Consider the following 288358-nt stretch of genomic DNA (forward strand, 5'->3'; position numbering starts at 1 on the left):
ATTCTCTTCAATTTACAATCAACCATTGCCTGATGACGTGACAACCAGTCCATTCCCAAAATCACGTCAAACTCATGGAAAAGCAACTCAATCAGGTCTGCCAAGAATTCATACCCTTGAATCCTTAACCGGCAACCCTTATATACTTTGTTCACCACTACACTGTGGCCCAATGGATTAGTGACCAGAATGTCTTGGTCACTCTCCCTTACTAATATCCCCCTTTCTATAGGTAAGTTGATGCAAATGTATGAATGAGTGGATCCTGGATCCACCAATGTATGCACATATGTATTGTAGAGGGAGAACGTACCCCTGATGATGTCCGGGGCATCTTGCTCCTCTTGAGCTCTCATGGCACAGGCTCTGGCAGGTGGTCTGCCCTTAGGCCTCTCTGCTGGCTCAGATGCAGGCCTCTGTGATGGTCCCATGCCTCAGATTTGCCAGATTTCCTACCTCTTTGTGGTGCAAGAGCGTGTGCATGCGCTTGTGTTGGAGCAACAGTAGTAGTTCTGCGTGGGACAGTTCCTCAACCGATGCTCTGTTGACCCACACCTGCGAGCACCAGTCACTCTCCAACACTCCTTTATGCCACTTCAGCAATGTGGACATGCGTAAGATGCCGGGCTGGTCCTGAACCCCATCCTCGAGAGCGCCCACCGATGGTGTGGACCGACCTCTCCTAGGGGTAAATCGTGGCTGGGCCCCGAGACCCGACTCGACCTTGTGGTTGACCTGAACTCTGTGCAGGTGGACCCTTGAACTTTTTCCCAGATGCAGGAGATGAACTAGACTGACCTGGGCCCCTCTTCTGCTATCTCTCTCTTCTGGCCTGCTCACTTATTCTTACTTTTTCAACTTTTATTGCAGCTTCCACTAACTTGGTGAAGTCGGTGATTCCTAAGGCAGTAATCATGATCTTTATGTTGTCATTTAATCCCTCTTCAAATCTCTTACACCTTTCGGCCTCATTAGGGACTATCTCCCTTCCGTAGCGGCTCAATCTGACAAATTCCTTTTCATACTCGGCCACTGTCAACTGTCTCTGCCTCAGGTTAATGAATTCCCTTCTTCTCTCTTCTAGGTATACAGTACCCACATATTTCTTCTTGAATTCGGAGAGAAAGAAGTCCCAAGTTATTACTTCTGGCTGTACTTCACTTGACACCATATCCCACCATTCATATGCATCATCTTGCAACAGAGATACAGCAGCTTCTAGATTTTGTTCAGGAGTGCAGTGGAGTTGTTTTAAAACTCTGCCTATTCTGTTTAACCAATTTTCGGCTGCAACAGAATCATCTTCTCTCTTGCCAAAGAAGTCCACTGCTCCAAATTTTCTCAATCTTTCCAGGTGTGATTTCGGTTGTGGAGGTGGTGGTGGTGGTGGTGGTGGTGGTGGCATTACCCCAGCCATTTGTTTGAAGAATTCGGCCATTTGCTGGAACACGGCCTGTGGAGGTTGAGCAGGCTCTGATGGAGCTGGTGGAGCAGGTTCTCCCCTAGCCCCAGTCTCAACTACTGCAGGTGGAGCATGACTCTCCACTTCCTCCTCAACTGCCCTCTGAGATGTGGGGTCCATATCTTAATCAAAATAACAAGACAAACAGATCTGCATTAGTGTCACCTCGACTCTTACAAATGCAATGCATGGTATGGACTCAATCTAGGCCCAGAAACGCCTAAACCGTGCTCTGATACCACTAAATGTGATACCCCTTACCCGTCTACAGTGTAGCCGAGCAAGATATACCACACAGTGTACCGGAACACCCTATTTTAATTTAATCATTTTTATTCTTCCTAATTTATTTATTTCATTTTTTTTTTTGTTATGGAGTATAATTTGTGAAATATGATTCATTTCAGTCATTTATTGAAGTCATAAATTTATTTGAGGTTCCGCAAATTTTATAGAAAATCCGGCATAATACCGACTAAAAATGGAGAAAACAGTTCTTCGGAACTTGTTAAAAACACTTTCAATAATCATTTCCAATCATTCTCAAACTCCAATCATTATCAAAATCTCAATATTTTCCACAACATTTCCATTTCTCAATCATTCATTTCTCATGGTATTCATATATCAGTAATAAATAAATACTCAATTTTTCCATTCATAAACACAATTTTCACTATTTACATTAATACCAAAATACATTACATAAGTTTCAATTTCATATGAGAAAATAAAAGTTAATTACAAAATATCAAAATAAAACCTAGTGTCCTACCAATGCACTGACGTCGGTGAGGTGACACGGACACTATGCAGAGCTGCAGAAGGTCTCACCCGATGCATGGTCTCACGGGCTCTCGGTCGATCTCTCCAGAACCTACGCGTGGCAAAAGCAACGCGCTAAGCGATAATGATTAGTGGTGCCAATAATAAGATAAAAAGAAATAACATAAAATAAATATGCAGTGAATATATTGATTTCTTATTGCAAATAAATTTTCGATGACTATTTGTAGTCTTAATTATTTTGTACTTGTTATATTTATTATTTCATTAAATTTGTCCACTTTCATTTTTGGTTGCCCAAGTAACCTATAATGGACGACTGGACTGGATAAACGGGTAAACTGGCACTGGGTATCAAGTACCTCGGGCCGTCACACTATCGGTCACATATGTGTCTCCCGATGTGCAACAGAACAGCTAATAAGCTGTAATAACATTAGGCACAAGGCCAAGTATCAACATAATGTCAGAATGGCTAAAAGCCATGAAATCACAGAATGGCATAATGCCATGTGTAGTACTGCTAACTGAACCCTATTGGCATGCTAAGCTATCCAAACCAATCTTGTTAGGTATACTAGTGCATTTCACACTTTTAAGTTTCACAATTTTTGGAATTTAAGTTTTAGTGTTACTATTCCATTCATTGATCAACAAAAATGTTGACTTTTGCATAGGCAATAGGTACACTGGTTTTAATATCATCAACATACGACATTTTTCATTCAAAATTTGTTGGTATTAGTTGCCAATACCATTTCTAAGCTTAAAGTTAGTTGGGCAGAATTTTCAGTTTTTATACCTTATTTTTACTGTTCCATTGGTCAATTTTGCAGTGGGAATTTGGAAAAATGATCAACATGAAAGTTGTTTCTTATTTTTTCTAGTTGAATTTCTTTTTTTGAATCACTCCATTTGGAGTTTTGTAGCTCAAGTTATGGTCCAAAAACCACAACTGGCCGGATTGGAATTTTTCTGGACTGACCATATCTACAGTGCAAAGAACAGTGACTGCAACTCCCTTGTTGGATAGGTTCTGGTCATAATTTGGGGTAGGTTTCTTCATGAAAGTTGTTGGTCTATATCTTAGCTTGTTTCTGGTAAACTTTCAGGTCAATTGGACCATTCTACACTAAGTTATGGCCAAATGAACAATCACTGTTCATTTGGTCATTCTGCAAAAACAGATTGCAGGTCACCCGGATTGGGGCAAGCTTTTGGTCCACTTGGTTTGGTCTTATAGGCATGGTTTCTTCACCAAAGTTGTGCCATTATGTGTTTAGTTTCATGTCCAATTGGCCAAACACCGATTGAACCTCTACAATTCAAGTTATGGCTGCCCAAACCTGCTGGACTCATGTCCAATTCTGCAGGTCAGCCATAGGTAGCATACCATTTCAATTCCAATACCACAACAGTCTCCAATTTAAGGTCTAAATTCATCAAATGGTCACTTATTGACCATTAGAATTTAATTTAAACATCTAAGCATTAAATCCTCAATTAAATCTCAAAACCCTAACCCTAACAATCCATCACTTTATCTAACATACCCAAATCAACATCTAGCTCAAATATCCTTATCAACAACCATTTCTAAGCTATTTAGCTCAAACAAATCAATAATTTCCAAACTCCTCCTGTAACACCCTCCCGATAGCAACTCCGTACATTCTACTGTTTCGGTGACCGGTGTCAGTCCGGACAGCTAGAACGTTCGGAAAAATATTTAAACTTAAGTGAGGAACCATAATTAACTCAAATATTAATAAGAAAAATTTAGTAAAAAATTTTAGAAATAAAATACAACCAAGTTAAACGAGCCGGTGCCCAAGCGAAGGGTAACCAGAGGGAAGTTGCGGTTCTCGCAACGAGGAGCCCTAGACCTAGGGGAAAAATTATAAAATAATTTTTGGGACTCCAGAGAAGGGTCATTAAGGTTCCTATGGCATTAGAATGCCAAGAAAATATTTAGAAAAATTTTTCAATCGGTACAGACAATTTCGACCCGTTAAGCCAAACGGAGGGCATTTTGGTCATTTCGCCTTCAGAGGTGATTTTTGGCCGACTTGTCCAGTTGAGTAAATAATTAATATGAAATAAAATGTGAATAAATATTGTTGAAAATTGAATTGAAAATGATTAGAAAAGAAAAGGAAAGAAAAATCCATAAAAAGCAATTTATGATATCTTTATGATGTCACTTACAAGTCTCCACCAATTGCATTCAAATAAGCATTTTTAAAACACTTAAAAGAGTCAAAGAGGATCAAAAATTCTGGTCATCTTCTTCTTCTTCTTCCTCAAACGTGACCTCTTCCATAGCTAAGCATATTCAAGCTTTTCAAAGCTTGATTCACCCATTTCTACCCAACAAAATCATAACCTAGCTTCACAAAAAATTAACCTAGCAACTTGAGCAACCTCTAGGAAGCCAAAAGAGGAAGAAAGAAAGGAGTTTGGGTGGCTGGAAATTCTGCCCCATTCAAGGTTAGTGCACATATACACCTAAAGCTCTTTATTTCTATGTTAAAGACTTGAAATAAGTAAGGATTTGTAATTAAAATGAATAAAAATTATGTGTATGTATGCCATCAATTTCGGCTGCCCCTAAGTAAGGAACAAGATTGAGTGTTTTGATGGGCTTGGAGTGCACTAGGGATTATGTTTAAAGTAAGTAAATATGAGTATAATGGATTAGTTAGTTAATTAAAGCATGTTGTGAAAATTCATATGGGAATTAGGGTTTTGAGAAGTGAAAATTTGACTTGGCTTAGGAAATTGTTAGAGAACATTTTAATGATCAATTAGTGACCATTTTAGGTAAGTTGGCCATAAATTGGACTGAAATGTAGCATGGCAAAGTGAAGGAGCATGCTGCCTTGTGAGTGCAGCAGGGTGACTGAAATTTCAGTCCACTTGGACTGCCATAGCTTGCGCTGTGTTGGTCCAATTGGTGTTTGGCCAATTGGAAATGAAACTAGGCTTATAATGGCACATTTTTTCTGAAGAAACCATGCCCAAAAGACCAAAGCAAGAGGACCAAAAGTTGGCCCCAATCTGGATACCCTGCAAACAGCCCCTGCAGAATGACCAAATGAACAGTAACTGTTCATTTGGCCATAATTCACTGTATAAATGGTCAATTGATCTGAAATTTTTACAGAAACAACTTAAGACATAGACAAACAACTTTCATGAAGAAACCTACCCCAAATTATGACCAGAACCTAATCAAATCATTGAGCAAAGTGAAGTTTACTGTACTGAGATTTCCAGAATTTTCATTTGAGCAGTAATGTTTGGATGGCTATAACTCTCTCTAGAAAACTCGGATTTAGGCGATTCTTGAACCGATGGAAACCTAAGGCATGGTAGAACATTTCATATGAAGAAAGTTAGACCAAATTATGAACTTAACTTGGTCAAATTACTGACCAAAGTTGGACCAAAATCTGCCAAAACCCAAAATTTCAGCAGGAACAGTACACGTGAACAGTAAACTTATTTTGGCCATAACTTGAGCTACAAAACTCCAAATGGAGTGATTCAAAAAAAGAAATTCAACTAGACAAAATAAGGAACATTTTCTATGAAGGAAGTTTTGTCAAATTCCAACAGTAAATCGACCAATGAAACAGTGCAACTTCGGAGCACCAAAACCGAAAATTGGCAATTTTGCCAAAATGACCTAAGTTTTGAGAAAGTGACCAAAACCAACAAGTTTTAAATGAAGAATGTAGTATGTTTGAAGTGCCAAAGTCAATGTACATATTTTCTATGCAAAAGTCAACATTTTAGTTGACTAATGAAGTGAATAGTGACATGAAAACTTAAAATAAGCTTGGAAATGGATTTGGTAATTGATTCCAACAAGTTTTAAATGCAAAATGTGGTACATCGGGAGTGTTAAAACCAATGTACCTATTGTCTATGCAAAAGTCAACATTTTTGTTGACCAATGAGGTGAATAGTGACACCAAAACTTGAAATTCAAAATTTGAAATTAGAAATGCATCTAAGGGACTTTAAATTGCAATTGGCAATTAATACTAGCAAATGTAAAACTCAAAATGTGGGATCTTGGTGTAATTAGAATTAATATATCCATTAAGTATAAAAAGGTCAACATTTTGGTTGACTAGTATGGTGAATAGTAATCAAAATGATTAGTAAATTAAGATGAAGACCTAGAACCAATTCTAAGCTTAAATGCTTAGAATTGTATGACAAATATGGACTATGCATCCTAGTCAAAATTGTTAAAAAGAAATTTAGGCCATAAATTTGAAATCCATGAAATATTCATGGATTACTTGAAACATGAAAAATAAGTCACCTAATTGATGTGAATAGATAGTTAGGGCATATATGCCCATCACAAATGGAATTCATAAAATATTAGTAACTCAACTTGAAATATAAAATTTGTAATTACATAAGTAGATTCTTGAATGTATAAATGAGAAAGGAAAAATGTTTTGAATACAATGGTACATGTGAACCATTGTTTAGAATTGTGATCAATATGAATAACATAATGAATGGATAAATAAACCATATTAATGTATGAATGAGACATTAGTTCTCATTATTGTAAAGAGGAGAAGTATTTTGAGTACAATGGTATAAAAGAATAATTGATGTGAATTGTGATCATATAAATGATCAAATGAATGTATGAATTATGTTTGAAATTTACCATGAAATAATGAAGTCATAAAGCACAATATATTAACATTTTAAAGTATTAAATGCCCTAGTATTCCTAACAAGATTGGTTTGGATAGTTTGGCATGCCAATAGGGTATTGTTTTAGCAGTACTGCAAAAGGCTTTATGCCTATATTCATGGCTTTTATGCCCGTATTCATGGCTTTTATGCCCGTATGCATGGCTTTTATGCCCGATTATGTGATATCATGGCTTTTTAGCCATACTGACTGCATACATGGTTGACGTTCTGCGTCCCATAGTATGACGGCCCGAGGCACCGCGGTGTCGATTGCCAACGACGTTATCGATCCGATCGTCCAAAGATAGGTTACTTGGGCATGGAAAAGTATAACTGTGATTGAACTGATTATTAAAGAAAATACAAAAATTAAGTATCAGGAATGTTTACAAAAATACAAAGAAGCTCAAGATCATGAAGAAAATAATTAACGAAATGCATGAAGAAGTTAATATCATAAAACATGTTTAGCCCTCGACTAAACAATAAGTTAGTAATTACTCATTTCTTATGAACACAATAGCAAGGAAATTATTATTTTATTTGCATATTATATTTTCTTGTATTATTGGCACCACTAAGCTTTATGCTTAGCGCGTCGCTTTTGCAACGCGTGAGTGCGAAGATTTGGACAGAGGGCCCAGTAGACCCACAGATTCGGTAAGGCGGTTCACGATTACGCATAGTGTCCGTGTCACCTCACCATCCACAGTGCATTGGTAGGACACTAGGTCCCATTTTGTATTTTGAGGTTTTTGTAAATTTTGTAATTAAACTCTTATTTTATCATGTGTATTTGAAACAAATGTAATATAATTTTGTATTAATGTAAGTACTTGTAATTTGTGATTATAAATCACATGTGAGAATTTGTTTATGATTTGAGTCTAATGATGATGTGAAATGAATGAATGACAAATAGAGGAATTGTAAAGAAAATTGTGTTTGTGTAAGGAAAAGTGAATACATAACTGTGATTTGTACATGAATGATTGAGAAATGAATGGTGAAAAATGTTGAGATTTTGATATTGAAGTTTGAGAGTGATGAGATGATTGAATATGATCATAGGAAGTATTTTTCACAGGTTTCGAAGAACTGTTTTCTCCATTTCTAGCCGGTACTCCGCCGGATTTTCTATAAAATTTTCGGAACCTCAAATAAATTAAAATTTCAATAAATGAATTATATTTCACAAGTTATTTTCAAAACTATGATAAAAATGAATTAAGATAAAATAGAGTGCTCCGGCACACTGAGTGGCATAACTTGCTCGGCTACACTGTAGTCGGGTAAGGGGTTTCACACCTCCCATGGCTGCCAAATTTCTTGGTGTTCATACACATATATTTTATTTCAATTCCTTATAATTTCTTACTCAATTTAAGCCTCTAACATGGAATAAAGAGTGAGAGATATGAAAATATGCACTAACCTCTTGTAGCTTAAATCCAAGCTAACCAAGACTTCAATTTTTCTTTACTTTCTTACTCTTTCTTGGCTGCCAAACACTTCTCCTTGGTGTGGGTATAATTTTGAGTGAAGGAAGGATAAGGTTTTGAGGTGAGGAAGCTTAGGAAAATCAACCTTTAAAAGAAAAAAATGGAGAGAAAGCTTCTTGGCTATGGTGGGCGGGAAATGAGGAAGAAGAATTCAGTTTTTCATTTCAATTTTCTGCCCATTTGACTCATTTTAAGTGGTTTATGGACATGTATCACAATGTGATTGGGTGAGAGTGCTTAGTGACATAAGCATGAGATCAAAATTGTAATTTTAATTCATTTTTTTTTCTTTTCTTTGCTACTCATTTTTAATTCAATTTTTAGCAATATTTATTCACATTTTATGTCATAACAATTATTTACTTAACTGGAAAAGTCGGTCAAAAATCACCTCTAAAGGCAAAATGACCAAAATGCCCTCCGTTTGGCTTAACAGACTAAAATTGCATGTACCAATTGAAATATTTTTTCTAAGTATTTTCTTGGCATTCTTATGCCATAAGAACCTCAATGACCCTTCTCTGGAGTCCCAAAAATTATTTTATAATTTTTTCCCCGGGTCTAGGGCTCCTAACTGCGAGAACCGCAACTTCTCACTAGGTTACCCATCACTTGGGCACCGACTCATTTAACTTAGTTGTATTTTATTTCTAAAATTTTTTATAAATTTTTCTTATTAATATTTGAGTTAATTATGGTTCCTCACTTTAGTTTAAATATTTTTCCAGACGTTTTAGCTATCCGGACCGACACCAATCACCGGAACAGTAGAATGTACGGAATTGCTACAGGGAGGGTGTTACACAGTCGATTCCTTGCCTTTGGCGAAACCCTTTGGCTACTAGCCTTGCCTTATAGGTCTTTACCTTTCCATCAGAACCAATTTTCTTCTTGAAAACCCATTTGTTCCCTATAGATACAATACCTTCAGGTGGGTCAACAAGATCCTAAACTTGATTCTTATACATGGAATCAATTTCGGATTTCATAGCATCAATCCATTTTGAAGAGTCTATATCTGATATAGCTTCTTCATAGGTAAGTGGATCATCTCAATGATCTACTTCTTCATGAGTAGACAACTCTTGTTCTTCTTCATGAAGAAAACTATATCTCACTGGTGGATGAGATACCCTGGTTGTTCTACGAGAAACAGCTGTAGATGTTTCATCAACGGGTATAGGTTGACTAGATGGATCTATATCCATCTGATCTGTTGGTTCGTCAGAATTCTCCAATTCTAACTCTATTTGCCTTCCTTTGCCTCCTTCTTGAACAAACTGTTGTTCAAGAAATGTGGCATCTCTACTTATCACAACATTTTGTGAAGTAGGCAAATAAAAATAATATCCCAAACTATCTTTTGGATATACAACAAATCGACCTTTTTCTGATCTGGTCTCCAATTTATCAGTGTTCAGCTTTTTGATATAAGCTGGACAACCCCAAATCTTAACACGCTTAAGACTTGGTTTTCTTCCATGCCATATCTCATAAGGTGTGGAAGAAACCGATTTTGATGGAATCCTATTCAGAATATACAAAGCTGATTCTAATGCAAATCCCCAAAAGAAGATTGGCATATCAGTATAGCTCATTATACTACGTACCATATCCAATAGGGTACGATTTCTCCTTTCATATACACCATTCAGCTGTGGCGTTCCTGGAGGAGTCAGCTGAGAAACAATGCCATGCTCTCTCAAGTATTCATCAAATTCAGTACTCAAATATTCACCTCCACGATCTGATCGAAGAGCTTTAATACTCTTTCCTGTTTGATTTTCTACTTCAGATTTAAATTCTTTGAACTTTTCAAAGGATTCATGTTTGTATTTCATCAAATACAAATACCCAAATCTTGATTTATCATCAGTAAAGGTAATAAAATAATGAAAAACCCCTCTATCAATTTCTTTAAATGGACCACATACATCACTATGTATTATCTCCAAAATATTTTCAGCTCTTAGCCCTTGTCCAACAAAGGGTGATCTAGTCATTTTGCCCTGAAGGCAAGATTCACAAGTTGGAGTAGGCTCAGAGCCCAATGAGGATAGAATCCCCATTTTCTCCAGTTTTGCAATCCTATCTTCTGCAACATGACATAACCTTAAGTGCCAAATATATTTTGAACTTGAGCTGGTTTTCACCATGGCATTGCATTCTTTTAGATCACTTGCATTCAATTTGTGTTTGTCATTATTATCCAAATAATAAAGACCATCATTCATATAACCCGAACCAACATATTTATTTCCAAAATAAATATTGCAAACATCATCTGTGAACTGAAATTCATAGCCATTTCTAGTCAAACTAGATATAGAAATGATGTTCTTAAAAGCATCAGGTACATATAAAATATTATCCAAACACAAAACATGTCCAAACATGTAAAAAGATTTAGATCCTATGGCTAAAGCTTCAACAGTTGAACCATTGCCAATCCAGACTCTAATATCTTGAGAATGCAAGCTGCTACTGTTTGCTAGTTCCTGCATGTCATTAGAAATGTGAGAACTGGCACCAATATCTAAAACCCAAGCTGTAGATGAACTATGAGTATCATCAGAATCTAAATAAAAAGATATAGACATACCTTCCGAAGGTGTATCCTTCTTGTCCTTCAGAGAAGCAAGATACTCTGGGCAGTTCCTTTTCTAGTGCCCATCCTTTTGGTAGTGGAAACACTTTCCTTTGCCTCCATCAGCTTTAGTCTTCCTTTTCTGTTAAGCTATTTTCTTGGAAGGACCAGGAATCTGAGGTTTCTTTTTCTTATTGCCCTTCTTCTTGTTGGACTTTCCAGTGAAGAAGATGCAACCAAAGCTACCTCTTTTCCTTTATTGCCTGGCATATTCTTTTGGGCAATAACCAGCATGTTAAGTAAACCAGCTAAGGTGCATTCCTGTTTAGTCATATGGAAATTTGTCACAAAATTCCCAAAAGACTCAGGAAGGGACTGAAGGATCAAATCCGTCTGTAGTTGGAAATCCATATTGAAGTCAAGATGTTCCAACTGATCAATCAGCCGAATCATCTTGTGGACATGATCCCCAACATTCTGTCCCTCAGACATCCTTATACGGAATAGCTGTCTAGATATCTCATACCTAGCATTCTTGCTGTGCTCACCATACAACTCTTGTAGGTGAAGGAGGATCTCACTCGCACTCTGCATGTTCTCATGTTGCTTCTATAACTCATTACTCATGGAAGCAAGCATGTAACACTTAGCTCTCATATCATGCTCCTTCCACTTGTCCAAAGTTTCATGTTCCTTTTGTGTGGCCTCTAGAGGTAAGGGACCAGGAACATTTGAATCTAGAACATATCCTATATGTTCAAGGTTCAGGACAAGTTTCAAATTTCTTAGCCAATCAGACAGATTAGGTCCTGTCAACCTATTGTGATCAAGTATGTTTGCAAGGATATTGGATGGTGGTGGTTGTTTTGTGCTCATTTTTATCAGAAAATTAACTGCAGAAAATAACCAGATTAATTAGTAAATGTATCATGTAATTAACCAAAATTATTATGGTCTTTTAATCAAATTGGTCCTCCCACTAACTTAGCGAATCCTACACTTCCAAAGTAGAAAACGGAAATCCTAGTTGGATGGATTTCTAGTGGGTGATTGAATTCTTATAATTCTATTGATCATCCTCAGGTACATCCATTATTGGAATTACAATAAACTATAAGTGAGCAACTCCTTGCCCATCACATCTCATGTGAGGTTCAATCCTTTACCTAGCCCCTAATGCTCAAAATCTCAGGTACATCCATTATTGACTTATCTTGCATTAGTTAAGTTGATCCCATTGAGCCAGTAATTATGAAAATAATTTTAATGTCCTCAGGTACATCCAATATTGACCACTAAACCATTTACATATTTACAACATCTCATGCTTAATAATTATTCTTAAGAAAATCTCTTAAATTAATTGCATCTCATGTAACTATTTAAAATTTCTTAAAATAATTGCTCCAATGGAGGACCTATGTTATAATTACTTTAATTATAGCATTTCCAGCTTAATCATTTGTTTGGAAGATTTTATGGTCATTCTAATTACTGTTAAGGTCTCACTTTGTACATTATCCAATTAGCATGCATATATCATATAATAGCATACATTCCCATACATCTCATGCATTCATGGATAAGCAATAAATATGGTATGATCATGGACTTTCTAAGGGATTCAATTCTGAGCCACCAAGAATTGAATCACGGCATTCCTAGGTGCATTTCATTCATTCATTCATTCATTTTACAAGAGTTGCTGAAGGAGTACATAATCAAGACTTGATCTTGAATTCCTCCCACTGGTCCCACCAATGCTCTTGACCTCCTTGAACTTCTTGCAATCCAATATTACATAGTAATCCTTGGCATACCAAGGCGAATTTACAAGAACTTAAATAAATGAAATTACAACTCAAAAATTATTACAAACTTAATAATACATGCCCAAAATAAATTAAAATTAATTAATTAATTTACAAACCCAAAGAAACATAAAAGAAATAAATCCAACCACATTGGTCTTTTATAGTCTATGATCATCCATCATGCATATCACTATTTAACAATTAAATAAAACATACATACTTAAATTAAATTGAATATCTCATATTCAACTTAAAAATCCAGATTTGAATATGATTCAAATAAATTTAAAAATTCAGATTTGAATCTCATTCAAACAAATTTAAAAATTCATATTTGAATAACATTCAAACAACTTTAAAAATTCAGATTTGAATCATATTCAAACATTTTTTAAAAAATCAGATTTGAATCACATTCAAATATTTTTTAAAAAGTCAGATCTGAATTTTATTCAATCAATTTTAAAAAATCAGATTTAAATATGATTCAAACAACTTTAAAAATTCAGATTTGAATCACATTCAAACAACTTTTAAAATTCAGATTTGAATCATATTCAAATAATTTTTAAAATTCTGATTTGAATCATAATTTAATTGTGTGATTAAAAATCCTAATTGAACATTTTAATTAGTCATATAATGAACCTTTCATCATGCAACAATTGCAGAATTTAATAACAACCATGCGCACCATGATCTTCCCAAGCCATGCGCACCATGTTGGAGTTCATCAAGCATGCCTCCACACCTCTTGATCCAACCAGCAATGGATCAATCATCTCATGATCAAATCACACAATTAAATCATATAATCAATAATCTAAATGGCAAATATAGTGGCTCTGATAACAATTGAAGGAACAGAAGCGTGAAAAACACAAGTTTATGCCATTGAATTCAAAAACTTTTCATCTAGGGTTACATGCATCATGCAAGATTTATTTTTATCTATTTGATTTCAATGATAAACAACATATTAAAAATCTTTTAATATGTTTTTGGATCTGTATTTGCCATTTAAGAATTTAAAATTAATCAGATTAATTTTAGAACCCTATATTAAATCAAGAACAATTACACTAACCTCTTGATGCACTGCGGCGTGTCTGCGCCTTTGAGATTCGTCTTCAGGACACCAGATGTTGTCCCTCTAGCTTGTCCACACCAAGAACACCTATGGCAGCCCTTGAACAGCTTCTAAAACTTTTTCTATTAATTAGAAATTCAAGTTCTGCCTTTTAAGAGATTAGAGATGTAAACAGGACACTAGAAACAATTTCTAGTGTTCTTAATTCAAGAGATTGATGGCTAATCTCTTTGAATTGATGAGAGATGCAGAAGAATAGATGAAAAGCCTCAAAGTGGTGTGACAAAGGAGAGGAGTGGCTGCTGGTTGCTTTTCTTTTCATAACAACACTTAAATAGCTAGGTTAACACATTAAACCCTTGCCACATGTCACCCTTTGATTAGCTCTAGGTTTAAGTGACCCAATCACATTGTGCCAAGTGTCAAACCTATATTTAATCTTGATTTTAATCATCTTACATGATTAAAAAAATATTTGGCAAGCTTATGTGTAATCCCATGTTTCACCATCACATGGTGCCACGTGTCACACTATGAAATGACCAAAATGCCCCTGTGTCTTAATTTTGAGTTCTTAACCCAAAATAATTATTTTTCTTCTTCTAATCAATTTATATCAAATATAAATTAATTAATTAATCTCTATTAATTAATTTCTCATTAATTAAATTCATATTTAAACACTTTAAATATAAATTTAACTTATACTATACATCCAATAATCTAGATTTGGTTTCAAGTCATGCTAGGGACTTTGCAATTTAATTGCAAACCAAAACTATTTAATTAATCAATTAAACTCTTTAATTAATTAATTAAATCATATTTAAATAGGTGATAACTTGTGTATGTGTGTGACTTACTAGGCTTATCACTAATTGGCAATGAGACATAATATCAACTCTTAATATCATCAGAACTCTTTCTTACCATAAATGATTTCTCTAAATCATTTTATGAACCTCATAGACCATGGTTAACACCTAGCATAGCATGCCATGGCCACCCAATTAGTAATAAGGTTTACCTTAAATGAACCTATAATCATATGTTACCATGCACTAGAATCTCTCTGTTACAAAATCCCAAATCAAGCTGGAGTCATGGTTTATGTCAAACTCCATTTGCTATGAATATTATGTTCTCTTTTAATTCCAGTTCTTGATTAAAAAGATTTTCACATCAGAAACTCTTTTCTGAATAAATCTATCTGTCCTGGCCAGGAACTTGAAACATCAAGAACAATTAAATGAACATAGGATTTTATCTCTATTTACTTAGAGGAACAGATTCCATCTTGATCAACACCTACCTCCATATATAATTAGTAGAAGCCAACACATGCCCATATACCCATACATAGTACAAGTATGAAAGCAGTATCAAACTCAAACTACCTATATACAAGATAATTGTGCTATCTCAGGTCTAAAGATTATATGCACTGATATGATTTATGACAAAACATTGACAAGAGTAAACTCCATGTGCTTGTCATAAGTGTCACTGGTTCGGCCTACTTATCATTTATAAGTGCCTATCATGTTTGTTATATGGCATGAGACTCACCATTCCATCTTATTTATATCTCATATAAATAACTTGGGAACAAACATGAATACAATCTTTCTGGATAAGTCATGTCCTTATTATAAAGTATCCTCGATTGTGAACCTATTTATGATACTTTGTGCTAGAAATATTGTCACTCATATTCTTAACAACTTAAGAATAATATTTCTATCAAAATATCAATGGACCTTTTCTATTAAACATAAATATATTATGTAAACAGAAAAGTGGAAATGCCTTTTATTGATAAAAATATGTACAAGATACATACTAAATGATATGCTCTAGGGCATGATATGCTCTAAGGCATACTACTAACATTCACAATTCACAAAGTTCAATCCCAATAATATACACACATAAATACTTCTAATTATCACACAAACTTCCATCATCAAATTACATACCTATCATTACTATTCCATACACATATATGCCGCCATTTTTTTGTACAATATTTCAACAACCTTTCATGAATTTGAACCTTACCGATTTCCATTTTGAGGCTGCCCAAAAATTACACATACACATCAACTTCCATTTTCACTTTTCAAGCTTACAAATCAAACTTTATACATGAAAATCAACTCTAATACATTTAAACACTTAATTTAACATCTCAAACAACCATTTACATGCAAAGACAAGCTGTACATGATGAAGTTCCATGGCTACCGAAATGCTCCATCACCAACAATTCATCAAACCTCAAAAATTCTTCCATAATTCAACTACACACAACCTTATTTACACTTTTAATGAAACAAGAATTGAAAATAACCACTTACCTCTTTTGGAGTTCTTCAAAACTCCACCAAAACTTATCTTTCTTGCTCCCTTATTGCTGCCTAAGGTGTGTAGACAAGGTTTAGTAAAGGAACCTAGTGGAAAAGGTGACTTGATCAAGGTTGCATGGAGGTCCTTCCATGGCCGGCAATGGTGGTTTGGAAGGGATTTTGAATTCGGCAAGGTGAGGACTTGAGGAAGAAAGAGTGTTGCAGAATGTTAGTGGGACAAATTCTGGTTTTTTAATGCTTTAGATATTTCATAGTGGTCCACTAAGTGATTAAAGAATCTAAGTTAATGTTAAACTTCCATTTATTCCACATTATACCCATAATTTTTCTTATTTATAGAACACATAATATTTCATTTTTTCATGGCATTTTCAAACTTTATTACCATTTATTTTTAATGGAAATTTGGTTCAAAAGGCAACTTGGGGTGTCAATTGACCACAATGCCCCTATTCGGGTTGCATTTTTGATTTTTCGTTAACACCGAGTTTTGTCGTTTTCTCGATTTCTTAATTTTCTTTGTACTAATTAATTAAATTTTTATTTGATATTTATAATGACATTTATACTTTAATAAGTCTTTAATTATGTCTCGAAACTAAATTTCGAGGGTTCCCTGCAGTCCTGGGGTCGGCTATTGCCTGCGCCGTAACTTTCCCGTGCGGTCACCCATCGTTGCGGTGCTAGCTCGTTTAACTTAGTTTCATTTCATTGCTATTATTTTTTCTTTGTTTTTCTTGTATTTTCCTTTCTTGTATTTCATTATTTTATGTCTCCTCACTACTTTTAAAAGTTCTAGGCATCCTAGCTGTCCGGACAACACTGGTCACCGGAACAGTAGAACGCATTACGAACATAGGAGTGTTACAATTCTCCCCCCCTTAAAATAAATTTCATCTTGAATTTTTCCTTTGTTTTTCTTGTATTTTCCTTTCTTGTATTTCATTATTTTATGTCTCCTCACTACTTTTAAAAGTTCTAGGCATCCTAGCTGTCCGGACAACACTGGTCACCGGAACAGTAGAACGCATTACGAACATAGGGGTGTTACAATTCTCCCCCCCTTAAAATAAATTTCATCTTGAAATTTTATCTGGCATCAGTCTCTGAACAGCTGTGGGTGCTGTCTCCTCATGTCCTCTTCACGTTCCCAAGTAGCTTCCGGGCCTGCATGATGGTTCCACAGCACTTTAACCAAGTGTATCTGTTTATTCCTCAGGTGCTTCACCTCATATGCCAGAATCTCTATAGGTTCTTCCTCATATGAGAGGTCTGGATTTACCTCAATCTCTTCAACTGATAGAATATGAGATGGGTCAGATCTGTACCTCCTTAACATGGACACATGGAAGACACTGTGTATCCTTTCTATCTCTGGAGGTAAAGCTAACTGATATGCCAAAGGACCCACTTTTTCCAAAACCTCATATGGTCCGATGAAACGAGGACTCAGTTTCCCCTTTCTGCCAAATCTCATAATCCTCTTCCAAGAAGAAACTTTGAGGAATACCTTATCACCCACTGCATATTCAATATCTCTTCTCTTCAGATCAATATAGGACTTCTGACGGTCTGATGCAACCTTGAGTCGATCTCTGATCAATATGCTCTTTTCCTCTGTCTGCTGAACAATTTCTGGCCCAATCATCATTCTTTCACCTACTTCATCCAAACATAGGGGAGTTCTACACTTCCTGCCATACAAAGCTTCATATGGAGGCATCCTAATGCTTGATTGGTAGCTGTTGTTATAAGCAAACTCAATCAAAGGCAAGTGTGTATCCCAACTACCTTCAAATCACACAAGCCCGTAGCATATCCTCTAATATATGAATTGCCCTCTCAGACTAGCCATCTGTTTGTGGGTGGAATGTTGTGCTGAAGTTCAATCTAGTTCCTAGGGCTCTCTGAAGACTACCCCAGAATCTAGAAGTGAACCTAGGATCTCTATCAGATACAATCGATACTGGCACTCCATGCAATCTTACAATCTCATTTATGTACAACCTGGCCAATCTCTCCAAGATATAATCTATCCAGACTAGCAAAAAGTGAGTAGACTTGGTTAGTCTGTCAACTATAACCCATACTACATCATGACTATTCTATGTCCTCGGAAGTCCCATCACAAAATCCATAGTTATTCGTTCCCATTTCCACTCTAGTACTAGCAATGGACGTAACAAACCAGCTGGAACTAGATGTTCTGCCTTCACTTGCTGACAAGTTAGGCATTTGGAAACAAAATTAGCTACATCCCTCTTCATACCCATCCACCAGTAATGCTCTTTTAGTCCTTTGTACATTTTAGTTCCACCAGGATGCATAGCAAAAGGAGACTCATGTGCTTCCTTCATAATGATCAGTCTCAATTCCACATCATTAGGAATGCACATTCTGCCCTGATGTAGTAGTAAACCATCATCTCTCATAGAAAATTCAGGTTTCTTGCCCTGCCAGACTTATTTCAGTAGCTTCTGATATTTTTCATTATTTTGAGTAGCCATTCTGATCTGATCAATCAACACTGACTATACATGCCATGCAACTACTGTCTGTCCATCATCAATCTCCAAACTGGCATGCTGTGCTTTCAACTCATGTACCATGGACAAAGGAGAAACTCTGAGACTTGCCATAGTCTTGCGACTTAAGGAGTCAGCCACCACATTTGCTTTCCCTAGCTGATAGTCTATTAAGCAATCATAGTCTTTAATCAGTTCTAACCATCTCCTCTACCTCAAGTTAAATTTCTTCTGGGTGCCCAAGTACTTCAAGCTCTTGTGATCTGTGTAGATGTAGCATTTCTCCCCATACAAATAGTGTCTCCAGATCTTCAGAGCAAAAACAATAGCTGCAAGCTCTAAATCATGTGTTGGGTAGTTCCTCTCATGCAGTTTCAGCTAGCGTGATGCATAAGCAATGACATTCCAATCTTGCATCAGTACACAACCTAACCCATTGTGAGAAGCATCACTATAAACTGTGTATTCTTTACCCGATGTAGGTAAAGTAAGGACTGGAGCTTCAGTCAAACACCTCTTCAACTCATCAAAAATCTACTGGCATTTATCTGTATGGTGTTATGGAGATTGGATCCACACCAGGCATAACATTAATTTTAAACTGCACTTCTCTTTCCGGAGGTAATCTTTGCAATTCATCAAGAAACACATCTGAAAAGTCATATACTGTAAGGATGTCCCTCAATGCTGGACTCCCTACTTGGGTGTCTACAACATGTGCCAAGATGCTTCACACCCCTTTCTGATCATTTTTCTAGCTAGTGTAGCCGAAATGGAGTTTCATGGCAATAACTGCCTCTCCCCATGTATTACCACACCACTGTACTGAGGGAGACCAAAAGTGACTATCTTCAGTCTACAGTCAATTATGATGTGATGCCTGGCTAAACAATCCATGCCCAAGATGATCTCATAATCTCTTAAGGGCATTTTAATCAGATCAGACAGAAAAATATGTCCTTGGATCACCAAAGGACAATCTCTATACATTTTATTGACCCTGACCTCTTGTCCTAGAGGACTTGGATCACCAAATTGACGCCTAGTTTTCTTGAGGAAGGAAGCAGATGGCTTTTGTTCATTTTTACCTCCTTTTACCTCTTTTTATTTGTTTTAAGTGGGCTTGGTTAAATGTGATTGGTGGAAATGGTTTAATAACATCATGGTGATGTCATAATTGGCATTTTATTTTATTTTCTTTTCCTTTCTTCTCTACTCATTTTCAATTAAATTTTTAGCAATATTTATTCACATTTTATGTCATAATAATTATTTACTTAACTGGACAAGTAGGCCAAAAATCACTTCTGAAGGCGAAATGACCAAATTGCCCTCTGTTTGGCTTAACAAACTAAAATTGTCTGTACCGATTGAAAATTTTTTTTAAGTATTTTCTTGGCATTTTAATGCCATAGAAACCTCAATGACTCTTCCTTGGAGTCTCAAAAATTATTTTATGAATTTTCTCCAGGGTCTAGGGCTCCTAGTTGCAAGGACCGCAACTTCACACTGGGTTACCTATCACTAGGGCACCGGCTCATTTAACTTGGTTGTATTTTATTTCTAAAATTTTTCCTACATTTTTCTTATTAATTATGGTTCCTCACTTTAGTTTAAATATTTTTCTAAACGTTCTAACTGTCCGTACCAACATCGGTCATCGAAACATATAATGTACGAAATTGCTACAGTGGGGGTGTTACAACTCCTCCCCTCTAATTTAAATTTCGTCCTCGAAATTTACCTGACTTAAGTAATCGTGGAGTTGCTACCTCCTTGCTTCTTCACTTCCTTGTATAGCCTCATTAATGTCTGGGTTTGGCTCCTCTTGAGCTTCCATAGCATGTACTTGTGGTGCCACCCTGACTTCAGGCCTTTCAACTGTCTCAGAAATAATCTTCTGTGAGATGTCAGCCGTTTTTGCTCTACCCAATCTTTCACCCCTTTGAACTGTAGGGGCAGGTCTATCAACTTGTACTGGAGCTATTGAACCACTCCTCTTAGGGCAATCTCTTATGAAATGATCCATAGCCCCACACTTGAAACACTCTCCAGTTAACAGTCGACACTCCCCTCTGTGTCTCCTACCACAGTGCATACATTCAGGCACTAGGGCTGATCCCCTTGTTATTACGCCCGGGGAGCTAGCTATAGATATTCCAATCTGGCCTCTCTGGCCTTATTTCTGATCTTGTGAACTAGAACCCTTAAGCTTCTTACTATCAGTTGGTATACTTGACTACCCTAGTCCAAATTCCCTCTTATGCTGCTTATCATTCCTATTATGTTCACTTACTCTGACCCTTTCCACTTTCAGTGCGACTTCAACTAATTTCGTGAAGTTCATAATCCTCAAGGCAGTGATCATTATTTTAATGTTTTCATTTAGCTCCTCTTCAAACCTTCTGCACCTCTCTACTTCTGTGGGGACTATCTCTCTTCTGTAAAGGCTTAGTCTAACAAACTCCTTCTCATACTCTGCTATTGATAGCTGTCTCTGCCTCAGGTTAATGAATTCTCTCCTTCTATCTTTTAGGTACACACTTCCCACATAATTCTTCTTAAATTCAGCGAGGAAGAAATCCCAAGTTATCAACTCTGGCCGAACCTCACTAGATACGGTTTCCCACCACTGATAGGCATCATCTTGAAGTAGGGACACAGTACCCTCCAAGTTCTGCTCTGGGGTGCAATGCAGTTGCATCAATACCCTTATGCTACGATCTAGCCAATTCTCAGCCGCCACCGAGTCATATTCTTTCTTACCAATGAAGTCCACAGCCCCAAATTTTCTCAGTTTTTTCAGATGGGATTTTCTGCTGTGGAGGTGGTGGTGGTAGCATAACCCCAGCCATCTATCTGAAGAATTCAGCCATTTGCTAAAACATAGTCGACAGAGGCTGTGTAGGCACTGCTGATGCTGGTGGAGCAGGTTCTCCCTGGCCCCCAGTCTCAGCTGCAGGTGGAGCACGACTCTCCACTTCCTCATCTAGTGCTCTTTGTGATGTGGGGTCCATATTCTAATCAAAATAAGAAAGACAAACAGATCTGCATTAGTGTCACCTCGACTCTTACGAATGCAATGCATGGTATGGACTCTATCTAGACCCAGAAACGCCTAAACTGTGCTTTGATACCAATAAATGTGACACCCCTTACCCGTCTATAGTGTAGCCGAGCAAGATATGCCACACAGTGTGCCGAAGCACCCTACTCTTTCTTAATTTATTTATTTATTCATTTATTAGTCACTAAGTGAAATTTATGTCATTTAATTTATTTATTGAAATTATGAATTAATTTAAGGTTCTAAAAATTTTATAGAAAATTCGATAGAGTGCCGGCTAAAAATGGAGAAAACAGTTCTTTGAAACCTGTGAAAAAAACACTTCCAATATGTTTTCAATCATTCCCAAACTCCATTATATTAACAAAATCTCAATATTTCTCAACAATTCTTCTATTTCTCATTCATTCATTTCACATCATCATCATGCTCAAATCATAAATAAATTCTCATATGTTATTTATAAACACAAAGTTACAAATACTTACATTAGTACAAAATTATGTTACATTTGTTTTAAATATACATGATAAAATAAGAGTTTAATTACAAAACTTATAAAAATCAAAAAATACAAAATGGGACCTAGTGTCCTACCAATGCACTGTAGTCTGTGAGGTGACATGGATACTATGCAAAACTGTGAATGGGCTTACCCAGTCTGTGGTCTACTGGGCTCTCTGTCCAAATCTTCAGTACCTATGCATTGCAAAAGCGACACGCTAAGCATAAAGCTTAGTGATGCCAATAATACAAGAAAATATAATATGCAAATAAAAGTAAAAATTTTCAAGTTATTGTGTTCATAAAAAGAAGAATAATTACTAACTTATTGTTTAGTTGAGGGCTAATTACATTTTATGATATTAACTCCTTCTAACATTTTGTTAATCATTTTCTTGATGATTTTGAGCTTGTTTATTTTATTGTAATCATTCTTGATCTTTATCTTGATATTTAATTTCCATATTTTCTTTAATAATCAGTTCAATTACAATTATACTTTTCCATGCCCAAGTAACCTATACAAATTGACCGGACTGGATAAACGGGTAAACTAGCACTGGGTACTAGGTACCTCGGGCCGTCACACCATCGGTCACAATGTGTCTCCCAATGTGTAAACAGAATGGCTAATAAGCCATAAAAGCAATAAGGCATAAAGCCAAGTATAACATCATAATTAGTATAGCCATAGGCTATCATCACTGAATGGCATGGAGCCATACATCATATGCAGTACTGCTATCAGAACCCTATTGGCATGCCAACCTATCCAAACCAATCACATTAGGCCTGCTAGGGCATATTACAAAGTTATTTCTTGAATATTTATACTTTATATATAAGGTTACTATTCATTTCATTAGTTAACTAAAATGTTGACCTTTTTCATAGATAATAGGTATATTGGTTCAAATATCACCAAGATACCACATTTTTCATTCCAAAGTTGTTGGCATTGGTTGCCAATTCTATTTCAAAGCTTAGTGGTAGTTATTCACAATTTTAAGATTTCAAGCACTAAGTTTACTGTTCCATTAGTCATTTGTACAGTAGGAATTTGGCAAAATTGTCTTCATAAAAGTTGTTCCTTATTGTGTCTAGTTACATTTCTTTTTTTGAATCACTCCATTTGGAGTTTTTTAGCTCAAGTTATGGACTAAATACCATAACTGGCCGGATTGCAAATTTTCCAGATTTTCTGGACAGAACCAAATCTACGGTGTTTTGTACACTAATTGCAGGTCAGTTTTTGAACATGTTATGATAAAATTTTGGGTTTGGTTTCTTCATGAAAGTTGTAGGTCTATGTCTCAGCTATCTACTTGTAAACTTTTAGGTCAATTGGACCTTTTTTACACTGAGTTATGACCAAATGAATAAATATTATTCATTTGGTCATTTTGCCCAGGCAAAATGCAAGTCACCTAAATTAGGGCATTTTTTAGGTCAACTTGGTTTGGTTTTCTAGGTAGGGTTTCTTCACCAAAGTTATGCCATTATGTGTCTAGTTTTATGTCCAATTGGTCTTGCACCAATTAAACCTCTACAACTCTATTTATAGCTGCCTAAACATGCTAGACTCACACCCAGTCCGGCAGGTCACTAAGGGCAGCATGCCTAAGTTTCACTCCAACATTATTGCTCACTTCAATTCCTCCTCACACACATTCAAATGGTCACTAATTGACCATTACAAGGTTAACATATCATTACATGAGCAAACCCTAATGTTATTCAAATGTCCAAGTTCTCAAGTTCATTCATGCACTATACTTGCATTTCACTTACACAATCATGTTCAAGCACTCATCTCATGCTATGTGTAGCTCATAAAAACTTTAATTTAAGTAAATTCATCAAACCCTAACCACCCCTAGGCTGTTGAAATTTATAGGGATGGATACACATAATGTTTATTTTGTTTTTCTTACATTTTCTACTTATCTCACGGCATTAAGCATGAATCAAGTAAAAGTGCTAAGAGATTGGACACTAACCTCTTTTGCTTACTCTTCTAAGTCTCCAAAACTTCCTTCTTTCTTCTTCTTTTTGTTGGCTAGAGGTTGTTCAAGATGCAAGATCACTTTTTTGTGAAGCAAGGTAGTGGTTTCAAGGTGAATTGGTGGGTGATTTCAAGCTTACCTTAAGCTTTCATGGTGGTTGGGGCGGGAAGGGTGACGCCTGGTTTTTCTAGAGGAAGAAAGTAGATGGATTTTGTTTATTTTTACCTCTTTTTACCTCTTTTTATTTGTTTTAAGTGGGCTTGGTTAAATGTGATTGGTGGAAATGGTTTAATGACATCATGGTGATGTTATAATTGACATTTTCTTTCATTTTCTTTTCCTTTCTTCTCTACTCATTTTCAATTAAATTTTTAGCAATATTTATTCACATTATATGTGATAATAATTATTTACTTAACTGGACAAGTCGGCCAAAAATTACCTCTGAAGGCGAAATGACCAAAATGCCCTTCATTTGGCTTAACAGACTAAAATTGTCTGTACGATTGAAAAAAAAAATTTAAGCATTTTCTTGGCATTCTAATGCCATAAAAACCTCAATGACTCTTCCTTGGAGTCTCAAAAATTATTTTAAGAATTTTCTCTAGGGTCTAGGGCTCCTAGTTGCGAGGACCGCAACTTCCCACTAGGTTACACATCGCTAGGGCACCGACTCATTTAACTTGGTTGTATTTTATTTCTAAAATTTTTCCTAAATTTTTCTTATTAATATTTGAGTTAATTATGGTTCCTCACTTTAGTTTAAGTATTTTTCTAGACATTCTAACTGTCCGGACCGACACCGGTTACCGAAACATAGAATGTACGAAATTGCTATAGTAGGGGTGTTACACAGCGAGCCAACCAGAGCAGAGTGGTGCATCAGCCAGGGTGTACACCATGTGCCAGAGGGAGGAAGCTGAGACATCAGATGTTATGGCTAGTACTTTCTCCATCTTTGGTAGAGATGTATACGTGTTGCTTGACCCTAGTTCTACACATTCTTATGCTAGTGCCAGTATTGCATGTTTTGTTGCCATTCCTTGCTTGAAAGCGGATTATGATGTGCCAGTGACTAGTCCCTTAGGGCAAGAGGTTAGGGTGAACAAATTGTATAAGGATTGTCCTTTGGTGATCCAATGATATACATTCCTGTCAGACCTAATTGACATGCCCTTCCGAGATTATGATATCATTTTAGGCATAGATTGGTTAACCAGGCATCACGCCATGATCGATTGTAGACTGAAGACAATCACTTTTGGTCTTCTCGAGTATGCAGATGTAGTGAAACATGGGGAGAGGCAGTTATTGCCATCCAACATTATTTCAGCTGCACTTACTAGAAAGATGATTAGAGAGGGATGTGAAGCTTATCTAGCTCATGTGATAGACACCCAGGTGGGGAGTTCAGATCTTAAAGATATTCCTATGGTATGGGATTTTTCGGATGTCTTTCTAGAAGAATTTCCAGGATTGCCTTCGGAAAGAGAGATGTAGTTTGAAATTGAGACTATGCCTGGTGTGGAGCCAATCTCCACCACTCCTTATATGATGGCACCTGCTGAGTTGAAAGAGTTGAAGGTGCAATCGCAGGAATTGTTAGATAAGGGTTTCATCCACCCTAGCATGTCACCTTGGGGAGCACTAATATTATTTGTGAAGAAGAAGGATGGTACTCTCCGCCTATGCATAGACTACAGACAGTTGAATAAAGGTGACCATAAAGAATAGATATCCTCTGCCACGGATCGATGATTTGTTTTATCAGTTGAAGGATGCAACTGTATTCTCCAAAATTGACTTGAGATCGGGCTACTACCAGTTGAGGGTGTAGGAGCAAAGTATTCCTAAAACTGCCTTTAGGACTCGGTATGGCCACTATGAGTTCTTGGTAATGCCATTTGGGTTGACTAATGCTCCAGCTGCTTTTATGGGCCTAATGAACACTATCTTCAGGCCATATTTGGACCAGTTTATGTGTGGCGTTCATTGATGATATTTTGGTGTACTCAAAGAATGCAGAGGAACACGACAAGCACTTGAGGATAGTATTGCAGACTTTGAAGGAGAAGCAGTTGTATGCCAAACTATCGAAATGTGAGTTTTGGCTACAAAAGATTACATTTTTGGGGCATATTGTATCTGTAGAGGGTATCCAGGTGGACCATAGCAAAGTAGAAGCCATTCTTAATTGGAAGCCACCTAGAAATGTCATGGAAGTTTGGAGTTTCCTTGGTTTAGCTGGGTATTATCGAAGCTTTATGAAGGGATTCTCCATGCTAGCATCTCCATTGACTAAGCTACTTAGGAAGGATGTGAAATTTCAGTGGACCGATCGATGCCAAGAAAGTTTTAATGAGCTAAAGAGGCATTTAACTGAAGCTCTAGTCTTAACCTTACCCACTTTGGGTATAGAGTACACAATATACAGTGATCCTTCTCATAACGGATTAGGCTGTGTGTTGATGCAAGATAGAAACGTCATTGCCTATGCTTTACGCCAGCTTAAACCGCATGAGAGGAATTATCCTACACATGACTTAGAGCTAGCAGCTATTGTCTTCGCCTTGAAGATCTGGAGACATTACTTGTATGTGGAGAGATGTTATATTTACACAGATCATAAAAGTTTGAAGTACTTGGGCACACAAAAGGAGTTAAATTTGAGGCAGAGGAGATGGTTAGAGCTGATAAAAGATTATGATTGTTTGATAGACTATCAACGTGGAAAAGCTAATGTTGTAGCTGATGCTTTAAGTCGCAAGACTATGGTTAGTTTAAGGGTTTCTCCATTGTCCATGGTGCATGAGTTAAGGGCATTACATGCTAATTTGGAGATTAATGAAGATGGGCAGATGGTAGCTACTTGGCAAGTGAAGCCAATGCTGGCAAAACAAATTAAAGCAGTTGCACAGAAGGATGATAAGTATGTGAAGTTGATGGAAGAGGCTCGGGATGGCAAGAAACCAAAATTATCAGTAAATGATGAGGGCTTATTGTTATATAAGGGCAGAATGTGCATTCCTAAGAATGTTGAACTGAGGCAGACCAATTTAAAGGAAACACATGATTCACCTTTTGCAATGCACCCTAGTGGAACCAAAATGTACAGAAGTGTGAAAGAGCACTGTTGGTGGAGAGGAATAAAGAAAGACATTGCAAAATATGTTGCCAAATGCCTAACTTGTCAGCAAGTAAAGGCAGAACACCAAATGCCTGCAGGGTTGCTACAGCCATTGCCAATTCCCGAGTGAAAATGGGAAACAATCACTATGGATTTTGTGACAGGACTTCCATATACACAAAATAATCATGATGCAGTTTAGGTTATTATTGATAGATTGACAAAGTCTACGCACTTTTTGCCAGTGAGGATGGATTACAGCCAGTAAAGATTGGCCAAACTGTACATTGATGATGTGGTGAGGTTACATGGAGTGCCAGTGTCTATTGTGTCAGACAGAGACCCAAAGTTCACTTCTAGATTCTGGAGTAGTCTCCAAAAAGCCCTAGGAACTAGATTGAACTTCAGTACAGCATTCCATCCATAGACAGACGGCCAATCTGAAAGGATCATTCAGATTTTGGAGGATATGCTTCGAGCTTGAGTGATTGAGTTTGAAGGGAGTTGGGACACACACTTGCCTTTAATTGAATTTACTTATAACAACAATTATCAGTCAAGCATCGGGATGCCTCCATACCAAGCACTTTATGGAAGAAAGTGTAGAACTCCCTTGTGTTGGGATGAAGTGGGCGAGAGGAAGTTGATTGGCCCATAATTAGTGCAGCAAACGGAAGAAAAGGTTAAGCTCATTGGAGACATACTCCAAATTACAACGGATAGACAGAAGTCCTACGTTGACCTAAGGAGAAGAGATATTCGGTACAGTGTGGGTGACAAGGTGTTCCTGAAAGTTTCTCCATGGAAGATGATTATGAGGTTTGGTAGAAAGGGGAAACTAAGTCCTCGCTTCATAAGGCCATATGAGGTTCTAGAAAGAGTGGGTCCAATTGGTATATAGACTTGCATTGCCTCCGGAGTTGGAAAAGATTCACAATGTCTTCCATGTCTCCATGTTAAGGAGGTACAGATCAGACCCTTCTCACATTTTGCTAGTAAAGGAGATTAAGGTGAATCCAGACCTAACATATGACGAAGAGCCCATAAAGATCTTGGCATATGAGGTGAAGCAACTGAGGAACAAGCAAATACCTCTGGTGAAAGTGCTGTGGAACCATCATTTAGGCCAGGAGGCTACATGGGAGCGTGAGGAGGACATGAGAAGGCAGCACCCACAACTATTCAGACAATGAGACCAGGTAAATTTCGAGGATGAAATTTTATTGTTAAGGAGGGGAGAACACCCCGAACTTTCGAGTTATGAATAGTACCATTTTTGGTCCGTGACTAGTACTATTCAAAGACACCATGAGGATAAAAAATAAATGGAAAATTAATTGAAATAGACACAATAAAAATTCAAGTGAATAAAAAAATCTAAGGACTCATCAAGTTTTATAAAAAGAAGGATTATGACCCGATGAGGGGCATTTTGGTCAATTCACCTTAAGAGTTGACCTTTGACCAAAATGTCAATTAAATTAAATGAAATTAATGAATTGAATTATGAGGTAAAAATTAAAGAAAAATTCAAGTAAAAATATGGAAGGGAAAATTTAAGAAATGAAAACTTAAACTTTCATTTCCATTATGACAAAATTAAAATGAAGGACTTATGGGCTTTTGATAATTAAATTTAATTATTTAATTAAAAGGAAAAATTAAGTATAAATGTAAAAAAAAAGGGAATAAAAATTTAAGTTTAATTATCCTTATGACACAATTAAAATTTATAATTTTAATGAACTAATTTTGGAGATATATATATATATATATATATAAGAAGACAAATGTCTTCTTTATTTTTTTTCTCATAAGGTGCCACCACCCTCTCCTCTCTTTTGCTCTCACTCTCTTTTTCTCTTCTTCTTTCACTTCTTCCCCTCATTGATTTCCCCTCCCAAGTTTTAATTCCCTTCAATTCCCTTCATAAATTCCATAACCCACTAAAAGAAAACATCAAAGAGATCTTTGATTGAGAGATTGAAACAAGAAGAACAAGATTTGGAAGAGATTGAAAGTGGGAAAAATCATCAAGTGAGGTAAGCCCTCTATTTCATGCTTGATTAACCAAATATGCTTTGAATCAAGTTTGGGTGTGATGAATTTACATGAGAAGCATGAAATTTCATAAGAAAATGAAAAAAAAAAACATGTATGGAATCTAAACTAGGGTTTTGGCCAAATTAGAGAAAAGTTAGGGTTTGATTTCTTTGAATAAAATTGATGATGAGATTAAACTTAGTTTAAGCAATATAATGATTAGGGCAAAGAAATTGCATGAAATGTGTATAAATTTAATTATGGGAGATTAGGGGTCATGGGAAAATTAGAGCTTTGGTGTTTGAAAATTGTGGGGTTTGTGCTAGGAAGTGCCATTGATGTGTCAATGCTAAATTATAGTCATTTTGGGTGAATTAAATGTGAATTGAGGTTGGTTAATGGAAGTAATTGAATAAATGAAAATTTGAACTTAGGGCAGAATTTTGTACACTAAATTCAGTGTGTTTGGAAGCCCATAACTTAAGCTACATAACTCCAATTGGTGTGAAACCAATTGAAAATGAAACTTAAGACATAGGGCTAGAATTTTCGTGAAGATACCCTGCCCCAAAAATGACCTTAAGCTATTCAAAATGAGCCTTGAACTTAGAGACAAAATTCTGGAACATGCAGAATTTGACCATATAAATAGTAAAATTTGTATAGCCATAACTCTCTCTAGAAAACTCCGATTTAGGTGATTCTTAAACCGATAGAAACCTAAGACATAGTAGAACATTTCATGTGAAGAACTTGAGGCCAAATTATGGACTTAACCCAATAAAATTGATAAGCAAATTTAAATCACCGAATCTGTAGAAATCTGGAAATCTGCAGATTTATCATATAAATAGTAAACTTTGCATGGCCATACCTCTCTCTAGAAAACTCCGATTTAGGCGATTCTTGAACCGATGGAAATCTAAGACATTGTAGAACATTTCGTGTGAAGAACATTAGACCAAATTATAGACTTAACTAGATCAAATTGGTGAGCGAATTTGGATCAATAAATCTGCCAGAACTAAATCTGCAAGATGAATAGTGACATAAATAGTAACTGTGTTTTGGTCATAACATGAGCTACACAGCTCTGAATTAGGTGATTAAAAAAGGAAAATAAAGTTAAGACCTAGATAAACAATTTTCATGAAGAACACCTCTCCAAATTATGATCAAAACTAGGTAAAAATTGGGTTCCAAATTGGGGCACCAAGTTGTCCAAAACCAAAATTTTCTAAAATTTGCAAAGCTAACTTGGGATGCATTAGACATTCATATAATGAGTTATTAGTAGCAATTGAGATTAGTATTGAGGTATTCCATTTGTATATTTTTAGTAGAAAAAGAAGTTGGAACGGATAAGGAGAAGTAGGTAACAAGGAAGGAGAATTTTTGAAGGTTTGTGCACAACTAACCTTTTTCTTTGTTTTAACTTTGTAAATTTATTTGAATGAGTTTATTTGAATGAGTTTGATTTGAAATGAGTTTATTTTGAATGAGGTATGGTTTTTCTCTTGCATTTGAGAAATTTGTGTGTTGCCACCCCTTTTATGGGTTTTATGATGATTTGAATATGTTATTGTTTTGCAAACATGACTATTGATTTGGAAACTCTTGAAAGTTGTTTTGAAACCATAGTTAGCATGACAATCCCTTCGGAACTCCCCAGTAGTAATGGCTACTTGGGGTTTGATATTTGATATGATTATATCTCCCATTAATAACAGTTAATGGGGTAAGACTACATGAGTACTGATTAGCTAGCTAGCCCTTCCCTCATTAATAACGGTTAGTGAGGTTGAGATTGCTTTGTAGTGGTGTACAACACAGCATTGTTCATGAAATTTTGTGTCATGGCCTAAACTGTGTGTTGATGTTGGCAACACTAATGCTTTGTGAATTGTGATTTATGAAGTGTGATTTCTCATTTGAAATATTATTCCAATAAATGGCTCTTATAAACTTAGAACTATTATGATGCTTTCATGCTTAAGAAGGATGTGATTTATTATGCCTTGACAAGTTTTACTTTATTTTAAGTTTTAAAGTTATTAGTTGTGCACCACTGAGTGATATACTCAGTGATAGCTTCTTTATGCTGTCGCAGGTAAGGGAAAGGAGAAAGCTGCCGAGTGAAAGACTTAAAAGCAGCATTTTGGTATTGTTTGTGGGTATTTACGTTAGGTATACTCTTGTGATTCCTTTGGATGTATTTTGTACCTATATGTATGAATGTACGGACATTGAGTAGTTTGTATTTAAAAGCATTACATTGCTATCACATTTTGAGTTTGTAACTATTTTGTATTTTACTTTGAAACTTATGAAAATGTAACTTTTGCAATATTTAGTCTATCATTATTTCCAATTAATGTTTACATGAAATTTTAACTATTCTCATGCAGTTTTCCGCAAAAGAATTGATAAGAAAAAAAGCTATGGTTTTTTTTTTAAATCCTTTGCAGCATAACTAATGGGTTATCGGTAGGTGGAGTTCAGTAATTCATTAGGTATGCTACGGGAACATGTCATGCCTTACAGGGATAAGGTGTGACAAACATAGCTTCACCCTTCGACTAATGAAACAAATCATCTATGCGGGGCAATGGATATATGTTCTTTATTGTCACCTTATTCAACTATCTGTAGTCGATACACAGACGAAGAGTACCATCTTTCTTCTTAACAAACAACACTGGCACTCCCCAAGGTGACACACTATGGCAGATGAAGCCCTTATCAAGCAACTCTTGCAGCTTTACCTTCAACTACTTTAATTCAGCAGGTGCCATTCTGTATGGGGTAATAGAGATTGGGTCCACACCAGGCATAACCTCTATATTGAACTACACCTCTCTTTCCAGAGGTAATCCTAGCAACTCTTCAGGAAACACATTCGGAAAGTCACATACTGTGAGGATGTCCCTCAATGTTGGACTCCCAACTTGGGTGTCTATCACATGGGCCAAGTAAGCTTCACACCCTTTTGTGATCATTTTTCTGGCCAGTGCAGCAGAAATAAGGTTTGATGGCAGTAGCTGCCTCTCCCCATGTATTACAACATCACCATACTATGGGAGACCAAAAGTGATTGTCTTCAGTCTACAATCAATCATTGCATGATGCCTGGCTAACCAATCCATGCCCAAGATGATATCATAATCTCTGAAGGGCATTTCAATTAAGTCAGGAAGGTGTGTCCTTGGATCACCAAAGGACAATCCTCATACATTCTATTGACCCTGACCTCTTGTCCTAGCGGACTAGTTACTAGCACCTCAAAATCCATTTTTACACAAGGAACATCAATAAGGTAGGCAATTCTGACACTAACACAAGAGTGTGTAGACCTCGGGTCAAACAAAACATAAACATCCTGATTAAAGATTGAGAAAGTACCAGCCACAATATTTGATGTCTCTGCCTCTTCTCTCAGTCTCATAGTGTAGACTCTAGCTAGAGCACTAACCTACTCTGACTGATTAACTGTGCCCTGACTGCCTAAGGTATTGCCCCTACCTTTGCCTCTGCCTCTACTAGCTGGTTGTGAACCTCTGGTGGTAGAACTCTGAACAGATCCTTTTGCTGTGGTAGTGGGTGGCCCAGATCTACGGGGACTGGTACAATCCTTTGCAAAATGTCCCGTACCATAGCAGTTATAACAAGCACCGATAGCCTTGTAGCATACCCCACCATGGTTCCTTCCACAAGTCTCACAAGGACGGGGAAGAAAGGAACTTCTGGTCGTCTACTGACTAGTTCGAGGGGGTCTCTGTACCGAAAATCTCCCTCTACTAGACCTTTTACTACTTTGTCCCATGAAATTTTTCCTCTTTCTAGTATTGCCACTGGAACTCTAATGCACTGGCTTCCCACTCTTCTCCTTTTCTGTCTTTTCTTTCACGAGTGCCCCTTCTGATTCAATCCTCTCTAACTCCAATGCTTGTGATATGAGTTCAGAGCAGTTATTATGCCGAAATCCCACCACTTGCATTCTCAAACTGGGCTTCAAGCTGGCTTCAAACCTTTTGCATCTTTCTCTACTAGTAGCAAGTAGACTCCCGGCATAGTGGTTCAGGCAGAGAATTCCCTTTCATACTCTATCACTGTTTTGTTCCCCTGTTTCAAACTTAAAAATTCTTATAGCTTCATGTCCACATAAGTATCTAGAACGTGTTTCTATCTGAACTCTCCAAGGAAGTCATCCCATGTCAATACTGGGGGTTCCACCAGACTATGGGGGATGGTTTTCCACCAATCATATGCATCCCCCTGTAGAAGTGAAATTGAGTACTCAAATTTCAACTCGTCTGTGTAGTACAGCTTCTTAAAGACTCTTCACATTCTTTCTAACCACTGCTCTGCTTCTAATGGGTCCACTGTACCCTTAAATTTTGTAGCACTATACTTAACCAACTTGTCATACTGCCTGGTTAGAGGCTGTGGTTACACTGCTAGGGTTTTAATTGGGGCTTGGGTGGGTATACCTCCCGCTATTTGCTGAAACAGTGTAGCCATCTGCTGAGCGAACTAAGCAAGAAACTGAGGCATTTAAGGAGCTGGAGCGGCTGAACCAGTCACATTCTAGAGAGCTGGGGCTTCCCTTTTTGCCTCAGCTTCAATTGATTGCTCAACTGAGTGATCCCCTTCTTCCATAGTCAGTTAAAGGGTATTCTATCTCCTAAATAAATAACACAAGGAGATTTTCCTCTATCAGTCCATATTTACAATGTAATGCACCGTATGTATCAAACAATGACATTGAGCAGTTGTAATATCAAAGAAAAATATTAAAATTCACAGTTCAAAACATACTTAAAAACTTGCTCTAATACCACTAAAACATGTTACACATTACCCCTCTGTAAGGCATAACATGATCCCGTAGTATACCTAATGAATTACCGAACATTACCTATTGATAACCCATTAAATACACTACAAGAGATTTTAAACCAATTTTCATTTCTTTTTAAAGTGGTGGGCCATTTTTAACAAGTATTAAAAACCTTTAATTGAAGTTAAGTCATAATAAAATTTTTAATTAATTTAAAATCTCTGCAATTTTTACAAAAAAATCGACAGTGTGCTGTTTATAATTTTGGCAAACAGTTATTCAAAAACCTGTGAAAACACTCTCAATATATATATCTCAACCCCAAACTTCGATATTTTCAACTCAACTCAATTTAAACTACACAATCTCAGGCAATTCATTATAAAAAAAAAAAAAAATACTTTTCAAACATAAACTCAGGAATTTTCATAGCTGGGGAATAACAGTTTCATATTACAAGAATTTACATTGATCAATAATAAAATTTCAAAATTTTGTTTTACAACTGCTCATGTCTTATATACATACATACAGTTACATATACATTAAAATAACAATTTACAAGGGCATAATTTATATACCCGGTAGTAATACAAAAATTATGATCACTTCAATCCCAAGCAGCTTACTCTGTTGCTTTATCCGTCTCTTTACCTGCGACAGCAATAAAAAGCTATCGCTGAGCCATTGACTCAGTGGTGCACAACTTAAAGAAAAAAATAAATTAAACAGCAATTAAATCACAATTGTTCAAATTAAATCAATTGAGATGTTAGCACATATAAAATCATGCTTTATTTTTAAAGCTAGAAAATTTCTTAACATAAATCAAATCACAGAACAATTTCTTTTGAAATGTCACATAGCTTAATCATAACTCAATTATCCAATTCATCCCAGTAGCCAAAGGCTAATGAGAAATACCAAGGCTAGCTAGCACAAATATATGAGTACTCATTCAATTCATCCTTAACTGGCACACACCTCAGCACTTCAGCCAGAGAGGGAATTCAAGCCAATTCATGTAACACCCCTATGTTCGGTAGTGTGTTCTACTGTTCCAATGACCAGTGTTGTCCGGACAGCTAGAATGCCTAGAACTACACTTCGATATGAGTGAGGAGACATAAAATAATGAAATACAAGAAAATAAAATACAAGAAAAACAAAGGAAAAATAATAGCAAAGAAATGTAACCAAGTTAAGCGAGCCGAGAACCCTAGCGATGGGTGACCGCACCGGGAAGTCACGGCGTGGACCGTTGACTAGCCCTGGACTATGGGGAACCCTGAAAAATATTTTTAGGACTTAAAGAGACATCAATTGAAGTATAAATATCATTAGAAATATCAAAGAAATATTAATTAATTAGTACAGAGAAAAGTGAGAAATCGAAAAACGGATAAAACCCGGTGTTACCAAAAAATCGGGAATGTAACCGGAACAGGGGCATTGTGGTCATTTGACATCCCGAGTTGCCTTTTGACCTAAATGTCCATTAAAAATAAATAATATTACACTTGGAAAATATAATGTAAAATTAAATTAGGGGTACCTAATGTGAATAACAAAAATGGGATTCAAATTGAGTAATTAACACATTTAACTTATAATGTAATTAAATATTGGTGAGTGGAGCACTATGGGGTTAAAATAATCAATATGTGGGCAGGTGTAAACCCCACTAACACCTTCATCTTCTTCATTCACTCACTATTGCCGAAATGAAAAGCTTGAAAATCCTCCATGGCCGTTTTGCTTAAAGCTTCATAATCTCCATCATTTCCACCTCCAAACACCAAGGTTTCTTCACTAATTTTGATCCCCACCTCACAAGGAAGAAGTAGATACTAAATTCAAGGGAGTTTGGTGAAGATTTAACAAGCCCCAACAATAGGTAAGTGTTTAAATTGATTTATTTCTTAAGTAAAGTTTATGGGAATCTTGAGATGAACAAATTGATGAAGAAAATTTGAGGTTTTGGTGAGTTGTTATTATGCACTAGTTAGGCAGCCATGGTATTTGAATATTTTGAATTATTTTCACATGCAATTGATGGGTATTGATGTTGATAAAAGTGAATAAAAGTTTTAGTAGGTTAATTTCTGGTGTATGTTAAAGTTGAGCACTTGAGTTGGAAATTTTATTGAATTTAAAATTCTATGTGTGAGTGCCTAAATGGACAGCCATGAAATTGTACACTAAATGAAATATTATTAAATGTATTGTGAAGAATTAATATTGACTAATGTGATTTAAAGTGTTGGTAAGTTAACTTCATGCATATGTAATGGTGGACCAAGTGGAAATTGAGTTTGAAGGCAATTATAGAGGCTTGACAAATATGGCAGCTTGTTAACTCTTTAAAGGATGCTGGAATTCATGAAGTTGTTTAATGAATTGTGGTCCTAAAGTTTGCCAAATATGTATGTAAATTAGTAGTGAAGATATATGTTATGATAGTGGACATGTAAATGAGCATGATTAAGTGATTAAATTGTGGTAATTGAGTTTGACAAATTCTGCACTTTATGGTGTATGTTGAAAGTGATTGTAAGCTGCCAAAATGATCAATAATATGTTGAAATATGTTTAGGTTAGGGTACAAACCAGAATTGGCATGAAGGTGAAGTTTGGTAAGTGTTAAAGGTGATTTTTGATGAGTATAAACAAAATGCAATAGGGCAGTTTGTGTTTTGGGCTTAGAACCTTAAGTGTGTGGCTCCAATTGGTATGAAACCAATTGAAAGTGAAACTAGGCACAAAATGTGCCAACTTTCATGAAGGAAGCATGCCAAAATTCTGCTTGTAAAGTAACTTGAAAAATGACCAAATCCGGATTAGTGCAATTAAGGCCTGAAAATTTACCATTTGGGCAGCAGTTAGTATTTAGGCCATAACTCACTCAAAACAGGTCTAATTGACCTGAAATTTTGACCATGAATAGTTAAGACCCATATCTACAAGTCTTACGAAGACACCAAAACCCAGAAATGACCATAAGCAAGTCAAACAGCTTGCACAATTTCGGGTCCAAAAACTGGCCGAACCAAAATTGACCTAAAATGACCTAAAGTGACCAATTTTGATGCATTTTGACCAACAATAGTAAAATGACCATAACTTGGTCTACATAACTCAGAATGACCTGAAATTTTTCCCCGCGTGCAATAAGACATAGATCTACAAGTTTGTAGTTTTGACCGAAACCCGAAAATCGAGGGAACTAGGTTGTCCGGCTAGGTCAAACTAGTATCCCAGAATCCAGCAAATTGCAAGAAAATGCAATATACAAGGAAATGAATTTGGTAATATGTACCAAACCTAAAAGACTATTGAATGTGACAAATTAGTAACATTAAAACCTAATTTACCTAGAACGCATTGAGGGTCAACATATTAGGTTGACTAAGCAAATAATAGAATTCAGTGAATTAATTATCGAGCATTATCGTTAGAGACAGTTTAAATGAATACTGAAACACTTCAAATTGTGTTTCTCAGTTAGCAAAGACTCAGTGAAAGAGAAGGAAACACTGAGTCAAGGCTAGGAGACAGTTATTAGAGGTTTGTGCACAACAGCTAATTCTTTTCAACTTTTCAGTTGAAATGAATTATGACTATTTGTACATTATTGTTTTAAATTATAGAAATGTGTTTGAATGAATATTTATTGCTTGAAAAGCATTGTAAATGGTTTGAAACTGTGAAAAATTGTTTGAATGATATTGATGGATACTTATTGATTGAAAAGCATTGGAAATAATTTGAAACCACAGCTATCATGTATATTGATTGTATTCCTCGCTAGCTTGTCTAGTGGGATGAATTAAATTCCCTCTCTGGCTGAAGTGTTGAGGTCTGTGCCTGTTGAGGACGAATAGAATGAGTACTCATATTTTTGCTAGCTAGCTATGTTATTCCTCATTAGCCATCGGCTTCTGGGACGAATTGAATACCTCATTAGCCATCGGCTTTTGGGACGAATTGAACTTTGGAACATGATTAAGCTGTGTGTGATTTATTTATATGTATTGTAGGATTGTGAAATGGAGTTTAAATTCTTATTGACATTCACTGTCTTTTGAATTTAACTATGTTTTGATTTCTGAGATTTATTGTGATATTGTAAAATAGAGTTTAAATTCCTTATGTCATTTATTGTCTTGAATCTAATTATGGTTTTACGTATCCACTATTTATATGATTTATGAATTGTGATTTAAAGTTGTATTTGGTAAATGTTGTGCACTACTGAGACATTTTCTCAGCGATAGCTTTTCATTCTTTATCATGATGAAGACAGACGAGCGTGACTAGGTGCTAGAGCATTCAGCAAGAGAGCATCGGGTATATTGAGTATACTCCATTTTGCATTTTGTACTGTAATGTATATTCACTGTATGTATATTTTGTTCTTTGTTTGAGTAGTTGTAAGATAAAATTATACCTTGAAGTTGTAAAATAAATTATGAGTTATTTTGACTTTTAAAATTTGTACTGTATCTCTTTAATCTCAGTCTTTGAAAAATTATTGTGGAATTTAGTTGAGGAAAATATTGTGTTGTTTAATTGTTGGAGTTGAGATTGAGAAATATATTGAAGTGCTCTTTACAGGTTTCCTAAAGAACTATTTTATCCAAAATACAGATGGCACTCTGCCAAAATTTTTACAGAAATTCCTAATAATTCAAATGTGTTAGTTCTATCACGTCAGTTCAAAAAGTTTTTAACACCTGTAAATAGTGCTCACCACTGTAAAAAGAAGTAAGAAAAGTTTTAAAATCCCTTGTAGTGTATTTAATGGGTTATCAGTAGACAAAGTTGGTAATTCATTAGGTATACTACGGGATAATGTTATGCCTTATAGAGGGGTAGGGTGTGACAATTCATCCCACTAAGCAAGCTAGTGAGGAATTTAAACAAATAATCATGATTGCTATGGTTTCAAAACATTTTAACCAATTTTCAAACATCAAAATAGCTATTGATCCACATTCAAACTAATTTCCCAACATTTGGGCCAATAACACATAAATTGTATTATATCAAATATTCGATATAAATGAGGTCATAAATTAAATAATTTAGTTTCACAATTCATTCAAATCAAAATCCAAATTGAAATTTGAAAATGAACTAGTTGTCGTGCACAAACCTCAAATGAGTCACCTTTTGACCTTGACTTACTTTTTCTTGATCCTTCCCAGTGTCTCTTTCTAGTGAAACACAAAATTTAAAGTGTTTCAATACTCATTCAAATCACTTTTATTAAGTAATCTAACAATTAAATTTTTATAGACTTAATCTACTCAGTACGATTTATAAAATTTTGGTTCTTTACATTTTTAGTTATGGTAGTACTATTCATTTCACTATTCAAGTTAAAATGTTGACTTTTTTTTTTTTTTTTTTATCTTTAGTAGGTATGTTAATTCTAAATTCACCCACACACCATAATTTGAGTTATAATTATGTTGGCATTGATTGCCAATTGAAATTCCAAACTCCCTAAATAAAATTTCAAAATTTTAGCTTTTGTCTCTTGGGTTTATTGTTCCATTAGCATATGCTACAGTAGAAAGTTGGCCAACTTTCCTTCACCAAAGTTATTCCTTAATTGTTTAGTTTATTTCCCCTTTTGAATAACTGTATTTGGAGTTTTGCAGCTCAAGTTATGGCCATTTAGCCATAACTGGCTGGATTGACTAAAGTCCATATTTCTGGGTAAGTTTAGGGTTCTAGCAGTTTTAGTAAACCAAATTTGATTGGCGATTTGATTTAGTTTTGGTCAGAATTTTGGTTTGGTTTATTCATAAAAGTTGTTCTACTATGTCATAGCTTTCTAATGGTATAACAATCAGGTCATTTGGACCTTTCTACACCATGTTATGACCATTTGAACAAGTACTGTTATATGGTCAATTCTGTACAGTGGCAGGGTAACTAATCCAGATTTAACCTAATTTTTCACCAATTTGTGGTTGGTTTTAGGGAAGGGTTTCTACATAAAAATTGTACCATTATGACCCTATTTTCATCTCCAATTGGCTTCACACCAATTGGAGCAACATAATTTCAGTTCTAACCATTTAAAGGGACAAGGGTCTAGCTGTCTAGATTGGGACAGCATCACCTTCAATCCCACTTCAATTTCCATGCATTCAATTAACTCCCAAACATACCAATTGACCAATTTAAACATCAATTTGGTCAATTGGCATCAATTACTCAAATTCTCCAAATTTTCCCCAAATTTTCAAAGGCTAAAAACCCTAATCATGAAATTGATTAATTCATTCCCAATTCACTACACTAATCACATATTCAACCTTAATCAAGTTCAATTTCATGTTTAATTTAAATTGAACATATCAAAACTCCAAGGTACCATGGGTGGCTGAATTTTCCTCTCTTCCTAATCATGAAATTTTTCCAATTTCTTCATATAATTTCATCCATTTCTACCCTAAATCAATCATGTATACTAAAAAGAAAGATGGGATTAGCTTACCTTAAGTGAGTAGAATTTATATCTCTAATTCTTCAAACTTTGCTTGATTTATTTACCAATCTTCTTATCAAAGCTCAAACACAAGTTTTAGTTAAGGGATGTAAGGGTTTCATGGCAAAAATTAGAGTTTAGGAGAGCTTTAGGTGGGCTTCAATGGAGGTTTTATAAGAGAGATGAGAGAGATAAGAGAGAGGGTGGCCGGCTGGATTTTTTTAGGAAGATTAGTGCATTTTTTTCTTTCTTTTAAATTTTGTCTTATAATGTCAAAATTTATCCCAACATTTCAAAAATTAAAAATTAAATTTATTACATCATGCTTATGCAATGCATGATGTCATAATTCTTTTTACCTTTTGCATTTTCCATTTCATTTTCCTTTTCTTTTCTTCACCTCTTCAATTTGAATTTAGTTTTCAATATTTTAATTTTCTAGTTTTTAATGGACAATTAGCTCAAAAGTCAGCTCTAAGGGTGAATTGACCAAATTTCTTCTTACCGGTCTGATCCAGTTTTCCAATAACACTATATTGCTTCCTGAACCCTGATTCAAATATTTGACCTTGTTCTCAACTCTTTTCCATGGTTTTTACATTTCTCCTAGCTTCGCAATAATTCTTAGGCCTGGGGTGTCACAATGTCCCACTTGAAAATAGGGCAGCGACTGATCTCACAGTCACTTCTCGGTATGGTCACCCATTGCTGTGGCCTTGGCTCATTTAACCTTTTATGCTTTGTTTTTTATTTTCATTTTTTCTTCATATAATTTCTATTAATTTTTTTTTATGACTTTTCTAAGTAACATAATTATTGTTCTAATCCCCTTGACTGTCCAGACTGTCACACCCTACCCCTCTGTAAGGCATGACATGATCCCGTAGTATACCTAATGAATTATCAACTCCGTCTACTGATAACCCATTAAATACACTACAAGGGATTTTAAAAACTTTTCTTACTTCTTTCACAGTGGTGAGCACTATTTACAGGTATTAAAAACTTTTGTAAACTGAAGTGATAGAACTACCACATTTGACTTATTTGGAATTTCTGTAAAAATTTTGGCAGAGTGCCATCTGTATTTTGGATAAAACAGTTCTTCAGAAAACCTGTAAAAAGCACTTCAATATTTTTCCAAATCTCAACTCCAACAAAATTCAACACAATATTTTTCTCAACTCAATCCACAACAATTTTTCAGTATTTTCAAAGGATGAGATAAAAGAAATATAATACAAATTTTACAAGTCAAAATAACTCATAATTCACTTTACAACTTCAATGTACAATTTTAATTTACAACTGCTCAAATAATTTACATACATATTATTACATGCATACATCAGACCTATGTACATGGGTATACCTATAATATACCTGAGTCGGTCGAAAGTGTCTTCAAAGAAACTTACTCATCGCTCTATGCTCTTCTTACTCATGACGACATACAAAGCTATCGCTGAGTGGTGAACTCAGTGGTGCACAACTATAATTTAAAACATAGTACAATATACATTGACAAAATTTACAGTAAATAATTTGGAAATCTGAATACTCATCAAATTCCAAAACTCAAAATATTCATTGCCAATAATATAAATCATTTGTATAAATGACTTTGATCACAAAATTCAATTTATCAATTCATGACTAACCATTTAAGTAATTCCAACAAAATCAATTATACATAAACCATAATTGAAATCACAATTCTTTACCATTCAAAAGCCATTCTGTATCTCAAAAATCATTATGTATCTCAAAAATCAATCTTTATCTCAAAACCATGTTGTATCTCAAAAACCACGCTGTAGCTCAAAAACCATACTGTATCTCACAAATCATTCTTTATCTCACAAACTATGCAAGACTAATCCGAAAGGGCCATCTTCGATGTGATTCTAACTCTCTATGGTCGGGGAGGTCGAATCAGATTCTAACTCCCTATGGTCGGGGAGGTCGAATCATCGTGCACAGTACCATCACAATAATGAATCTTCCGCAAGGGCCATAACGATAATATAAACTTAGATCTAACCTCAAATCAGAGGAAAATCTAAGCCTGTGCACGTACCATGGTAATCAAAACACAACTAACTCCATTGTCTTCTCAACAAATGAGAGAGACGGGTAATAACCTAGTCAAGTATCTATAGTGAGATATAAAACAATATTACAATCCTTTTAGTGAGCATAAATCACAATACAATTCGATTCAAATTCAATTCCAGTATCCAATAATTTTTATGCTCATCACAATTCAAATCATAAATTTGCATTTTTCCATGAAAATTACCATCACAATTCAAAACATGTTCTATCACAATTTTCTAAAACATAATTTATTCAATCCATAACAATGCTTAATACTTGTGGTAATACCATTTCACAAAGCTAAATTCATACATACTATAACAATTTTCAATAATCATTGAATTAAATCCAATGCTTGTTAAACATAATACATAAGAAAAGTATGTCATTTAATCATATGAAATATTCAAATAAAATCAGTTAAAAACTAGTTGTGCACAAACCTCTGATAACTGTCTCTTGGTCTTGACTCAGTGTTTCTTTCCCTTTTTCCTGAGTCTTTGCTAACTGAGAAACACAATTTGAAGTGTTTCAGTACTAAATTAAACTGTCTCTAACGATTATGTTCATTAAGTAGTTCATTGAAATCTATTATTTGCTTAATCACCTAATATATCGACCCTCAATGTGTTCTAGGTAAATTAGGTTTTAGTGTCACTAATATGTCACATTCGATAGTGTTTTAGGGTTGGTACGTTTTACCAAACTCATTTCCTTGTTTAGTGCATTTTAATGCAACTTGCTGGATTCGGGGATACTAGTTTGACCTAGCCGGACGACCTAGTTCCCTTGGTTTCGGGTTTCGGTCAAAACTACAAACTTGTAGATCTATGTCTTATGGAACGCGGGGCAAAATTTTAGGTCATTCTGAGTTATGTAGACCAAGTTATGGTCATTTTACTATTGCTGGTCAAATGGCATCAAATTAGGTCATTTTAGGTCAATTTTGGTCAACTTTGGTTCGGCCAGTTTTTGGACCCGAACTTGTGCAAGCTGTTTGACTTGCTTATGGTCATTTCTGGGCTTTGGTGTCTTCATAAGACTTGTAGGTATGGATCTTAACTATTCATGATTAAAATTTCAGGTCAATTAGACCTGTTTTGAGTGAGTTATGGCCTAAACACTAACTGCTGCCCAATTGGTCAGTTTTCAGGTTTCACTTGCACTTAATCCGAATTGGTCATTTTTCATGTCACCTTGCAAGCAGAATTTTGGTATTCTTTCTTAATGAAAGTTGGCACATTTTGTGCCTAGTTTCACCTCCAATTGGTCTCATACCAATTGAAGTTACACATTTAAAGTTATAGGCTAAAATGCATATTGCCCTTAATTACCTTGCTTAAACATACATCAATGACACATTTACCTTACTATATGTCCACTTCCCTTACCAATTCTGTTTTGGTACATTACCAAAACCATATACCACCTTGCCTTAAATTCATTTTGGGCAGATTACAAACATCCTCAATACACCAAATAAAACTCCAATTCATAAAGTCCAAATACAATCACATATACACATAAACATTTCTAGTTTTTACATACACTTTACACAACTAATTCATATACATATCCATCAATCCTCAATGTCATAATTCTGCCAATATCTTCATGAACTCATACATTTATCAAAGAGTCCCAAGGCTGCCGAATTGTTCCACAATGCCAAAGTGTCCTACAATTCATCAATTTCCATTCCAAGTGCAGAATCACCATATACATGTGGAATAATATACTAGGACATTAAATCACCCTAATCAAATAATTTCTCATCAAATATATGTATGAATATTTCATTAAACATACAATTCCATGGCTGTCCAAAATTGATATATCAAGAACTCCTCAAACTTGAAAATTTTCTTCACAATTCAAACACCCATAACAAGTATACAAAGTTTAACAAAGCAATGTTCAAAAATACAAACTTACCTTTGGTTGGGACTTGTTAAACCTTCACTAAACTTCTTGATTTTGATATCAAGCTCTTCCTTGTGATGTGAGGACAATTTTTTGTTAAGCTACCTAGGTGATTGGAGGTAAATTGAAGGAGTGCATGAAGCTTAAAGAAAAATGGCCATGGAGGTTTTGGGAGCTTTTCATTTACAGCATGGATGATTCTCAAGCTTGAAGATGAAGTGTTTAGTGGAGAAATCTGCCCACTAACACATTTTATAATCCTTAGTTTATTCCTTAGTGGTCCACTCACTTTAGTTTAATCATTTTATATGTTAAATGTGTTATTTACACAATTTTCACTCCACTTTTGGCTATTTACATTAGGTACCACCAAATTAATTTTTCATTTTATTTTATAAGTGTAATATTACTTATTTTTAATGAAAATTTAGGTCAAAAGAAAATTCGGGATGTCAAATGACCACAATGCCCCTGTTCGGATTGCATTCCTGATTTGTCGGTAACACCGGGTTTTGTCCGTTTTTCGATTTCTCACTTTTCTTTGTACTAATTAATTAATTTTTCTTTGATATTTCTAATGATATTTCTACTTCAATTGATGTCTCTTTAAGTCCTAAAAATATTTTCCGTGGTTCCCCATTCGAGGCTAGTCAACGGTCCACGCCGTGACTTCCCGGTGCGGTCACCCATCGCTAGGGTTCTCGACTCGCTTAACTTGGTTACATTTCTTTGTTATTATTTTTCCTTTGTTTTTCTTGTATTTCATTATTTTATGTCTCTTCTCTCATAACGAAGTGTAGTTCTAGGCATCCTAGCTGTCCGGACAACACTGGTCACCGGAACAGTAGAACGCACTACTAAACTTAGGGGTGTTACAATTCTCCCCCCCTTAAATAAATTTCATCTCGAAATTTTACCTGGTATTAGTCTCTGAACAGCTGTGGTTGTTGTCTCCTCATATCCTCTTCACGTTCCCAAGTAGCTTCCTGGCCTGAATGATGGTTCCACAGCACTTTAACCAGGTATATCTGTTTGTTCCTCAGTTGTTTCACCTCATAAGCTAGAATTTTTACGGGTTCTTCCTCATATGAAAGGTCTGGATTTACTTCAATCTCTTCAACTGATAGTACATGAGATGGGTCTGATCTGTACCTCCTTAACATGGACACATGGAAGATATTGTGTATCCTTGCTAACTCTGGAGGTAATGCCAACCGATATGTCAAAAGACCCACTCTTTCCAGAACCTCATATGGTCCGATGAAACGAGGACTCAGTTTCCCCTTTCTGCCAAATCTCATAATCCTCTTCCAAGGAGAAACTTTGAGGAATACTTTATCACCCACTGCATTTTCAATATCTCTTCTTTTCAAATCAACATAGGACTTCTGACGGTCTGATGCAGCCTTGAGTCTATCTCTAATCAATCTGATCTTTTCCTCTGTCTGCTGAACAATTTCTGGCCCAATCATCTTCCTTTCACCTATTTCATCCCAACAAAAGGGAGTTCTGCACTTTCTGCCATACAAAGCTTCATATGGAGGCATCCCAATGCTTGATTGGTAGCTGTTGTTATAAGCAAACTCAATCAAAGGCAAGTGTGCATCCCAACTACCTTCAAATTCAATCACACAAGCTCGTAGCATATCCTCCAATGTCTGAATAACCCTTTCAGGTTGGCCATCTGTCTGTGGGTGGAATGCTGTGCTGAAGTTCAATCTAGTTCCTAGGGCTCTCTGAAGACTACCCTAGAATCTAGAAGTGAACCTAGGATCTCTGTCAGATACAATTGATACTGGCACTCCATGCAATTTTACAATCTCATATATGTACAATCTAGCCAATCTTTCCAGGCTATAGTCCATCCGAACTGGCAAAAAGTGAGCAGACTTGGTTAATCTGTCAATTATGACCTATACTACATCTTGACTATTCTGTGTCGTCGGAAGTTTCATCACAAAATCCATAGTTATTCGTTCCCTTACAATGTTTCATAGGGTGCCGTTTGTATGCTAGCATGACACATATTATTGTATACAAATTCTGTTAATGGGATGTATCTGTCTCATATCTCTCGGATTCAAGGACAGAAGTTCTCAGTATATTCTCGAGGGTTTATTCCATTTTACAGGTTATTATTATCATTTCATTTTATTATTTATAGAAACTCAACGAGTTTCAAAATTTACCTGAATCACTTGTTTTGACTGTCCATCCGTTTGAGGATGATAAGTCGTACTGATATCTTTAAGCTTATAGCAATTACTGTGGTACAGGTAATTCATATTAATATAACTGAGTCACTGACTCTAGCTACCTTACAAGTGTAGTCGTTTGATAGGCTAGTTCTGAAGTTTTACATTTCTGACTAAAATTTTCACATTTATTTCCAGTAATAGTACTCTATTCGGGTGCAACTGTATCAATTTATAGATTACTTACAAATATTCTTAATTTACTGTATCACGAGGAAGTACGTAGCTCTACACAATAATCCCGTGTCGGTACTGTAATCTGCAGCTTACAATACAAACATTGAGAACATTACATAGTCACTATGTTATAACCTCATGGACTAGGTTTTCTAACATCTTATCTTTCTCGAATCCACTAATATCCCAAACCGATTCTGATTACAATTTCCATTAATAATTACTAACAGTAACATCTTTGCCCTCATCTAGAGCAATTTTATTACTGTAACTTACTTTTAGGTCCTCTTGCCTTACATTAAGTAGGCTCATTAATTAGCTTTATAATTTACGGTATGTTAGAAAATACTTTTAGCTAACAATTCTTCCAAAATTAATGTCAACCATACTTGTTATTGTAGTTATTATCCTAAATGACTAGTCACTAATACATCAAAATTCATTTCCATGTAAAGGAATAACAACAGAACATATAGTTCTGACACTAATACACAACTAAGTAGTGCTGGGATCAAATAATAACTAATTGTTTCTTTCAAAAATTAAGAACTTACCAGCAGCTACATCTGAAGTTTCTGCTCTTTCTCCTTGGCGCATAGTGGACACTCCGACTGGTGCGCTACTATATTCGGGTTGATTCACTGTGTTATAGTGGTGAGGAGTACCAACTTTATTTCTATCTCGACTCTAACTGACGGTTTGTGAACTCCGGAGAGCAGATCGAGGTGGTTTAGTACAATCTTTAGCAAGGTGTCCAAGTTTTCCACAATTGTAGCAGGCTCCAGAGGCCTTACGACAAATACCTCCATGTAGCTTACCACAAACATGGCAAAAACAGGCAGAATAGGAACTTTTGGTTGTTCGACGACTAGATCTTAGTGGTCTCTGCCCTGATGATCCGCCTCTATCATATTTCTGAGCTCGGGGTTTCTCAAATTCTTTTCTCTTCCCCAAATTACTATTCGAACTCTGACCCATAGGTTTCTCCCTCTTTTCCATTTCACACTGCCCTTGTGGGGGTTGGGTCTGTACTTGGGCTTGGGCTGATAGATTATCAGCCAGTTGTTGAAAGAAAGTGGCCATTTGCTGGGCCATTTGTGCAGTAATTTGTACCGGTAAAACTGGTATAGTCAGGCCTTCGACATTTTGTGGAGCTGGGGCCTCAACTTGTTCTTCTGCCATCACAGACTGTTCTATTGTCTCATTCTTCTCTTCCATTTTTTTCACAGAATTTTCTATTCCTGTACAACTAACACAAGGAGATTCCTCTCCATTAGTTGACATTTATGATGTAAATGTACTATATGTATCAAACATTTGAGCAGTTGTAGTTACCGACAAAAAGATTTCAAATTCACAGTTCGAAATTCACTTTAAAACCATTGCTCTGATACCACTAAAACATGTCACACCCTACCCCTCTGTAAGGCATGACATGATCCCGCAGTATACCTAATGAATTATCAACTCCGTCTACTGATAACCCATTAAATATACTACAAGGGATTTTAAAAACATTTCTTACTTCTTTCACAGTGGTGAGCACTATTTACAGGTGTTAAAAACTTTTTGTGAACTGAAGTGATAGAACTAACACATTTGACTTATTTGGAATTTCTGTAAAAACTTTGGCAGAGTGCCATCTGTATTTTGGATAAAACAGTTCTTCAGAAAACCTGTAAAAAGCACTTCAATATTTTTCCAAATCTCAACTCCAACAAAATTCAACACAATATTTTTCTCAACTCAATCCATAACAATTTTTCAGTATTTTCAAAGGATGAGATAAAAGAAATATAATACAAATTTTACAAGTCAAAATAACTCATAATTATTTTACAACTTCAATGTATAATTTTAATTCACAATAATTTACATTTAATTACATACCAAAATATTTTACAAGAGTTTCTATACAACTGCTCAAATAATTTACATACATATTATTACATGCATACATCAAAACCTATGTACATGGGTATACCTATAATATGCCTGGAGCTGATCTGAATATGTCTTCAAAGAAACTTATTCACTGCTCTATGCTCTTCTTACCTGCGACAGCATACAAAGCTATTGCTGAGTGGTGAACTCAGTGGTGCACAACTATAATTTAAAACATAGTACAATATACATTGACAAAATTTACAGTAAATAATTTGGAAATCTGAATACTCATCAAATTCCAAAACTCAAAATATTCGTTGCCAATAATGTAAATCATTTGTATAAATGACTTTGATCACAAAATTCAATTTATCAAATCATGACTAACCATTTAAGTAATTCCAACAAAATCAATTATACATAAACCATAATTGAAATCACAGTTCTTTACCATTCAAAAGCCATTCTGTATCTCAAAAATCATTATGTATCTCAAAAATCAATCTTTATCTCAAAACCATGTTGTATCTCAAAAACCACGTTGTATCTCAAAAATCATGCTGTATCTCAAAAATCATGCTGTATCTCAAAATCAATCTTTATCTCACTAACAATGCAAGACTAATCCGAAAGGGCCATATTCGATGTGATTCTAACTCCCTATGGTCGGGGAGGTCGAATCATCGTGCACAGTACCATCACAATAATGAATCTTCCGCAAGGGCCATAACGATAATATAAACTTAGATCTAACCTCAAATCAGAGGAAAATCTAAGCCTGTGCACGTACCATGGTAATCAAAACACAACTAACTCCATTGTCTTCTCAACAAATGAGAGAGACGGGTAATAACCTAGTCAAGTATCTATAGTGAGATATAAAACAATATTACAATCCTTTTAGTGAGCATAAATCACAATACAATTCGATTCAAATTCAATTCCAGTATCCAATAATTTTTATGCTCATCACAATTCAAATCATAAATTTGCATTTTTCCATGAAAATTACCATCACAATTCAAAACATGTTCTATCACAATTTTCTAAAACATAATTTATTCAATCCATAACAATGCTTAATACTTGTGGAAATACCATTTCACAAAGCTAAATTCATACATACTATAACAATTTTCAATAATCATTGAATTAAATCCAATGCTTGTTAAACATAATACATAAGAAAAGTATGTCATTTAATCATATGAAATATTCAAATAAAATCAGTTAAAAACTAGTTGTGCACAAACCTCTGATAACTGTCTCTTGGTCTTGACTTAGTGTTTCCTTCCCTTTTTCCTGAGTCTTTGCTAACTGAGAAACACAATTTGAAGTGTTTCAATACTAAATTAAACTGTCTCTAACGATAATGTTCGATAAGTAGTTCACTGAAATCTATTATTTGCTTAATCACCTAATATATCGACCCTCGATGTGTTCTAGGTAAATTAGGTTTTAGTGTCACTAATATGTCACATTCAATAGTGTTTTAGGGTTGGCACGTTTTACCAAACTCATTTCCTTGTTTAGTGCATTTTAATGCAACTTGCTGGATTCTGGGATACTAGTTTGACCTAGCCAGACGACCTAGTTTCCTTGGTTTTCGGATTTTGGTCAAAACTACAAACTTGTAGATCTATGTCTTATGGATCGCAGGGCAAAATTTTAGGCCAATCCGAGTTATGTAGACCATGTTATGGTCATTTTACTATTGCTGGTCAAATGGCATCAAATTAGGTCATTTTAGGTCAATTTTGGTCAACTTTGGTTCGGCCAGTTTTTGGACCCGAACTTGTGCAAGCTGTTTGACTTGCTTATGGTCATTTCTGGGCTTTGGTGTCTTCATAAGACTTGTAGGTATGGATCTTAACTATTCATGATTAAAATTTCAGGTCAATTGGACCTGTTTTGAGTGTGTTATGGCCTAAACACTAACTGCTGCCCAATTGGTCAGTTTTCAGGTTTCACTTGCACTTAATCCGAATTGGTCATTTTTCATGTCACCTTGCAAGAAGAATTTTGGTATGCTTTCTTAACGAAAGTTGGCACATTTTGTGCCTAGTTTCACCTCCAATTGGTCTCATACCAATTGAAGTTACACATTTAAAGTTATAGGCTAAAATGCATACTGCCCTTAATTACCTTGCTTAAACATACATCAATGACACATTTACCTTACTATATGTCCACTTCCCTTACCAATTCTGTTTTGGTACATTACCAAAACCATATACCACCTTACCTTAAAGTTATTTTGGGTAGATTACAAACATCCTCAATACACCAAATAAAACTCCAATTCATAAAGTCTAAATACAATCACATATACACATAAACATTTCTAGTTTTTACATACACTTTACACAACTAATTCATATACATATCCATCAATCCTCAATGTCATAATTCTGCCAATATCTTCATGAACTCATACATTTATCAAAGAGTCCCAAGGCTGCCGAATTATTCCACAATGCCAAAGTGTCCTACAATTCATCAATTTCCATTCCAAGTGCAGAATCACCATATACATGTGGAATAATTTACTAGGACATTAAATCACCCTAATCAAATAATTTCTCATCAAATATATGTATGAATATTTCATTAAATATAAAATTCCATGGCTGTCCAAAATTGATATATCAAGAACTCCTCAAACTTGAAAATTTTCTTCACAATTCAAACACCCATAACAAGTATACAAAGTTTAACAAAGCAATGTTCAAAAATACAAACTTACCTTTGGTTGGGACTTGTTAAACCTTCACTAAACTTCTTGATTTTGGTATCAAGCTCTTCCTTGTGATGTGAGGACAATTTTTTGTGAAGCTACCTAGGTGATTGGAGGTAAATTGAAGGAGTGCATGAAGCTTAAAGAAAAATGGCCATGGATGTTTTGGGAGCTTTTCATTTACGGCATGGATGATTCTCAAGCTTGAAGATGAAGTGTTTAGTGGAGAAATCTGCCCACTAACACATTTTATAATCCTTAGTTTATTCCTTAGTGGTCCACTCAGTTTAGTTTAATCATTTTATATGTTAAATGTGTTATTTACACAATTTTCACTCCACTTTTGGCTATTTACATTAGGTACCACCAAATTAATTTTTGATTTTATTTTCTAAGTGTAATATTACTTATTTTTAATGGAAATTTAGGTCAAAAGACAATTTGGGATGTCAAATGACCACAATACCCCTGTTCGGGTTGCATTCCTGATTTTTCGGTAACACCGGGTTTTGTCCGTTTTTCGATTTCTCACTTTTCTTTGTACTAATTAATTAATTTTTCTTTGATATTTCTAATGATATTTCTACTTCAATTGATGTCTCTTTAAGTCCTAAAAATATTTTCCAGGGTTCCCCGCAGTCCAGGGCTAGTCAACGGTCCACGCCGTGACTTCCCGGTGCCGTCACCCATCGCTAGGGTTTTCGGCTCGTTTAACTTGGTTACATTTCTTTGTTATTATTTTTCCTTTGTTTTTCTTGTATTTTCTTTTCTTGTATTTCATTATTTTATGTCTCTTCTCTCATAACGAAGTGGAGTTCTAGGCATCCTAGCTGTCCGGACAACACTGGTCACCGGAATAGTAGAATGCACTACCGAACTTAGGGGTGTTACACAGACCTACACCGGTCACCGAAATAATTGAATGTATAAAACTAATGCATATAGGGGTGTTACATTTTAGTACTTTCTGGGTGTGTAGCATAAACATTGTGGTGTGCTTCTTTCAGAATGCTTGTCTTCAATTCTCCATCATCTGGTACACACATTCTTCCTTTATAGTACAAACACCCATATGCTTTCACCTCATATTCTGTCTCCTTCCCTTCTATGATTTTGCCCATAATAGTCATTAGCTTCTCATCTATCTTCAGCCCCTCCTGTATCTACTTGTAACACCCTAGGCAAATCCCACATCGGCAAAACACAAAAGAGATACTGGATTTAAAAGTTGGTGGTTCGTAACCCCTATTGACGCGTTTAAAAACCGTGAGGGCTTCAGTCTAGAGCGGACAATATCACTAGTGGGCTGGGCCATTACATTTGTGGTATCAGAGCCACTCCGTGTGCAACCTTGAGTGATGGTGGGGCAAACCTCAGTGAGGACGCTGAGTCTCATAAGGGGGGTGGATTGTAACACCCTAGGCAAATCCCACATCGGCAAAACACGGGAGAGATGCTGGATTTAAAAGTTGGCAGTTCGTAACCCCTATTTACGCATTTTAAAACCGTGAGGGCTTCGGTCCAGAGTGAACAATATCACTAGTGGGCCAGGCCATTACACTGTAGTAGTAGGTTTGGCTTTACTTGCGACTCAGCCAAAATAGCTCCATCATGAGCTAAGGACAAACAGGCATTTAAAGTTCTCAATGCTGCAATAGACTTTCTACTCAAGGCATCAACAACTGCATTTGCCTTCCTAGGATGGTAATCAATTACACAGTCATAGTCCTTCAGGAACTCAATCTATCACCTATGTCTAAGGTTGAGCTCCTTCTGGGTTGGTAAATATTTCTGACTTTTGTGGTTTGTATATATGTAGCACTTTTAACCATACAAGTAGTGCCTCCATATCTTCACTGCAAATATGATCGCTGCTGGTTTAAGATCATAAGTGGGGTAGTTTTTTTTTTTATGTGGCCTTAGCTATCTAGAAGCATAGGTGACCACTTTCCCCTCTTGCATCAGAACACACCCTAGCCCATTATAAGAAGCATCACTGTAGACCGCAAAGTCTTTTCTCGACACTGGCTGTGTTAACACTGCTGCCTTTGTTAACATAGCCTTTAACCTCTCAAAACTTGCTTGACACTTGTCATTCTAGTCAAATTTTACATTCTTATGCAGCAACTTGGTCAGTGGAGCAGCTATCAGAGAAAACCCCTTCACAAACCTTCTGTAATACCCAGCTAGCCCCAAGAAACTTTTGACTTCAACTGCATTTTTTAGAGGCTTCCACTCCATTACTGCTTCAATCTTCTTGGGATCCACTCTAATCCCATCAGCTGATACTATGTGTCCAAGAAAAGCAATTTCATTCAACCAAAAGTCACACTTGGATAGCTTAGCATGCAATTTCTTCTATCTCAATGTCTGCAGAACAATCCGCAAGTGCTCATCATGTTCTTCTCTGCTATTGGAATACACCAATATATCATCAATGAAGACCACTACAAACCGATCTAGGTATGGATGGAAGATACATTTCATAAGGTCCATGAAAGCTGCTAGTGCATTTGTTAATCCAAATGGCATCACCAAAAATTCATAGTGCCCTTACCGGGTCCTGAATGCAGTCTTAGGCACATCTGCATCCTTTACCCTTAGCTGATGATACCCTAATATGAGATCAATCTTGGAAAATATGCCTGCTCTCTTCAATTGATCAAACATATCATAAATTCCGAGTAATGGGTACTTGTTCTTCACAGTCACTTTATTTAGCTACTGGTAGTCAATGCATAACCTCAAAGTCCCTTCCTTCTTTTTCACAAATAGTACCGAAGCTCCCCATAGTGACACACTGGGGCATATAAACCCCTTATCCAGTAACTCCTGCAACTGGATTTTTAACTCCTTCAATTTAGTGGGTGCCATCCTATAAGGAGCAATTGAGATTGGTGTTATACCCGGCAGTACCCAATAGCAAATTCTACTTCCCTTTCTAGTGGAAACCAGGTAATTCTTTAGGGAACGCATCAGGGAAGTCACCTATAGTGGGTATGTCATGGAGACTAGATCCAGCCTTTCTGGTATCAATAACATGTGCTAGATAGGCTTCATAGCCTTTTCTCATCTATTTCCTTACAACAATGGCTGAAAAGACATTAGACAGAAAATCTGTCCTTTCCCCCACAACTGTTATTTCATCATTCTCATGAGTTTTCAGTGTAATCCTTTTTAATCTACAATCCACTATTGCCTGATGACGTGACAACCAGTCCATTCCCATGATCATGTCAAACTCGTGAAAGGGCAATTCAATTAGGTCTGCCAAGAACTCATACCCTTGAATCCTCAATGGGCAACCTTTGCACACTCTATTTACCACTACACTGTGGCCTAGTGGGTTAGTGACTAGAATATCTTAGTCACTTTCCTCTACTTGAATTCCCCTTTCCACGGGTAGCTTAATGCAAATATATGAGTGTGTTGATCCTGGATCTACTAATGCATGCACAGGTATATCATAGAGAGAGAACATACCCTTGATGACATCTCGAGCATCCTGCTCCTCTTAAGCCCTCATGGCATATGCCCTTGCTGATGCCCTTGCTGGTGCCCTTGCCTCTGGCCTCTCAACTAACTCTGATACCTGCCTCTGTGATGTACCAGCTGCCTCAGATTTACCCGGCTTTCTACCCCTTTGAGCTATAAGGGCAGGTCTGTCTGTTGGTGCTAGAGCAGCTATAATAGTTCTCTGTGGGTAGTCTCTTATTTGATGCTCAGTAGACCCACTCTGGAAGCATCCCCCAGTCACTCGCCAACACTCACCTTTGTGCCACTTATGACAGTGTCGACACGCTAAAAAAGGCTACTGGGGCTGGTCCCCTATACACCGTCCCTAGAGAGCTGCTCACTAATGGTATGGATTGGCCTCTCCTAGTTGTAAACTGAGATTTGGGCCTCTGTGACTGGCCTTGACCTTGTGTCTGATTAGAACCCTGAGCCAGGGAAACCTTGAATTTCTTACTGGGTGCAAAGGATGAACTGGTTTGACCCGGACCTCTCTTCTACTGTCTATTTCTTCTGCTCTGCTCACTTACTCTGACCCTTTCCACTTTCAGTGCAGCTTCAACTAACTGGGCACAATCTATTATCCTCAATGCAGTCATGAGTATCTTAATATTATCATTTAACCCTTCTTTAAATCTTCTGCACCTCTCAGCCTCTGTGGGTGCTATCTCCCTTCCATATTTGCTTAATCTGACAAACTCTCTCTCATACTCCACCACTGACAACTGCCTCTGCCTCAGACTGATGAATTCCCTTCTTCTCTCTTCCAGATACACATTATTAACACACTTCTTCCTAAACTCTGTGAGGAAAAATTCCGATGTTATCTGATCTGGTTGCACCCCTTACCCGTCTACAGTATAGCAGAGTAAAGCATGTCACACTCGGTGCTGGAGCGCCTTATCTTATTTATTTCTAATAATCATTTTTAATTCATTTAATTTAGGGTCAATTTATTAACTGGAGAAGCTGACAGAGTTTTCCATAAATTTATTAATATTTGACATTTTCCCACCTGTTAAAAATCTCAATAATATAATTACAATAATGTAAATTCTTCTTAACATTTAATTCCAGTACTTCATTTCAATGTTGCAAACTCAGAATTTTCATTCATACATAAATAAATAAACTAATATTCATTCATAAACAAAATACTCAATTTCAATTAATTTACATAATTTACAATAATTACATGGGTTTATGATTTACAATACAAAATGAATATTACAATACACAAAAAAAAATCTAACATCACCTAAGGAGCCCTACCAAAATACACTGCACGGAGGAGGTGACACAATCTGATACTGATGCAGATAAAAAATCTCTACTCCCAGCTTATGGTCTACTGGGTTCTCGCTCCTGGTCTCTAGTACCTACGCGTGGCAAAAAGCGACGAGCTAGGCATACAACTTAGTGGTGCCAATATAATATAAAAACAAACTAAATAATTAAATATGCACAAATTATGCTATTAATTAATGCAAACTGAAATTTTGATAATTATTTGTGATATCCTAAATTTTATGATTTTTATGTTCATTATTTAGTTCAAAATTTTTAAGACTTATTTTAGTTGCCCAAGTAATCTATACAAATTGACTGGGCTGGATAAACGGTTAAACTGGCACTGGGTATCAAGTTTCTCGGGACTTCACACTATTGGTCACATAGTGTCTACCAGGTATGCAACATAATAGCTAACAAGCCATAATAATCATTGGGCATAAAGCCAAGTATGTTAAGAATAGCAAAATGGCCATCGGCCATAATATTACAAAATGGCACTAAAGCCATGAATCATGAAATGGCATAAAGCCATAGGCAGTATTGCAATCAGAACCCTATTGGCATGCCAACCTATCCAAACCAACCATACTAGGCATACTATAACATATTAACAAAGTTAAGTTTGGTTCTTTGGATTTTATATTATATTGGTTACTATTTACATTACTATTCACGTAAAAATGTTAACTTTTTCATAATTAATAGGCATGCAAGTTCTAATTACACTATAATACCATATTTTAGATTTTACATTTGCTGGCATTGGTTACCAATTTCAATTCAAGGATCATTAGAAGTTATTTCAAATTTTCAGATTTCATTACTTATGTTTACTATTCCATTGGACCAATCTACAGTGGAAATTTGACTAACCTTTCTTCATCAAAGTTTTTCCTTAATGTGTCTACTTTAATTTTATTTTTGAATCACTCCATTTGGAGTTTTGTAGCTCAAGTTATGCCATTTTTACCATAACTGGCGCGATTGGTCCATTGCCAGATTTTCTGGGCAGATTTTGGTTTTGGCAGTTTTGGTGAGCTAATTTTCATTAGAAATTTGAATAAGTTATGGTTAAAATTTGGGTTTCTATCATTCATGAAAGTTGTTTTAAATTGTCTAAGCTTTCTATGGGTTCAAAAATCAGGTCATTTGGACCTCTCTACACAAAGTTATGGCCATTTGAACAAACACTATTCATTTGGTCATTTTTCCAGGACCAGATTTTGGTTACCCGGATTTATGTAATTTTTAGGTCACTTTATGTTGGTTTTCTGGGCAAGGTCTCTTCAACAAAAATGTGGAATTATGTCCCTAGTTTCACCTCCAATTGGCCTTACACCAATTGAAGCTATACATTTCAACTTTTGGCTACCCAAATCCACTAGACTCAAAGTTTAGAATTTCCAGCAAATGGGCAGCACCTCTAATTCCTAATTCAATGCCACAATCAACTTAATTTTATGGTCAAATCATACCAAATGATCACTAATTGACCATTAGAACATCAATTCATCAAAAAATTGGCAAAACCCTAATTTTGCCTCAAACCCTAATCCCTAAATCTCTAAGTTCATACCACACATGCAACTCAACATGTTTTTCATATTTATCATTTCATGAAGGCTAGAATTAATGAATTAGTTCCTCAAACACCTCAAACCCACACTTTAAGAAGGCTAGTCGAAACTCATGTTGAACCTTCCATACATATATTTCATCATTTTTTTTCAAATTTCTATACATCTTAACCAGAACTCAAGTAAGGTTTAAGAATTAAAAACAAATTTGCGCATACCTCTCTTATGTCAATTTTCATGCTTCCACAACTTCAATTTCTTGCCTTTCTTTTGCTTCTAATCTCTCTAGCTATGTTAAATAGCAAGTTTTAATGTAAGTAACTATGAGAAATATGGTCAAATTTTGAGGGAAATTAAGCTTAGATGAATTGGCAATGGTGGAGGGTTTAGAAGAGAGGAATTCGGCCAAGGCTTAAGGAAGAAGAAGACTTTTCTTCTTTCAATTAAATTTTATCTCTTCTTTTATCATTTTCTTCATTTAAATAAATTTTAATTTTTAATGATGTCATCATTAGTCATGTTTAGGTCATAAATGGGTTTTAAATTTTCATTTTGTTTTATTTTCTTGCTTCTCTCTTTTATTTATTTTTAATTAAGTTTTCATTAATATTTATTCATATTTGATGTCATATACCTTACTTACTTAAATGGATAAGTTGGTCGAAAATCATCTCTGAAGGTGAAATGAACAAAATGCCCCTCATTGTGCTTAATGAGCTAAAATTGTCTGTACCGATTTACAAAATTTTCTTGGCATTCTATTGTCATCTAAGCCTCAATAATTTTTTACTGGAGTCCCCAAAATTATTTCACATGATTTTCCCATGGGTCTAGAGTCAGCAACTGTCTTCACAGTCACTTCCTGTTAGGGTTACCCATTGCCGTAGCTTCGGCTCATTTAACCTTATTGCCTTTCATTTCTTAAATTTTTCTTTAATTTTTCTTATCTTTGTTTAGGTGATTTATGTCTCCTCACTCTAGTTTAAATATAGTTCCAGACATTCTAGCTATCCGAACAGATATTAGTCATCAGAATAGTAGAATGTATGGACTATCTAAAGTTAGGGTGTTAAATTCACATACCTAGTCTGCCTCATTCACTATGGGTTTTAAAGAAGGGCAGTTCTTACACTGTAAAGATGATGCAACCTTATCCTTATGCATAGATAAAACATTTTTAGAGGTAGAGGCTGATGATATCAGATTTTTGTATCCAATTAGCTCTACATCATTAACCAAGTCATTACCTAAAAAGTTTATAGTATTCTACTTAATGCAGTCGCTACCATGCTCCACATCATCATCATCACAATTTGCCACATCCATTCTTAGTGATGGTAGAGCTGTATGGTGTAACACCCCTACTTGTATAGCTTGGTATATTTCACTATTCTGGTGACCGGTGACGGTCCAGACAATTAAGGGGATTAGAACTACACTTAAGACAACTAGATAAGCCTTAAACCCAAATAATTAGTAATGTTCAATTAGTTAAGTATAAACAAGAAAAACTGAACATAAGAAGTTAAACGAGCCGAGAGTCACAGCGATGGGTGACCTTTTCGAAACATCACAAGTCGATTTAAACTCAAATTTCGAACCGTAAAATGTGACGCTGCTGTCCTTAGGACCCTTACGAACACAGTGTAAAAGAGAAAATCACGAAAAAGAACTGTTAAGCCAGTCAAATAATTAGGTCAGGGAGCCGGAAGAAATATTGAATTATTTGCAAATCGGGATGAACCAGCGAGGGGCAATTTGGTCAATTAACCCCGAGAGCTGACTCCTAACCTAACTGTTAAATAAAATCGGAGAAAAGAAAATTTCAGAATCAAGAATTGAATTAAAGAACTAATAGAAAAATAAGTAGAAAAAAGAAAAGAAAAAGAAAAGTCAAAAAGGTAATGACATCACATAGATGACATCATGCATACCTCATAAATATTTTCCTATTTAAGTTATTTTTTACTAAGTCAAAAAGAGAGAAATAAACATAAAATTAAAAAAAAAAAAAACAAAGTGGTCATCTTCTCCTTCCAAATTGTCGTTCACCTCTTCTCTCTCTCTCTCTCTTTTCACTCTAATTCCTCCATTTGAGCTCAAATTCAAGCTTTGGTAACTCTAAAATTTCCCCATAAATCATTTCTAAAATTTGTAGAAACCTTTAAATTGAACCTCAACAAGAAGTTGGGAGGAAGAAAATTGAAGAAAAGTGAAGAAAAATCAAGCTTGGCAATTCAAGAAAATTTGACAAGTGAGGTTAGTACTTGTTTCCCTTTCTTTTCTTCTTTAAGCTTTGAAATTAAGTTGAGATGAGTGTAAATTGCATGAAAAGTTAAAGAAAATGATAAGTTATGAAGGGACAAACAATTTGGCAGCCATGAGGGTTAGTGGAAAATGATATGTTTCACTTCAATAAATCATGCATGCAAGTCAATCTAAGTGGGTAGGTGTTAGTGCTACACTTTAAATTCATGAATGGAGCAAATATGTAAATTAGGTTTTTCGACATTAGGGTTTAAGACCAAAAATGTGAGAAACTTGTAAATGGTGTCTTTGACCTAATGTGAAGTGAGAAATGGTCATTTTTAACCTAATTCAGTGTGTTAGAAGTGTTTGAATTAAAGCCAAATTCGGAGGGAGTGTGGTCATGCTGCTGGCAGCATGACCAAGTCAACTTTGAGGGACCAAAAATGAAATTTTACAAGTCCAATTGGTATGGGACCAATTGGGAATGAAAATAGACACTAAATGACATAATTTTCATTCGGGAAGCATGCCCAAAAAGTGACCAAAACCTAGTGAACAAATTGACCAAAGTTGGAAAATTGCAGGCTGCCCTATACAAACTGACCAAATGAACAGTGTTTGTTCATTTGGTCATAACTCGAGCTAGGCAGGTCTAAATGACCTAAACTTTTACCAGTGGTTAGATGAGATATAGACCTAAAAATTTCATAAAGAACACAAACCCAAATTATGCCATTAACCAAGTCATTTGGCGACCCCAATTCGGTGACCCAAATATGCCAGGACCAAAAATTACCCAGAATTCTGGGTTATATCTAATCCGGCAGCTATGGTTCAAATGGCCATAACTTGAGCTAAAAAACTCTAATTGGGGTGATTCAAAAAGGAGAATAAACTTAAGACATTAGGGAACATTTTCTATGAAGGAAGTTTTGTCAAATTCCAACAGTAAAGTGACCAATGGAACAGTGCAACCTTAGACACCAAAACTGAAAATTTATCAAATTTGCCTAAAAGACTTAGAATTTGAATAAACAACCGAAACCAACAAATTTAGTGACCAAAATGTGGTATGTGGGTGAAGTTGGAATTCCCATACCTATTAAGCCTTAGAAAGTCAACAATTTGACTTGAATAGTGTAGTGAATAGTAACTCAAAACACAAAATTTCAAGAACGTCGAGTTTATCACGTTAGAGCTAGGTAAAAGTGAAGTTAAATTTATTTTTGGGTTTATGCTAAGTTATGGTATTGTAAAAGTGAAACACTGTAAAATTGTGCATTTCAATTGAAAAGAATACCGGGAAAGAACCCGAGGAACCGAGTCAAGGCCAAGAGGTGACTCGCTTGAGGTTTGTGCACAACATCACTACGCTTTAAAATTCATTAATAAAGTGAATGAAATATGCATTTTACTTTTGCTTTGAATTGTTGAAAGTTTATTGTGACCTTAGTTATGATGTTTTGATTTAAATTGTGAAAGTTATTGTGTATATTTGAAATGACAATGTTTAGCAAATTATTAAGATAAGTTTTGAAACCACAGTGTCATGACCATATATTTGAACACCTCACTAGCACGACTAGTGGGGGTAATTAGTTTCAAATTTTGATTCCTTCTCTGGAGAAGTTTTGAGGTGTGCCAGTAGAAGAGGATGTGAATGGATATCCATATATTTGAGCTAGCTAGACTTGTGATGTGATTTCTCTTTAGCCTCTGGCTATTGAGATTCTATTTGTTTTGAATGGTATGATCTAACTGTGGGTTTTATGAAATGTGATTTGATACTTCAAAATAAAATTGTTTGGGATTAAAATCTCATAATGCATGATTTATATTTAATTCTCATGTTCAGTCAAATTTTTGAATAAATGTGATTTAAGTTATGCATAAAGATTATTTTAGTATGTTGTGCACCACTGAGTCCTAGTACTCAGCGATGGCTTTTATTTCTGTCGCAGATATAGAGACTAGAGGAGTAGCAGACTGAGTTGCTGAGGATTGAGGATCTATCAGCTTGAAGTTATCGGGTATAATTTATACCTTGCCTGTAAATATTTATTTTGATGTATGTAATGCACAGAAATGTATGGACATGTGCAAATGGGTCTTGAGCAGCTTGTACAAAATCTATATAAAATTCGTAATAAATTTTAGTTTGGATTTTCTTAATGCAAATTTTTGTATGATGTATATATAAATTGTTTATCTTTAAAGAAATATGAATGTATGAAATTGATTGACAGTACCTTGAGGATTATTGAATTTTGAACTTGAGAAATTGATTGAAATGATTGTGGAGTTGTTGAAATTGATTGAGTTTGATTGTGAAATTGAAGTAGTGGTTGAGGAAATTTTTGGAAGTGCTTTTATTTCAGGTATTTGAACAGACGGAACTTTGTGAAAATTTTTATAAAATTTACGGAAAAATAAAATGGGCCAAAAGTTTTAACTAGTTTTTAATTTCAATTAAATGTTTTAATACCTATTATAAAATGCTCACCACTTAACAAAAATAAGAAAATTGTTTTAAAATCCCTTGTAAGGTACTTAATGAGTTATCGGTAGGTAAAGTTCGGTAGTTCATTAGGTATTCTACGGGATCATGTTATGCCTTACAGAGGGGTAAGGTGTGATATGTTTTAGTGGTATCAGAGAAAAATTTTTTATGTATGTTTTAACTTATCAATTTGTGTCTTTTCTTTGTTAAGTACAACTGCTCAATGTCCATATTTGTTACATACAGTGCATTACATCATGAATATGAACTAACGGAGGGAAATCTCCTTGTGTTACTTGTTCAGGAGGTACCCTAACTTCAGACTGAAATGGAAGAAGGGGATCGCTCAGTTGAGCAGTCTATTGAAGCTGAGGCGCAAGGGGAAGCCCCAGCTTTACAGAATGTTAGTGGATCTGTAGCACCAGCCCCACAATTGCCGCAATTTCTTGCACAGTTCACACAGCAGATAGAGGCAATGTTTCAACAAATGGCCAGGGGTATGCCTGTTCAAGCTCCACCCCAACCACCTGTGGCATAACCACTACCTCGAGCCAGACAGTATGACAAGTTATTGAAGTATGGGGCTGCAGAATTTAAGGGTACAGTGGACCCTTTAGAGGCAGAGCAATGGCTTGAAAGAATGGACAGAGTATTTAAGAAGCTGCACTGCCAAGATGAACTGAAGTTTGAATATTATGTGTCTCTATTACAAGGGGATGCATGTGATTGGTGGAAGACCATCCCCTACAGCTTGGCTGAACCTCCAGTGCTGACCTGGGATGACTTCATCTGAGAGTTCAGACAGAAATACATCCCAGATGCATATGTTGATCAGAAGTTACAAGATTTCTGGGTCTAAAACAAGGCAACAGAACAGTAGCAGAGTATGAGAGGGAGTTCTCCCGCTTAAGTCATTATGCTGGGAGTCTCCTTTCCACCAGCAAGGCAAGGTGCAAGAGATTTGAGACGAGTTTGAAGCCTAGCATAAGGATGCAAGTTGTGGGATTTTGACACAGCAACTTCTCAGAGCTCATGTCTCAAGCACTTGAGTTGGAAAGAATAGAATCAGAAGCAACCCCGGTAAAGGAAAAATTAGAGAAAGCTAAGAAATCAGGAAAAGATAAGGGGGAAAAGTCAGTAGAGCCGAGTTCTGGTGGTACCTCTGGAAAGAAAAAGAAGTTTATTGGACTCAGCAAGGGTCAAGGTGGAAGATTTGGTAGGGGCAGATTTTCCGGACAGAGACCCCCTAGGTGCAGTCGGCCGATCGGCGAGGGTTCACATTCACGCCCTGTGAGACTTGTGGCAAGATTCATGGGGGGGAATGTTATTGGGTCACTGGAGCCTGCTTTAACTATGGAGGCAAGGGCCATATAGCTAAAGACTGCATTAGTGCTCCGAGATATGGTCCAGCTCCTACTACTACCGAGGGATCTATTCAGAGTCTTGTTCCCAGAGGTTCACAGTCAGTTGGCAGGGGAAGAGGCAGAGGTAGAGGCACTGCTTTAGGCAGTCAGGGCACAACTGGTCAATCAGCACAAGGAAGTGCTTCAGCCAGAGTTTACACGATGAGACAGTGAGAAGAGGCTGAGACTTCCGATGTGGTAGCTGGTACATTCTCTATCTCTGATCAAGATGTATTTGTGCTGTTTGATCCGGGTTCAACCCATTCATATGTTAGTGCTAGCATAGTCAGTTCACTTGCTATTCCATTTGTGTAAATGGGTTTTGAAGTGCTAGTAATTAATCCGTTAGGACAACAAGTTCTGGTCAACAGAATTTATAGAGACTGTCCTTTGGTGATCCAAGGACATGTTTTCCTGTCAGACTTGATTGAAATGCCCTTTAGAGAGTATGATATCATCTTTGGCATGGATTTGTTAGCCAGGCATCAAGCCATGATTAACTGTAGAGTGAAGACAGTCACTTTTGGTCTCCCTTTGTACGGTGATGTGGTAATACATGGGGAGAGGCATTTACTGCCATCAAACATCATTTCGGCTGCACTAGCTAGAAGGATGATCAGAAAGGGGTGTGAACCATACTTGGCACATGTGATAAACACCCAAGTGGGGAGCCCAGCACTAAGGGACATCCCTACTGTATGTGACTTTCCGGATGTGTTTCCTGATGAATTGCCAGGATTACCTCCAGAAAGAGAGGTGCAGTTTGAGATTGATGTTATGCCTGGTGTGGACCCAATCTCCATAACGCCATATAGAATGGCACCTGCAGAATTGAAAGAGTTGAAAGTGCAGTTGCAAGAGCTGCTTGACAAGGGCTTTATCCGCCCTAGTGTGTCATCTTGGGGAGCGCTAGTGTTGTTGTAAAGAAGAAAGATGGCACTCTCCGGTTATGCATTGACTATCGACAGTTGAATAAGGTGACAATAAAGAATAGATATCCATTGCCCCGCATTGATGACTTGTTTGATCAGTTGAGGGGTGCAGCTGTGTTCTCCAAAATTGACCTGAGATCAGGTTATTATCAGTTGAAAGTACAAGAGTAGAGTATTGCTAAAACTGCCTTCAGAACCCGCTATGGCCATTATGAGTTCTTAGTCATGCCATTCGGGTTAACTAATGCTCCGGCTGCTTTCATGGATCTAATGAACACTATCTTCAGACCATACCTCGACCAGTTTGTTGTGGTATTCATAGATGATATATTGGTTTATTCGAGGAATGCAGAAGAGCATGATAGATATCTGCAGATTGTACTACAGACTCTAAAGGAGAAACAGCTATATGCCAAATTGTCGAAGTGTGAATTTTGGCTGAAGGAAATATCTTTCTTGGGGCATGTAGTATCAGAAGAGGGCATTAAAGTAGATCTAAGTAAGATTGAAGCTGTCCTTAATTGGAGGCCACCTAGAAATGTCACAGAGATTCATAGTTTTCTGGGTTTAGCTGGATACTACCGTAGATTTGTAAAGGGATTCTCCATGTTGGCATCTCTATTGACCAAGTTGCTTAGAAAAGATGTGAAATTTCAGTGGATGGATAAATGCCAACAGAGTTTTGATGAATTGAAGAAATGTTTGATTGAAGCTCCAGTCCTGACTTTACCTACACTGGGTAAAGAATACACCGTTTACAGTGATGCTTCTCACAATGGGTTAGGCTGTATATTGATGCAAGATCGAAATGTCATTGCCTATGCATCATGCCAGCTGAAACCGCATGGGAGGAATTATTCGACACATGATTTGGAGCTTGCAGCTATTGTGTTTGCTCTTAAGATCTGGAGACACTATTTGTATGGGGAAAAGTATTACATCTATACAGATCATAAGAGTTTGAAGTATTTGGGCACCCATAAGGAGCTGAATTTGAGACAGAGGAGATGGTTAGAGTTGATAAAAGACTATGATTATCTGATAGACTATCAGCCAGGGAAAGCCAATGTTGTGGCTGATGCCTTAAGTCGCAAGACTATGGCAAGTCTACGGGTTACTCCTTTGTCTTTGGCACATGAGTTAAGATTATTGCATGCCAGCTTAGAGATTAATGATGATGGGCAGACAGCAGTTGCATGGCATGTACAGCCAGTGTTGATTGATCAGATCAATATGGCTGCTTAGAATGATGAAAGATATCAGAAGTTGTTGGAAGAAGTCCGGCAGGGCAAGAAACCAGAATTCTCAATCAGAGATGATGGTTTACTGCTATACCAGGGCAGAATATGTGTTCCTAATGATGTTGATTTGAGGCAGATCATTTTGAAGGAAGCACATGAGTCTCCTTTTGCCATGCACCCTGGTGGCACAAAAATGTATAGAGGGCTAAAGGAGCATTACTGGTGGATGGGTATGAAAAGAGATGTGGCAGAGTTTGTTTCCAAACGCCTAACTTATCAGCAAGTAAAGGCAGAGCATCAAGTACCCGCTGGGTTGTTACATCCACAACCAGTACCGAAATGGAAATGGGAGAGAATTGTTAGTAGTATACCCTAGAGCATATCATTTAGTATGTATCTTGTACATAATTTTATTAATAAAAGGCATTTCCACTTTTCTGTTTACATAATATATTTATGTGTAATAGAAAAGGTCCATTGATATTTTGTTAGAAATATTATTCTTAAGTTGTTAAGAATATGAGTGATAATATTTCTAGCACGAAGTATCATAAATAGGTTCACAATCGAGGATACTTCATAATAAGGACATGACTTATCCAGAAAGATTGTATTCATGTTTGTTCCCAAGTTATTTATATGAGATATAAATAAGATGGAATGGTGAGTCTCATGCCATATAACAAACATGATAGGCACTTATAAATGATAAGTAGGCCGAACCAGTGACGCTTATGACAAGCACATGGAGTTTACTCTTGTCAATGTTTTGTCATAAATCATATCAGTGCATATAATCTTTAGACCTGAGATAGCACAGTTATCTTGTATATAGGTAGTTTGAGTTTGATACTGCTTTCATACTTGTACTGTGTATGGGTATATGGGCATGTGTTGGCTCCTACTAGTTATATATGGAGGTAGGTGTTGATCAAGATGGAATCTGTTCCTCTAAGTAAATAATATAAAATCCTATGTTCATTTAATTGTTCTTGATGTTTCAAGTTCCTTGCCAGGACAGATAGATTTATTCAGAAAAGAGTTTCTGATGAGAAAAATCTTTTTAATTAAGAACTGGAATTAAAAGAGAACATAATATTTATAGCAAATGGAGTTTGACATAAACCATGACTCCAGCTTGAGTTGGGATTTTGTAACAGAGAGATTCTAGTGCATGGTAACATATGATTATAGGTTCATTTAAGGTAAATCTTATTACTAATTGAGTGGCTATGGCATGCTATGCTAGGTGTTAACCATGGTCTATGAGGTTCATAAAATGATTTAGAGAAATCATTTATGGTAAGAAATGGTTCTGATGATATTAAGAGTTGATATCATGTCTCATTGCCAATTAGTGATGAGCCTAGTAAGTCACACACATACACAAGTTATCACCTATTTAAATATGATTTAATTAATTAATTAAAGTGTTTAATTGATTAATTAAATAGGTTTGGTTTGCAATTAAATTGCAAAGTCCCTAGCATGACTTGAAACCAAATCTAGATTATTGGATGTGTAGTATAAATTAAATTTATATTTAAAGTGTTTAAATATGAATTTAATTGATGAGAAATTAATTAATAGAGATTAATTAATTAATTTATATTTGATATAAATTAATTAGAAGAAGAAAATAATTATTTTGGGTTAAGAACTCAAAATTAAGACACAGGGGCATTTTGGTCATTTCACAGTGTGACACGTGGCACCATGAGATGGTGACACATGGGATTACACATAAGCTTGCCAAATGTTTTTTAATCATGTAAGATGATTAAAATCAAGATTAAATATAGGTTTGACACTTGGCACAATGTGATTGGGTCACTTAAACCTAGAGCTAATCAAAAGGTGACATGTGGCTAGGGTTTAATGTGTTAACCTAGCTATTTAAGTTTGGTTATGAAAAGAAAAAATAACCAGCAGCCTCTCCTCTCATTTGTCATGCCACTTTGAGCCTCTCCAGCTATTTCTCTTCATCTCTCATCAATTCAAAGAGATTAGCCATCAATCTCTTGAATTAAGAACACTAGAAATTGTTTCTAGTGTCCTGTTTACATCTCTAATCTCTTAAAAGGCAGAACTTGAATTTCTAATTAATAGAAAAAGCTTTAGAGGCTGTTCAAGGGCTGCCATAGGTGTTCTTGGTGTGGACAAGCTAGAGGGACAACATTTGGTGTCCTGAAGACGAATCTCAAAGGCGCAGACACGCTACAGTGCATCAAGAGGTTAGTGTAATTGTTCTTGTTTAATCTAGGGTTCTAAAATTAATCTGATTAATTTTAAAATCTTAAATGGCAAATACAGATCCAAAAACATATTAAAAGAGTTTTAATATGTTATTTATCATTGAAATCAAATAGATAAAAAATAAATCTTGCATGGTGCATGTGACCCTAGGCGAAATTTTTTTGAATTCAATGGTATAATCTTGTGTTTTTCACGCTTCCGTTCCTTCAATTGGTATCAGAGCCACTATATTTGCCATTTAGATTGTTGATTATATGATTTAATTGTGTGTTTTGATCATGAGATGATTGATTCATTGCTGGTTGGATTAAGAGGTGTGGCGGCACACATGGTGAAGCCACTATTGGTGGCGGCAACAATGGTTCCATGGGTGGTTCAAGGTTTGGCTTTTAATTATGCAATTGTTGTATGATCTAAGGCCTATTCTTTGACTAATTAAAGTGTTTAATTAGTTGTTTTAATCACACAATTAAATTATGATTCAAATCAGAATTTTAAAAAATAGTTTGAATGTGATTCAAATCTGAATTTTAAAAGTTGTTTGAATGTGATTCAAATCTGAATTTTTAAAGTTGTTTGAATCATATTTAAATCTGATTTTTTAAAATTGATTCAATAAAATTCAGATCTGATTTTTTAAAAAATATTTGAATGTGATTCAAATCTGATTTTTTAAAAAATGTTTGAATGTGATTCAAATCTGAATTTTTGAAATTGTTTGAATGTGATTCAAATCTGAATTTTTAAATTTGTTTGAATGAGATTCAAATTTGAATTTTTAAATTTATTTGAATCATATTCAAATCTGGATTTTAAGTTGAATATGAGATATTCAATTTAATATAAGTATGTATGTTTTATTTAATTGTTAAATAGTGATATGCATGATGGATGATCATGGACTATAAAAGACCAATGTGATTGGATTTATTTCTTTTATGTTTCTTTGGGATTGTAAATTAATTAATTTATTTTAATTTATTTTGGGCATGTATTATTAAGTTTGTAATATTTTTTGGGTTGTAATTTCATTTATTTAAGTTCTTGTAAATTCGCCTAGGTATGCCAAGGATTACTATGTAATATTGGATTGCAAGAAGTTCAAAGAGGTCAAGAGCATTGGTGGGACCAGTGGGAGGAATTCAATATCAAGTGTTGATTATGTACTCCTTCAGCAACTCTTGTAAAATGAATGAATGAAATGCACCTAGGAATGCCCTGATTCAATTCTTGGTGGCTCAGAATTGAATCCCTTAGAAAGTCCATGATCATACCATTTTTACTGCTTATCCATGAATGCATGAGATGTATGGGAATGTATGCAATTATATGATATATGCATGCTAAATGGATAATGTGCAAAGTGAGACCTTAATAGTAATTAGGATGGCTATAAAATCTTCCAAACAAATGATTAAGTTGGAAATGGTATAATTAAAGTAATTATAACATAAGCCCTCCATTGGGGAAATTATTTTAAGAAATTTTTAATAGTTGCATGAGATGCAATTAATTTAAGAGATTTTCTTAAGAATAATTGTTGAGCATGAGATGTTGTAAATATGTAAATGGTTTGGTTGCCAATATTGGATGTACCTGAGGACATTAAAATTATTTGCATAATTACTGGCTCAATGGGATCAACTTAACTAATGCAAGATAAGTCAATAATGGATGTACCTGAGATTTTGAGCATTAGGGGCTAGGTAAAGGATTGAACCTCACATGAGATGTGATGGGCAAGGAGTTGCTCACTTATAGTTTATTGTAATTCCAATAATGGATGTACCTGAGGATGATCAATAGAATTATAAGAATTCAATCACCCACTAGAAATCCATCCAACTAGGATTTCCGTTTTCTACTTTGGAAGTGTAGGATTCGCTAAGTTAGTGGGAGGACCAATTTGATTAAAAGACCATAATCATTTTGGTTAATTACATGATACATTTACTAATTAATCTGGTTATTTTCTGCAGTTAATTTTCTGATAAAAATGAGCATAAAACAACCACCACCATCCAATATCCTTGTAAGCATACTTGATCACAATAGGTTGACAGGACCAAATCTGTCTGATTGGCTAAGAAAATTGAAACTTGTCCTGAACCTTGAACATATAGGATATGTTCTAGATTCAAATGTTCCTGGTCCCTTACCTCCAGAGGCCACACAAGAGGAACATGAAACTTTGGACAAGTGGAAGGAGCATGATATGAGAGCTAAGTGTTACATGCTTGCTTCCATGAGTAATGAGTTACAAAAGCAACATGAGAACATGCAGAGTGCAAGTGAGATCCTCCTTCACCTACAAGAGTTGTATGGTGAGCATAGCAGGAATGCTAGGTATGAGATATCTAGACAGCTATTCCGTATGAGGATGTCTGAGGGACAGAATGTCGGGGATCATGTCCACAGGATGATTTGGCTGATTGAGCAGTTGGAACATCTTGACTTCAACATGGATTTCCAACTACAAACGGATTTGATCCTTCAGTCCCTTCCTGAGTCTTTTGGGAATTTTGTGACAAATTTCCATATGACTAAACAGGAATGCACCTTAGCTGAATTACTCAACATGCTGGTTATTGCCCAAAAGAATATGCCAGGCAATAAAGGAAAAGAGGTAGCTTTGGTTGCATCTTCTTCTGCTGGAAAGTCCAACAAGAAGAAGGGCAATAAGAAAAAGAAACCTCAGATTCCTGGTCCTTCCAAGAAAATAGCTAAACAGAAAAGGAAGACTAAAGCTGATGAAGGCAAAGGAAAGTGTTTCCACTGCCAAAAGGATGGGCACTGGAAAAGGAACTGCCCAGAGTATCTTGCTTCTCTGAAGGACAAGAAGGATACACCTTCGTGAAGGAACGGAAGCGTGAAAAAACACAAGATTATACCATTGAATTCAAAAAAATTTCGCCTAGGGTCACATGCACCATGCAAGATTTATTTTTATCTATTTGATTTCAATGATAAACAACATATTAAAACTCTTTTAATATGTTTTTGGATCTGTATTTGCCATTTAAGATTTTAAAATTAATCAGATTAATTTTAGAACCCTAGATTAAATCAAGAACGATTACACTAACCTCTTGATGCACTGCAGCATGTCTGCGCCTTTGAGATTTGTCTTCAGGACACCAAATGTTGTCCCTCTAGCTTGTCCACACCAAGAACACCTATGGCAGCCCTTGAACAGCCTCTAAAGCTTTTTCTATTAATTAGAAATTCAAGTTCTGCCTTTTAAGAGATTAGAGATGTAAACAGGACACTAGAAACAATTTCTAGTGTTCTTAATTTAAGAGATTGATGGCTAATCTCTTTGAATTGATGAGAGATGAAGAGCAATAGCTGGAGAGGCTCAAAGTGGCGTGACAAATGAGAGGAGAGGCTGCTGGTTATTTTTTCTTTTCATAACCACACTTAAATAGCTAGGTTAACACATTAAACCCTAGCCACATGTCACCTTTTGATTAGCTCTAGGTTTAAGTGACCCAATCACATTGTGCCAAGTGTCAAACCTATATTTAATCTTGATTTTAATCATCTTACATGATTAAAAAAAAACATTTGGCAAGCTTATGTAATCCCATGTGTCACCATCTCATGGTGCCACGTGTCAATCGTGAAATGACCAAAATGCCCTGTGTCTTAATTTTGAGTTCTTAACCCAAAATAATTATTTTCTTCTTCTAATTAATTTATATCAAATATAAATTAATTAATTAATCACTATTAATTAATTTCTCATCAATTAAATTCATATTTAAACACTTTAAATATAAATTTAATTTATACTACACATCCAATAATCTAGATTTGGTTTCAAGTCATGCTAGAGACTTTGCAATTTAATTGCAAACCAAACCTATTTAATTAATCAATTAAACTCTTTAATTAATTAATTAATTAAATCATATTTAAATAGGTGATAACTTGTGTATGTGTGTGACTTACTAGGCTCATCACTAATTGGCAATGAGACATGATATCAACTCTTAATATCATCAGAACCCTTTCTTACCATAAATGATTTCTCTAAATCATTTTATGAACCTCATAGACCATGGTTAACACCTAGCATAGCATGCCATAGCCACCCAATTAGTAATAAGATTTACCTTAAATGAACCTATAATCATATGTTACCATGCACTAGAATCTCTCTGTTATAAAATCCCAACTCAAGCTGGAGTAATGGTTTATGTCAAACTCCATTTGCTATGAATATTATGTTCTCTTTTAATTCCAGTTCTTGATTAAAAGGATTTTTCTCATCAGAAACTCTTTTCTGAATAAATCTATCTCGCTGGCAGAACTTGAAACATCAAGAACAATTAAATGAACATAGGATTTTATCTCTATTTACTTAGAGGAACAGATTCCATCTTGATCAACACCTACCTCCATATATAACTAGTAGGAGCCAACACATGCCCATATACCCATACATAGTACAAGTATGAAAGCAGTATCAAACTCAAACTACCTATATATAAGATAACTGTGCTATCTCAGGTCTAAAGATTATATGCACTGATATGATTTATGACAAAACATTGACAAGAGTAAACTCCATGTGCTTGTCATAATTGTCACTGGTTCGGCCTACTTATCATTTATAAGTGCCTATCATGTTTGTTATATGGCATGAGACTCACCATTCCATCTTATTTATATCTCATATAAATAACTTGGGAACAAACATGAATACAATCTTTCTGGATAAATCATGTCCTTATTATGAAGTATCCTCGATTGTGAACCTATTTATGATACTTTGTGCTAGAAATATTGTCACTCATATTCTTAACAACTTAAGAATAATATTTCTAACAAAATATCATTGGACCTTTTCTATTACACATAAATATATTATGTAAACGGAAAAGTGGAAATGCCTTTTATTAATAAAAATATGTACAAGATACATACTAAATGATATGCTCTAGGGCATACTACTAACAATCTCCCACTAGCACTTGAGCCATTCATTTCAATACCTTAGACCCATCTTCTCAAGATGTCGGTCTAACTGAACTTGTGACAAAAGCTTAGTGAATGGATCAGCTGGATTTTTCAGCTGATGTTATTTTTCTACATGGCTATATCGCCTTGCCCAACTATATCTCTGATAATGTGGTAGTGCCTTTCTATGTGTTTGGATTTTGGGTGAGACCTTAGTTCCTTAGCTCAGATGATCGCTCCATTATTGTCACGATGTAGTGGAACTGACTCAATGGAAGGAACTCTGTAAGTTACATCACGAACTTCTTTATCCAAACGACTTCTTTTGCGACATCGATGCGGAATATACTCGACCTCGATGAGTGGAATCTGCAATGCGTGCTCTGTTTGGAACTCTTCCAACTGACTGCACCTCCATTACAAATGAACACATATCCAGAGGTAGACTTTCTATCATCGATATCTGATTGGAAGTCAGAATCAGTATAACCATCTAATTGCAAGTCTCCACCTCCATAAATTAAGAATAAATCCTTAGTTCTTCTCAAGTACTTAAGGATATTCTTGACTGCTATCCAGTGTTCTAAACCTGGATTGATTTGATCCTGCTAGTCAAACTAACAGCATATGCGATATCTAGCCTAGTACACAACATTGCATACATTAAACTTCCAATAGCCGAAGCATATGGAATCCTGTCCATCTTATCTCTTTCTTCGGGTGTCTTTGGAGACATCTCTTTAGAAAGATGGATACCATGTCTCACTGGTAACAATCCTCTCTTGGAATCAAGCATGTTAAACCTCTTTAACACCTTTTCCAAGTATAGACTTTGGGATAAACCTATTATTCTTTTCGCTCTATCTCTATAGATGCGAATCCCAAGAATATAGGTTGCCTCCCCTAAGTCTTTCATGGAGAATGTATTTGACAACCATACCTTTATAGTTGTCAACATACCTGTGTCATTACCTATCAACAGTATGTCATCCACATATAAGACAAGGAAAGTGATAGCTCTGTCACTAACCTTCTTATATACACATGGCTCATCCTCATTTTTGATAAAACCAAAGGATTTAATGGCTTCATCAAAACGGATGTTCCAACTCCTCGAAGCTTGTTTCAACCCATAAATGGATCGCTTTAGCTTGCATACCTTGGAACCATCTTGGGATTCAAATCCCCTAGGTTGTTCCATGAAAATGTTTTCTTCAATGTATCCATTGAGAAAAGCTTTTTTGACATCCATCTGCCAAATCTCATAATCATAGTATGCAGCTATTGCTAATAAAATCCTAATTGATTTAAGCATGGCAACAGGCGAGAAAGTCTCCTCATAGTTTATTCCTTGCCTTTGGCGAAACCCTTTCGCTACTAGCCTTGCCTTATAGGTCTCTACCTTTCCATCAGAACCAATTTTCTTCTTGAAAACCCATTTGTTCCCTATAGGTACAATACCTTCAGGTGGGTCAACAAGATCCCAAACTTGATTCTTATACATGGAATCAATCTCGGATTTTATAGCATCAATCCATTTTGAAGAGTCTATATCTGATATAGCTTCTTCATAGGTAAGTGGATCATCTCCATGATCTGCTTCTTCATGAGTAGACAACTCTTGTTCTTCTTCATGAAGAAAACCATATCTCACTGGTGGTTGAGATACCCTGGTTGTTCTACGAGGAACAGCTGTAGATGTTTCATCAATGGGTATAGGTTGACTAGATGGATTTATATCCATCTGATCTGTTGGTTGGTCAGAATTCTCCAATTCTAACTCTATTTGCCTTCCTTTGCCTCCTCCTTAAACAAACTGTTGTTCAAGAAATGTGGCATCTCTACTTATCACAACCTTTTGTGAAGTAGGCAAATAAAAATAATATCCAAAACTATCTTTTGGATATCCAACAAATTGACCTTTTTCTGATCTGGTCTCCAATTTATCAGTGTCCAGCTTTTTGATATAGCTGGACAGCCCCAAATCTTAAAATGCTTTAGACTTGGTTTTCTTCCATGCCATATCTCATAAGGTGTGGAAGAAACTGATTTTGATGGAATCCTATTCAGAATATACAAAGCTGATTCTAATGCAAATCTCCAAAAGAAGATTGGCATATCAGTATAGCTCATCATACTACGTACCATATCCAATAGGGTACGATTTCTCCTTTCAGATACACCATTCAGTTGTGGCGTTCCTGGAGGAGTCAGCTGAGAAACAATGCCATGCTCTCTCAAGTATTCATCAAATTCAGTACTCAAATATTCACCTCCACGATCTGATCGAAGAGCTTTAATATTCTTTCTTGTTTGATTTTCTACTTCAGATTTAAATTCTTTGAACTTTTCAAAAGATTCATGTTTGTATTTCATCAAATACAAATACCCAAACCTTGATTTATCATCAAGAAAGGTAATAAAATAATGAAAACCCCTCTAGCCATTTCTTTAAATGGACCACATACATCACTATGTATTAGCTCCAAAATATTTTCAGCTCTTAGCCCTTGTCCAACAAAGGGTGATCTAGTCATTTTGCCTTGAAGGCAAGATTCACAAGTTGGAGTAGGCTCAGAGCCCAATGAGGATAGAATCCCCATTTTCTCCAATTTTGCAATCCTATCTTCTGCAACATGACATAACCTTAAGTGCCAAATATATTTTGAACTTGAGTTGGTTTTCACCATGGCATTGCATTTATTTAGATTGCTATACTCGCCGTTGGAAACACTTTCATCGCAATGGAAACACTTTCCTGTTGCCAATGGAAACACTTTCCTGTTGGCAGTGGAAACACTTTCCTGTTGGCAGTGGAAACACTTTCCTTTGCCTTTGTCAGCTTTGGTCTTCCCTTTCTGTTTAGCTATTTTCTTGGAAGGACCAGGAATCTGAGGTTTCTTTTTCTTATTGCCCTTCTTCTTGTTGGACTTTCTAGCAGAAGAAGATGCAACCAAAGCTATCTCTTTTCCTTTATTGCCTGGCATATTATTGTGGGCAATTACCAGAATATTGATTAACCCAGCTAAGGTGCTTTCGTTTTTAGTCATATGGAAATTTGTCACAAAATTCCCAAAAGACTCGTGAAGGGATCAAGGATCAAATCCGTTTGTAGTTGGAAATCCATGTTGAAGTCAAGATGTTCCAACTGCTCAATCAGCCGAATCATCTTGTGGACATGATCCCCAACATTCTGTCCCTCAGACATCCTCATACGGAATAGCTGTCTAGATATCTCATACTTAGCATTCCTGCTGTGCTCACCATACAACTCTTGTAGGTGAAGGAGAATCTCACTCGCACTTTGCATGTTCTCATGTTGCTTCTGTAAGTCATTACTCATGGAAGCAAGCATGTAACACTTAGCTCTCATATCATGCTCCTTCCACTTGTCCAAAGTTTCATGTTCCTCTTGTGTGGCCTCTGGAGGTAAGGGACCAGGAACATTTGAATCTAGAACATATCCTATATGTTCAAGGTTCAGGACAAGTTTCAAATTTCTTAGCCAATCAGACAGATTAGGTCCTGTCAACCTGTTGTGATCAAGTATGCTTGCAAGGATATTGGATGGTGGTGGTTGTTTTATGCTCATTTTTATCAGAAAATTAACTGCAGAAAATAACCAAATTAATTAGTAAATGTATCATGTAATTAACCAAAATGATTATGGTCTTTTAATCAAATTGGTCCTCCCACTAACTTAGCGAATCCTACACTTCCAGAGTAGAAAACGGAAATCCTAGTTGGATGGATTTCTAGTGGATGATTGAATTCTTATAATTCTATTGATCATCCTCAGGTACATCCATTATTGGAATTACAATAAACTATAAGTGAGCAACTCCTTGCCCATCACATCTCATGTGAGGTTCAATCCTTTACCTAACCCCTAATGCTCAAAATCTCAGGTACATCCATTTTTGACTTATCTTGCATTAGTTAAGTTGATCCCATTGAGTCAGTAATTATGCAAATAATTTTAATGTCCTCAGGTACATCCAATATTGGCCACCAAACCATTTACATATTTACAACATCTCATGCTTAACAATTATTCTTAAGAAAATCTCTTAAATTAATTGCATCTCATGCAACTATTTAAAATTTCTTAAAATAATTGCCCCAATGGAGGGCCTATGTTATAATTACTTTAATTATAGCATTTCCAACTTAATCATTTGTTTGGAAGATTTTATAGCCATCCTTATTAGTATTAAGGTCTCACTTTGCACATTATCCATTTAGCATGCATATATCATATAATTGCATACATTCCCATACATCTCATGCATTCATGGATAAGCAGTAAATATGGTATGATCATGGACTTTCTAAGGGATTCAATTCTGAGCCACCAAGAATTGAATCAGGGCATTCCTAGGTGCATTTCATTCATTCATTTTACAAGAGTTGCTGAAGGAGTACATAATCAACACTTGATATTGAATTCCTCCCACTGGTCCCACCAATGCTCTTGACCTCCTTGAACTTCTTGCAATCCAATATTACATAGTAATCCTTGGCATACCAAGGCGAATTTACAAGAACTTAAATAAATGAAATTACAACCCAAAAATATTACAAACTTAATAATACATGCCCAAAATAAATTAAAATAAATTAATTAATTTACAATCCCAAAGAAACATAAAAGAAATAAATCCAATCACATTGGTCTTTTATAGTCCATGATCATCCATCATGCATATCACTATTTAACAATTAAATAAAACATACATACTTAAATTAAATTGAATATCTCATATCCAACTTAAAAATCCAGATTTGAATATGATTCAAATAAATTTAAAAATTCAGATTTGAATCTCATTCAAACAAATTTAAAAATTCATATTTGAATCACATTCAAACAACTTCAAAAATTCATATTTGAATCACATTCAAACATTTTTTAAAAAATCAGATTTGAATCACATTCAAATATTTTTTAAAAAATCAGATTTAAATATTATTCAAACAACTTTAAAAATTCAGATTTGAATCACATTCAAACAACTTTTAAAATTCAGATTTGAATCACATTCAAACAATTTTTAAAATTCTGATTTGAATCATAATTTAATTGTGTGATTAAAACTACTAATTAAACACTTTAATTAGTCAAAGAATAGGCCTTAGATCATACAACAATTGCAGAATTAAAAGCCAAACCTTGAACCACCCATGGAACCATTGTTGCAGCCACCAATGGTGGCTTCACCATGTGTGCCGCCACACCTCTTGATCCAACCAGCAATGAATCAATCATCTCATGATCAAATCACACAATTAAATCATATAATCAACAATCTAAATGGCAAATATAGTGGCTCTGATACCAATTGAAGGAACGGAAGCGTGAAAAAACACAAGATTATACCATTGAATTCAAAAAAAATTCGCCTAGGGTCACATGCACCATGCAAGATTTATTTTTATCTATTTGATTTCAATGATAAACAACATATTAAAACTCTTTTAATATGTTTTTGGATCTGCATTTGCCATTTAAGATTTTAAAATTAATCAGATTAATTTTAGAACCCTAGATTAAATCAAGAACGATTACACTAACCTCTTGATGCACTGCAGCGTGTCTGCGCCTTTGAGATTCGTCTTCAGGACACCAAATGTTGTCCCTCTAGCTTGTCCACACCAAGAACACCTATGGCAGCCCTTGAACAGCCTCTAAAGCTTTTTCTATTAATTAGAAATTCAAGTTCTGCCTTTTAAGAGATTAGAGATGTAAACAGGACACTAGAAACAATTTCTAGTGTTCTTAATTTAAGAGATTGATGGCTAATCTCTTTGAATTGATGAGAGATGAAGAGAAATAGCTGGAGAGGCTCAAAGTGGTGTGACAAATGAGAGGAGAGGCTGCTGGTTATTTTTTCTTTTCATAACCACACTTAAATAGCTAGGTTAACACATTAAACCCTAGCCACATGTCACCTTTTGATTAGCTCTAGGTTTAAGTGACCCAATCACATTGTGCCAAGTGTCAAACCTATATTTAATCTTGATTTTAATCATCTTACATGATTAAAAAAAAAAAACATTTGGCAAGCTTATGTGTAATCCCATGTGTCACCATCTCATGGTGCCACGTGTCACACTGTGAAATGACCAAAATGCCCCTGTGTCTTAATTTTGAGTTCTTAACCCAAAATAATTATTTTCTTCTTCTAATTAATTTATATCAAATATAAATTAATTAATTAATCTCTATTAATTAATTTCTCATCAATTAAATTCATATTTAAACACTTTAAATATAAATTTAATTTATACTACACATCCAATAATCTAGATTTGGTTTCAAGTCATGCTAGGGACTTTGCAATTTAATTGCAAACCAAACCTATTTAATTAATCAATTAAACTCTTTAATTAATTAATTAAATCATATTTAAATAGGTGATAACTTGTGTATGTGTGTGACTTACTAGGCTCATCACTAATTGGCAATGAGACATGATATAAACTCTTAATATCATCAGAACCCTTTCTTACCATAAATGATTTCTCTAAATCATTTTATGAACCTCATAGACCATGGTTAACACCTAGCATAGCATGCCATGGCCACCCAATTAGTAATAAGATTTACCTTAAATGAACCTATAATCATATGTTACCATGCACTAGAATCTCTCTCATTACAAAATCCCAACTAAAGTCGAGTCATGGTTTATGTCAAACTCCATTTGCTATGAATATTATGTTCTCTTTTAATTCCAGTTCTTGATTAAAAGGATTTTCTCATCGAAACTCTTTTCTCAATAAATCTATCTGTCTGGCCAGAACTTGAAACATCAAGAACAATTAAATGAACATAGGATTTTATCTCTATTTACTTAGAGGAAGATTCCATCTTGATCAACACCTACCTCCATATATAACTAGCAGAGCCAACACATGCCCATATACCAATACTTAGTACAATTTTTAAAGCTGTATAAAACTCAAACTACCTATATATAAGATAAGTGTGCTTTCTCAGTCTAAAGATTATATGCACTGATATGATTTATGACAAAACATTGACAAGAGTAAACTCCATGTGCTTGTCATAAGTGTCACTGGTTCGGCCTACTTATCATTTATAAGTGCCTATCATGTTTGTTATATGGCATGAGACTCACCATTCCATCTTATTTATATCTCATATAAATAACTTGGGAAAAAACATGAATACAATCTTTCTGGATAAGTCATGTCCTTATTATGAAGTATCCTCGATTGTGAACCTATTTATGATACTTTGTGCTAGAAATATTGTCACTCATATTCTTAACAACTTAAGAATAATATTTCTAACAAAATATCAATGGACCTTTTCTATTACACATAAATATATTATGTAAACGGAAAAGTGGAAATGCCTTTTATTAATAAAAATATGTACAAGATACATACTAAATGATATGCTCTAGGGCATACTACTAACACTTCGGAAGGTATGTCCATATCTTGTTATTTAGATTCTGATGATACTTATAGTTCATCTACAGCTTGGGTTTTAGATACTGGTGCCAGTTCTCACATTTCTAATGATATGCAGGAACTAGCAAATAGTAGCAGCTTGCGTTCTCAAGATATTAGAGTCCGGATTGGCAATGGCTCAACTATTGAAGCTTTGGCCATAGGATCTAAATCTTTTTACATGTTTGGACATGTTTTGTGTTTGGATAATATTTTATATGTACCTAATGTTTTTAAGAACATCATTTCTATATCTAGTTTGACTAGAAATGGCTATGAATTTCAGTTCACAGATGATGTTTGCAATATTTATTTTGGAAATAAATATGTTGGTTCGGGTTATATGAATGATGATCTTTATTATTTGGTTAATAATGACAAACACAAATTGAATGCAAGTGATATAAAAGAATACAATGCCATGGTGAAAACCAACTCAAGTTCAAAATATATTTGGCACTTAAGGTTAGGTCATGTTGCAGAAGATAGGATTGCAAAATTGGAGAAAATGGGGATTCTATCCTCATTGGGCTCTGAGCCTACTCCAACTTGTGAATCTTGCCTTCAGGGCAAAATGACTAGATCACCCTTTGTTGGACAAGGGCTAAGAGCTGAAAATATTTTGGAACTAATACATAGTGATGTATGTGGTCCGTTTAAAGAAATGGCTAGAGGGGGTTTTCATTATTTTATTACCTTTACTGATGATAAATCAAGGTTTGGGTATTTGTATTTGATGAAATACAAACATGAATCTTTTGAAAAGTTCAAAGAATTTAAATCTGAAGTAGAAAATCAAACAGGAAAGAATATTAAAGTTCTTCGATCAGATCGTGGAGGTGAATATTTGAGTACTGAATTTGATTAATACTTAAGAGAGCATGGCATTGTTTCTCAGCTGACTCCTCCAGTAATGCCACAGCTGAATGGTGTATCTGAAAGGAGAAATCGTACCCTATTGGATATGGTACGTAGTATGATGAGCTATACTGATATGCCAATCTTCTTTTGGGGATTTGCATTAGAATCAGCTTTGTATATTCTGAATAGGATTCCATCAAAATCAGTTTCTTCCACACCTTATGAGATATGGCATGGAAGAAAACCAAGTCTTAAGCATGTTAAGATTTGGGGTGTCCGACTTATATCAAAAAGTGAACACTGATAAATTGGAGACCAGATCAGAAAAAGGTCGATTTGTTGGATATCCAAAAAATAGTTTTGGATATTATTTTTATTTGCCTACTTCACAAAAGGTTGTGATAAGTAGAGATGCCACATTTCTTGAACAACAGTTTGTTCAAGAAGGAGGCAAAGGAAGGCAAATAGAGTTAGAATTGGAGAATTCTGACCAACCAACAGATCAGATGGATATAGATCCATCTAGTCAACCAATACCCGTTGATGAAACATCTACAGCTGTTCCTCATAGAACAACCAGGGTATCTCACCCACCAGTGAGATATGGTTTTCTTCATGAAGAAGAACAAGATTTGTCTACTCATGAAGAAGTAGATCATGGAGATGATCCACTTACCTATGAAGAAGCTATATCAGATATAGACTCTTCAAAATGGATTGATGCTATGAAATCCGAGATTGATTCCATGTATAAGAATCAAGTTTGGGATCTTGTTGACCCACCTGAAGGTATTATACCTATAGGGAACAAATGGGTTTTCAAGAAGAAAATTGGTTCTGATGGAAAGGTAGAGACCTATAAGGCAAGGCTAATAGCGAAAGGGTTTCGCCAAAGGCAAGGAATCGACTATGAGGAGACTTTCTCGCCTGTTGCCATGCTTAAATCAATTAGGATTTTACTAGCAATAGCTGCATACTATGATTATGAGATTTGGCAGATGGATGTCAAAACAGCTTTTCTCAATGGATACATTGAAGAAAACATTTTCATGGAACAACCTAGGGGATTTGAATCCCAAGCTGGTTCCAAGGTATGCAAGCTAAAGCGATCCATTTATGGGTTGAAACAAGCTTCAAGGAGTTGGAACATCCATTTTGATGAAGCCATTAAATCCTTTGGTTTTATCAAAAATGAGGATGAGCCATGTGTATATAAGAAGGTTAGTGACAGTGCTATCACTTTCCTTGTCTTATATGTGGATGACATACTGTTGATAGGTAATGACACAGGTATGTTGACAACTATAAAGGTATGGTTGTCAAATACATTCTCCATGAAAGACTTAGGGGAGGCAACCTATATTCTTGGGATTCGCATCTATAGAGATAGAGTGAAAAGAATAATAGGTTTATCCCAAAGTCTATACTTGGAAAAGGTGTTAAAGAGGTTTAACATGCTTGATTCCAAGAGAGGATTGTTACCAGTGAGACATGGTATCCATCTTTCTAAAGAGATGTCTCCAAAGACACTCGAAGAAAGAGATAAGATGGCCAGGATTCCATATGCTTCGGCTATTGGAAGTTTAATGTATGCAATGTTGTGTACTAGGCCGGATATCGCATATGCTGTTAGTTTGACTAGCAGGTATCAATCCAATCGTGTTTGGAACATCGATAGTCACAAGAATATCCTTAAGTACTTGAGAAGAACTAAGGATTTATTCTTGATTTATGGAGGTGGAGACTTGCAATTGGATGGTTATACTGATTCTGATTTCCAATCAGATATCGATGATAGAAAGCCTACCTCTGGATATGTGTTCATTTGTAATGGAGGTGCAGTCAGTTGGAAGAGTTCCAAACAGAGCACGATTGCAGATTCCACTACGTAGGCCGAGTATATTGTTGCATCGATGTCAGAAAGGAAGTCGCTTGGATAAAGAAGTTCGTGATAGAACTTACAGAGTTCCTTCCATTGAGTCGCCAGTTCCACTACCGTGACAATAATGGAGCGATCATACTGAGCTAAGGAACCAAGGTCTCACCGTAAATCCAAACACATAGAAAGGCGCTACCGCATTATCGGAGAAATAGTTGGGCAAGGCGATGTAGCCATGCAGAAATAGCATCACCGAAAATCCGGTGATCCATTCACTAAGCCTATGTCACGTCTCGCTAGACCGACATCTTGAGAAGATAGGTCTAAGATATTGTAATGAATGGCTCTAGTGCTAGTGGGAGATTGTTAGTAGTATGCCCTAGAGCATATCATTTAGTATGTATCTTGTACATAATTTTATTAATAAAAGGCATTTCCACTTTTCCGTTTACATAATATATTTATGTGTAATAGAAAAGGTCCATTGATATTTTGTTAGAAATATTATTCTTAAGTTGTTAAGAATATGAGTGATAATATTTCTAGCACGAAGTATCATAAATAGGTTCACAATCGAAGATACTTCATAATAAAGACATGACTTATCCAGAAAGATTGTATTCACGTTTGTTCCCAAGTTATTTATATGAGATATAAATAAGATGGAATGGTGAGTCTCATGCCATATAACAAATATGATAGGCACTTATAAATGATAAGTAGGCCGAACCAGTGACGCTTATGACAAGCACATGGAGTTTACTCTTGTCAATGTTTTGTCATAAATCATATCAGTGCATATAATCTTTAGACCTGAGATAGCACAGTTATCTTGTATATAGGTAGTTTGAGTTTGATACTGCTTTCATACTTGTACTGTGTATGGGTATATGGGCATGTGTTGGCTCCTACTAGTTATATATGGAGGTAGGTGTTGATCAAGATGGAATCTGTTCCTCTAAGTAAATAGAGATAAAATCCTATATTCATTTAATTGTTCTTGATGTTTTAAGTTCCTAGCCAGGACAGATAGATTTATTCAGAAAAGAGTTTCTGATGAGAAAAATCTTTTTAATTAAGAACTGGAATTAAAAGAGAACATAATATTCATAGCAAATGGAGTTTGACATAAACCATGACTCCAGCTTGAGTTGGGATTTTGTAACAGAGAGATTCTAGTGCATGGTAACATATGATTATAGTTTCATTTAAGGTAAATCTTATTACTAATTGGGTGGCCATGGCATGCTGTGCTAGGTGTTAACCATGGTCTATGAGGTTCATAAAATGATTTAGAGAAATCATTTATGGTAAGAAAGAGTTCTGATGATATTAAGAGTTGATATCATGTCTCATTGCCAATTAGTGATGAGCCTAGTAAGTCACACACATACACAAGTTATCACCTATTTAAATATGATTTAATTAATTAATTAAAGAGTTTAATTGATTAATTAAATAGGTTTGGTTTGCAATTAAATTGCAAAGTCCCTAGCATGACTTGAAACCAAATCTAGATTATTGGATGTGTAGTATAAATTAAATTTATATTTAAAGTGTTTAAATATGAATTTAATTGATGAGAAATTAATTAATAGAGATTAATTAATTAATTTATATTTGATATAAATTAATTAGAAGAAGAAAATAATTATTTTGGGTTAAGAACTCAAAAATAAGACACGAGGGCATTTTGGTCATTTCACGTTAGTGACACGTGGCACCATGAGATGGTGACACATGGGATTACACATAAGCTTGCCAAATGTTTTTTAATCATGTAAGATGATTAAAATCAAGATTAAATATAGGTTTGACACTTGGCACAATGTGATTGGGTCACTTAAACCTAGAGCTAATCAAAAGGTGACATATGGCTAGGGTTTAATGTATTAACCTAGCTATTTAAGTGTTGTTATGAAAAGAAAAAATAACAAGTAGCCTCTCCTCTCATTTGTCACGCCACTTTGAGCCTCTCCAGCTATTTCTCTTCATCTCTCATCAATTCAAAGAGATTAGCCATCAATCTCTTGAATTAAGAACACTAGAAATTGTTTCTAGTGTCCTGTTTACATCTCTAATCTCTTAAAAGGCAGAACTTGAATTTCTAATTAATAGAAAAAGCTTTAGAGGCTGTTCAAGGGCTGCCATAGGTGTTCTTGGTGTGGACAAGCTAGAGGGACAACATTTGGTGTCCTGAAGACGAATCTCAAAGGCGCAGACACGCTGCAGTGCATCAAGAGGTTAGTGTAATTGTTCTTGATTTAATCTAGGGTTCTAAAATTAATCTGATTAATTTTAAAATCTTAAATGGCAAATACAGATCAAAAAACATATTAAAAGAGTTTTAATATGTTGTTTATCATTGAAATCAAATAGATAAAAAATAAATCTTGCATGGTGCATGTGACCCTAGGCGAAATTTTTTTGAATTCAATGGTATAATCTTGTGTTTTTCACGCTTCCGTTCCTTCAAGAATAACGATGGATTTTGTGATGGGACTTCCAAGGACACAGAAGAGTCATGATGCAGTATGGGTCATTGTTGACAGACTGACCAAGTCTGCTCATTTTCTGCCAGTTCAGATGGACTACAATTTAAAAAGATTGACCAAGTTGTACATTTATGAGATTGTGAGACTGCATGGAGTGCCAGTATCCATTGTATCAAACAGAGATCCTAGGTTCACTTCTAGATTCTAGGGTAGTCCTCAGAGAGCCCTAGGAACTAGATTGAACTTCAGTACTGCATTCCACCCACAGACAGATGGAAAATCTGAGAGGGTAATTCAGATCTTGGAGGACATGCTATGGGCTTGTATGATTGAATTTGAGGGCAGATGGGCCACACACTTGCCTTTGATTGAGTTTGCTTACAACAATAGCTACCAATCAAGCATTGGGATGCCTCCATATAAAGCTTTGTATGGCAGAAAATGTAGAACCCCATTGTGTTGGGATGACGTGGGTGGAAGAAAGATGATTGGACCCGAAATTGTTCAGCAAACTGAGGAGAAGATCAGGGTGATCAGAGATTGACTTAAGACTGCATCAGACCATCAGAAGTCCTACATTGATCTGAAGAGAAGGGATATTGAGTATGCAGTGGGTGAGAAAGTTTTCCTCAAGGTTTCTCCTTGGAAGAGAATTATGAGATTCGGCAGAAAGGGGAAATTGAGTCCTCACTTCATTGGGCCATATGAGGTTCTGGAAAGAGTGGGTCCTTTGGCATATTGTTTGGCACTACCTCCAGAGTTGGAGAAGATACATAATGTCTTCCATGTGTCTATGTTGAGGAGATATCGATCAGACCCATCTCATGTACTACCAGTAGAGGAAATTGAAGTAAATCTAGACCACACATATAAAGAAGAACCCATAGAGATTCTGGCCTATAAGGTAAAGCAGCTACGGAACAAGCAGATACTGTTGGTAAAAGTGTTGTGGAACTAACATTCGAGCCAGGAGGCTACTTGGGAACAAAAAGAGGACATGAGGAGACAACACCCACAGCTATTCAGAGATTGATACCAGGTAAAATTTCGAGACGAAATTTATTTTAAGGGGAGAAGAATTATAACACCCCTACTTGTATAGCCTGGTATATTTCACTGTTACGGTGACCGGTGTCAGTCCGGACAATTAAGGGGATTAGAACCACACTTAAGACAACTAGATAGGCCTTAAACCCAAATAATTAGTAATGTTCAATTAGTTAAGTATAAATAAGAAAAACAGAACATAAGAAGTTAAACGAGCCGAGAGTCACAGCGATGGGTGACCTTCTCAGGAACGACTGCGAAGTCTACTTAAACTCAAATTTCGAACCTTAAAATGTGACGCTGCGGTCCTTAGGACCCTTACGAACACAGTGGAAAAGAGAAAATCACGACAAAGAACTGTTAAGCCAGTCAAATAATTAGGTCAGGGAGCCAGAAGAAATATTAAATTATTTGCAAACCGGGATGAACCAGCGAGGGGCAATTTGGTCAATTAACACCGAGAGCTGACTCCTGACCTAACTGTTAAATAAAATCGGAGAAAAGAAAATTTCAGAATCGAGAATTAAATTAAAAAACTAATAGAAAAATAAATAGAAAAGAAAAAGAAAAAGAAAAGTAAAAAAGGTAATGACATCACATAGATGACATCATGCATACCTCATAAATATTTTCCTATTTAAGTTATTTTTTACTAAGTCAAAAAGGAGAGAAATAAACATACAATTAAAAAATGAAAAAACAAACTGGTCATCTTCTCCTTCTAAATTGCTGTTCACCTTTTTCCTCTCTCTTTTCACTCTAATTCCTCCATTTGAGCTCAAATTCAAGCTTTGGTAACTCTAAAATTTCCCCATAACTCATTTCTAAAATTTGTAGAAACTGTTAAATTGAACCTCAACAAGAAGTTGGGAGGAAGAAAATTGAAGAAAAGTGAAGAAAAATCAAGCTTGGCAATTCAAGAAAATTTGACAAGTGAGGTTAGTACTTGTTTCCCTTTCTTTTCTTCTTTAAGCTTTGAAATTAAGTTGAGATGAGTGTAAATTGTATGAAAAGTTAAAGAAAATGATAAGTTATGAAGGGACAAACAATTTGGCAGCCATGAGGGTTAGGGGAAAATGATATGTTTCACTTCAATAAATCATGCATGCAAGTCAATCTAAGTGGGTAGGTGTTAGTGCTACACTTTAAATTCATGAATGGAGCAAATATGTAAATTAGGGTTTTGGACATTAGGGTTTAGAGACCAAAAATGTGAGAAACTTGTAAATAGTGTCTTTGACCTAATGTGAAGTGAGAAATGGTCATTTTTGACCTAATTAAGTGTGTTAGAAGTGTTTGAATTAAAGCCAAATTCGGCCCAAAAAGTGACCAAAATCTAGTGAACAAATTGACCAAATTTGGAAAATTGCAGGCTGCCCTGTATAAACTGACCAAATGAACAGTGTTTGTTCATTTGGTCATAACTCGAGCTAGGCAGGTCTAAATGACTTGAAATTTTAAGAGTGGTTAGATGAGATATAGACCTAAAACTTTCATGAAGAACACAAACCCAAATTATGCCATTAACCAAGACATTTGGCCACCCCAATTTGGTGACCCAAATCTGCCAGCACCAAAAATTGCCTAGAATTTTGGGTTGTATCCAATCCGGCAGCCATGGTTCAAATGGCCATAACTTGAGCTAAAAAACTCCAATTGGGGTGATTCAAAAAGGAGAATAAACTTAAGACATTAGGGAACATTTTCTATGAAGGAAGTTTTGTCAAATTCCAACAGTAAAGTGACCAATAGAACAGTGCAACCTTAGATACCAAAACTGAAAATTTATCAAATTTGCCTAAAAGACTTTGAATTTGAATAAACAACCAAAACCAACAAATTTAGTGACCAAAATGTGGTATGTGGGTGAAGTTGGAATTTCCATACCTATTAAGCCTTAGAAAGTCAACAATTTAACTTGAATAGTGTAGTGAATAGTAACCCAAAACACAAAATTTCAAAAACATCAAGTTTAGCACATTAGAGCTAGGTAAAAGTGAAGTTAAATTTATTTTTGGATTTATGCTAAGTTATGGTACTAAAACACTGTAAAATTGTGCGTTTCAGTTGAAAAGAATACCGGGAAAGAACCTAAGGAACCGAGTCAAGGCCAAGAGGTGACTCGCTTGAGGTTTGTGCACAACATCACTACGCTTTAAAATTCATTGATAAAGTGAATGAAATATGCATTTTACTTTTGCTTTGAATTGTTGAAAGTTTATTGTGACCTTATTTATGATGTTTTGATTTAAATTGTGAAAGTTATTGTGTATATTTGAAATGACAATGTTTAGCAAATTGTTAAGATAAGTTTTGAAACCACAGTGTCATGACCATATATTTGAACACCTCACTAGCATGACTAGTGGGGGTAATTAGTTTCGAATTTTGATTCCTTCTCTGGAGAAGTGTTGAGGTGTGCCAGTAGAAGATGATGTGAATGGATATCCATATATTTGAGCTAGCTAGCCTTGTGATGTGATTTCTCTTTAGCCTCTGGCTATTGAGATTCTATTTGTTTCGAATGGCATGATCTAACTGTGGGTTTTATGAAATGTGATTTGATACTTCAAAATGAAATTGTTTGGGATTAAAATCTCATAATGCATGATTTGTATTTAATTCTCATGTTCAGTCAAATTTTTGAATAAATGTGATTTAAGTTCTGCATAAAGATTATTTTAGTATGTTGTGCACCACTGAGTCCTAGTACTCAGCGATGGCTTTTATTGCTGTCGCAGATATAGAGACTAGAGGAGCAGCAGACTGAGTTGCTGAGGATTGAGGATCGATCACCTTGAAGTTATCGGGTATAATTTATACCCTGCCTGTAAATATTTATTTTGATGTATGTAATGCACAGAAATGTATGGACATGTGCAAATGGGTCTTGAGCAGCTTGTACAAAATCTGTATAAAATTCATAATAATTTTAGTTTGGATTTTCTTAATGCAAATTTTTGTATGATGTATATATAAATTGTTTATCTTTAAAGAAATATGAATGTATGAAATTGATTGACAGTACCTTGAAGATTCTTGAATTTTAAACTTGAGAAATTGATTGAAATGATTGTGGAGTTGTTGAAATTGATTAAGTTTGATTGTGAAATTGAAGTAGTGGTTGAGGAAATTTTTGGAAGTGCTTTTATTTCAGGTATTTGAAGAACTATTTTCTCAAAATACAGACGGAACTCTGTCAAAATTTTTATAAAATTTACGAAAAAATAAAATGGGCCAAAAGTTTTAACTAGTTTTTAATTTCAATTAAATATTTTAATACCTATTCGAAAATGCTCACCACATAACAAAAATAAGAAAATTGTTTTAAAATCCCTTGTAGGATACTTAATGAGTTATCAGTAGGTGAAGTTCGATAGTTCATTAGGTATTTTACGGGATCATGTTATGCCTTACAGAGGGGTAAGGTGTGACATATGGTGTGCTTCTACAGTGTTTACAAGTTTACAACCCTGCAAGTGTACAGATCATTAATAAGTAACAAAGTAATGAGTAGAGCATTGTTCCAATGTGGACCATGTTGAGTACCAAATTTTAGTGATTTTAATTATCTAGACGATAAAATTGTATAGAAATAGTAATTAAATCTAAATTAAAAGAAATAAAATCTAAAACAATTAACTAAACTTGAATATTAATTAATAAAAATATTATAGAGCTAAGGGTTCACACTTCAATCAATTATAGAATCAATCTAATTCATTCAATAAATGAGAGATTATTATTTTAAAAGAAATTAATCCTAAGTTATCTTAGTTCTCTTTCAAGGCACTCAAGATGTATTTTAATTAACTTAAACTCTACTTTTGTAGCGATTAAATTAATTAAAACCCATTATGTTCTTTAATTTATGGTTAGATCCACATAAAATTCCAGCTTATCTCTTGATTAAGAATCCTAAGATCAAAATGTTGATTTTCTAATATTAATCTTCACCTTTTAGTCCTTTAATCAATATCTATAATTAATATTAAGTGGATACCAATACATAGCATACATTAAGAACATAAGAGATTGAATCAAAGAATAAAATACCCAGTATATTAAATAAAATTGAACCAAATCCATAATTAAATTAAGAGTGATATATCTTTAATCCTAAAACAAAGAAACTACTCACACATGGGGAGTTTTACAATCAAGTTTATAAAATAAAGAAAAGACATGAGAAGAAATAGAATGAAAGAATCTAGATGGAGAATTGTAGCCTTGGACTTTTGGAACTTGAACTGAATATCCCTTCCAGCAATCTTGCAGATCTTGTTTTTCCTTTACTTTTCTTGAAGTTAATGTGCACTCTTGAATATAAATTCGTTCTCTTGCTCAATTCTTGACTTATTATATTTATATCTGGTGTAAAAACTTTTGTTTTGTAGTTCTAAAAACTTTAGAAGTCCATTCGAATCGAGTTGGAAGAGAAAAGTTGGCTTAAAATTACTGTCTGGGGACAGTACACAGGCCGTGCAATGTTATATGGGGCAACCCCGTGCAATTTTTTTATAGCTTGAATTTTTCAGTTTTCTTTTGGCTAGAAGGCTACATGGGGTCCAAGAGGTTACACGGGGTAGGTCACCCAGTCTGTGTAAGTCTTCTGGCCTTCCATTCTTCACTTTTTGACCTTTAAATCTCTTCCAAACTTGTCCTTGGCTCAAGAACTGTACAAAAAACACCTAACAAAATATAAAAATCCAAGAATTGGGTTGGATTAACAACTTTTCTAAAATATTACTAAAAACACATAAAAACAAACATAAATGGAGACTAAATGCTAACAAAATGTAATGAGTATTAATCCTAAATGTCTATATAATTTAACTTTATCAAATGCCCCCAAATTCAAACCTTTGCTTGTCCTCAAGCAAAAAGAAACTTAAATGCATATGAGAGGTATTTTCTTTTTTAGTATAACAAGAATTGAAATTCTGGACTTTTAAAGATAATCTAAAAAAGATCAACATGTCAACAACTTATCAAAATGCTAAGAAGTCAAATATCCATTATATGTACCAATATCTAGCAAAGCGTAAATTAGCAATCCAAAACATATGTACACATACTAGATATAGGAAATTGCTTTACTTAAATAAGCACATGTATAATTAGCAATCTCTAATGCCTCAATATGAATGTATCCATAGGCAGATCTCCTAACTCTATCTTCACTAATGCAGTATACACTATCAAAAGATCAAAAGTTCTTTTTATAAGGTTGTAATGAGGTTAAAGGATAATGTGGCAATCAAAGAAAAAGGATATAAGTTAATCAAAGTATGAAAGTAATTAATCTATTAAAGATCCAAACACACTAGAATATATATATATATATATATATATATATATATATATATATATATATATATATATATATTTTATGGAAAGAAGAAATTTACAAATTGACTCTAGTACTAACATATTTCACGATACTTGAATAGGGACACTTGTCCCTCTTTGGTTTCTACCCCTAAACACTTGGTTGGATTAATTCTTTGTAATTTATTTTCATATACTAGCACTTCTATTTTATTTCTTTATCCATATTTTCTCTTCTCCTTTTTTTTTTTTTTATCTAGTGTACCTCTCACTTTAACAAACAACCTCTCTCATAAGGGTAAGTTAAGTGTTTAGGCTAAGAGCTAGGTAAATAATGGGGGTAAACAAACCAAATCATATAGGTAAAAATATAGGCTCAGGTTGGGTACAAAGGATATATTTTAACTAAGGGTGGCTGTGGCTCAATGAGGCTAAGTTCAAAGAATGCCTAAATCATCTCTTAATCAAGTGTAAGCTAGGATTTCGCCTTGATAAGTTTAAAAGACCTATTCTAGGATGGGTAAGACAATTAGAATTCACATCCATGCACATATATTTGCTCTAAGAACTTATAATTTCATTGCAATGGAATGATGTACACATGCCCAGGAAAAATAATCTATACAAAGCCAAATATGAATTCCATTACGAATATTCTTCCCCTTATACTTTTCTAAGCAATCAACATAGCAAACTTCTCAAAGTCACTTCAGTCATCCATTAAAACAGTTCTCATCATATCAAAAGAGTCAAAATATGCAAAATTTTTTATTAATTTTCTACCTAAAATGCAATGCAAAACTTAACATGCAAATCCTATTACAACCCCAAACTTAATTTTGACATTGTCCTCAATGTCATCAAAATAGCACAATTAGCTCAAGATTAATATCATAAATGTAATAACAAGGAAAAGGTAATAGATATAGAATACTCCCCTTTGAAGTGTGTCTTCCCTCAAAGATTCGTGAGCTTGATCTCCATTGTTCTTTTTAAGTGCTTTTAGAAACTACAAAGTGAATAAACATCAAAACAAGTTTGAAAGGGTGATATAAAACAAAAGAAACAGACAAAGTAAAGATTAAAATTTGCCTCCTAAGAAGTACTAATTTAAAGTCATTAGCTTGACCCTTTTTCAAAAGCGCTAGTCAAAAAGTGGCTTCCGCCCATAGTAGTTGTCATATAATACCACATATGGGTCTTAATTTATGAAACCTTCTAGATTGGCAAGATTTGGAATAAGTTTACATGTAGCATAGACAACACATGGCTTATAATAATTTGCTTGGAAAGAGGATAGCTTTAACTCATCGATGACATATGATGATGCAGGAGGTGTCCATGATAAAAAAGGGTCTTCTGGTGGTGTATGTGTAAGTACCATTAATGAATTCAAGTTGATAGTCTCATTTATTTTTTCCTCCACCTCCTTCATTCCTGATTTGTCTTCATGTAAGCACCCTTCCAATGACCCCCCAACTATAAAGGAGTTATTTCCTTTAGCTCTAGGTTCCACTTCTAGTTCATTCTTGTGGGAACTCTACTAGTATGTCAACTTCAAAGGAATTTTATTCTTAAAGTTCAACTTCTTCTATAGGTTCAAATTCCCATGAAGTTTCTTCATTCTCCCAACCTTGTTCGTTTAATTCCTCTTCATAAAGTGATAGCTCATTGTTCACCATTGGGTTGTCAAAATTTTCCAATGGAGCTACTGGCTCTTTAAGTCTCACTTTCTTCTCTAATTGCAGCTCGAATTGTTAGTGTGAAATGTTAAGTTGATAGATGTGTGGTGGATATTGGTGACTCCAAACCTACAGTGAAGGATCCTAATACTAATGGTAATCAAAATCTGCCATGTCATTTAATAAGTGAATCACATCCTCATGGTCTCTTTGAAGAACGTGATCACCAGTAGCCCAAGCTCCATAATCTACCCAATTTCTTATCGCTTCATCCAAACCATTGTAGAAATTGAGAGTGAGTTCATGATTTGAAAGAATATGATTAAGAAATTGCTCCACCAATTCACTAAATCTTCTCCAAGCATCATAAAAAGGCTCATTGTGTTGTTGAATAAAACTTGTGAAGACTTCCAGATGAAACATGTCAATGATTCTCACAAGAAAAACAAGTAAAAATAAAATTAGACATATAGAAAAATAAAAGCAAAAAATAAGCTATAAAAGAAATAAAAATGTCCAAATTAATCAAATCACTAATTATTTGATACCAAGCACTGATCCACCACAACAGTGCCAAAAACTTGTTTGCTAGTTTACAATCTCGCAAGTGCATAGATCGTTAACAAGTAATAAAGTAGTGAGCAGAGTATCGTCCCTAGGAGGACCGTGTTGAGTACTAAATTATAGTGATTTTAATTATCTAGACAATCGAATTGTATAGAAATAGTAATTAAATCTAAATTAAAAGAAATAAATCTGAAACAATTAAGTAAACTTGAATGTTGATTAATAAAAAAATTCTAGAGCTAAGGGTTCACAATTCAATCAATTATAGAATCAATCTAATTCATTCAATAAATGGGAGATTATTACTTTGAAGGAAATTAATAAGTTATCTTAAGTCCTCTCTTAAGGCGCTCAGGGTGTATTTTAATTAACCTAAACCCTACTTTTATGGCGATTAAATTAATTAAAACTCATTATATTCTTTGATTAATTGCTAGATTCACATAAAATTCCAGCGTACCTCTAGATCAAAAATCCTAAGCTCAAAATCTTGATTTTCTAATATTAAACTTCACCTTTTAGTCCTTTAAATAATATCTAGAATCAATACTAGGTGGGTAGCAACACATAGCATGCATTAATAACATAAGAGATTAAATCAAAGAGCAAAATATCCAATATATTAAGTAAAATCAAACCAGATCCATAATTAAATAGAGAGTGCTATATCCCTAACCTTAGAACCAAGAAACTACTCACGCATGATGAGTTTTACAATCTAGTTTATAAAATAAAAAAAAAAAAGACATGAGAAGAAATAGAATGACAGAACCCAAATTGAGAATTGGAGCCTTAGACTTTTGAAACTTCAGCTGAAAATCCCTTCTATTAATCCTCCAAATCTTGCTTCTCCTTTGCCTTTCTTGAAGTTAATGTGCACTCTTGATTGTAAATTGGTTTTCTTCCTTAATTCTTTGCTTATTATATTTATATCTGGTGTAATAACCCTTATTTTAGAGTCCTAAAAGCTTTAGAAATCCTTCTGGGTCGAGTCGGAATGAAGAAAAATGGGGTTAAAAATGTTGTTTGGGGATAGTACACAGGCCGTGTAACGTTACACGGGGTGATCCTGTGTAATTTTCTGTAGCTTGAATTTTTTAGTTTTCTTTCATCCAAAAGGTTGCACGGGGTCTAAGAGGTTGCACAAGGTTGGTTACATAGCCTATGTAATTCTTTCGGCCTTTTATTCTTCACTTTTTAACCTTCACATCTCTTACAAACTCGTCCTTAGCTCAAAAACCACATAAAACACCTAATAAAATATAAAAATTAAAGAATTGGGTTGGATTAACAAATTTTCTAAAATATTACCAAAAACACATGAAAATAAACATAAACGGAGACTAAATGCCAACAAAATGCAATGAATATTAACCCTAAATGTCAATATAATTTGACTTCATCATACATCTAGCTGAAAAAGCTCCATACAACTGGCTGAAAAAGCTCCATACAAGGTTCCTCAAAGGCTCGAATATGGTAGTACAAGCTTCCAATATCTGCTGTAATCATTTTGTATAAGTGATTTGGACAATCTATTAATAGTAAAATTCTAGCATGCAAATGAACTTTCCACACAAATTTCCTAACCAACAAAAAAAAAAATCTTTAGACCACGTGTGTAAGGTTATTCTCTACAACCTGAGTCAAACAAAGTGGCTTGACATTGTGAAGAAGCTCTGTTATGGCTGAATATCATAAAGCCATTATTATAACCAATCTAATGATTTAGACAGAAAACATTCCATAATTTGTTTGCTATCAAAAGTGAGAAGCACAAGAACATCCCCAAAAGGCTTAACGTCAATTGAGAGCACTCCTTCTGAAATAAATGTTGCTTAAAGATTATTAAGCGAATGGACATCTTTTAGTGAGGCTATTACAGAATGTGAAAGCCAGGTCGAGTTAGCTTCCTCAACTATATTTGAGATAGAGTAATGCCCACGTAATAAGAATTTTGAGGCCTTTATGTCCCTTGGCTTGCCTATACAAATATCTAATCCAATGCTATCAACCATGAAATTAGCCTTTTTTGTTTTACCTCTAGGTTTTGTTTATCATCATTCATATTTGAGTGAATAATCTATAGTATTTTGGTCTGAACACTACGATTCCGTTGGTTCCAATTTAGTTTGTTCCTCCATTTTAACGTTCCTTGATTGTCCTGCTGTTTGCATTTAGAGTGAATGACAAATTGTCTTTTCTTTTTTTTTTTTAAATTTGACAAATATGCCCAGAGTTTACATGACCCAATCCACAAAGAGTTGAGAATGTGGAGCCAATCTTGCACCACTGCCATTGAGAACAATCTTAGGAAGCCAAATCTACATCCCTTTCTACTAAGTTTGTTAAGGATGTAAATATCATGAATTGCATTAAACTTTGATAAAAACCTTCTATAGAGTTGGCGCATCCCAATTTGGTGGAAAGTTTTATAGATAAATTGATGGGACATTATAGTTCTATTTGGGGGGGTGGGGTTCGTTTGTTTTGGTTGTACAGAGAATTCCAACATATTTAGATTGTCAGTTTTCGATATGGAGGTTTTTCTTAGAAGGGAGGACTTTGGGAGGTCATGGCTTCTCTATTAATATTTTATTATTTTGAAAATGCTATTAAATTAAATTAATAATCTAATTAATTTATTAAAAGATCAAATTGTGATCCAAGAAAATGCAATCTTATTCATATATAGATGGGTTATAAGCCTCCAAACAAAGGTCTTTCTTTTTCTTTTTCTTTAACAATAAAGAATGTGAGGGTTCGAACTTCAGCTTAAAAGCTTTATTCAATTTGGAAGATATATTTATCACCATCTAAGTTTATGAGCGCATAATTTATTTAAATAAGTTTAAAAATAATAAATATAATTAAATAACTAATGAATTTTGAGTCAATATTATTAAATTGGAATTTAAAATTGTGAAGCCTCATATTAAACTCTCAATAAGCGCCATATCAATTAAAAATATAGTTGAATATATAAGCTAGGTTAATTAGACGAATGTGCTCCATAATTTGTGGTGTGTTATGACACTTGAATTTCATTAAATCGGATGAGAATAATTGAACAACAAAAGCATGCACGATGGTGATAAGGTGAGGCAAAAATCCTTATTATGTACGAAAGTTAATTTCTGTCGTTATTTGTATAGAGGAAATAACTGAATTCCAAACACTAGCTGAAAGGGGAAGGATTGCCGAGTCTTTATATTTAATACTTTTGCCTTATTTTCGGTTGATGTAGGACAACACACTATCTCACATCTCGGCATGAACATCTGGAGCATAAAGTTTGTAGGTCTTTATATTTAGTACTTTTGCCTTATATCCCATTGATGTAGGGCAACACACTATCTCACACCTTGGCATGAATATCTGGAGCATAAAGTTTGTAGGAATGAACATCTATAAGTGACCTAAATTGAGATAAGAGTTAGCTATGATACTATATAGAGAAAATATACTAGATTTAACTCAACTCCAAGACTAGTTAATAAAGAGAAAGTATCATCTATTATTTAATACTCTAACTTGCTTTATACCCGGTCTATATGGTACAAAAATTTATGCAATAAATGGACTATTTTAAAGAATTTCACTTTCACATATATATATGATTCATTTTCTTAGTTGGCGACTTTGTTTTTTTTTTTTTTTTGTTTTTATTACTTACAGTCGAGTTATTCTCAAATTAGTTTTTGTGCATTAAAACTAAATATCTTCTCTGAGAGATTTTAAAAGACCGCTCCCCCACATAATCCTAAAATAATCTTAAAGTACTCCCACCAAAATCGAATCCTTATTAACAAGGAGAAGGACTCTCGTTCTTATCAATTGCACAAACCCTGTTGGATTTCATGGGCGGTGATTTTCACCTTGATTTTCACCCGATGTGATTCACTTTCTGGATTGCAATGCGAGTGCTTATAGGCTTACAGTGGGTGTTGGTATCTGTCTATGTCTGCCAACTGTTAATGTATCAGTGGACCGCTACATGGTACTAGCTAGGCCTCTGTTAGCAAAGAAAGGCTTCGTGAATTGGTGTATTAGCCACTAAATTTAGTAATTAAATTGCTAGGCACTACTTGTACTTACAAGTTTATGAACAAGAAATGATTTATTTTGGATTTGGAATTAATCATGTAGGGTTAGGAATAAGTATCCATGAATTACCATGTTAGTAGTCTATCGTTGGCATATTGATTCACTGACATCTAATGAGCATGTTAAGGATGATTACAAAAATATATATTAGGCTCTACATCGATATCAAGGTGGAAAAATAAAGGCTCTTGGGTTAATAATATTTTATTCCTAATAGCTACTAAAATTAACAAAGCATAATCAATTAATTAATTAGTATTATATATAATACCAAAGATAAAGTGATTGTGATCCATATTTTCAGATTAGCAAATGCTAAATAATTTACAAATATGAAAAAAAAAAAATTTCTTCACGTGATGTCAGAATTAAGGATATTAACTTGAGGACATAAATTGACGGTTGCACACGAGGTATTTTTGTTGGTAAAGAGGCAAGTTGAAACGAATGACTTCTAGCTATGTAGTATTCTTTGTTTAATGCCCCTAAAAAAGTAAAAACTTCTGAATTACATAACACAATCATAGAAAAAGAAAAAAAAAATTAGAGAAGACAACCTAACCATTGATGGGATGAGTAGTTAAAAAAAAGTGTCACAAAATATAATAAAAAAATGTCAATTCAACCTACACACAAAGAGAGCATTGTTCGCCTCTTAAGCCAACTACCTATGTTAGCCACGGTTTAAGAAAAAGTCATTTTAATTGACGTTTTTTTTGTGCCAAAAAATTACTCCTCTGTTTCGGTATCAAAAAATGTGACTTTGAGTGATATTTTCTTATTCTAAAAAATGTTTACTTTTTTTCAAATCAATAAAACACTCTTTTGAGTGGTGTTTTCTTGATTTATTTTTTATTAGATTACACATCACACTATATTTATAAATTGTGTTGAATTTGTATTAGTTTGGTCAATTTCTTTTTGACATTATTTTAATAATTAACCCAACAATCCTGAAGTTAAAGCCTCATTTAGAAATTATAAAAAAAAAAAAATCACTTTATCTCTATAAAAGCTCTTACAAAAGGAATTCTCTGTGATTTAGCAATCGAAATGAAAGGTCGACGCCTAGGCATAATTCAGAGGGCCCTCGACCGCTTTCTTTGTCCTTTTACAATTCTTTTCTGCTATACTACCAAATTGTAAGACCCTTTTAATTGTGGAATTAGATTTTGGCTTCAATATTGATAATGATTTAGAAAGAGCAGAAATTTATGGCCAATGTGTTAAGTACCTTTCTTCCCATCATTTCGTGTAGCAACTATGGCTAACATTGGGGACCAAGGTAGCTACCTAACATTAGCTCCACACAACAAAGTACGCTCAAAACTATATGTCAATAATGCCTTTTAGAAGATCATTTACACAAAAATAGACGTGACATTCACTTTGAGCTTCAATAATTTGCTCGCTTGCTTGTTGTGAGGACTTTTGCGTTTACTTGACAAAGTTGATCGAAGAAGGAAGAAAGCATGAATGTGGCGCTTTCTATAGAGTCCATAGAAGGTGGGGAGCACATTATAGAGGAGTTGAGAAGTAAACATACCCAAATAAGTAACAAATAGTTGTGATAATTTTTATAAATCCTATCAATATTCATCCGAAATAAATCGAAACTTGAACAATTCATCAAAAATTAAAAAATAAAATTTATTTTTGAAAATTAATTTTTGACTTGAGAGAAACTGTAAATTAACTCGAATTTAATTTAAAATCAATTTTGTATAAAAACCTATCAATCTAAAATGAACCTATTCAAATCCCAGCAGACATCTAGTTAAAAAAAAAAATTGTCTTTTATGATAACGGAGGATTTTGGATGACCAAAGTTTCCAATACAAACAGTTAATGAGAGGGTATGATTATTCTACAACTGCTTAATTGCTTGTCTAGATAGTGCTAGGGAATGTGCATAGAAATATGAGCAAGAATTCCTACCACGTATACCTGAAGCATTTCTTGATTTAAAAAGATGTTGAGTTGAAAATTGAAGGCTAGGGATTTGGAGGAAAGATGGGTCATGTAGCCAATTGGCAAATGCGTCCAAAAAGAGAAATATCGATTACACTGAGAAATGCAAGGAGCTGAAGCCATGATTATGTTCTCTGTGTAGTCTACTTCTGTCTCCCTACTTTGGATCCTATGAACTGGACTCAATCTAGCTACTCAAGTATCACAAGTCAAATTCTTGTGTCTGCAATTATATCTTTGGAGGTTAAATTACTAAAGTACCTTTATTAAAGTTTGTATAAATATATATTTTCTTGTGTGACTTAACTCGAAATTTTATAATTCTAAAAATTACGTTAATATTAATGAACTAGAAATCATTGGTTGTGAAGTGTACAATTCAATACTTATTATTTCAATGTTATTTCAATGTTAAAAGTATTGATGATTAAGAAAAGCTAAACTTACATATGTATTTTTAATTTTAGCAAAAACTTCTTATTTTATCAAGTTTGATACTTAAATTTAACTATTTCAATTCTCGCAATCAGCTAATTATTTGAATATTTTATCTAATTAAAATTTTACGTTCTTATTACCATCTGTTAATGTTAGAGGCGTATGGTTCCAGTTCAGTTCGGAGTTTATCTTAAAATTGAAATCAAATCCAAATTTTGGTATGATTTTGATTCGATTCTTCACTATTTCAGTTTCGATTCAATACAATTATTGATTCTTCAGTTTTGATTCCGTTTGATATCATTTCGGTTTAATTCTTAGTTCTTAAAACAATTTTATGTAATTGTTTCAGTAAAAGTCATATTTAAATTAACATTTAAGTTTTGAATTGAGTTATTAATAAATAGTATATTATATAATATATCTTTTAGTTATTTATAAATTATATAATCTCTAACTATAAAGTGTATATATAATTTAGGATTAAATATATTATATAATAGAATAGTATATCATATAATATACATATTGACTATTTATTATGTAAAATTTAATTATAAGATGCAAATAGAGTTATGAATTAACACATATATAATATAATAGTATATTTATGATTAAAAATTATAAGGTAATTTAATATATTTATAACTAAAATTAGTAAAAAAAATAGATAAATAAAATATAATATTAGGTTCTATTTAGTTCATAATTACATATACATATATAAATATATATAATCATATTAAAAGTATATAAAGTTTGATTCTCTGTTCGGTTTCGGTATAATTTTAATTCGATTCTCAGTAAATAATCATAATCGAATCAAAGTATCAAATAAGTTCAGTTTAATATAGTTCCTGTCGGTTTTGTACGGTTCTTAGATTTGGCTCAGTTTGGGACCCCCGAGAACCATGTATAGCCCTAGTCAAAAGCATATAATTTTGAGAGACTAAGTTAAAATACGTCAAAATTTATGTTTAAATTAATTTTTAATATTCTCTAATAACATATTTAAAAAGATTTTTTTAATAGTGTTCCAACAACAATGTTAAATGCGATAATATTAAATTTTTTTTGTCAAATACACTTTAAAGCGATTTACGAATAATATTTAATTAAGTATTAATGTGGAAATTAATTTAAAATTTTTAAGAATGAAATTTTGCCAAATTTTACAATTTTAAACGCTAAATTAATTATAGTAAACAATTTATAATTTTACAATAAAAGAGACCAAAGGGCATAAATCACAATAAAATTATGCATTAATCTTTTCAAAGAAACCAAAATATATAGATGGCAACAAATTATAACCATATTGTGTTTTAGGGATTTACCCTACCTATTCTATGAATGTAGATAAATATATATATATATATATATATATATATATATATATATTCTCCACAACTTTATATTACATGACAAGGTAGAGGAAGGGTATATATATGTATATATATGTATATATGTATATATATATTCTCCACAACTTTATATTACATGACAAGGTAGAGGAAGGGAATGAAAATTATTTGCAAAACTACGGTAGATAAAAGTGGCAGGCAAAGCCAATCACAAAGGATATAGTATATATATGATGGCATAGTGTTTAAACATTTGTCTTCTAGATGAAGCTGTAGTTTGAAAGGACCAGACTTGAACATATCTTCTTCAGTTGGACTACTTGCATGAAACATAATGTACCAAGAAAATCAATCCACAATCCCTTTGGTGACCACATGCTCAGTAGACTACGACGTGGTCTGAAGTGTTTCAAGTTAAAATTATGACCAGGCCCAAATTGCGCTCTCCTATATCAGTTATGATTCCGCTTCCCTGTCTGAAACCAACGGCTCGGACTGAACAGGAAAATAAAAAAAACAATTAAAGAAAATGTATATATATATATATATATATATATATATATATATATATATATATATATATATATATATTCAAAGAGTTTTGTTATTAATTATAATTGCAATATGACAAAGGTAATTTAAGAAATTATTAACAAATTTTTTTTATTAACTACAATTATAATATAATTAAGGAAAAAGCTTACAAAACTAATTAAGGAAAAATATTTTGATTAGTTATAATTATAATATAACTAAGGAATTTTAACCAATAGTTAAGGAAACAGATTTTTTTGTTAAATATAGTTTTAACTTATTTAATGAAATATGATCAAATTATTTGAGAAAATAAGATTTCAATTAATTATTACTATTATTTAATTTAAAAATCTAATACAATTTGAGGAAATAAATTTTAAAATTAGCTATAATTTTACCATATATTTGTATTTCAAAAAAAATATTTTTGAGAAATTTTAATTTTTATACTCTAACCGAAATTGAAAAAAGACTAGTTTCGGTATTGAAAAAAGACTAGTTTCGGTATTGAAAAAAGACTAGTTTCGGTCCTGTTGCAATTCCCTCTCCTCCTCGAATTGAAATCGACGAATAATGAATAGAGGCCAAGTCTATTCCGAAGTTGAAACTAATTTTATTATTACATTTGGAAAAGGTTATTATTTATCCCTTCATTTATTTATTGATTTATTTATTTTCGTCAAGGCTTAATTGAGTTATGATATGTTTGAGTAAATTACTTATTTCTAGTTCATGTGTATTACTTTCTAATTCATGTGTTTTGACATGATTAATTATTTCACCTCTATATTTTGAATAATATAACAAAAAGTCATTTAGGTTTGCTTCTGCTAATACTTTCATCACTTTGTCCATTTAGCAGTTAAATATAATTGAAAAGATTGAAATAAGCTTTCATGCATGACCCGTAGTATACCTAACATGATCCCGTAGTATACCTAATGAATTATCAACTCCGTCTACTGATAACCCATTAAATACACTACAAGGGATTTTAAAAATTTTTCTTACTTCTTTTACAGTGGTGAGCACTATTTACAGGTGTTAAAAACTTTTGTGAACTGAAGTGAACCAGCTAACTCATTTGGAGTATTTGGAATTTCTGTAAAAATTTTGGCAGAGTGCCATTTGTAATTTGGATAAAACAGTTCTTCAAAAAATCTGTAAAAAGCACTTCAATATATTTTCCAAATCTCAAATCCAACATAGTTCTCAACACAATATTTTTCTCAACTCAAATCTGCAGTGATTTTTCAAAGGCTGAGATAAAAGAAATATAATACAATTTTTACAAGCCAAAATAACTCATAATTATTTACAACTTCAATGTACGATTTTTATTTACAACTGCTCAAAACCAACAACAATATGTACATACAGTGAACATACATTACATTACAAAACACAAAATATTGGTATACTCATTATACCCGGTAGTCTCTCGCTGGAGGTATTAGCAGCCTAATCTGCTGTCCTATCGGTCTGTCTTCCTGCGACAGCAATAAAAAGCTATCGCTGAGACAATGTCTCAGTGGTGCACAACATTAACCAAATACAATTTAAATCACAATTCATAATTCAAATAAATAGTGGATACTTAAAACCATAGTTAATTTCAAGATAATAATTGTCGACCAGAATTTAAACTCCATTTCTCAATATCACAATAAATTTCAGTAAGTCAGATCATGGTTGAATTCAAAAGACAGTATATGTCAATAAGAGTTTAAATTCATTTCACAATCTCACAATAAATCTCAATAATCAGAACACAGTTAAATTCGAAAGACAGTAAATGTCAATAAGAATTTAACTTCATTTCACAAATTATCAAATCGCATAACAACACAATTTAGTCAAATAAGTTAAGAATACAGTGTTGCCAATTCATTCACAACTTAAGCCATGACACATATTTCCGATCAATGCCGCGTTGTACACCACGACAAAGCAATCACAACCCCACTAATCGAAATCAATGAGGAAGGGAGCTAGCTATATAATGAGTACTCATCCGATCACCTCAACTGGTAAACCAGAGAGGGAGAAAAATAAACGATCACGACTCCATAAATGGAGAAGGAAAATAAACGATCACAACCCCACAAATAGAGAAGGAATGATACGATACTGTCATGCTAAGTGTGAACACAAAATCAATTCCAAACATTTTATTCAAATGATTCGTGAGAATCTAATAAATTTCCAAAGTTATAATTTCATTCACAAATTGCAACACAATTCATAATTATCTTTAATTTCCACAAAAACCATTTACAGTGCTTTTCAATCAATAGTATCCATCAAATCATTTACAATGCTTTTCAAGCAATAAATATCCATTCAAACATATTTCCACAATTTAAAACAATAATGTACAAATAGTCATAATTCATTTCAATTGAAAAATTCAAAAGAAATACTATTGTTCACAAACACAATTTAAATCAATAACATACAATTAATCATATGAAATATTATTCAGAGCAAAATCAGTTGAAAACTAGTTGTGCACAAACCTCTGATATTTGTCTCCTGGTCTTGACTCAGTATTTCTTCCCCTTTTGCTGAGTCCTTGTTAACTGAGAAACACAATTTGAAGTGTTTCAGTACTACATTAATTTGCCTCTAACGATAATGTTCGATAAGTAATTCACTGAACTCAATTATTCACTGAATACCTTTATTTGCTTAATCACCTAATATACCGACCCTCGATGCGTTTTAGGTAAATTAGGTTTTGGTGTCCTTAATATGTCACATTCGATAATGTTTTAGGATTGGTATGTGTTACCAAACTCAATTCTATGTATATTGCGTTTTCTTGCATTTCATTGCAAATTGCTGGATTTCGGGATACTAGTTTGACCTAACCGGACGACCTAGTTCCCTCGGTTTTCGGGTTTCGGTCAAAACTACAAACTTGTAGATCTATGTCTTGTTGCAGGCAGGGCAAAATTTCAGGTTAATCCAAGTTAAGTAGACCAAGTTATGGTCATTATACTATTGCTGGTCAAATGGCATCAAATTAGGTCAATTTTAGGTCAATTTGGTCAACTTTGGTTCGGCCAGTTTTTGGACCCGAACTTGTGCAAGCTTTTTGACTTGCTTCTGGTCATTTCTGGGCTTTGCTATCTTCATAAGACTTGTAGGTATGGGTCTTAGCTATTCATGGTTAAAATTTCAGGTCAATTGGACCTGTTTTGAGTGAGTTATGGCCTAAACACTAACTGCTGCCCAAATGGTCAGTTTTTAGGTCTCAATTGCACTTAATCCGAATTGGTCATTTTCTTATGTCACCTTGCAAGCAGAATTTTGGTATGCTTTCTCAATGAAAGTTGGCACATTTTGTGCCTAGTTCCACCTCCAATTGGTCTCATACCAATTGAGGTTACACATTTAAACTTATTGGCTAAAATGTACACTGCCCTTAGTTACCTTGCTTAAACACACATCAATCACACACTTACCTTGCAAATATGTTTACTTCCCTACCAAATCTGTTTTGGTACATTACCAAAACATATTCCACTTTACATTAACATCACTTTGGGCAGATTACAATTATCCTCAACACACCAAATATAATTCTAATTTCCAAAGTCCAAATACAATTACACATACACATAAACATTTCTAGTTTTTACATACACTTTACACAACAATTTCATATACATATCCATCTATCCTTAATGCCACAATTCTGCCCATATCTTCATGAACACATATACTTATCCAAGAGTTCCAAGGCTGCCGAAAATGTCCCTCAACACCAAAGTGTCCTACAATTCATCAATTTCCATTCTAAATGCAAAATCACCATATACATATGAAGTAATTCACTAAGTTATTAAATCACCATAACCAACATCATTTCCCATCAAATATATGAACAATTATCTCATCAAATACATGACTACATGGCTGCCCAAAAATGGATATCTCAATAACTCTTCAAACTTAAAAATTTCCTTCACAAAATCAACACCCATAACATGTACACAAAGTTTAACAAAGAAATCTTCAAAAATGTAAATTTACCTTATGGTTGGAACTTGCCAAACCTTGATTAAACTTCTTAAATTTGGTATCAAGCTCTTCCTTATGATGTGTAGACAATTTTTCATGAAGGAACCTAAGTGATTAGAAGTGAAATGAGTGGTTAGATGAGCTTGCATGAAAAACGGCCATGGTGGTTTTCATTTTCTTCAATTCGGCAATGTTGGGAGAACTTGGGGAAGATGAAGTTTCAGCTGGTTAGTGGACTTACACCTGCCCCAATATGTGTGTATTTTATTCCCTTAGTGGTCCACTTACTCACTTAATCATATAATATGTTAAACTTTCACTTAATCCCACATTAAACCCTTAATTCTCAGTATTTACTTTAGGTACCACCAAATTAATTTTTCATTTTATTTTCTAAGTGTAATACTATTTATTTTTAATGGACATTTAGGTCAAAAGACAATTCGGGGTGTCAAATGACCATAATGCCCCTGTTCGAGTTACATTCCCGATTTTTCGGTAACACCGGGTTTTGTCTGTTTTTTCGATTTCTCACTTTTCTTTGTACTAATTATTTAATTTTTCTTTGATCTTTCTAATGATATTTATTCTTCAATAAGGGTCTATTTAAGTCCTAAAAATGTTTTCCAGGGTTCCCATGATCCGAGGAGCTAGTCAACGGTCCACGCCGCGACTTCCCAGTGCGGTCACCCATCGTTAGGTTTCCCGGCTCGCTTAACTTGATCACATTTCTTTGCTATTATTTTTCCTTTGTTTTTCTTGTATTTTCTTTTCTTGTATTTCATTATTTTATGTCTCCTCACTCATATTGAAGTGTAGTTCTAGGCATCCTAGCTGTCCGGACAGCACTGGTCACTGGAACAGTAGAACGCACTATCGAACTTAGGGGTGTTACAATTCTCCCCCCTTAAAATAATTTCGTCCACGAAATTTTATCCAATAGCCATCTTACAATAGTCATACGTTTATTTTCTCCTTTCTATACGATCGTATAATCTTTTTTTTTTTTTTCAAATTTGTATAAGACTTTTAACAATCTAATACAATGTTTAATTTGTTTGGATAAGACCAATCTCCTCTTACTGTTATGCTGTCTAATATTTCGGTTCACGTTGCTTCTTGAATGACCCTTGAGGTCATGTTAGAATCATTCATAAGTCATGGGTCCTCTGACCATTCTGGTCCATAGTCTTCCTCACATTAGTAATATTTCTTTGTTATATATGAATCAACTGTTCAAATTTCTACTTCCATAACTCTTTTTATCTGTCAATATTTTATAACTTACTTTCTTTTGTATCGAACTATAACCTTTCGATATTCTAACTTTTGAGTTTTAGATCCCTAAGTAGGATTTTCAAACTTATTTCTAACAATTAAATTATGTCCTGGCATAACTATACAAAAACAGATGCCGTTGGCAACTATCCTCATCTAGGTGTACTATCAGATAGTATGTAGCTCTACACAATAATCTCAAGTTAGTACTGTAATTCACAGTTTACAGTATAAACAATCAAGAACATTGCATAGTTACTACAATACATCCCAATAGATCAAACTTTCCTATCCTTTGTCCTTTTTGAATTTACTGATATCCGAACTTATTCTGATTACAATATCCATTAACAATTACTAACAATAACATCTCTGCCTTCATCTAGAGCAATTCTATTACTGTAACTTACCTTTACGTCCTCTTGCTTTACATTAAATAGGCTTGCCAATTAGCTTTATAATTTATGGTGTGTCAGTAAATACTTTTCGCCGATAAACTCTTCCAAAACTAATTTCACTTATTATCACAATCCTTATCCTAAAGGACTAATCACTAATGTATCAAAATTTATTTCCCTGACCTCCTGTCCTAGCGGACTTGTTACTAGCACCTCAAAGTCCATTTTTATACATGAACAGCAATGCAATCAATGATGCTAGCACTCACATAAGAATGGGTAAAACCCGGATCAAATAACACAAACACATCTTGGTTAAAAGTTGAGAAGGTACCAGCCACAACGTCAGATGTCTCGGCCTCTTCCCTCTGTCTCATTGCATAGACTCTAACCGGATCATTGTCTTGCTCTGAATGTTTTACCGTGCCTTGGCTGTCTGCTGGGCTACTTCTACCCCTACCTCTACCTCTGCTGGGTGGTTGTGAGCTTCTAGTGACAGGGCTCTGAACTGACCCTTCTGCAGTAGTAGGAGGTGGTCCAACTCTGCGACTACTGGTGCAGTCCTTGGCAAAGTGTCCTGTGCCTCCACAGTTATAACAGGCTCCAATAGCCTTATAGCATATCCCACCATGATATCTTCCACAATTTTCACATTGGCGGGAATGGTAGGAACCTCCGGTACTCTGCTGACCAGATAGAGGAGGTTTCTGTCCTGAATGTCTTCCTCTACCAGACTTCTTGCCACCTCTGCTGTGTCCCTCATAATTCTTCCTCTTTCCAGTGGGACCACTGGGACTCTGTTCTACTGACTTTCCCTCTTTATCTGTCTTCTCTGATTTCTTTTTCTCAGGAGCAGTCTCAATCTCAATTCTTTCCAACTCTAGGGCTTGAGAAATAAGTTCAGAGAAGTTAGTGTGTTTGAAGCCGACTACTTGTACTCTGATACTGGGCTTCAAGCCAGTTTCAAACCTCTTGCATCTCTCCCTGCTGGTAGAGAGTAGACTCACTGCATAATGGCTAAGGCGGGAAAATTCCCTTTCATACTCAGCCACTGATCTGCCCCCCTGTTTCAGACTTAGGAACTCTTGCAGCTTCTGGTCTACATAAGCATCAGGGACATATTTCTGTCTGAATTCCCTGAGAAAGTCATTCCATGTTAATACTGCTGGTTCCACCAGACTGTGGGGAATGGTTTTCCACCAATCATAAGCATCCCCCTGTAGCAAAGATACAGAGTATTCGAATCTGAGCTCCTCCGTGCAATGCAATTTCTTGAATACCCTATCCATCCTCTCTAACCACTATTCAGCTTCTAGAGGATCTACTGTCCCTTTAAACTCTGTAGCCCCATACTTCATTAATTTATCATACTGCCTGGTAGGAGACTATGGTTGTACCACTGGTGTTTGTATTGGGACTTGAGTAGGTACATTACCAGCCATTTGTTGAAACATTGCAGCCATCTGTTTAATCGAGCAGAAATCATGCGATCAGAGGGGTGGTCTTTCTGAACCACTAACATTATGTAGGCCTGGGGCATCCCCTTGCACCTCAGCCTCAATATATTGATCGACTGAACGATCGCCCTCTTCCATAGTCAATGCGAGGAATTTAGATCTCCTGAACCAATAACACAAGGAGATTTCCTCCCGTTAGTGCATATTTATAATGTAATGTACTGTATGTATCAAACAATAATATTGAGCAGTTGTACTATGAAGAAAGAATATTCAAGTAACAGGTGAAAACAGAATTTAAGAACTTTGCTCTGATACCACTAAAACATGTCACACCCTACTCCAATGTAAGGCATAACATGATCCCGTAGTATACCTAATGAATTACCAACTCCGTCTACTAATAACCCATTAAATACACTACAAGGGATTTTAAAAACTTTTCTTACTTCTTTTACAGTGGTGAGCACTATTTACAGGTGTTAAAAACTTTTGTGAACTGAAGTGAACCAGCTAACTCATTTGGAGTATTTGGAATTTCTGTAAAAATTTTGGCAGAGTGCCATTTGTAATTTGGATAAAACAGTTCTTCAAAAAACCTGTAAAAAGCACTTCAATATATTTTCCAAATCTCAAATCCAACATAGTTCTCAACACAACATTTTTCTCAACTCAAATCTGCAGTGATTTTTCAAAGACTAAGATAAAAGAAATATAATACAATTTTTACAAGCCAAAATAACTCATAATTATTTTAAAACTTCAATGTACAATTTTTATTTACAACTGCTCAAAACCAACAACAATATGTACATACAGTGAACATACATTACATTACAAAACACAAAATATTGGTATACTCATTATACCCGGTAGTCTCTCGCTGGAGGTACTAGCAGCCTAATCTGCTGTCCTATCGGTCTGTCTTCCTGCGACAGCAATAAAAAGCTATCGCTGAGACAATGTCTCAGTGGTGCACAACATTAACCAAATACAATTTAAATCACAATTCATAATTCAAATAAATAGTGGATACTTAAAACCATAGTTAATTTCAAGACAATAATTGTCAACCAGAATTTAAACTCCATTTCTCAATATCACAATAAATTTGAGTAAGTCAGATCTTGGTTGAATTCAAAAGACAGTATATATCAATAAGAGTTTAAATTCATTTCACAATCTCACAATAAATCTCAATAATCAGAACACAGTTAAATTCGAAAGACAGTAAATGTCAATAAGAATTTAACTTCATTTCACAAATTATCAAATCGCATAACAACACAATTTAGTCAAATAAGTTAAGAATACAGTGTTGCCAATTCATTCACAACTTAAGCCATGACACATATTTCCGATCAATGCCGCGTTGTACACCACGACAAAGCAATCACAACCCCACTAATCGAAATTAATGAGGAAGGGAGCTAGCTATATAATGAGTACTCATCCGATCACCTCAACTGGTAAACCAGAGAGGGAGAAAAATAAATGATCACAACTCCATAAATGGAGAAGGAAAATAAACGATCACAACCCCATAAATGGAGAAGGAATGATACGATACTGTCATGCTAAGTGTGAACACAAAATCAATTCCAAACATTTTATTCAAATGATTCGTGAGAATCCAATAAATTTCCAAAGTTATAATTTCATTCACAAATGGCAACACAATTCATAATTATCTTTAATTTCCACAAAAACCATTTACAGTGCTTTTCAATCAATAGTATCCATCAAATCATTTACAATGCTTTTCAAGCAATAAATATCCATTCAAACACATTTCCACAATTTAAAATAATAATGTACAAATAGTCATAATTCATTTCAATTGAAAAATTCAAAAGAAATACTATTGTTCACAAACACAATTTAAATCAATAACATACAATTAATCATATGAAATATTATTCAGAGCAAAATCAGTTGAAAACTAGTTGTGCACAAACCTCTGATATTTGTCTCCTGGTCTTGACTCAGTATTTCTTTCCCTTTTGCTGAGTCCTTGTTAACTGAGAAACACAATTTGAAGTGTTTCAGTACTACATTAATTTGCCTCTAACGATAATGTTCGATAAGTAATTCACTGAACTCAATTATTCACTGAATACCTTTATTTGCTTAATCACCTAATATACCAACCCTCGATGCGTTTTAGGTAAATTAGGTTTTGGTTTCCTTAATATGTCACATTCGATAATGTTTTAGGATTGGTACGTGTTACCAAACTCAATTCTATGTATATTGCGTTTTCTTGCATTTCATTGCAAATTGCTGGATTTCGGGATACTAGTTTGACCTAACCGGACGACCTAGTTCCCTCGGTTTTCGGGTTTCAGTCAAAACTAAAAACTTGTAGATCTATGTCTTATTGCACGCGGGGCAAAATTTCAGGTCAATCCGAGTTAAGTAGACCAAGTTATGGTCATTATACTATTGCTGGTCAAATGGCATCAAATTAGGTCAATTTTAGGTCAATTTGGTCAACTTTGGTTCGGCCAGTTTTTGGACCCGAACTTGTGCAAGCTTTTTGACTTGCTTCTGGTCATTTCTGGGCTTTGGTGTCTTCATAAGACTTGTAGGTATGGGTCTTAACTATTCATGGTTAAAATTTCAGGTCAATTGGACCTGTTTTGAGTGAGTTATGGCCTAAACACTAACTGCTGCCCAAATGGTCAGTTTTTAGGTCTCAATTGCACTTAATCCGAATTGGTCATTTTCTTATGTCACCTTGCAAGCAGAATTTTGGTATGCTTTCTCAATGAAAGTTGGCACATTTTGTGCCTAGTTCCACCTCCAATTGGTCTCATACCAATTGAGGTTACACATTTAAACTTATTGGCTAAAATGTACACTGCCCTTAGTTACCTTGCTTAAACACACATCAATCACACATTTACCTTGCAAATATGTTTACTTCCCTACCAAATCTGTTTTGGTACATTACCAAAACATATTCCACTTTACATTAACATCACTTTGGGCAGATTACAATTATCCTCAACACACCAAATATAATTCTAATTTCCAAAGTCCAAATACAATTACACATACACATAAACATTACTAGTTTTTACATACACTTTACACAACAATTTCATATACATATCCATCTATCCTTAATGCCACAATTCTGCCCATATCTTCATGAACACATATACTTATCCAAGAGTTCCAAGGCTGCCGAAAATGTCCCTCAACACCAAAGTGTCCTACAATTCATCAATTTCCATTCTAAATGCAAAATCACCATATACATATGAAGTAATTCACTAAGTTATTAAATCACCATAACCAACATCATTTCCCATCAAATATATGCACAATTATCTCATCAAATACATGACTACATGGCTGCCCAAAAATGGATATCTCAATAACTCTTCAAACTTAAAAATTTCCTTCACAAAACCAACACCCATAACATGTACACAAAATTTAACAAAGAAATCTTCAAAAATGTAAACTTACCTTATGGTTGGAACTTGCCAAACCTTGATTAAACTTCTTAAATTTGGTATCAAGCTCTTCCTTATGATGTGTAGACAATTTTTCATGAAGGAACCTAAGTGATTAGAAGTGAAATGAGTGGTTAGATGAGCTTGCATGAAAAACGGCCATGGTGGTTTTCATTTTCTTCAATTCGGCAATATTGGGAGAACTTGGGGAAGATGAAGTTTCAGCTGGTTAGTGGACTTACACCTGCCCCAATATGTGTGTATTTTATTCTCTTAGTGGTCCACTTACTCACTTAATCATATAATATGTTAAACTTTCACTTAATCCCACATTAAACCCTTAATTCTCAGTATTTACTTTAGGTACCACCAAATTAATTTTTCATTTTATTTTCTAAGTGTAATACTATTTATTTTTAATGGACATTTAGGTCAAAAGACAATTCGGGATGTCAAATGACCATAATGCCCCTGTTCGGGTTGCATTCCCGATTTTTCGGTAACACCGGGTTTTGTCTGTTTTTCGATTTCTCACTTTTCTTTGTACTAATTATTTAATTTTTCTTTGATCTTTCTAATGATATTTATTCTTCAATAAGGGTCTATTTAAGTCCTAAAAATGTTTTCGTGGTTCCCCGATCCGAGGAGCTAGTCAACGGTCCATGCCGTGACTTCCCAGTGCGGTCACCCATCGTTAGGTTTCCCGGCTCGCTTAACTTGATCACATTTCTTTGCTATTATTTTTCCTTTGTTTTTCTCGTATTTTATTTAATTGTATTTCATTATTTTATGTCTCCTCACTCATATTGAAGTGTAGTTCTAGGCATCCTAGCTGTCCGGACAGATCTGGTCACCGGAACAGTAGAACGCATTACCGAACTTAGGGGTGTTACACTAGAGTCAACTCTTTTTGTCAATTTTAGAGCCATGAGACCTCTACACCACTAAAATGAAGCTCTCTATTTGCTTTAATTGAAAATTACCACCTATGGATTTTTCAAGCCATAAAATAAAGCTGCAAATTTTGTAGGAGAAGAATTAGGGCTCATGATTTCCACATTGCAAGACCAAGCCACCATAATTGCCTCTTTTAGTGGAGATATTACCTCTCTAGCTTTTAAGGATGAGTAAGGCCAAGTTCCTCCCAAATTGTTATTCTCAAAATAATTGATAATACCTCAATTACAATGATGATAGGGGATCCATTAGCGATGGGGAAGGGTAATAGGAAAGTGTGGGAAAAGCTAATGAATGCGATAATAGTGTATTTAAGTCACTAATACATAATGAATCTAAGGCAACAGTAAAAAATGGTTATCTTATATGCTTAAACCATACCCATAATGTAATGCCCCGAATTTACAGACGGTATTCAGTATATTTTAGTAAGAAATTCAAATATTGAATATGGTATGTAAATTATATTAAATGAGGGGTTAAATTAAAAGTTTATAAAAGACACCTATAGACTTTGTTGCAAAGTTAATGAAGTTTAAGGGAAAATTTGAAATTTTCCAACTTAGCATCTAATTGAGTTTAATTAAGGTCATTAAGTGTGATTAATTAAATTAATTAATCACCAATTAAATGAGTGGAAATGAGACAAATGGCAAAGTGACACATGGTAAGAGGGATAAATATCTTAGAGCACTTAAAAGTTGATAAAAATTTGTGTCTTCTTCTTCCTTCATCCAGTCAAACCTCTCCCTCACTTCTTTTCCATTTTCTCTCATCCAAGCTCATATACAAACCCTAATTCATGAATCTAAGATGATGTTGTGTGATAGAATTGAAGGAATTGATGATCAAAATATGAAATCAAAGTGAAAGAGAAAGAAGAATCAAGAATTAGTGAGCTAAATTCAAGTGGGCAAAATTATTGGTGTGGATAACCAAGAACATACATTGAATTGGCTTAGGATTTTTTATGAAAAGTTATTGAAATTGGGAGTAAATTGCTGGAACTAGGTTGAGGTAAGTGCTTGTCTAAGCTTGTTAGCAAAATTGTTACGTTATAAATCATTGAATGGTGACTGCCAGGATTAGTGAGTCCAGTGAGTAGTCTGTACTAAATTGTCTATAAGTTGAGTTATAGAGCTCCAATTGAGATGCAATTCAAGCCACAATTTTCCTAAGGCATAGACCTATAATTTTTATGTTTTGACCCAGACCTAATTTTTAGGGTAAAGTGGTTGAAATTTTAGAGCAAATTGGAATTGCAAAATTTGAATTTCAGGAATTCCAGCAATCCAGTCCTGTGACCTTTGTGTAGTAAATAGGGCATATCTTCCTCCGTACATCTCCAATTGAGGTGATACAAGATGCATTGAAAACTTAAGACATAGGCCTAAAATTTTGCTTCAAAGGACCTGTACAAATTCTGGGTGTAAAGTACTTGAATGTTGAGTGCAATCCTGAATTAGAAATTTAGAAATCTAGAATTTTTAGGACAATGTATCAATGAACTGTAGTTGGTAATTTAGCTATAACTCATAATATAGGTCTCCAAATTAGGTAATTCTTAAATTGTTGAAAACTTAAAATATGTGGGAAGATATCTTATGAAGACTACTTTGATTGAATCTATCTTTAAAATGGTCAAATTGGCGTACAAACAAGAACCATCAATCCTATCTGTAGCCAGAACTGGTCAGGTAAAAATTGGATAGTATATAAAAATTGGAGTATAACTTGAGATCTAGACATTGGAATGGAGTGATTCTTGATTTAAATGAAGACCATAGGAGCTAATTCTGCCTTTAGAGAACCTAAAGAATTAATAGAAAATAAGGTACCAAATAGGTGTTCCTCCTGAAAGGATAACTTGTCTTTTTGAATAATTGGTAAATGAAGGGTTATAAATGAACTACTACATGTCTAAATTGGATTAAACTAATTTCTAATGAAAGTTAAAACATAATTGACATGTTTTATGAAAGGAATTAGTCTTGAAAATGTTTTTCTCTAGGTCTAATTGTGTGACACCCCTTACCCGTCTACAGTGTAGTCGAGCATGTTATGCCACTCAGTGTGTCAGAACACCAATTCATGTTTCAATTTCAATTAATCCCTTTTTATTCATTTATTTATAATTTTTGATAAATCCAAATTTTTTCGCAAATTTTATAGAAAATTCGGCAGAGTGCCGGCTATAAATTGGAAAACAGTTCTTCTGAACCTGTTTAAAAACACTTACAATGTAATTATAATCTCAATCTCAGTCAACCACCAACATTTTTCAACAATTTCTCAAATCAATTCAGTATCTCAAAAATCACATTTATCTCATATCACACCCAATTCAATGAGAAATACTCATATTTATTTCTGAACATAGCTCATGGGTAATTACAGCAAAAATATGATTACATGAGTTTATAATATACATAACAAAAGTTTACAAATACAAAAGACTTAGGTAGCCCAATCTCCTACCAATGCACTGCAATTGTGAGGTGACTTTGAACTCTGAGTGCAGATCTGAAAATTCACCCTGTATGAGGTTTGCTGGACTCCCCAGCTATGTCTTCAGTACCTGCGCGTGGCAAAAGCGACGCGCTAAGCAATTATGCTTAGTGGTGACAATATAAAATAAAATAAAATAAAATAAAAAAATATATGCAGAATGTATATTTACATTTTTGGGTAGACTTAATTTCAAATATTTATTGCAATATTATTCGATTAAAGTTTGGTAAGATTTATTAACATTGTCCGAGTAACCTATACTAGTTGACTGGACTGGATAAACAGGTAAACTGGTACTGGGTACTAAGTACCTTGGACCATCATACCATCGGTCACATTGTGTCTCCCGGTTTGCAATGGAACAACTAATAAGTTGTAATAATTATCGGGGATTAAACCCGAGTATAACAACTCAATATCATAGCCAAAGGCTATTATGCCACAGAATGGCATGGAAAGCCATGAAATACAGAATGGCATGAAGCCATATGCAGTACTGCTAATAGGCTTACTAGGGCATTTAACAATTTTCATTTATGTAATTCTTTGAAATTGAATTTTTATGATTACTATTCATTTCATTAGTCTACCAAAAGGTTGACTTTTGCATTGGTAATAGGTAAATTAGTTTAAATATCATCAACATACCACATTTTGCACTTTAAACTTGTTGGTATTGGTTGCCAATACCATCTCTAAGCTTAATGTGAATTGGACAAAATTTTTAGTTTTCAAGCTTTGGGTTTACTGTTCCATTAGTCACTTTTGCAGTAGGAATTTGGAAAAATGATCAATATGAAAGTTGTTCCTTATTTTGTCTAGTTGAATTTCTTTTTTTGGAATCACTCCATTTAGAGTTTTGTAACTCAAGTTATGGCCTAAACACCATAACTGGCAGGATTGGACAGATTCCAAAATTCTGGGCAAAACTGGTTCTGCAATATTTGGTAACCTAAGTTTGGTTGGCAATTTGATTAGGTTATGGTCATAATTTGGGTCAGGTTTCTTCATGAAAGTTGTTGGTCTATATCTTAGCTTGTTGCTGGTAAAATTTCAGGTCAATTGGACCTTTCTACATTGAGTTATTGCCAAATGACCAAACACTGTTCATTTAGTCATTTTGCCTAGGCAGATTGCAGGTCACCCGGATTAGGGCAAACTTTTGGTAAACTTGGTTTGGTTTTCTGGGCATTGTTTCTTCACCAAAGTTGTGCCATTATATGTATAGTTTCATATCCAATTGGCCTTGCACCAATTGGACCTCTATAATTTAAGTTATGGCTGCCCAAACCTGCTGGACTCATGTCCAATTCTGCAGGTCACCTAGGGCAGCCAACCAAACCCAAATCCCATCACTCAACACACTTCATTTTTGGTTTAAACAGAACTAAATGGTCACTAATTGACCATTAATACCCATTTTCGTCATCACATGGTCAAAGTCCCATTTCTCCACCCCAAACCCTAACTCACACTTTACCATTCATGCATTTTCATTGCATTTCTTCAATCCACTTACAAAATGCACATTAAGGGCAGCCATAATAACCTTTTAACTTCATTAAAATCATCACAAACAAACCCTAACCATGGCTGCCAAAACTTTAGTGTTTACATACAATTGGTATTCAAAAATTTTTCTTTGTAATTTACACTCATTTATACTTACTTAACATAAATTTGAAAAGAAACATAAGTTTAAGTCACTAACCTCTTAGGGAGCTAATCCAAAGCTTGCAAAAACTCTTTCTTTTTAATTCTTTTTTCTCCCAAAAGCTTCACTAGGATGTAAGAACAAATTTTTATGTTGCTAGGTTAGGGTTTTATTGAGAAAAAGACTAAGGAATTCAAGCTTTGTAAGCATGAAAATGGAGGAGGGAAAGGAGGAGTATGGGGCGTCTCTTTTGGGAAGATGAGTAGCTGCAAAATTTTTTTCTAGAATTGTATTTTTTCTGCCCAATTTATGTATTATAAATGTCTTCCTTTAATTTGATTGGCCATCCCTTTTTAATTACCTCATGCTTACATAAGCATGAGGTAATAAATCTCATTTTCTTTCATTTTCTTTCCATTTCTTATCTAATTAATTTCAATTAAATTTTTAACAACATTTAGTCATATTTTATGTTATATAAATTATTTATTTAATTGGACAGGTTGGCCAAAAATTATCTCTAAAGACGAAATGACCAAAATGCCCTCTGTTTGGCTTAACGGGCCAAAATTGTCTGTACCAATTGAAAAATTTTTCTAAGTATTTTCTTAGCATTCTAATGCCATAAGAACCTCAATAACCCTTCTCTAGAGTCCCAGAAATTATTTTATAATTTTTCCCCCGGGTCTAGGGCTCCTAGTTGCGAGAACCGCAACTTTTCACTAGGTTACCCATCGCTAGGGCACCGGCTCATTTAACTTGGTTGTATTTTATTTCTAAAATTTTTGCTAAATTTTTCTTATTAATATTTGAGTAATTATGGTTCTTCACTTTAGTTTAAATATTTTTTCGGACGTTCTAGCTGTTTGGATCGACACTGGTCACTGGAACAGTAGACTGTACGGACTAGCTAAAGTGAGGATGTTACAAATTGTGGTTGCAATATGAGTTGGGAAATATGCCTTATTAGGAAGTGATTTGATTGATTCTAAATGCTATGTAATGGGGTGCTACTACTTTGCTAAGTGAAATAATAAGTTATATAATTATATTCATGTTTAGAATATGTAAATGATTATGTGATGATAAGAATTGATGTTACGATAATGAGTGTCAATTATTTTCTTGATATAAGAATGTTGTAAATATGCATGATCATGTCATGAGATTGTTAAGGCCCAAAATTTCATCTAGCTTGAAAATAGAACTGGATAGTTTGGCATGCCAAATAGGAAAGTAAGTTAGCGAATCTACAAAATGAATTGAACCTATATCTTTGATGTTTTAAAGACAACATTTGAAAGACGGTGTCACAATATACGTATTGATTCTAAAAAGGGCACGTAAAATGATACCTGAGAGAAGGTGTTACAGTGGTGAAAAGGACATGTAAGACAACATCCAAAAGAAGATGTTGCAGTAGTGAAGAGAAAATATAAGATAACATCTAAAAGAAGGTGTCGCATTAAAATCCCATTATTCTGTATAAGAAAAGTTATACTAGGAAGGAATTGGGCTATTAAATGGAAATAATAAAATAACCAATATTCATGTCAAATAAGTTGCTCATTTATTGTAAATTTGGATCTTATTTTAGTTAGCGGAAAACTTATTTCTATATGCATATTTCATGAGCAAGATTAGTTAATTTCAATTAAATAGTTACAGTGGAATGCTTTATACATTTTTGCAAAGTTGTTATGAATTATTACTTGCATGAAATTATTTGAATTAGTTGTTAAATGCCTACTACATGTATAGTTATAGACGACTATTAATTAGCCATCTTAAGCTAGACATGTACCACTAAGCTATATGCTTAGCATGATGGATTTTAACCTTGTACAGGTACTGAAGCCAAGGCTTCACTGAGAGTAGATCATTAAAGTTTGTATCAGAGGAGCAGTATTTTGTCAAGAGTTTAATTAGGGTTGGCTTTCTTTACTTGTAAATGATTTTTTTTTGTATAAGTTATATAAGTAATTAATGATGAAGATTTGTATCTAAGTGAATGACATGTGATGTAAAGTTTGTATTTTGCTTAAATAACATTTGGTACAATTTTTATGTGATATGTATAGAATATTCATATGAAAATAAGATATAGTTCTTATTACAAGTTGTGAAAATTATTGGTAATGCTCTCAGTTCAGCTGCTATGCTATCGGATCGGGGGTTTTTATAATTTTTGGTATCAGAGCCTAGGTTTAGGCGGTTCTGGAACTAGATAAAGAAAATGTTAATAAGTCATATAGGGTATAATAAATAGGATTTGTGCAACTCTGATGTAGATATACTCTTTTGTTTATTATAGGGATTAGGTATGGATCCTGCTTCGCAATGAGCCACAAATGAGGCTACAGAAAGTAACAACCCCACTAGTGTGGGCAACAGAAACCCAGAAAATGCTCCTCCACATGTAATGCCCTCACCGTAGGTAGTCTGTACATTCTACTGTTTCGACGACTAATTTATGTTTGGACAGTAAGAATGTTTAGAACTACACTTAAACTATAGTGAGGAGACATAAATTGATAGAATAAATGTTAAGAAAATATAGAAAAATAATTTTGGGACTTAATTAAAGGTTTATTTAGGTAAAAATGACATTAAAGATGTTAAATAAAATTTAAGAAAATTTATTAATCAGTATAGATAAAAATAACTCGATAAGCACAACAAAGGGCATTTTGGTCAGTTCACCCCCAGAGATGAATTTTGACCTAAATGTAAATTAAAAATGAAAGAAATTAAAATAATTAAAATAAATTAAAATTATAAATTTATTTGTGGAAAGGAGAAAAGAAAAGAAAGAAGAAAAGAAAAGAAATCAAAGAAAAAGAAAGTAAAATGAAATTGTGACATCATAAAAAATTAAGTACAATAATTATATATATATAGACATAAGAGACAAAACCCACCTATCCAAGCCATCTTCTTCTTCTCTCTCCTCCATGGCTGAAACTCTTAAGCTCTCTCTGTGACGCCCCTTACCTGTCTATTATATAGCCGAGCAAGAAATGCCACATTCGGTACTAGAGCACCCTATCTTGTCTTATCATGTCCATTGTAATTTTTTAATATCATTTAAAATAGGTAATCCATGTGTAGAAATTTTTTTTTTTGTACAACTTGTTTTTGTGGAGACTTGGACAGAGCCTCCTCTGTTTTGTTAGCATCTGGCGGGTTCCACTAATTACCTGTTCACATGTTCATATTCATTTCACAAATTTCCATATCATATTCTATTATATCATATCATTCACAATTATTTATGAGATCTCAAAAAGGTATCATTTATTGCATTCATATAGAAATTCATGGATAATAATTTACAAGTTTACTTACAATCTCAAAGTTTAATTACAATTCAAAATGAAATACATCATGTGTTTATGTACAATGAACGAAATTAAAAAATCTAGACATACATGGGTGAAGGAGCAGAAGCATGGTAATTGGTGCATTGGAGCATTGAATTTCAAAATTTTTCTTCTAGGGTTTCATGCGTCATGCCACATCTCTTATGTGCTTAATTAATTTCAATGCTCAATTACATATTAAAACACTTTTAATATGTATTAGGATCTTCATTTGCCATTCAAGATTGTCAATTAACAAATTAATTCAATTAAACCCTAATTGAAAGAGGAATTTAGGCACTAAATTCTTTGATACACTATGGATGCAATTGACAGCTTTAGGAAGCTCTTAGGACCCCAAGTGTTGTTCCTCTAGCTTGTCCACACCAAGACCACCAATGGGCAGCCCCCAATTTTACTTCTCAAGCCTTGCCAAGCAATTATAATTTGGGGTTTTGCTTTTAGAGAGTTTATATGTGTGTCTAGGACAATAGAAACAATTCCTAGCAATTTTAATTCAAAGGGAATGGATGATTTCTCTTTGAATCAAATGAAGAAAACAAGAAAAGGAGATGGGAGAGAGGTGCTGCTTATTAGTAGTATGCTCTAGAGCATATCATTTAGTATGTATCTTGTACATATTTTATTAATAAAAAGGCAACTACACTTTTTCGTTTACATAATGTATTTATGTGTAATAGAAAATGTCCATTGATATTTTGTTAGGAATTATATTCTTAAGTTGTTAAGAATATGAGCGACAATATTTCTAGCATAAAGTATTATAAATTGGTTCACAATCGAGGATACTTCATACTAAGGACATGACTTATCCATAAAGATTGTAATCATGTTTGTTCCCAAGTTATTTATATGGGATGTAAATAAGAAGGAATGGTGAGTCTCATGCCATATAACAAACATGATAGGCACTTATGCATGATAAGTAGGCCGAGCCAGTGACACTTATGACAAGCACGTGGAGTTTACTCTTGTCAATGCATTATCATAAATCATATCAGAGCATATAATCTTTAGACCTGAGATAACACAGTTATCTTGTATATAGGTGATTTGAGTTTGATACTGCTTTCATACCTACTAGTTATATATAGAGGTAGGTGTTGATCAAGATAGAATCTGCTACCCTAAGTAAATAGGGATAAAATCCTATGTTCATTTAATTGTTCTTGATGTTTCAAGTTCCTGACCAGGACAGAAAAATTTAATCAGAAAAGAGTTTCTGATGAGAAAATCTTTTTAATCAAGAACTGGAATTAAAAGAAAACATAATATTCATAGCAAATAGAGTTTGACATAAGCCATGACTCCAGCTCGAATTGGGATTTTGTAACAGACAGATTTTAGTGCATGGTAACATATGATTATAGGTTCATTTAAGGTATTCCTTATTACTGATTGGGTGGCCATGGCATGCTATGCTAGGTATTAACCATGGCTTATGAGGTGCCTAAAATGATTTAGAGAAATCATTTATGATAAGAAAAAGTTCTGATGATATTAAGAGTTGATATCATATCTCATAGCCAATTAGTGATGAGCCTAGTGAGTCACACACATACACAAGTAATCACCAAGTTAAATGTGATTTAATTAATTAGTTAAAAAGTTTAGTTGATTAATTAAATAGGTTTGGTTTTCAATTAGATTGCAAAGTCCCTAGCATGGCTTCAAACCAAATCTAGGTTATTGGATGTATAGTATAAGTTAAATTTATATTTAAAGTATTTAAATATGAATTTAATTATGAGAAATTAATAATAGAGATTAATTAATTAAATTATATTTGATATAAATTGATTAGAAGAGGAGAAATAATTATTTTGGGTTGAGAACTCAAAATTACAACAGAAGGATAACTTGGTTATTTCACAGGGTGACATATGGCACCATGAGATGGTGACACATGGCATCATGGTTTGTCATTTGTCTTCCTATCATGCATGATGATCAAAGTCAAGATTAAACCTAGCTTTGACACTTGGCTTAATGTGATTAGGTCAATTAAAATTAAGATACAATCAGAAGATGACATGTGGCAAGGGTTTTAAGTGATGACCTAATTATAAAAGGGAAAGAATGAAAGAATAAAAAAAAAAAATTCTGATTTTTCTAAAGAGGTGCCGCCACCCATGAAGCTATCCTCCTCTCTTCTTCTTCTTCTCTCATCAATTCAAAGAGAATTGCCCATATTCTCTTGAATTAAAATTGCTAGAAATTGTTTCTAGTGTTCTATATATATTTACAACCTCTCTAAAGGCAAATCTCTAATTTCTAATTAGTTGGCAAGGTTTGAGAAGCTGTTCAAGGGGCTGCCATTGGTGATCTTAGAGTGGACAAGCTAGAGGGATAACATTTGAGGTCCTAGGTGCTTCCCAAAGGTACCAATCGCATCTACAGTCCATCAAAAAGTTAGTGCATATACTCTTGTATTAATCTAGGTTTCTAATGAATTAATTTGTTCATTCAGAAATCTTAAATGGTAAATGTAGATCCTAATGCATATTAAAGCTCTTTTTAATATGCAATTGAACATTGAAATCAATTAGGTACAAGAAGATATGGCATGATACATGAAACCCTAGAAGAAAATTTTGAATTCAATGTTCTAATCTAACAATTTTCATGCTTCTGCTCCTTCAATTGGTATTAGAGCCACTATATTTGCCATTTAGATTGTTTAATATCTTATTTAATTGTGTGATTTGATAAAAAGTTGATTGATTCATTGCTGGTTGCAAAGAAGAGTGTGGCGGCATCATGTTTGTGCTCCATGGTGCGCATGGTTTTAGCACCACAATGGTGCGTAAGGTATATGGGCTTTGAATGTGCAATTGTTGTATGATCTAGGCCCCTCCCATGACTAATTAAAATGTTTAATTAGAAGTTTTAATCACACAATTAAATTTATTCAAATCTGAATTTTTAAATTTATTTGAATGAGATTCAAATATGAATTTTTAAATTTGTTTGAATGAGATTCAAATTTGAATTTTTAAATTTGGTTGAATGAGATTCAAATCTAAATTTTTAAATTTGTTTGAATAAAATTCAAATCTGAAATTTTAAATTTGGTTGAATGAGATTCAAATATGAATTTTTTAGTTGAATATGAGATATTCAATTTAATTTTAGTATGTATGTTTTATTTAATTATTAAATGGTAATATGCATGATGGATGATCATGGACAATAAATGACCAATGTGATTGGATTTATTTGTTGTATTTTTCTTTGGGTTGTAAATTAATTAATTTATTTTGGTGGCATGTATTATAAAGGCTGTAATATTTTTGGGTTGTAATTTCATTTATTTGAGGGCTTTAAAGTCCATGTTCTTGTAAATTCACCTTGGTATGCCAAGGATTACAATGTAATGGATTGCAGGAAGATCAAGGAGGTCAAGAGCATTGGTGGGACCAGTGGGAGGAATTCAAGATCAAGTGTTGATTATGTACTCCTTCAGCAACTCTTGAAATATGAATGAATGAAATGCACCTACGAATGCCCTGATTCAATTCTTGGTGGCTCAAAATTGAATCCCTTAGAAAGTCCATGATCATACCATATTTATTGTTTATCCATTTATGCATGAGATGTATGGGAATGTATGCAAGTATATGATATATGTATGTTAATTGGATAATGTGCAAAGTGAGACCATAATAGTAATTAAGCCGACCACTAAATCTTCCAAACAAATGATTAAGTTGGAAATTGTATAATTAATGTAATTATATCATGGGCCCTCCATTGAGGTAATTATTTTAAGAAATTTTAAATACTTACATATGATGCAATTAATTTAAGAGATTTTCTTAAGAATAATTGTGAAGCATGAGATATTGTAAATATGTAAATGGTTTGGTGGCCAATAATGGATGTGCTTGAGGACATTAAAATTATTTGCATGTTTACTGGCTCGATGGGATCAACTTAACTAATGCAAGATAAGTCAATAATGGATGTGCCTGAGATCTTGAGCATTAGGGGCTAGGTAAATGATTAAACCTCACATAAGATGTGATGAGCAAGGAGTTGCTCACTTACAGTTTATTGTAATTCCAATAATGGATGTGCTTGAGGATGATCAATAAAAATATAAGAATTCAATCACCCACTAGAAATCCATCCAATTAGGATTTCTGTTTCTTACTTTGGAAGTGTAGGATTCACTATGTTAGTGGAAGGACCAATTTGATTAAAACACCATAATCATTTTGGTTAAATACATGATACATTTATTAATTAATCTAGTTATTTTCTGCAGTTAATTTTCTGATAATAATGAGCACACAACAACTACCACCATCCAATATCCTTGCGAGCATACTTAATCACAATAGGTTGACAGGACCTAATCATTCAGATTGGTTAATAAATTTAAAACTTGTCCTAAACTTTAAACATATAGGATATGTTCTAGACTCAAAGGTTCCTAGTCCCTTACCTCCAGAGGCCACTCAAGAGGAGCATGAAACTTTGGACAAGTGGAAGGAGCAAGATATGAGAGCCAAGTGTTACATGCTTATTTCTATGAGTAATGAGTTACAGAGGCAACATGAAAATATGCAATATGCAAGTGAGATCCTCCTTCACCTGCAAGAGTTGTATGGTGAGCACAGCAGGAATGTTAGGTATGAGATATCTAGACAGTTATTCCGCATCAGGATGTCTGAGGGACAGAATGTTAGGGATCATGTCCACAAAATGATTCGGCTGATTGAGCAGCTGGAACATCTTGACTTTCACATGATTTTCCAACTACAGATGGATTTGATCCTTTAGTCCCTACCTGAGTCATTTGGGAACTTTGTGAAAAATTTCCATATGACTAAGCAGGAATACACCTTGGATAGTTTACTAAACATGCTTGTTATTGCCCAAAAGAATATGCCGGGCAATAAAGGAAAAGAGGTAGCTTTGATTGCATCTTCTTCTGCTGGAAAATCCAACAAGAAAAAGGGCAATAAGAAAAAAAAAACCTCAAATTCTTAGTCCTTCCAAGAAGATAGCCAAATAGAAAAGCAAGACCAAGGCTGATGGAGGCAAAGAAAAGTGTTTCCACTGCCAGAAGGATGGGCACTGGAATAGGAATTGCCCAGAGTATAGCAAGTAGTAGCAGCTTGCAGTAACGAGATATTAGACTCCGGGTTGGCAATGGCTCAACTGTTGAAACTTTAGCCGTAGGATCTAAATCTTTTTACATGTGTGGACATGTTTTGTGTTTGAATAATATTTTGTATGTGCCTGATGCTTTTAAGAACATCATTTCTATATCTAGTTTAACTAGAAATGGTTATGGATTTTAGTTCATAGATAATATTTGCAATATTTATTTTGGAAATAAATATGTTGGCTTGGGTTATATGCATGATGGTCTTTATTATTTGGATAATAATGATAAACACAAAATGAATGCAGAAGATAGGATGGCAAAACTAGAGAAAATGGGGATTTTATCCTCATTGGGTTCTGAGCCTACTCCAACTTGTGAATCCTGCCTTCAGGGCAAAATGACTAGATCACCCTTTATTGGACAAGGACTAAGAGCTGAAAATATTTTGGAGCTAATACATAGTGATTTATGCGGTCCATTTAAAGAAATGGCTAGAGGCAGTTTTCATTACTTTATTACCTTTACTGATGATAAATCAAGGTTTGGGTATTTGTATTTGATGAAATACAAACATAAATCTTTTGAAAAGTTCAAAGAATTTAAATCTGAAGTAGAAAATCAAACAGGAAAAAGTATTAAAGCTCTTCGATAAGATTGTGGAGGTGAATACTTGAGTACTGAATTTGATGAATACTTAAAAGAGCATGGTATTGTTGCCCAGCTGACTCCTCCAAGAACACCACAGCTAAATGGTGTATTTGAAAGGAGAAATTATACCATATTAGATATGGTACATAGTATGATGAGCTATACTGATATGCCAATTTTCTTTTGGGGATTTGCATTAGAATCAACTTTGCATATTCTAAATAGGATTCCATCAAAATCAGTATCTTCCACACCTTATGAGATATGGCATGGAAGAAAACCAAGTCTTAAGCATGTTAAGATTTGGGGTTATCCAGCTTATGTCAAAAGGCTGAACACTGATAAATTGGAAACCAGATCAGAAAAAGGTCGATTTGTTGGATATCCAAAAGAGAGTTTTGGATATTAGTTTTTGCCTACATCACAAAAGGTTGTGGTAAGTAGAGATGCCACATTTTTTGAACAACAGTTCGTTCAAGAAGGAGGCAAAGAAAGACAAATAGAGTTAGAATTGGAGAATTTTGATCAACTAACATATCAGATGGATATAGATCCATCTATTTAATCCACACCTATTAATGAAACATCTACAGCTATTCCTTGCAGATCAACCAGGATATCTCACCCACCAGTGAGATATGGTTTTCTTCATAAAGAAGAAAAAAAGTTGTGTACTCATGAATAAGTAGATCATGGAGATGATCCACTTACCTATGAAGAAGCTATATCAGATATAGACTCTTCAAAATGGATTAATGCTATGAAATCTGAAATTAATTCCATGTATAAGAATCAAGTTTGGGATCTTGTTAACCCACCTAAAGGTATTGTACCTATAGGGAATAAATGGGTTTACAAGAAGAAAATTGGTTCTGATGAAAAGGTGGAGACCTATAAAGTAAGGCTAGTAGTGAAAGGGTTTCGCCAAAGGCAAGGAATTGACTATGAAGAGACTTTCTCACCTGTTGCCATGCTTAAATCAATTAGGATTCTATTAGCAATAGTTGCATGCTATGATTATGAGATTTGGCAGATGGATGCCAAAATAGGTTTTCTCAATGGATATATTGAAGAAAAAATTTTTATGGAACAACCTAGGGATTTTGAATCCCAAGATGGTTCCAGAGTATGCAAGCTAAAGCGATCCATTTATGGGTTAAAAAAAGCTTCGAAGAGTTGGAACATCTGTTTTGATGAAGCCATTAAGTCATTTGGTTTTATAAAAAATGAGGATGAGCCATGTGTATATAAGAAGGTTTGTGATAGTGCTATCACCTTCCTTGTCTTATTTGTGAATGATATACTGTTGATGGGTAATGACACAGGTATGTTGACAACTGTAAAGGTATGGTTATCAAATACATTCTCCATGAAAGACTTAGGGGAGGCAATCTATATTCTTGGGATTCGCATCTATAGAGATAGAGCGAAAAGAATAATTGGTTTATCCCAAAGTCTACACTTGGAAAAGGTGTTAAAGAGGTTTAACATGCTTAATTCCAAGGGAGGATAAAGCACATCTGCAAAGCACGGAGATGGTCTTGGGCTCAAAAGTAATGATATATAAGATGGGGGAACTAATCACTAGAGGCGCCTTTTGGTGGAATGGCCTGGAGAGTTGGAAGAACTCCAGGGTTAAACGTGCTCGCTTGAGAGAAATCCTAGGATGGGTGACCTCCTGGGAAGTTCTCCATTCCACCTATGGGACAAAACCGTGAGGCTTATGGCCAAAGCAGACAATTCCTCTAGTGGTTGGTTCCCGATCGTTACAATTGATATCAGAGCCGCTCGCGTGTCCTCTTGGGCGATGGTGGGACAAACCTCAGCGAGGATGCTGAGTCTCGAAAGGGGGGGAGAAAGGTCCCTTAGGCAAATCCCACATCGGCAAAGCACGGAGATGGTCTTGGGCTCAAAAGTAATGATATATAAGATGGGGGAACTAATCACTAGAGGCGCCTTTTGGTGGAATGGCCTGGAGAGTTGGAAGAACTCTAGGGTTAAACGTGCTCGCTTGAGAGAAATCCTAGGATGGGTGACCTCCTGGGAAGTTCTCCATTCCACCTATGGGACAAAACCGTGAGGCTTATGGCCAAAGTGGACAATTCTTCTAGTGGTTGGTTCCCGATCGTTACAATTGGTATCAGAGCCGCTCGCGTGTCCTCTTGGGCGATGGTGGGGCAAACCTCAGCGAGGACGCTGAGTCCCGAAAGGGGGGGAGAAAGCTCCCTTAAGCAAATCCCACATCGGCAAAGCACGGAGATGGTCTTGGCCTCAAAAGTAATGATATATAAGATGGGGGAACTAATCACTAGAGGCGCCTTTTGGTGGAATGGCCTGGAGAGTTGGAAGAACTCTAGGGTTAAACGTGCTCGCTTGAGAGAAATCCTAGGATGGGTGACCTCCTGGGAAGTTCTCCATTCACCCTATGGGACAAAACCGTGAGGCTTATGGCCAAAGCGGACAATTCCTCTAGTGGTTGGTTCCCGATCGTTACAGTATAGCTGTCAAGAATATCCTTATGTACTTGAGAAGAACTAATGATTTATTCTTGATTTATGGAGGTGGTGACTTGCAATTGGATGGTTATACTGATTCTGATTTCCAATCAGATATTAATGATAGAAAGTCTACCTCTGGGTTTGTGTTCATTTGAAATGGAGGTGTAGTCAGTTGGAAGAGTTCCAAATAGAGTACGACTACAGATTCCACTATAGAGGCCTAGTATATTGCTGCATTAGATGCTGCAAAAGAGGTTGTTTGGATATAAGGAACCCTGGTCTCACCAGAAATCTAAACACATGGAAAGGCACTACCACATTATTAGAGAAATAGTTAGGCGAGGTGATGTAGCTATGCAGAAAATAGCATCAGCTGAAAATCTAGCTGATCCATTCACTAAGCCTATGTCACAAGTTCAGTTAGACAGACATCTTGAGAAGATGGGTCTAAGATAGTATAATGAATGGCTCTAGTGCAAGTGGGAGATTGTTAGTAGTATGTTCTAGAGCATATCATTTACTATATATCTTATACATATTTTATTAATAAAAAGGCAATTACACTTTTTTGTTTACATAATGTATTTATATGTAATAGAAAAGGTCCATTGATATTTTGTTAGAAATTCTATTCTTAAGTTGTTAAGAATATAAGTGACAGTATTTCTAGCACAAAGATCATCAATTGGTTCGCAATCGAGGATACTTCACAATAAGAACATGACTTATCCAGAAAGATTGTAATCATATTTGTTCCAAGTTATTTATATGAGATGTAAATAAGATGGAATGGTGAGTCTCATGCCATATAACAAACATGATAGGCACTTATGCATGATAAGTAGGCCGAACCAGTGACACTTATGACAAGCACGTGGAGTTTACTCTTGTCAATGCATTATCATAAATCATATAAGTGCAGATAATCTTTAGAGCTGAGATAACACAGTTAACTTGTATATAGGTGGTTTGAGTTTGATACTGCTTTCATACATGTACTGTGTATGGGTATATAGGCATGTGTTGACTCCTACTAGTTATATATGGAGGTAGGTGTTGATCAAGATGGAATCTGTTACCCTAAGTAAATAGGGATAAAATCCTATGTTTATTTAATTGTTCTTAATGTTTCAAGTTCCTGACCAGGACAACAAATTTAATCAGAAAAGAGTTTCTGATGAGAAAATCTTTTTAATCAAGAACTGGAATTAAAAGAAAACATAATATTCATAGTAAATAAAGTTTGACATAAACCATGACTCCAGCTCGAATTGGGATTTTGTAATAGAGAGATTCTAGTGCATGTTAGCATATGATTATAGGTTCATTTAAGGTATTCCTTATTACTGATTAGGTGGCCATGGCATGCTATGCTAGGTGTTAACCATGGCCTATGAGGTGCCTAAAATGATTTAGAGAAATCATTTATGATAAGAAAAAGTTCTGATGATATTAAGAGTTGATATCATATCTCATTGCCAATTAGTGATGAGCCTAGTGAGTCACACACATACACAAGTTATCACCAAGTTAAATGTGATTTAATTAATTAGTTAAAAAGTTTAGTTGATTAATTAAATAGGTTTGGTTTTCAATTAGATTGCAAAGTCCCTAGCATGGCTTGAAACCAAATCTAGGTTATTGGATATATAGTATAAGTTAAATTTATATTTAAAGTGTTTAAATATGAATTTAATTATGAGAAATTAATTAAATTATATTTGATATAAATTGATTAGAAGAGGAGAAATAATTATTTTGGGTTGAGAACTCAAAATTACAATACAAGGATTATTTGGTCATTTCACAGGGTGACTTGTGGCACTATGAGATGGTGACACATGGCATCATGGTTTGTCATTTGTCTTCCTATCATGCATGATGATCAAAGTCAAGATTAAACCTACCTTTGACACTTGGCTCAATGTGATTAGGTCAATTAAAATTAAGATGCAATCAGAAGATGACATGTGATAAGAGTTTTAAGTTATGACCTAATTATAAAAGGGAAAGAATGAAAGAATAAAAAAAAATTCTGATTTTTCTAAAGAGGTGCTGCCACCCATGAAGCTATCCTCCTCTCTTCTTCTTCTTCTCTCATCAATTCAAAGAGAATTGCCCTTATTCTCTTGAATTAAAATTGCTAGAAATTGTTTCTAGTGTCCTATATATATCTACAACCTCTTTGAAGGCAAATCTCTAATTTCTAATTAGTTGGCAAGGCTTGAGAAGTTGTTCAAGGGGCTACCATTAGTGATCTTACTGTGGACAAGCTAGAGAGATAACATTTGGCGTCCTAGGTGCTTCACAAAGGTACCAATCGTATCTACAGTCCATCAAAAGGTTAGTGCACATACTCCTATATTAATCTAGGGTTCTAATGAATTAATTTGTTCATTCAAAAATCTTAAATGGTAAATGTAGATCCTAATGCATATTAAAAGAGTTTTAATATGTAATTGAACATTGAAATCAATTAGGTACAAGTGCCTATCATGTTTGTTATATGACATGAGACTCACCATTCCATCTTATTTACATCTCATATAAATAACTTGGGAACAAACATGATTACAATTTTTCTAGATAAGTCATGTTCTTATTGTGAAGTATCCTCGATTGCGAACCAATTTATGATACTTTGTGTTAGAAATACTGTCACTCATATTCTTAACAACTTAAGAATAGAATTTCTAACAAAATATCAATGGACCTTTTCTATTACATATAAATACATTATGTAAATGGAAATGTGTAATTGCCTTTTTATTAATAAAATATGTATAAGATATATACTAAATGATATGCTTTAGAACAAACTACTAACAATCTTCCACTAGCACTAGAGCTATTCATTATAATATCTTAGACCCATCTTCTCAAGATGTTGGTCTAACTGAGCTTGTGACATAGGCTTCGTGAATGGATCAGCTAGATTTTTAGTTGATGCTATTTTCTGCATGGCTACATTGCCTCGCCCAACTATCTCTCTGATAATGTGATAGCGCCTTTTTATGTGTTTGGATTTCTGGTGAGACCAGGGTTCCTTAGCCTGTATGACCGCTTCATTGTTATCACAGTAGAGAGGAACTGTTGATTCAATGGAAGGAACTACTACAAGTTCTGACATGAACTTCTTTATCCAAATAGCCTCTTTTATAGCATCTGATGCAACAATGTACTCAGTCTCTGTAGTGGAATCAGCAATCGTACTCTGTTTGAAACTCTTCCAACTGACTGCACCTCCATTACAAATGAACACAAACCCAGAGGTAGACTTTTATCATCGATATCTGATTAAAAATCAGAATTAGTATAACCATCCAATTGTAAGTCACCACCTCCATAAATTAAGAATAAATCTTTAGTTCTTCTCAAGTACTTAAGGATATTCTTGACAGCTATCCAGTGTTCCAAACTTGGATTGGATTGAAACCTGCTAGTCAAACTAACAACATATGCGATATCCAGCCTAGTACACATCATTGCATACATCAAACATCCAATAACCGAAGCATATGGAACCTGGCCATTTTATCTCTTTCTTCTGGTGTCTTTGGAGACATCTCTTTAGAAAAGTGGATACTATGTTTCACTGGTAATAATCCTCTCTTGGAATCAAGCATGTTAAACCTCTTTAATACCTTTTCCAAGTATAAACTTTAAGATAAACTAATTATTCTTTTCACTCTATCTCTATAGATGCGAATTCCAAGAATATAGGTTGCCTCTTCTAAGTCTTTTATGGGGAATGTTTTTGACAACCATACCTTGATAGTTGTCAACATACCTATGCCATTACCTATCAATAGAATGTCATCCACATATAAGACAAGGAAAGTGACAGCACTATCACTAACCTTCTTATATACACATGGTTCATCCATATATTTTATAAAACCAAATGACTTAATGGCTTCATCAAAACGGATGTTCCAACTCCTCGAAGCTTGTTTTAACCCATAAATGGATCGCTTTAACTTGCACACCTTGGAACTATCTTGGGATTTAAAACCCCTAGGTTTTTCCATAAAAATGTTTTCATCAATGTATCCATTGAGAAAAGCTGTTTTGACATCCATCTGCCAAATCTCATAATCATAGTATACAGCTATTGCTAATAGAATCCTAATTAATTTAATCATGGCAACAGGCGAGAAAGTCTGCTCATAGTCGATTCCTTGCCTTTGGCAAAACCCTTTCGCTACTAGCCTTGCTTTATAAGACTCTACCTTTCCATGAGAACCAATTTTCTTCTTGAAAACTCATTTATTCCCTATAGGTACAATACCTTCAGGTGGGTCAATAAGGTCCCAAACTTGATTCTTATGCATGGAATCAGTTTTGGATTTCATAGCTTCAATCCATTTTGAAGAGTCTATATCAGATATAGCTTCTTCATAGGTAAGTGGATCATCTCCATGATTTATTTCTTCATGAGTAAACAACTTTTGTTCATCTTCATGAAGAAAACCATATCTCACTGGTGGGTGAGATATCCTAGTTGATCTGCGAGGAATGTGACACCCCTTACCCGTCTACAGTGTAGCCGAGCAAGATATGCCACACAGTGTACCGGAACACCATATTTTATCTCAATCATTTTTTCCTTCCTTAATTCATTTCTTCATGGTTATGAAGAGTAATTTATGAAATTTAACTTATTTAAGTCATTTATTGAAATTTTAAATTCATTTGAGGTTCTGAAAAATTTATAGAAAATCCTACAGAGTACCGATTAAATATGGATAAAATAGTTCTTCAGAACCTATGAAAAAAACACTTCCAATACGTTTTCAATTATTCCCAAACTCCATTATATCAATAAAATCTCAATATTTCTCAACAATTCTTCTATTTCTCATTCATTCATTTCACATCATCATCATGCTCAAATCATAAATAAATTCTCATATGTTATTTATAATCATAAGTTACAAATACTTACATTATTATAAAATTATATTACATTTGTTTCAAATATACATGATAAAATAAGAGTTTAATTACAAAACTTACAAAAATCACAAAATACAAAATGGGGCCTAGTGTCCTACCAATGCACTGTAGTCTGTGAGATGACACGGACATTATGCAGAACTATGAACTGCCTTACCCAGTGTGTGGTCTACTGGGCTCTCTGTCCAAATCTTCAGTACCTACGCATTGCAAAAGCGACGCACTAAGCATAAAGCTTAGTGGTACCAATAATACAAGAAAATATAATATGCAAATAAAAATAATGTTTTCCTAGTTATTATGTTCATAAAAAAAAATAATTACTAACTTATTGTTTAGTTGAGGGCTAATTACATGTTATGATATTAACTCCTTCTAGCATTTTGTTAATTGTTTTCTTAATGATTTTGAGCTTGTTTATTTTATTGTAATAATTCTTGATCTTTATTTTAATATTTAATTTCCATATTTTCTTTAATAATCAATTCAATTACAATTATACTTTTCCATGCCCAAGTAACCTATAGAAATTGACCGGACTGGATAAACCAGTAAACTAGCACTGGGTACCAGGTACCTCGGGCCGTCACACCATTGGTCACAATGTGTCTCCCGGTGTGCAAACAGAATGGCTAATAAGCCATAAATGTAACACCCCTATGTTCGGTAGTGCATTCTACTATTCCGGTGACCAGTGTCTGTCTGGACAGCTAGGATGCCCAGAACTACATTTAAATGTTAGTGAGAAGACATAAAATAATGAGATACAAGAAAGGAAAGTACAAGAAAAACAACGAAAAAATAATAGCAATGAAATGAAACCAAGTTAAACGAGCCGAAAACCATAGCGATGGGTGACCGCACCAGGAAGTTACGGCGTGGACCGTTCACTAGCCCTGGACTGTGGGGAACCCTAGAAAATATTTTGTAGACTTAAATAAACATCTATTGAAGTATAAATGTCATTAGAAATATCAAAGAAAAATTAATTAATTAATACAAAGAAAAACGAGAAATCGAGAAAATGACAAAACTCGGTATTACCGAAAAATCGGGAATGCAACCCGAATAGGGGCATTATGGTCATTTGACATCCCGAGTTGCCTTTTGACCTAAATGTTCATTAAAAATAAATGATATTACACTTGGAAAATGTCATGAAAAATTAAAAGGAGATACATTATGTAAATAGTGAAAGTGTGGTGGCCAAATTGCAAAAATTGGAAACTTGGAATAAATAACCATTATAATCTTCATTAGTGCTCCACTAGCTTGTGATAATTGACACCTATCCAAACTTTGGATAGCCATCTCCACAAAATAGCCTTCTTCCTCATTGCCGAATCCTTTCTCCCATGGAAATCTCCATGGCCGTCCACCATTAAGCTCAAGTTCACCATTGATTTAGCCATCCTTTACACTAGCTCCCTTCATTAAACTTGACCACCATACCTTGGGCAGCATACTAGGAGCAAGAAAGATAAATTTTGGTGGAGTTTTGAAGAAGTCCTAAAGAGGAAAGTGTGTATTTTTCAATCTTGCTTCATTAAACTTTGAGTGGATATTGTGGGTAGTTGATTTATGGAATGATTTTTGTTGTTGATGAATTATTGGAGTTGAGCCATTTAGGCAGCCATGAAACCTCACCATAAACAGCTTGTCCTTGCATGTAAATGTTTGTTTGGATGATGATTTAAATGTTTAATTGTATTGAAGTTGAATTCCATGTGTAAGGTTTGATTTGTAAGCATGAAAAGTGAAAATGGAAGTTGATGGGTATGTGTAAACTTGTGACAGCCTCATGAAGAAGATTGAAGTGTTTAAGTTCATGAAATATTGTTGAATTATGTTGCTTATGGTGGCAGCATGTGTATGTGAATAATTGTTTGGATTTGGACATGTGAATGAGGTATGTTCATGTGGTTAAATTATTATAATTGGACTTTGAAAATTATGAGTTATAACGTGTATGTTGAGAGTAGTTACAAGTTGCCCAAAATAACCAAAATGTGATGTAAAGTGTGTTAATGTTATGGTACCAAATCAGAATTGGCATGAAAGCTAAACTTGGTAAGTATTGAATTTGTAATTGGTAAGTATTGAATGTGTAATTGGTAAGTGTTGAAGAATGTGTAGCAGGGTAGTGTGTGTTTTAGCTTAGAACCTTAAGTGTGTAACTCCAATTGGTATGAGACCAATTGAAGGTGAAACTAGGCACAAAATGTGCCAAATTTCATGAAGGAAGCTTACGTAAATTCTGCCTAGAAGGTGACTTGAAAAATGACCAAATCCGGATTAGTGACTTAAAAGCCTGAAAATTGACTATTTGAGCAGCAGTTAGTGTTTTGGCCATAATAGTTAGTGTTTTGGCCATAACTCACTCAAAACAAGTCCAAATGACCTGAAATTTTTACCATGAATAATTTAGACATAGATCTACAATTCTTATGAAGACACCAAAGCCCAGAAATTGCCATAACCAAGCCAAATAGCTTGCACAAGTTTAGGTATCAAAACTGACCGAACCAAAAGTGACCTAAAAATGACCTAAGCCTACCATTTTGGTGTATTCTGTCCAGCATTGGTAAATTAACAATAACTTGGTCTACACAACTCAGAATGACCTGAAATTTTGCCCCACATGCAATAAGACATAGACCTACAAGTTTATAGTTTGGACCGGAACCCGAAAACCGAGGGAACTAGGTTGTCCGGCTAGGTCAAAATAGTACACAGAAATCCGGTAAATTGCAATAAAATGTAATACACCTGGAAATGAAATTGGTGACATATACCAATACTAAAGAGGCTATAAAATGTGACATATTGGTAACATTAGAATAACTCACTTAGAGTGCATCAAGGGTCAACATTATAGGTTGACTAATGAAATGAATTAAAGGGAATAGTACCAAGAAAATTTAAATATTGGATTTTATTATTAGAAACAAATTCATTGAGTACCGAAACACTTTAAATTGTGTGTTTCAATTGAAAAGGATATTGAGAAGCAATAAGGAACACTGAGTCAAGGCCAAGAGGCATTTATCAAAGGTTTGTGCACAATAATTTTGATTTCTCATTTTCTACTTAAAAATTTAATTAAACATTATAGTTTTAAATTGTGTCTGTGCACAATACTTTTTATATTAACTGCTTTTACTAGAAAATTTATTTGGAGAATTAAGTTATGAATAATTTTTTATTGTTTTGACTTGGGAATTTTATTTGAAAATTATTGTGTTGCCTACTTTGCAAATTGAAATTTTGAGATAAAATATGATTTGTGGTTTGTATGAAATATTTAAATATTTGTGATTTGGAATTGTTTTGATTCACACTTGGCATGACAATATTACTATGTTCCTCCTCCATTTATGAGGTGAGTGTGATTATATTCCTCCCTCTTTGACTTGCCAGTCTGAGGTGAGTGTGGATGAGTTCTCATTATCTAGCTAGCTTCCTCCCTCATTGATTTCGATTAGTGGGGTGAGTGTGCCTTGTCGTGATATACAAACGGCATGTTCGGAAAAAATTTGTGTCATGGCCTAAATTTTGTTATTGATTGGCAAAACTGTGTTATTAAGTTATTTGATCAAATTGTGTTATTGATTGGCAAAACTGTGTTATTCAGTTATTTGATCAAATTGTATTATTGATTGGCAACACTGTTATTCAGTTATTTGATCAAATTGTGTTATTCATTGGCAATACTGTGTTATTCAATTGTTTGATCAAAATTTTGTTATATGAGCTTTGAAAATCGTGACATGAAATTGTGAATTATTTGAATTGTAAATTGTCAATAAAAGTTTTATATACCGCATTTAAATTGTTATTGTGCACCACTGAGTAAATTTTACTTAGCGATAGCTTTTTCATTGCTGTCGCAGGTAGACAGACGGACAGAGCAGCAGAATAGGCTGCTTGTGCTACATTTTGAGATTTCACCGGGTATATTGAGTATACAATATTTTGTAGTTTTTGTTGTAATGTATTTGCATTGTATGTATATATTGTACTTGGTCTTGAGCAGTTGTAAACTAAAATTGTAAACTATTTGGTCTGTAAAAGTATTGTGATAAATTTATCTTATCTCAGTTTTTTTTTTTGGAAACACTGAAAAATTGATTGTTAAACTGAGTTGATAATGTTGAACAAATTATTGGAGTTTGGGATTGAGGAATTTTATATTTGAAGCGTTTTTTATAGGTTTTTGAAGAATTGTTTTATTCAAAATATAGATGGCACTCTGCCAAAATTTTTACAGAAATTGTTAATACTTCAAATGTGTTATTTGGTTTCATTTTAGTTAAAAATTTTTTTTTTAACACCTGTCAATAGTGCTCACCACTATAAAAAGAAGTAAGAAAAGTTTTAAAATCCCTTGTAGTGGACGAAGTTGGTAATTCATTAGGTATACTATGGGATCATGTTATGCCTTACGGAGGGGTAGGGTGTGACAATAAAAGCAACAAGACAAAAAGCCAAGTTAACATCATAATTAGTATAGCCATAGGCTATCACATCACAGAATGGCATGAAGCAATACATCATACATAGTACTGCTATCAGAACCCTATTGGCATGCCAACCTATCCAAACCAATCACATTAGGCCTACTAGGGCATATTACAAAGTCATTTCTTGAATAATTGTACTTTACATGTAGGGTTACTATTCATTTCATTAGTCAACTAAAATATTGACTTTTTCATAGATAATAGGTATATTAGTTCAAATATCACCAACATACCACATTTTGCATTCTAAAATTATTGGCATTGGTTGCCAATTTCATTTCAAAGCTTAGTGTTAGTTATTCACAATTTTCAGATTTCAAGCATTAAGTTTACTATTTCATTGGTCATTCGTATAGTAGGAATTTGGCAAAATTGTCCTCATAAAAGTTGTTACTTATTGTGTCTAGTTACATTTCATTTTTTGAATCACTCCATTTGGAGTCTTGTAGCTTAAGTTATGGCCTAAATACCATAACTGGCTGGATTGCAAATTTACTAGATTTTCTAGACTGACGAAATCTATAGTGTTTTGTACAGTGATTGCAGGTCACTTTTTGAACATGTTGTGATCAAAATTTGGGATAGGTTTCCTCATAAAAGTTGTAGGTCTATATCTCAGCTCTTCACTGGTAAAATTTTAGGTCAATTGGACCTTTCTACACTAAGTTATGACCAAATGAATAGACACTGTTCATTTGGTCATTTTTGCTTGGAATAATGCAAGTCACCCGGATTAGGGTAATTTTTAGGTCAACTTAGTTTGGTTTTTTGGCAGGGTTTCTTCACCAAAATTGTGCCATTATGTGTCTAGTTTCATGTCCAATTGGCCTTGCACCAATTGGACCTATACAACTCCATTTATGGCTACCCAAACCTACTAGACTCACAACCAATCCTGCAGGTCACCAAGGGCAGCATGCCTAAGTTCCACTCCAACATCATTACTCGCTTAAATTCTTCCTCACACACATTCAAATGGTCACTAATTGACCATTACAAGGTTAACATACCATTACATGAGCAAACCTTAATGTTATTCAAATGTCCAAGTTCTCAAGTTCATTCATGCACTATACTTGCATTTCACTTACACAATCATGTTTAAGCACTCATCTCATCCTATGGGCAGCTCATAAACACTTTACTTTAAGTAAATTCATCAAACCCTAACCACCCCTAAGTTGCCAAAATTATAGGGGTGAATATACATAAGTTTTATTTTGTTTTTCTTACAATTTCCATTTATCTCATGTTAATAAGCATGAATTAAACAAGAATGGAAGGAAATTGGTCACTATCCTTGTTGGAGCTACTCCCAAGCTTGCCAAAACCTTTCTTTTTTCCTCTTCAAATTGCTGTCCAAGGCTTGCTCTAGTGGTAAGGTAAATTTTTTGTGAAGATAGTGTGAGGTTTTATGGTGATTTTTTAAGAGAATTTCTAGTGAGAAGTTTGGAATAACAATGGTGAAAGGAGAGAAAAGGGGGAAACAGCTGAAGAAGAAGATGAATGGTAGAATTTGTTTTCATTTTTTTCCCATTTTATCTCTTTTTAATTGGCTTGTTGAGTTGTGATTGGTGGAGGCCTTCTTAATGACATCATGTGATGTCATATTTCCCATTTAATTTATTTTCTTTTTCTTTTCTTTTCTACTCATTTTCAATTTAATTTTTAGCAATATTTATTCACATTTTATGTTATAATAATTATTTGCTTAACTGGACAAGTCAGCCAAAAATCACCTCTAAAGGCGAAATGACCAAAATGCCCTCCGTTTGGCTTAACAGACTAAAATCGTCTGTATTGATTGAAAAATTTTTCTAAGCCTTTTCTTTGCATTCTAATGCCATAGAAACCTCAATGACTCTTCTCTAGAGTCTCAAAAATTATTTTATGAATTTTCCCCCTAGTCTAGGGCTCCTAGTTGCGAGAATCGCAACTTCCTACTGGGTTACCCATCGCTTGGGCACCTGCTCATTTAACTTGGTTGTATTTTATTTCTAAAATTTTTTCTAAATTTTTCTTATTAATATTTGAGTTAATTATGGTTCCTCAATTTATTTTAAATATTTTTTCGGATGTTCTAGCTGTTCGGACCGATACTGGCCATCGAAACAGGAGAATGTATGGAATTGCTACAGGGAGGGTGTTACAACTCTTCCCCTCTAATTTAATTTTGTCCTCAAAATTTACCTTACTTAAGTAATCGTGGAGTTGCTACCTCCTTACTTCTTCACTTCCTTGTATTGTCTCATCAATGTCTGGGTTTGGCTCCTCCTGAACTTCCATAGCATATACCTATGGTGCCACCCTGACTTCGGGCCTTTCAACTATCTCAGAAACAATTTTCTATGAAATGTCAGCCGTCTCTGCTCTACCCAATCTTTTAGCCCTTTGAACTATAGGGGCAGGTCTATCAACTAGTACTGGAGCTATTGAACCACTCTTCTGAGGGCAATCTCTTATGAAATGATCCGTAGCCCCACACTTGAAACACTCTCCAGTTAACAGTCGACACTCCCTGTCAAACCCTACCCCTCTGTAAGGCATAACATGATCCCGTAGTATACCTAATGAATTACCAACTCCGTCTACTGACAACCCATTAAATACACTACAAGGGATTTTAAAAAACTTTTCTTACTTCTTTTACAGTGGTGAGCACTATTTACAGGTGTTAAAAACCTTTTTGAACTGAAGCGATAAAACTAACACATTTGAATTATTTGGAATTTCTGTAAAAATTTTGGCAGAGTGCCATCTGTATTTTGGATAAAACAGTTCTTCAGAAAACCTGTAAAAAGCACTTCAATATATTTCCAAATCTCAACTCCAACATATTTCTCAACACAACATATTTCTCAACTCAAATCCACAGTGATTTTTCAAAGACTGAGATACAAGAAATATAATACAATTTTTACAAACCAAAATAAGTCATAATTATTTTACAACTTCAATGTATAATTTGAATTTACAACTGCTCAAAACCAAGAATAATATATACATACAGTGAACATATATTACAGTACAAAATGAAAAATGTGGTATACTCAATATACCCGATGATCTCTCGGTGAATGCACTATAGCCTAGTCTGCTGCCCTGTCCGTCTATCTACCTGCGACAGCAATGGAAAGCTATCGCTGAGACCATGTCTCAGTGGTGTACAACATTAACAAATACAACTTTAAATCAAATTTCATAAATCATATAAATGATGGATACATAAAACCATAGTTAAATTCAAGACAATGAACGTCATAAGGAATTTAACACAATATCACAATAAATCTCAGTAATCAAAACGTAGTTAAATTCAAAAGACAGTGAATGTCAATAAGAATTTAAACTCCATTTCACAAATTATCGAAACTCATAATAACACAATTTAGTCAAATAATTTACGAACACAGTGTTGCCAATTCATACACAACTTAAGCCATGACACAAAATTTTCGATCAATGCCGCATTGTACACCACGACAAAGCAATCACAACCCCACTAATCGAAATCAATGAGGAAGGGAGCTAGCTATATAATGAGTACTCATCCGATCACCTCAATTGGTAAACCAGAGAGGGAGAAAAATAAACGATCACGACTCCATAAATGGAGAAGGAAAATAAACGATCACAACCCAATAAATGGAGAAGGAATGATACGATACTGTCATGCTAAGTGTGAACACAAAATCAATTCCAAACATTTTATTCAAATGATTCGTGAGAATCCAATAAATTTCCAAAGTCATAATTTCATTCACAAAATGGCAACACAATTCATAAGTAACTTCAATTTTCACAAATCACACTAAATAATTTTTTCCACAGTTTCAACCCATTTACAATGCTTTTCAAGCAATAAGTATCCATTAATATCATTCAAACAATTTTTCACAATTTCAAACTATTTACAATGCTTTTCAAGAAATAAGTATCCATTCAAACACATTTCCATAATTGAAAACAATAATATTCAAATAGTCATAATTTATTTCAATTGAAAAATTCAAAAGAAATAACTGTTGTGCACAAACCTCTGATAACTGTCTCCTGGCCTTGATTCAGTGTTTCCTTCCCTTTCCCTGAGTCTTTGCTAACTGAGAAATACAATTTGAAGTGTTTCAGTACTTAATTAAACTGTCTCTAACGATAATGCTTGATAATTAATTTACTGAATTCTATTATTTGCTTAGTCAACCTAATATGTCGACCCTCGATGCATTCTAGGTGAACTAGGTTTTAAGGTTACCAAAATGTCACATTCGATAGTCTTTTAGGGTTGGTACATGTTACCAAATTCATTTCCATGTATCTTGCATTTTCTTGCAATTTGCTGGATTCCGGGATACTAGTTTGACCAAGCCGGACGACCTAGTTCCCTCGGTTTTCGGGTTTCGGTCAAAACTGCAAACTTGTAGATCTATGTCTTATGGAACGCGGGGCAAATTTCAGGTCATTATGAGTTATGTAGACCAAGTTATGGTCATTTTACTATTGCTGGTCAAAATGCATCAAAATTGATCACTTTAGGTCACTTTAGGTCACTTTAGGTTCGGCCAATTTTTGGACCCGAACTTGTGCAAGCTGTTTGACTTGCTTATGGTCATTTCTGGGCCTTGGTGTCTTCATAGGACTTGTAGATATGGGTCTTAACTATTCATAGTCTAAATTTAAGGTAAATTGGACCTGTTTTGAGTGAGTTATGGCCTAAACACTAACTGCTGCCCAAATGGTCAATTTTCAGGCCTTATTTGCACTTAATCCGGATTTGGTCATTTTTCAGGCTACCTTGCAAGCAGAATTTTGGCAAGATGTCTTCATGAAAGTTGGCACATTTTGTGCCTAATTTCACCTCCAATTGGTCTCATACCAATTGGAGCCACACACTTAAAGTTATAGGCCTAAAACATAACCTGCCTTATTGCATTTCTTTCATACACATCAAGGATCACTTTTAACACTCACCAAGCTCAACATTCAAGCCAATTCTGGTTGTACCATGACCTAAACATAATTCACAACACATTTTAGGTCATTTTGGCAGCTTACAATTACATTCAACATACACCATTTTGTACAGAATTTTCAAATCAAATTTACAATAATTTAATCACCTAACCATAACACTTTTTTCATATCCAACTTCACACCATCATATATACACTCAAACTGCCCTAACATCCAACACAATTCAACATTAACATACCATAATCCAAGCATGAATTCTAGCATTCTTCAAGAGTCAACAAGCTGCCACAATGGTACATTTATATTCCATCAATTTCCAAGCTTTAAATTTCAATACACATTTACATATACTAAGTATAATCACCCAAATGATTTCCTATACACATAAATATTTAATCAACCTTTTAATCCACCATTTAGAAGCAAGAATAAACTATCTTCAAGGTGTTTCCATGGTTGCCAAAAGTACACATCCCCCTTTAAACATCAAACCTCAAAAATCTCTCCATAATTTAAGTACCCATAACATTCTTACTAACTTTAATGAAGCACTAACCAAAAACATAAACTTACCACTTTGGAAACTCTTCAAAATCTCTCCAAAACTTGGTCTTCTTGCTGCCTATCTACTGCCCAAGTGGTGTAGAACAGTTTTTGTGAAGGAAGCTAGTGAAAAATGTGGCTAAATCATGGTTGCATGGCTTGGTTAAGCTTTGGCCATGGAGCATCTTCAATGGAGGTTCACGGCTGAAATTTTGAGAAGTGAGGAAGATGACAATCTACTGGTCCAAATTGATGAATAAGTGGTCCACTTTGGTGGGTGAGTGGAGCACTAAGAGCCTTTAATATTAGTTTATTCATAAATTTCATTTTCCCACATTTAACTCCCCATTTTTGCTATTTATATTAGGTACCACTAATTTAATTTTTCATTATATTTTCCAAGTGTAATATTATTTATTTTTAATGGACATTTAGGTCAAAAGACAACTCGGGGTGTCAAATGACCACAATGCCCCTGTTCGGGTTGAATTCCCCATTTTTCGGTAACACCGGGTTTTGTCCGTTTTTCGATTTCTCACTTTTCTTTGTACTAATTATTTAATTTTTCTTTGATATTTCTAATGATATTTATACTTCAATAAATATTTATTTGAGTCCTAAAATTATTTTCCAGGGTTCCCCGAGGTCCAAGGCTAGTCAACGGTCCACGCCGTGACTTCTCGGTGCGGTCACCCATCGCTAGGGTTCTCGGCTCGCTTAACTTGGTTACATTTTTTTGCTATTATTTTTCCTTTGTTTTTCTTGTATTTTCTTTTCTTGTATTTCATTATTTTATGTCTCCTCACCCATATCGATGTGTAGTTCTAGGCATCCTAGCTTTTCGGACAACACTGGTCACCGGAACAGTAGTACGCACTACCGAACATAGGGGTGTTACAATTCTCACCCCCTTAAATAAATTTTGTCTCCGAAATTTTACCCAATAGCCATCTTACAATCGTTATACATTTATTTTCTCCTTTCTATATGATCGTATAATCTTCTTTTCCTCAAATTTGTATAAGACTTTTAACAATCCAGTACAACATTTTTTTTTGTTTGTATAACACCAATCTTCTCTTACTATTGTGCTGCCTAATATTTCGATTCATGTTCCTTCTTGAATGACCCTTGAGGTCATGTTAGAATCATTTATCTAGTCATTGGTCCTCTGACCATTCTAGTCCATAGTCTTACTCACATTCGTAACATTTCTTTGTTTTATCTGAATCAACTGTTCAAATTTCTACTTCCACAACTCTTTTTATCTATTAATATTCTATAACTTACTTCCTTTTGTACTGAACTATAACCTTTCGATATTCTAACTTTTGAGTTTTAGATCCCTAAGTAGGATTTTCAAACTTATTTTTAGCAATTAAATTCTGTCCTGGCATAACTATATCAAAACAGATGCCGTTGGCAACTATTCTCATCTAGGTGTGCTATCGAGTAGTACGTAGCTTTACACAATAATCTCAAGTTAGTACTGTAATCTACAGCTTACAGTATAAACATCAAGAACATTGCATAGTTACTACGATACATTCCCATAGATCAAACTTTCCTATCTTTTATCTTTTCGAATTCACTGATATCCGAACTTATTCTGATTACAATATCCATTAGTAATTACTAACAGTAACATCCTTGCCCTCATCTAGGGCAATTCCATTACTACATCTTACTTTTACGTCTTCTTGCCTTACATTAAGTAGGCTCACCAATTAGCTTTATAATTTATGGTGTGTCAGAAAATACTTTTCGCCGATAAACTCTTCCAAAACTAATTTCACTTATTATCACAATCCTTATCCTAAAGGACTAATCACTTAATGCATCAAAATTTATTTCCCTGTAAAGGAATAACAACAGAACATATAATTCTAACACTAACATAAAAGCATTCAGACTCCAGGTCAAACAATACATAAACGAAGAGTGCCATCCTTCTTCTTAACAAACAATACTGGCGCTCCCGTGGTGACACACTAGGGCGGATGAAGCCTTTTCAAGTAGTTCTTGCAACTGTACCTTCAACTCCTTCAACTCTGCTGGTGCCATTCTATATGGTGTTATGGAGATTGGATCCACACCAGGCATAACATTAATTTCAAACTGCACCTCTCTTTCCGGAGGTAATCCTGGCAATTCATCAGGAAACACATCTGGAAAGTCATATACTGTAGGGATGTCCCTCAATGCTGGACTCCCCACTTGGGTGTCTACCACATGTGCCAAGTATGCTTCACACCCCTTTCTAATCATTTTTCTGGCTAGTGCAGCCGAAATGACGTTTGATGGCAATAACTGCCTCTCCCCATGTATTACCACATCACTGTACTGAGGGAGGCCAAAAGTGACTGTCTTCAGCCTACAGTCAATCATGGCATAATGCCTGGTTAACCAATCCATGCCCAATATGACATGATAATCTCTGAAGGGCATTTCAATGAAATCAGACAGAAAAGTGTGTCCTTGGATCACCAAAGGACAATCCCTATATATTTTATTAACCCTGACCTCCTGTCCTAACGGACTTATTACTAGCACGTCAAAGTCCATTTTTGTACATGGAACAGCAATGCAATCAATGATGCTAGCACTCACATAAGAATGGGTAAAACCCGGATCAAATAACACAAACACATCTTGATTAAAAGTTGAGAAGGTACCAGCCACAACATCAGATGTCTCGACCTCTTCTCTCAGTCTCATTACATAGATTTTGACTGGAGCACTATCTTTCTCTAAATGTTTCACTGTGCCTTGGCTGCCTACTGGGCTACCTCTACCCCTGCCTCGACCTCTGCTGGGTGGTTGTGAACTTCTGGTGACAGGGCTCTAAACTGACCCTTCTGTAGAAGTAGGAGGTGGTCCAACTCTGCGACTACTGGTGCAGTCCTTGGCAAAGTGTCCTGTGCCTCCACAGTTATAACAGGCTCCAATAGCCTTATAGCATATCCCACCATGATATCTTCCACAAGTTTCACATTGGCGGGAAGGGTAGGAACCTCTGGTACTCTACTGACCAGATAGAGGATGTTTCTGTCCTGAATGTCTTCCCCTATCAGACTTCTTGCCACCTCTGCTGTGTCCCCCATAGTTCTTCCTCTTTCCAGTAGGACCACTGGAACTCTGTTCTACTGAATTTTCCTCTTTCTCTGTCTTGTCTAATTTTTTTTCTTTCAGGAGCAGCTTCAGACTCAATTCTTTCCAACTATAGGGCTTGAGAAACAAGTTCAGAGAAGTTAGTGTGTTTGAATCCGACCACTTGTAATCTGATACTGAGCTTCAAGCCAGTTTCAAACCTCTTGCATCTCTCCCTGCTGGTAGCAAGTAAACTTACTTCATAATGGCTCAGGCGGGAAAATTCTCTTTCATACTCAGCCACTAATCTACTTCCCTGTTTCAGACTTAGGAACTCTTGTAGCTTTTGGTCTACATAAGCATCAGGGACATATTTTTGTCTGAATTCCCTGAGAAAGTCATTCCATTTTAGCACTGTAGGTTCTACCAGACTGTGGGGAATGGTTTTCCACTAGTCATAAGCATCCTCCTGTAGCAAAGATACTGAGTATTCAAATCTGAGCTCCTATGTGCAATGCAATTTCTTGAATACCCTATCCATCCTCTCTAACCACTATTCAGCCTCTAGAGGATCTACTGTCCCCTTGAACTTTGTAGCCCCATACTTCATCAATTTGTCATACTGCCTTGCAGAAGACTGTGGTCGTACCACTGGTGTCTGTATTGGGACTTGAGTAGGCACATTACCAGCCATTTGTTGGAACATTGCAGCCATCTGCTGAGCGAACTGAGCAGAAAACTGTGGTACTGCGGGGGCTGGTGCTGCTGAACCACAGACATTGTGTAGGGCTAAGGCATCCCCTTGCACCTCAGCCTCAATAGATTGATCGACTGAACGATCACCCTCTTCCATAGTCAATTCGAGGATCTTAGACCTCCTGAACAATTAACACAAGGAGATTTCCTCCCGTTAGTGCATATTTATAATGTAATGTACTGTATGTATCAAACAATGATATTGAGCAGTTGTACTATGAAGAAAGAATATTCAAATAACATGTGAAAACAGAATTGAAAAACTTTGCTCTGATACCACTAAAACATGTCACACCCTACCCCTCTGTAAGGCACAACATGATCCTATAGTATACCTAATGAATTACCAACTCCGTCTACTGATAACCCATTAAATACACTACAAGGGATTTTAAAAAACTTTTCTTACTTCTTTTACAGTGGTGAGCACTATTTACATGTGTTAAAAACCTTTTTGAACTGAAGTGATAAAACTAACACATTTGAATTATTTGGAATTTCTGTAAAAATTTTGGCAGAGTGCCATCTGTAATTTGGATAAAACAGTTCTTCAGAAAACCTGTAAAAAGCACTTCAATATATTTCCAAATCTCAACTCCAACATATTTCCCAACACAACATATTTCTCAACTCAAATCCACAGAGATTTTTCAAAGACTGAGATACAAGAAATATAATACAATTTTTACAAACCAAAATAACTCATAATTATTTTACAACTTCAATGTACAATTTGAATTTACAACTGCTCAAAACCAAGAACAATATATACATACAGTGAACATACATTACAGTACAAAATGCAAAATGTGGTATACTCAATATACTCGATGATCTCTCGCTGAATGCACTAGCAGCCTAGTCTGCTGCCCTGTCCGTCTGTCTACCTGCGACAGCAATGGAAAGCTATCGCTGAGACCATGTCTCTGTGGTACACAACATTAACAAATACAACTTTAAATCAAATTTCATAAATCACATAAATGATGGATACATGAAACCATAGTTAAATTCAAGACAATGAACGTCATAAGGAATTTAACACAATATCACAATAAATCTCAGTAATCAAAACGTAGTTAAATTCAAAAGACAGTGAATGTCAATAAGAATTTAAACTCCATTTCACAAATTATCGAAGCTCATAATAACACAATTTAGTCAAATAATTTACGAACACAGTGTTGCCAATTCATACACAACTTAAGCCATGACACAAAATTTCCGATCAATGCCGCGTTGTACACCATGACAAAGCAATCACAACCCCACTAATCGAAATCAATGAGGAAGGGAGCTAGCTATATAATGAGTACTCATCCGATCACCTCAATTGGTAAACCAGAGAGGGAGAAAAATAAACGATCACGACTCCATAAATGGAGAAGGAAAATAAACGATCACAACCCCATAAATGGAGAAGGAATGATACGATCTGTCATGCTAAGTGTGAACACAAATTCAATTCCAAACATTTTATTCAAATGATTCGTAAGAATCCAATAAATTTCCAAAGTCATAATTTCATTCACAAAATGGCAACACAATTCATAAGTAACTTCAATTTTCACAAATCACACTAAATAATTTTTTCCACAGCTTCAACCCATTTACAATGCTTTTCAAGCAATAAGTTTCTATCAATATCATTCAAACAATTTTTCACAATTTGAAACTATTTACAATGCTTTTCAAGAAATAAGTATCCATTCAAACACATTTCCATAATTGAAAACAATAATATTCAAATAGTCATAATTTATTTCAATTAAAAAATTCAAAAGAAATAACTGTTGTGCACAAACCTCTGATAACTGTCTCCTGGCCTTGACTCAGTGTTTCCTTCCCTTTCCCTGAGTCTTTGCTAACTGAGAAACACAATTTGAAGTGTTTCAGTACTTAATTAAACTGTCTCTAGTGATAATGCTTGGTAATTAATTTACTGAATTCTATTATTTGCTTAGTCAACCTAATATGTCAACCCTTGATGCATTCTGGGTGAATTAGGTTTTAAGGTTACCAATATGTCATATTTGATAGTCTTTTAGGGTTGGTACATGTTACCAAATTCATTTCCATGTATCTTGCATTTTCTTGCAATTTGCTGGATTCCGGGATACCAGTTTGACCTAGCCAAACGACCCAGTTCCCTCAGTTTTCGGGTTTTGGTCAAAACTACAAACTTGTAGATCTATGTCTTATGGAACGCGGGGCAAAATTTCAGGTCATTCTGAGTTATGTAGACCAAGTTATGGTCATTTTACTATTGCTGGTCAAAATGCATCAAAATTGATCACTTTAGGTCACTTTAGGTCATTTTAGGTTCGGCCAGTTTTTGGACCCGAACTTGTGCAAGCTGTTTGACTTGCTTATGGTCCTTTCTGACTTTGGTGTCTTCATAAGACTTGTAGATATGGGTCTTAACTATTCATGGCCAAAATTTCAGGTAAATTGGACCTGTTTTGAGTGAGTTATGGCCTAAACACTAACTGCTGCCCAAATGGTCAATTTTCAGGCCTTATTTGCACTTAATCCGGATTTGGTCATTTTTCAAGCTACCTTGCAAGCAGAATTTTGGCAAGCTTTCTTCATGAAAGTTGGCACATTTTGTACCTAGTTTCACCTCCAATTGGTCTCATACCAATTGGAGCCACACACTTAAAGTTATTGTTAGTAGTATGCCCTAGAGCATATCATTTAGTATGTATCTTGTATATATTTTTATTAATAAAAGGCATTTCCACTTTTCCGTTTACATAATATATTTATGTGTAATAGAAAAGGTCCATTGATATTTTGTTAGAAATATTATTCTTAAGTTGTTAAGAATATGAGTGACAATATTTCTAGCACAAAGTATCATAAATAGGTTCACAATCAAGGATACTTCATAATAAGGACATGACTTATCCAGAAAGATTGTATTCATGTTTGTTCCCAAGTTATTTATATGAGATATAAATAAGATGGAATGGTGAGTCTCATGCCATATAACAAACTTGATAGGCACTTATAAATGATAAGTAGGCCGAACCAGTGACACTTATGACAAGCACATGGAGTTTACTCTTGTCAATATTTTGTCATAAATCATATCAGTGCATATAATCTTTAGACCTGAGATAGCACAATTATCTTGTATATAGGTAGTTTGAGTTTGATACTGCTTTCATACTTGTACTATGTATGGGTATATGGGCATGTGTTGGCTCCTACTAGTTATATATGGAGGTAGGTGTTGATCAAGATGGAATCTGTTCCTCTAAGTAAATAGAGTTAAAATCCTATGTTCATTTAATTGTTCTTGATGTTTCAAGTTCCTGGCCAGGACAGATAGATTTATTCGTAAAAGAGTTTCGATGAGAAAATCTTTTAATCAAGAACTGGAATTAAAAGAGAACATAATATTCATAGCAAATGGAGTTTGACATAAACCATGACTCCAGCTTGAGTTGGGATTTTGTAACAGAGAGATTCTAGTGCATGGTAACATATGATTATAGGTTCATTTAAGGTAAATCTTATTACTAATTGGGTGGCCATGGCATGCTATGCTAGGTGTTAACCATGGTCTATGAGGTTCATAAAATGATTTAGAGAAATCATTTATGGTAAGAAAGAGTTCTGATGATATTAAGAGTTGATATCATGTCTCATTGCCAATTAGTGATGAGCCTAGTAAGTCACACACATACACAAGTTATCACCTATTTAAATATGATTTAATTAATTAATTAAAGAGTTTAATTGATTAATTAAATAGATTTGGTTTGCAATAAAATTGCAAAGTCCCTAGCATGACTTGAAACCAAATCTAGATTATTGGATGTATAGTATAAATTAAATTTGTATTTAAAGTGTTTAAATATGAATTTAATTGATGAGAAATTAATTAATAGAGATTAATTAATTAATTTATATTTGATATAAATTAATTAGAAGAAGAAAATAATTATTTTGGGTTAAGAACTCAAAATTAAGACACAGGGGCATTTTGGTCATTTTGCAGTGTGACACGTGGCACGATGAGATGGTGACACATGGCATAACACATAAGCTTGCCAAATATTTTTAATCATGTAAGATGATTAAAATCAAGATTAAATATAGGTTTGACACTTGGCACAATGTGATTGGGTCACTTAAACCTAGAGCTAATCAAAAGGTGACATGTGGCTAGGGTTTAATGTGTTAACCTAGCTATTTAAGTGGGGTTATGAAAAGAAAACACAACCAGCAGCCTCTCCTCTCATATGTCACGCCACTTTGAGCCTCTCCAGCTATTTCTCTTCATCTCTCATCAATTCAAAGAGATTAGCCATCAATCTCTTGAATTAAGAACACTAGAAATTGTTTCTAGTGTCCTGTTTACATCTCTAATCTCTTAAAAGGCAGAACTTCAATTTCTAATTAATAGAAAAGGCTTTAGAAGCTGTTCAAGGGCTGCCATAGGTGTTCTTGGTGTGGACAAGCTAGAGGGACAACATCTGGTGTCCTGAAGACGAATCTCAAAGGCGCAGACACGCTGTAGTGCATCAAGAGGTTAGTGTAATTGTTCTTGATTTAATCTAGGGTTCTAAAATTAATCTGATTAATTTTAAAATCTTAAATGGCAAATATAGATCCAAAAACATATTAAAAGAGTTTTAATATGTTGTTTATCATTGAAATCAAATAGATAAAAATAAATCTTGCATGGTGCATGTGACCCTAGGTGAAAATTTTTGAATTCAATGGTATAATCTTGTGTTTTTCACGCTTCCGCTCCTTCAATTGGTATCAGAGCCACTATATTTGCCATTTAGATTGTTGATTATATAATTTAATTGTGTGTTTGATCATGAGATCAAGAGATTCATTGCTGGTTGGATCATGAGGTGTGGCGGCACACATGGTGAAGCCACCATTGGTGGCGGCAACAATGGTTCCTTGGGTGGTTCAAGGTTTGGCTTTTAATTCTGCAATTGTTGTATGATCTAAGGCCTATTCTTTGACTAATTAAAGTGTTTAATTAGTTGTTTTAATCACACAATTAAATTATGATTCAAATCAGAATTTTAAAAATTGTTTGAATGTGATTCAAATCTGAATTTTAAAAGTTGTTTGAATGTGATTCAAATCTGAATTTTTAAAGTTGTTTGAATCATATTTAAATCTGATTTTTAAAATTGATTCAATAAAATTCAGATCTGATTTTTTAAAAATATTTGAATGTGATTCAAATCTGATTTTTAAAAATGTTTGAATGTGATTCAAATCTGAATTTTTGAAGTTGTTTGAATGTGATTCAAATCTGAATTTTTAAATTTGTTTGAATGAGATTCAAATCTGAATTTTTAAATTTATTTGAATCATATTCAAATCTGATTTTTAAGTTGAATATGAGATATTCAATTTAATTTAAGTATGTATGTTTTATTTAATTGTTAAATAGTGATATGCATGATGGATGATCATGGACTATAAAAGACCAATGTGATTGGATTTATTTCTTTTATGTTTCTTTGGGATTGTAAATTAATTAATTTATTTTAATTTATTTTGGGCATGTATTATTAAGTTTGTAATATTTTTGGGTTGTAATTTCATTTATTTAAGTTCTTGTAAATTCGCCTTGGTATGCCAAGGATTACTATGTAATATTGGATTGCAAGAAGTTCAAGGAGGTCAAGAGCATTGGTGGGACCAAAGGGGAGGAATTCAATATCAAGTGTTGATTATGTACTCCTTCAGCAACTCTTGTAAAATGAATGAATGAAATGCACCTAGGAATGCCCTGATTCAATTCTTGGTGGCTCAATTGAATCCCTTAGAAAGTCCATGATCATACCATATTTATCGCTTATCCATGAATGCATGAGATGTATGGGAATGTATGCAATTATATGATATATGCATGCTAAATGGATAATGTGCAAAGTGAGACCTTAATAGTAATTAGGATGGCTATAAAATCTTCCAAACAAATGATTAAGTTGGAAATGCTATAATTAAAGTAATTATAACATAAGCCCTCCATTGGGGCAATTATTTTAAGAAATTTTAAATAGTTGCATGAGATGCAATTAATTTAAGAGATTTTCTTAAGAATAATTGTTAAGCATGAGATGTTGTAAATATGTAAATGGTTTGGTGGCCAATATTGGATGTACCTGAGGACATTAAAATTATTTGCATAATTACTGGCTCAATGGGATCAACTTAACTAATGCAAGATAAGTCAATATTGGATGTACCTGAGATTTTGAGCATTAGGGGCTGGTAAAGGATTGAACCTCACATGAGATGTGATGGGCAAGGAGTTGCTCACTTATAGTTTATTGTAATTCCAATAACGGATGTACCTGAGGATGATCAATAGAATTATAAGAATTCAATCACTCACTAGAAATCCATCCAACTAGGATTTCCGTTTTCTACTTTGGAAGTGTAGGATTCGCTAAGTTAGTGGGAGGACCAATTTGATTAAAAGACCATAATCATTTTGGTTAATTACATGATACATTTACTAATTAATCTGGTTATTTTCTGTAGTTAGTTTTCTGATAAAAATGAGCACAAAACAACCACCACCATCCAATATCCTTGCAAGCATACTTGATCACAATAGGTTGACAGGACCTAACTTGTCTGATTGGCTAAGAAATTTGAAACTTGTCCTGAACCTTGAACATATAGGATATGTTCTAGATTCAAATGTTCCTGGTCCCTTACCTCCAGAGGCCACACAAGAGGAACATGAAACTTTGGACAAGTGGAAGGAGCATGATATGAGAGCTAAGTGTTACATGCTTGCTTCCATGAGTAATGAGTTACAGAAGCAACATGAGAACATGCAGAGTGCGAGTGAGATCCTCCTTCACCTACAAGAGTTGTATGGTGAGCATAGCAGGAATGCTAGGTATGAGATATCTAGACAGCTATTCCGTATGAGGATGTCTGAGGGACAGAATATTGGGGATCATGTCCACAAGATGATTCGGCTGATTGAGTAGTTGGAACATCTTGACTTCAACATGGATTTTCAACTACAAACGGATTTGATCCTTCAGTCCCTTCCTGAGTCTTTTGGGAATTTTGTGACAAATTTCCATATGACTAAACAGGAATGCACCTTAGCTGGTTTACTTAACATGCAGGTTATTGCCCAAAAGAATATGCCAGGTAATAAAGGAAAAGAGGTAGCTTTGGTTGCATCTTCTTCTGCTGGAAAGTCCAATAAGAAGAAGGGCAATAAGAAAAAGAAACCTCAGATTCCTGGTCCTTCCAAGAAAATAGCTAAACAGAAAAGGAAGACTAAAGCTGATGGAGGCAAAGGAAAGTGTTTCCATTGCTAACAGGAAAGTGTTTCCATTGCCAGTAAGAAAGTGTTTCCACTGGCCAGAGTATAGCAATCTAAATGAATACAATGCCATGGTGAAAACCAACTCAAGTTCAAAATATATTTGGCACTTAAGGTTATGTCATGTTGCAGAAGATAGGATTGCAAAATTGGAGAAAATGGGAATTCTATCCTCATTGGGCTCTGAGCCTACTCCAACTTGTGAATCTTGCCTTCTGGGCAAAATGACTAGATCACCCTTTGTTGGACAAGGGCTAAGAGCTGAAAATATTTTGGAGCTAATACATAGTGATGTATGTGGTCCATTTAAAGAAATGGCTAGAGGGGGTTTTCATTATTTTATTACCTTTACTGATAATAAATCAAGGTTTGGGTATTTGTATTTGATGAAATACAAACATGAATCTTTTGAAAAAGTTCAAAGAATTTAAATCTGAAGTAGAAAATCAAACAAGAAAGAATATTAAAGCTCTTCGATCAGATCGTGGAGGTGAATATTTGAGTACTGAATTTGATGAATACTTGAGAGAGCATGGCATTGTTTCTCAGCTGACTCCTCCAGGAACGCCACAGCTGAATGATGTATCTGAAAGGAGAAATCGTACTTATTGGATATGGTACGTAGTATGATGAGCTATACCGATATGCCAATCTTCTTTGGGGATTTGCATTAGAATCACTTTATATATTCGAATAGGATTCCATCAAAATCGCTTTCTTCCACACCTTATGAGATATGGCATGGAAGAGAACCAAGTCTTAAGCATGTTAAGATTTGGGGTCCCAAATTATATCAAAAAGTCAACACCGATAAATTGGAGACCGATCGTAAAAGGTCGATTTGTTGGATATCCAAAAGATAGTTTTGGATATTATTTTTATTTGCCTACTTCACAAAAGGTTGTGATAAGTAGAGATGCCACATTTTTGAACAAATGTTTGTTCAAGAAGGAGGCAAAGGAAGGCAAATAGAGTTAGAATTGGAGAATTCGACCAACCAATGCATCGATGGATATAGATCCATCTAGTCAACCTTTACCCATTGATGAAACATATACAGCTGTTCCTCGTAGAACAACCAGGGTATCTCACCCACCAGTAAGATATGGTTTTCTTCATGAAGAAGAACAAGAGTTGTCTATTCATGAAGAAGTAGATCATGGAGATGATCCACTTACCTATGAAGAAGCTATATCAGATATAGACTCTTCAAAATGGATTGATGCTATGAAATCCGAGATTGATTCCATGTATAAGAATCAAGTTTGGGATCTTGTTGACCCACCTGAAGGTATTGTACCTATAGGGAACAAATGGGTTTTCAAGAAGAAAATTGGTTCTGATGGAAAGGTAGAGACCTATAAGGCAAGGCTAGTAGCGAAAGGGTTTCGCCAAAGGCAAGGAATAGACTATGAGGAGACTTTCTCGCCTGTTGCCATGCTTAAATCAATTAGGATTTTATTAGCAATAGCTGCATACTATGATTATGAGATTTGGCATATGGATGTCAAAACAGCCTTTCTCAATGGAGACATTGAAGAAAACATTTTCATGGAACAACCTAAGGGATTTGAATCCCAAGATGGTTCCAAGGTATGCAAGCTAAAGCGATCCATTTATGGGTTGAAACAAGCTTCGAGGAGTTGGAACATCCGTTTTGATGAAGCCATTAAATCTTTTGGTTTTATCAAAAATGAGGATGAGCCATGTGTATATAAGAAGGTTAGTGACAGTGCTATCACTTTCCTTGTCTTATATGTGGATGACATACTGTTGAGGGGTAATGATACAGGTATGTTGACGACTATAAAGGTATGGTTGTCAAATACATTCTCCATGAAAGACTTAGGGGAGGCAACCTATATTCTTGGGATTCGCATCTATAGAGATAGAGCGAAAAGAATAATTCGTTTATCTCAAAGTCTATACTTGGAAAAGGTGTTAAAGAGGTTTAACATGCTTGATTCCAAGAGAGGATTGTTACCAGTGAGACATGGTATCCACCTTTCTAAAGAGATGTCTCCAAAGACACCAAGAAAGAGATAAGATGGCCAGATTCCATATGCTTCGGCTATTGGAAGTTTAATGTATGCAATGTTGTGTACTAGGCCTGATATCGCATATGTCGTTAGTTTGACTAGCGGTATCAATCCAATCCAGTTTGGAACATCGATAGTCACAAGAATATTCTTAAGTACTTAAGAAGAACTAAGGATTTATTCTTGATTTATGGAGGTGGAGACTTGCAATTGGATGGTTATACCGATTCTCGATTTCCAATCGATATCGATGATAGAAAGTCTACCTCTGGATATGTGTTCATTTGTAATGGAGGTGCGATCATTGGAAGAGTTCCAACAGAGCACGATCGCAGATTCCACTACAGAGGTCGAGTATATTGTCGCATTAGATGCCGCAAAGGAAGTCGCTTTGGATTAAAAAGTTCGTGACAGAACTTACAGTAGTTCCTTCCATTGAGTCAGCAGTTCCATTACACTGTGACAACAATGGAGCAGTCATACAGGCTAAGGAACCAAGGTCTCACCAGAAATCCAAACACATAGAAAGGCACTACCATATTATCAGAGATATAGTTGGGCAAGGCAATATAGCCATGCAGAAAATAGCATCAGCTGAAAATCCAGCTGATTCATTCACTAAGCCTTTGTCACAAGCTCAGTTAGACTGACATCTTGAGAAGATGGGTCTAAGGTATTGTAATGAATGGCTCTAGTGCTAGTGGGAGATTGTTAGTAGTATGCCCTAAAGCATATCATTTAGTATGTATCTTGTATATATTTTTATTAATAAAAGGCATTTCCACTTTTCCGTTTACATAATATATTTATGTGTAATAGAAAAGGTCCATTGATATTTTGTTAGAAATATTATTCTTAAGTTGTTAAGAATATGAGTGACAATATTTCTAGCACAAAGTATCATAAATAGGTTCACAATCAAGGATACTTCATAATAAGGACATGACTTATCCAGAAAGATTGTATTCATGTTTGTTCCCAAGTTATTTATATGAGATATAAATAAGATGGAATGGTGATTCTCATCCCATATAACAAACTTGATATGCACTTATAAATTATAATTAGGACTAACAAGTGACAATTATGACAATCACATGGAGTTTACTCTTGTCAATATTTTGTCATAAATCATATCAAGTGCATATAATCTTTAGACCTGAGATAGCACGCTTATCTTGTATATAGGTAGTTTGAGTTTGATAACGCTTTCATACTTGTACTATGTATGGGTATATGGGCATGTGTTGGCTCCTACTAGTTATATATGGAGGTAGGTGTTGATCAAGATGGAATCTGCTCTCTAAGTAAATAGAGTTAAAATCCTATGTTCATTTAATTGTTCTTGATGTTTCAAGTTCTGGCCAGACAGATAGATTTATTCTAAAAGAGTTTCGATGAGAAAATCTTTTAATCAAGAACTGGAATTAAAAGAGAACATAATATTCATAGCAAATGGAGTTTGACATAAACCATGACTTCAGCTTGAGTTGGGATTTTGTAACAGAGAGATTCTAGTGCATGGTAACATATGATTATAGGTTCATTTAAGGTAAATCTTATTACTAATTGGGTGGCCATGGCATGCTATGCTAGGTGTTAACCATGGTCTATGAGGTTCATAAAATGATTTAGAGAAATCATTTATGGTAAGAAAGAGTTCGATGATATTAAGAGTTGATATCATGTCTCATTGCCAATTAGTGATGAGCCTAGTAAGTCACACACATACACAAGTTATCACCTATTTAAATATGATTTAATTAATTAATTAAAGAGTTTAATTGATTAATTAAATAGATTTGGTTTGCAATAAAATTGCAAAGTCCCTAGCATGACTTGAAACCAAATCTAGATTATTGGATGTATAGTATAAATTAAATTTGTATTTAAAGTGTTTAAATATGAATTTAATTGATGAGAAATTAATTAATAGAGATTAATTAATTAATTTATATTTGATATAAATTAATTAGAAGAAGAAAATAATTATTTTGGGTTAAGAACTCAAAATTAAGACACAGGGGCATTTTGGTCATTTTGCAGTGTGACACGTGGCACGATGAGATGGTGACACATGGCATAACACATAAGCTTACAAATATTTTTAATCATGTAAGATGATTAAAATCAAGATTAAATATAGGTTTGACACTTGGCACAATGTGATTGGGTCACTTAAACCTAGAGCTAATCAAAAGGTGACATGTGGCTAGGGTTTAATGTGTTAACCTAGCTATTTAAGTGGGGTTATGAAAAGAAAACACAACCAGCAGCCTCTCCTCTCATATGTCACGCCACTCTGAGCCTCCAGCTATTTCTCTTCATCTCTCATCAATTCAAAGAGATTAGCCATCAATCTCTTGAATTAAGAACACTAGAAATTGTTTCTAGTGTCCTGTTTACATCTCTAATCTCTTAAAAGGCAGAACTTCAATTTCTAATTAATAGAAAAGGCTTTAGAAGCTGTTCAAGGGCTGCCATAGGTGTTCTTGGTGTGGACAAGCTAGAGGGACAACATCTGGTGTCCTGAAGACGAATCTCAAAGGCGCAGACACGCTGTAGTGCATCAAGAGGTTAGTGTAATTGTTCTTGATTTAATCTAGGGTTCTAAAATTAATCTGATTAATTTTAAAATCTTAAATGGCAAATATAGATCCAAAAACATATTAAAAGAGTTTTAATATGTTGTTTATCATTGAAATCAAATAGATAAAAATAAATCTTGCATGGTGCATTGACCCTAGGTGAAAATTTTTGAATTCAATGGTATAATCTTGTGTTTTTCACGCTTCCGCTCCTTCAGTTATAGGCCTAAAACACAACCTGCCTTATTGCATTTCTTTCATACACATCAAGGATTACTTTTAACACTCACCAAGCTCAACATTCAAGCCAATTCTGGTTGTACCATGACCTAAACATAATTCACAAAACATTATAGGTCATTTTGGCAGCTTACAATTACATTCAACATACACCATTTTGTACAGAATTTTCAAACCAAATTTACAACAATTTAATCACCTAACCATAACACTTTTTTCATGTCCAACTTCACACCATCATATACACACTCAAACTGCCCTAACATCCAACACAATTCAACATTAACATACCATAATCCAAGCATGAATTCCAGCATTCTTCAAGAGTCAACAAACTACCACAATGGTACATTTATATTCCATCAATTTCCAAGCTTTAAATTTCAATACACATTTACATATACTAAGTATAATCACCCAAATGATTTCCTATACACATAAATATTTAATCAACCATTTAATCCACCATTTACAAGCAAGAATAAACTATCTTCATGGTGTTTCCATGGCTGCCAAAAGTACACATCCCCCTTTAAACATCAAACCTCAAAAATCTCTCCATAACTCAAGTACCCATAACATTCTTACTAACTTTAATGAAGCACTAACCAAAAACACAAACTTACCACTTTGGAAACTCTTCAAAATCTCTCCAAAACTTGGTCTTCTTGCTGCCTATCTACTGCCCAAGTGGTGTAGAACAGTTTTTGTGAAGGAAGCTAGTGAAAAATGTGGCTAAATCATGGTTGCATGGCTTGGTTAAGCTTTGGCCATGGAGTATCTTCAATGGAGGTTCACGGCTGAAATTTTGAGAAGTGAGGAAGATGACAATCTGCTGGTCCAAATTGATTAATAAGTGGTCCACTTTGGTGGGTGAGTGGAGCACTAAGGGCCTTTAATATTAGTTTATTCATAAATTTCATTTTCCCACATTTAACTCCCCATTTTTGCTATTTATATTAGGTACCACTAATTTAATTTTTCATTATATTTTTCAAGTGTAATATTAATTACTTTTAATGGACATTTAGGTCAAAAGAAACTCGGGGTGTCAAATGACCACAATGCCCCTGTTCGGGTTGCATTCCCCATTTTTCAGTACTACCGGGTTTTGTCCGTTTTTCGATTTCTCACTTTTTCTTTGTACTAATTATTTAATTTTTCTTTGATATTTCTAATGATATTTATACTTCAATAAATATTTATTTGAGTCCTAAAAATATTTTTCGTGGTTCCCGCGGTCCGTAGCTAGTCAACGGTCCACGCCGTGACTTCCTGCAAGGCCACCCATCGCTAGGGTTCTCGGCTCGCTTAACTTGGTTACATTTCTTTGCTATTATTTTTCCTTTGTTTTTCTTGTATTTTATTTTCTTGTATTTCATTATTTTATGTCTCCTCACCCATATCGAAGTGTAGTTCTAGGCATCCTAGCTGTCTGGACAACACTGATCACCGGAACAGTGGTACGTACTACCGAACATAGGGGTGTTACACTCCCCTCTGTGTCTCCTACCAGAGTGCATACATTTAGGCACTGGGGCTAATCCCCTTGTTATTGTGCCCGGGGAGCTAGCTATAAATATTCCAATCTGGCCTCTCTAGCCCTGTGTCTGATCTTGTGAGCTAGAGCCTTTAAACTTCTTACTATCAGTCGGTATAGTTGACTACCCTTGTCCAGATTCCCTCTTACGCTGCCTATCTTCCCTATTATGTTCACTTGCTCTGACCCTTTCCACTTTTAGTGCAGCTTCAACAAATTTTGTGAAGTTTGTGATCCCCAAGGAAGTGATCATTATTTTAATATTGTCATTGAGCCCTTCTTCAAACCTTCTACACCTTTCTGCTTCAGCGGGGACTATCTCCCTTTCGTAGTGGCTTAGTCTGACAAACTCCTTCTCATACTCTGCTAATGATATCTGCCTCTGCCTCAGACTAATAAAGTCTCTTCTCTCTTCCAAGTATACACTACCCACATACTTTTTCTTGAATTTTGAGAGGAAGAAGTCCCAAGTTATTACTTCTAGCTACACTTCACTAAACACTGTATCCCACCATTGGTAGGCATTATCTTGCAACAGAGATACAACAGCTTCTAGATTTTATTCTGAAGTGCATTGGAGTTGTTTTAAAACCTTTCATATTCTATTCAACCAATCTTCGGCCGCAACAGAATCATCTTCTCTCTTGCCAAAGAAATCCACTGCTCCAAATTTTCTCAGTCTTTCCAGGTGTGATTTCTCCTGTGGAGGTGGTGGTGGTGGTGGCATTACCCCAGCCATTTGTCTGAAGAATTCGGCCATTTGCTGGAACATGGCTTGTGGAGGCTAAGCAGGCTCTATTGAAGCTAGTGGAGCAGGTTTTCCCCCACCCCTAATCTCAACTATTGCAGGTAGAGCATGACTCTCCACTTTCTCCTCAACTGCCCCCTAAGATGTGGGATCCATATCCTAATCAAAATAACAAAGATAAACAGATCTGCATTAGTGTCACCTCGACTCTTACAAATGCAATGCATGGTATGGACTCAATCTAGGCCCAAAAATGCCTAAATCGTGCTCCGATACCACTAAATGTGACACCCCTTACCCGCCTACAGTGTAGCCGAGCAAGATATGCCACACAGTGTACCAGAGCACCATATTTTATCTTAATCATTTTTTCCTTCCTTAATTCATTTCTTCATGGTTATGAAGAGTAATTTGTGAAATTTAACTTATTTAAGTCATTTATTGAAATTTTAAATTCATTTGAGGTTCTGAAAATTTTATAGAAAATCCGGCAGAGTACCGGCTAAAAATGGATAAAACAGTTCTTCGGAACCAGTGAAAAAAACACTTCCAATACATTTTTAATCATTCCCAAACTCCATTATATCAACAAAATCTCAATATTTCTCAACAATTCTTCTATTTCTCATTCATTCATTTCACATCATCATCATGCTCAAATCATAAATAAATTCTCATATGTTATTTATAATCACAAGTTACAAATACTTATATTAATACAAAATTATATTACATTTGTTTCGAATATACATGATAAAATAAGAGTTTAATTACAAAATTTACAAAAATCACAAAATACAAAATGGGACCTAGTTTCCTACCAATGCACTGTAGTCTGTGAGATGACATGGATACTATGCAGAATTGTGAACGGCCTTACCCAGTCTGTGGTCTACTGGGCTCTCTGTCCAAATCTTCAGTACCTATGCGTTGCAAAAGCGACGTACTAAGCATAAAGCTTAGTGGTGCCAATAATACAAGAAAATATAATATGCAAATAAAAATAATAATTTCCTAGTTATTGTGTTCATAAAAAAAAATAATTACTAACTTATTATTTAGTTGAGGGCTAATTACATTTTATGATATTAACTCCTTCTAGCATTTTATTAATCGTTTTCTTGATGATTTTGAGCTTGTTTATTTTATTGTAATCATTCTTGATCTTTATCTTAATATTTAATTTCCGTTTTTTCTTTAATAATCAGTTCAATTACAATTATACTTTTCCATGCCCAAGTAACCTATACAAATTGATCGGACTGGACAAATGGGTAAATTAGCACTGGGTACCAAGTACCTCATGTCGTCACACCATCGATCACAATGTGTCTCCCAATGTGCAAACAGAATGGCTAATAAGCCATAAAAGCAATAAGGCATAAAGCCAAGTTAACATCATAATCAGTATAGCCATAGGCTATCACATCACAGAATGGCATGAAGCCATACATCATACGCAGCACTGCTATCAGAACTCTATTGGCATGCCAACTAATCCAAACCAATCACATTAGGCAACAAGGGCATATTACAAAGTCATTTCTTGAATATTTATACTTTATATGTAGGGTTACTATTCATTTCATTAGTCAACTAAAATATTGACTTTTTCATAGATAATAGGTATATTGGTTCAAATATCACCAACATACCACATTTTGCATTATAAAGTTGTTGGCATTGGTTGCCAATTTCATTTCAAAGCTTAGTGTTAGTTATTCATAATTTTTAGATTTCAAGCATTAAGTTCACTATTCCATTGGTCATTTGTATAGTAGGAATTTGACAAAATTGTCTTCATGAAAGTTGTTCCTTATTGTTTCTAGTTACTTTTCTTTTTTTGAATCACTCCATTTGGAGTTTCGTAGCTCAAGCTATGGCCAAAATACCATAACTGTCCCGATTGCAAATTTTCTAGATTTTCCGGACTGCCCAAATCTACAGTGTTTTGTGCAGTGACTGCAGGTCACTTTTTGAACATGTTATGGTCAAAATTTGAGTTAGGTTTCCCTATAAAAGTTGTAGGTCTATATCTCAGCTCTCCGTTGGTAAAATTTCATGTCAATTGGACCTTTCTACAATGAGTTATGACCAAATGAATAGACACTATTCATTTGGTCATTTTGCCCAGGCAGATTGCAAGTCACCTAGATTAGGGCAATTTTTAGGTCAACTTGGTTTCGTTTTCTGGGTAAGGTTTTTTCACCAAAATTGTGCCATTATCTGTCTAGTTTCATTTCCAATTGGCTTAGTACCAATTAAACCTATACAGCTCCATTTATGGCTGCCCAAACCTGCTAGACTCACAACCAGTCCTGCAAGTCACCAAGGGCAGCATGCCTAAGTTCCACTCCAACATCCTTACTCACTTCAATTCCTCCTCACACACATTCAAATGGTCACTAATTGACCATTACAAGGTTAAAATACCATTACATGAGTAAACCCTAATGTTATTCAAATGTCCAAGTTCTCAAGTTCATTCATGCACTATACTTGCATTTCACTTACACAATCAAGTTCAAGCACTCATCTCATGCTATGGGCAGCTCATAAACACTTTATTTCAATTAAATTCATCAAACCCTAACCACCCCTAAGCTGGCAAAATTGTAGGGGTGAATATACATAAGTTTTATTTTGTTTTTCTTACAATTTCCATTTATCTCATGTTAATAAACATGAATTAAATAAGAATGGAAGGAGATTGGTCACTAAGCTTGGGCTTGTTGGAGCTACTCTCAAGGTTGCCAAAACCTTTCTTTCTCCTCTTCAAATTGCTATTCAAGGCTTGCTCTAGTGGTAAGGGAAATTTTTTGTGAAGAGAGTGTGAGGTTTTATGGTTATTTTTCAAGAGAATTTCTAGTGAGAAGTTTGGAATAACAATGGTTAAAGGAGAGAAAAGGGAGAAACGACTGAAGAAGAAGATGAATGGTAGAATTTGTTTTCATTTATTTCCCATTTTATCACTTTTTAATTGGCTTTTTGAATTGTGATTAGTGGAGGCCTTCTTAATGACATCATGTGATGTCATATTTCCCATTTAATTCATTTTCTTTTTCTTTTCTTTTCTTTTCTACTCATTTTCAATTCAATTTTTAACAATATTTATTCACATTTTATGTCATAATAATTATTTACTTAACTGGACAAATCAGCCAAAAATCACCTCTGAAGGCGAAATGACCAAAATGCCATCTGTTTCGCTTAATAGACTAAAATTGTCTGTATCGATTGAAAAATTTTTCTAAGCCTTTTCTTGGCATTCTAATGCCATAGAAACCTCAATAACTCTTCTCTGGAGTCCCAAAAATTATTTTATGAATTTTTCCCCTGGTCTAGGGCTCCTAGTTGCGAGAACCGCAACTTCATACTGGGTTACCCATCGCTTGGGCACCGGCTCATTTAACTTGGTTGTATTTTATTTCTAAAATTTTTCCTAAATTTTTCTTATTAATATTTGAGTTAATTATGGTTCCTCACTTTATTTTAAATATTTTTCTAAACGTTCTAGCTGTTCGGACTGACATTGGTCATCGGAATAGTAGAATGTATGGAGTTGCTATAAGGAGGGTGTTACAAGGAATTACTGTAGATGTTTCATCAATAGGTATAAGTTTACAAGATGGATCTATATCCATTTGATATTTTGGTTGGTCATAATTCTCTAATTCTAACTCTATTTGCCTTCCTTTGCCTCCTTCTTGAATAAACTGTTATTCAAGAAATATGGTATCTCTGCTTACCACAACCTTTTGTGATGTAGGTAAATAAAAATAATATCCAAAACTTTCTTTTGGATATCTAACAAATCGACCTTTTTCTGATCTAGTTTTCAATTTATCAGTATTTAGCCTTTTGATATAAGCTGGATAACCCCAAATCTTAACATGCTTAAGACTCGATTTTCTTCCATGCCATATCTCATAAGGTGTGGAAGAAACTGATTTTGATGGAATCCTATTCAGAATATGCAAAGCTGATTTAAGTGCAAATCCCCAAAATGAGATTGGCATGTTAGTAAAGCTCATCATACTACGTACCATATCTAATAGAGTACTATTTCTCTTTTCAGATACACCATTCAGCTGTGGCGTTCCTAGAGGAGTCAGCTGGGAAGCAATGCCATGCTCTTTCAAGTATTCATCAAATTCAATACTCATGTATTCACCTCCATGATCTGATCGAAGAGTTTTAATACTTTTTCCTGTTTGATTTTCTACTTCAGATTTAAATTCTTTGAACTTTTCAAAGGATTTATGTTTGTATTTCATCAAATATAAATACCCAAACCTTGATTTATTATCAGTAAAGGTAATAAAGTAATGAAAATCGCCTCTAGCCATTTTCTTAAATGGACCACATAAATCATTATGTATTAGCTCCAAAATATTTTCAGGTCCTAGTCCTTGTCTGTCACACCTTACCCCTCTGTAAGGCATAACATGATCCCGTAGAATATTTAATGAACTACCGAACTTCACCTACCGATAACTCATTAAGTACCCTACAAGGGATTTTAAAACAATTTTCTTACATTTTGGAAGTGGTGAGCATTTTGGTAGGAATTAAAAACCATTTATTCAAAGTTTAAATACTAGTAAAAATTTTTGTCCATTTTAATTTTGTCGCAAATTTTATAAAAATTTTGACAGAGTTCCGTTTGTAATTGGAGAAAATAGTTCTTCAAATACCTGAGAAAAACACTTCCAAAAATTTTTTACAACTCCCAACCTCCAATAAATCTCAAATCAACTCATTTCAATTCACTTCAAAATAATTCCACAATCCAAATCAAAATTTATCATCTCAAAATATTTAATAACATCATTCACAAGGCATAAAGTATGAAATTCACATGTACAAATATTAATTTACAGAAGGAAATCCAAAAATAATATTATTATAATTTATTTTACAATTGCTCAACTTTACATTGATACATACAACATTTCTATATTTACATCAAAATTAACTATGAGGGTATAAAATAATACCTGTACAAAAAGACCCGTGTAGTCCTCAATTCAATAACAGCTCACTCTGCTGCTTTCTCCTTACTCTTACCTGCGACAGCAAAATAAGCTATCGCTAAGTATAAAAATACTCAATGGTGCACAATAAAAATTTAAAATACAATACATAAATCATTCATTGCCAAAACACAATTTAAATATTTCTCAGTCACATTTCACAATTATCAAAACTCAGAATAACACAATTTAATCAAATAATTTAATAAACACAGTGTTGCCAAAATCATACACAACTTAAGCCATGACACAAAATTTTCGATCAATGCCATGTTGTACACCACGACAAAGCAATCTACAACCTCACTAATCGAAATCAATGAGGGAGGTGGCTAGCTAGCTAATGCGTACTCATCCAATCTCAACCTCAACTGGCAAGCCAGAGAGGGAGGAAAATAAACGATCTCAATCCCATAAATGGAGGAGGAATAATGTGATACTGCCATGCTAAGTGTGAACACAAAATCTATTCAAAACAATTTGTTCAAATAATTTATTGAAAATCTGATAAATTTTTAATGTCATATCCACAATCATAAATGGCAACACAATTCATATTTAACTCAAAAAAAAATCAAATTTTCAAGAATCATATATTTAAACAAAAATTACTGTGCACAGACTTGACGTGAGTTGCCTCTAGGCCTTGACTCAGTCTCTCTGAGTTTCCAAGTCTTTTTCAGCTGAAACACACAGTTTCACAGTATTTCAGTACCATAACTAAGCATAAATCCAAAAATAAATTTAACTTCACTTTTACCTAGCTTTAATGTGCTAAATTCGACGTTCTCGAAGTTTTTGTGTTTCGGGTTACTATTCACTACACTATTCAAGTCAAATTGTTGACTTTCTAAGACTTAATAGGTATGGAAACTCCAACTCCACCCACATACCACATTTTGGTCATTAAATTTGTTGGTTTTGGTCATTTTCTCAAAGCTTAAGTCCTTTAGGCAAAATTGTCAAATTTTCAGTTTTGGTGTCCCTAGTTGCACTGTTCCATTGGTCATTCTACTATTGGAATTTGGCAAAACTTTCTTCAATAGAAAATGTTTCCTATTGTCTTAAGTTTATTATCCTTTTTGAATCACTCCAATTGGAGTTTTGTAGCTCAAGTGAACCATAGCTGCCGGATTGGACACAACCCAGATTTTCTGGGCAATTTTGGTGCTGGCAGTTTTGGGACACCAAATTGGGGTGGACAAATGACTTGGTTGCTGGCAGAATTTGGGTTTGTGTTCTTCATAAAAGTTTTAGGTCTATATCTCATCTAACCACTGGTAAAATTTCAGGTCATTTGGACCTGTCTAGCTCGAGTTATGACCAAATGAGCAAATACTGTTCATTTGGTCAGTTTGTATAGGGTAGCCTGCACTTATCCAACTTTGGTCAATTTGTTCACTAGGTTTTGGTCACTTTTTGGGCATGCTTCCTAAATGAAAATTGTGTCATATAGTGTCTATTTTCATCCCCAATTGGTCCCATACCAATTGGAATTGTAAAATTTCATTTTTGGTCCTTCAAAGTTGACTTGGTCATGCTGCTAGCAGCATGACCACACTCCCTCCGAATTTAACTTTAATTCCAACCATTCCAACACAACTCATTTGGTCACAAATGACCATTTTTCAATTCAAAAAAGGTCAAAGACATCATTTACTTATTTCTCACATTTTTGGTTCATAAACCCTAATGTTCAAAACCCTAATTCACCAACCTCATGCATTTAACCACATTTAGTGCTTTTAATCCTAACCATTCAACTAAATAAAGTTTCTAAACTCATTTAAATCCATCAAACCATGCAAATCATACTCCCATCACTTGCTGGCCAAAAATTCAGTTTAGTCCCTCGAACATATTTTTATTTCATTTTAAGTTTATTTACATTTTCTTGATGCCATACATACACTAATTAAACTAAAAATTTGAAGTTTGCATTACTAACCTTGCTTGGAGGGTTTTTAGGATTCCCTTTCTTCAAGTCTTTCTTCTTCTTTTTACTCTCTAATGCTTCCTCAACATGTAAAGAGAATTTTTTTGTGTTGGGACTTTGTGAATTTATGGGATAAAGTAGGGAAATTCAAGCTTCCTTTCCCTTAACAATGGTGGAACAAGTGAAAGAATGGGGAGAGAGAGGTCAGGCGGCAAGTTTGGTATGGAAGATGACTTTATTTTTTTTTTATTTTCTTTTCTTTTATTTAATTTGTCTTATGGAAGATAAAAAAAAATCTAATTAATTAAATATGTTAATTATTACTTTTATGGCATCATGCATGATGTCATGCATGATGTCATCTCCCTACACTTTTTCTTTGTCTTTTTTTATTTATTTTTCTATTAGTTCTTTAATTTAATTCTTGATTCCAAAATTTTCTTTTTTCTGATTTTATTTGACAGTTAGGTCAAGAGTCAGCTCTCAGGGTCAATTGACCAAATTGCCCCTCGCCGGTTCATCCCGGTTTGCAAATAATTCAATATTTCTTCTGACTCCCTTACCTAATTATTTGATTGACTTAACAGTTCTTTTTTGTGATTTTCTCTTTTCCACTGTGTTCGTAATGGTCCTAAGGACCGCGGCGTCACATTTTATGGTTCGAAATTTGAGTTTAAAATGACTTCGCAGTCGTTTCCGAGAAGGTCACCCATCGCTGTGACTCTCGGCTCGTTTAACCTCTTATGTTCTGTTTTTCTTATTTATACTTAACTAATTGAACATTATTAATTATTTGTGTTTATGGCTTCTCTAATTGATTTAAGTGTGGTTCTAATCCCCTTAATTATCCGGACCGACTCCGATCACCGGAACAGTGAAATATACCAGGCTATACCAATAGGGGTGTTACAATTCTCCCCCACTTAAAATAAATTTCGTCTCGAAATTTTACCTGGTATCAATTTCTGAACAGCTGTGGGTGCTGTCTCCTCATGTCCTCCTCTCATTCCCAAGTAGTGTAACACCCCTAAGTTCGGTAGTGTGTTCTCTTTGTTAGGTGACTGATCTTTGTCCTGGACAGCTAGGATGCCTAGAACTACACTTCGTTATGAGTGAGGAGACATAAAATAATGAAATACAAGAAAATAAAATATAAGAAAAAAAAGGAAAAATAATAGCAAAGAAATGTAACCAAGTTAAGCGAGCCGAGAACCCTAGCGATGGGTGACCGCATCGGGAAGTCACGACGTGGATCGTTGACTAATCCTAGACTGTGGGGAACCCTGGAAAATATTTTTAGGACTTAAATAGACCCTTATTGAAATATAAATATCATTAGAAAAATAAAAAAAAAGTTAAATAATTAGTACAAAGAAAAGTGAGAAATCGAAAAATAGACAAAACCCGGTGTTACCGAAAAATCGGGAATGTAACCCGAACAGGGGCATTATGGTCATTTGACATCCCGAATTGTCTTTTGACCTAAATGTCCATTAAAAATAAATAATATTACACTTGGAAAATGTCATGAAAAATTAAATTGTGGTATATTATATAAAAAGTGAAAGAATGAGGGCATAATAGTAATTAAAGGAACCTTGGATTAATTTAATTTTTAATCAACATTAGTGGAGCACTAAGTGGACATATATAAACCCAATATGGACAGATTCAACTTCATCTTCCTCATTCTTCCTCATTGCCGAATTCAATTCTAAAGAAACCTCCATGGCCGACCACTTTTCAAGCTCTTTCTCCACATGATCAAGCCTTGATTCCACATAAGTTCCTTCAATAATTCTTGTCTACACACATTGGGCAGCATCTAGCAAGCAAGAAAGAAGAGTTTTGGTGAGGTTTTGAAGAATTTCCAAAGTGGTAAGTTTGAGTTTTTGAATATTGCATTGTTAAAGTTTGTATACTTGTTATGGGTGTTTGAATTGTGAAGAAAATTTTCAAGTTTGAGGAGTTCTTGATATATCAATTTTGGGCAGCCATGGAGTTGTATATTTAATGATTTATTTTACATATGTTTGATGGGAATTCATGTTGAATAGGGTGAATTGATGTCCTAGTAGTTAATTCCACATGTAAATGGTGATTATGCACTTGGAATGGAAATTGATGAATTATGGACACTTTGGCATGGTGAAGCTTTTCGGCAGCCTTGAGGCTTCTTTGATAAATGTATGTGTTCATGAAGATATTGGCAGAATTGTGACATTGAGGATTGATGAGTGTGTATGTAAATTGGTTGTGTAAAGTATGTGTAAGTATTAGAAATGTCCATGTGTATGTATTGTTTTATTTGGACTTTATGAATTGGAGTTTTATTTGGGGTATTGAGGATGTTTATAATCTGCCCAAAATGACTTTAAGGTAAGGTGGTATATGGTTTTGGTAATGTACCAAAACAGAATTGGTAAGGGAAGTGAACTTAGAGTAAGGTAAATGTGTGATTGATGTATGTTTAAGCAAGGTAATTAAAGGCAGTATGCATTTTAGCCTATAACTTTAAATGTGTAACTTCAATTGGCATGAGACCAATTGGAGGTGAAACTAGGCACAAAATGTGCCAACTTTCATTAAGAAAGCATACCAAAATTCTGCTTGCAAAGTGGCATGAAAAATGACCAATTCGGATTAAGTGCAAGTGAAACCTGAAAATTGACCAATTGGGCAGCAGTTAGTGTATAGGCCATAACTCACTCAAAACAGGTCCAATTGACCTAAACTTTTAACCATGAATAGTTAAGACCCATACCTAAAAGTCTTATGAAGATACCAAAGCCCAGAAATGACCATAAGCAAGTCAAACAGCTTGCAGAAGTTCGGGTCCAAAAACTGGCTGAACCAAAGTTGACCAAAATTGACCTAAAATGACAAAATTTGATGCCATTTGACCAGCAATAGTAAAATGACCATAACTTGGTCTACATAACTCGGATTGACCTAAAATTTTGCCCCGCGTTCCGTAAGACATAGATCTACAAGTTTGTAGTTTTGACCGAAACCCGAAAACTGAGGGAACTAGGTTGTCCGGCTAGGTCAAACTAGTACACCGAAATCCAGCAAGTTGCATTAAAATGCACTAAACAAGGAAATGAGTTTGGGTAAAACATACCAACCCTAAAACCCTATCGAATGTGACATATTAATGACACTAAAACCTAAATTACCTAGAACACATCGAGGGTCGATATATTAGGTGATTAAGCAAATAATAGATTTCAGTTAACTACTTATCAAGCATTATCGTTAGAGACAGTTTAATTTAGTACTGAAACACTTCAAATTGTGTTTCTCAGTTAGCAAAGACTCTGGAAAAAGGGAAGGAAACACTGAGTCAAGACCAAGAGACAGTTATCAGAGGTTTGTGCACAACTAGTTTTTAACTGATTTTGTTTGAATATTTCATATGATTAAATGACATATTTTTCTTATGTAATATGTTTAACAAGCATTGGATTTGATTCAATGATTATTGAAATTGTTATAGCATGCATGAACTTAGCCTTGTGAAATGGTATTTCCACAAGTATTAAGCATTGTTATGGATTGAATAAATTATGTTTTGGAAAATTGTGATAGAACATGTTTTGAATTGTGATGGTAATTTTCATGGAAAATACAAATTTATGATTTGAATTGTGATGAGCATAAAAATTATTGGATATTGGAATTGACTTTGAATCGAATTGTATTGTGATTTATGCTCACTGAAAGGATTGTAATATTGTTTTATATCTCACTATAGATGCTTGACTAGATTATTACCCGTCTCTCTCATTTGTTGAGAAGACAATGGAGTTAGTTGTGTTTTGATTACCATGGTACGTGCACAGGCTTAGATTTTCCTCTGATTTGAGGTTAGATCTAAGTTTATTTTATCGTTATGGCCCTTGCGGAAGATTCATTATTGTGATGGTACTGTGCACGATGATTCGACCTCCTCGACCATAGGGAGTTAGAATCTGATTCGACCTCCCCGACCATAGGGAGTTAGAATCACATCGAAGATGGCCCTATCGGATTAGTCTTGCATAGTTAGTGAGATAAAGAATGATTTGTGAGATACAGCATGGCTTTTGAGCTACAGCGTGGTTTTTGAGATACAACATGGTTTTGAAATAAAGATTGATTTTTGAGATACATAATGGTTTTTGAGATACAGAGTGGCTTTTGAATGGTAAAGAATTGTGATTTCAATTATGGTTTATGTATAATTGATTTTGTTGGAATTACTTAAATGGTTAGTCATGATTTGATAAATTAAATTTTGTGATCAAAGTCATTTATACAAATGATTTACATTATTGGCAATGAATATTTTGAGTTTTGGAATTTGATGAGTATTCAGATTTCCAAATTATTTACTATAAATTTTATCAATGTATATTGTACTATGTTTTAAATTATAGTTGTGTACCACTGAGTTCACCACTCAGCGGTAGCTTTGTATGCTGTCCCAGGTAAGAAGAGCATAGAGCAGTGAGTAAGTTTCTTTGAAGGCACTTTCAGACCAGCTCCAGGTATATTATAGGTATATCCATGTACATAGGTCTGATGTATGCATGTAATAATATGTATGTAAATTATTTGAGCAGTTGTAAATTCAAATTGTATCTTGAAGTTGTAAAATAATTATGAGTAATTTTGGCTTGTAAAAATTGTATTATATTTCTTTTATCTCAGTCTTTGAAAAATCACTGTGGATTTGAGTTGAGAAAAATGTTGGAGTTGAGATTTGGAAATATATTGAAGTGCTTTTTACAGGTTTTCTGAAGAACTGTTTTATCCAAAATACAGACGGCACTCTGCCAAAATTTTTATAGAAATTCCAAATAAGTCAAATGTGTTAGCTCTATCGCTTCAGTTCAAAAAGGTTTTTAACACTTGTAAATAGTGCTCACCACTGTAAAAGAAGTAAGAAAAGTTTTTAAAATCCCTTGTAGTGTATTTAATGGGTTATCAGTAGACGGAGTTGGTGATTCATTAGGTATACTACGGGATCATGTTATGCCCTACAGAGGGATAGGGTGTGACATGTTTTAGTGGTATCAGAGCAATGGTTTTAAAGTGAATTTTGAACTGTGAATTTGAAATCTTTTTGTCGGTAACTATAACTGCTCAAATGTTTGATACATATAGTACATTTACATCATAAATATGAACTAATGGAGAGGAATCTCCTTATGTTGGTTGTACAGGAATATAAAATCTTGTGAAAAGATATGGAAGAGAAGAATGAGACAATAGAACAGTCTGTGATGGGGGAAGAACAAGTCGAGGCCCCAGCTCCACAAAATGTCGAAGGCCTGACTATACCAATTTTACCGGTACAAATTACTGCACAAATGGCCCAGCAAATGGCCACTTTCTTTCAACAACTGGCTGATAATCTGTCAGCCCAAGCCCAAGTACAGACCGAACCCCCACAAGGGCAGTGTGAAATGGAAAAGAGGGAGAAACCTATGGGTCAGAGTTCGAACAGTAATTTGGGGAAGAGAAAAGAATTTGAGGAACCCCGAGCTCAAAAATATGATAGAGGCGGATCATCAGGGCAGAGACCACCAAGATCTAGTCGTCGAACAACCAGAAGTTCCTATTCTGCCCGTTTTTGCCATGTTTGTGGTAAGCTACATGGAGGTATTTGTCGTAAGGCCTCTGGAGCCTGTTACAATTGTGGAAAACTTGGACACTTTGCTAAAGATTGTGCTAAACCACCTTGATCTGCTCTCCGGAGTTCACAGACCGTCAGTTAGAGTCAAGATAGAAATAGAGTTGGTACTCCTCACCATTATAACACAGTGAATCAACCTGAATATAGTAGCGCACCAGTCGGAGAGTCCACTATGCGCCAAGTAAAAGGAGCAGAAACTTTAGATGTAGCTGCTGGTAAGTTCTTAATTTTTGAAAGAAACAATTAGTTATTATTTGATCCCAGCACTACTTAGTTGTGTGTTAGTGTCATAACTATATGTTCTGTTGTTATTCCTTTACATGGAAATGAATTTTGATGTATTAGTGAGTAGTCCTTTAGGATAATAACTAGAATAACAAGTATGGTTGACATTAATTTTGGAAGAATTGTTAGCTAAAAGTATTTTCTAACATACCGTAAATTATAAAGCTAATTGGCGAGCCTACTTAATGTAAGGCAAGAGGACCTAAAAGTAAGTTACAGTAATAAAATTGCTCTAGATGAGGGCAAAGATGTTACTGTTAGTAATTATTAATGGAAATTGTAATCAGAATCGGTTTGGGATATTAGTGGATTCGAGAAAGATAAGATGTTAGAAAACCTAGCCCATGAGGTTATAACGTAGTAACTATGTAATGTTCTCATGCTTGTATTGTAAGCTGCAGATTACAGTACCGACACGGGATTATTGTGTAGAGCTACGTGCTTCCTCATGGTACAATAAATTAAGAATATTTGTAAGTAATCTATAAATTGATACAGTTGCACCCGAATAGAGTACTAGTATTGGAAATAAATGTGAAAATTTTAGTCAAAAATTTAAAACTTCAGAACTAGCCTATCAAATGATTACACTTGTAAGGTAGCTAGAGTCAGTGACTCAGTTATATTAATGTGAATTCCCTGTACCACAGTAATTGCTATAAGCTTAGAGATATCAGTACGACTTATCATCCTCAGACGGATGGACAGTCGAAACAAGTGATTCAGGTAAATTTTAAAACTCATTGAGTTTCTATAAATAATGAAATGAAATGATAATAATAACCTGTATTATGTGATAAGCCCTCGAGAATATACTGAGAACTCCTGTCCTTGAATCCGAGAGATATGAGACAGATACATCCCATTAACAGAATTTGTATACAATAATATGTGTCATGCTAGCATACAAACGGCACCCTATGAAACATTGTAAGGGAACGAATAACTATGGATTTTGTGATGAAACTTCCGAGGACACAGAATAGTCAAGATGCAGTATAGGTCATAATTGACAGACTAACCAAGTCTGCTCACTTTTTGCCAGTCCGGATGGACTATAGCCTGGAAAGATTGGCCAGATTGTACATATATGAGATTGTAAAATTGCATGGAGTGCCAGTATCAATTGTATCTGACAGGGATCCTAGGTTCACTTCTAGATTCTGGGGTAGTCTTCAGAGAGCCCTAGGAACTAGATTGAACTTCAGCACAGCATTCCACCCACAGACAGATGGCCAGTCTGAAAGGATTATTCAGACATTGGAGGATATGCTACGGGCTTGTGTGATTGAATTTGAAGGTAGTTGGGATACACACTTGCCTTTGATTGAGTTTGCTTATAACAACAGCTACCACTCAAGCATTGGGATGCCTCCATATGAAGCTTTGTATGGCAGAAAGTGTAGAACTCCCTTATGTTGGGATGAAGTAGGTGAAAGGAAGATGATTGGCCAGAAATTGTTCAGCAGACAGAGGAAAAGATCAGATTGATTAGAGATAGACTCAAGGCTACATCAGACCGTCAGAAGTCCTATGTTGATCTAAAGAGAAGAGATATTGAGTATGCAGTGGGTGATAAGGTATTCCTCAAAGTTTCTCCTTGGAAGAGGATTGTGAGATTTGGCAGAAAGGGGAAACTAAGTCCTCGTTTCATCGGACCATATGAGGTTCTGGAAAGAGTGGGTCCTTTGGCATATCGGTTAGCATTACCTCTAGAGCTAGCAAGGATACACAGCATCTTCCATGTGTCCATGTTAAGGAGGTACAGATCCGAGCCATCTCATGTACTATCAGTTGAAGAGATTGAGGTAAATCCAGACCTCTCATATGAGGAAGAACCCATAAAAATTCTGGCTTATGAGGTGAAGCAGCTGAGGAACAAACAGATACACCTGGTTAAAGTGCTGTGGAACCATTATTCAGGCCAGGAAGCTACTTGCGAACGTAAAGAGGATATGAGGAGACAGCACCCACAGCTGTTTAGAGACTAATGCCAGGTAAAATTTTGAGACGAAATTTATTTAAGGGGGGGAGAATTGTAACACCCCTAAGTTCGGTAGTGCTCTCACTGCTCTTGACCAAGGTCTGTCCTGGATAGCTAGGATGCCTAGAACTACACTTCGTTATGAGTGAGGAGACATAAAATAATGAAATACAAGAAAAGAAAATATAAGAAAAACAAAGGAGAAATAATAGCAAAGAAATTTAACCAAGTTAAGCGAGCCGAGAACCCTAGCGATGGATGACCGCACCGGGAAGTCACGGCGTGGACCGTTGACTAACCCTAGACTGCGGGGAACCCTGGAAAATATTTTTAGGACTTAAATAGACCCTTATTGAAATATAAATATCATTAGAAAAATAAAAAAAATTAAATAATTAGTACAAAGAAAAGTGAGAAATTGAAAAACAGACAAAACCCGGTGTTACCGAAAAATCGGGAATGTAATCCGAACAGGGGCATTATGGTCATTTGACATCCCGAATTGTCTTTTGACCGAAATGTCCATTAAAAATAAATAATATTACACTTAGAAAATGTCATGAAAAATTAAATTGTGGTATATTATATAAAAAGTGAAAGAATGAGGGCATAATAGTAATTAAAGGAACCTTGGATTAATTTAATTTTTAATCAACATTAGTGGAGCACTAAGTGGACATAGGTGGACATATATAAACCCAATATGGATAGATTCAACTTCATCTTCCTCATTCTTCCTCATTGCCGAATTCAATTCTAAAGAAACCTCCATGGCCGACCACTTTTCAAGCTCTTTCTCCACATGATCAAGCCTTGATTCCACATAAGTTCCTTCAATAATTCTTGTCTACACACATTGGGCAGCATATAGCAAGCAAGAAAGAAGAGTTTGGGTGAGGTTTTGAAGAATTTCCAAAGTGGTAAGTTTTTGTTTTTGAATATTGCTTTGTTAAAGTTTGTATACTTGTTATGGGTGTTTGAATTGTGAAGAAAATTTTTAAGTTTGAGGAGTTCTTGATATATCAATTTTGGGCAGCCACGGAGTTGTATATTTAATGATTTATTTTACATATGTTTGATGGGAATTCATGTTGAATAGGGTGAATTGATGTCCTAGTAGTTAATTCCACATGTAAATGGTGATTATGCACTTGGAATGGAAATTGATGAATTATGGACACTTTGGCATGGTGAAGCTTTTCGGCAGCCTTGAGGCTTCTTTGATAAATGTATGTGTTCATGAAGATATGGGCAGAATTGTGACATTGAGGATTGATGAGTGTGTATGTAAATTGGTTGTGTAAAGTACGTGTAAGAATTAGAAATGTCCATGTGTATGTATTGTTTTATTTGGACTTTATGAATTGAAGTTTTATTTGGGGTATTGAGGATGTTTATAATCTGCCCAAAATGACTTTAAGGTAAGGTGGTATATGGTTTTGGTAATGTACCAAAACAGAATTGGTAAGGGAAGTGAACTTAGAGTAAGGTAAATGTGTGATTGATGTATGTTTTAGCAAGGTAATTAAGGGCAATATGCATTTTAGCCTATAACTTTAAATGTGTAACTTCAATTGGTATGAGACCAATTGGAGGTGAAACTAGGCACAAAATGTGCCAACTTTCATTAAGAAAGCATACCAAAATTCTGCTTGCAAGGTGGCATGAAAAAAGACCAATTCGGATTAAGTGCAAGTGAAACCTGAAAACTGACCAATTGGGCAGCAGTTAGTGTATAGGCCATAACTCACTCAAAACAGGTCCAATTGACCTGAAATTTTAACCATGAATAGTTAAGACCCATACCTACAAGTCTTATGAAGATACCAAAGCCCAGAAATGACCATAAGCAAGTCAAACAGCTTGCACAATTTCGGGTCCAAAAACTGGCCGAACCAAAGTTGACCAAAATTGACCTAAAATGACCAAATTTGATGCCATTTGACCAGCAATAGTAAAATGACCATAACTTGGTCTACATAACTCAGATTGACCTACCGTAAGACATAGATCTACAAGTTTGTAGTTTTGACCGAAACCCGAAAACCGAGGGAACTAGGTCGTCCGGCTAGGTCAAACTAGTATACCGAAATCCAGCAAGTTGCATTAAAATGCACTAAACAAGGAAATGAGTTTGGGTAAAACGTACTAACCCTAAAACCCTATCGAATGTGACATATTAATGACACTAAAACCTAAATTACCTAGAACACATCGAGGGTCGATATATTAGGTGATTAAGCAAATAATAGATTTCAGTGAACTACTTATCAAGCATTATCGTTAGAGACAGTTTAATTTAGTACTGAAATGCTTCAAATTGTATTTCTCAGTTAGCAAAGACTCAGGAAAAGGGAAGGAAACACTGAGTCAAGACCAAGAGATAGTTATCAGAGGTTTGTGCACAACAAGTTTTTAACTGATTTTGTTTGAATATTTCATATGATTAAATGACATATTTTTCTTATGTAATATGTTTAACAAGCATTGGATTTGATTCAATGATTATTGAAATTGTTATAGTATGTATGAACTTAGCCTTGTGAAATGGTATTTCCACAAGTATTAAGCATTGTTATGGATTGAATAAATTATGTTTTGGAAAATTGTGATAGAACATATTTTGAATTGTGATGGTAATTTTCATGGAAAATGCAAATTTATGATTTGAATTGTGATGAGCATAAAAATTATTGGATATTGGAATTGACTTTGAATCGAATTGTATTGTGATTTATGCTCACTGAAAGGATTGTAATATTGTTTTATATCTCACTATAGATGCTTGACTAGATTATTACCCGTCTCTCTCATTTGTTGAGAAGACAATGGAGTTAGTTGTGTTTTGATTACCATGGTATCGTACAAAGCTTAGATTTTCCTCTGATTTGAGGTTAGATCTAAGTTTATTTTATCGTTATGGCCCTTGCGGAAGATTCATTATTGTGATGGTACTGTGCACGATGATTCGACCTCCCCGACCATAGGGAGTTAGAATCTGATTCGACCTCCCCGACCATAGGGAGTTAGAATCACATCGAAGATGGCCCTATCGGATTAGTCTTGCATAGTTAGTGAGATAAAGAATGATTTGTGAGATACAGCATGGCTTTTGAGCTACAGCGTGGTTTTTGAGATACAACATGGTTTTGAAATAAAGATTGATTTTTGAGATACATAATGGTTTTTGAGATACATAATGGCTTTTGAATGGTAAAGAATTGTGATTTCAATTATGGTTTATGTATAATTGATTTTGTTGGAATTACTTAAATGGTTAGTCATGATTTGATAAATTAAATTTTGTGATCAAAGTCATTTATACAAATGATTTACATTATTGGCAATGAATATTTTGAGTTTTGGAATTTGATGAGTATTCAGATTTCCAAATTATTTACTGTAAATTTTATCAATGTATATTGTACTATGTTTTAAATTATAGTTGTGTATCACTGAGTTCACCACTCAGCGATAGCTTTGTATGCTGTCGCAGGTAAGAAGAGCTTAGAGCAGTGAGTAAGTTTCTTTGAAGACACTTTCAGACCAGCTCCAGGTATATTATAGGTATACCCATGTACATAGGTCTGATGTATGCATGTAATAATATGTATGTAAATTATTTGAGCAGTTGTAAATTCAAATTGTATCTTGAAGTTGTAAAATAATTATGAGTTATTTTGGCTTGTAAAAAATGTATTATATTTCTTTTATCTCAGTCTTTGAAAAATCACTGTGGATTTGAGTTGAGAAAAATGTTGGAGTTGAGATTTGGAAATATATTGAAGTGCTTTTTACAGATTTTCTGAAGAACTGTTTTATCCAAAATACAGATGGCACTCCGCCAAAATTTTTATAGAAATTCCAAATAAGTCAAATGTGTTAGCTCTATCACTTCAGTTCAAAAAGGTTTTTAACACCTGTAAATAGTGCTCACCACTGTAAAAGAAGTAAGAAAAGTTTTTAAAATCCCTTGTAGTGTATTTAATGGGTTATTAGTAGACGGAGTTGGTGATTCATTAGGTATACTACGTGATCATGTTATGCCCTACAGAGGGATGGGGTGTGACAAGTAGCTTCTTGGCCCGAATGATGGTTCCACTGTGACACCCCTTACCCATCTACAGTATATCCGAGTAAAATATGTCACACAATGTACCGGAACACTCTATTTTATCTCAACCATTTTTATTCTTCCTTAATTTATTTTTATCATAGTTTTGAATATAATTTGTGAAATATAATTCATTTAAGTCATTTATTGAAATTATAATTTATTTGAGGTTCCGAAAATTTTATAGAAAATCTGGCAGAGTACCGACTAAAAATGAAGAAAACAGTTCTTCGGAACCTGTGAAAAACACTTCCACTATTCATTTCCAATCATTCTCAAACTCCAATAATCATCAAAATCTCAATATTTTTCAACAACATTTTCCATTTCTCAATCATTCATTTCTCATGGTATTCATACATAAGCAATAAATAAATACTCAATTTTCCATTCATAAACACAATTTCCATTATTTACATTAACATCAAAATACATTACATAAGTCTCAATTACACAAGAGAAAATAAAAGTTAGTTACAAAATACTAAAATGAAACCTAATGTCCTACCAATGTACTGAAGATGGTGAGGTGACACGGACACTATGCAGAGTTGCAGAAGGTCTCACCCAGTCTGTGGTCTACTGGGCTCTCGGTCGATCTCTCCAGAACCTACGCGTGGAAAAAGCAATGCGCTAAGCAATAATGCTTAGTGGTGCCAATAATAAAATAAAAAGAAATAACAGAAAATAAATATGCAGTGAATGTATTGATGTCTCATTGCAAATAAATTTTCGATGAGTATTTGTAGTCTTACTTATTTTGTACTTGTTATATTTATTATTTCATTAAATTTATCCACTTTCATTTTTGGTTGCCCAAGTAACCTATCTTTGGGACGATCGATCGATAAACGGGTAACCGCACTGGGTATCAAGTACCTCGGGCCGTCACACCATCGGTCACATATGTGTCTCGGTGTGCAATGTAGCGACTAATAAGCTGTAATAACATTAGGCACAAGGCCAAGTATCAACATAATGTCAGAATGGCTAAAAGCCATGAAATCACAGAATGGCATAATGCAATGTGTAGTACTGCTAACTGAACCCTATTGGCATGCCAAGCTATCCAAACCAATCTTGTTAGGTATACTAGGGCATTTTACACTTTTGAGTTTTACAATTTTTGAATTTCAAGTTTTGGTGTTACTATTCACTTCATTAGTCAACCAAAATGTTAACTTTTGCATAGACAATAGGTACATTGGTTTTAATACTCCCAACATACCACATTTTGCATTCAAATTTTGTTGGTATTGGTTGCCAATACCATTTCTAAGCTTAAAGTTAATTGAGCAGATTTTTCAGTTTTGATACCTTATTTTTACTGTTCTATTAGTCATTTTTGCAGTGGGAATTTGGCAAAATGATCAACATGAAAGTTGTTCCTTATTTTGTCTAGTTAAATTTCCTTTTTTGAATCACTCCATTTAGAGTTTTGTAGCTCAAGTTATGGTCTAAAAACCACAACTGGCCGGATTGAAATTTTTCTGGACTGACCATATCTACAGTGCAGTGAACAGTGACTGCAACTCCCTTGTTGGATAGATTCTGGTCAGAATTTGGGATAGGTTTCTTCATGAAAGTTTTAGGTATATATCTTAGCCTATTGTTGGTAAAATTTTAGGTCAATTGGACCATTCTGCACTGAGTTATGGCCAAATGACCAAACACTGTTCATTTGGTCATTCTGCAGAAACAGATTGTTGGTCACCCGGATTGGGGCAAACTTTTAGTCCACTTGATTTGGTCTTATGGGCATGGTTTCTTCACCAAAATTGTGCCATTATGTGTCTAGTTTCATGTACAATTAGCCAAACACCAATTGAACCTCTACAATTCAAGTTATGGTTGTCCAAACTTGCTGGACTCATGTCCAATTCTGCAGGTCACCTAGGGCAGCCACACTAAACCTAAATCCCATCACTAAACACACTTCATTTCTTGCTTACCAATAGCCAAATGGTCACTAATTGACCATTAAAACTTACTTTCATCATTACATGAGAAAACTCTATTGTTGTTAATTGTTCACATTTTCCATGTTCATACATGCCTAAATTTTGTATTTCACTTACACAATTTGGTTTAATTAATCATTTAATACCAAGGGTAGCCTATGAACCACTTTACTTCAAGCAAACTCATCAACCCTAATCAACCCTAAGCTGCCAAAATTCTAGGAAATAAATACACATAATTTTTATTTTGTTTTTCTTACATTTTCTACTTATCTCATGTCATTAAGCATGAATTAAGTAAAAGTAGTAAGAGTTTGGACACTAACCTTGTGAGCAGAATTTTTCCACTCAAAATTCCTTCACTTTCTTTGGCTTTCTTGGCAGCCAAATACTTGCTTAAGATGTAGAGACAAATTTTATTGAAGTGGACTTAGGGTTTTAAGTGAGATTTGGGTGGGTTATAAAGCTTTGGTAAGCTTTCAATGGTGGAATGGGTATGGAGTTTGAGGGATACGGCTGGATTTTTGTGAAGGTGATGGCTGCTGGGTTTTATGAGTTTTTGCTGTATTCTTATCTACATTTTATTAGTTAATTTAAGTGTCGATTAAATATGATTGGTGGGTAAGTGTTTAATGACATCATATGATGTCATAATTGGTATTTTCTTCCATTTTTTTTCTTCTCTTCTCTACTCATTTTCAATTTAATTTTTAGCATTATTTATTCACATTTTATATTATAATAATTATTTACTTAACTGGACAAGTCGGCCAAAAATCACCTCTGAAGGCGAAATGACCAAAATGCCCTCCGTTTGGCTCAACGGGCCAAAATTGTCTGTACCGATTGAAAAATTTTTCTAAGTATTTTCTTGGAATTCTAATGCCATAGAAACCTCAATGACTCTTCTCTGGAGTCTCAAAAATTAATTTATAATTTTCCCCCGGGGTCTAGGGCTCCTAGTTGCGAGAACCACAACTTCTCACTAGGTTACCCATCGTTAGGGTACCGGCTTATTTAACTTGGTTGTATTTTATTTCTAAAATTTTTCCTAAATTTTTCTTATTAATATTTGAGTTAATTATGGTTCCTTACTTTAGTTTAAATATTTTTTTCCAGACGTTCTAGCTATTCGGACCGACACTGGTCACCGTAACAGTAGAATGTACGGAGATGCTACAGGGAGGGTGTTACAACTCTTCCCCTCTCATTTAAATTTCGTCCTCGAAATTTACCTGATGCAAATAATTAAGGGAACTATTGCCTCATCGTCTCTTCATTTTCCCATGTTGCCTCTTCGGTATTGTGGTGACTCCAAAGCACTTTCACCAGTGGAATCTGCTTATTCCTCAACTCTTTCACTTCCCGAGCCAGGATCCTTATGGGTTCTTCTTCATATGTCAAATCTGGGTTTACTTCAATTTCTTCCATGGAGATGACATGTGAAGGATCTAAGCGGTATCTTCTTAGCATAGACACATGGAACACATTGTGGATCTTGTCCAGCTCTGGTGGTAAAGCTAGCCTGTAGGCTATTGGTCCCACACGTTCAATGACTTCATATGGGCCAATGAACCTAGGGCTCAACTTACCTTTTCTTCCAAACCTCAATACCTTCTTCCACGATGACACCTTGAGGAACACTTTGTCGCCAATCGCATATTCTATTTCTTTTCTCTTCAAGTCGGCATAGGATTTCTGTCAGTCTGAGGCAACCTTCAGATTGGCTTTGATTAGTTTTACCTTCTCTTCAGTTTGTTTCACCAAGTCTGGGCCTACCAATTTGTCTTCGCCCAATTCAGTCCAGCACACTGGAATTCTACATTTTCTCCCATACAGTGCTTCATACGGGGCCATTTGGATACTAGCTTGGTAGCTATTGTTGTATGCAAATTCTGCCAGTGGGAGGTATCTATCCCAACTTCCCTCAAACTCAATGACACAACTCCTCAGCATATCCTCAAGGACCTGACATATATTTCATGTTATTATTATCATTTTAGTTCAATATTTGTATTAATTCAATTGGTTTCAATTGTTTACCTGGATTACTCTTTCTGATTGCCCATCCGTTTGAGGATGGAAAGCTGTGCTAAAGTGGAGTTGTGTACCCAAGGATTCATGCAACTTCTTCCAAAATCTCGATGTAAACCTTGGGTCTCGATCAGATATGATGGAAAGTGGAATTCCATGCAATCTAACTATCTCACTGATATACAATTCTGCTAATTTCTCTAGTGAGTAGTCAGTCCTAATTGGCAGAAAGTGTGCTGACTTCATCAATCTATCTACTATCACCCATACTGCATAATGCTTCTTTTGGGTGAGAGGTAGACCACTTACAAAATCCATGGTGACCCGATCCCATTTCCATTCAGGTATGCGTATAGGCTGTAGCAAACCTGATGGAACTTGATGTTCTGCCTTGACTTACTAACATGTCAAGCATTTATTCACATAGTCAGCTATGTCCTTCTTCATACCAGGCCACCAATACTGAAGCTTCAGATCATGATACATTTTTGTACTTCCTGGGTGCATAGCATATACACTGGTGTGTGCCTCTTTTAGAATACTGGCCTTCAATTCCCCATCATCTAGTACACACAGTCTTCCTTTGTAGTACGATACCCATCTGCTTTCACCTCATAGTTAGTTGCTTTTCCCTCTGAGATTTTGCTCATAATAGCCATTAACTTTTCATCTGCCTTTTGCCCATCTAAAATCTGCTGTAGTAGGTTTGGCCTCACTTACAACTCAGCCAAAATAGCTCCATCTCGAACCAAAGATAGATGGGCATTCAATGATCTCAAAGCTGTGATGGATTTTCTGCTCAAAGCATCAGCAACTACATTTGCCTTCCCAGGATGGTAGTCAATTACACAATCATAGTCCTTTAGGAACTCAATCCATCGCCTCTATCTAAGGTTGAGCTCTTTTTGGGTTGGCAAGTATTTCAATCTTTTGTGGTCTGTGTAAATGTAGCACTTTTCACCATACAAGTAGTGCCTCCATATCTTCAGTGCGAAGATAATTGTTGCAAGCTCTAGATCATGGGTAGGGTAATTCTGTTCATGTGGCCTTGGTTGCCTGGAAGCATAAGCGACCACCTTCCCCTCTTGCATCAATAGACACCCTAACCCATTATGAGAGGCATCACTGTAGACCACAAAGTCCTTCCCTGACACTGGCTGTGTTAACACTGGTGACTCTGTCAACATAGCCTTTAACTTCTCAAAACTGGTCTGACACTTGTCATTCCAGTCAAATCTGACATTTTTGTGTAACAACTTGGTCATTGGAGCAGCTATTAAGGAAAATCCCTTCACAAATCTTCTGTAATACCCAGCTAGCCCCAAGAAACTTCTGACCTTAGTTGTATTCTTGGGAGGCTTCCATTCCATCACTGCTTCTATTTTCTTGGGATCCAGTCTAATCCCATCAGCTGACACTATGTGTCCAAGGAATGAAATCTCATTCAACTAGAAGTCACACTTGGACAACTTAGCATACAGCTTCTTTTCTCTCAGGGTTTGTAGAAAAATCCTCAAATGTTCATCATGTTCTTCCCTGGTCTTGGAATACACCAAAATATCATCAATAAAGACCACTACGAACCGATCTAGGTATGGATGGAAGATACGGTTCATAAGGTCCATGAATGCTGCTGGTGCATTTGTTAGGCCCAAGGGCATCACCAAAAACTCATAATGCCCATACCGAGTCCTAAATGCAGTCTTTGGCACATCTGCATCTTTCACCCTCAACTGATGATACCCTGATCTGAGATCAATTTTGGAAAATACTCTTGCTCCCTTCAACTGATCAAACAGATCATCAATTCTAGGTAATGGATACTTATTCTTCACAGTCACTTTATTCAGCTGCCGATAATTAATGCATAACCTCAAAGTCCCATCCTTCTTTTTCACAAACAGCACTGGAGCTCCCCATGGTGACATACTGGGGCATATGAACCCCTTATCCAGCAATTCCTGTAACTGGATTTTCAGTTCCTTCAATTCTGTGAGCGCCATCCTATAAGGAGCAATAGAGATTGGTGCTGTACCCGGCAGTACCTCAATAGCAAATTCAACTTCCCTTTCTGGTGGCAAACAAGGGAATTCTTCAGGGAACACATATGGGAAGTCTTTTGCTGTGGGTATGTCACACAGATCTGGCTTAGCCTGCCTAGTATCCACCACATGTGCTAGGTAGGCTTCACAGCCTTTTCTCATCAGTTTTCTTGCAACTGTGGCTGAGATAACATTGGACAAGAAATCTGTCCTTTCCCCCATAACTGTAATCTCATTACCCTCAGGAGTTTTCACAGAAATCCTCTTCAGTTTACAATCAACCATTGCCTGATGACTTGACAACCAGTCCATTCCCAAAATCACGTCAAACTTATGGAAAGGCAACTGAATCGGGTCTGCCAAGAATTCATACCCCTGAATCCTTAACGGGTAACCCTTGTACACTTTGTTCACCACTACACTGTGGCCCAATGGATTAGTAACCAGAATGTCTTGGTCACTCTCCCCTTCTAGTATCCCCCTTTCTACGGGTAGGTTGATGCAGATGTATGAATGAGTGGATCCTAGATCCACCAATGCATGCACAGATGTATTGTAGAGGGAGAACATACCCTTGATGACGTCCGGGGCATCTTACTCCTCCTGAGCTCTCATGGCATAGGCTCTGGCAGGTGGTCTGCCCTCAATCCTCTCTGCTAGCTCAGATGCAGGCCTCTGTGATGGTCCCACTGCCTCATATTTGCCAGATTTCCTACCCCTTTGTGGTGCAGGAGCAGGTCTATCTGCTTGTGTTGGAACAGGTGTAGTAGTTCTGTGTAGACAGTTCCTCAGCTGATGCTCTGTCGATCCACACCTTAAACAGGCACCAGTCACACTCCAACACTCCCCCTTATGCCATTTCAGACAATGTGGACATGCAGAAGATGCTGGGGCTGGTCCCCTAAACCCCGTCCTTGGAGAGCTGCCCAATGATGGTGTGGACTGACCTCTCATAGGGGTGAACTGTGACCTGGGCCCCTGAGACTGACCCTGACCTTGTGGTTGACCTGAACTCTGTGCAGGTGGACCTTTGAACTTCTTCCCAGGTGCAGGAGATGGACTAGACTGACCCGGGCCCCTCTTCTGCTGTCTCTCTCTTCTGGTCTGCTCACTGATTCTTACTTTTTCAACTTTTATTGCAGCTTCCACTAACTTGGTGAAGTCTGTGATTCCCAAGGCAGTAATCATGATCTTTATATTGTCATTTAATCCCTTTTCAAATCTCTTACACCTTTCAGCTTCATTAGGGACTATCTCCCTCCTGTAGCGGCTCAATCTGACAAATTCCTTTTCATACTCTGCCACTGTCAACTGTCTCTGCCTCAGGTTAATGAATTCCCTTCTTCTCTCTTCTATACACTACCCACATATTTCTTCTTGAATTCGGAGAGGAAGAAGTCCCAAGTTATTACTTCTGGCTGTACTTCACTGGACACCGTATCCCACCATTCATATGCATCATCTTGCAACAGAGATACAACAGCTTCTAGATTTTATTCAGGAGTGCAGTGGAGTTGTTTTAAAACTCTGCCTGTTATGTTCAACTAAGTTTCGGCTGCAACAGAATCATCTTCTCTCTTGCCAAAGAAGTCCACTGCTCCAAATTTTCTCAATCTTTCTAGGTGTGATTTCAGTTGTGGAGGTGGTGGTGGTGGTGGCATCACCCCAGCCATTTGTTTGAAGAATTTGGCCATTTGCTAGAACACGGCCTGTGGAGGTTGAGCAGGCTCTGCTGGAGCTGGTGGAGCAGGTTCTCCCCTACCCCCAGTCTCAGCTACTGCAGGTGGATCATGACTCTCCACTTCCTCCTCAACTACCCTCTGAGATGTGGGGTCCATATCCTAATCAAAATAACAAAGACAAACAGATCTGCATTAGTGTCACCTCGACTCTTACAAATGCAATGCATGGTATGGACTCAATCTAGGCCCAGAAACGCCTAAACCGTGCTCTGATACCACTAAATATGACACCCCTTACCCGTCTACAGTATATCCGAGTAAAATATGTCACACAGTGTACTGGAACACTCTATTTTATCTCAACCATTTTTATTCTTCCTTAATTTATTTTTATCATAGTTTTGAATATAATTTGTGAAATATAATTCATTTAAGTCATTTATTGAAATTATAATTTATTTGAGGTTCCGAAAATTTTATAGAAAATCCGACAGAGTACCGACTAAAAATGAAGAAAACAGTTATTCGGAACCTGTGAAAAACACTTCCACTAATCATTTCCAATCATTCTCAAACGCCAATAATCATCAAAATCTCAATATTTTTCAACAACATTTTCCATTACTCAATCATTCATTTCTCATGGTATTCATACATAAGCAATAAATAAATAATCAATTTTCCATTCATAAACACAATTTCCATTATTTATATTAACATCAAAATACATTACATAAGTCTCAATTACACAAGAGAAAATAAAAGTTAGTTACAAAATACCAAAATGAAACCTAATGTCCTACCAATGCACTGAAGATGGTGAGGTGATATTGACACTATACAGAGCTGCAGAAGGTCTCACCCAGTCTGTGGTCCACTGGGCTCTCGGTCGATCTCTCCAGAACCTACGCGTGGCAAAAGCAACGCGCTAAGCAATAATGCTTAGTGGTGCCAATAATAAAATAAAAAGAAATAACAGAAAATAAATATGCAGTGAATGTATTGATGTCTCATTGCAAATAAATTTTCGATGAGTATTTGTAGTCTTACTTATTTTGTACTTGTTATATTCATTATTTCATTAAATTTATCCACTTTCATTTTTGGTTGCCCAAGTAACCTATACTGGATAAACGGGTAAACTGGCACTGGGTATCAAGTACCTCAGGCCGTCACACCATCGGTCACATATGTGTCTCCCGGTGTGCAACAGAATAGCTAATAAGCTGTAATAACATTAGGCACAAGGCCAAGTATCAACATAATGTCAGAATGGCTAAAAGCCATGAAATCACAAAATGGCATAATGCCATGTGTAGTACTGCTAACTGAACCCTATTGGCATGCCAAGCTATCCAAACCAATCTTGTTAGGTATACTAGGGCATTTTACACTTTTGAGTTTTACAATTTTTGAATTTCAAGTTTTGGTGTTACTATTCACTTCATTAGTCAACCAAAATGTTAACTTTTGCATAGACAATAGGTACATTGGTTTTAATACTCCCAACATACCATATTTTGCATTCAAATTTTGTTGGTATTGGTTGCTAATACCATTTCTAAGCTTAAAGTTAATTGAGTAGATTTTTTAGTTTTGATACCTTATTTTTACTGTTCTATTAGTCATTTTTGCAGTGGGAATTTGGCAAAATGATCAACATGAAAGTTATTCCTTATTTTGTCTAGTTGAATTTCCTTTTTTGAATCACTCCATTTGGAGTTTTTTTAACTCAAGTTATGTTCCAAAAACCACAACTGGCCGGATTGGAATTTTTCTGGACTTATCATATCTACAGTACAGTGAACAGTGACTGCAACTCCCTTGTTGGATAGGTTCTGGTCATAATTTGGGGTAGGTTTCTTCATGAAAGTTGTTGGTATATATCTTAGCTTATTCCTGGTAAAATTTCAGGTCAATTGGACCATTCTACAGTGAGTTATGGCCAAATAACCAATACTGTTCATTTGGTCATTCTGCAGAAATAGATTGCAGGTCACCCGGATTGGGGCAAACTTTTGATCCACTTGGTTTGGTTTTATGGGCATGGTTTCTTCACCAAAATTGTGCCATTATGTGTCTAGTTTCATGTAAAATTGGCCAAACACCAATTGAACCTCTACAATTCAAGTTATGGCTGCCCAAACTTACTAGACTCATGTCCAATTCTGCAGGTCACCTAGGGCAGCCACACTAAACCTAAATCCCATCACTAAACACACTTCATTTCTTGCTTACCAACAACCAAATGGTCACTAATTAACCATTAAAACTCACTTTGATCATTACATGAGCAAACCCTATTGTTGTTAATTGTTCACATTTTCCATGTTCATACATGCCTAAACTTTGTATTTCACTTACACAATTTGGTTCAATTAATCATTTAATACCAAGGGCAGCATATGAACCACTTTACTTGTAACACCCTCCCGGTAGCAACTCCGTACAGTCTACTGTTCCGGTGACCGGTGTCGGTCCGGACAGCTAGAACGTCCGGAAAAATATTTAAACTAAAGTCAAGAACCAAAATTAACTCAAATATTAATAAGAAAAATTTAGTAAAAATTTTAGAAATAAAATACAACCAAGTAAAATGAGCCGGTGCCCAAGCGAGGGGTAACTCAGAGGGAAGTTACGGTTCTCGCAACGAGGAGCCCTAGACCCGGGGGAAAAATTATAAAATAATTTTTGGGACTCCAGAGAAGGGTTATTGAGGTTCCCATGGCATTAGAATGCCAAGAAAATACGTAGAAAAAGTTTTCAATTGGTACAGACAATTTTGACCCGTTAAGCCAAACGGAGGGCATTTTGGTCATTTCGCCTTCAGAGACGATTTTTGGCCGACTTGTCCAGTTAAGTAGATAATTATTATGGTCTAAAATATGAATAAATATTACTAAAAATTAAAATGAAAATGGGTAGAGAAGAAGAGGAAAGAAAAATGACAATAAATGTCAATTTTGACATCATATGATGTCATCTAAGAGTTTCCCCCCAATCACATTTAACCAACCATTTATTTAACCAATAAAAGAGACAAATGGACCTAAAAATTCTGCTTTTCTTCTTCTTCTTCTTCCTCCAAAAAGTGACCTCTTCCATAGCTAAGCATATTCAAGCTTTTCAAAGCTTGATTCACCCATTTCTACCCAACAAAATCATAACCTAGCAACTTGAGCAACCTCTAGGCAGCCAAAAGAGGAAGAAAGAAAGGAGTTTGGGTGGCTGGAAATTCTACCCCATTCAAGGTTAGTGCACTATATACCTAAAACTCTTTAATTTCATGAAATGGAACTTGAATTTAGTAAGAAAATGTAATTTAAATGAACAAAATTCATGTGTATGTGTACATGAGTTTTGGCTGCCCTAAGGAAGGAACAAAGGTGGAGTGTTTTTGATGGTTTCAATGGACTTAGAATGGATTAGAGATTATGTTTAAGGTGAATATACACATAAATAATGAATGGAAGTGCTTAATTAGGTGTATGTGTGAATCATAAGGGAAAACTAGGGTTTTGAGAAGTGAAAAATTGACTTGGCTTAGGAAATTGTTAGAGAACATCTTAATGGTCAATTAGTGACCATTTTAGGTATGTTGACCATGAATTGGACTGAAAAATAGTATAGCCAAGTGAATGTGTAGGCTGCCTTGTGAGTGCAGTGAGTGGTGAAATTTCAGTCCACTTGCACTGCCATAACTTGGGCTGTGTTGGTCCAATTGGTGTTTGGCCAATTGGACATGAAACTAGGCTTATAATGGCACATTTTTTCTGAATAAACCATGCCCAAAAGACAAAAGCAAGAGGACTAAAACTTGGCCCCAATCCGGACACCATTGACCAAATGAATAGTAACTGTTCATTTGGCCATAACTCACTGTAGATTTGGTTAATTGACCTGAAATATTTACAGCAACAAGATAAGATATAGAAAAACAACTTTCATGAAGAAACCTACCCCAAATAATGCCATTTACCCATTCAAATGATTGGGCAAAGTTAAGTTATCAAACCTGCAACTCTGCAGATTTTCATTTGAAAAGTAATGTTTGGATGACTATAACTCCCTCTAGAAAACTCGGATTCAGGCGATTATTGAACTGATGGAAACCTAAGGTATAGTAGAACATGTCATATGAAGAAAGTTAGACCAGATTATGAACTTAACTTGGTCAAATTACTGACAAAAGTTGGACCAAAATCTGTCAAAACCCAAAATTTCAGCATGAATATTACACGTGAACAGTAAACTTATTTTGGCCATAACTTGAGCTACAAAACTCCAAATGGAGTGATTCAAAAAAGGAAATTCGACTAGACAGAATAAGGAACAACTTTCATGTTTGCCATTTCCTCAAATTCCCACTGTAAAAATAACAAATGGAACAGTAAAGATGAAGCACCAAATCTGAAAATTTTGTTCAATTAGCATTAAGATTAGAAATGGTATTGGCAACCAATACCAACAAGTTTTAAATACAAAATGTGGTATGTTTGGGGTGTTAAAACCAATACACCTATTTTCTATCCAAAAGTCAACATTTTTGTTGACCAATGAGGTGAATAGTGACACCAAAACCAAAAAATTGGCAATTTTGCCAAAATGACCTAAGCTTTGAGAAAGTGACCAAAACCAACAAGTTTTGAATACAAAATGTGGTATGTTGGGAGTACTAAAACCAATGTGCCTATTGTTTATGTAAAAGTCAACATTTTAGTTGACTAATGAAATGAATAGTGACATGAAAACTTGAAATTCAAAAATTGTGAAACTCAAAAGTGCAAAATGCCCTAGTAGGCCTAATGTGATTGGTTTGGATAGGTTGGCATGCTAATAGGGTATTGTTTTAGCAGTACTGCGAAAGGCTTTATGCCTGTATTCATGGCTTTATGCCCGTATTCATGGTTTTTATGCCCGTATTCATGGCTTTTATGCCCGATTATGTGATATCATGGCTTTTTAGCCATACTGACTGCATACATGGTTGACGTTCTGCGTCCCATGGTATGACGGCCCGAGGCACCGCGGTGTCCAGTGCCGACGACCCGTTATCCAGTCCAGTCGTCCAGTATAGGTTACTTGGGCATGGAAAAGTATAACTGTGATTGAACTAATTATTAAAGAAAATACGAAAATTAAATATCAGGAATGATTACAAAAATACAAAGAAGCTCAAGATCATGAAGAAAATAATTAACGAAATGCATGAAGAAGTTAATATCATAAAACATGATTAGCCCTCGACTAAACAATAAGTTAGCAATTATTCATTTCTTATGAACACAATAGCAAGGAAATTATTATTTTTATTTGCATATTATATTTTCTTGTATTATTCGCACCACTAAGCTTTATGCTTAGCGCGTCGCTTTTGCAACGCGTAGGTGCTGAAGATTTGGACAGAGGGCCCAGTAGACCACAGATTCGGTAAGGCAGTTCACAGTTCTGCATAGTGTCCGTGTCACCTCACCATCCACAGTGCATTGGTAGGACACTAGGTCCCATTTTGTATTTTGAGTTTTTTTGTAAATTTTGTAATTAAACTCTTATTTTATCATGTGTATTTGAAACAAATGTAATATAATTTTGTATTAATGTAAGTACTTGTAATTTTTTATTATAAATCACATGTGAGAATTTATTTATGGTTTGAGTCTAATGATGATGTGAAATGAATGAAGGACAAATAGAGGAATTGTTAAGAAATTGTTGTAAATTGATGTGATGCAAATGGATCAAATGAGATGAATGATTGAGAAATGAATGGTTGAAAAATGTTGAGATTATAACAAATGGAGTTGAGATGATTGAATATGAATATAGGAAGTGTTTTTCACAAGTTCCGAAGAACGGTTTTCTCCATTTTTAGCCGGTACTCTGCTGGATTTTCTATAAAATTTTCGGAACCTCAAATAAATTACAATTTCAATAAATGAATTATATTTCACAAGTTATATTCAAAACTACGATAAAAATGAATTAAGATAAAATAGAGTGCTCCGGCACACTGAGTGGCATAACTTGCTCGGCTACACTGTAGTCGGGTAAGGGGTGTCACATTTAGTGGTATCAGAGCACGGTTTAGGCGTTTCTGGACCTAGATAGATTGCATATCATGCATTGCATTCATAAGAGTCGAGGTGACACTATTGCAGATTTGTATTTCCTGTTTATTTTAGGTTAAGGTATGGAATAAGAGAGTGAAGAGACAATGAGATAGCGAATGGAGATGAGAAGGAGACTGTATTTAAGATGAAAAAGGATGAGTACATAACTGTTTGAGGATAGGATTGAGATTAAGGAGAAAGTGAAGTAGGATAACACGGAAAGGTAAAGAAATAAAGAGGTAATAGCTCCTTGGCTATTTACATTGGATAAATTTCGAGAACGAAATTTAAATAAGAGGGGAAGAGTTGTAACACCCTCCCGGTAGCAACTCCGCACAGTTTACTATTCCGGTGACCGGTGTCGGTCCGGATAGCTAGAACGTCCGGAAAAATATTTAAACTAAAGTCAAGAATCAAAATTAACTCAAATATTAATAAGAAAAATTTAGTAAAAATTTTAGAAATAAAATACAACCAAGTCAAATGAGCCGGTGCCCAAGCGAGGGGTAACTCAGAGGGAAGTTGCGGTTCTCGCAACGAGGAGCCCTAGACCCGGGGGAAAATTATAAAATAATTTTTGGGACTCCAGAGAAGGGTTATTGAGGTTCCCATGGCATTAGAATGCCAAGAAAATACGTAGAAAAATTTTTCAATCGGTACAGACAATTTTGACTCGTTAAGCCAAACGGAGGGCATTTTGGTCATTTCGCCTTCAGAGACGATTTTTGGCCGACTTGTCCAGTTAAGTAGATAATTATTATGGTCTAAAATATGAATAAATATTACAAAAAATTAAAATGAAAATGGGTAGAGAAGAAGAGGAAAGAAAAATGACAATAAATGTCAATTTTGACATCATATGATGTCATCTAAGAGTTTCCCCCCAATCACATTTAACCAACCATTTACTTAACCAATAAAAGAGACAAATGGACCTAAAAATTCTGCTTTTCTTCTTCTTCTTCTTCCTCCAAAACGTGACCTCTTCCATAGCTAAGCATATTCAAGCTTTTCAAAGCTTGATTCACCCATTTCTACCCAACAAAATCATAACCTAGCTTCACAAAAAATTAACCTAGCAACTTGAGCAACCTCTAGGCAGCCAAAAGAGGAAGAAAGAAAGGAGTTTGGGTGGCTGGAAATTCTGCCCCATTCAAGGTTAGTGCACTATATACCTAAAACTCTTTAATTTCATGAAATGGAACTTGAATTTAGTAAGAAAATGTAATTTAAATGAACAAAATTCATGTGTATGTGTACATGAGTTTTGGCTGCCCTAAGGAAGGAACAAAGGTGGAGTGTTTTTTATGGTTTCAATGGACTTAGAATGGATTAGAGATTATGTTTAAGGTGAATATACACATAAAAAATGAATGGAAGTGCTTAATTAGGTGTATGTGTGAATCATAAGGGAAAACTAGGGTTTTGAGAAGTGAAAAATTGACTTGGCTTAGGAAATTGTTAGAGAACATCTTAATGGTCAATTAGTGACCATTTTAGGTATGTTGACCATGAATTGGACTGAAAAATAGTATAGCCAAGTGAATGTGTAGGCTGCCTTGTGAGTGCAGAGTGATCAAATTTCAGTCCACTTGCACTGCCATAACTTGGGCTGTGTTGGTCCAATTGGTGTTTGGCCAATTGGACATGAAACTAGGCTTATAATGGCACATTTTTGCTGAAGAAACCATGCCCAAAAGACCAAAGCAAGAGGACTAAAACTTGGCCCCAATCCAGACACCCTGCAACAGCCCCTGCAGAATTGACCAAATGAACAGTAACTCACTGTAGATTTGGTTAATTGACCTGAAATTTTTACAGCAACAAGATAAGATATAGAAAAACAACTTTCATGAAGAAACCTACCCCAAATAATGCCATTTACCCATTCAAATGATTGGGCAAAGTTAAGTTATCAAACCTGCAACTCTGCAGATTTACATTTCAACAGTAATGTTTGGATGACTATAACTCCCTCTAGAAAACTCGGATTTAGGCGATTATTGAACTGATGGAAACCTAAGGTATGGTAGAACATGTCATATGAAGAAAGTTAGACCAGATTATGAACTTAACTTGGTCAAATTACTGACCAAAATTGGACCAAAATCTGTCAAAACCCAAAATTTCAGCATGAACAGTACACGTGAGCAGTAAACTTATTTTGGCCATAACTTGAGCTACAAAACTCCAAATGGAGTGATTCAAAAAAGGAAATTCAACTAGACAGAATAAGGAACAACTTTCATGTTTGCCATTTCCTCAAATTCCCACTGTAAAAATAACAAATGGAACAGTAAAGATGAAGCACCAAATCTGAAAATTTTGTTCAATTAGCATTAAGATTAGAAATTGTATTGGCAACCAATACCAACAAGTTTTAAATACAAAATGTGGTATGTTTGGGTGTTAAAACCAATACACCTATTTTCTATCCAAAAGTCAACATTTTTGTTGACCAATGAGGTGAATAGTGACACCAAAACCAAAAAATTGGCAATTTTGCCAAAATGACCTAAGCTTTGAGAAAGTGACCAAAACCAACAAGTTTTGAATACAAAATGTGGTATGTTGGGAGTACTAAAACCAATGTACCTATTGTTTATGCAAAAGTCAACATTTTAGTTGACTAATGAAATGAATAGTGACATGAAAACTTGAAATTCAAAAATTGTGAAACTCAAAAGTGCAAAATGCCCTAGTAGGCCTAATGTGATTGGTTTGGATAGGTTGGCATGCCAATAGGGTATTGTTTTAGCAGTACTGCGAAAGGCTTTATGCCTGTATTCATGGCTTTATGCCCGTATTCATGGTTTTTATGCCCGTATTCATGGCTTTTATGCCCGATTATGTGAAATCATGGCTTTTTAGCCATACTGACTGCATACATGGTTGACGTTCTGCGTCCCATGGTATGACGGCCCGAGGCACCGCGGTGTCCAACGACCGTTATCCACCCATCGTCAGATAGGTTACTTGGGCATGGAAAAGTATAACTGTGATTGAACTAATTATTAAAGAAAATACGAAAATTAAGTATCAGGAATGATTACAAAAATACAAAGAAGCTCAAGATCATGAAGAAAATAATTAACGAAATGCATGAAGAAGTTAATATCATAAAACATGATTAGCCCTCGACTAAATAATAAGTTAGTAATTATTCATTTCTTATGAACATAATAGCAAGGAAATTATTATTTTTATTTGCATATTATATTTTCTTGTATTATTCGCACCACTAAGCTTTATGCTTAGCGCGTTGCTTTTGCAACGCGTAGGTACTGAAGATTTGGACAGAGGGCCCAGAGACCACGATTCTAAAGGCGGTTCACGATTCAGATAGTGTCCGTGTCACCTCACCATCCACAGTGCATTGGTAGGACACTAGGTCCCATTTTGTATTTTGAGTTTTTTGTAAATTTTGTAATTAAACTCTTATTTTATCATGTGTATTTGAAACAAATGTAATATAATTTTGTATTAATGTAAGTACTTATAATTTGTGATTATAAATCACATGTGAGAATTTATTTATGATTTGAGTCTAATGATGATGTGAAATGAATGAAGGACAAATAGAGGAATTGTTAAGAAATTGTTGTAAATTGATGTGATGCAAATGGATCAAATGAGATGAATGATTGAGAAATGAATGGTTGAAAAATGTTGAGATTATAACAAATGGAGTTGAGATGATTGAATATGAATATAGGAAGTGTTTTTCACAGGTTCTGAAGAACGGTTTTCTCCATTTTTAGCCGGTACTCTGCCGGATTTTCTATAAAATTTTCGGAACCTCAAATAAATTACAATTTCAATAAATGAATTATATTTCACAAGTTATATTCAAAACTACGATAAAAATGAATTAAGATAAAATAGAGTGCTCCGGCACACTGAGTGGCATAACTTGCTCGGCTACACTGTAGTCGGGTAAGGGGTGTCACATTACTTCAAGCAAACTCATCAACCCTAATCAACCCTAAGCTGCCAAAATTCTAGGAAATAAATACACATAATTTTTATTTTGTTTTTCTTACATTTTCTACTTATCTCATGGCATTAAGCATGAATGAAGTAAAAGTAGTAAGAGTTTGGACACTAACCTTGTGAGCAGAATTTTTGCACTCAAAATTCCTTCACTTTCTTTGGCTTTCTTGGCAGCCAAATACTTGCTTAAGATGTAGAGACAAATTTTATTAAAGTGGACTTAGGGTTTTAAGTGAGATTTGGGTGGGTTATAAAGCTTTGGTAAGCTTTCAATGGTGGAATGGGTATGGAGTTTGAGGGATACGGCTGGATTTTTGTGAAGGTGATGGCTGCTGGTTTTTATGAGTTTTTGCTGTATTCTTATCCACATTTTATTAGTTAATTTAAGTGTTGATTAAATATGATTGGTGGGTAAGTGTTTAATGACATCATATGATGTCATAATTGGTATTTTCTTCCATTTTTTTTTCTTCTCTTCTCTACTCAATTTCAATTTAATTTTTAGCATTATTTATTCACATTTTATATTATAATAATTTTTTACTTAACCGGACAAGTCGGCCAAAAATCACTTCTGAAGGCGAAATGACCAAAATGCCCTCCGTTTGGCTCAACGGGCCAAAATTATCTATACCGATTGAAAAATTTTTCTAAGTATTTTCTTGGCATTCTAATGCCATAGAAACCTCAATGACTCTTCTCTGGAGTCTCAAAAATTATTTTATAATTTTTCCCCCGGGTCTAGGGCTCCTAGTTGCGAGAACCACAACTTTTCACTAGGTTACCTGTCGTTAGGGCACCGGCTCATTTAACTTGGTTGTATTTTATTTCTAAAATTGTTCCTAAATTTTTCTTATTAATATTTGAGTTAATTATGGTTCCTCACTTTAGTTTAAATTTTTTTTCCAGACGTTCTAGCTGTCCGGACCGACACTGGTCACCGAACAGTAGAACGTACGGAGTTGCTACAGGGAGGTTGTTACATCCACAGCACTTTTACCAATGGTATCTACTTGTTCCGTAACTACTTCACCTCATAAGCCAGAATCTTTATGGGTTATTCTTCATATGTGAGGTCTGGATTCACTTCAATTTCCTCTACTGGTAGTACATGAGATGGGTCTGATCGATACCTTCTCAACATAGACACATGGAAGACATTATGTATCTTCTCCAACTCTGGAGGTAGTGCCAACCGATATGCTAAAGGACCCACTCTTTCCAGAACCTCATATGGCCCAATGAAACGAGGACTCAGTTTCCCCTTTCTGCCGAATCTCATAATTCTCTTCCAAGGAGAAACTTTGAGTAAAACTTTCTCACCCACTGCATACTCAATATCCCTTCTCTTTAGATCAATGTAGGACTTCTGATGGTCTGATGCAGTCTTAAGTCGATCTCTGATTACCCTAATCTTCTCCTCAGTTTGCTGAACAATTTTGGGTCTAATCATCTTTCTTTCGCCCACGTCATCCCAACACAACGGGGTTCTACATTTTCTGCCATACAAAGCTTCATATGGAGGCATCCCAATGCTTGATTGGTAGCTGTTGTTGTAAGAAAACTCAATCAAAGGCAAGTGTGTATCCCAACTACCCTTAAACTCAATCACACAAGCCCGTAGCATGTCCCCTAAGATCTGAATTACCCTCTCAGATTGGCCATCTGTCTGTGGGTGGAATGTAGTACTGAAGTTCAATCTAGTTCCTAGGGCTCTCTGAAGACTACCCCAGAATCTAGAAGTGAACCTAGGATCTCTGTCTGATACAATGGATACTGGCACTCCATGAAGTCTCACAATCTCATCGATGTACAACCTGGCCAATCTGTCTAAACTGTAGTCCATTCGGACTGGCAGATGAGTAGACTTAGTCAGTCTGTCAACAATGACCCATACTGCATCATGACTTTTCTGTGTCCTAGGAAGTCCCATTACAAAATCCATCGTTATTCTTTCCCATTTCCATTCTGGCACTGGTAGTGGATGTAACAACCCAGTGGGTACTTGATGCTCTGCCTTTACTTGCTGACAAGTTAGGCATTTGGATACAAACTCTGCCATATCTCTCTTCATACCCATCCACCAGTAATGCTCCTTTAGCCCTCTATACATTTTTGTACCACCAGGGTGCATGGCAAAAGGAGACTCATGTGCTTCCTTTAAAATGATTTGTCTCAAATCAACATCATTAGCAACACACATTTTGCCCTGATATAGCAATAGACCGTCATCTCTAATTGAGAATTCTGGTTTCTTGTCCTGTTGAACTTCTTCTAATAACTTCTGATACCTTTCATCATTCTGAGCAGCCATTCTGATCTGATCAATCAACACTGGTTGTACATGCCATGCAACTGTTGTCTGCCCATCATCATTAATCTCTAAGTTGGCATGCAGTGACCTTAACTCATGCACCAAAGATAAAGGAGTAACCCATAGACTTGCCATAGTCTTACGACTTAAGGCATCAGCCACCACATTAGCTTTCCCTGGCTGATAGTTTATTAGACAATCATAATCTTTTATCAACTCTAACCATCTCCTCTGTCTCAAATTCAACTCTTTCTGGGTGCCCAAATACTTCAAACTCTCATGATCTGTGTAGATGTAACATTTATCCCCATACAAATAGTGCCTCCAGATCTTAAGAGCAAACACAATGGCTGTAAGCTCCAAGTCATGTGTCTGATAATTCCTCTCATGCGGTTTTAGCTGGCGTGGTGCATAGGCAATGACATTTCGATCTTGCATCAATACACAGCCTAACCCATTGTGAGAAGCATCGCTGTAAACTGTATATTCTTTACCCGGTGTAGGTAAAGTTAAGACTGGAGCCTCTGTCAAACATCTCTTCAATTCATCAAAACTTTGCTGGCATTTGTCCGTCCACTGAAATTTCACATCCTTTCTAAGTAGCTTGGTCAGTGGAGATGCCAACATGGAGAATCCCTTCACAAATCGACGGTAATATCCAGCTAACCCCAAAAAACTGCGAATCACTGTGACATTTCTGGGTGGCTTCCAATTAAGGACGGCTTCAATCTTGCTAGGATCTACCTTAATACCCTCTGCTGATACTATATGCCCCAAAAAGGATATCTCCTTTAGCCAAAATTCACATTTTGACAATTTGGCGTATAGCTGTTTCTCCCTCAAAGTCTGTAGTACAATCCACAGATGTCTATCATGCTCTTCTGCATTCCTCGAATAGACCAATATATCATTGATAAATACCACAACAAACTGGTCGAGGTATGGTCTGAAAATAGTGTTCATCAGATCCATAAAAGCAGCCGGAGCATTAGTTAACCCGAATGGCATGACCAAGAACTCATAATGGCCATAGCGGGTTCTGAAGGCAGTTTTAGGAATACTCTACTCTTGTACTCTTAACTGATAATAACCTGATCTCAGGTCAATTTTGGAGAACACAGTTACACCCCTCAACTGATCAAATAATTTATCAATGCGGGGCAATGGGTATCTGTTCTTTATTATCACCTTATTCAACTACCGATAGTCAATGCATAACCGGAGAGTGCCATCCTTATTCTTTACAAACAATACTGGCACTCCCCAAGATGACACGCTAGGGTGGATAAAGCCCTTATCAAGCAACTCTTGCAACTGTACTTTCAATTCTTTTAGTTCTGCTGGTGCCATTTTGTATGGCGTTATGGAGATTGGGTCCACACCAGGCATAACATCAATTTCAAACTGCACTTCTCTTTCTAGAGGTAATCCTGGCAATTCATCAGGAAATACATCCGGAAAGTCACATACAGTAGGAATGTCCTTCAGTGCTGGACTCTCCACTTGGGTGTCTATCACATGTGCCAAGTACGTCTCACACCCTTTCCTAATCATTTTTCTGGCCAGTGCAGCTGAAATGATGTTTGAAGGCAATAACTACCTCTCCCCTTGTATTACTACTTCACTATGCTGAGGAAGACCAAAAGTGACTGTGTTCATTCTACAGTCAATCATCGCATGATGCCTGGCGAACCAATCCATGCCCAAGATAATGTCATAATCTCTAAAGGGCATTTCAATCAAATCAGACAAAAAAGTGTGTCCTTGGATCACCAAAGGACAATCCCTATATAGCCTATTTACCCTGACCTCCTGGCCTAATGGACTAGTTACTAGCACATCATAGTCCATTGGTACACACTGAATAATAGTAGAACACATCACACTAGCACTAACATACGAATGTGTGGAGCTAGGATCAAATAACACATGTACATCTTGGTCAAGGATGGAAAAATTACCAACTACAACGTCTGATGTTTCAGCCTCCTCCCTCTGACGCATGGTATACACTCTGACTGGTGCGTCACTGGATACTGGCTGGTTAATAGTGCTTTGACTTCCAGGAGTGTTACCAGGACCCCTACCTCTGCCTCTACCTTTAGCAGCTGACTTGACCCTCTAGGTGCAGAGACTTGGGTTGATCCTTCAGATGTAGCAGAAGGTCCAAACCGACGCGAACTAGTGCAATCCTTAGCGAAATGTCCGCTTCCTCCACAGTTAAAACATGCACCAGTGGCCTTGAAACAAACCCCACCATGAGTTATACCACAAGTTTCACACTACTGTACTGATAGAGCTCCTCGGGGTGCTTGCTGGGTCTGCTGACCAGACCGGGGTGGTCTTTGGCTAGAAAATCTGCCTCTGCCAGATCTACGGGAGCTAGATCCCCCAAACTGTTTCCTCTTTCCAGAACCGCTCTCAGATGCTTGTCCCGTAGTCTTTTCAGTCTTTTCTTTCTCTTGTGTACCCTTCTTCACTACCCCTTCTGATTCTATCCTTTCCAGTTCTAGGGCCTGTGAGATCAATTCAGTGAAATTCTGATGTCTGAAACCCATGACTTGCATCCTCAGATTCGGCCTTAATCCGGACTCAAACCTCTTACATCTATCTCTGGGGGTGGAGACTAAGCTTCCAGCATAGTGGCTTAGCCTTGAAAAGTCTCTCTCATACTCTGCTATGGTTCTGTCCCCTTGTTTTAAACTCAGAAATTCTTGTAACTTCATATCCACATATGCATCGGGAACCCACTTCTGTCGAAACTCCCTCAAAAAGTCTGACCAGGTTAACACAGGTGGCTCAACCAGGCTGTGGGGGATGGTCTTCCACCATTCATATGCATCCCCTTGGAGAAGAGACACTGAATACTCAAATTTTAATTCTTCAGTAAACTGCAGCTTTCTGAAAACCTGTTCCATTCTTTCCAACCACTGTTCTACCTCCAGTGGATCCACAGTGCCTTTGAACTCGGTGGTCCCAAATTTCATCAACTTTTCATATTGTCGAGCTGAGGGTTGTGGTTGTGCTACAGGTACTTGCATTTGAGCTTGGGGTGGCACATTACCCGCCATTTGCTGGAAAAACGCAGCCATCTGCACAACCGAAAGGTGGAATCATGCGGCCTGGAGTAGAAGCTGGAGTAGCTGACCCACTCACGTTCTGGAGTGCTGGGGCTTCCCCTTGAACCTCAACCTCAACAGATTGTTCTTCAGAATGATCTCCTCCTTCCATTCCATTTTCCCAAAATTTCTACTTCCTGAGATCAAACACAAGGAGGTTGACCTCCGTTAGTGCATATTCATGATGTAAATACGTCATATGTATCAATTAAAGACACTTGAGCAGTTGTACTTATCAATAAAATATTCATACACATAGTCAAAATTTATTGAAAAACCATGCTCTGATACCACTAAAACATGTCACACCTTACCCCTCTGTAAGGCATAACATGATCCCGTAGAATACTTAATGAACTACCGAACTTCACCTACCGATAACTCATTAAGTACCCTAAAAGGGATTTTAAAACAATTTTCTTACATTTTGGAAGTGGTGAGCATTTTGGTAGGAATTAAAAACCATTTATTCAAATTTTAAATACTAGTAAAAATTTTTGTCCATTTTAATTTTGCCGCAAATTTTATAAAAATTTTGACAGAGTTCCATTTGTAATTGGAGAAAACAGTTCTTCAAATACCTGAGAAAAACACTTCCAAAAATTTTTCACAACTCCCAACCTCCAATAAATCTCAAATCAACTCATTTCAATTCACTTCAAAATAATTCCACAATCCAAATCAAAATTTATCATCTCAAAATATTTAATAACATCATTCACAAGGCATAAAGTATGAAATTCACATGTACAAATATTAATTTACAGAAGGAAATCCAAAAATAATATTATTACAATTTATTTTACAACTGCTCAACTTTACATTGATACATACAATATTTCTATATTTACATCAAAATTAACTATGAGGGTATAAAATAATACCCGTACAAAAAGACTGGTGTAGTCCTCAATTCAATAATAGCTCACTCTGCTGCTTTCTCCTTACTCTTACCTGCGACAGCAAAATAAGCTATCGCTGAGTATAAAAATACTCAGTGGTGCACAATAAAAATTTAAAATACAATACAGAAATCATTCATTGCTAAAACACAATTTAAATATTTCTCAGTCACATTTCACAATTATCAAAACTCAGAATAACACAATTAGTCAAATAATTTAATAAACACAGTGCTGCCAAAATCATACACAACTTAAGCCATGACACAAAATTTTTGATCAATGCCGTGTTGTACACCACGACAAAGCAATCTACAACCTCACTAATCGAAATAAATGAGGGAGGTGGCTAGCTAGCTAATGAGTACTCATCTGATCTCAACATCAACTGGCAAGCCAGAGAGGGAGGAAAATAAACGATCTCAACCCCATAAATGGAGGAGGAATAATGTGATACTGTCATGCTAAGTGTGAACGCAAAATCTATTCAAAACAATTTATTCAAATAATTTATTGGAAATTTGGTAAATTTTCAAAGTCATATCCACAATCATAAATGGCAACACAATTCATATTTAACTCAAAAAAAAAATCAAAATTTCAAGAATCATATATTTAAAAAAAAATTACTGTGCACAGACCTGATGTGAGTCGCCTCTAGGCCTTGACTCAGTCTCTCCGAGTTTCCAAGTCTTTTTCAACTAAAACACACAGTTTCACAGTGTTTCAGTACTATAACTTAGCATAAATCCAAAAATAAATTTAACTTCACTTTTACCTAGCTTTAATGCGCTAAATTCAACGTTCTCGAAGATTTTGTGTTTCGGGTTACTATTCACTATACTATTCAAGTCAAATTGTTGACATTCTAAGACTTAATAGGTATGGGAACTCCAACTTCACCCACATACCACATTTTGGTCATTAAATTTGTTGGTTTTGGTCATTTTCTCAAAGCTTAAGTCCTCTAGGCAAAATTGTCAAATTTTCAGTTTTGGTGTCTCTAGTTGCACTGTTCCATTGGTCATTCTACTGTTGGAATTTGGCAAAAATTTCTTCATAGAAAATGTTTCCTATTGTCTTAAGTTTATTGTCCTTTTTGAATTACTCCAATTGGAGTTTGTAGCTCAAGTTATGGCCATTTGAACCATGGCTGCCGGATTGGACACAACCCAGATTTTCTAGGCAATTTTGGTGCTGGCAGTTTTGGGTCACCAAATTGGGGTGGCCAAATGACTTGGTTGCTAGCAGAATTTGGATTTGTGTTCTTCATGAAAGTTTTAGGTCTATATCTCATATAACCACTGGTAAAAGTTCAGGTCATTTGGACCTACCTAGCTCGAGTTATGACCAAATGAGAAAACATTGTTCATTTGGTCAGTTTGTACAGGGCAGCCTGCACTTATCCAACTTTGGTCAATTTGTTCACTAGGTTTTGGTCACTTTTTGGGCATGCTTCCTAAATGAAAATTGTGTCATATAGTGTCTATTTTCATCCCCAATTGGTCCCATACCAATTGGACTTGCAAAATTTCATTTTTGGTACTTCAAAGCTGACTTGGTCATACTGCCAGCAGCATGATCACACTCCCTCCGAATTTAACTTTAATTCCAACAATTCCAACACAACTCATTTGGTCACAAATGACCATTTTTCACTTCACAAAAGGTCAAAGACATCATTTACTCATTTCTCACATTTTTGGTTCATAAACCCTAATGTTCAAAACCCTAATTCACCAACCTCATGCATTTAACCACATTTAGTGCTTTTAATCCTAACCATTCAACTAAATAAAGTTTCTAAACTCATTTAAATCCATCAAACCATGCAAATCATACTCCCATCACCTGCTGGCCAAAAATTCAGTTTAGTCCCTCACACATATTTTTATTTCATTTTAAGTTTATTTACAAGTTCTTGATGCCATACATACACTAATTAAACTAAAAATTTGAAGTTTGCATTACTAACCTTGCTTGGAGGGTTTTTAGGCTTCCCTTTCTTCAAGTCTTTCTTCTTCTTTTTACTCTCTAATGCTTCCTCAACATGTAAAGAGTATTTTTTGTGTTGGGACTTTGTGAATTTATGGGATAAAGTAGGGAAATTCAAGCTTCCTTTCCCTTAACAATGGTGGAACAAGTGAAATAATGGGGAGAGAGAGGTCAGGCGGCAAGTTTGGTATGGAAGATGACTTTATTTTTTTTTCTTTTCTTTTCTTTTATTTAATTTGTCTTATGGAAGACCCAAAAAAAATCTAATTAATTAAATATGTTAATTATTACTTTTATGGCATCATGCATGATGTCATGCATGATGTCATCTCCCTACACTTTTTCTTTTTCTTTTTTTTTTATTTTTCTATTAGTTCTTTAATTTAATTCTCGATTCTAAAATTTTCTTTTTTCTGATTTTATTTGACAGTTAGGTCAGGAGTCAGCTCTCAGGGTCAATTGACCAAATTGCCCCTCGCCGGTTCATTCCAGTTTGCAAATAATTCAATATTTCTTCTGACTCCCTGACCTAATTATTTGACTGACTTAACAGTTCTTTTCGTGATTTTCTCTTTTCCACTGTGTTCGTAATGGTCGTAAGGATCGCAGCGTCACATTTTACGGTTCGAAATTTGAGTTTAAAATGACTTCACAGTCGTTCCCGAGAAGGTCACCCATCGCTGTGACTCTCGGCTCGTTTAACCTCTTATGTTCTGTTTTTTTTTTTATTTATACTTAACTAATTGAACATTACTAATTATTTGTGTTTATGGCTTCTCTAATTGATTTAAGTGTGGTTCTAATCCCCTTAATTATTCAGACTGACTCCGATCACCGGAACAGTGAAATATACCAGGCTATACCAATAGGGGTGTTACATTGTCCAACAAAGGGTGATCTAGTCATTTTGCCCTGAATGGAGGATTCACAAGTTGGATTAGGTTCAGAACCTAATGAGGATAAAATCCCCATTTTCTCCAGTTTTGTAATCCTATCTTCTGTAATATGACATAATCTTAAGTGCCAAAGATATTTTGGACTAGATTTGATTTTCATCATGGCATTACATTCATTTAGATTGCTTGCATTCAATTTGCGTTTATTATTATTATCCAAATAATAAAGGCTATCATGCATATAACTCGAGCCAACATATTTATTTTCAAAATAAATATTGCAAACATCATTTGTGAACTGAAATTCATAACCATTTCCAGTCAAACTAGATATTGAAATGATATTCTTAAAAGCATCAGGTACATACAAAATATTATTTAAACACAAAACATGTCCACACATGTAAAAAGATTTAGATTCTATGGCTAAAACTTCAACAGTTGAGCCATCGCCATTTCGGAGTCTAACATCTCGAGCATGCAAGCTGCTACTCTTTGCTAGTTCTTGTATATCATAAGAAATGTGAGAACTGGCACTAGTATCTAAAACCCAAGCTGTATATGAACTATGAGCATCATCAGCATCTAAATAACAAGATATAGACATACCTTCTAAAGGTCTATCCTTCTTGTCCTTCAAAGAAGTAAGATACTCTGGGCAGTTTCTTTTCCAGTGCCTTTGTCAGCTTCGGTCTTGCCCATCTATTTGGCTATCTTCTTGGAAGGTCCAGGAATTTGAGGTTTTCTTTTCTTATTGCCATTCTTCTTATTGGACTTTACAACATAAGATGATGCAATCAAAGCTACCTCTTTTCCTTTATTGCCTGGCATATTCTTTTGGGCAATAACTAACATGTTAAGAAACCCAGCCAAAGTATACTCTGAAGGAGCGGAAGCATGAAAAACACAAGTTTAGATCATTGAAATCCAAAATTTTTCATCTAGGGTCACATGCATCATGCAAGATTTATTTTTATCTATTTGATTTCAATGACAAAAAGCATATTAAAACTCTTTTAACATGTTTATGGATCTACATGTGCCATTTAAGATTTTAGAATTAACAAATTAATTCATTAGAACCCTAGATTAGATCAAGAATAAGTGCACTAATCTTTTTGATGCACTGCAATGTGTTTGGCACCTTTGGGATGCGTCTAGGATACCAGATGTTGTCCCTCTAGCTTGTCCACACCAAGATCACCAATGGCAGCCCTTAAACAGCTTCTAAAGCCTTTTCTATGAATTAGAAAATCAAGTTTTTCCTTTTGAGAGATTACAGATGTAAACAGGACACTAGAAACGATTTCTAGTATTTTTAATTCAAGTGATTGTTTGCTAATCTCTTTGAATTAATGAGAGATGAAGAAGAAGAGAGGGAGAGGCAGCCGCGGGGTGGCAGCACAAAATAGATGAATGGAAGCTTGTATTTTTCTTTTCATCCTATTCCTTATATAGCTAGGTCACCACTTAAATCCCTTGCCACATGTCACCTTTTGATTAGCTTTAGGTTTAATTGACCCAATCACATTGTGCCAAGTGTCAAACCTATATTTAATCTTGACTTTGATCATCTTATATGATTAAAAGACATATGGAAAACTTATATGTAGTGCCATGTGTCACCATCTCATGGTACCATATGTCACCCTGTGAAATGACCAAAATACACCTGTGTCTTAATTTTGACTTCTCAACCCAAAATAATTATTTCTTTTCTTCTAATCAATTTATATCAAATGTAAATTAATTAATTAATCTCTATTAATTAATTTCTCATTAATTAAATTCATAGTTAAACACTTTAAATATAAATTTAACTTATACTATACATCCAATAACCTAGATTTGGTTTCAAGCTATGCTAGGGACTTTGCAATCTAATTGCAAACCAAACCTATTTAATTAATCAATTAAACTCTTTAGTTAATTAATTAATTAAATCATATTTAATTTGGTGATTTCTTGTGTATGTGTGTGACTTACTAGGCTCATCACTAATTGGCAATGAGACATGATATCAACTCTTAATATCATCAAAACTCTTTCTTACCATAAATGATTTCTCTAAATCATTTTATGCACCTCATAGACCATGGTTAACACCTAGCATAGCATGCCATGGCCACCCAATTAGTAATAAGGTTTACCTTAAATGAACCTATAATCATATGTTACCATGCACTAGAATCTCCGTAACACCCCACACCCGACTATAGTGTAGTAGAGCGAGGCGTGCTAAATTTGGTGCCGGAGCACCCTACCTCATCTTACTTTATTCCTTTAATAATTTGATCTCGTTATATTTTAATATCAATTAATTTTCTATGAAGAAACCAGCAGAGTTTTCCCTATTTTATTATTAGTTGACGTATTTTACTATTCACTTACTTGAAATTTTCAATAATAATTTACAATAAAAATATCATTCATGCTCATCATACTCATCTCACATTCAATTCTTGTAATTCACATACTCATTTGTACAAATCTATTCATACTCAATTCATATGTAAACATTCTCAAATTACATAAGCAAAATTTTCAAATCTCCTTAATTTACATAATTTATAAAATAATTACATAATTTCATAATTTACATGATCTACAAATTAATTACAGTTCAATAATCTATATTTCAATATACAATTCATAGTTTACATTACAAATAATAACTAATTATAATGTACAAAATACATAATATGATCTATATGGGCCCTATCTACATGTATTGCTGAAGAGGTGACAACCTTGAACACTCTGTAGATCAGACTCCAAAATCTCTATTTAGTATTCACTGAGCTTTAACTTTAGTACCTGCACGAGGAAAATAAATTCATCGCGCTAAGCATTACTGCTTAGTGGTGCAATAATATAACAAAAAATAATGTATACAAATAAAAATAATTGGAGCATATTTTCTATACTCAAGAATATTACTGGGTTCATATGAAATTTGCCATACATTATATCATTCATCATTTATGTTGCTCTCTAGAATCACTTCTTTTATAAGTTTACAATAATACAAATAAATCTAAAATTTATACTTATACTTATATTCATATGAAAGTCACATTTGTAGTGTTATTTAAGTTATAATTCTTCTACTAGTCTTTTTATCACTTCCTTGATACTTTCTAAGTTGCTTATAATCATTTCGTAATATTCAAAATTTTTAGAACTAGTTTAACTTACTTCAAATCATTTTAAGGAACAATTTTTTGGAGCTAATCTAATTTATTTTAGAACTTCTTCTCATTAATTTATTTTAGAACTTCTTCTCATTTTTAATTGCTAATATTCATAACTTATTTTAATAAATTAGACTGCCCAAGTAACCTACGATAGGCTGCCTAACTGGATAACGGGTCGTTGGCACTGGACACCGCGGTGCCTCAGACCGTCATGCCATGGGACGCGGAACGTCAACCATGTATGCAATCAGAATGGCTAAAAAGCCATGATAACACATAATCAGGCATTAAGCCATGAGTGCGGGCATAAAGCCATGAATGCGGGCATAAAGCCATGAATACAGGCATAAAGCCTTTCGCAGTACTGCTAAAACAATACCCTATTGGCATGCCAATCTATCCAATCTGACACACGTGTCTAGGCAATACATGGGCACATAGAACCATTAAGAGTTTATATGTTTTATCATTTCATTATATTTTTATAGCATTCTAATTTTGTTTATAGTGGAAGTATAATTTCCAAATTCACATTTCTAGGTAATTTATGCATTCATCGTAATATTCATACTAATTATAATTTACATTCATTTAATCTCATGTACTATTCACATTGAAAACATTTTTCCTTTCTCTCTTGATGGGAACCTAAATCCCAAATGACACTTTTATCACATTTATTTTTTCAATAATCTTTTCATGTAAGGTACATTTCATACTTCAAGTTGTATTGCTAATATATTATGAACTCCATTGGCGTTGGGAGTATAAGTCTCAACAATCTATCTAGGTTAATTTCATTTTATATTCAAGTGGTATCACTCATGTTTTATTAGACCTACTAGTAATGGGAATACAAATCTTAATTATATATTCACATAACTTAAATGTTTATTTAGTCATTTAGGTAAATTACTATTTCTATTCCAAGTAATCCATGAACATTTCATGGATTCCAAATTTCATACCTTAATTTCCTCTACCAATTTCGTTCTTACACTTTGCGTCTTTGTACTACTATTCACATTACTATTCACTCAAATTGTTGACTTTTTAATACATAATAAATTTATTGAACCTAAGTTCTCCAAGATACCACATTTTGCATTTTATTTTTGTTGGTATTGATTTTCAATACCATTTCAAAGCTTATCTTATGTTATTCAAAATTTTTAGATTTCATACCCTAGGTTTACTGTTCCATTGGTCATTTGTACAGTAGGAATTTGATAAAATTATCTCCATGAAAGTTGTTCTTTATTGTATCTAGTTACATTTATTTTTTTGAATCACTCCATTTGGAGTTTTGTAGCTCAATTTATGATCATTTTACCATAACTGGCCGGATTAACTGCACTGCACTTTCGGGCAATTTGGTTCTGCCAGATTTAGTGACCTAAGTTTGGTTGGCAATTTGACTAAGTTATGGTCAGAATTTGGATTTGTATTCTTCATGAAAGTTGTAGGGATATTCTCAACTTTCTGCTGGTAAAATTTTAGATCAATTGAACTTTTCTACACTGAGTTACTGTTCATTTGATCATTTTCCAGGGACAGCATGTTGGTCACCCGGATTAGGGTAATTTTTAGGTTAACTTGGTTAGGTTTTCTGGGTAGGGTTTCTTCACCAAAGTTGTGCCATTATGTCTTATAAAACTTTTTCCATTGGTTTCATTGCATTTGGATTTTTGTAGACCAAGTTATGGCCACTTTGCCAAAACTGGTCGGGTGAGCTTTAGTCCAGGAAATTCTGGGCAGAATGGTTTTGGTCAGTTTAGTGATCTCACTTGGGCCAGCAATTTCATTGGGTTAGAGGCATTTCTGGGCTTGTTGTTCTCAATGAAAGTTGTAGTACTATATCTAATCTTTCCAATGACACAAAAATTAGGTCTTTTGGACCTGTCTAGAGGAAGTTATGGCCAAATGAACATATTGGTCAATTTTTTAGGTTCAGTGTTTGGATTTCCGGATTGAGACAGTAAATTGGTCAAGTTTTGGATAGAATTTGGGCATGGTTTCTTCATGAAAATGGGGGCATTTTCTCCTAAGTTTCATTTCCAATTGGCTTCATACCAATTGGAGTCACACAACTTCAGTTATAGGTCAAACAAAACCCTGGACTCATAAGTCTGAATTTCTTGCATAGGAAACATCACTTCCAATATTCCATCCTCCTTACTCCCAACTACAATTTATCACTCATAACACTTCAAATGATAAAAAAAAAGCCTCAACAATATCAATCTCAAGCTATATCATCAAGGTAACAAAATTAACTCAAATCCTAACTCCAATTTCCAAAATCAACTCTCATGTAAATTCATACCAACCAAGGTTATCAATCATATATATATATATATATATATATATATATATATATATATATATATATATATCCTTATCTAAGCTTGTATTCAAGTTTTAATTCAACAAAACACATCAATTCCTCCTCTTATGGTAGCTGCCCAAATTTTATCTGTCACTTTTATACATGATTTCTTTCATTCTCTTAATCATTTGCTCATATGTAAGCTAACTTTCAAGGAATAACCAAGATTTAAAGGTTAATATGCACTAACCTCCATTGAAGAAATTCTCAAGCATGCCAACTCCACTTTCTTTCTTTCCTTTTGTTGTCCAAGTCTTGCTCTAGGTGTGAGGGTAAATTTTTACGAAGGGAGGATGAGGTTTTATGGTGGTTTTGGGTGGAAAGCAAGCTTGGGATCAAGGCTTCCATGGAGGTTTTCTCTATTCTCTCACTTTTCCTATGTTGCCGGCTGGTTTGGGCATGAAGGAGCAGATTTGTGTTTTCATTTTTGTCTAAATTTATCCCTTGTCATTTGATTTATAATGGCTGTTGAGTTGTGATTGGTGGAGGGCATTTTAATGACATCATGGTGATGTCACAAGTCCCATTTAATTCATTTTTTTTCTTTTCTTTTCTACTCATTTTCAATTTAATTTTTAGCAATATTTATTCATATTTTAGATCATAATAATTATTTACTTAACTGGACAAGTCGGCCAAAAATCATCTCTGAAGACGAAATGACCAAAATGCCCTTCGTTTGGATTATTAAGTCAAAATCGTCTGTACCGATCAAAAAAATTTTCTAAGCCTTTTCTTGGCATTCTAATGCCATAGAACCCTCAATGACTCTTCTCTGGAGTCTCAAAAATTATTTTATGAATTTTATCCCGGGTCTAGGGCTCCTAGTTGTAAGAACCGCAACTTTCCATTGGGTTACCCATCGCTAGGGCACCGGCTCATTTAACTTGGTTGTATTTTATTTCTAAAATTTTTCCTAAATTTTTCTTATTAATATTTGAGTTATTTATGACTCATCACTCTAGTCTAAATATTTTTACAGATGTTCTAGCTATTCGGACAGACACCGATCATCAAAACAGTAGAATGTACGAAATTGCTACAGGGAGGGTGTTACAATCTCTCTGTTACAAAATCCCAATTCGAGTTGGAGTCATAGGTTATGTCAAACCCCATTTGCTATGACTATTATGATCTCTTTTAATTTCAGTTCTTGATTAAAAAGTTTTTCTCATCAAAAACTCTTTTCTGAATAAATCTATCTGACCTGACTAGGAACTTGAAACATCAAGAACAATTAAATGAACATAGGATTTTATCCCTATTTACTTAGGGTAATAGATTCCATCTTGATCAACACCTACCTCCATATATAACTAGTAAGAGTCAACACATGCCCATTTACCCATATAAATAACTTGGGAACAAACACGATTACAATATTTCTAGATAAGTCATGTCCTTATTGTAAAGTATCCTCGATTGTGAACCAATTTATGATACTTTGTGCTAGAAATATTATCACTCATATTCTTAACAACTTAAGAATAAAATTTCTAACAAAATATCAATGGCCCTTTTCTATTACAATAAATATGTTATGTAAATGGAAAAGTGAAAATGCCTTTTATTAATAAAATATGTATAAGATACATACAAAATGATATGCTCTAGGGCAAACTACTAACAATCTCCCACTAGCACTAGAGCCATTCATTATAATACCTTAGACCCATCTTCTCAAGATGTCGGTCTAACTGTGCTTGTGACAAAGGATTTGTGAATGGATCAGCTGGATTTTCAGCTAATGCTATTTTTTGCATGGCTGCATCGCCTTGCCCAACTATTTCTCTCATAATGTGGTAGCACCTTTCTATGTGTTTGGATTTCTGGTGAAACCGGGGTTTCTTATATTCAAACAGCTTCTTTTGCAGCATCTGATGCAGCAATATACTCGGTCTTTATAGTGGAATCAGCAGTCATACTCTGTTTGGAACTCTTCCAACTAACTACACTTCCATTACAAATGAACACAAACCTAGAGGAAGACTTTCTATCATCGATATCTGATTGAAAATCAAAATCAGTATAACCATCCAATTGTAAGTCACAACCTCCATATATCAAGAATAAATCCGTAGTTCTTCTCAAGTACTTAAGGATATTCTTGACAGCTATCCAGTGTTCCAAACCTGGATTGAACTGATACTTGCTAGTCAAACTAACAGCATATGTGATATCCGGCCTAGTACACAACATTGCATACATCACACTTCCAATAGCTAAAGCATATGGAATCCTAGCTATTTTATCTCTTTCTTCAGGTGCCTTTGGAGACATCTCTTTAGAAAGGTGGATGCCATGTCTCACTGGTAACAATTGTGACACCCCTTACCCGTCTACTGTATAGCCGAGTAAGATATGTCACACAGAGTACCAGAACATCTTATTTTATTTCAACTATTTTTATCCTTCCTAATTTATTTCTTTCATAGTTATGAAGTATAATTCGTGAAACATCATTCATTTAAGTCATTTATTGAAATTATAATTTATTTGAGGTTCCGCAAATTTTATAGAAAATTCGGAAGAGTGCCGGCTAAAAATAGATAAAACAGGTCTTCGAAACCTGTGAAAAACACTTCCAAAATTTTCAATCAATCCCCAACTCCATTTCATCAACAAAATCCCAATATTTCTCATATATACTCCCATTCTCATTCATTCATTTCATATGAAATTCATATAAAAGTCATAAATAAATATTCACTTATTTATTCATAAACACAATTTCTGTAATTTACATCAATACTAAAATACATTACATAAGTCTTTAATTACACATGAGAAAATAAAAGTTAATTACAAAATACTAAAATAAAACCTAGTGTCCTACCAATGCACTGATGACGGTGAGGTAACATGGACACTATGCAGAGCTGCAGAAGATCTTATCCAGTTTGTGGTCTACTGGGCTCTCGGTCGGTCTCTCCAGAACCTACGCGTGGCAAAAAGCAACTCGCTAAGCAATAATGTTTAGTGGTGCCAATAATAAAATTAAAAAAAAATAGAAAATAAATATACAGTGAATGTCCTCATGTCTTATGCAGACAATTTTTTGATTATTATTGGTAATCTTATTTATTTTGTACCTGTTATATTCATAATTTCATTAAATTTATTCACTTTCATTTTTGGTTGCCCAAGTAACTGTGATCGATGATCGGATCGATAAACAGTAAACCGCACCGTATCTAGTACCTCAGGCCGTCACACCATCGGTCACATATGCATCTCCCGGTGTGCAACAAAACAGCTAATAAGCTGTAATAACATTAGGCACAAGGCCAAGTATCAACACAATGTCAGAATGGCTAAAAGACATAAAATCACAAAATGGCATAATGCCATGTGCAGTACTGCTAACTGAACCTTATTGGCATGCCAACCTATCCAAACCAATCTTGCTAGGTGTACTAGGGCATGTTACACTTTTAAATTGTACAATTCTTGAAATTTAAGTTTAGGTGTTTGTAATACCCCTATGCTCGGTAGTGCGTTCTACTGTTCTTGTGACCAGTGTTGTCCGGACAGCTAAGATGCCTAAAACTACACTTAAATATTGGTGAGGAGACATAAAATAATGAAATACAAGAAAAGAAAATACAAGAAAAACAAAGAAAAATAATAGCAATGAAATGTAACCAAGTTAAACGAGCCAAGAACCATAGCGATGGGTGACCGAACCGGTAAGTTGCGGCGTGGACCGTTGACTAGCCCTGGACCACGGGAAACCCTGGAAAATATTTTTAAGACATAATTAAAAACTTATTGAAGTATAAATATCATTAGAAATATCAAAGAAAAATTAATTAATTAGTGCAAAGAAAAACGAAAAATCGAGAAAATGATAAAACTCGGTGTTACTCAAAAATCGGGAATGCAACCCGAGTAGGGGCATTGTGGTCATTTGACACCCCGAGTTGTCTTTTGACCTAAATGTCCATTAAAAATAAATGATATTACACTTTAGAAATGTCATAAAAAATTAAATTGTGACACATTATAAGAATAGTGAAAGAAATGGGGGATAAAAACTAAATTATGAAACTTTAACTAAACAAATATTAAACCTCTACCTTAGTGCTCCACTAACTCCACTTAAGTGGACATTTAATCAACATATGGACAAAAGATAACTTCATCTTCAACCTTGGGAAGAACGAGCTGAAACCTTGGTAAAAGAAACCTCCATGGCCGAATTGCATGCAAGCTCCAATCCTCACTTTCAAGTCATAAATTCATGTAAGTCCCTTCCTTAAAAGTGATCCTCACACCATGGGCAGTAGATAGGCAGCAAGAAAGTTAAGTTTTGGTGAGGTTTTGAAGAACTTCAAAAGTGGTAAGTAAGTATTTTCAATTCTTGTTTCATTAAAAGTGTAACCAAGGTTGTGGGTAATTGATTTATGGAAGAATTTTTGAAGTTTGATGAATTAATGGAGATGTACATTTTGGCAGCCATGTAACCTCAATATGAATAGTTTGTTCTTGTATGTAAATAGTGGTTTAAATGATGATTTAAATGTTTGATTGTATTGTAGTTGAATTCCATGAGTAAGGTTTGATTTGTAAGCTTAAAAATTGCAAATGGAGGTTGATGGGTATGTGTAAATTTATGGCAGCCTCATGAAGAAGATTGAAGTGTTTGAGTTCATGAAATATTGTTGAATTATGTTGTCATTGATGGCAGCATGTGTATATAAATAATTGTTTGAATTTAGACATGGAAATGAGGTATGTTCATGTGGTTGAATTGTTGTAAATGGGACTTTGGAAAATTCTGTATTATGGTGTGTATGTTGAGAGTGGTTAAAAACTGCCAAAATGACAAAAAATGTGAAGTAAAATGTGTTAATGGTATGGTACAACCAGAATTGGCATGGAAGAGTTAACTTGGTAAGTGTTGAATGGGTAATTAGTAAAGGATGAACAATGTACAATAGGGCAGTGTATGTTTTGGCTTAGAACCTTAAGTGTGAGACTCCAATTGGTATGAGACCAATTGGAGGTTAAACTAGGCATAAAATATGCCAACTTTCATGAAGGAAGCTTACTAAAATTCTGCCTAGAAGGTGACTTGAAAAATGACCAAATCCGGATTTGTGCTTTGAAAGCATGAAAATTGACCATTTGGGCAGTAGTTAGTTTTTTGACCATAACTTACTCAAAATAGGTCCAATTGACCTGAAATTTTTACCATGAATATTTGAGACATATATATACAATTCTTATGAAGACACCAAAGCCTAGAAATGGCCAAAACCAAGCCAAATAGCTTGCACAAGTTCAGGTCCAAAAACTGGCCGAACCAAAAGTGACCTAAAAAAGGACCTAAACCTACCATTTTGGTGCATTCTGTCCAGCATTGGTAAATTGATCATAACTTGGTCTACACAACTCAGAATGAGCTGAAATTTTGCCCCGTGCGCAATAAGACATAGACCTACAAGTTGTTAGTTTGGACCAGAACCCGAAAATTGAGGGAACTAGGTCATCCAGTTAGGTCAAATTAGTATACAGAAATCCGGCAAATTGTAGTAAAATGCAATATACTTGAAAATGAATTTGGTAACATGTACCAATACAAAAAGGCTATAAAATGTGACATATTGATAACATTAAAACCTAATTCACCTAGAGTGCATCGAGGGTCAACATCTTAGGTTGACTAAGGAAATAATAGAATTCAATAAATTAATTATTGACCCTTATTGTTAGAGACAGTTTAAATGAGTACTGAAACACTTCAAATTGTGTGTTTCAGTTAGCAAAGACTCAAGAAAGGGGAAGGAAAGGCTGAGTCAACACCAAGAGACATTTATCAGAGGTTTGTGGGCAACAGTTATTTCTTTTGAATTTTTCAATTGAAATGAATTATGACTATTCGTATATTACTATTTTAAATTGTGGAAATGTGTTGATTGGATATTTGATGGATACTTATTGCTTGAAAAACATTGTAAATGGTTTGAAACCATAGCTATCATGTATATTGATTGAATTCCTCGCTAGCTTATTTAGTGGGATGAATTAACTTTGAATTCCCTCTCTGACTGAAGTGTTAAGGTGTGTGCCTGTTGAGGACGAATAAAATGAGTACTCATATTATTGTTAGCTAGCTATGTTATTCCTCATTAGCCATCGACTCTTGGGATGAATTGGACTTTGGAACATGATAAAGCTGTGTGTGTGATTTATTGATATTTATTGTGATATTGTGAAATAGAGTTTAAATTCTTTATGACATTCACTATCTTTAAATTTAACTATGGTTTTAAGTATCCACTATTTATATGACTTATGATTTATGATTTAAAGTTGTATTTTGTTAATGTTGTGTACCACTGAGACATTGGCTCAGCGATAGTTTTTCATTGCTGTCCCAAGTAGACAGACTGACAGGACAGTAGACTAGGCTGCTAGTACTGCACTGAGAGATCATCGGGTATATTGAGTATACCATGTTTTGCATTTTGTATTATAATGTATGTTCACTGTATGTATATATTGTTCTTGGTTTTGAGCAGTTGTAAATTTAAAATCGTACATTGAAGTTGTAAAATAAATTGTAAATTATTTTGGCTTATAAAATTTGTGATATATTTCTTTTATCACAGCTTTTGAAAACACTGAAAAAAATTATTGTGGATTTGAGTTGGCAAACGTTGAGAAACATATTGTGTTGATTGAATATTGGTGTTTGGGGATTGAACAAAATATAGGAAGTGCTTTTTACAGGTTTTTGAAGAACTGTTTTATTCAAAATACATATGGCACTCTGCCAGAATTTTTACAAAAATTATTAATTCTTCAAATGTATTATCTGGTTTTAACACCTGTAAATAGTGCTCACCACTGTAAAAAGAAGTAAGAAAAGGTTTAAAATCCCTTGTAGTGTATTTAATGGGTTATCAGTAGACGAAGTTGGTAATTCATTAGGTATACTACGGGATCATGTTATGCCTTACGGAAGGGTAGGGTGTGACAGTGTTACTATTCATTTCATTAGTCAACTAAAATATTGACTTTTGCATAGACAATAGGTACATTGGTTCTAATACTCCCAACATACCACATTTTGCACTCTAAAATCATTGGTATTGATTCCCAATACCATTTCTAATCTTAGTGTTAGTTATTTAAAATTTTCAGATTTCAAGCCTTATATTTACTGTTCCATTAGTCATTTATACAATAGAAATTTGGCAAAATTGTCTTCATGAAAGTTGTTCCTTATTTTTTCTAGTTACATTTCCTTTTTTGAATCACTCCATTTAGAGTTTTGTAGCTCAAGTTATGGCCTAAACACCATAACTGGCTGGATTGGATAGAATCAAAAATTCTGGGCAAAACTGGTTCTGCCAGATTTGGTAACCTAAGTTTGGTTGGCAATTTAACTAGGTTATGGTCAGATTTGTGTTCTTCATGTTGTAGGTCTATGTCTCAGCTTTCTGCTGGTAAAATTTCAAGTCAATTGGACCTTTCTACACTGAGTTATGACTAAATGAATAAATACTATTCATTTGGTCATTTTGCCGAGGCAGAATGCAGGTCACCCGGATTAGGGCAATTTTTAGGCCAACTTGGTTTGGTTTTCTGCACAGGGTTTCTTAACCAAAGTTGTGCCATTATGTGTCTATTCATGTCCAATTGGCATTACACCAATTGAACCTCTACAATTCCATTTATAACTTCCCAAACCTGCTAGACTCATGCTTAGTCCTGCAGGTCAGCTAAGGCAGCTCACCCATACACAAATGCCAAGCCTCAACTCACTTCATTCCACATTATGCACATTCAAGTGGTCACTAATTGACCATTACAAGGTTAATGAAGCATTACATGAGCAAACCCTAATAATTTTCAAATGTCCAAGTTTTCAAGTTCCATTTATGCATTACACTTGCCTTACACTTGCACTTAAATGTTGAATCACTCATCTCATGTCAAGGGCAGCTCATAGACCCTTTGCTCCAAGAAAATTCATCAAACCCTAACCATCCCTAAGCTGCCAAAATTGTAGGGATGAATATACATAAATTTTATTTTGTTTTTCTTACAATTTCCACTTATCTCATGGCATTAAACATGAATTAAACAAGAAAGGGAGAAGATTGGTCACTAACCTCAATTGATCTCTCTTCCAAGTTCCCAAATCTCCCTTTATCCTTCTTCTTTTTGCCAGCTAGATGTTTTTTAAGGTTTGAGGAAGAGGTTTTGTGAAGCAAGATTAAAATCTTATGGTGGTTTATCAAGGAAATTTAGTGAGAAATGTTGATCAACAATGATGAGAGAAGAGAGAGGAAGGGAGCCAACTGAAAATGAAAAAGATGTAGTAGATTTTGTGTTTGTTTTTTACTTCATTTTAGTTATATTTATCTCATTTTAATTGGTTTTTCAATTTCTAATTGGTGGGAAGCTTTTTAATGATGTCATCCTATGTCATAAATCAAATTTAATTCCATTTTCTTTTTACTTTGTTTTCTTATTTTCATTTCTCATTTTTAATTACACTTCTAGTAATATTTATTTACATTTTATGTCATAATAATTATTTACTTAACTGGACAAGTCAGCCAAAAATCACCTCTGAAGGCGAAATGACCAAAATGCCCTCTATTTGGCTTAACGGACTAAAATTGTTTGTACCAATTGAAAAATTTTTCTAAGCATTTTTTTGGCATTCTAATGCCATAGGAACCTTAATGACCCTTCTCTGGAGTCCCAAAATTTATTTTATGAATTTTCCCTCGGGTCTAGGGCTCCTAGTTGCAAGAACCGCAACTTCCCACTAGGTTACCCATCGCTGGGGCGCCAGCTCATTTAACTTGGTTGTATTTTATTTCTAAAATTTTTTCTAAATTTTTCTTATTAATATTTGAGTTAATTATGGTTCCTCACTTTAGTTTAAATATTTTTCCGAATGTTCTAACTGTCCGGACCCACACTGGTCACTGGAACAGTAGAATGTACGGAGTTGCTATAGGAAGGGTGTTACAACTCTTCCCCTCTAATTTAAATTTGGTCCTTGAAATTTACCTGATGGAAACAGTTGAGGAAACTGTTGCCTCATCGTCTCTTCACTTTCCCAAGTTGCCTCTTCGGTGTTGTGGTGCCTCCAAAGCACTTTCACCAGTGAAATCTACATATTCCTCAACTCTTTCACTTCCCAAGCCAGGATCCGTATGGGTTCTTCTTCATATGTCAAATTCGGTTGTACTTCAATTTATTCCATGGAGATGACATGTGAAGGATATAAGCAGTATTTTCTTAGCATAGATACATGGAACACATTGTGGATCTTGTCTAGCTCTGGTGGTAAAGCTAGCCTGTAGGCCACGGGACCCACACGTTTAATGACTTCATATGGGCCAATGAACCTAGGGCTTAACTTACCTTTTCTTCCACAGTGACACCTTGAGAAACACTTTGTCGCCCACTACATATTCTATTTCTTTTCTCTTCAGGTCGGCATAGGATTTCTGTCTGTCTGAGGCAACCTTTAGATTGGCTTTGATTAGTTTTACCTTCTTCTCAGTCTGTTTCACCAGGTTTGGCCCTACCATTTTATATTCGCCCGATTCAGTCTAGCACACTGGAGTTCTACATTTCCTCCCATACAGTGGTTTATACGGGGCCATTTGGATGCTAGCTTAGTAGCTATTGTTGTATGCAAATTTTTCCAGTGGGAGGTATCTATCCCAACATCCCTCAAATTCAATGACACAACTCCTCAGCATATCCTCAAGGACCTAACATATATTTCATGTTATTATTATCATTTCAGTTCAATATTTGTATTAGTTCAATTGGTTTCAATTGTTTATCTGGATTACTCTTTCTAATTGCCCATCTATTTGAGGATGAAAAGCTGTGTTGAAGTGGAGTTGTGTACCTAAGGATTCATGTAATTTCTTCCAAAATCTCGATGTAAACCTTGGATCTCAATCAGATATAATGGAAAGTGGAATTCCATGCAGTCTAACTATCTCACTGATATACAATTCTGCTAACTTCTCTAATGAGTAGTCAGTCCTTACTAGTAAAAAGTGTGCTGACTTCGTCAATCTACCTACTATCACCCATACTGCATCATGCTTCTTCTGGGTGAGAGGTAGACCACTTACAAAATCCATGGTGACCCAATCCCATTTCCATTTAGGTATGCGTATAAGCTGTAGCAAACCCGATGGAACTTGATGTTCTGCTTTGACTTGCTAGCATGTCAAGCATTTAGTCACATAGTCAGCTATGTCCTTCTTCATACCAGGCCACCAGTACTAAAGCTTCAGATCATGATACATTTTTTTACTTCCTGGGTGTATATCATAAACACTGGTGCGTGCCTCTTTCAGCACACTGGCTTTCAATTCCCCATCATCTAGTACACATACTCTTCCTTTGTAGTACGACACCCATCTGCTTTCACCTCATAGTCAATTACTTTCCCTTATGAGATTTTGCTCATAATATTCATTAACTGTTCATTTGCCTTCTGCCCATCTAAAATATGCTGTAGCAGGTTTGGCCTCACTTGCAACTCAGCCAAAATAGCTCCATCTCGAGCCAAGGATAAACGGCCATTCAATGATCTTAAAGCTATGATGGATTTTCTGCTCAAAGCATTTGCAACTACATTTGCCTTCCCTGGATAATAGTTAATCACACAATCATAGTCCTTCAGGAACTCAATTCATCGCCTTTGTCTAAGGTTGAGCTCCTTCTTGGTTGGCAAGTATTTTAGGCTTTTGTGGTCTATGTAAATGTAACACTTTTCACCATACAAGTAATGCCTCCATATATTTAATGCGAAGATAATTGCTGCAAGTTCTAGATCATGGGTAGAATAATTCTGTTCATGTGGCCTTAGCTGCTTGGAAGCATAAGCGACCACCTTCCCCTCTTACATCAATACACACCCTAACCCATTATGAGAGGCATCACTGTAGACCACAAAGTCCTTTCTCGACACTAGCTGTGTTAACACTAGTGCCTCTGTCAACATAGCCTTCAACTTCTCAAAACTTGCCTGACACTTGTCATTCCAGTCAAATATGACATTCTTGTGTAACAACTTGGTCATTAGAGCAGCTATTAAAGAAAATCCCTTCATAAATCTTCTATAATACCCAGTTAGCCCCAAGAAACTTTTGACCTCAGTTGTATTCCTGGGAGGCTTCCATTCCATCACTGCTTCTATTTTCTTGGGATCCACTCTAATCCCATTAATTGACACTATGTGTCCAAGGAATGCAATCTCATTCAACCAAAAGTCACACTTGGACAACTTAGCATACAGCTTCTTTTTCTCTCAGGGTTTGCAGAACAATCCTCAAATGCTTATCATGGTCTTCACTGGTCTTGGAATACACCAAAATATCATCAATAAAGACCACTACGAACCGATCTAGGTATGGATGGAAGATACGGTTCATAAGGTCCATGAATGCTGCTGGTGCATTTGTTAGGCCAAAGGGCATCACCAGGAACTCATAATGCCCATACCAGGTCCTGAATGCAGTCTTTGGCACATCTGCATCCTTCACCCTCAACTGATGATACTCTGATCTGAGATCAATTTCGGAAAATACTCCTGTTCCCTTCAATTGATCAAACAGATCGTCAATTCTAGGCAATGGATACTTATTCTTCACTATCACTTTATTCAACTGCCGGTAATCAGTGCATAACCTCAAAGTCCCATCTTTCTTCTTTACAATTAGCACTGGAGCTCCCCATGGTGACACACTGGGGTGTATGAACCCCTTATCCAGCAACTCCTGTAACTGGATTTTTAGTTCCTTTAATTCTGTGGGTGCCATTCTATAAGGAGCAATAGAGATTGGTGATGTACCTGGCAGTATTTTAATACTTCCCTTACTAGTGGCAATCCAAAAAATTCTTTAGGGAACACATCTGGGAAGTCTCTTACTGTGGGTATGTCACACAGATCTGGCTTAGCCTGCCTAATATCCACCACATGTGCTAGGTAGGCTTCACAGCCTTTTCTCATTAGTTTTCTTACAACTGTTGTTGAGACAACATTGGATAAGAAGTCTGTCCTTTACCCCACAACTGTGATTTCATTACCCTCAGGAGTTTTCAAAGAAATTCTCTTCAATTTACAATCAACCATTGCCTGATGACGTGACAACCAGTCCATTCTCAAAATCACATTAAACTCATGGAAAGGCAACTCAATCAGGTTTGCCAAGAATTCATACCCCTGAATCCTTAAAGGAAAACCCTTATACACTTTGCTCACTACTACACTGTGGCCCAATGGATTAGTGACCAGAATGTCTTGGTCACTCTCCCCTACTATTATCCCCCTTTCTACGGGTAGGTTGATGCAAATGTATGAATTAGTGGATCCTAAATCCACCAATGCATGCATAGATGTATTGTAAGGGGAGAACGTACCCCTGATGACGTCCAGGGCATCTTGCTCCTCCTGAGCTCTTATGGCATAGGCTCTGGCAGGTGCTCTGAACTCAGGCCTCTCTGCTGGCTCAGATGCAGGTCTTTGTGATGGTCTCACTGCCTCAGATTTACCAGATTTCCTACCCTTTTGTGGTGAAGGATTAGGTCTATCTGCTTGTGTTGGAGTAGTTGTAGCAGTTCTGCGTGGACAGTTCCTCAACTAATGCTCTATTGAACCACACCTTAAGTAGGCACTAGTCACTCTCCAACACTCCCCCTTATGCCATTTTAGGCAATGCAGACATGTAGAAGATGCTGGGGCTGGTCCCCTGAACCCCGTCCCTGGAGAGCTGCCCACTGATGGTGTGGATTGACCTCTCCTAGGAGTGAACTATGGCCTGGGCCCCTAGGACTGACCCTGACCTTGTGGTTGACCTGAACTTTGTGCAGGTGGACCTTTGAACTTCTTCCCAAGTGCAGGAGATGAACTAGACTGACCCGGGCCCCTCTTCTGCTGTGTCTCTCTTATGGTCTGTTCACTTATTCTAACTTTTTCAACTTTTATTGCAGCTTCCACTAACTCGGTGAAGTCTATGATTCCCAAGGCAGTGATTATGATCTTTATATTATCATTTAATCCCTCTTCAAATCTCTTACACCTTTCGGCCTCATTAGGGACTATCTCCTTTCCGTAGCGGCTCATTCTAACAAATTCCTTTCCATACTTTGCCACTGTCAGCTGTCTCTACCTCAGGTTAATGAACTTTCTTCTTCTCTCTTCCAAGTATACACTACCCACATATTTCTTCCTGAATTCTAAGAGGAAGAAGTCCCAAGTTGTTACTTCTGGCTGCACTTCACTAGACATTATATCCCACCATTGGTAGGCATCATCTTGCAACAGAGATACAACAGCTTCTAGATTTTATTCTGGAGTGTAGTGGACTTGTTTTAGAACTCTCCTTGTTCTGTTCAACCAATTTTCAGCTGTAACAAAATCATCTTCTCTCTTGCCAAAGAAGTCCACTGCACCAAATTTTCTCAATCATTCTAAATGTGATTTCTGCTGTGGAGGTGGTGGTGGTGGTGGCATTACCCCAGCCATTTGTCTGAAAAACTCGGTCATTTGCTAGAACATGGCCTATGGAGGCTGAGCAGGCCCTGCTAGAGCTGGCAGAGCAGGTTCTTCCCTACCCCTAGTCTCAGCTACTACAGGTGGAGCATGACTCTCCACTTCCTCCTCAACTGCCCTCTGAGATGTAGGGTCCATATCCTATTTAACAAAGACAAACAGATGTGCATTAGTGTCATCTCGACTCTTACAAATGCAATGCATGGTATGGACTCGATCTAGGCCCAGAAATTCCTAAACCATGTTCTGATACCACTAAATGTGACACCCCTTACCCGTCTACTATATAGCCAAGTAAGATATGTCACACAGTGTACTGGAACACCTTATTTTAATTCAATTATTTTTATTCTTTCTAATTTATTTCTTTCATAGTTATGAAGTATAATTCGTGAAATATCATTCATTTAAGTCATTTATTGAAATTATAATTTATTTGAGATTCCGCAAATTTTATAGAAAATCCGGAAAGAGTGCCGGCTAAAAATGGATAAAACAGTTCTTCGAATCCTGTGAAAAACACTTCCAAAATTTTCAATCAATCCCAAACTCCATTTCATCAACAAAATCCCAATATTTCTCATATATACTCCCATTCTCAATCATTCATTTCATATGAAATTCATATAAAAGTCATAAATAAATATTCACTTGTTCATTCATAAACACAATTTACGTAATTTACATCAATACTAAAATACATTACACATGAGAAAATAAAAGTTAATTACAAAATACTAAAATAAAACCTAGTGTCCTACCAATGCACTGATGATGGTGAGGTGATACGGACACTATGCAGAGCTACAGAAGATTTTACCCAGTTTGTGGTCTACTGGGCTCTCGGTCAGTCTCTCCAGAACCTATGCGTGGCAAAAAGCAATGCGCTAAGCAATAATGCTTAGTGGTGCCAATAATAAAATAAAAAGAAATAACAGAAAATAAATATGCAGTGCATGTCCTGATGTCTTATGCAGACAAGTTTTTTATCATTGATCATTATTGGTAATGTTATTTATTTTGTACTTGTTATATTCATAATTTCATTAAATTTATTTACTTTCATTTTTGGTTGCCCAAGTAACCTATACTGGATGACTGGACTGGACAAACAAATAAACTGGCACTGGGTATCTAGTACCTCGGGCCATCACACCATCGGTCACATATGCATCTCTTGGTGTGCAACAGAACAGCTAATAAGCTGTAATAACATTAGGCACATGGCCAAGTATCAACACAATGTCAGAATGGTTAAAAGCCATAAAATCACAGAATGGCATAATGCCATGTGCAGTACTGCTAACTGAACCCTATTGGCATGCCAACCTATCCAAACCAATATTGCTAGGTGTACTAGGGCATGTTATGCTTTTAAATTGTACAAATTTTGAAATTTAAGTTCAGGTGTTACTATTCATTTCATTAGTCAACTAAAATGTTGAATTTTGCATAAACAATAGATACAATGGTTCTAATACTCCCAACATACCACATTTTGCATTCTAAAATTGTTGGTATTGGTTGCCAATACCATTTCTAATCTTAATGTTAGTTATTCAAAATTTTCAGATTTCAAGCCTTATATTTACTATTCCATTGGTCATTTATGCAGTAGGAATTTGACAAAATTGTCTTCATGAATGTTGTTCCTTATTTTTTCTAGTTACATTTCCTTTTTTGAATCACTCCATTTGGAGTTTTGTAGCTCAAGTTATGGCCTAAACACCATAACTGGCTGGATTGGACAGAATCCAAAATTCTAGGCAAAACTGGTTCTCCCAGATTTGGTAACCTAAGTTTAGTTGGCAATTTAACTAGGTTATGGTCAGAATTTGGATTTGTGTTCTTCATAAAAGTTGTAGGTTTATGTCTCAGTTTTCTACTGGTAAAATTTCAGGTCAATTGGACCTTTCTACACTGAGTTATGACCAAATGAATAAACATTGTTCATTTGGTCATTTTACCTAGGCAGAATGCAGGTCACCCAGATTAGGGCAATTTTTAGGACAACTTGGTTTGATTTTCTGGGCAGGGTTTCTTCACCAAAGTTGTGCCATTATGTGTCTAGTTTTGTGTCCAATTAGCATTGCACCAATTGAACCTCTCCAATTCCATTTATAACTTCCCAAACCTACTGGACTCATGCTTAGTCCTGCAAGTCAGCCAAGGCAGCTCACCCAAACACAAATGCCAAGCCTCAACTCACTTCATTTCCTCATTATACACATGCAAATGGTCACTAATTGACCATTACAAGGTTAATGAAGCATTACATGAGAAACCCTAATATTGTTCAAATGTCCAAGTTTTCAAGTTCCATTTATGCATTACACTTGCCTTACACTTGCACTTAAATGTTCAATCACTCATCTCGTGTCAATGGCAGCTCATAAATCCTTTGCTTCAAGAAAATTCATCAAACCCTAACCATCCCTAAGTTGCCAAAATTGTAGGGATGAATATACATAAATTTTATTTTGTTTTTCTTACAATTTTCACTAATCTCATGGCATTAAACATGAATTAAACAAGAAAGGGAAGAGATTGGTCACTAACCTCAATTGATCTCTCTTCCAAGTTCCCAAATCTCCCTTTTTTCCTTCTTCTTTTTGCTAGCTAGATGTTGTTTAAGGTGTGAGGAAGAGGTTTTATGAAGCAAGATTAAAATCTTATGGTGGTTTATCAAGGAATTTTAGTGAGAAATGTTGATCAACAATGGTGAGAGAAGAGAGAGGAAGGGAGCCGACTGAAAATGAAGAAGATGTAACAGATTTTGTGTTTGTTTTTACTTCATTTTAGTTATATTTATCTCATTTTAATTGGTTTTTCAATTTCTAATTGGTGGGAAGCTTTTTAATGATGTCATCCTATGTCATAAATCCAATTTAATTCCATTTTCTTTTTACTTTGTTTTCTTATTTTCATTTCTCATTTTTAATTACACTTCTAGTAATATTTATTCACATTTTATGTCATGGTAATTATTTACTTAACTGGAAAAAGTAGGCAAAAAAATTACCTCTGAAGGCGAAATGACCAAAATGCCCTCCGTTTGGCTTAATAGACTAAAATTGTTTGTACCAATTGAAAAAAAATTTTAAGCATTTTATTGGCATTTTAATGCCATAGGAACCTTAATGACCATTCTCTGAAGTTCCAAAAATTATTTTATGAATTTTCCGTTAGGTCTAGGGCTCTTAGTTGCAAGAACCACAACTTCCCACTAGCTTACCCATCACTAGGGCACCTGCTCATTTAACTTGGTTATATTTTATTTCTAAAATTTTTTCTAAATTTTTCTTATTAATATTTGAGTTAATTATGGTTCCTCACTTTAGTTTAAATATTTTTTCGGATGTTCTAACTGTCCGGACCCACACTGGTCACCAGAATAGTAGAATGTACAGAGTTGCTATAGGGAGGGTGTTACAATTGTTACATCCTCACTTTAGCTAATTCGTACAGTCTACTGTTCTGGTGGCAAATATCGGTCTAGGCAGCTAGAATGTTTGAAATAATAAATAGACTAGAGTGAGGAGTTATAAAGAAACTAAATAAAGCTCATAAAAATCAAGAAAAAAATTTTTGAAACGAAATACACTAAGGTTAAATGAGCCGAAACACCAGGGATGAGTAATTCGAAGGGGAAGTGACGGTGAAGGCCGTTAGAAACCCTAGACCAGGGGAAAAATTATAAAATAATTATTGGAACTCCAGAGAAGGGTCATTGAGGTTCTTATGGCATTAGAATGCCAAGAAAATGCTTAGAAAAAATTTTCTATCGGTACACACAATTTTGGCTTGTTAAGCCAAACGGAGGGCATTTTAGTCATTTCGTCTTCAGAGATGATTTTTGGCCAACTTTTCTAGTTAAATAAATAATTTATATAACCTAAAATATGAATAAATGTTGTTAAAAATTTAATTGAAATTAAATAGATAAGAAATGGAGAGAAAATAAAAGAAAATGGAATTATGACATCATAATGATGTCATTAAAATTCTCCCAACCAGTCCAGTGTTGACACATGGCATAAGCTTATTTAAAAGAGACTAAATGGGCTGAAAAATGAAAAAAAATCAGAACTCTTTCTCCATTCTTCTTCTTGCCGTCACCCCTCCTCCATAGCCAACCATGAACAAGCTTTTCAAAGCTTGATTTCCTTAGCTTTTGTCCCACTAAACCCTATATTCCCAATACAAAAAAGTGTTCCTACATCTTAGTAAGTCTTTTGGGAGCAAAAAGAAAAGGAAAGGAAGAACCCTAGCAAGTGGGAAACTTCACTGCATTAGAGGATTGTGACCTAACCTTGGTTTTCACTTTAAATTCATGTTTAAGGACTATGAATGAGTGCAAATGACAAAGAAATTGATGAAATACCATTTGTATGCCATCCCTAAATTTTGGCAGCCTTGGTTGGGGTATGATTGTGATGAGTTTTATGGAGTTAAAATGGAAGTATGGCTGCCCACAATATGTATCTCTTAAGTGGATTGATGAAATGCAATCATAATGCATGGTTTATAATGTTTGAGTTAGGGTTTAGGATGGAAAATGAGACTTTGATCATGTGATGATAAAAGTAGGTTTTAATGGTCAATTAGTGACCATTTGGTTTTGTTTGAATAAAAAATGAAGTGAATTGTGTAGTGGGATTTGAGTTTGGTGTGGCTACCCTTGGTGACCTGCAGGACTGGGCATGAGTCCAACAGGTTTGGGCAGCAATAACTGGAGTTGCAGAGGTTCAGTTGGTGCAAGGCCAATTGGACATGAAACTAGACACATAATGGAACAACTTTAGTGAAGAAACCATGCCCAGAAAACCAAACCAAGTTGACCAAAAGGTTGCCCTAATCCGGGTGACCTGCATTCTGCCTAGGCAAAATGACCAAATGAATAGTGTTTAGTCATTCGGCCATAGCTCAGTGAAAAAAGGTTCAATTGACCTGAAATTTTACCAGAAACAAGCTGAGATATAGACCAACAACTTTCATGAAGAAACCTAACCCAAATTATGATCATAACATATTCAAAAAGTGACCTGAAGTCACTGCTCCTAATACTGTAGATTTGGTCAGTCCAGAAATTCTGGAAAAATATTAATCTGGCCAATTGTGGTTTTTGGGCCATAACTTGAGCTACAAAACTTCAAATGGAGTGATTCAAAAAAAGAAATGTAACTAGATAAAATAAGGAACAACTTTCATGGTGATCATTTTGCCAAATTTCCACTGCAAAAATGGCTAATGGAATAGTAAACCCAAAGTTTGAAAATTGAAAATTCTGTCCAATTAACATTAAGCTTAGAAATGGTATTGGCAACCAATACCAACAATTTTAAAATGCAAAATGTGGTATGTTGATGATATTTAAACCAATATACCTATTGTTAATGCAAAAGTCAACATTTTAGTTGACTAATGAAATGAATAGTAGCCATAAAATTTCAATTTCAAAGAATTACATAAATTAAAAGTGTTAAATGCCCTAGTAGGCCTAATGTGATTGGTTTGGATAGGTTGGCATGCCAATAGGGTTCTGTTAGTAGTACTATATATGGCTTCATGCCATTCTGTGTTTCATGGCTTCCCATGCCATTCTGTGACATAATAGCCTTTGGCTATGTTATTTGAGTTGTTACACTCGGGTTTTATCCCTGATAATTATTACAGCTTATTAGCTGTTCTGTTGCACACCGAGAGACACAATGTGACCGATGGTGTGATGGTCCGAGGTACTTAGTACCCAGTGCCAGTTTACCCATTTATCCAGTCCAGTCAACTAGTATGGGTTACTCGGGCAATGATAATAAACCTTACTAAATTTTAATCAAATAATACTGCAATAAATATCAGAAATTAAGTCTACCAAAAATGTAAAAATACATTCTGCATACTTATTTTTATTTTATTTTATTTTATTTTTTATTGTCACCACTAAGCAGAATTGCTTAACGTATCGCTTTTGCCACGCGCAGGTACTGGACACCTAGCTAGGGAGCCTAGCAGACATCAGACCGGGTGAACTTTCAGACCTGCATCCGGAGTCTAGAGTCACCTCACATCTGCAGTATACATGGTAGGACATTAGGACTTTGGGGTAGCATTTTGTATTTGTATTTTGTATTAGTTCTGGATTGTAACTATAAACTCTTGAAATTATTTGATGATGTAAATATATGAAATTTCATGTTATTGAAATTTTCTGTATAATGTATGTGGAAAAATGAAATGTTGAGAAATATGTATAAATGTGCTTCAAGGGATGAAGTGAACAGAAAAGTTCTGAAAATAGTATTGAGATTTTGAGATTGATTTGAAATGTGTGTAATGGAGTTATGGATTTGGAAATTATATTGGAAGTGTTTTTAAACAGGTTCAGAAGAACTGTTTTTCCAATTTATAGCCGGCACTCTGCCGGATTTTCTATAAAAATTGCGGAGAAATTTTAGATTTATCAAAAATTGTAAATAAATAAATTAAAGGGATAAATTGTAATGAAAATATGAATTGGTGCTCCGGCACACTGAGTGGCATATCTTACTCGGCTACACTGTAGACGGGTAAGGGGTGTCATAACAATCCTCTCTTGGAATCAAGCATGTTAAACCTCTTTAACACCTTTTTCCAAAAATAGACTTTTACGATAAACTAATTATTCTTTTTGCTCTATCTTTATAGATGCGAATCCCAAGAATATAGGTTGCCTCCCCTAAGTCTTTCATGGAGAATGTATTTGACAACCATACCTTTACAGTTATCAACATACTTGTGTCATTACCTATCAACAGAATATTATCCACATATAAGACAAGGAAAGTGATAACACTATCACTAACCTTTCTTATATACACATGGCTCATCCTCATTTTTGATAAAACCAAATGACTTAATGGCTTCATCAAAACGGATATTCTAACTCCTCGAAGCTTGTTTTAACCCATAAATGGATCGCTTTAGCTTGAGCACTTTGGAACCATCTTGGGATTCAAAACCCCTAGGCTGTTCCATGAAATTGTTTTCTTCAATGTATCCATTGAGAAAAGCTGTTTTGCCATCCATCTGCCAAATCTCATAATTATAGTATATAGCTATTGCTAATAGAATCCTAATTGATTTAAGCATGGCAATAGGCGAGAAAGTCTCCTCATAGTCGATTCCTTGCCTTTGGCAAAACCCTTTTGCTATTAACCTTGCTTTATAGATCTCTACCTTTCCATCAAAACCAATTTTCTTCTTGAAAACCCATTTATTCCCTATAGGTACAATACCTTCAGGTGGGTCAACAAGATCCCAAACTTGATTCTTATTCATGGAATCAATCTCGGATTTCATAGCATCAATCCATTTTGAAGAGTCTATATCTGATATAGCTTCTTCATAGGTAAGTGGATCATCTCCATGATCTACTTCTTCATGAGTAGATAACTCTTATTCTCCTTCATGAAGGAAACCATATCTCACTGGTAGGTGAGATACCCTGGTCTATCTACGAGAAACAACAGTAGATGTTTCATCAGTAGGTCTAGGTTGACTAGATGGATCCATATCCATTTGATCTATTGGTTGGTCAGAATTCTCCAATTCTAACTCTATTTGCCTTCCTTTGCCTCCGTCTTGAATAAACTGTTATTCAAGAAATGTGGCATCTCTACTTATCACAACCTTTTGTGATGTAGGCAAATAAAATTAATATCCAAAACTATCTTTTGGATATCCAACAAATCGACCCTATTCTGATCTGGTTTCCAATTTATTAGTGTTCATCTTTTTGATATAAGCTGGCTTAAGACTTGGTTTTCTTCCATGCCATATCTCATAAGGTGTGGAAGATACTGATTTTGATGGAATCCTATTCGGAATATGCAGAGCTGATTCTAATACAAATCCCCAAAAGGAGATTGGCATATCAGTATAGTTCATCATACTACATACCATATCCAATAAGGTATGATTTCTCCTTTCAGATACACCATTCAGCTATGGTGTCCCTGGAGGAGTCAGTTGGGAAACAATGCCATGCTCTCTTAAGTATACATCAAATTCAGTACTCAAGTATTCACCTCCACAATCTGATTGAAAAGCTTTAATACTTTTTCCTATTTGATTTTCTACTTCAGATTTAAATTCTTTGAACATTTCAAAGGATTCATGTTTGTATTTCATCAAATACAAATACCCAAACCTTGATTTATCATCAGTAAAGGTAATAAAATAATGAAAACCGCCTCTAGTCATTTCTTTAAATGGACCACATACATCACTATGTATTAGCTCTAAAATATTTTCAGCTCTTAGCCCTTGTCCTGCAAAGGGTGATCTAGTCATCTTGCCCTGAAGGTAAGATTTACAAGTTGGAGTAGGCTCAGAGCCCAATGAGGATAGAATCCCCATTTTCTCTAGTTTTGCAATCCTATCTTCTGCAACATAACATAACCTTAAGTGCCAAATATATTTTGAACTTGAGTTGATTTTCCCCATGGCATTGCATTCATTTAGATCACTTGCATTCATTTTGTGTTTGTTATTATTATCCAAATAATAAAGACCATCATTCATATAACCCGAACCAACATATTTATTTCCAAAATAAATATTGCAAACATCATCTGTGAACTGAAATTCATAGCCATTTCTAGTCAAACTAGATATAGAAATGATGTTCTTAAAAGCATCAGGTACATATAAAATATTATCCAAATACAAAACATGTCCTGACATGTAAAAAGATTTAGATCCTATGGCTAAGGTTTCAACAGTTGAGCCATTGCCAATTCAGAGTCTAACATCTCTATTAGTAGTATGTCCTAGAGCATATCATTTAGTATGTATCTTGTACATGTTTTATTAATAAAAGGCATTTCACTTTTCCGTTTACATAATATATTTATGTGTAATAGAAAATGTCCATTGATATTTTGTTAGAAATATTATTCTTAAGTTGTTAAGAATATGAGTGAAAGTATTGCTAGCACAAGGTATCATAAATAGGTTCACAATCGAGGATACTTCATAATTAGGACATGACTTATCTAAAAAGATTGTATTCATGTTTGTTCCCAAGTTATTTATATGAGATATAAATAAGATGGAATGGTGAGTCTCATGCCATATAACAAACATGATAGGCACTTATACATGATAAGTAGGCCGAACCAGTGACACTTATGACAAGCACATGGAGTTTACTCTTGTCAATGCATTGTCATAAATCATATCAGTGCATATAATCTTTAGACTTGAGATAGCACAGTTATCTTGTATATAGGTGGTTGAGTTTGATACTGCTTTTATACTTGTACTGTGTATGGGTATATGGGCATGTGTTGGCTCCTACTAGTTATATATGGAGGTTAGTGTTGATCAAGATGGAATCTGTTCCTCTAAGTAAATAGAGATAAAATACTATGTTCATTTAATTGTTCTTGATGTTTCAAGTTCCTGGCCAGGATAGATAGATTTATTTAGAAAGAGTTTCTGATGAGAAAATCTTTTTAATCAAGAATTGGAATTAAAAGAGAACATAATATTCATAGCAAATGGAGTTTGACATAAACCATGACTCCAGCTTGAGTTGGGATTTTGTAACAGAGAGATTCTAGTGCATGGTAACATATGATTATAGGTTCATTTAAGGTAAACCTTATTACTGATTGGGTGGCCATGGCATGTTATGCTAGGTATTAACCACAGTCTATGAGGTGCATAAAATGATTTAGAGAAATCATTAATGGTAAGAATGAGTTCTGATGATATTAAGAGTTGATATCATGTCTCATTGCCAATTAGTTATGAGCCTAGTAAGTCACACACATACACAAGTTATCACCTAATTCAATATGATTTAATTAATTAATTAAAGAGTTCAATTGATTAATTAAATAGGTTTGGTTTGCAATTAGATTGCAAAGTTCCTAGCATGACTTGAAACCAAATCTAGGTTATTGGATGTATAGTATAAGTTAAATTTTATATTTAAAGTGTTTAAATATGAATTTAATTAATGAGAAATTAATTAATAGAGATTAGTTAATTAATTTATATTTGATATAAATTGATTAGAAGAAGAGAAATAATTATTTTGGATTAAGAACTCAAAATTAAGACACAGGGGCATTTTGGTCATTTCACAAGGTGACATGTGGCACCATGAGATGGTGACACATGGCAATACACATAAGCTTGCCAAATGTCTTTTAATCGTGTAAGATGCTTTAAATTAAGATTAAGTATAGGTTTGACACTTGGCACAATGTGATTGGGTCAATTAAACCTAAAACTAATCAGAGGGTGACATGTGGCAAGGGTTTTATGTGTTGACCTACCTATATAAGTGTTATTATGAAAAGAGAAAAAACAACCAGCAGCTATTTTCTTTGGTGCAGCCACCTAATAAGGTCTCCCTTCTCTTCATCTTCTTCTCTCATCTATTCCAAGAGATTAGCAAACAATCTCTTGAATTAAAAATACTAGAAATTGTTTCTAGTGTCCTGTTTACATCTTTAATCTCTTAAAAGGCAGAACTTGATTTTCTAAATAATAGAAAAAGCTTTAGAAGTTGTTCAAGGGCTACCATAGGTGTTCTTGGTATGGACAAGCTAGAGGGGCAACATCTAGTGTCCTGAAGACGCATCCGAATGACACAAATATACTGTAGTGCATCAAGAGGTTAGTGTATTTGTTCTTGATCTAATCTAGAGTTCTAAAATTAATCTGATTAATTTTAAAATCTTAAATGGAAAATACATATCCAAAAACATACTAAAAGTGTTTGAATATATTGTTTATCATTGAAATCAAATAGATAAAAATAAATCTTGCATAATACATGTGACCCTAGTTGAAAATTTTTGAATTCAATGGTATAAACTTGTTTTTTTCATGCTTCTGCTCCTTCAATTGGTATCAAAGCCACTATATTTGCCATTTAGATTGTTGATTATATATTTAATTGTGTGTTTTGATCATGAGATGATTTATCCATTGTTGGTTGCAATGGATGTGTGGCGGCATGCTTGAAGAACAGCAACATGGTGCGCATGGTTTAGCTTCATAGGTGGTGCAAAGGTTTGGCTTTTTAATTATGCAATTGTTGTATGATCTAAGGCCTATCCTATGACTAATTAAAGTGTTTAATTAGTAGTTTTAATCGTACAATTAAATTTTGATTCAAATCAGAATTTTAAAAATTGTTTGAATGTGATTCAAATCTGAATTTTAAAAGTTGTTTGAATGTGATTCAAATATGAATTTTTAAAGTTGTTTGAATCATATTCAAATCTGAATTTTTAAAGTTGTTTGAATAATATTCATATCTGAATTTTTAAAAATTGTTTGAATATGATTCAAATCTGATTTTTTAAAAATTGTTTGAATGTGATTCAAATCTGAATTTTTTAGGTTGTTTGAATGTGATTCAAATCTGAATTTTTAAATTTGTTTGGATAAGATTAAAATCTAAATTTTTAAATTTATTTGAATCATATTCAAATCTGGATTTTTAAGTTGAATATGAGATATTCAATTTAATTTAATTATGTATATTTCATTTAATTGTAAAATAGTGATATGTATGATGGATGATCATGGACTATAAAAGACCAATGTGATTGGATTTAGTTCTTTTATGTTTCTTTAGGATTGTAAATTAATTAATTTATTTTAATTTATTTTAGGCATGTATTATTAAATTTGTAATAATTTTTAGGTTGTAATTTCATTTATTTAAGTTCTTGTAAATTTGCCTTAGTATGCCAAGGATTACTATGTAATATTGGATTGCAAAAAGTTCAAGAAGGTCAAGAGCATTGGTGGGACTAGTGGGAGGAATTCAAGATCAAGTGTTGATTATGTACTCCTTGAGCAACTCTTGTAAAATGAATAAATGAAATGCACCTAGGAATGCCCTGATTCAATTCTTGGTGGCTCAGAATTGAATCCCTTAAAATGTCCATGATCATACCATATTTATTTATTGTCCATGAATGCATGAGATGTATGTGAATGTATGTAGTATATGATATATGCATGCTAAATGGATAATGTGCAAAGTGAGACCTTAATAGTAATTAGGATGACCATAAAATCTTCCAAACAAATGATTAAGTTAGAAATGCTATAATTAAAGTAATTATAACATGGGTCTTCCATTGAGGTAATTATTTTAAGAAATTTTAAATAATTGCATAAGATGTAATTAATTTAAGAGATTTTCTTAAGAATAATTGTTAAGCATGAGATGTTGTAAATATGTAAATGGTTTGGTGGCCAATATTGGATGTACCTGAGGACATTAAAATTATTTGCATAATTACTGGCTCAATGGGATCAATTTAACTAATGCAAGATAAGTCAATAATGGATGTACCTGAGATTTTGAGCATTAGGGGCTAGGTAAAGGATTGAACCTCACATGAGATGTGATGGGCAAGGAGTTGCTCACTTATAGTTTATTGTAATTCCAATAATGGATGTACCTGAGGATGATCAATAGAATTATAAGAATTCAATCACCCACAAGAAATCCATCCAACTAGGATTTTCGTTTTCTACTTTGGAAGTGTAGGATTAGCTAAGTTAGTGGGAGGACCAACTTGATTAAAAAACCATAATCATTTTGGTTAATTACATGATACATTTACTAATTAATCTGGTTTTTTTCTGCAATTAATTTTCTAATAATAATGAGCATAGAACAACCACCACTATCTAATATCCTTGCAAGCATACTTGATCGCAATAGGTTGACAGGACCAAATCTCTCTGATTAGGTAAGAAATTTGAAACTTGTCCTAAACCTTGAACATATAGGATATGTTGTAGACTCAAATGTTCCTGGTCCCTTCCCTACAGAGGCCACTCCAGAGGAACATGAAACTTTGGACAAGTGGAAGGAGCATGTTATGAGAGCTAAGTGTTGCATGCTTTCTTTCATGAGTAATGAGTTACAGAAGCAACATGAGAACATGCAGAGCGCGAGTGAGATCCTCCTTCACTTACAAGAGTTGTATGGTGAGCACAGCAGGAATGCTAGGTATGAGATATCTAGGCAGTTGTTCTGCATGAGGATGTCTAAGGGACAGAATATTGGGGATCATGTCCACAAGATGATTCGACTGATTGAGTAGCTGGAATATCTTGACTTCAATATGGATTTCCAACTATAGACGGACTTGATCCTTCAGCCCCTTCCTCAGTCTTTTGGAAATTTTGTGACAAATTTCCATATGAGTAAACAGGAATGCACCTTAGCTGATTTGCTCAACATGTTAGTTATTGACCAAAAGAATATGCCGAGCAATAAAGGAAAAGAGGTAGCTTTGATTGCATCTTCTTCTACTGGAAAGTCCAACAAGAAGAAGGGCAATAAGAAAAAGAAATCTAAGATTCCTTGTCCTTCCAAGAAAATAGCTAAACAGAAAGGGAAGACTAAAATTGATGGAGGCAAAGGAAAGTGTTTCCACTGTTAGAAGGATGGGCACTGGAAAAGGAACTGCCTAGAGTATCTTGCTTCTCTGACGGACAAGAAGGATAAACCTTCGGAAGGTAAGTCCATATCTTGTTATTTATATTCTTATGATATTCATAGTTCATCTATAGCTTGGGTTTTAAATACTCGTGCCAACTCTCACATTTCTAATGATATGCAAGAACTAGCAAATAGTAGCAGCTTGCATTCTCAAGATGTTAGAGTCCGGATTGGCAATGGCTCAACTGTTGAAGCTTTAGCCATAGATCTAAATCTTTTTACATGTTTGGATATGTTTTGTATTTGGATAATATTTTATATGTACCTGATGCTTTTAAGAATATCATTTCTATATCTAGTTTGGCTAGAAATGGCTATGAATTTCAATTCATAGATGATGTTTGCAATATTTATTTTGGAAATAAATATGTTGGCACGAGTTATATGAATGATGGTCTTTATTATTTAAATAATAATGGCAAACACAAATTGAATGCAAGTGATCTTAAAGAATGCAATGCCATGGTGAAAACCAACTCAAGTTCAAAATATATTTGGCACTTAAGGTTATGTTATGTTGCAGAAGATAGGATTGCAAAATTGGAGAAAATGGGATTCTATCCTCATTGGGCTCTGAGCCTACTCCAACTCTTGAATCTTGCCTTCAGGGAACAATGACTAGATCACCCTTTGTTTGACAAAGGCTAAGGATTGAAAATATTTTGGAGCTAATACATAGTGATGTATGTGGTCCATTTAAGGAAATGGCTAGAGGCGGTTTTCATTCTTTTATTACCTTTAATGATAATAAATCAAGGTTTGGGTATTTGTATTTGATGAAATACAGACATGAATCCTTTGAAAAGTTCAAAGAATTTAAATCTGAAGTAGAAAATCAAACAGGAAAGATTAAAGCTCTTCGATCAGATCGTGGAGGTGAATATTTGAGTACTGAGTTTGATGAATACTTGAGAGAGCACGATATTGTTTCCCAGCTGACTCCTCCAGGAACACCACAGCTGAATGGTGTATCTGAAAGGAGAAATCATACGCTATTGGATATGGTAAGTAGCATGATGAGCTATACTGATATGCCAATCTCCTTTTGGGGATTTGCATTAGAATCAGCTTTGTATATTCTGAATAGAATTCCATCAAAATTAGTTTCTTCTACACCTTACGAGATATGGCATGGAAGAAAACCAAGTCTTAAGTATGTTAAGATTTGGGGTTGTCCAGCTTATGTCAAAAAGCTGAACACTAATAAATTGGAAACCAGGTCAGAAAAAGGTCGATTTGTTGGATATCCAAAAGATAGTTTTGGATATTATTTTTATTTGTCTGCTTCATAAAAGGTTGTGATAAGTAGAGATGCCACATTTCTTGAACAACAGTTTGTTTAAGAAGGAGGCAAAGGAAGGCAAATAGAGTTAGAATTGGAGAATTCTGATCAAGCAACAGATCAGATGGATATAGATCCATCTAGTCAACCTACACCTATTGATGAAACATCTACAGCTGTTCCTCGTAGAACAACCAGGGTATCTCACCCACCAGTGAGATATGATTTCCTTCATGAAGAAGAACAAGAGTTATCTACTCATGAAGAAGTAGATCATGGAGATGATCCACTTACCTATGAAGAAGCTATATCAGATATAGACTCTTCAAAATGGATTGATGCTATGAAATCCGAGATTCCACGTATAAGAATCAAGTTTGGGATCTTGTTGACCCACCTGAAGGTATTGTACCTATGGGGAACAAATGGGTTTTCAAGAAGAAAATTGATTCTGATGGAAAGGTAGAGATCTATAAGGCAAGGCTAGTAGCGAAAGGGTTTCGCCAAAGGCAAGGAATCGATTATGAGGAGACTTTCTCGCCTGTTGCCATGCTTAAATCAATTAGGATTCTATTAGTAATAGCTGCATACTATGATTATGAGATTTGGCAGATGAATGTCAAAACAGCCTTTCTCAATTGATATATGGAAGAAAACATTTTCATGGAACAACCTAGGGGTTTTGAATCCCAAGATGGTTCCAGGGTATGCAAGCTAAAATGATCCATTTATGGGTTGAAGCAAGCTTCGGGGAGTTGGATTATCCGTTTTGATGAAGCCATTAAATCATTTGGTTTTGTCAAAAATGAGGATGAGCCATGTGTATATAAGAAGGTTAGTGACAGTGCTATCACTTTCCTTGTCTTATATGTGGATGATATACTGTTGATGGGTAATGACATAGGTATGTTGACAATTGTAAAGGTATGGTTGTCAAATACATTCTCCATGAAAGACTTAGGGGAGGCAACCTATATTATTGGGATTCGCATCTATAGAGATAGAGCAAATAGAATAATTGGTTTGTCCCAAAGTCTATACTTGGAAAATGGTGTTAAAGAGGTTTAACATGCTTGATTCCAAAAGAGGATTGTTACCAGTGAGACATGGTATTTGTAATGGCCCAGTCCACCAGTGATATTGTCTGCTCTGGGCCAAAGCCCTCACGGTTTAAAAAAGCGTCACTAGGGGTTACGAACTACCAACTTATAAACCCAGCATCTCTCCCGTGTTTTGTCGATGTGGGATTTGCTTAGGGTGTTACAAGGTTTTAAAACGCGTCACTAGGGGTTACGAACCACCAACTTATAAACCCAGCATCTCTCTCGTATTTTGCCGATGTGACATTTGCCTAGGGTGTTACAGTATCCATCTTTCTAAAGAGATGCCTCCAAAGACACCTGAAGAAAGAGATAAAATGGCCAGGATTCCATATGCTTTGGCTATTGGAAGTTTAATGTATGCAATGTTGTGTACTACGCTGGTTATTGCATATGCTGTTAGTTTGACTAGCAGGTATCAATCCAATCTAAGTTTGGAACACTGGATAGCTGTCAAGAATATCCTTAAGTACTTGAGAAGAACTAAGGATTTATTGTTGATCTATGGAGGTGGAGACTTGCAATTGGATGGTTATACTGATTCTGATTTCCAATCAGATATCGATGATAGAAAGTCTACCTCTGAATATGTGTTCATTTTATAATGGAGGTGCAGTCAGTTGGAAGAGCTTCAAACAGAGTATGACTACAGATTCTGCTACAGAGGCTTAGTATATTGCTGCATCAGAAGCTGCAAAGGAAGCTGTTTAGATAAAGAAGTTCGTGACAGAACTTACAGTAGTTCCTTCCATTGAGTCAGCAGTTCCACTACACTGTGACAACAATGGAGCAGTCATACAGGCTAAGAAACCTAGGTCTCACCAAAAATCCAAACACATAGAAAGGCGCTACCACATTATCAGATAAATAGTTGGGCGAGGTGATATAGCCATGCAGAAAATAGCATCAGTTGAAAATCCAGCTGATCCATTAACTAAGCCTATGTCACAGACTCAGCTAGACCGACATCTTGAGAAGATAGGCCTAAGATATTATAATAAATGGCTTTAGTGCTAGTGGGAGATTGTTAGTAGTATGCCTTAGAGCATATCATTTAGTATATATATTGTACATATTTTTATTAATAAAAGGCATTTCACTTTTCCGTTTACATAATATATTTATGTGTAATAGAAAAGGTCAATTGATATTTTGTTAGAAATATTATTCTTAAGTTGTTAAGAATATAAGTGACAGTATTTCTAGCATAAGGTATCATAAATAGGTTCACAATCGAGGATACTTCGTAATAAGGACATGACTTATCTTGAAAGATTGTATTCATGTTTGTTCCCAAGTTTTTTATATGAGATATAAATAAGATGGAATGGTGAGTCTCATGCCATATAACAAACATGATAGGCACTTATACATGATAAGTAGGCCGAACCAGTAACACTTATGACAAGCACATGGAGTTTACTCTTGTAATTGTATTGTCATAAATCATATCAGTGCGTATAATCTTTAAACCTAAGATAGCACAGTTATCTTGTATATAGGTGGTTTGAGTTTGATACTGCTTTCATATTTGTACTGTGTATGGGTATATGGGCATGTGTTGGCTTCTACTAGTTATACATGGAGGTAGGTGTTAATCAAGATGGAATCTGTTCTTCTAAGTAAATAGAGATAAAATCCTATGTTTATTTAATTGTTCTTGATATTTCAAGTTCCTGGCCAGGACAGATAGATTTATTCAGAAAGTGTTTTTTATGAGAAAATCTTTTTAATCAAGAACTGGAATTAAAAGAGAACATAATATTCATAGCAAATGGAGTTTGACATAAACCCTGACTCCAGCTTGAATTGGGATTTTATAACAAAGAGATTCTAGTGCATGGTAACATATAATTATAGGTTCATTTAAGGTAAACCTTATTACTGATTGGGTGGCCATGGCACGCTATGCTAGGTGTTAACCATGGTCTATGAGGTGCATAAAATGATTTAGAGAAATCATTTATGGTAAGAAAGAGTTCTGATGATATTAAGAATTGATATCATGTCTCATTGCCAATTGGTCATTAGCCTAGTAAGTCATACACATACACAAGTTATCACCTAATTAAATATGATTTAATTAATTAATTAAAGAGTTTAATTGATTAATTAAATAGGTTTGGTTTGCAATTAGATTGCAAAGTCCGTAGCATAACTTGACACCAAATCTAGGTTATTGGATGTATAGTATAAGTTAAATTTATATTTAAAGTATTTAAATATTAATTTAATTAATGAGAAATTAATTAATAGAGATTAATTAATTAATTTATATTTGATATAAATTGATTAGAAGAAAAAAAATAATTATTTTGGGTTGAGAACTCAAAATTAAGACACAGGAGAATTTTGGTCATTTAACAAGGTGACATGTGGCACCATGAGATGGTGACACATGGCAATACACATAAGCTTGCCAAATATCTTTTAATCATGTATAGAACCAATTAGAGGGTGACATGTGGTAAGGGTTTTATGTGTTGACCTATATATAAGTGTTGTTATGAAAAGAGAAAAAACAACCAGCAGCTATTTTCTTTGGTGCCGCCACCCAATAAGGTCTCCCTTCTCTTCATCTTCTTCTCTCATCTATTCCAAGAGATTAGCAAACAATCTCTTGAATTAAAAATACTAAAAATTATTTCTAGTATCCTGTTTACATCTTTAATCTCTTAAAAGGTAGAACTTGATTTTCTAAATAATAAAAAAAAGCTTTAGAAGCTGTTCCAGGGCTGCCATGGGTGTTCTTGGTGTGGACAAGCTAGAGGGGCAACATCTGGTGTCCTGAAGATGCATCCGAAAGACACAAATACACTGCAGTTCATCAAGAGGTTAGTGTATTTATTCTTTATCTAATCTAGGGTTCTAAAATTAATCTGATTAATTTTATAATCTTTAATGGCAAATACAGATCAAAAACATATTAATAGTGTTTTAATATGTTGTTTATCATTGAAATCAAATAGATAAAAATAAATCTTGCATGATGCATGTGACCCTAGGTGAAAATTTTTGAATTCAATGGTATAAACTTGTGTTTTTCACACTTCCGCTCCTTCAATCTCGAGAATGCAAGCTACTACTATTTGCTAGTTCCTGCATATCATAAGAAATGTGAGAACTGACACCAGTATCTAAAACCCAAGCTGTAGATGAACTATGAGTATCATCAGAATCTAAATAACAAGATACGGACATACCTTCCGAAGGTGTATCCTTTTTATCCTTCAGAGAAGCAAGATACTCTGGGCAATTCCTTTTCTAGTGCCCATCCTTCTAACAGTGGAAACACTTTCCTTTGCCTCCATCAGTTTTAGTCTTCCCTTTCTATTTAGCTAATTTCTTGGAAGGACCAGGAATCTGAGTTTTCTTTATCTTATTGCCCTTCTTCTTATTGGACTTTACAGCAGAAGAAGATGCAATCAAAGCTACCTCTTTTCCTTTATTGCCCGGTATATTCTTTTGGGCAATAACTAGCATGCTGAGTAAACCAGCCAAGGTGCATTCCTGCTTAGTCATATGGAAATTTGTCACAAAATTCCCAAATGGCTCAGGAAGGGACTAAAGGATCAAATTCGTCTGCAGTTGGAAATCCATGTTAAAGTCAAGATGTTCCAGTTACTCAATCAGCCGAATCATCTTGTGGACATGATCCCCAACATTCTATCCCTCCGACATCCTCATGTGGAATAGCTGTCTAGATATCTCGTACCTAGCATTCCTGCTATGCTCACTATACAACTCTTGCAGGTGAAGAAGAATCTCACTCGCACTCTGCATGTTCTCATGCTGCTTCTGTAACTCATTACACATAGAAGCAAACATGTAAGACTTGACTCTCATATCATGCTCCTTCCACTTGTCCAAAGTTTCATGTTTCTCTTGAGAGGCCTCTGGAGGTAAGGGACCAGGAACATTTGAGTCTAAAACATATCCTATATGTTTAAGGTTCAGGATAAGTTTCAAATTTCTTAGCCAATGCTTGCAAGGATATTGGATGGTGGTGGTTGTGGTGTGCTCATTATTATCAGAAAATTAACTGTAGAAAATAACCAGATTAATTAGTAAATGTATCATGTAATTAACCAAAGTGATTATGGTCTTTTAATCAAATTGGTTCTCCCACTAACTTAGCGAATCCTACACTTCCAATGTAGAAAACGAAAATCCTAGTTGGATAGATTTCTAGTAGGTGATTGAATTCTTATAATCCTACTGATCATCCTCAAGCAAATCCATTATTGGAATCACAATAAACTATAAGTGAGTGACTCCTTGCCCATCACATCTCATGTGAGGTTCAATCCTTTACCTAGCCCCTAATGCTCAAAATCTCAGGTACATCCATTATTGACTTATCTTGCATTAGTTAAGCTGATCCCATTGAGCCAGTAATTATGCAAATAATTTTAATGTCCTCAAGCACATCCATTATTAGCCACCAAACCATTTACATATTTACAACATCTCATGGTTAACAATTATTCTTAAGAATATCTCTTAAAATAATTGCATCTTATGCAAGTATTTAAAATTTCTTAAAATAATTGTCTCAATGGAGGGCCCATGTTACAATTATTGTAATTATACCATATCCAACTTAATCATTTGTTTGGAAGATTTGTGATCATCTTAATTACTATTAAGGTCTCACTTTGCACATTATCCAATTAGCATGCATCTATCATATACTTGCATACATTCCCATACATCTCATGCATTCATGGACAATAATAAATATGGTTTGATCATGGACTTTCTAAGGGATTCAATTCTGAGCCACAAAGAATTGAATCAGGGCATTCCTAGGTGCATTTCATTCATTCATATTACAAGAGTTGTTGAAGGAGTACATAATCAATACTTGATCTTGAATTCCTCCCACTGGTCCCACCAATGCTCTTGACCTCTTTGATCTTCTTGCAATCCAATTACATAGTAATCCTTGGTATACCAAGGTGAATTTACAAGAATTAAATAAATGAAATTACAACCCAAAAATATTACAACCTTTATAATACATGCCCAAAATAAATTAAAATTAATTAATTAATTTACAACCCAAAGAAACATAAAAGAAATAAATCCAATTACATTGGTCTTTTATAGTCCATGATCATCCATCATGCGTATCACTATTTAATAATTAAATAAAACATACATACTTAAATTAAATTGAATATCTCATATTCAACTTAAAAATCCAGATTTGAATATGATTCAAAGAAATTTAAAAATTCAGATTTGAATCACATTCAAACAAATTTAAAAATTCATATTTGAATCACATTTAAACAACTTTAAAAATTCAGATTTGAATCACATTCAAACAACTTTTAAAATTCAGATTTAAATCAAAATTTAATTGTGTGATTAAAACACCCAATTAAACATTTTAATTAGTCATAGGATGAACCTTAGATCATACAACAATTGTAGATTCAAAAGCCCAAACCTTGCGCACACCATTGGAGACCACAAAGTGTGCGCACCATTGGTGTTCATCACCATGCCGCCAGCTTTCCTTTGCAACCAGCAATGGATCTATCATCTCATGATCAAACCACACAATTAAATCATATAATCAATAATCTAAATGGAAAATATAGTGGCTCTCACACCAATTGAAGGAGCAAAAGCATGAAAAATATAAATTTAGATCATTGAAATTCAAAATTTTTCATCTAGGGTCACATCATGCAAGATTTATTTTTATCTATTTGATTTCAATGATAAAAAACATATTAAAACTCTTTTAACATATTTATGGATCTACATTTGCAATTTAAGATTTTACAATTAATAGATTAATTCATTAGAACCCTAGATTAGATCAAGAACAAGTGCACTAACCTTTTTGATGCACTGCAGTGTGTTTGGCACCTTTGGGATGCGTCTACAATACCAAATGTTGTCTCTCTAGCTTGTCCACACCAAGATCACCAATGGCAACCCTTGAACAACTTCTAAAGCTTTTTCTATGAATTAGAAAATTAAGTTTTGCCTTTTGAGAGATTACAGATGTAAATAGGACACTAGAAACGATTTCTAGTATTTTTAATTCAAGAGATTATTTGCTAATCTCTTTGAATTGATGAAAGATGAAGAAGAAGAGAGGGAGAGGTAGCCAAGGGATGGCGGCACAAAATAGATGAATGGTAGCTTGTATTTTTATCTTTTCATCCTATTCCTTATATAGCTACGTCACCACTTAAAACCCTTGCCACATGTCAACTTTTGATTAGCTCTAGGTTTAATTGACCCAATCACATTATGCCAAGTGTCAAACCTATATTTAATCTTGACTTTGATCATCTTACATGATTAAAAGACATATGGCAAACTTATATATAGTGCCATGTGTCACCATCTCATGGTGCCACGTGTCACACTGTGAAATGACCAAAATGCCCCCTGTGTCTTAATTTTGAGTTCTTAATCCAAAATAATTAATTTTCTTCTTCTAATTTATATCAAATATAAATTAATTAATTAATGTCTATTAATTAATTTCTCATTAATTAAATTCATATTTAAACACTTTAAATATAAATTGAACTTCTGCTATACATCCAATAATCTAGATTTGGTTTCAAGTCATGCTAGGGACTTTGCAATTTAATTGCAAACCAAACTTATTTAATTAATCAATTAAACTCTTTAATTAATTAATTAAAACATATTTAATTTAGTGATTACGTGTGTGTGTGTGTGACTTACTAGGCTCTTCAATAATTGGCAATGAGACATGATATCGACTCTTAATATCATCAGAACACTTTCTTACCATAAATGATTTCTCTAAATCATTTTATGAACCTCATAAACCATGGTTAATACCTAGCATAGCATGCCATGGCCACCCAATTAGTAATAAGGTTTACCTTAAATGAACCTATAATCATATGTTACTATGCACTAGAATCTCTCTGTTACAAAATTCAAATTCGAGCTGGAGTCATGGTTTATGTCAAACCCCATTTGCTATGAATATTATGTACTCTTTTAATTCCAGTTCTTGATTAAAAAGATTTTCTCATCAGAAACTCTTTTCTGAATAAATCTTTCTGTCCTAGCCAGGAACTTGAAACATCAAGAATAATTAAATGAACATAGGATTTTATCTCTATTTACTTAGGGTAATAGATTCCATTTTGATCAACACCTACCTCCATATATAACTAGTAGGAGCTAATACATGCTCATATACCGATACACAGTATAAGTATGAAAGCAGTATCAAACTCAAGCCACATATATACAAGATAACTGTGCTATCTCAGGACTAAAGATTATATGCACTGATATGATTTATGACAATATATTGACAAGAGTAAACTCCATGTGCTTGTCATAAATGTCACTGGTTCGGCCTACTTATCATGCATAAGTGCCTATCATGTTTGTTATATGGCATGAGACTCACCATTCCATCTTATTTATATCTCATATAAATAACTTAGGAACAAACATGATTACAATCTTTCTGGATAAGTCATGTCCTTATTGTGAAGTATCCTCGATTGTGAACCAATTTATGATACTTTGTGCTAGAAATACTATCAGTCATATTCTTAACAACTTAAGAATAGAATTTTTAACAAAATATCAATGGACATTTTCTATTGCACATAAATATGTTATGTAAATGGAAAAGTGAAAATGCCTTTTATTAATAAAATATGTACAAGATACATACTAAATGATATGCTCTAGGGCATACTACTAACATACTCTTACTTTGTCATATGGAAATTTATCACAAAATTCTCAAATGACTCAGGTAGGGACTGAAGGATCAAATCTATCTATAGTTGGAAATCCACGTGAAAGTCAAGATGTTCCAGCTGCTCAATAAGTCAAATCATCTTGTGGACATGATCTCCTACATTTTGTCTCTCAGACATCCTCATGCAGAATAGTTTTCTAGATATCTCATACCTAGCATTCCTGCTGTGCTCACCATACAACTATTACAGGTGAACGAGGATCTCACTTGCATTTTGCATATTTTCATGCTACTTTTGTAACTCATTACTCATAGAAGCAAACATGCAACTTTTGGCTCTCATATCTATTAGTAGTATGCCCTAGAGCATATCATTTAGTATGTATCTTGTACATGATTTTATTAATAAAAGGCATTTCCACTTTTCCGTTTACATAATATATTTATGTGTAATAGAAAAGGTCCATTGATATTTTGTTAGAAATTCTATTCTTAAGTTGTTAAGAATACGAGTGACAGTATTTCTAGTACAAAGTATCATAAATAGGTTCACAATCGAGGATACTTCATAATAAGGACATGACTTATCCAGAAAGATTGTATTCATGTTTATTGCCAAGTTATTTATATGAGATATAAATAAGATGGAATGGTGAGTCTCATGCCATATGACAAACATGATAGGCACTTATAAATGATAAGTAGGCCGAACCAGTGACACTTATGATAAGCACATGGAGTTTACTCTTGTCAATGTATTGTCATAAATCATATCAGTGCATATAATCTTTACACCTGAGATAGCACAGTTATCTTGTATATAGGTGGTTTGAGTTTGATACTGCTTTCATACTTGTACTATGTATGGGTATATGGGCATGTGTTGGCTCCTACTAGTTATATATGGAGGTAGGTGTTGATCAAGATGGAATCTGTTCCTCTAAGTAAAGAGAGATAAAATCCTATATTCATTTAATTGTTCTTGATGTTTCAAGTTCCTGGCCAAGACAGATAGATTTATTCAGAAAAGAGTTTCTGATGAGAAAATCTTTTTAATCAAGAACTGGAATTAAAAGAGAACATAATATTCATAGCAAATGGGGTTTGACATAAGCCATGACTCCAGCTTGAGTTGAGATTTTGTAACAGAGAGATTCTAGTGCATGGAAATTTATGGTTATAGGTTCATTTAAGGTAAACCTTATTACTAATTGGGTAGCCATAGCATGCTATGCTAGGTTTTAACCATGGTCTATGAGGTGCATAAAATAATTTAGGGAAATCATTTATGGTAAGAAAGAGTTCTGATGATATTAAGAGTTGATATCATGTCTCATTGCCAATTAGGAATGAGCCTAGTAAGTCGCACACATACACAAGTAGTCACCTAATTAAATATGATTTAATTAATTAATTAAAGAGTTTAATTGATTAATTAAATAGGTTTGATTTGCAATTAGATTGCAAAGTCCCTAACATGACTTGAAACCAAATCTAGATTATTGGATGTATAGTATAAGTTAAATTTATATTTAAAGTGTTTAAAAATGAATATAATTAATGAGAAATTAATTAATAGAGATTAATTAATTAATTTATATTTGATATAAACTAATTAGAAGAAGAGAAATATTCATTTTGGGTTAAGAACTTAAAATTAAGACATAGGGGCATTTTAGTCATTTCGCAGTGTGACACGTGGCACCATGAGATGGTGACACATGGCATTACATATAAGCTTGCCAAATGTCTTTTAATCATGTAAGATGATTAAAATTAAGGTTAAATATAGGTTTGATGCTTGGCACAATGTGATTGGGTCACTTAAACCTAGAGCTAATCCAAGGGTGACATGTGGTAAGGGTTTAATCTGTTAACCTAGCTATATAAGTGTTGTTATGAAAAAAGAAAAGCAACCAGCAGCCACTCCTCCTTTGTCACGCCATTTTAAGGCTCTCCATCTATTCTTCTTCATCTCTCATCAATTCAAAAAGATTAGCCATCAATCTCTTGAATTAAGAACACTAGAAATTGTTTCTAGTGTCCTGTTTACATCTTTAATCTCTTAAAAGGTAAAACTTGAATTTCTAATTAATAGAAAAAGCTTTAGAAGCTGTTCAAGGGATGCGATAGGTGTTCTTGGTGTGGACAAGCTAGAGGGACAATATTTGGTGTCCTGAAGACGAATCTCAAAGGCGCAAATATGCTGCAGTGCATCAAGAGGTTAGTGTAATCATTCTTGTTTTAATCTAGGGTTCTAAAATTAATCTGATTAATTGTAAAATCTTAAATGGCAAATATAGATCCAAAAACATATTAAAAGAGTTTTAACATGTTATTTATCATTGAAATCAAATAGTGAAAAATAAATCTTGCATGATGCATGTGACCCTAGGTGAAAATTTTTTGAATTCAATGGTAGAATCTTATGTTTTTCATGCTTCTGTTCTTTCAATTGGTATCAGAGCCACTATATTTGCTATTTAGATTGTTGATTATATAATTAATTGTGTGTTTTGATCATGAGATGATTTATCCATTGCTGGTTGCAATGGAGGTGTGGCGGCATGCTTGAAAAACACCATCAATGGTGCGCATGGTTTGGCTTCGATGGGTGGTTCAAGGTTTGGCTTTTAATTCTGCAATTGTTGTATGATCTAAGCCTTATTCTTTGACTAATTAAAGTGTTTAATTAGTAGTTTTAATCACATAATTAAATTATGATTCAAATCAGAATTTTAAAAATTTTTTGAATGTGATTCAAATCTGAATTTTAAAAGTTGTTTGAATGTGATTCAAATCTAAATTTTTAAAGTTGTTTGAATCATATTTAAATCTAATTTTTTTAAAGTTGATTGAATAATAATCATATCTGATTTTTTAAAAAATGTTTGGATGTGATTCAAATCTGATTTTTTAAAAAATGTTTGAATGTGATTAAAATATGAATTTTTAAGGTTGTTTGAATGTGATTCAAATCTGAATTTTTAAATTTGTTTGAATGAGATTCAAATCTGAATTTTTAAATTTATTTGAATCATATTCAAATCTGGATTTTTAAGTTTAATATGAGATATTCAATTTAATTAAGTATGTATGTTTTATTTAATTGTTAAATAGTGATATGCATGATGGATGATCATGGACTATAAAAGACCAATGTGATTGGATTTATTTCTTTTATGTTTCTTTGGGATTGTAAATTAATTAATTTATTTTAATTTATTTTGGGCATGTATTATTATGTTTGTAATAATTTTTGGGTTCTAATTTCATTTATTTAAGTTCTTGTAAATTCGTCTTGGTATGCCAAGGATTACTATGTAATTAGATTGCAAGAAGTTCAAAGAGGTCAAAAGCATTGGTGGGACCAGTGGGAGGAATTCAAGATCAAGTGTTGATTATGTACTCCTTCAGCAACTCTTCTAAAATGAATGAATGAAATGCACCTAGGAATGCCCTAATTCAATTCTTGGTGGCTCAGAATTGAATCCCTTAGAAAGTCCATAATCATACCATATTTACTGCTTTTCCATGAATGCATGAGATGTATGGGAATGTATGCAATTATATGATATATACATGCTAAATGGATAATGTGCAAAGTGAGACCTAAATAGTAATTAGGATTACTATAAAATCTTCCAAACAAATGATTAAGTTAGAAATGCTGTAATTAAAGTAATTATAACATAGGCCCTCCATTGGGGCAATTATTTTAAGAAATTTTAAATAGTTGCATAAAATGCAATTAATTTAAGAGATTTTCTTAAGAATAATTGTTAAGCATGAGATGTTGTAAATATGTAAATGGTTTGGTGGCCAATATTGGATGTACCTGAGGATATTTAAATTATTTGCATAATTACTGGCTCAATGGGATCAACTTAACTAATGCAAGATAAGTCAATAATGGATGTACTTGAGATTTTGAGCATTAGGGGCTAGGTAAAGGATTGAACCTCACATGAGATGTGATGGGCAAGGAGTTGCTCACTTATAGTTTATTGTAATTCCAATAATGGACGTACCTGAGGATGATCAATAGAATTATAAGAATTCAATTACCCACTAGAAATCCATCCAACTAGGATTTCTGTTTTCTACTTTGGATGTGTAGGATTCGCTAAGTTAGTGGGAGGACCAATTTGATTAAAAGACCATAATCATTTTGGTTAATTACATGATACATTTACTAATTAATCTGGTTATTTTCTGCAGTTAATTTTCTGATAAAAATGAGCACAGAACAACCACCACCATCTAATATCCTTGCAAGCATACTTGATCGCAATAGGTTGACAGGACCTAATTTGTCTGATTGGCTAAGAAATTTGAAACTTGTCCTGAACCTTGAACATATAGGATATGTTCTACATTTAAATGTTCCTGGTCCCTTACCTCCAGAGGCCAAACAAGAGGAACATGAAGCTTTGGACAAGTGGAAGGAGCATGATATGAGAGCTAAGTGTTACATGCTTGCTTCCATGAGTAATGAGTTACAGAAGTAGCATGAGAACATGTTGAGTGCGAGTGAGATCCTCCTTCACCTTCAAGAGTTATATGGTGAGCACAGCAGGAATGCTAGGTATGAGATATCTAGACAGCTATTCCGTATGAGGATGTCTGAGGGACAGAATGTTGGGGATCATGTCCACAAGATGATTCGGCTGATTAAGTAGTTGGAACATCTTGACTTTAACATAGATTTCCAAATACAGACAGATTTGATCCTTCAGTCCCTTCCTGAGTCTTTTGGGAATTTTGTGACAAATTTTCATATGACTCAACAGGAATGCACCTTAGCTCGTTTACTCAATATGCTGGTTATTACCCAAAAGAATATGCCAAGCAATAAAGGAAAAGAGGTAGCTTTGATTGCATCTTCTTCTACTGGAAAGTCTAATAAGAAGAAGAGTAGAAGAAGATGCATTAAGAAAAGGAAACCTCATATTCCTGGTCCTTCCAAGAAAATAGCTAAACAGAAAAGGAAGACTAAAGCTGATAGAGGTAAAGGAAAGTGTTTCCACTACCAAAAGGATGAGCACTGGAAAAGGAACTGCCCAGAGTATCTTGCTTCTCTGAAGGACAAGAAGGATACACCTTCAGAAGGTATGTCCATATCTTGTTATTTAGATTCTGATGATACTCATAGTTCATCTACAGCTTGGGTTTTAGATACTGGTGCCAGTTCTCACATTTCTAATGATATGCAGGAACTAGCAAATAGTAGTAACTTGCGTTCTCAAGATGTTAGAGTCCAGATGGCAATGGCTCAACTGTTCAAGCTTTAGCAATAGGATCTAAATCTGTTTACATGTTTGGACATGTTTTGTGTTTGGATAATATTTTATATGTACCTGATGCTTTTAAGAACATCATTTCTATATCTAGTTTGACTAGAAATGGCTATGAATTTCAGTTCACAGATGATGTTTGCAATATTTATTTTGGAAATAAATATGTTGGTTCGGGTTATATGAATGATGGTCTTTATTATTTGGATAATAATGACAAACACAAATTGAATGCAAGTGATCTAAAAGAATGCAATGCCATAGTGAAAATCAACTCAAGTTCAAAATATATTTGGCACTTAAGGTTATGTCATGTTACAGAAGATAGGATTGCAAAATTGGAGAAAATGGGGATTCTATCCTCATTGGGCTCTGAGCCTACCCCAACCTATGAATCTTGCCTTCAAGGCAAAATGACTAGATCACCCTTTGTTGGACAAGGGCTAAGAGATGAAAATATTTTGGAGCTAATACATAGCGATGTATGTGGTCCATTTAAAAAAATGGCTAGAGGGGGCTTTCATTATTTTATTACCTTTACTGATGATAAATCAAGGTTTGGGTATTTGTATTTGATGAAATACAAACATGAATCCTTTGAAAAGTTCAAAGAATTTAAATCTGAAGTAGAAAATCAAACAGGAAAGAGTATTAAAGCTCTTCGATCAGATCGTGGAGGTGAATATTTGAGTACTGAATTTGATGAATACTTGAGAAAGCACGGCATTGTTTCCCAGCTGACTCCTCCAGGAACGCCACAGCTGAATGGTGTATCTGAAAGGAGAAATTGTACCCTATTGGATATGGTACGTAGTATGATGAGCTATACTGATATGCCAATCTCCTTTTAGTGATTTGCATTAGAATCAACTTTATATATTCTGAATAGGATTCCATCAAAATCAGTTTCTTCCACACCTTATGAGATATGGCATGGAAGAAAACCAAGTCTTAAGCATATTAAGATTTAGGGTTGTCCAGCTTATATCAAAAAGCTGAACACTGATAAATTGGAGACCAGATCAGAAAAAGGTCGATTTGTTGGATATCCAAAAGATAGTTTTGGATATTATTTTTATTTGCCTACTTCACAAAAGGTTGTGATAAGTAGAGATGCCACATTTCTTGAACAACAGTTTGTTCAAGAAGGAGGCAAAGGAAGGCAAATAGAGTTAGAATTGGAGAATTCTGACCAACCAATAGATCAGATGGATATAGATCCATCTAGTCAACCTATACCCGTTGATGAAACATCTACAGCTGTTCCTCATAGAACAACCAGGGTATCTCACCCACCAGTGAGATATGGTTTCCTTCATGAAGAAGAATAAGAGTTGTCTACTCTTGAAGAAGTAGATCATGGACATGATCCACTTACCTATGAAGAAGCTATATCAGATATAGACTATTCAAAATGGATTGATGCTATGAAATCCGAGATTGATTCCATGTATAAGAATCAAGTTTGGGATCTTGTTGACCCACCTGAAGGTATTGTACCTATAGGGAATAAATGGGTTTTCAAGAAGAAAATTGGTTCTGATGGAACGGTAGAGACCTATAAGGCAAGGAGTCGACTATGAGGAGACTTTCTCGCCTGTTACCATGCTTAAATCAATTAGGATTTTATTTGCAATAGCTACATACTATGATTATGAGATTTGGCAGATGGATGTCAAGACAGCCTTTCTCAATGGATACATTGAAGGAAACATTTTCATGGAAGAACTTAGGGGTTTTGAATCCCAAGATGGTTCTAAGGTATGCAAGCTAAAGCGATCCATTTATGGGTTGAAACAAGGTTCGAGGAGTTGGAACATCCATTTTGATAAAGCCATTAAATCCTTTGGTTTTATAAAAAATGAGGATGAGCCATGTGTATATAAGAAGGTTAGTGACAGTGCTATCACTTTCCTTGTTTTATATGTGGATGACATACTATTAAAGGGTAATGACACAGGTATGTTAACAACTATAAAGGTATGGTTGTCAAATACATTCTCCATGAAAGACTTAGGGGAGGCAACCTATATTCTTGGGATTCGCATCTATAAAGATAGAGCGAAAAGAATAATTGGTTTATTCCAAAGTATATACTTGGAAAAGGTGTTAAAGAGGTTTAACATACTTGATTCCAAGAGAGGATTGTTACCAGTGAGACATGGTATCCACCTTTCTAAAGAGATGTCTCCAAAGACACTTGAAGAAAGAGATAAGATGGCCAGGATTCCATATGCTTCGGCTATTGGAAGTTTAATGTATGCAATGTTATGTACTAAGCCGGATATCGCATATGCTGTTAGTTTGACTAGCAGGTATCAATCCAATCCAGGTTTGGAACACTGGATAGCTGTCAAAAATATCCTTAAGTACTTGAGAATAACTAAGGATTTATTCTTGATTTATGGAGGTAGAGACTTGCAATTGGATGGTTATACTGATTCTGACTTCCAATTAGATATCGATGATAGAAAGTCCACCTCTGGATATGTGTTCATTTGTAATGGAGGTGCAGTCAGTTGGAAGAGTTCCAAACAGAGCACGACTGCAGATTCCACTACAGAGGCTGAGTATATTGCTGTATCAGATGCTGCAAAGGAAGCTGTTTGGATAAAGAAGTTCGTGACAGAACTTACAGTAGTTCCTTCCATTGAGTCAGCAGTTCCACTACACTGTGACAACAATGGAGTAGTCATACAGGCTAAGGAACTAAGGTCTCATCAGAAATCCAAACACATAGAAAGGCACTACCACATTATCAGAGAAATAGTTGGATGAGGCGATATAGCCATGCAAAAAATAGCATCAGCTGAAAATCCAACAGATCCATTCACTAAGCCTATGTCATAGACTCAGCTAGACCGACATCTTGAGAAGATAGGTCTAAGATATTGTAATGAATGGCTCTAGTGCTAGTGGGAGATTGTTAGCAGTATGCCCTAGAGCATATCATTTAGTATGTATCTTGTACATGTTTTTATTATTAAAAGGCATTTCCACTTTTCCGTTTACATAATATATTTATGTGTAATAGAAAAGATCCATTGATATTTTATTAGAAATTCTATTCTTAAGTTGTTAAGAATATGAGTGACAGTATTTCTAGTACAAAGTATCATAAATAGGTTCACAATCGAGGATACTTCATAATAAGGACATAACTTATCAAGAAATATTGTATTCATGTTTGTTGCCAAGTTATTAATATGAGATATAAATAAGATGGAATGGTGAGTCTCATGCCATATGACAAACATGATAGGCACTTATAAATGATAAGTAGGCCGAACCAGTGACACTTATGACAAGCACATGGAGTTTACTCTTGCCAATGTATTGTCATAAATCATATCAGTGCATATAATCTTTAGACCTGAGATAGAACAGTTATCTTGTATACAGGCGGTTTGAGTTTGATACTGCTTTCATACTTGTACTACGTATGGGTATATGGGCATGTGTTGGCTCCTACTAGTTATATATGGAGGTAAGTGTTGATCAAGATGGAATCTGTTCCTTTAAGTAAATAGAGATAAAATCCTATGTTCATTTAATTGTTCTTGATGTTTCAAGTTCCTGGCCAGGACAAATAGATTTATTCAAAAAAGAGTTTCTGATGAGAAAATCTTTTTAATCAAGAACTGGAATTAAAAGAGAACATAATATTCATAGCAAATGGGGTTTGACATAAACCTTGACTCTAGCTTGAGTTGGGATTTTGCAACAGAGAGATTCTAGTGCATGGTAACATATGATTATAGGTTCATTTATGGTAAACCTTATTACTAATTAGGTGGTCATTGCATGCTATGCCAGGTGTTAACCATGGTCTATGAGGTGCATAAAATGATTTAGAGAAATCATTTATGGTAAGAAAGAGTTCTGATGATAATAAGAGTTGATATCATGTCTCAGTGCCAATTAGTGATGAGCCTAGTAAGTCACACACATACACAAGTAGTCACCTAATTAAATATGATTTAATTAATTAATTAAAGATTTTAATTGATTAATTAAATAGGTTTGGTTTGTAATTAGGTTGCAAAGTCCCTAGCATGACTTGAAACCAAATATAGATTATTGGATGTATAGTATAAGTTAAATTTATATTTAAAGTGTTTAAATATAAATTTAATTAATGAGAAATTAATTAATAGAGATTAATTAATTAATTTATATTTGATATAAATTAATTAGAAGAAGGGAAATAATTATTTTGGGTTAAGAACTTAAAATTGAGACACAGGGGCATTTTGATCATTTCACAGTGTGACACGTGGCACCATGAGATGGTGACACATGGCATTACACATAAGCTTGCCAAATGTCTTGCAATCATGTAAGATGATTAAAACTAAGATTAAACGTAGTTTGACACTTGGCACAATGTGATTGGGTCACTTAAACCTAGAGCTAATCAAAGGGTGACATGTGGCAAGGGTTTAATGTGTTAACCTAGCTATATAAGTGTTGTTATGAAAAAAGAAAAGCAACCAGTAGCCACTCCTCCTTTGTCACACCATTTTGAGGCTCTCCATCTATTCTTCTTCATCTCTCATCAATTCAAAGAGATTAGCCATCAATCTCTTCAATTAAGAACACTAGATATTGTTTCTAGTGTCCTGTTTACATCTTTAATTTCTTAAAAGGCAAAACTTGAATTTATAATTAGTAGAAAAAGCTTTAGAAGCTGTTCAAGGGCTGCTATAGGTGTTCTTGGTGTGGACAAGCTAGAGGGAGAACATTTGGTGTCCTGAAGACGAATCTCAAAGGCGCAAATACGCTGCAGGGCATCAAGAGGTTAGTGTAATCATTCTTGATTTAATCTAGGGTTCTAAAATTAATCTGATTAATTTTAAAATCTTAAATGGCAAATACAGATCCAAAAATATATTAAAAGAGTTTTAATATGTTGTTTATCATTGAAATCAAATAGTTAAAAATAAATCTTGCATGATGCATGTGACCCTAGGTGAAAATTTTTTGAATTCAATGGTATAATCTTATATTTTTTACGCTTCTGTTCCTTCAATATCATGCTCCTTCCACTTATCCAAAGTGTCATGTTCCTCTTGAGTGGCCTCTGGAAGTAAGGGACTAGGAACCTTTGAGTCTAAAACATATCTAATGCGTTCTAGGTTCAGGATAAGTTTTAAATTTCTTAGCTAATCAGAAATATTAGGTCCAGTCAACCTATTGTGATCAAGTATGCTTGCAAGGATATTAGATGGTGGTGGTTATTGTGTGCTCATTATTATCAGAAAATTTACTGTAGAAAATAGCTAGATTAATTAGTAAATGTATCAAGTAATTAACCAAAATGATTATGGTCTTTTAATCAAATTGGTCATCCCACTAACTTGGCGAATCCTACAATTCCAAAGTAGGAAACGGAAATCCTAGTTGGATGGATTTCTAGTGGGTGATTGAATTCTTATAGTCTTATTGATCATCCTCAAGCACATCCATTATTGGAATTACAATAAACTATAAGTGAGCAACTCCTTACCCATCACATCTCATGTGAGGTTCAATCATTTATTTAGCCCCTAATGTTCAAAATCTCAGGTACATCCATTATTGATTTATTTTGCATTAGTTAAATTGATCCCATTGATCTAGTAAACATGCAAATAATTTTAATGTCCTCAGGCACAACCATTATTGGCCATCAACTACTTATATATTTACAAGATCTCATGCTTTACAATTATTCTTAAGAAAATCTCTTAAATTAAATTCATCACATGCAAGTATTTAAAATTTCTAAAAATAATTGCCTCAATGGAGGGCCCATGATATAATTACTTTAATTATACCATTTTCAACTTAATCATTTGTTTGGAAGATTTAGTGATTAGCTTAATTACTATTATGGTCTCACTTTGTACATTATCCAATTAGCATGCATATATCATATACTTGCATACATTCCCATACATCTCATGCATACATGGATAAATAAATAATATGGTATGATCATGGACTTTCTAAGGGATTCAATTCTGAGCCACCAAGAATTGAATCAGGGCATTCCTAGGTGCATTTTATTCATTCATTTTACAAGAGTTGCTGAAGGAGTACATAATCGATACTTGATCTTGATTTCCTTCCACTGGTCCCACCAATGCTCTTGACCTCCTTGATCTTCTTGCAATCCAATTACATTGTAATCCTTAGCATACCAAGGCGAATTTACAAGAATATGGACTTTAAAGTCCTCAAATAAATGAAATTATAACCCAAATTATTACAACACTTATAATACATGCCACTAAAATAAAATTAATTATTTTATAAACCAAAGAAAAATAAAAGAAATAAATCCAATCACATTGATTTTTTATTGTCCATGATCATCCATCATGCATATTAAAATTTAACAATTAAATAAAATATACATACTAAAAAATTAAATTGAATATCACATATTCGACCAAAAAATTCATATTTGAATCTCATTTAAATCAATTTAAATTTAGAAACCCTTTCCAAATTTAATACCTTGAGAACATTTTTCAATAATTAATTGTGTGATTAAAATTCCTAATTAAACAATTTAATTAGGTGTGGCCCTAATTATGGGCCTTAAGATATACAACAATTACATAAGGAAACCCAAAAACCCAAGCCGAAAACAAATCGCACCCTTAAGGCGTGAATCACATTCATGCCGCCACCCATGATGCACCTCAACATACATGTCGCCACACATATGGCACCCAAATAGCTTTAGATCAATCCAAATTTAATCCAATCACATAATTAAATCTCATATTCAATCCTAATGGCAAATATAGTGGCTTTGATACCAATTGAAGGAGTGGAAGCATGGTAATTAGTGCATTGGAGCATTGAATTTCAAAATTTTTCTTTTAGGGTTTCATGCACCATGCCACATCTCTTATGTGCCTAATTAATTTCAATGCTAAATTGCACATTAAAACTCTTTTAATATGTATTAGGATCTTCATTTGCAATACAAGATTGTGAATTAACAAATTAATTCAATTAAACCCTAATTGAAAGAGGAATTTGGACACTAACCTCTTCGATGCACTATGGATGCAATTGAAAACTTTAGGAAGCTCTTAGGACCCCAAGTGTTGTCCCTCTAACTTGTCCACACCAAGATCACCAACGGGCAGCCCCTAATTTTGCTTCTCAAGCCTTACAAACCAATTATAATTTGGGGTTTTGCGTTTAGAGAGGTTATATGTGTGTATAAGACACTAAAAATAATTTCTAGCAATTTTAATTCAAAGGAAATGGATGATTTCTCTTTGAATCAAGTGAAGAAAACAAGAAGAGGAGATGGGAGAAAGGTGCCACCACCTTTGAGAGATAAGAGAGAGTTATTAGTTTCTTCTTTTCTTTTCCCTTTTATAATTAGGTCAAATAATCACTTAAACCCTTTACCACATGTCACCACCATATTGCATCTTATTTTTATTTGACTTAATCACATTAAGCCAAGTGTCAAAGCTATACTTAATATTGACTTTGATCACCTTGCATGATAGGAAGACAAATGGCAAGCTTATATAGTGCCATGTGTTACCATCTCATGGTGCCACATGTCACCATGTGAAATGACCAAATTACCCTTATGTTGTAATTTTGAGTTCTCAAACCAAAATCATTATTTCTCCTCTTCTAATTAATTTATATTAAATATAATTAACTAATCAATCTCTATTAATTAAGTTCTCACAATTAAATTCATATTTAAACACTTTAAATATAAATTTAACTTATACTATACATCCAATAACCTAGAATTGGTTTCAAGCCATGCTAGGGACTTTGCAATGTCATTGCAAACCAAACCTATTTAATCAATCAATTAAACTCTTTAATTAATCAATTAAATTACTAATCAATTAAACTCTTTAATTAATCAATTAAATTACATTTTAGTTGGTGATTAACTTGTGTATGTGTGTGACTCACTAAGCTCATCACTAATTGGCATTGAGATATGATATAAACTCTTAATATCATCAGAACTCTTTCTTACATTGAATGATTTTTCTAAATCATTTTAGGCATCTCATAGACCATAGTTGACATCTAGCATAGTGTGCCATGGGCACCCAATTAGTAATAAGGAATACCTCAAATGAACCTTTAATCATATGTTACCATGCATTAGAATCTCTCTATTATAAAATCCTAATTCGAGCTGGAGTCATGGTTAATGTCAAACCCCATTTGTTATGAACATTATGTTCTCTTTTAATTTTAGTTCTTGATTAATTAGATTTTCTTATCAGAAACTCTTTTCTGACTAAATCTGTCTGTCCTGGCTAAGAACTTGAAACATCAAGAACAATTAAATCAATATAGGATTTTATCCTTATTTACTTAGGGTAACAGATTCCATCGTGATCAACACCTATCTCCATATATAACTAGTTGGAGCCAACACATGCCCATATACCCATACATAGTACAAGTATGATAGTAGTATCAAACTCAAACCACCTATATACAAGATAACTGCGTTATCTTAGGTCTAAAGATTATATGCACTGATATGATATATGACAATACATTGATAAGAGTAAACTCCATGTGCTTGTCATATGCGTTACTAGTTCAGCCTACTTATCATGTATAAGTGCCTATCATGTTTGTTATGTGGCATGAGACTCACCACTCCATCTTATTTATATCTCATATAAATACCTTGGGTGTTAGCAGTATGCCCTAGAGCATATCATTTAGTATGTATCTTGTACATATTTTTATTAATAAAAGGCATTTCCACTTTTCCGTTTACATAATATATTTATGTGTAATAGAAAATGTCCATTGATATTTTGTTAGAAATATTATTCTTATGTTGTTAAGAAAATGAGTGACAATATTTCTAGCACAAAGTATCATAAATAGGTTCACAATCGGGGATACTTCATAATAAGGACATGACTTATCCATAAAGATTGTATTCATGTTTGTTCCCAAGTTATTTATATGAGATATAAATAAGATGGAATGGTGAGTCTCATGCCATATAACAAACATGATAGGCACTTATAAATGATAAGTAGGCCGAACCAGTGACACTCATGACAAGCACATGGAGTTTAGTCTTGTCAATGTTTTGTCATAAATCATATCAGTGCATATAATCTTTAGACCTGAGATAGCACAGTTATCTTGTATATAGGTAGTTTGAGTTTGATACTGCTTTCATACTTGTACTATGTATGGGTATATGGGCATGTGTTGGCTCCTACTAGTTATATATGGAGGTAGGTGTTGATCAAGATGGAATCTGTTCCTGTAAGTAAATAGAGATAAAATCCTATGTTCATTTAATTATTCTTGATGTTTCAAGTTCCTGGCCAGGACAGATAGATTTATTCAGAAAAGAGTTTCTGATGAGAAAATCTTTTAATCAAGAATTGGAATTAAAAGAGAACATAATATTCATATCAAATGGAGTTTGACATAAACCATGACTCCAGCTTGAGTTGGGATTTTGTAACAGAGAGATTCCAGTGCATGGTAACATATGATTATAGGTTCATTTAAGGTAAACCTTATTACTAATTGGGTGGCCATGGCAAGCTATGCTAGGTGTTAACCATGGTCTATGAGGTTCATAAAATGATTTAGAGAAATCATTTATGGTAAGAAAGAGTTCTGATGATATTAAGAGTTGATATCATGTCTCATTGCCAATTAGTGATGAGCCTAGTAAGTCACACACATACACAAGTTATCACCTATTTAAATATGATTTAATTAATTAATTAAAGAGTTTAATTGATTAATTAAATAAGTTTGGTTTGTAATTAAATTGCAAAGTCCCTAGCATGACTTGAAACCAAATCTAGATTATTGGATGTATAGTATAAGTTAAATTTATATTTAAAGTGTTTAAATATGAATTTAATTAATGAGAAATTAATTAATAGAGATTAATTAATTAATTTATATTTGATATAAATTGATTAGTAGAAGAAAAATAAATATTTTGGATTAAGAACTCAAAATTAAGACACAAGGGCATTTTGGTCATTTTATAATGTGACACGTGGCACCATGAGATGGTGACACATGGGATTACACATAAGCTTGCCAAATGTTTTTTAATCATGTAAGATGATTAAAATCAAGATTAAATATAGGTTTGACACTTGGCACTGAAGGAACGGAAGCGTGAAAAACACAAGATTATACCATTGAATTCAAAAATTTTCACCTAGGGTCACATGCACCATGCAAGATTTATTTTTATCTATTTGATTTCAATGATAAACAACATATTAAAACTCTTTTAATATGTTTTTGGATCTGTATTTGCCATTTAGGATTTTAAAATTAATCAGATTAATTTTAGAACCCTAGATTAAATCAAGAACGATTACACTAACCTCTTGATGTCTTTGCAGCGTATGCGCCTTTGAGATTCGTCTTCAGGACACCAGATGTTGTCCCTCTAGCTTGTCCACACCAAGAACACCTATGGCAGACCTTGAACAGCTTCTAAAGCCTTTTCTATTAATTAGAAATTCAAGTTCTGCCTTTTAAGATATTAGAGATGTAAACAGGACACTAGAAACAATTTCTAGCGTTCTTAATTCAAGAGATTGATGGCTAATCTCTTTGAATTGATGAGAGATGAAGAGAAATAGCTGGAGAGGCTCAAAGTGGCATGACAATTGAGAGGAGAGGCTGCTGGTTATGTTTTCTTTTCATAACCACACTTAAATAGCTAGGTTAACACATTAAACCCTAGCCACATGTCACCTTTTGATTAGCTCTGGGTTTAAGTGACCCAATCACATTGTGCCAAGTGTCAAACCTATATTTAATCTTGATTTTAATCATCTTACATGATTAAAAATATTTGGCAAGCTTATGTGTCATGCCATGTGTCACCATCTCATAGTGCCACGTGTCACACTGTGAAATGACCAAAATGCCCCTGTGTCTTAATTTTGAGTTCTTAACCCAAAATAATTATTTTCTTCTTCTAATTAATTTATATCAAATATAAATTAATTAATTAATCTCTATTAATTAATTTCTCATCAATTAAATTCATATTTAAACACTTTAAATATAAATTTAATTTATACTACACATCCAATAATCTAGATTTGGTTTCAAGTCATGCTAGGGACTTTGCAATTTAATTGCAAACCAAATCTATTTAATTAATCAATTGAACTCTTTAATTAATTAATTAAATCATATTTAAATAAGTGATAACTTGTGTATGTGTGTGACTTACTAGGCTCATCACTAATTGGCAATGAGACATGATATCAACTCTTAATATCATCAGAACTCTTTCTTACCATAAATGATTTCTCTAAATCATTTTATGAACCTCATAGACCATGGTTAACACCTAGCATAGCATGCCATGGCCACCCAATTAGTAATAAGGTTTACCTTAAATGAACCTATAATCATATGTTACCATGCACTAGAATCTCTCTGCTACAAAATCCCAACTCAAGCCGAGTCATGGTTTATGTCAAACTCCATTTGCTATGAATATTATGTTCTTTTAATTCCAGTTCTTGATTAAAAGATTTTTCTCATCGTAAACTCTTTCTCAATAAATCTATCTGTCTGGCCAGAACTTGAAACATCAAGAACAATTAAATGAACATAGGATTTTAACTCTATTTACTTAGAGGAACAGATTCCATCTTGATCAACACCTACCTCCATATATAACTAGCAGAGCCAACACATGCCCATATACCCATACATAGTACAAGTATGAAAGCGAGATCAAACTCAAACTACCTATATACAAGATAATCGTGCTATCTCGTGTCTAAAGATTATATGCATCGATATGATTTATGACAAAACATTGACAAGAGTAAACTCCATGTGCTTGTCATAAGTGTCACTGGTTCGGCCTACTTATCATTTATAAGTGCCTATCATGTTTGTTATATGGCATGAGACTCACCATTCCATCTTATTTATATCTCATATAAATAACTTGGGAACAAACATGAATACAATCTTTCTGGATAAGTCATGTCCTTATTATGAAGTATCCTCGATTGTGAACCTATTTATGATACTTTGTGCTAGAAATATTGTCACTCATATTCTTAACAACTTAAGAATAATATTTCTAACAAAATATCAATGGACCATTTCTATTACACATAAATATATTATGTAAACGGAAAAGTGGAAATGCCTTTTATTAATAAAATATGTACAAGATACATACTAAATGATATGCTCTAGGGCATACTACTAACAATCTCCCACTAGCACTAGAGCCATTCATTACAATACCTTAGACCTATCTTCTCAAGATGTCGGTCTAACTGAACTTGTGACAAAAGTTTAGTGAATGGATCAGCTGAATTTTTAGCCGATGTTATTTTTCTGCATGGCTATATCGCCTTGCCCAACTATATCTCTGATAATGTGGTAGTGCCTTTCTATGTGTTTGGATTTTGGGTGAGACCTTGGTTCCTTAGCTCAGACGATCGCTCCATTGTTGTCACAAAGTGTAATGGAACCACGACTCAATGGAAGGAACTACTGTAAGTTCTGTCACGAACTTCTTTATCCAAACTTCCTTTGCAAGATCGATGCAAGAATATACTCAACCTTAGTAGTGGAATCTGCAATGTGCTCGCTTGGAACTCTTCCAACCGATCGCACCTCCATTACAAATGAACACATATCCAAAGGTAGACTTTCTATCATCGATATCCGATTGGAAATCGAATCGTGATAACCATCCAATTGCAAGTCTCCACCTCCATATATCAAGAATAAATCCTTAGTTCTTCTCAAGTACTTAAGGATATTCTTGACACTATCCAAATGTTCCAAACCTGATTGGATTGATACCGCTAGTCAAACTAACAAAGATATGCGATATCCGCCTAGTACACAACATTGCATACATTAAACTTCCAATAGCCGAAGCATATGGAATCTGGCCATCTTATCTCTTTCTTCGTGTGTCTTTGGAGACATCTCTTTAGAAAGGTGGATACCATGTCTCATGGTAACAATCCTCTCTTGGAATCAAGCATGTTAAACCTCTTTAACACCTTTTCCAAGTATAGACTTTGGGATAAACCAATTATTCTTTTCGCTCTATCTCTATAGATGCGAATCCCAATAATATAGGTTGCCTCCCTAAGTCTTTCATGGAGAATGTATTTGACAACCATACCTTTATAGTCACAACATACCCGTATCATTACCCATCAACAGATGTCATCCACATATAAGACAAGGAAAGTGATAGCATCTGTCACTAACCTTCTTATATACACATGGCTCATCCTCATTTTTGATCAAACCAAAAGATATAATGGCATAATCAAAACGGATGTTCCAACTCCACCAACCTAGAGTCAACCCATAAAACGAACGCTTTAGCTTGCAGACCTTGGAACAATCTTGGGATTCAAATCCCCTAGGTAGTTCCATGAAAATGTAATCTTCAATCTATCCATTGAGAAAAGTCGCTTTGACATCCATCTGCCAAATCTCATAATCATAGAATGCATCAAATGCTAATAAAATCCAAATTGATTTAAGAAATGCAACAGTCGAGAAAGTCTCCTCATAGTCTATTCCTTGCCTTTGGCGAAACCCTTTCGCTACTAGCCTTGCCTTATAGGTCTCTACCTTTCCATCAGAACCAATTTTCTTCTTGAAAACCCATTTGTTCCCTATAGGTACAATACCTTCAGGTGGGTCAACAAGATCCCAAACTTGATTCTTATACATGGAATCAATCTCGGATTTCATAGCATCAATCCATTTTGAAGAGTCTATATCTGATATAGCTTCTTCATAGGTAAGTGGATCATCTCCATGATCTACTTCTTCATGAGTAGACAACTCTTGTTCTTCTTCATGAAGAAAACCATATCTCACTGGTGGGTGAGATACCCTGGTTGTTCTACGAGGAACAGCTTTAGATGTTTCATCAATGGGTATAGGTTGACTAGATGGATCTATATCCATCTTATCTGTTGGTTGGTCAGAATTCTCCAATTCTAACTCTATTTGCCTTCCTTTGCCTCCTTCTTGAACAAACTGTTGTTCAAGAAATGTGGCATCTCTACTTATCACAACCTTTTGTGAAGTAGGCAAATAAAAATAATATCCAAAATTATCTTTTGGATATCCAACAAATCGACCTCTTTCTGATCTGGTCTCCAATTTATCAGTGTTCAGCTTTTTGATATAAGCTGGACAACCCCAAATCTTAACATGCTTAAGACTTGGTTTTCTTCCATGCCATATCTCATAAGGTGTGGAAGAAACTGATTTTGATGGAATCCTATTCAGAATATATAAAGCTGATTCTAATGCAAATCCCCAAAAAGGAGATTGGCATATCAGTATAGCTCATCATACTACGTACCATATCCAATAGGGTACGATTTCTCCTTTCAGATACACCATTCAGCCGTATGCCTCGGAGGAGTCACCGAGAAACAATGCCATGCTCTCTCAAGTATTCATAAAATTCAGTACTCAAATATTCACCTCCACGATCTGATCGAAGAGCTTTAATATTCTTTCCTGTTTGATTTTCTACTTCAGATTTAAATTCTTTGAACTTTTCAAAAGATTCATGTTTGTATTTCATCAAATACAAATACCCAAACCTTGATTTATCATCAGTAAAGGTAATAAAATAATGAAAGCCCCCTCTAACCATTTCTTTAAACGGACCACATACATCACTATGTATTAGTTCCAAAATATTTTCAGCTCTTAGCCCTTGTCCAACAAAGGGTAATCTAGTCATTTTGCCTTGAAGGCAAGATTCACAAGTTGGAGTAGGCTCAGAGCCCAATGAGGATAGAATCCCCATTTTCTCCAATTTTGCAATCCTATCTTCTGCAACATGACATAACCTTAAGTGCCAAATATATTTTGAACTTGAGTTGGTTTTCACCATGGCATTGCATTCATTTAGATTGCTATACTCCGCCAAGGAAACACTTTCATCACAATGGGAACACTTTCGCTGGCAATGGAAACACTTTCCTGTTGGCAGTGGAAACACTTTCCTTTGCCTTTATCAGCTTTAATCTTCCTTTTCTGTTTAGCTATTTTCTTGGAAGGACCAGGAATCTGAGATTTCTTTTTCTTATTGCGCTTCTTCTTGTTGGACTTTCCAGTAGAAGAAGATGCAATCAAAGCTACCTCTTTTCCTTTATTGCCCGGCATATTCTTTTGGGCAATAACCAGCATGTTGAGTAATTCAGCTAAGGTGCATTCCTGTTTAGTCATATGGAAATTTGTCACAAAATTCCCAAAAGACTCAGGAAGGACTGAAGGATCAAATCCGTTTGTAGTTGGAAATCCATGTTGAAGTCAAGATGTTCCAACTGCTCAATCAGCCGAATCATCTTGTGGACATGATCCCCAACTTTCTGTCCCTCAGACATCCTCATACGGAATAGCTGTCTAGATATCTCATACCTAGCATTCCTGCTGTGCTCACCATACAACTCTTGTAGGTGAAGGAGGATCTCACTCGCACTGCATGTTCTCATGTTGCTTCAGAACTCATTACTCATAGAAGCAAGCATGTAACACTTAGCTCTCATATCATGCTCCTTCCACTTGTCCAAAGTTTCATGTTCCTCTTGTGTGGCCTCTGGAGGTAAGGGACCAGGAACATTTGAGTCTAGAACATATCCTATATGTTCAAGGTTCAGGACAAGTTACAAATTTCTTAGCCAATCGCATGATTAGGTCCTGTCAACTCTGTGATCAAGTATGCTTGCAAGGATATTGGATGATGGTGGTTGTTTTGTGCTCATTATTATCAGAAAATTAATTGCAGAAAATAACCAGATTAATTAGTAAATGTATCATGTAATTAACCAAAATGATTATGGTCTTTTAATCAAATTGGTCCTCCCACTAACTTAGCGAATCCTACACTTCCAAAGTAGAAAACGAAATCCTAGTTGGATGGATTTCTAGTGGGTGATTGAATTCTTATAATTCTATTGATCATCCTCAGTACATCCATTATTGGAATTACAATAAACTATAAGTGAGCAACTCCTTGCCCATCACATCTCATGTGAGGTTCAATCCTTTACCTAGCCCCTAATGCTCAAAATCTCAGGTACATCCATTATTGACTTATCTTGCATTAGTTAAGTTGATCCCATTGAGCCAGAATTATGTAAATAATTTTAATGTCCTCAGTACATCCAATATTGGCCACTAAACCATTTACATATTTACAACATCTCATGCTTAACAATTATTCTTAAGAAAATCTCTTAAATTAATTGCATCTCATGCAACTATTTAAAATTTCTTAAAATAATTGCCCCAATGGAGGGCTTATGTTATAATTACTTTAATTATAGCATTTCCAACTTAATCATTTGTTTGGAAGATTTTATAGCCATCCTAATTACTATTAAGGTCTCACTTTGCACATTATCCATTTAGCATGCATATATCATATAATTGCATACATTCCCATACATCTCATGCATTCATGGATAAGCAGTAAATATGGTATGATCATGGACTTTCTAAGGGATTCAATTCTGAGCCACCAAGAATTGAATCTGGGCATTCCTAGGTGCATTTCATTCATTCATTTTACAAGAGTTGCTGAAGGAGTACATAATCAACACTTGATATTGAATTCCTCCCACGGTCCCACCAATGCTCTTGACCTCCTTGAACTTCTTGCAATCCAATATTACATAGTAATCCTTGGCATACCAAGGCGAATTTACAAGAACTTAAATAAATGAAATTACAACCCAAAAAATATTACAAACTTAATAATACATGCCCAAAATAAATTAAAATAAATTAATTAATTTACAATCCCAAAGAAACATAAAAGAAATAAATCCAATCACATTGGTCTTTTATAGTCCATGATCATCCATCATGCATATCACTATTTAACAATTAAATAAAACATACATACTTAAATTAAATTGAATATCTCATATTCAACTTAAAAATCCAGATTTGAATATGATTCAAATAAATTTAAAATTCAGATTTGAATCTCATTCAAACAAATTTAAAAATTCAGATTTGAATCACATTCAAACAATTTCAAAAATTCAGATTTGAATCACATTCAAACATTTTTAAAAATCAGATTTGAATCACATTCAAATATTTCTTAAAAATCAGATCTGAATTTTATTGAATCAATTTTAAAAAATCAGATTTAAATATGATTCAAACAACTTTAAAAATTCAGATTTGAATCACATTCAAACAACTTTTAAAATTCAGATTTGAATCACATTCAAACAATTTTTAAAATTCTGATTTGAATCATAATTTAATTGTGTGATTAAAACAACTAATTAAACACTTTAATTAGTCAAAGAATAGGCCTTAGATCATACAAAAATTGCAGAATTAAAAGCCAAACCTTGAACCACCCAAGGAACCATTGTTGCCGCCACCAATGGTGGCTTCACCATGTGTGACGCCACATCTCATGATCCAACCAGCAATGAATCTCTTGATCTCATGATCAAACACACAATTAAATTATATAATCAACAATCTAAATGGCAAATATAGTGGCTCTTATACAAATTGAATTAAATGAAGAATGAAAAACAAAAGATTATACCATTGAATTCAAAAATTTTCACCTAAGGTCACATGCACCATGCAAGATTTATTTTTATCTATTTGATTTCAATGATAAACAACATATTAAAACTCTTTTAATATGTTTTTGGATCTGTATTTTCCATTTAGGATTTTAAAATTAATCAGATTAATTTTAGAACCCTAGATTAAATCAAGAACAATTACACTAACCTCTTGATGTGCCGCAGTGTCTCGCGCTTTGAGATTAGTCTTCAGGACACCAGATGTTGTCCCTCTAGCTTGTCCACACCAAGAACACCTATGGCAGACCTTGAACAGCTTCTAAAGCCTTTTCTATTAATTAGAAATTCAAGTTCTGCCTTTTAAGATATTAGAGATGTAAACAGGACACTAGAAACAATTTCTAGCGTTCTTAATTCAAGAGATTGATGGCTAATCTCTTTGAATTGATGAGAGATGAAGAGAAATAGCTGGAGAGGCTCAAAGTGGCGTGACAATTGAGAAGAGAGGCTGCTGGTTATGTTTTCTTTTCATAACCACACTTAAATAGCTAGGTTAACACATTAAACCCTAGCCACATGTCACCTTTTGATTAGCTCTAGGTTTAAGTGACCCAATCACATTGTGCCAAGTGTCAAACCTATATTTAATCTTGATTTTAATCATCTTACATGATTAAAAATATTTGGCAAGCTTATGTGTCATGCCATGTGTCACCATCTCATAGTGCCATGTGTCACACTGTGAAATGACCAAAATGCCCCTGTGTCTTAATTTTGAGTTCTTAACCCAAAATAATTATTTTCTTCTTCTAATTAATTTATATCAAATATAAATTAATTAATTAATCTCTATTAATTAATTTCTCATCAATTAAATTCATATTTAAACACTTTAAATATAAATTTAATTTATACTACACATCCAATAATCTAGATTTGGTTTCAAGTCATGCTAGGGACTTTGCAATTTAATTGCAAACCAAATCTATTTAATTAATCAATTAAACTCTTTAATTAATTAATTAAATCATATTTAAATAGGTGATAACTTGTGTATGTGTGTGACTTACTAGGCTCATCACTAATTGGCAATGAGACATGATATCAACTCTTAATATCATCAGAACTCTTTCTTACCATAAATGATTTCTCTAAATCATTTTATGAACCTCATAGACCATGGTTAACACCTAGCATAGCATGCCATGGCCACCCAATTAGTAATAAGGTTTACCTTAAATGAACCTATAATCATATGTTACCATGCACTAGAATCTCTACGTTACAAAATCCCAACTCAAATTTGAGTCATGGTTTATGTCAAACTCCATTTGCTATGAATATTATGTTCTCTTTTAATTCCAGTTCTTGATTAAAAGATTTTCTCATCGAAACTCTTTTACGAATAAATCTATCTGTCTGGCAGGAACTTGAAACATCAAGAACAATTAAATGAACATAGGATTTTAACTCTATTTACTTAGAGGAACAGATTCCATCTTGATCAACACCTACCTCCATATATAACTAGCAGGAGCCAACACATGCCCATATACCCATACATAGTACAAGTATGAAAGCAGTATCAAACTCAAACTACCTATATACAAGATAACTATGCTATCTCAGGTCTAAAGATTATATGCACTGATATGATTTATGACAAAACATTGACAAGAGTAAACTCCATGTGCTTGTCATAAGTGTCACTGGTTCGGCCTACTTATCATTTATAAGTGCCTATCATGTTTGTTATATGGCATGAGACTCACCATTCCATCTTATTTATATCTCATATAAATAACTTGGGAACAAACATGAATACAATCTTTCTGGATAAGTCATGTCCTTATTATGAAGTATCCTCGATTGTGAACCTATTTATGATACTTTGTGCTAGAAATATTGTCACTCATATTCTTAACAACTTAAGAATAATATTTCTAACAAAATATCAATGGACCTTTTCTATTACACATAAATATATTATGTAAATGGAAAAGTGGAAATGCCTTTTATTAATAAAATATGTACAAGATACATACTAAATGATATGCTCTAGGGCATACTACTAACAGGCACAATGTGATTGGGCCACTTAAACCTAGAGCTAATCAAAGGGTGACTTGTGGCAAGGGTTTAATGTGTTAACCTAGCTATTTAAGTGTTGTTATGAAAAGAAAAGCAACCAGCAGCCACTCCTCTCCTTTGTCAAGCCACTTTGAGGCTTTTCATCTATTCTTCTTCATCTCTCATCAATTCAAAGAGATTAGCCATCAATCTCTTCAATTAAGAACACTAGAAATTGTTTCTAGTGTCCTGTTTACATCTCTAATCTCTTAAAAGGTAGAACTTGAATTTCTAATTAATAGAAAAAGCTTTAAAAGCTGTTCAAGGGCTGCCATAGGTGTTCTTGGTGTGAACAAGCTAGAGGGACAACATCTGGTGTCCTGAAGACGAATTTCAAAGGCGCAGATATGATGTAGTGCATCAAGAGGTTAGTGTTATCATTCTTGATTTAATCTAGGGTTCTAAAATTAATCTGATTAATTTTAAAATCTTAAATGGAAAATACAGATCCAAAAAAATATTAAAAGAGTTTTAATATGTTGTTTATCATTGAAATCAAATAGATAAAAATAAATCTTGCATGATGCATGTGACCCTAGGTGAAAATTTTTGAATTCAATGGTATAAACTTGTGTTTTTCACGCTTCCGTTCCTACAATTGGTATTAGAGCCACTATATTTGCCATTTAGATTGTTGATTATATGATTTAACTATGTTTTTTGATCATGAGATGATTGATCCATTGCTGGTTGCAATGGATGTGTGGCGGCACACAAGGTGAAGCCACCATTGGTGGCGGCAACAATGGTTCTTCAAGGTGGCGCAAGGTTGGCTTTTAATTCTGCAATTGTTACATGATGAAAGGTTCATCATATGACTAATTAAAATGTTTAATTAGTATTTTTAATCACACAATTAAATTATGATTCAAATCAGAATTTTAAAAATTGTTTGAATGTGATTCAAATCTGAATTTTAAAAGTTGTTTGAATGTGATTCAAATCTGAATTTTTAAAGTTGTTTGAATCATATTTAAATCTGATTTTTTAAAATTGATTGAATAAAATTCAGATCTGTTTTTTTAAAAAATGTTTGAATGTGATTCAAATCTGATTTTTTTAAAAATGTTTGAATGTGATTCAAATCTGAATTTTTAAGGTTGTTTGAATGTGATTCAAATCTGAATTTTTAAATTTATTTGAATGAGATTCAAATCTGAATTTTTAAATTTATTTGAATCATATTCAAATCTAGATTTTTAAGTTGAATATGGGATATTCAATTTAATTTAAGTATGTATGTTTTATTTAATTGTTAGACAGTGATATGCATGATGGATGATCATGGACTATAAAAGACCAATGTGATTGGATTTATTTCTTTTATATTTCTTTGGGATTGTAAATTAATTAATTTATTTTAATTTATTTTGGGCATGTATTATTAAGTTTGTAATAATTTTTTAGTTGTAATTTCATTTATTTAAGTTCTTGTAAATTTGCCTTGGTATGCCAAGGATTACTATGTAATATTGGATTGCAAGAAGTTCAAGGAGGTCAAGAGCATTGGTGGGACTAGTAGGAGGAATTCAAGATCAAGTGTTGATTATGTACTCCTTCATCAACTCTTGTAAAATGAATGAATGAATGAAATGCACCTAGGAATGCCCTAATTCAATTCTTGGTGGCTTAGAATTGAATCCCTTAGAAAGTCCATGATCATACCATATTTATTGCTTGTCCATGAATGCATGAGATGTATGGGAATGTATGCTATTATATGATATATGCATGCTAATTGGATAATGTGCAAAGTGAGACCTTAATAGTAATTAGAATGACCATAAAATCTTCCAAACAAATGATTAAGTTGGAAATGCTATAATTAAAGTAATTATAACATAGGCCCTCCGTTGGGGCAATTATTTTAAGAAATTTTAAATAGTTGGATAAGATGCAATTAATTTAAGAGATTTTCTTAAGAATAATTTTTAAGCATGAGATGTCGTAAATATGTAAATGGTTTAGTGGCCAATATTGGATGTACCTGAGGACATTAAAATTATTTGCATAATTACTGGCTCAATGGGATCAACTTAACTAATGCAAGATAAGTCAATATTAGATGTACCTGAGATTTTGAGCATTAGGGGCTAGGTAAAGGATTGAACCTCACATGAGATGTGATGGGCAAGGAGTTGCTCACTTATAGTTTATTGTAATTCCAATAATGGATGTACCTGAGGATGATCAATAGAATTATAAGAAATCAATCACCTACTAGAAATCCATCCAACTAGGATTTCCGTTTTCTACTTTGGAAGTGTAGGATTCACTAAGTTAGTGGGAGGACCAATTTGATTAAAAGACCATAACCATTTTGGTTAATTACATGATACATTTACTAATTAATCTGGTTATTTTCTGCAGTTAGTTTTTTGATAAAAATGAGCACAAAACAACCACCACCATCCAATATCCTTGCAAGCATACTTGATCAGAATAGGTTGATAGGACCTAATCTGTCTGATTGGCTAAGAAATTTGAAACTTGTCCTGAAACTTGAACATATAGGATATGTTATAGATTCAAATGTTCCTGGTCCCTTACCTCCAGAGGCCACACAAGAGGAACATGAAACTTTGGACAAGTGGAAGGAGCATGATATGAGAGCTAAGTATTACATGCTTGCTTACATGAGTAATGAGTTACAGAAGCAACATGAGAACATGCAGAGTGCGAGTGAGATCCTCCTTCACCTACAAGAGTTGTATGGTGAGCATAGCAGGAATGCTAGGTATGAGATATCTAGACAGCTATTCCATCTGAGGATGTCTAAAGGACAGAATGTTGGGGATCAGATCCACAAGATGATTCGGCTGATTGAGCAGTTGGAACATCTTGACTTCAACATGGATTTCCAACTACAGACGGATTTGATCCTTGATCCTTCACGAGTCTTTTGGGAATTTTGTGACAAATTTCCATATGACTAAACAGGAATGCACCTTAGCTAGTTTACTCAACATGCTGGTTATTGCCCAAAAGAATATGCCAGGCAATAAAGGAAAAGAGGTAGCTTTGGTTGCATCTTCTTCTGCTGGAAAGTCTAACAAGAAGAAGGGCAATAAGAAAAAGAAACCTCAGATTCCTGTCCTTCCAAGAAAATAGCTAAACAGAAAAGGAAGACTAAAGTTGATGGAGGCAAAGGAAAGTGTTTCCACTGCCAAAAGAATGGGCACTGGAAAAGGAACTGCCCATAGTATCTTGCTTCTCTGAAGGACAAGAAGGATACACCTTCGGAAGGTATGTCCATATCTTGTTATTTAGATTCTGATGATACTCATAGTTCATCTGACTTGGGTTTTAGATATCGTGCAGTTCTCACATTTCTAATGATATGCAGGAACTAGCAAACAGTAGCAGCTTGCGTTCTCAAGATATTAGAGTCTAGATTGGCAATGGTTCAACTGTTGAAGCTTTAGCCATAGGATCTAAATCTTTTTACATGTTTGGACATGTTTTGTGTTTGGATAATATTTTATATGTACCTGATGCTTTTAAGAACATCATTTCTATATCTAGTTTGACTAGAAATGGCTATGAATTTCAGTTCACAGATGATGTTTACAATATTTATTTTGGAAATAAATATTTTGGTTCGGGTTATATGAATGATGGTCTTTATTATTTGGATAATAATGACAAACACAAATTGAATGCAAGTGATCTAAAAGAATGCAATACCATGGTGAAAACCAACTCAAGTTCAAAATATATTTGGCACTTAAGGTTATGTCATGTTGCAGAAGATAGGATTGTAAAACTGGAGAAAATGGGGATTCTATCCTCATTGGGCTCTGAGCCTACTCCAACTTGTGAATCTTGCCTTCAGGGCAAAATGACTAGATGACCCTTTGTTGGACAAGGGCTAAGAGCTAAAAATATTTTGGAGCTAATACATAGTGATGTATGTGGTCCATTTAAAGAAATGGCTAGAGGGGGTTTTCATTATTTTATTACTTTTACTGATGATAAATCAAGGTTTGGGTATTTTTATTTGATGAAATACAAACATGAATCCTTTGAAAAGTTTAAGGAATTTAAATCTGAAGTAGAAAATCAATCAGGAAAGAGTATTAAAGCTCTTCGATCAGATCGTGGAGGTGAATATTTGAGTACTGAATTTGATGAATACTTGAGAGAGCATGGCATTGTTTCTCAATTGACTCCTCCAGGAACGCCACAGCTGAATGGTATATCTGAAAGGAGAAATCGTACCCTATTGGATATGGTACGTAGTATGACAAGCTATATTGATATGCCAATCTTCTTTTGGGGATTTGCATTAGAATCAACTTTGTATATTCTGAACAGGATTCCATCAAAATTAGTTTCTTCCACACCTTATGAGATATGGCATGGAAGAAAACCAAGTCTTAAGCATATTAAGATTTAGGGTTGTCCAACTTATATAAAAAAGCTGAACACTGATAAATTGGAGACCAGATCAGAAAAAGGTCGATTTGTTGGATATCCAAAAGATAGTTTTGGATATTATTTTTATTTGCCTACTTCACGAAAGGTTGTGATAAGTAGAGATGCCATATTTCTTGAACAACAGTTTGTTCAAGAAAGAGGCAAAGGAAGGCAAATAGAGTTAGAATTGGAGAATTCTGACCAACCAACAGATCAGACGGATATAGATCCATCTAGTCAACCTATACCCATTGATGAAACATCTACAGCTATTCCTCGTAGAACAACCAGGGTATCTCATCCGCCAGTGAGATATGGTTTTCTTCATGAAGAAGAATAAGAGTTGTCTACTCATGAAGAAGTAGATTATGGAGATGATCCACTTACCTATGAAGAAGCTATATCAGATATAGACTCTTCAAAATGGATTGATGCTATGAAATCCGAAATTGATTCCATGTATAAGAATCAAGTTTGGGATCTTGTTGACCTACCTGAAGGTATTGTACCTATAGGGAACAAATGGATTTTTGTAACACCCCTAAGTTCGGTAGTGCGTTCTGCTGCTCTGGTGACCAGTGTTGTCCGGACAGCTAGGATTCCTAGAATTACACTTCGATATGAGTGAGAAGACATAAAATAATGAAATACAAGAAAAGAAAATACAAGAAAAACAAAGGAAAAATAATAGCAAAGAAATGTGATTAAGTTAAGCGAGCCGAGAACCCTAGCGATGGGTGACCGCACCGGGAAGTCACGGCGTGGACCGTTGACTAGCCCTGGACTGCGGGGAACCCTGGAAAACATTTTTAGGACTTAAATAGACCCTTATTGAAGAATAAATATCCTTAGAAAGATCAAAGAAAAATTAAATAATTAGTACAAAGAAAAGTGAGAAATCGAAAAACAGACAAAACCGGTGTTCTGAAAAATCTGAATGTAACCCGAACAGGGGCATTATGGTCATTTGACACCCCGAATTGTCTTTTGACCTAAATTTCCATTAAAAATAAATAATATTACACTTAGAAAATAAAATGAAAAATTAATTTGGTGGTACCTAAAGTAAATAGCAAGAATTAAGGGTTTAATGTGGAATAAGTGGGAATTTAACATATTATATGATTAATTGAGTGAGTGGGTCACTAAGGGAATAAAATAAACACATAATAGGGCAGCTGTAATTCCATTATCCAAGCTGAAATGTTCATCTTCTCCAAAACACCAAACCTAGCCGAATTGAAGAAGTGAGGAAACCACCATTGCCGTTTTGCATGAGCTCTCCTAACTCCTCCATTCAACTCCAATCACTTAGGGTTCTTCATTAAAGTTTGTCTACAAATCATAAGGAAGAACTTGATACCAAAATCAAGAAGTTTAATCAAGGTTTAACAAGTTCCAACTATAAGGTAAGTTAGCATTTTTGAAGATAGCTTTGTTAAACTTTGTGTTCATATTATGGGTGTTGGTTTTGTGAAGAAAATTTTTAAGTTTGAAGAGTTATTGAGATGTGCATTTTGGACAGCCATGGATTTATGTATTTGATGAAATATTTGTGCATATATTTGATGAGAAATGATGTTGGTTATGGTGATTTAATATCCTAGTAAATTACTTCATATGTATATGGTGATTTTTGCACTTAGATGGAAGTTGATGAATTGTAGGACACTTTGGTATTGAGAAACATTTTCGGCAGCCTTGGGCCACTTGGATAAATGTGTGTGTTCATGAAGGTGTTGGCAGAATATTGACATAGAAGGTTGACGGACATGTATATAAATTGATTGTGTAAAGTGTATGTAAGAACTAGTAAAGTTTAGGTGTGTATGTGATTGTATTTAGACTTTGTAAATGTAAATTTTAATTGGTGTATTAAGGATGTTTGTAATCTGCCAAAGTGATTTTAATGTAAAGTGGAATATGGTTTTGGTAATGAACCAAAACAGAAATGGTAAGGGAAGTGGACATATAGTAACGTAAGTGTGTAATTGAGGTATGTTTAAGGTAGTTAAGGGCAGAATACATTTTAGTCAATAAATTTAAATGTGTAACCTCAATTGGTATGAGACCAATTGGAGGTGAAACTAGGCACAAAATGTGCCAACTTTCATTGAGAAAGCATACCAAAATTCTGCTTGCAAGGTGATATGAAAAATGACCAATTCGGATTGAGTACATTTGAGGCCTGAAATTTGACCAATTGGGCAGCAGTTAGTGTTTAGGCCATAACTCACTCAAAACAGGTCCAATTGACCTGAAATTTTAACCATGAATAGTTAAGACCCATACCTAAAAGTCTTATGAAGACACCAAAGCCCATAAATGACCAGAAGTAAGTCAAAAAGCTTGCACAAGTTCCGGTCCAAAAACTGGCCGAACCAGAGTTGACCAAATTGACCTAAAATTGACCTAATTTGATGCCATTTGACCAGCAATAGTATAATGACCATAACTTGGTCTACTTAACTCGGATTGACCTAAAATTTTGCCCCACGTTCCATAAGACATAGATCTACAAGTTTGTAGTTTTGATCGAAACCCGAAAACAGAGGGAACTAGGTCGTCCGGCTAGGTCAAACTAGTATCCCGGAATCCAGCAATTTGCAATAAAATGCAAGGAAATGCACTAAACTAGGAAATGAGTTTGGTAACACGTACCAACCCTAAAACCCTATCGAATGTGACATATTAATGACACTAAAACCTAATTTACCTAAAACGCATCGAGGGTCGGCATATTAGTGTTAGTAATATGCCCTAGAGCATATCATTTAGTATGTATCTTGTACATATTTTTATTAATAAAGGCATTTCCACTTTTCCGTTTACATAATATATTTATGTGTAATAGAAAAGGTCCATTGATATTTTGTTAGAAATATTATTCTTAAGTTGTTAAGAATATGAGTGACAATATTTCTAGCACGAAGTATCATAAATAGGTTCACAATCGAGGATACTTCATAATAAGGACATGACTTATCCAGAAAGATTGTATTCATGTTTGTTCCCAAGCTATTTATATGAGATATAAATAAGATGGAATGGTGAGTCTCATGCCATATAACAAACATGATAGGCACTTATAAATGATAAGTAGGCCGAACCAGTGACACTTATGACAAGCACATGGAGTTTACTCTTGTCAATGTTTTGTCATAAATCATATCAGTGCATATAATCTTTAGACACGAGATAGCACGATTATCTTGTATATAGGTAGTTTGAGTTTGATACTGCTTTCATACTTGTACTATGTATGGGTATATGGGCATGTGTTGGCTCCTACTAGTTATATATGGAGATAGGTGTTGATCAAGATGGAATCTGTTCCTCTAAGTAAATAGAGATAAAATCCTATGTTCATTTAATTGTTCTTGATGTTTCAAGTTCTGGCCAGACAGATAGATTTATTCAGAAAGAGTTTTACGATGAGAAAATCTTTTAATCAAGAACTGGAATTAAAAGAGAACATAATATTCATAGCAAATGGAGTTTGACATAAACCATGACTCAGCTTGAGTTGGGATTTTGTATGAGAGAGATTCTAGTGCATGGTAACATATGATTATAGGTTCATTTAAGGTAAATCTTATTACTAATTGGATGGCCATGGCATGCTATGCTAGGTGTTAACCATGGTCTATGAGGTTCATAAAATGATTTAGAGAAATCATTTATGGTAAGAAAGAGTTCTGATGATATTAAGAGTTGATATCATGTCTCATTGCCAATTAGTGATGAGCCTAGTAAGTCACACACATACACAAGTTATCACCTATTTAAATATGATTTAATTAATTAATTAAATAGTTTAATTGATTAATTAAATAGATTTGGTTTGCAATTAAATTGCAAAGTCCCTAGCATGACTTGAAACCAAATCTAGATTATTGGATATGTAGTATAAATTAAATTTATATTTAAAGTGTTTAAATATGAATTTAATTGATGAGAAATTAATTAATAGAGATTAATTAATTAATTTATATTTGATATAAATTAATTAGAAGAAGAAAATAATTATTTTGGGTTAAGAACTCAAAATTAAGACACAGGGGCATTTTGGTCATTTCACAGTGTGACACGTGGCACCATGAGATGGTGACACATGGCATAACACATAAGCTTGCCAAATTTTTATTTTTTTTTTAATCATGTAAGATGATTAAAATCAAGATTAAATATAGGTTTGACACTTGGCACAATGTGATTGGGTCGCTTAAACCTAGAGCTAATCAAAAGGTGACATGTGGCTAGGGTTTAATGTGTTAACCTAGCTATTTAAGTGTGGTTATGAAAAGAAAACATAACCAGCAGCCTCTCCTCTCATATGTCACGCCACTTTGAGCCTCTCCAGCTATTTCTCTTCATCTCTCATCAATTCAAAGAGATTAGCCATCAATCTCTTGAATTAAGAACACTAGAAATTGTTTCTAGTGTCCTGTTTGCATCTCTAATCTCTTAAAAGGCAGAACTTGAATTTCTAATTAATAGAAAAGGCTTTAGAAGCTGTTCAAGGGCTGCCATAGGTGTTCTTGGTGTGGACAAGCTAGAGGGACAACATCCGTGTCTCAAGACGAATCTCAAAGCGCAGACACTGCAGCACATCAAGAGGTTAGTGTAATCGTTCTTGATTTAATCTAGGGTTCTAAAATTAATCTGATTAATTTTAAAATCTTAAATGGCAAATACAGATCCAACAACATATTAAAAGAGTTTTAATATGTTGTTTATCATTGAAATCAAATAGATAAAAATAAATCTTGCATGGTGCTTGTGACCCTAGGTGAAAATTTTTGAATTCAATGGTATAATCTTGTGTTTTTCACGCTTCCGTTCCTTCAATTGGTATCAGAGCCACTATATTTGCCATTTAGATTGTTGATTATATAATTTAATTGTGTGTTTGATCATGAGATCAAGAGATTCATTGCTGGTTGGATCATGAGATGTGGCGTCACACATGGTGAAGCCACCATTGGTGGCGGCAACAATGGTTCCATGGGTGGTTCAAGGTTTGGCTTTTAATTCTGCAATTGTTGTATGATCTAAGGCCTATTCTTTGACTAATTAAAGTGTTTAATTAGTTGTTTTAATCACACAATTAAATTATGATTCAAATCAGAATTTAAAAAAAAATGTTTGAATGTGATTCAAATCTGAATTTTAAAAGTTGTTTGAATGAGATTCAAATCTGAATTTTTAAAGTTGTTTGAATCATATTTAAATCTGATTTTTAAAATTGATTCAATAAAATTCAGATCTGATTTTTTAAAAAATATTTGAATGTGATTCAAATCTGATTTTTTAAAAAATGTTTGAATGTGATTCAAATCTGAATTTTTGAAGTTGTTTGAATGTGATTTAAATCTGAATTTTTAAATTTATTTGAATCATATTCAAATCTGGAATTTTAAGTTGAATATGAGATATTCAATTTAATTTAAGTATGTATGTTTTATTTAATTGTTAAATAGTGATATGCATGATGGATGATCATGGACAATAAAAGACCAATGTGATTGGATTTATTTCTTTTATGTTTCTTTGGGA

Source organism: Hevea brasiliensis, chromosome 7 (genome assembly GCF_030052815.1).
Source record: "Hevea brasiliensis isolate MT/VB/25A 57/8 chromosome 7, ASM3005281v1, whole genome shotgun sequence".
Lineage (NCBI taxonomy): Eukaryota > Viridiplantae > Streptophyta > Magnoliopsida > Malpighiales > Euphorbiaceae > Hevea > Hevea brasiliensis.